The sequence below is a fragment of the Lipophrys pholis genome (assembly GCF_963383615.2).
Source record: "Lipophrys pholis genome assembly, chromosome: 20".
Lineage (NCBI taxonomy): Eukaryota > Metazoa > Chordata > Actinopteri > Blenniiformes > Blenniidae > Lipophrys > Lipophrys pholis.
In genome coordinates this window covers 7,186,962-7,435,392 of record NC_137648.1, presented here as the reverse complement: position 1 = coordinate 7,435,392, position 248,431 = coordinate 7,186,962, and the positions used below count along the sequence as shown (strand labels likewise).

General features: G+C 41.8%; 11 protein-coding genes across 14 annotated transcripts; 5 read left to right on the top strand and 6 right to left on the bottom strand.

The window, feature by feature from the left end:
* Window positions 1-10,220: 10,220 nt before the first annotated feature.
* mllt10 (MLLT10 histone lysine methyltransferase DOT1L cofactor) lies at window positions 10,221-59,789 on the bottom strand. Its single transcript, XM_080489762.1, is given in 21 exon segments — window positions 10,221-12,559; window positions 12,884-12,974; window positions 13,243-13,260; window positions 13,821-14,122; window positions 14,283-14,338; window positions 14,645-14,794; window positions 16,482-16,684; window positions 17,837-17,930; window positions 21,988-22,105; window positions 27,184-27,338; window positions 32,661-33,155; window positions 34,328-34,546; window positions 35,343-35,679; window positions 35,952-36,050; window positions 46,780-46,873; window positions 47,234-47,337; window positions 47,437-47,546; window positions 49,739-49,793; window positions 54,456-54,535; window positions 59,491-59,603; window positions 59,605-59,789. Coding segments are annotated over 21 exon segments (3,201 nt in total). The 5' UTR covers window positions 59,637-59,789; the 3' UTR covers window positions 10,221-12,283.
* Window positions 59,790-67,176: 7,387 nt separating this feature from the next.
* skida1 (SKI/DACH domain containing 1) lies at window positions 67,177-70,758 on the top strand. Its single transcript, XM_080489800.1, has one exon. The coding sequence runs from the start codon at window positions 67,999-68,001 to the stop codon at window positions 70,468-70,470; it is 2,472 nt and encodes an 823-aa protein (XP_080345926.1). The 5' UTR covers window positions 67,177-67,998; the 3' UTR covers window positions 70,471-70,758.
* A 12,906-nt stretch (window positions 70,759-83,664) lies between these two features.
* On the top strand, window positions 83,665-95,427 carry pkd1l1 (polycystin 1 like 1, transient receptor potential channel interacting; the record flags this gene model as incomplete). Its single annotated transcript, XM_080489943.1, has 24 exons — window positions 83,665-83,728; window positions 85,500-85,652; window positions 85,745-85,857; window positions 87,262-87,388; window positions 88,130-88,302; window positions 88,461-88,696; window positions 89,251-89,383; window positions 89,463-89,666; window positions 89,771-89,952; window positions 90,060-90,263; window positions 90,392-90,555; window positions 90,698-90,868; window positions 91,633-91,704; window positions 91,776-91,955; window positions 92,034-92,111; window positions 92,367-92,509; window positions 92,728-92,848; window positions 93,007-93,205; window positions 93,921-94,149; window positions 94,191-94,247; window positions 94,325-94,597; window positions 94,741-94,953; window positions 95,031-95,144; window positions 95,260-95,427. The coding sequence occupies 24 exons, from the start codon at window positions 83,665-83,667 to the stop codon at window positions 95,425-95,427; spliced, it is 3,771 nt and encodes a 1,256-aa protein (XP_080346069.1).
* A 1,192-nt stretch (window positions 95,428-96,619) lies between these two features.
* pdia4 (protein disulfide isomerase family A, member 4) lies at window positions 96,620-111,109 on the top strand. 4 transcript variants are annotated; one of them, XM_080489757.1, is made up of 33 exons: window positions 96,620-96,740; window positions 96,833-96,916; window positions 97,011-97,218; window positions 97,638-97,744; window positions 97,869-97,968; window positions 98,119-98,247; window positions 98,345-98,518; window positions 98,598-98,784; window positions 98,875-99,202; window positions 99,348-99,432; window positions 99,613-99,795; window positions 99,877-99,995; window positions 100,079-100,189; window positions 100,270-100,378; window positions 100,502-100,564; window positions 101,850-101,935; window positions 102,024-102,258; window positions 102,743-102,847; window positions 103,171-103,311; window positions 103,446-103,580; window positions 104,850-105,065; window positions 105,144-105,302; window positions 105,390-105,533; window positions 105,626-105,782; window positions 107,387-107,555; window positions 107,864-108,069; window positions 108,183-108,321; window positions 108,446-108,651; window positions 108,746-108,904; window positions 109,067-109,218; window positions 109,421-109,577; window positions 109,725-109,958; window positions 110,045-110,702. In XM_080489757.1, exons 2-33 carry the CDS (start codon window positions 96,912-96,914, stop codon window positions 110,458-110,460), a joined length of 5,124 nt encoding a protein of 1,707 aa, XP_080345883.1. In that variant the 5' UTR covers window positions 96,620-96,740; window positions 96,833-96,911; the 3' UTR covers window positions 110,461-110,702. The 4 variants fall into 4 exon arrangements, with proteins under 4 accessions (XP_080345883.1, XP_080345884.1, XP_080345885.1 ...); XM_080489758.1 differs by lacking the exons at window positions 96,620-96,740; window positions 96,833-96,916; window positions 97,011-97,218; ... (3 more) ...; window positions 98,345-98,518; window positions 98,598-98,784 and having other exon boundaries at window positions 98,979-98,993; XM_080489759.1 differs by lacking the exons at window positions 96,620-96,740; window positions 96,833-96,916; window positions 97,011-97,218; ... (14 more) ...; window positions 102,743-102,847; window positions 103,171-103,311 and having other exon boundaries at window positions 103,473-103,580; window positions 105,220-105,302.
* A 103-nt stretch (window positions 111,110-111,212) lies between these two features.
* Window positions 111,213-123,206, bottom strand: LOC308125775 (alanine aminotransferase 2-like). The gene is made up of 12 exons (XM_080489761.1): window positions 123,098-123,206; window positions 122,791-122,954; window positions 117,725-117,814; window positions 116,135-116,243; window positions 115,828-115,961; window positions 114,715-114,958; window positions 114,529-114,608; window positions 113,977-114,113; window positions 113,462-113,636; window positions 111,644-111,799; window positions 111,447-111,559; window positions 111,213-111,353 (listed from the first exon to the last, which is right to left on the bottom strand). Exons 2-12 carry the CDS (start codon window positions 122,935-122,937, stop codon window positions 111,263-111,265), a joined length of 1,476 nt encoding a protein of 491 aa, XP_080345887.1. The 5' UTR covers window positions 122,938-122,954; window positions 123,098-123,206; the 3' UTR covers window positions 111,213-111,262.
* A 2,339-nt stretch (window positions 123,207-125,545) lies between these two features.
* On the bottom strand, window positions 125,546-141,075 carry ppp1r16a (protein phosphatase 1, regulatory subunit 16A). The gene is made up of 11 exons (XM_080489386.1): window positions 140,928-141,075; window positions 132,037-133,182; window positions 130,861-130,931; window positions 129,712-129,857; window positions 129,253-129,356; window positions 128,694-128,818; window positions 128,354-128,479; window positions 128,193-128,268; window positions 127,984-128,113; window positions 127,705-127,867; window positions 125,546-127,585 (listed from the first exon to the last, which is right to left on the bottom strand). The coding sequence occupies exons 2-11, from the start codon at window positions 132,281-132,283 to the stop codon at window positions 127,067-127,069; spliced, it is 1,707 nt and encodes a 568-aa protein (XP_080345512.1). The 5' UTR covers window positions 132,284-133,182; window positions 140,928-141,075; the 3' UTR covers window positions 125,546-127,066.
* A 3,685-nt stretch (window positions 141,076-144,760) lies between these two features.
* foxh1 (forkhead box H1) lies at window positions 144,761-146,859 on the top strand (the record flags this gene model as incomplete). Its single annotated transcript, XM_080489942.1, has 3 exons — window positions 144,761-145,063; window positions 145,635-145,739; window positions 145,900-146,859. The coding sequence occupies 3 exons, from the start codon at window positions 144,761-144,763 to the stop codon at window positions 146,857-146,859; spliced, it is 1,368 nt and encodes a 455-aa protein (XP_080346068.1).
* Window positions 146,860-149,909: 3,050 nt separating this feature from the next.
* On the bottom strand, window positions 149,910-165,278 carry oplah (5-oxoprolinase, ATP-hydrolysing). The gene is made up of 28 exons (XM_080490027.1): window positions 165,148-165,278; window positions 163,554-163,760; window positions 163,213-163,404; window positions 162,601-162,715; window positions 161,953-162,076; window positions 160,484-160,679; window positions 160,110-160,275; window positions 159,800-159,938; window positions 159,343-159,410; window positions 158,602-158,777; window positions 158,268-158,408; window positions 158,044-158,156; window positions 157,763-157,933; window positions 157,050-157,187; window positions 156,691-156,829; window positions 156,491-156,603; window positions 155,501-155,652; window positions 155,262-155,422; window positions 155,070-155,171; window positions 154,799-154,973; window positions 154,121-154,305; window positions 153,878-154,024; window positions 153,628-153,762; window positions 153,317-153,466; window positions 152,323-152,480; window positions 152,063-152,223; window positions 151,841-151,938; window positions 149,910-150,829 (listed from the first exon to the last, which is right to left on the bottom strand). Exons 2-28 carry the CDS (start codon window positions 163,722-163,724, stop codon window positions 150,677-150,679), a joined length of 3,939 nt encoding a protein of 1,312 aa, XP_080346153.1. The 5' UTR covers window positions 163,725-163,760; window positions 165,148-165,278; the 3' UTR covers window positions 149,910-150,676.
* A 1,870-nt stretch (window positions 165,279-167,148) lies between these two features.
* Window positions 167,149-176,612, bottom strand: shrprbck1r (sharpin and rbck1 related). The gene is made up of 14 exons (XM_080490022.1): window positions 175,944-176,612; window positions 174,115-174,289; window positions 173,387-173,464; window positions 172,790-172,931; window positions 172,596-172,686; window positions 172,185-172,506; window positions 170,887-170,996; window positions 170,583-170,753; window positions 169,295-169,455; window positions 169,009-169,120; window positions 168,738-168,917; window positions 168,387-168,485; window positions 168,042-168,185; window positions 167,149-167,912 (listed from the first exon to the last, which is right to left on the bottom strand). Exons 1-14 carry the CDS (start codon window positions 176,211-176,213, stop codon window positions 167,832-167,834), a joined length of 2,136 nt encoding a protein of 711 aa, XP_080346148.1. The 5' UTR covers window positions 176,214-176,612; the 3' UTR covers window positions 167,149-167,831.
* A 4,038-nt stretch (window positions 176,613-180,650) lies between these two features.
* Window positions 180,651-182,083, top strand: prlh2 (prolactin releasing hormone 2; the record flags this gene model as incomplete). Its single annotated transcript, XM_080489685.1, has 2 exons — window positions 180,651-180,816; window positions 181,878-182,083. The coding sequence occupies 2 exons, from the start codon at window positions 180,651-180,653 to the stop codon at window positions 182,081-182,083; spliced, it is 372 nt and encodes a 123-aa protein (XP_080345811.1).
* Window positions 182,084-184,699: 2,616 nt separating this feature from the next.
* myripb (myosin VIIA and Rab interacting protein b) lies at window positions 184,700-246,827 on the bottom strand (the record flags this gene model as incomplete). The annotated part of the gene is made up of 15 exons (XM_080490001.1): window positions 184,700-185,552; window positions 186,569-186,629; window positions 187,137-187,232; window positions 187,330-187,491; window positions 187,579-187,767; window positions 192,612-193,358; window positions 193,669-193,818; window positions 194,017-194,543; window positions 195,348-195,540; window positions 198,925-199,086; window positions 199,709-199,789; window positions 200,089-200,186; window positions 203,682-203,762; window positions 216,302-216,438; window positions 246,610-246,827. 15 exons carry the CDS (start codon window positions 246,825-246,827, stop codon window positions 185,509-185,511), a joined length of 2,946 nt encoding a protein of 981 aa, XP_080346127.1. The 3' UTR covers window positions 184,700-185,508.
* Window positions 246,828-248,431: the final 1,604 nt, after the last annotated feature.

The window sequence follows — 248,431 nt, the reverse complement described above, 5'->3', positions numbered from 1 at the left end:
ACTCAAAAATAGCCGTGCAGACATTTAACCTCTTAGGCATGTAAGAGACGCATTTAATCGCTGAGTCTGTGATTAGGAGAAAGCTGACAGACATTATCAGCGGGAATATTTGAAGACAACTGTCCATCAGATCAGCAAATTCCAACATCTTTTGCTTTTAATTATAACTTTATAAACCAAATTTCGAAAGTTGATTCTCTCAATAAATGTAAGTAAAACTTATGTACATCTACACTTCACTAAATATGCTCTAAATATTCTTTGTGTCAAAAACTTTAAGAATTCATCCACTTAGTAGTGTTACATTCACTAATATCTTCCCCAGGATTGAGAATGTTTATTGCATCCACTATAAATAAGAGAATAGTTATCATAGATGTGTTTTTTAAAAAAATGTAGATCGATAGTGATCATGATACAAATTAAAAATAAAATCTAACATTGCAAATTGTTGCAGCTGTGATGTGCTGTAGTGCTCCGTAAAGCAGCCATTGATTGCACATATGTATTGATTGTAAATAGGAGGGAGGGACACATGGAATGGAATGATCTTATACTGAACTGGATGTGTTGGGTTACACGGTCACAATTTGATTGTGCACATGTGCCACAAAAACATACAATCTCTGCTTAATATTAAAGGTATCGTTCAAACGTATAGGTTTTCTTCTATTGATTATTAGATAAACCACCAAACTTTGCCCGGGAAGAGCAGCGACCTAAGAGTCCCTCATACATGTGACCGGATCCAGACCCGGATCCAAATCCCCCAGTCCAGAAAGCAGCATGCGTATATGAAAGGCTGTATATGTTGGCCAGTGTGCGGGCCGTCTCAAGGGCTGGGAGATTATGTCGACAAAAGGTGCACCTGGTGCTTTAGATTGAGTTTCTCTCCTCCCCTTCCTCCCTTTATCCCGCTTCCATCCCCCTCTCCTCCTCTCCTCTGGCCACTTCCAACATTACCCTGGGACTTTTAAAAGATTAGACCACAGCTTTTATAATTGCGCCACTAATGCGTGTTAACAGTTTAGAATGAGGGCGACTAATCGAGAATACCACTCTTTAATAATAATTAAAAAAAAACCTCTTGGCTATGGGAATACACTTTCTAGTCATTTCAGACACTTATATAATCACGTATAGTGTGTCAGAGCAGATTATTGAGCCATGTGTCGATGTAACTCAGATCTAATGGGCGCCCGTGCAGCCACTGATAAACAAGATATGCCTGTATTCAGTTACGTGTTGCTGAAGTGAGTAAAAAAACCTGTTACGTGCTGATTAATATTCAGTCTGCTGTGACATGAACATCTTTTGTCACGCTGTCATTTATTGTTGAGACAGCTTATGTTCGGAAGAATAATATTAGTTACAATAATCAGTTATCATAAATAGTATTATTTGCAAAAAATGTAGCTGCAATACAAGATCAGGAATGAACACTTCTGATTATGGGCGAAACTATTTATGCTTCAGATGGAGTTAGTACGAACTACCTGAGGGTCGAGTCCCCTCCTGTGGGTCACCAGACCGATCTGAGCGGTCATGGGATGATTAATGGGAGAGGAACAAATGTAAAAACAAAGTTCTCCAGTGAGGAAAAGGGTTCCCTTTCAGACAACTGCATCTTTTTTTTTACAAATCTTTGCACATGTGTAAAATATTTACTGTCAAAACAGAACTGGAATAGAAGGTTAGGTTAGTGGAAATGCTAATAACACAAAGACAAGGAGACACAACTGAACACTGATAATGAACCTCAATTAAGAAATTTCAAATTTAGTCAGTGTTGTTATAGATTTTCTTCATGTAAAAATGAAAAAAAAAAAAAAAAAGAGGAATCAGATACAAGGTAAGGAAGTGAAAGTACTATTTTTCTGTGAAATACAAGAGCTGCATAAATATGACAAATACCAGAAGTTTAAACATAGTTACACAAACACACTCTGGTTTGTCCAGTTTCTACGTTTATATTATTCACTGCAATACAGAAGTACATCCACAAGTTGTCACTATCCTGAAATTTCACTTCAGGTAACACTGGAGTCCATGTGTTCTATAAATGGACCATATCCCCATATTGGTAGCAGTAAAAATGTTTACTACTGAAGTTCAATAAACCCCATGAGCAAGGCACTGTTATCATTATTTTTCATTTCTTAGATTACACTGTTATTGTAGTAGTGAGTTTATGAGAAAACTGACACTAGATTGTGTTTTAAATGAACCTGCATTCACAAATGTTTTTAATCTCATGTTGAGAAACTTTTACCGTCTAATATCTCTTTCTCAACCCAGAACCACACGTAGCTCTCTCGCCATCCTATGTATAACTTCCTGCAAGTTTCATTGAAATACAGAATGTACAAAAAAGAATAGAACATTTTTTTAATGTACTTGCATGGCAGCTAATGTGTAAAATGAACTGAAATATGAAGCATATTCCAACAGGGGTTTGGTTCAGCATTGACAGATGTATTTTACTGCCAGTGATGTAAATGTGCTGGATGTACGGAGAAAAATACATAAAGTCCTGTTTTAAACTGGAATGACTAAATGAACTACAATGGCTAAAACATTTGAAGTGGCTGAAACAATTAAAAAGCACCACTAAAATACAAACAGCCATCAAATGTACTTCTCCTAATTCATAAATAAATAATGAGATGCTATTTTCATGACGTAGCAAGACACTACATACAAGTTTGTTCTCTGTTATCTAATTTTTTTAACTATGTTTTCGGAATATAATCCGGAAAAACTTCGTGAAAATGGCATGTTTTTTTCAGTGGTCTTCAACACGTCGATTGCGATTGACAAATTGATCTCAGTTAAAAGTCGATCAATCATAGCTTGTATGCAAATTTTCCACCTCTGTCTCCAATCTCTGATTGGGCCGTCAGCTTCGGCTCCTTCTTCGCTTGTGATAAAGGTGGAAGCATCGATTTTATCGAACAGAGAAAAATCCTGCAGGCTACCGGCATTTGAACCAACGAAGAAGAAGACGCTCTGCATCTGCAAGGGCTGGCGATCACGATGGCGGATCACTTCCGCTCTGAATGGGAATTTTTTGTTCACGTCGTTAAAGGTTGCTGAACAATACTGTGAACTTCTTATCTGATGACATAAAACACTTGCATAGTAAACTTTGAAACTCAAATCCTGATTAACATCTGAAGGTAACGGCTAATGCAATAAGTCCAACACACACACACACACACACACACACACACACACACACACACACACACACACACACACACACACACACACACACACACACACACACACACACACACCCTTTTCTCTCTGCAGCCAATCATATATTACTGCCCTCTTATTTCCCCACGGCTCCTATTAAGGAGCAAAAAAACTGAATCTGTGTGTGTTTGTTTTGGAAATAAAAGGTGGGGAGGTGGGTGTAAGCTATGAAGCTCGCACACACACACACACACACACACACACACACACACACACACACACACACACACACACACACACACACACACACACACACACACAAGCCTTCCGTCCAGCAATTGTCCCCAGTCTGCATAATAAATGAGTTGTGTTCTCTCTCTCTCTCTCTCTCTCTCTCTCTCTCTCTCTCTCTCTCTCTCTCTCTCTCTCTCTCTCTCTCTCTCTCTCTCTCTCTCTCTCTCTCTCTCTCTCTCTCTCTCTCTCTCTCTCTCTACCACTTAACAGCTGTTGCCGCTGGAGAAATCCCTGGTCTCTTTACATGCCTGTTGTTGGCTCGTTTATCCTGATTGCAGCAGTGGCCGGAATTCTCTTCAATCTCTGATGGTCACATTTCAATACCAGAAAATTAGCTCCAAGTCTCCACAGGGATCTGCGCTTTAAACCTCCATGCACTGTGCTGTCCTTGAGCAAGGCACTTACCCCCTGCTCAGCTGATCTCCAGGTGCTCGTTTGTGTGAAGTCCTTCCTGTTTCTCCATGTTTCCTGCCTAATCATAAAAAAAAGAAACAGGGCAGGGATAAACATCAGAGTTACATCACATGTGTGGTTATTTGTCATGCAGCCGATGCCTTATTTTTGAGGCGTGCTGAATACTAAAATCAAAATTCCCACAAGAGAACAAGTACAAAAGAGGAATAATTAATAACTCTCTTCTGCGCCATCATTCTTTATGTAATTATCATTTATGGACACTCATACATGAGCTTCACTGAGCCTGCCATCTCTAACCAGGGTCGGGATTATTTAATAATATAGACCCCCCCACACACACACTCTCTCTCTCTCTCTCTCACACACACACACACACACACACACACACACACACACACACACACACACACACACACACACACACACACACACACACACACACACACACACACACACACACACAGCCAACCATTTGAAAGTAATTATCAGTAATGATCTGCCGGTGACTGATCTATTTTTACCTGATGATCAAACCAGATCTCATCTCAGATCTATATCCCGTGACATTCATTATAACGCCACAAGATTACATTCATCTCTGCCAGCACCACCTGTCCTTGTAATGGTGTTTCATTCTTCACCCTCTCCCCATTCACACTGACAGTAAATACAGAAGATACAATGTGGGCTTTTATCATTTGCTTGGGACAGGTAGGATGTAATTATTGTGCAAGGAAAAGCCTTTTTTTTTTTTCTGAATGTGTGTGTGAAAGTGTGCTGGATTGTATTTAACCCCTTTAGTGTCTCAGCTGGATTTAACACTTTGGTCATTTAAAACAGCCCTGCTCTTGTTTATAGTAAATATGTGAATACACGGAGCTGCCAGATTTGCACCACCCCACCACAGATGAGATAGAACAACAAAAGAAACCAAAATAGGGGGAAATCCTTTTGCAAAGGTAAGAAAAATAGAGCCTTTGAGATTAGTTTAATTGAATTTATACATAATTTAGTGCATTTCTGTGTGGCTCGTGTGGCTTCCCTGCAGTTGGCTGCTGTGGTCGATGGTCTTCAAAACAACAGACTGGAGGTCGCCCTCACTAATGGGGTCCTTCACTTTTTACCAAGAGACAAACAACACCTTCACATCCTATTAAGAATTTAGTGGCGTTATATGGTGGAGAGGTGATTGAATCATTAGGACTGTCTAAAAGTGTCTAAACGCGTTTATGGATATTATTGAAGCTCTCTGGAGGGCTCAACAAACAAAATTAGAAATGGGTTAATTTGCTGTGCAAGATTATAAATTCACTTTTGCTTCAGATGAGGGAATGAAACATGTCTTTGCGCGAATTAATGGGAATTTCAATAATAACGCATAATAGACATCCTTTTTTCTGTGAATTGCTAACTTCATAGTGTAAGTCATCCCCCAGTTGGAGCAGGATCGTTGTGTTTATTTCAGCCTGTGAGCGGCTGTGTGCCCCCCGAGCCTCGGTGAAGCTCAGCCCGGCACGAGGAGCTGCCGCGCGGCCGCGGCTCCTCCGCGCCGCGCCGCCGAGCTGCATTTCCCCTTTTGAAGGGGGAAAAGCAGACCACCGAACAGCAGCCGATTAAATCCCCCCCAGCCCCCACCCCTCTTATAACGCTGACTCGCCCTGCTCATCAGAGCACCGTCGAGATTTAACCTCCCGCTGGACGTTTTCGCTGCTCCCGGTGGAAGACGCCCGGGAGCAGCGGCGCAGGAGCGGATCTGTGTCCGCTCTGCGCGTCACTCTGGTCGGCTGCAGCGCGGAAGAGGAGCCGCTGACGTCCCGGAACATTCTGCTGCTGTTCTGGGCGACACATCGAGGCTTTACGACAAAGAACCTATCTCATTCACTCAACTGTTCTATTCTATTCTATTCTAATATATTCAATTATATATATATATATTTATTTTTTATTTTTTTAAATAATCAATCACTTCCTTCTTTACACAGTCGTTTGATATTTGCAATTTTTTATTCTTTTTAATTAAAATAAAACAAAAGAAATGTTAAAAAGAACCTCCACAGCCTGCGTATGTTTTTTGTTTTGTTTTTAAGCATTTAAATTTTTTATTATTTTAAATAGTCTTCATGACAAATTTGCTCAAACAAAGAGCATGGGAAGTAATCCAAATGGTGGATTAGTGGATTATTATTTTTTTTATTATTTAAATTAGTTTAAGAAGTGTCACATTTGTTGGATTTCTTCTCAACCATACATGTTGAATTTCCTCTCATTTAGGATTGGTCAGTAAAAGTTGATCTGCTGCATTTTATCACCAAAGCCTATTGATTTCTTGTGAAATGTGAATTTTTGACATATTTCAAGCAACATTGGAACTTTAAAAAAAAAAAAAAAAAACCTTAGATACATTCACTTTCTTTCATCTCCTGTGTGTGTGTGTGTGTGTATGTGTGTGTGTGTGTGTGTGTGTGTGTGTGTGTGTGTGTGTGTGTGTGTGTGTGTGTGTGTGTGTGTGTGTGTGTGTGTGTGTGTGTGTGTGTGTGTGTGTGTGTGTGTGTGTGTGTGTGTGTGTGTGTGTGTGTGTGTGTGTGAATGGGGGTGACAGAGGAGTGTCACTTAGCAGAAGAATACGAGCTGTCTGAGAATGAAGAGGGATGAGGCTGAATCCTGCTGCTTCTCCTCGCCACCATTATCCTACAGGAGAGAGACCTGTGGGGGGCACACACACACACACACACACACACACACACACACACACACACACACACACACAGAGTGGGAATCTCCTCAGCTGTTCCCTCTTGGACCTCTCTTCCTCTCCTCTTCCTCCTCCTCCTCTTCCTCCTGCCCTCATGGCCCTAAACACCTCAGTTTGCCGGATCTGGTTCCACTCGGCTCCGGATCGGGGCCCCTGGCAGCTGACTGCAGGTTTCTGGCCAGGATTAAGCCTCCTAATAGCAGCCACTCTGTGATGATTTACACTGCATTACTGTACACACATGCTGCCTCCTCCTGCTAATGGTTTATTACACCGGAGCTTCTCCCTCTTTGAGGCTGAGGTCTAATTAAATAATTTAACCGAATTACCAAACATATGCCAAAACCTGTGTAGGAATTACTCATTGCTCTTGGTGAACTTGTTTTATGGTTTTTGTGCAGGGTCACATGGAGGCAACAAATATACTGGGAGCAGGACAACAACGTATAGCCTATCTTTGTTTTTCTGCTACAGGCGTTTTTATTAAGTATATATAATTTGTGTGCATGTAAAACAACATATAATCAATAACAAGTTAGTTTCGGGCTAGTAGAAGTTAGATAACAAAACAAATTTGCTAAATGCATCATTTTTGTCTTTCCATGTTAGTTAGAATTGATCTAAAAAGTGTTGTTTTCTTGAAATATTATGTTTAATCGTTACCGATAACATGAATTTAAATAATTTTGGTTTCTAGTAAAAAATGATCCGGCCACCTAATTTCGCGACATTCCATTTTCTTCAGACATGATTTTGAACGAGTATCACACCTTGTCGAGACTGAAAACAAATTATGTGCTGACGAATTAGCTTAAGTTCAAACATGTGCCATTCCAAATCAACCTCAAGCTTTCGGATGTGCACATCACACAAGGCAGTAAATAGTTTTATTTGGACGGAGGAGCCCGAGGGGACGTGAAGGTCCAGCCTGAGGTCTGGAGAAGCAGCTCAGTCGGAGGGAGCAGGTATCTGTGTGTGCAGCCCAGCATTCCTCAGTGACAGCAGCTCAGCCGGCCTCTGAAGCCACAGATATCTGCCCTACATTTGTCTAATCATCCAGGGCTTAACCCCCCCTGCTGGCCCGTGTGTCTGCTCGGTGTGTGTGTCCCACTGAGAGGGTAAGAGGGAGATCTCCTGCCTCCGAACACAGGGGTTTACCAGTGTTCTGCATTTGCGATCAGGCACCCGGTCAGGCAGTGGATGGGGGTCCTCCATCAGCTGTTATAAGCCCCCCCCCCCCCCCCCCCCCCCCCCCCCCCCCACCCCTGGAGTGGGTTTCTTGTGGGTGTGCTGAGGTTGGGGTGGGGGTGGGGGTGGTGGTGGTGGTGGAGAGGGTGATCGATGATGGATAAAGCTCTGGGTGTGTGTGTGAGGCAGTGTGGCTGCTGCTATTACTGGGAGTGGAGGGGAGGCCGCTCTGATGGTGGGGGCTCATAAAGAAGAAGGTCCTGGGGGGTGGGGTGGGGGGGGTGGGGGGGTGGGGGGGGGGTGGCATGCATGCAGGCAGTTTAAACAGCCTGGCTTTGATTGACAGGGCTGATAGTGAGTGAAAGGGGGGAGCACATGAGGAACATTTGGTAGGGAGGGTGAGTGAGCAAGTGCCTGGGTGAGGGGGGGGTGGGGGTCTGAATGCAGGTTAGACTTTGGTTGTTTTGTGTGTGTGTGTGTGTGTGTGTGTGTGTGTGTGTGTGTGTACAGAAAACTCCTGAAAGGGGTGGGGTGGAGGGTAGTTTGGAGGGAGCAGGGGTGCAGGAGGAAAGTGAGCTTTTAATTACCAGGGCAGAAGCAGATGTAGCAGAATAGTGCCCCCACCTCCACCACACACACACACACACACACACACACACACACACACACACACACACACACACACACACACACACACACACACACACACACACACACACACACACACACACACACACACACACACACACACACACACACACACACACACACACACACAGCAAGGCTGATGACTTCCAGCTGCCAAGAAACACCAGTGTGTGTGTGTGCGTGTGTGTAGTGTGTGTGTGTGTGTGTGTATTTGTCAGGACAGGAGCCTTGAAGCACATTGTTTAAATTTAAAGATGTTGAGTGTCTATTGGCACTTCTGAGCCTGATGATTATTCATTTTCTACCCCCTCACCGCCACCTCCCTTGTTACTGAATGAATCACATCCCGCTGCTGCCACCTCTTCCACAATTTTCTGTGTAATTAAAGTCACATGAAATAAGCCAGCTAAGCCACTAAAATAAATAGCATTTACAAGGAAGCTCTCACGAGTGATTTAAAACTACAAATAAATATGAATGGGAACCATGTATGGTTTTTATTTGTCCTGATCTTATCCAATATCACATCATGAGTCGTATAACGCAGGACCACAAAAATCTGATTTTTAAAGCATATATGTCGTTCTTTGTTTTGTAATTAGTTATTAAGAGCTCCAGTCAGTATTGGTATGAGCTAATAAACATGTTACTACAGTTAATGGTGATTTTAAAACACTACCCTTCATGAAAATGATCTGTCAAGTCTTTCTCTAACTAGTTTACATATCTTTTGTTAGATGAACATGTACGACCTTACTATACGGCTCTCTAAAATGTATTTTAGGTTCACAAATGCATTGCGGCTACTGTATTAAATCATACAGAATTTCTTGAAGCCATTAAAAATAAATGTGCTGCCTATACTGTCCTTGTATAGATATACTTTTTTAACATAAAAACTATTGCTTCTGCATTTTGAGAATTAGTATTAAGCCACATATAAATGGTATATTATACAATAACACCAGACCATGGCTCCCTCCAACTCAAAAATGTGAATATTGCTTACAAGTAAAATGAATCGTCAGTTTTCTCTACACTGGTGGCACGGTGGTGGAGCGGTTTGAGTCTGGGAGAGTCACCGGTTCATCAACGGGACGAAGAGACAATCCCCCACACTCACATTTACCACTGTGGAACATTTCAGAGCCACTAAGTGACCTCAAGCGCATGTTGTTGGACTGTGGTCGTAACCACAGAAAAGAGCCAGCCAGACTCAAACCAGGGGAATTCTCACCGTGAGGAGAGCGTGCTCGCCACTTCACCCTCCATCCACATGTTTTCTAACTCAAGAGTTCAGCATGTCCAGAAATCAGTCCAACACACTGAGACAAAATACATTCACACCTCTGGGACTATTTATCACAAATGACCCTCAAATGAACGTTTCTTCACTCTGGGAGGGAAAAAAGGAGAAAAGTCGCCCGTGATCTCCTCCTCTTCCTCTTCCTCCTCCTCCTCCTCCCAGATCAAATGTGTCTTTTTAAAGAAAATTTTGGACTTTTTATGCATCTGTATTTCAAACCTGCTTGCATGGAAATGACACGTTGCCTAAACAGTCATAATTTTTCAGTAAGTTTGTACTTTTCCTCTGAGTATTCCCCCCCCCTCGAGATAAATTGTTCCAACGATTAGTGATTGTCTGTGTTCTTACTTTAGATATACAAGATTAATTCACAGATGGATCTAAACATATGAACACTGAATGCTTGTTACTTAACCAGAGTGTTTCTTTATTTTTCTCTTTTCAAATACAATGTCTTTTTTTTTCTCTCCCTCCCTCCCATTTATTTTCCACTGGTACAAAATTGATCCAAACAAATGTGTGCACAGATGAAAACATGGTGCCCAGAGTATAAAATGATTTCTCATCAAGAAAACGGTGCAAAACTTAAAAAAAAAGAAACACAACGTCCCTGCACATATAAAAATAAATTAATACTTTTGCGTGTCCAGTCACTGTCATCCTTATTGTCTGGTCCTAGAGATTCACACACACACAAACTGAGGCTTCATTGGCTTTCCTTCACACCAGCACGGCCAATCACGATCACTTATGTACACCAACGGCCAATGAGAAAGGTCTATGTACACTTAACGAGGTAAAAACTGTGCCACTCAATACCCCCCCACACCCCCCCCACCCCACCTTGACACATGTCCTCCCCCCTTACAAACAGCTATGTACAGCCACGCCCCCTCCCCCCCCCCCATCAGCCAGCTAATAAGTAGCTGCTAGGTTCCAAACACATGACACGAGGGTAGAAGTCATTAAAAGGGTTTTTACAGCAAGATTAGACTGTACGGAGAAAATAATAAAAACTTTACACAGTAGTACAAAATGATGTTAAATTGCAAAACCTGCGGGCTCTTAAAATATATCATCTTACGCCCATTTACACACACGCACACAAAAAAAAAACCTCTCCATAAATAAACAGCGCAACCCTAAGTTGGCTTTGATATTAAAGAACGCAGCAGAATTACATTTCCTTAGTTTTATTAAAGAGACGGGAAATCCAGCTTGACGGACCGAGAGCGTTTGCAGTAGTGAAACGTTGGGCTGAGCGACAGGGACCTTAAAGGAAAGCACAGTCCCACCTTCCCCCCCTTTGGCCTCAGGCACTTTGGGTTTGGACCCTGATTGGCCAGTCCTGACTGTTGCGAGTTATTTCGAGCGGCCGCTGCTGTCGGCCTTTTAGGTCCTGATAGGCTGGTCCTGCTGGCGAGGTAGGTGCAGCAGGGGGCTCAATCAGGACGACGAAACGACTTCCGGCAACATTTCCTTCAGTCACACCGCGTCGTGTGGACTCATGCATCTGTCTGAACATTCAACTCTTTCTTTTTTTGTTTGTCCTTTTAACATTTCATCAGCCTGAGTGAGCCCCCTGGTATCTGGCCCAGAGACGAGACAGTCAAAAGCAAGGCTTCTGTGGTGACCGTACGAGGCTTGGCTCACTGACATTTAAAGGATCTACAGGAACAGAGTGAGAGAGACGCGGGGAGGGAGGCAGCAGCAGCAGCCTGAATATATTCCCTTGGGGACCGCTGCGAGACAGATGTCAAACACACATCTGCTACTGTTAAGTCCTGTTGAAGGAATTGTCATTTTTCTCATATGAATGTATGTATTGCTGCTGTTCTGTGTGTGTTTGTGGCTCTGCGTGAGGCCCCTGAGAGTGAAACAGCAGAGAGACCAGACCAGGACAGAAACGAGACAAGAGAGGACGAGAAGAGAACAGGAGAGAAATCGAGGGAAAAACACTCAAGATATTAAAGAAGTAGTTTCTGGGAAGCTCACCTGATAGTCAATTTAACGGTAAAGAGAAGAGAACAAACAGCTTGTGTCCTCCGGTGGGACATGTTGACTAATACACACCCAGTTACTAACAGAAACATTAAATAAAAGACATTAACTAAAAGAAAAAGTGAAATAGAAGCAGCACTATGGCTAAAAACCAAAACAAACTAAATCATTAAAATAAATACAAATTTACAGCCATTGTTGTAAAACCTGGAAATGTTAACTTAAACCCGATAAAATCAACTACAGTGAGTCAGTGACGGCAAAAAAAAGAAAAAAAAAGAAAAAAGGGTTGCATCCGTATTAGACCAGAGTAAAAAGTACCAGGAAACACAGATTTCTCTCCTGCCAGCGTTCTCATCACTAAACTACAAAGTTGACCAACAGGCTGATCCCCAAAAGCTCTGCATATTTATTTTATAATAGAGGAAAGAAATAAAATAAAATAAAATAAATCAAAAACAAAGAAGCAGAAGCCGTCATGTCTTCTCCTGACCCGCGACGCCCACGGCTTTCTCGGCGAGCCGAGGCTTCTGCGCCCCAGAGCTGTGCGTGTCGGCGGCGTGTGCGTGCTGCAGTGCCAGGAAGGGGTTGGCGGTGATGGCGCCTTGGCCCTGGCTCTGGGCGCCGGGCAGCAGGTTGTTGATGGGCAGCTGAGCGGAGGAGAGCGGGATGGAGGGGATCTGGGCCGACTGCAGCTGCTGGAGGTCCTGCTGCTGCTGCATCAGTTGGTAGAGTAACACCTGCTGCTGCTCCTGAGGGGGGAGGGGGGGAGGGCGGGTGGGAGGGAGGGAGGAGGAGGGATTGCGTAAGACATGAATGACGGTTTCAGACAAGAAAAGGAGAGGAATGGTGTTGGGGGTGGGGGGGGGGGGGGGGCAGTGAAGGGAGAAGAGACAGAAAAGTGTGGAGAAGGAGGAAAGAAGCAGAGTTAATAAGCTCGGTGATTTCAACAATTGTCCAAAGGAAAATTGTAGCGTAGTATCTTTGTGTGTGTTTAACTGTGTGTGTGTGTGTGTGTGTGTGTGTGTGTGTGTGTGTGTGTGTGTGTGTGTGTGTGTGTGTGTGTGTGGTCGTACCGCTGAGGGTTGAGAGGACAGCAGCTGCTGGAGGTGATGCTGCTGCAGGAGGAATCTCTGCTGTTCTGACAACAGGCCGAGTCGTGCGGAGCTGACCGGGAGAAACACACAATGTCAGTCACACAAACATCACACACACACACAAACATCTCACACACACACACACACACACACACACACACACACACACACACACACACACACACACACACACACACACACACACACACACACACACACACACACACACACACACACACACACACACACACACACACACACACACACACACACACACACACACACACACACACACGAGAACCGCAGCTCCAAGCTGCTGCGGCGTGTTTCCCTCTCACCTGCTCTTACTAGTGGAGCTGCAAGAATCCAACACGTAAGCAAAGGGAAAGAAGAAGACAGAGGTCCAAATTCAAACACTGTCAAAGAAAGAATCTATACAGACGTAACTTTAAGATGATGCCTGAATTTTCAGTGAACATGATTTAAGTCGTGTTGATTTATTTTAATTGTATAGCTGTAGAATCTATGAGCCTCTGCTCTCCTTTTCTCATTTTAACTTTCAATATCTGCTAAACAGGAAGCGTAAACAACAACAACAACAACAACAAAAAAACCTGGGAAATTTCAAAGTGTAACGTGTTGATATTGCTTTTGCCTTCAACAGTTGAACCTCACTTGTTGACTTGCCTGGCGGCAACAGGCCACCAGTCAGAGGCACAAAAGCAGAATAATCGATGAAAAATGACCCAAATTTAAACACCTGCTCTGCTTTAGAAGAGCTGCTGGTTGGAACTGCAGAACTCAACTATGTCCCTGTGGTTCTGCTCGATGTGAATTAAGGACAGCTGAATGTGGGAAATACTCAAATTAAAATCATGACTGCCGCGGTTCAGTTTCTTTGCACGTCCATTAATACCTGTTATTGACGGGCAGCGTGACGCCTGTCGTTGCTCCTGTAGTGTGTGTGTGGGGGCTGACGGTGCCCGCTGGTGTCTGGATCACGCCGTTCAGCGCCCCGACGATGCCCCCTATGCCCAGAGCGTTGCCGGCGCCCAGAGCGCCCATCAGCCCCGCCACGCCCCCCAGCCCGGCCGGAGCCGCCGCGCCAGCGGCGACCCCGTTGAGCTGCGGCTGAGGGGGGCTCTGGGAAACGGATGGAGGCGTGGAGAGGGAGGAGGTGGAGCCAGTGCTGCTGTGACCGCCACATGACGTGTTGTCCTGGGAGCACACAGACGCACATGGCGGGTTGTTCAAGACCAGGACTGGACATAGAAATGTAAAGTGGCGGTTGCATTCGCCATGCAGTGAACCCAAAGCTGCTTGTTTCTATTACGAGACATTGACAATGAGAACTCACTGCACTGTGGTTCATGTTTACCTGAGCAGCGGCAGGAAGAGACGAGTCGGTGGCGCCGAGCTGCGCTCCCTTCACATCTGAAACACAAAGCAACACAATGTTTACATCGGCACCTGAAGAATCGAGAATATAAAGAAAATGTTATTAGTTTTGTTAGTTAAGACTCCAGATACGTTTCAGACATTTTTGATGTTTGAAGTTTTGATTGTTACGTTGAATAATTTTCAAATATTATAAGATACTTCATAACTGAGAATACAAATCGATAAAGAATAGAAAGCAGTTCAAGTATTGTGCGTGTGTGTGTGTGTGTGTGTGTGTGTGTGTGTGTGTGTGTGTGTGTGTGTGTGTGTGTGTGTGTGTGTGTGTGTGTGTGTGTGTACCAGAGGAGGCGGTGGAGGGGGTGAAAGGCACCGAGAGTTGAGCGCTGAGGAGCTGCAGCCTCTCCTTCTTCATGGTCAGCGTTTTGATCTGCTCCTCCAGCTTCCTGTTCTCCTCCTGCAGCTGGTGGAGCGACTTCAGCATCCCCACAACTGAAGATCGGACACAGGAGCATACAAACCGTCAGCATCTCAACACCGTAAATGTGCACAATGACACACAAACAACAACTCATTTACAGATCCGATTGAATATGTTGCGACTAAAGCTTTTAGTCGGCAGATTTTCCGGGTTCAACCTACAACCACTGGCCCTCCAGCACCCCCAGACTGATCTGACCACGGGCACCAGGTCGGTTTTGGCCCCCAGAATGACTTTGGGACGGGAAAATAATGACGGCACTAAAAGAGTCTTAGTGGGAAAACTGGACAAGAAACAACGTGTGAAGAGTTTGGAAGAACTTGCATGAAAAATGCAACAGTCGGTTGCAGCGTGGGTAATCATCAGAGACGACATGATGCTGAAATTGCTCTTATTTTACTTTGTACATTTAAACTTGTTCAGGCCAGAAACCTTTTTTTGGTTTACTTTTCAGAAAGAAGTCACACCTCTTTACATTCAAAGTTACACATTTAGCGTTGATCAAGGTTATTATACTGTAGTTTGACTGGCCCTGCTCCCTGGCATAGAGTAGGGCTGTATGCCGAGTTTGAAAACCCCTGGATTAGATAAATACTCACTGCAGGGAGGTCAGAAGTCAACATCAGCTACAATAACCCTGCTGTCTGCAGAGTTCAAGCACGCCTCAGTCAAAAAAAAAAAAAAAAAAAAGAGCATCTGCAGACACAGAAACTTAATCCTGTATTTCTATTCTGTTGCAGTTGACAGGAATTGGTTTGCATACCTTTTGTCCTTTCACACTCTTAATGATATCTACAAACTTCAAAAAGTAGCACAAATAAAAGAAATGGAGAGCGGCGTGCATTTCCTCATCATCACAGCGATTATTAGTGTCTCAAATTTGTAACATGAGCTTCTCAGAACCATAAAAACATTAACCTCTCTTCTGAGGAGTAAGCAGCCACCCTGTCATTTTGACATTATTGATCCCTGAAGGAATAATCAGACAGGCAGATAACAGATCCCACAATGACCGATAGAGTGAGAAAGTGACCTCAATAGACTAAAAACAAAAGGAAGACTGAAGTAGCTACAGGTGCTGCATGTTATCGAACTGTAAGACTTTAAAACGCGGCACCTCAACTGCTCTGGATGGCAGTAAAGACAAGGTGCTGAGGGAGCAGCAGGCGGCTCTACAGCATGAGCAACAGGAGCGAGGCAGGAGATGTGTGCAAGGATCTGTTGACCAAAAACCCGCTGTCTGCCTTCTGTGTGGCCCAAAAGATAATCTCCACAAACTGTGGTCATGGTTGTCAAATGCGTGTATTCTGATTTGATTAGCTTCATTTACAGCCAGTTTGTGAAATCTTCGGGTCGTACTCTTATAGACTGTAAAAGTGTTTGAGGCCCATCTCCACTGTAGGCTGCCAACAAGATTATGAAACATTTAAGTAAACAAACAAAAAGAAATCTGGTGACGTATGTCCTATTAGCTTTACGTTGAAATGTTAATATAACAAAATATTATCATTTCTGTGTCAGAGAAGTTTAAAACAGGTCGCCTATTTTTGTTTTTAAAGCTTTTTTTTCATTTGGGTGTAATCCCCCATATTGATACAGACATTTGTCAAGAGTTTCAGTGAGTTGAAAAAGAATCGTTTCAGTGGCAGAGACCGTGCAGATTATTTCTCACAGCTTTCAGCGAGTGTGTCTTCTCACCGTCTCCCTGAGCCCCCTGCTGCAGCAGGAAGCTCTGCCCTTCGTTCCACTGCCTCTCCAGGAGCTGCTCGATGCTGGTGGCCACCGGAGGCATCGTCTCCCCGCCGCCGCCGCCACCTCCCCCTGCCCCTAGCAACCCAAGCCCCGGCCCCGGCAACGACCCCGAAGAGTCATAGCGGATCTGCAGGCCACCAATGGGAGAGCTGTGTGAGGGTGAAGAGAGGGAGAGGAGTCGTAGTAGTGGGAGAGCATGGATAGAAAAGGAGAGATAGAGAGGTCAATAGAGAGATTAACGACCCAACATAAACGTCAGACAAACATAGACACTGCTGGCTATAAAACTACATCAATTTGTTGTTACAGTGGCCTCTAATGAAAAGGGGCCAGGCTTTCTGTCTGCGTGTGAGAGTGAGGAAAAGATGGGGAGAAGGAGGGAGGAAGAAAGAAGACGTGCAGCGAAGAGACAGACAGAAAGAGGGAAGTGCAGTCTTGATGTGATAAATCTTGGTTTCCTCAGACACTGTTGACTGTGAGAGAGAGGAAATGAGAGACAGCAGGAGGGAGAGCGCAGAAGACAGGAGGAGAGGTACAGCGTGAGGGCGGAGAAAATTAAGAAAACAACTGCAATAACCAGGTTTTTCTACTTGGGAGGCAAACTAAAGAAAATGTGATTAAACTTTTTCTTTCGAGAGTCGACAGCGAGCGCTCTCACAAATAACCATGTCAGAAAGGTATTTTTATCATTCTTACGTTTAGTAAAAATATCTACCGACACTAAAAATTGTTAAATGTTCAACTGTTGTCACATTTTTCAATTATAAACAATATTAAAATTTTTAAACAATGTCATCACTTAGACATTTCGAATAAATACAAGACAGGCTAAGAAATTATGCATGGTATTAATGACAAAAAACACTAAAAACAACCAACCTTATTAGGTGAAATCATCCATTTGACAAAGAAACAAACAAAAATGTACATGCATGATCAATATTCCCGGAAAGATCCATGTAAATATTCCCAAACGCAGGAGATCAGAGTGTCCTTCCATGTGTGATTAAACCAAGAAAGGAAAAAAATACATCTAACTGGACTTGAAGGATGGTTACCACCTTCAAAAACACAAGTTATCGTTGGCTGGGAGAGCAAAGATTGCCTGTAGGGGTAAAGCGCGAAGGAGAGAGTGTGCATGTGTGTGTGTGAGGAGCAAGAGGAAGAGAGGGGAGACGAGGGGCCAGCGGAGGGAAAAGCAGAGGGGGGGATGGGTGAAGCAAGGGGGGCCGGTGAGGAATGTAAATGGTGAGGGAGGAGTGGGTGCATCTGTGTGTGTGTGTGTGTGTGTGTGTACTCACCGCGGGGTGGTCTTGGGAGAAGCTCTTATAGAGAAGCCCTGAGCTCCAACGCTACCGCTGCCGCCGCCACTGCCGCCGTCTCCCACCTCCTGATCTGCACACACACAGAAAATCAATTGGACATCTAAGAACATGGCCAGGCTAAGCCAGCTGGAGTAAAAGTGTGTGTGTGTGTGTGTGTGTGTGTGTGTGTGTGTGTGTGTGTGTGTGTGTGTGTGTGTGTGTGTGTGTGTGTGTGTGTGTGTGTGTGTGTGTGTGTGTGTGTGTGTGTGTGTGTGTGTGTGTGTGTGTGTGTGTGTGTACACTTATTCAACAACGAAATGACTTACTGACTTTATATTGCGTCCTCTTTTAGATAACTGATCAGTAACTTCAATTTATTTTTCTATATTTCAAGCTTAAATGTTGAAGTTTAAATTGTGCCAACCATTGAGATAGGTGCTGCTCCTGGTTTTTTTTGTCCCTATATACGTCATATTCAGGGGACCTTCTTAGCAAAAAATACATGGCAAAGGACAACGTGCTCATCATGTCACCAATAATTTACACAGATTTAGCGAGAGAATGTTGAAATTCAGAGACTATTCATCTCAAGGAATGCTGTGCTTTTGGTCGGTATAATGCTTTTCTACATATTGTCCTGTCGCATGAATGGCACCACAAACCGTGAGGCTGTTTTCCCATTTACTTCCAAGTACTGAAACTTGCTCAGATAATACTTTGGGGCATTCCAGCGAAACACCCGTGTTCCAGCACAATTTGTAACATGACAATTTAACACTTGTGCCGAGATGATATCCAAATCCCCCACCAACATTACCACTAATAATAATGCAGTGTTGAAGGGACAAATTTCCTTCCTCTGCTTTGTGTATACAAATATACACACGTATACTGTGCATGTATGTACAAGTAATGGAAGAGAATCTTGACTTCAATCATTGCGGCCCACAAAAATGTAATCCTCACTGCCAGAGGGCCAGTTGAGATTACCATTTTCTACTGAAAGCATTGATGAGAATTAAAGTTTTCAATCCAACAAAACAATTTTACTGTGTGAATCTAAATTGGATTCATAGAATCTGTGTATTACCTACATTTTTACATTCGGATACATTTTACAGGGTAATTATGATTAATATTTCAATCAAAAATGCTTTAATAGCATTTTCTCCCCACTTTGTTCACCAATAAACCCAATAATTTATTGAATTTAATAACATTCTTTGGTTTATTATTACGTTTTCTATACGATTGGTTCGTGGGCCACAAAGAAGAGGCCACATGTGAATTATATCCGCTATGTGGTGTGAAACAAATGAAGGAGCTCGTTCTGTGCAAACAGACAGGACGACAGTTTGATCAGATTAAATAAAAAAAAAAAAACAACTTTAAACAATCATGAGCTCTAGATTTAATTCTGCAATGAAGAAATAAACCTAGAAATATGAAGACATGCATTTCGATTCTTGTGTGGCACTTTTCTTTTTTAAAAAGACTTTAGACACTGTCCAGAAAGTAGCTGGTATACACAGAGACACAGTTATAAAAACTATATAAATGAATAAAAGCTCGGTTTGCAAACGTTTAAGTAAGACTTTACTTTCAGGAGGACGCTGGTCCAGCAGCAGAGTAAATAAATACAGCACGGTGGCACCCCGCGCTATACAGACACAGAGATGTCTCTTAACCCTGATGTTTAGCTTGGCACAGTGGAGACATGCGGGCCCTCTCAAACACCATACATCACGTCCCTTTTATCTGCTTGATACCTCGTGATGTTCGCTAATGTTTTGACAATTTCTTCCAAACACGACTTTTACGTGATGACAAGTTTCAGGATTCATCCTCAGTAGATGACAAGATTCATTTTTAACTCCGGCTGTGAAACTCACGATCACTCTTTAATAGGTCTATTTGAATTAATGGGAAATTATATATGTATTGCTTTCAGTTGACTTTATAAGGATAATATTATTGATTTTACAAATGTTTGAAGACATACAAATGTATGTATGAGTCTAAAAGAATAAAGAACAGCACAGTCAGGGGAGGAGATCTAGATTAGATGTCTAGTAATGGTGTGTCACACACACACACACACACACACACACACACACACACACACACACACACACACACACACACACACACACACACACACACACACACACACACACACACACACACACACACACACACACACACACACACACACACACACACACACACACACACACACACACACACACACACACACACACACACACACACACACACACACACACACACACACACACACACACACACACACACACACTTCCCTCTCTACCTTCTGTGAGTGTCTCTCTCCTCCCTCTGGGCCTCTGGCCAGACTCTTCTTTTCATTTTCCTCCGTGAGAATAATGAATCACACATGCACACACACTTTTGCATTTACACACTCATACAAACTCCCCTCTACTTAAGACAGTCAATCCCAGCTTTTAGCCCCACCAGGTCACCACTCCAGTCCCTTTTTTTTTTTTTTTTTTCCTGTCGTAACCCTTTCCGTCCTGGCACCTCCCTCCAGACACTCAAAAGCAAAGAGAGAGGGCTGCCAAAGTAAACAGGCTACACGCATACAAACACACGCACACCTTGCACGTTTGTGCTCACGTGACCCTCACGGGCATGTGTAAGGATGCTGGTGCAGCCCTGCACACACTACGCACAGTAGTGCACCCCAGTGTAACAGCAGAAAAATATATGCATTAATTTAAAACTACTTAACAAATATAATTTAAACAATATGTAATGATAAGATCAAATGATCAATTCATTGACAATGAATCGGAATCTTCTTTACTCATCATATGAATTTAAGAGTTTTTTGGTTGTTTTACTCAAACTAGTAATTGTATATCTGAAAATTCATCTGCAGCTTCGAGTGAAACAACAGGGAACATTTCTAAAGTATACAACACTTTCTTGGCTTTTAACAATTATCAACTTGACTTAATTTACTGCTAATGGAACAAAAAACTGGTCCATTCACTCATGCAGTGTTGGTTTATTCTTGAAATTCAAACTGCAAATATGTAGACTTTCTTCCTTTCAAGTTTCTGTTGAGAATAGTACACACTGGATAAACAGATAGAAAAGGATTCAAAGAGCACAACTTTTCCATGTCAGAGCTTACATACATCTTAGAACACTAAATTACATCTGAGACAAGAAGGTCCAGTATCTGACCTAATCAAACTTTTCTTTTTGAAGATTTAAACAAAGCTGGCTTGTGTCTACACGCAAACCTTGCTTCAACACACACACACACACACACACACACACACACACACACACACACACACACACACACACACACACACACACACACACACACACACACACACACACACACACACACACACACACACACACACACACACACACACACACACACACACACACACACACACACACACACACACACACACACACACACACACACACACACACACACACACACACACACACACACACACACACACGGCCCTATGGCCTCTTGTCATTCAAGCTGATTAGTGAGCTGACCTGCAGGTCAGAGTGGATCTGGCTCTGATGACTGCTGACCGGCAGCAGGAACTGCTTCCTCCTCTTCCCCTCTTTATTCTCGATTTCTCTACGTTCTGGCCGGCCAGATGTCTTGCATCAGGAAGCGGCTACTCTTGATTACTAAAGCCGCTTCTTACTCCCTCATCAGCGGGACGGACAGCAGCGAGGTGACTTCTTCCTGCGGCGAGATCTCCGGATGGCTCCACACAAGCCATCTTCTCTTTTTTTCCCCCCCATTGACATCACGACCTCAATAAGATTCTTTTTTTTCTCTTTCACGCCGTCCACAGTTCAGTGAAGAGCCCGCTACATTTTCATTTCTAGAGCTGTACTTATCTGTGATTTATGTGTGTGTAAAAGAACAAAAGCAACACGGAGAAGGGGAAAAACTGAGCCGTGCAACTAGAGCTAAGTGGGAGGAGTTTGAGAACATCACTGACCCTTGACCTCTCCAAGGGATCACGAGGGCGTGACCTATCCATTACCCCCCCCCCCGCACACATACGCTCTTTCGTCACTTGCACACCAAGCATGCCACATTAGGGGAGCTGCCGTACCTGCTGATGAGGCCTCGGACTGGGCGATGAGAGCTGCCATGGTGGAGTTGGGGTTGAGCCTGTTACCAAACATGTGCGGGGGAGCCATGTTGAAGACGGACCCTGGGAGACCGCTCACCTAAGGACGGAGAGAAACAACACCTCAATCCCAGTCTTGAATCTTTCTTGAATACAGATACAAATACTTAAAACGCATCTATTTTAACACACTCACGGCTCCTCACTGGGATTTCTGAGCCCATGTCGGGGATTTCATCTCTTGTGTTGCTTGCTGGACAGTTTATGACGACACCTAACTCTCTCTGGAAAGTTCCTAATTCCTGCAGTGTTTGGATTCCTTACATGAAAAGCGCACTTCGAATTCGTCTGTAAAATGTGCCAAATAAATTCATAATTTAACTGTGAATCATATAAAATGTTACATAACCATGAAATCTGGACATTTCAAAGTTTCAGAAACTTATCAGAGTGTAACATAGATGTAATAAAAAGGTGAAGAGTGATGGTTTGAATTGTTTTTGTTTTTTAGCTTTTCACAATTCTGAAAACGCGCACGCGCACGCACACACAAACACACACACACACACTGATGCTGATCTTGTGTACATTTTTTAGTTTAAAAATATATATTTTTTTGAATTGACAGAAAAAAACTAATCTTTTCAGCTGTCACTACGAGATGTGTAATGACTTGCAATATGTAATAGAGTATAACTACTGTTACTTAATTAAAAAAAATTTCCCCAATAACAAGTAAAGATGCAGCCATATGAAAAAAAAAAGTGTTAGTACTTCTGTAAAACAGCTGTTGAGAATCCAAGTTACTTTTTTACCCGAGTAATGTTTTTTTTTTTTTGCATCAAGAGCAGTCATTAGATTCAAATTACATAAATAAAATACATACAATCAAAGCACTTTTTGTCGAATAAATATTAAGTACATAACAATGACACAAATAACGTAGACAAAAGATTGGAAGAATAAATGTGCTTGGTAAAAAAAAATAAAAAATAAATCAATGCTTTGAATATCGCATTAAATTGTGGACAAACAGACTAAAAACCCTCATTTAAGTACAAGTACTGAAAAATGCTACTTAAACTAGTAGTAACCTGACACTTACAACACCATTCTTGAGTTTGTACTTCACAGATAAAATCAGCTGTAATCTAACTTCCACTTTATCCATAGTACATTGTTTCATCATTGTGAGGATCAAAGAGGACTAAATGTTTATACCAGAGTACAACTACTGCTACAATGTTTAAATTGTACTCAATTACAAGTGAAAGTACTATTTGTAACAAAAAACACTGAGGCATAAGTATAAAGCAAAATTTTCCAAAACCTACTATAGTTTTGTTTTTTTGTTTTTTAAATGAATGCATTGACAACAGACTATTTCCCAAACAATAAATACAAAAATGCTACAATGATGCTTTTTTTTTTTTTTTTAGGATAGAAAACTTGTTGACAAAAATGTAGATCAATCAATTTAAATTGTGGATGTTTTCTGTAGCGAGTGATGATTTAAATAGTGAGAGTGTGGCATAAAGTACTGATTAAAAACTACTTGATTACAGTACTAGGAGCATTTGTAATTAGTTACTTCAGTGTAAGTGAAAATATAAAAGTTGTAGTTTGTATTTACATTGAACTGCGATATGACATTTATTTATTTATTTTGAGACTTGTCGTTGTTTTTATTACAGTTTGAACGAGCAGAAGTGCAAAGCTGAGAATCAATCCAATCAATGTGGTTTAAGAATTTAAATCCTCTGATCACTATTATTGATTCTCTTTTATCACAAAGTACCTACACATGATCTCCTGCCACTAAAGCTTATAGAGACAAGAAAAAAAGAGGACTGATGATAGTATAATGTGATTTAATGTACAGTTTAATCCAATTAAGACATTTCCCAAATAGGGACGGTTCAGTTAGAGGGTGGGGTGAGAGGGAGGATAGCGAGGGTGGAGCATCGGGACGGGAATCTGCTTCGTCTAAAATGGCCGACTTGTTTTCAGGCTGCTCAGAGAAGAAAATGCTCAGAGAAAAACATGTGACAGTGCAAAAAAAAAAAGAGAAAAAAAATCTGATCACACTTTATGTATGTGTAAAGGTCAAGAACTTTGCCATCAGGCTGAAATGAGAACAATAATAAATTATTTGAAAAATAGAATTAGTTGTGACTTCTGTATTCATTGAATAACCAGGCAAATTAAATATGTTAAAAAGCTCTTAGGGTCTGGTTTACCACACTTTGTATAGTTTTGAAGAGGATTTAATCAATTAAATGAAGGTTTGAAAATAAGCAGAGACGATGAAAAATGCTGAAAAGGTTGAGAACAAAACTGTTGAGGGAGTAACCACTACAACTTTGTTTAAAATCTGTCACAGGAGAAATAAGCTTTAAAATCATTGTTCTCATTACAAAATGGTGCGTGCAAAATGTGAGAAAAACTATGCAAAATTCCCTCCGCTCCTGTTCAAAGAAGCGACCTGTTCCCCCTGTTCATTTGTCTCCACTTCTGAAATGACTTTAGATTTCTTTCTACAGCCCACCCCCACCCGCCTTGCCTCCTCCCCCTGTGCTCAGTGCCATAATCCTGCCCCCTTTCCCATCAACATTCATTTTTCATTTACATTCATTTTTCATTAAAGTCACTCTCTCTCTCTCTGTCCTGGGCTGATAGCCAATAACAGTAGGCCAAGAGTCTGCTTGCGAACTGAAAATAGCAAATGGGCTCTCTCATTCACACACACAGACACACACACACACACACACACACACACACACACACACACACACACACACACACACACACACACACACACACACACACACACACACACACACACACACACACACACACACACACACACACACACACACACACACACACACACACACACACACACACACACACACACACACACACAAGAAGGGAAGCCTGTTGTTGTCATCCCTCCGTAGTTTTGTACTTTTGGCAGACTGGGTGTGTGTGTGTGTGTGTGTGTGTGTGTGTGTGTGTGTGTGTGTGTGTGTGTGTGTGTGTGTGTGTGTGTGTGCGTGTGTGTCTGCCCCAGATGCCTGGAGGCGTGCGGCACACTTTACAAACTGATGTACATGCTTTAAACTATTTGAAAAGGGCTCAAAAAAATAACCTTCTCTTCTCTTCCAAGTCAGCCTCATGCTTGTTTATCCACTCTTTTTCTCTCACGCACTAACACAACTCCAACTCTTCCATCCATGCTGAAAACAGACGGGATATCGTGTGCTTCAACTGGGCCTCCCGTCTTCTATAATATGGGCTGAACAGAGAGGAACCGGGCAAGATGAAGGCCAGGCCAGTGAATTCAAGGCATGAGTGCAACCCCCCCCCAGCTCCACCCACCCACACACACACACACGCATACAAGCACATACTCGCTGCTACCCCTCCCTCCCACCATCTATCTCTCCATCCCTACTGTGGTGCTTGTCAAATGTCATTACATCACAGGACAACGGAGGGGAGAAAGGGGGCAAAAGAAATGGATGGGGACAGAGAAGGAAGGTCGTGTGCGAGAGAGAGAGAGAGAGAGAGAGAGAGAGAGAGAGAGAGAGAGAGAGAGAGAGAGAGAGAGAGAGAGAGAGAGAGAGAGAGAGAGAGAGAGAGAGAGAGAGAGAGAGAGAGAGAGAGAGAGAGAGAGAGAGAGAGAGAGAGAGAGAGAGAGAGAGAGAGAGAGAGAGAGAGAGAGAGAGAGAGAGAGAGAGAGAGAGAGAGAGAGAGAGAGAGAGAGAGAGAGAGAGAGCGCAAAAGTGAGGAGGTAATTTGACATGGGAGCTGGGTGGACAGAGACAGAACGTTGGTCTTTGGGGAGGTTTTAAAGGACGGACACTTGGGTCAATGATTAAAGATGAGGGTGTTTTTTTTTTTTTTTTCCTCTTTCAAAGTGAGAAATGCTTTAACAGCTGAAGAGAACTGAGCTGATCCCATCAAACACCTCATTTAAAGCACAAGTACTATGGATGTATTAAAAAAATGACATCTGATCATGTAAACTTGTGTTGATAACTTGAGCCAATCATAATAAGTCAGCATTGTTTATATTTTGTTTACATTCTAATTTAATATTATGAATGTTTTAGTTTTTTCTTGATTATAACAGGGATGTCAGTTGTATTGTTGAATTAAGACAGAGGGAAGCGTTAATGTTAGATTCTCCGTCGCTAAATACATATTAACCTTTATAACTCTTACAGGACATACACAATTAAACTATATTATTGGTATCTGTCATAAGCATCAAAAATGTTAGAGTACATCCTAACAAGTACAAATAATCAACACAACATCAAAATGTAGGTTTGGAATGTACCTGCCTAATATGAGTTTCATAAAATGAGGTTTTACTGGAATCAAAACATGAACTGAACATTTTATAAAAAGCAAAATTTTCCTAAATATGCAGCCTTGATTCTGAATGAGTGCGTTGGCCTGGCGGTGTTATTACCCTCGACTCTTAAAGCGATCGTATTAATTAAAGCATATACGATAACAACACAGCCCTAAATGGTTTTCACAGCATTTCTTTTCACAACTACAAACAAAAATGATGATTGTGCAGTATTTCACCCCGTGTCACCTCTCTAACACCTCATAAGACACATGTATAATTTAATTTATTAAAACGTGCTCAATATTACGTCGCACACCTTGCCGACTGAGGCCACTGTGTCTGAATTCAATATTATCACAACGGCCTTGCTCGCGAATATCAGTCGGACTGAATTAAGACAATAAATCACTGATATTTCTATTAAATTTTCACAGCAGCATGATGAAAAAGAAAATCTTGTTTTTGTGCTCTGAATAAAGCTGAGCGACCCTCCACAGGTGCAGCCGAGCGTCAGCTTTACAATAACTTCCAGAGAAAACACAATGCGCGCAAGGTCAGGACACGCACTTTTCACACATAATTAACGTGCAGCAGATTAATAATAGTGCCGAGAGATTTGGTGAGGAGGAAGTTTAATTAGGGTTGCTTTGGTTGATTTGTGTTCCCACACTTTATCCGCGCCGCGGCTTAAAGACGCCACGAAGTGTGGGCGAATTCGCAGAGTGTTGAATGCAGCCCGAGAGAAAGCGAGACGGGGTGTTTGTCACAGGATGGTTTCATCAGCGCGTCTGCGGAGGGCTCGGACTCACGTGCATGGAGGCCGTGCTGTTCAGCGGCGCCGTGGCGGTGAACGGGGAGGGCGGGGCTAGGGAAGGTGCGGGCTGCTGTTGCTGTGACAACTCGGAGGTGGCGCCGCCCAGGACGGACCCCGCGCCCAAGGTCCCGTCAGCAACCGAGAAAACACCTGTGGGAAGAGACGAGACGTGAACGCCGCGGCCTTCATCTCGGGCTGTATGAAGTGACACCGTTTGACAGTTAATGCGGCTGTAATAGTGACAGTTTGGACCAAGTGAGGTCAAAAACTATAATCACATCTGAATTCTATGTCGCCGTTTTAATTGCAGGGTCTCGATAGTATCCATCCATTCACTCAAGCCTACCAGCGTTTGTCCTTCTGTAACAGGTCAGAGTAATTGAAGCTTTATTGAATAAATTCTTTTGTCCATTGCTACAATAAATATTTGTCATGTAAAGCTTCTTCATACTTCCTACTTCATTGCAAAGCGTGAGCATTTCTGGTCACAATGATATTAAAGATCTGAGCAATAGATTTAGAGATTGCAGGATGAGGAATTCACAAAAAAAATACCTAATTTATATTGTGAAAAAGCTACAGCTCTAATAATTTTCACAAATGTAACATGTGATCCATGTAATCAACACATTTAATGGATGGTTAAGCACGCAGGGTTTTCTATGTATGTTCGTCACTTGATTTTCTCATGAATATTTTTCATTTTAAAAGTATGAAAACACAGCAGAGAAAAAACAAAACTGTAACAATTCCCCTTTATTTTTTGATGATATTTGTAATCCAATACAGGATTAAATTTCATTTGGAAATGAGAAAGGTGTAAAAACTGTTACACTCCATTTTATTTATTTATTTTTTTTAATCTCTAAGCTTTCCCTCTTCCCATCTCTGCTTCCTCTCCTCACACACCCCCTGTGCTCGCCCACTAACTAGGGATAAGCCCTGCCCCTGCCCCCCTTTGACCTCAGCGGAGGAGGGGGGGGAGGGCCCCTCAGCCCCACAAAAGCCTGAATGGCTCAGGGCAGCACGCATTCACTGGGGGAACAAGAGATCTTTGTGCCAGGAGGGGAGGGGTGGACGGAGGGAAGGAGGGAGAGAGATACGAACACTACATGGGCCTACATACTATTTATAACGCTTTGTAATATGCACCAGAAAAATTGATACCCAAAGCAGGGCTGCAGAGGCTGCGGGGGCATGTGCTCCTGCAAGGTTTTCAGCAGCTGGATTAAAGGACAAACCAACAATTTATCAGAGTTTAGCTGAAGCCACCGATGAAACGGCCGACACACAACAAGGGGCGACGCAAAAAACAGCTGCACACCAGAAAGAAACTGCAATTCAATCTGCTAATTAAATATATTTTAATGCATCTTCTAATGTCTGGATGTTGAAGGCTGTGCATACAAGGTTTCATGGTTGACAAATAAGTGAGGAGAATAAAGTGATTTTCTGACTTATGTGGGAAATTGAGTTTAAGCTAAACAATATTTGCTTTGAGTGTGATTTTGTTTCTTAAAGTTCACATGCACAATAGTGACAGTCCACATGTACGATAAAACATTATATGAAAACTTATTTCACTGTACATGTAGTTTGAGCCACATGTTTAAAAGCTGCTGGACCAAAGTTAATAATTAAATTAATTTGTATATTTAATCACCATGAGGAAAAGGCATGTCGTCTCTTTATGTTGAGCAAAATGCAGCCAAGGTAACAGAACTGTATTTTATTAAACTCTCTACAGCAGCAAAGGAAAACACACACACACACACACACACACACACACACACACACACACACACACACACACACACACACACACACACACACACACTTGTGTGATCAATATTGTTGAGCCACAACTGCCTCCATCACTTTTCCTGCTCGCTACGCCTGCAAGCTTAAAAAATATCCACCTTGATTAGTTCAAGCTGGTTTTATCTCGAGAGGAAATCCGTGTTGTCTGTTTAGAGAAGGATATGTTCGCGTTAACAAAAAACGAGAAACGAAAACAAGCACACACGTGTGGGATCTAATTCATAGCCAAATCGACTTGCTCCAAATTCTGTGTCCAGCGCAGCCTGTTAAATGAAAAACTGCAGACCCACTTAATTACAGTTTAAAGTGGAGCATATACAAACACTGCGAAGACATTTGTTTTTCTGAGAATTTTACGACCCCCAACGAGTGTGTGTGTGTGTGTGTGTGTGTGTGTGTGTGTGTGTGTGTGTGTGTGTGTGTGTGTGTGTGTGTGTGTGTGTGTGTGTGTGTGTGGCTTGTGAGAGCCTGATAAAGCCATGTCAGTTACTGACTCAACAACCGTCGAAAAGTGAGAGTCCCTGTAAATATGAACCAATGGTGAAGGAAGAAAACACATTCAGGTTCAAATTTAAGGAGAAGAATATTATAATTAATAATTTAATACAATGATTTACTTTTGTTTATGCAGCAGGAAAAAATATTATTTAAAATGTAAATGAAAAGCTTTCATCATAAAAATGTGTGAACACACCGTAAAATAAAAAGATCCATTTGGAATTCTTTCCTCAAATAAATTTGTGTGACGAACATGTTTTACTTTTTATATGTTTAGCTGTAAATACCCAAACTCGACACATTAGCCGGCAATTTAACTTTAAAAGCAAATACGTGTGTCTACTGTTAAAATGAAATTTCTTTAATGAATGTTTATTTGGTTCTCTAATTTATTCCTGATAATCAAGAATCGTAAACTATTAACCATCTGCAGTGAAAAGCATAGAGCAGGAGACGCATACGACGTGTCACCTTGTACTGTAAAGCACAAGATTCTTACGTTTTCTACTCTTCAGCATAACTGCAATGAAATTAAGGCAACCTTTATATTTCCATGTTGTCTTATGAATGCTGCAGGCAGCCTGACGAGAGGCATGTGGCTGTGTGACACATTCAACACGGGAGTGTTTGTTTGACTTAAGTCATGTCAACTTTATTTATGTAGCCTTGTATCATTTTTCAGTTTGTTGATTTCTGTCCTGTTCTTTTCTTGTTATTCCCCCCCCCAACTCTGACTGATGGAGGCAGATGTTCTCCATCTCTGCTTCTGCTGGATGCTCCTCCAAATTAAAGGAAGTGCTTCCTCCACAGTGTTGATAGGCCTGCTTGAGAGAAATTGCTTCATTTATTTTTTACATACTTTTTTGGGTTGAAACGTTGAATGCAATTAAAGAGCTAGGTTGTTTTGTGCTATATACATAAAACATACTTTTTTTTTTTTTATCACAAGCTTCATCCACCAGCGTAAAATGTATGAAAGATATGACAATGAAAATTAATTTACAAATTGCAATTGAGATACAAAATATTTGTATTTGAATAATACAAAACATTTATGATTTATTTTAGAAATTATGAACAAAAAGGGGAAATGCAGATTTTCTAGTTGATTTTTAAAATTAATTTGTTTTTTAAATTCAATCCTGTTCACAGAGGATTCTCCTGATTTTCACAGCCCCCCCCCCCCCCCACATATTCTGCAGGACCGAAAGCGTGTCCGTACGTGCGCGTGTTTAACAGGAATGATTCCATAAATTAGCTATCAAACAAATAGGGTTTCTCAGTCAATCTTTAGTCTGCTTTTCCCATAAACTCCTGCTGGCCTGAATAAATTCATCTCCAGCAAACACACAGACCACGATGCTCAGTCAGCCCGTCCGGCCCATCAGTGACCCCACCGCCATCAAACATTAACCTAGCCAAAATCTAACCCCCTGCCCCCCCACCCCACACACCCTCCTACCAACACATATCTATCAGGCTAACTATCCATCCATCAGCATGGTGGAGACAGCATGCAGGACGGAAAGGGGGTAGATAAACGACAAGATCCTCCCCATTACTGCCCTGCATTAACCCCTCGCTAAATATTTACAGTACCAAGTAGAGTTGTCTTTTACATACGAACACGCGCAAGGACACACACATTTCATACTCCCTTTCTGCCCTATCTTCTTTTACCAGCTGTTGTCAGAAATGCCACCACTGCTTCAAGGAAAGACACACACACACACACTGCAGAACTTGAGTAAGAGGCATAAAGCACATTATCATCAAGTCCACTGCTGTGGTTCATTGGTATTCAGAAACTAAACACAATCACTAAACTACAAAATATCCCCAAAACACACCTTAGTAATAACTTAGATGATCAGTCCCCCCCCGCACACACACACATACACAAACTCAAAACTACACCGCAGGTAGTTTTAACAACACAAGCACAATATGATGAAAGCCATTGCCTTCTTCTGTATCTGCACTGGCTGAAATAAAAATAAAAATGATGCACATAACACAGCATGATCAATAACAAACAGCATTACTCCATACAACAGAAATCAACAATCACTAAACCCAGCACCACAGTCTGCAAATTGATCCAAAGGTTAGACACCAAAAACAAGACGCTTACTTCAGTCCCATAAATCAGTCATAAAGTAGTGTTGTCACATGATCTGAAAGTTAGGAATGAAACGTAAAAACTACTCAACAATAATGGCGCTCATCTGGATCTATATACAACAATTAAGTGATTCAAGAAAACCTGTAAATCAGTCATTTCATCTGCTAAGTTTGCAGTCAAGGGATGGACGTTATCTGAATATACAATATGCTAATTACGATCATACAAACGCTGCACATAATATTTGCATGTCACTGAGGCGACGCAAACTTAAGACATCCACACCCCGAAATCATCAACAGGTGAGTAGGAACAAGCAAGATGCAGGTAGAAGAGTGCAGCTGAGGGCAGGGGGGGGAAACAAAAGGGTGATGATTCTGGAAGAAAGGGGAGACATTGGATGTGTGGGCTGTACCGAGCCATTTCCATCAGCAGAGGGGAACTCTAAAGCATAAAGACAGTTGCCAAGCAACTGAACACGATGAAAAAAAAACATACAGAGCACTTCCACCTGTGTGAGCAAATAACACAGAAGACACACACACACACACACACACACACACACACACACACACACACACACACACACACACACACACACACACACACAATTACAAAGGTGTGTCAAATTCCTGCAATCTGTGATTGGTAATGTTAATACTACGCTGCTCAGGGGCTTGCCACAAACATTTTATGTTCAATTTATCAGGATTCACTGATGAATCAAGCATCAGGGGCTGAATGTGAGAAATAAAAGCAATACCACGCATGAGGTACTACTATTTAAATCCTTGTGAGGACATCATGGGGGGCCCTATAGATCCTAACAGATCATTGGTTGGGAATTCATGAAATAAATCAGTATGAATCTTTTTTCCCCAAGTGTAGCAACACTGGAGATCATTTCCAGAAACCCAGCATCGCAGACAATGAATGCTCTTTTGTTAGACCCTCACTGAGTTTTCAAAACTCCCCGCCCCAATGTAGAACGCTGTTGTTTTTGTGTTACGTCCGGGTGCCCTCCTCACCTGACCCGCTGGTTGTAGAGCTGCTGTTGCTCTGCAGAGTTCCATTCCTGAGGAGTGACGGGGACTTCTGAATCCCACCGCTGACACCCATGACCCCCAGCCCCCTTTCTCCTCCCCCTCCTCCAGCTCCTAATCCACTGCTGGAAACCAAGCCTGGCCGACCCGAGAGCGTGGCGGTGGAAGCGGAGGAAGGGGAGGCAGTAGCTGAGGCGGAGGAGGACGAGGCAGTGTTGGTTGTGGAGGCTGTGGGGAGAGTCAGGGAGGCAGCTGGCTCAGAGGGCTTCACATCTGTGGTAAAGCAAGGTCCAAATCTGTTGCGCCAGTTGCCCTTCTTTTTCTTCTTCACCCCATCCTCCCCTCCTGCTGCTGCTGCTGCCACGCTGATCCCCAGTCCTGTGCTGGAGGGCTGCGGCCGTTTGTAGCCGGTGGAACCAACGAGGCCGGTCGTCTCACTCGCCGTGTGACTGTGGGAGTTCTCATACAGTTTTCCACCCACTGCGCCAACAGGAAGAGAAGAAACATATATTCAAATATAAATTCTGTGCAGTTTGTTTTCTTGTGAGCAGAAGATTTAAAACAAAAAAACCCACACCAAAACCAAAACGATTACTTGCAAGTATTATTGTTAAACCGTACCGATTGTAATTTAATTTTTTTGGTAAACTGCACTAAATTCCCCCCAAAATACTGAAAATAAATGATCAACATCATGCATTTGACAATTCACCTGGATAGAATATCTACGTTCAAAGCATATTTCCCAGACAAATAAAAAGTGAGCCATAATTAGACCATGGTTATTAAGAATAGATATAAAGCAATAAATGTATCTGTTCAAAAGAATAAACCTAAATGGATAGAGATCAAATGATTGAATATCAAATCAAATAGACGTATTAACAGTGACGTGTGACTTTGAAGTAGGATAGTATATTACAACGAGCAAATCAAAGTCAAGTATGATTAAAGTTACCGACTTCGACATAAATGACAAAAAAAAACTCAATTACAATGAGAGGTTACTGTTTGTTATTGAAAAAAAAAAAATAGAGAAAATGTATCAACATTATTCAACTACATAAACAGTGTACATGTAGTTCCTCTCAACTAAATACAGTATGAAACATGAGACTACACTCCCTCTGAAACAACAGATTTTATTTTTGCAACTCATAAAAGGTTGCCGCAAACATGTTTGACCGCTTTGTAAAGAAAGATTACTCCTTTACCAGCAGTTTTCCTTCTGTGTGTGCCGCATGCCAGTAGCCATTTTGGATCCGATTTTCTCAAGGCTCTCATAAAAAGTAAATGTAAAACCACACTTGAGCTTTAGTCCTTATAAACCAAGGAAAACTCTCTGAACTTCTGTCTACTCCTTTATTTTCAGTGACTAAATACAAGCCTGTGCTACACAGCTTGCAACAGTGGTCCCATGCAATGACATTGAGGAAAATATTGGTTTTGGTGTTTACAGTTAATTATTGGTCAGTTCTCCAAAGCGGGGTCGACAAACATGATTTTAATAGTTAATAAACCGAGAAAAGTATCGATATAATTGCATCACTTGATTGTTTTTTTTCTTTTTTACTTTAACAATTTTTTTGTGTTATAAATGAATTGATTGCTTTGATGTTATAACCAAGGAATAAAAGCACAAAGTATAGCACCTGCAGACGCTGTCGTAGCCGACATAAGAGAACCAAAGAGAGTCGTGGTCCCCTCTGAAGCGCCGCCCTCAGAGCTCGGCTTCACGAGGCAGCTGCTGAAAGACGGAGGGGAGGAGAAGGTAGTTCCACCCCCAGGACGCAACGATGAGTCTGAGAAACTTAAAAAGTCTGAAGAGGATGGAACAGACGGAGTTTTGCTGGCACTAGTCAACAAGAGGCCTGGGAAAAAGGAAGACAAACACACAGGAAAGAAAGGAGTGGAGATAGCGTTGATGAAGTGAGATGAGGGCGAGACAATGGAAAGAAAAAGAAGTTACACACGCAGAACAAACATTGCAATTGTTAACAGTTTCCATACTTGTCTGTGCTGTTATCATGGGAGCAGCAGAAACGAGATAGCCAAAATAAGCATTTTATCTGCTCTGGCGCTCTCTATCTGCTCTCCGGTCAGCCCTCCCTCATCGTGTCGTCCTCCCATGTATCAGAGGAAGTACCTTGAAAACGCTAAGATACGCACGATTTCGACACAAACAACCGCAAACCTGACAAGAGCTTCAAGGTAAAATGTAGAAGATACACAGGCTCTTTGAGAACACTGTCTCCATTCAGGTCATGACCCCCCCTCCCCCCTCCCCAACATGCCCCTTCCACCTGCGCTTGTGTGTGCTGGTCTTTTCCCAGACAAGGTTCCAGATTACAGGAGCCACGGGGCAGTCGAGACGAAACACTGTTATCACGGCTGCACACAAAGTCTGCAGTCTGCACTCGATCTGGTCGATGACGCAGCACATGCACGCGCGCGCGCACACACACACACACACACACACACACAAACACAAATCTCATGCTTATTTGGGTTTTATTAACACGACTGCACTGGCAGGTTTTTTGGGTGAGTGAGCAGAGGAGTGACACTGATGGTTTGTCGCTGCCTTCCCATTTTTCTAACTGCGGGGTTGATTCCTGGTTGTGTGGAGAAATTAGCATACAGGCCCATTTGCAGCCATCTATTCACCTTGATGGAAAGGCCCGGTGGAAGCAGAGACAGATGTAGAGGAGGTTGCCATGGTGACCACAGCAGAGGGGAGGGGTTTCCCTGAGGAGGTGAGAGACTTTCGGCCGCCCCTCTGTCCCACCACATGACCTCCGCCGCTGTTCTTCTTGTTCTTCACCTCAGACGCCGCCTTCGACGCTTCTACCGCCAAGGCGTCCTTGGAGCCGCTGCCAGAGTGGGACGACGAAACTTCCTGAAAGTTGGCGTTGGTGAAACGAGCTGCACTATCCTCCAATCGCTTCTGTGAGGACGCCGGCAGAGAGGCGACGCCTCCCCCTGAGTTACCAGTGTTGTAGGTCTGGAAGGAGAATATATATATATATATATAAAGAATAACAAGGACAAGCAATGAAAAAAAAAATAGAGATTGAAAGAAAAGGGAGGACAGGAACCATGAGAAGAAAATTATCAAGACAAAGGTGGAGGAGTCAGCAGGAGGAGAGGATATGTGAGGGATGCAGGGGATCAACGATAAATCAAACTAACATTACTTATCCAGCCACTCCTGATGTAATAATTAACTAGTTCAACTGTGATTAAGCAAAACAAAGAAGAAAGGAGTGCTCTCACCTTGTCTGGGACCATGATGTTAGGAAGGACGAGGGAGGGAGACATGTCCATAGAGCTTTTTTTGTGTTTGGGTTTGTGCCTGTCTCGCTCCTTGTGTTTCTAAACATGAATAGTTTTTGAAAAAAGGAAAAGGGAAAACCGAGTGAAGACAAGAAAGAAATAAGGACAAAAAAAATATATTTTTTGTTTTTGTTTTGTTTTCATAGAGACATGTGGGATATAGAAAGCATGTGGAAAATATTGAAACCGAGAAGAACAACTCAAACAGGGAGACCTTTATGGACCGTGCACAAGTATTCTTGGGAAGATAACAGTCACAGGGGTGGAAGAAATAAAAGAAACTGCGGTACAAGTTATTATGATATAAACACAGAAGATGAGGAGAGTGTGTGTCTGGGTGAGAGAAAGTGAGAGAGGCAGAAAAAGCACTCCATTTCAAAGGCTCAATCTGAGATGAAAGCCTGGAGATCCACAAAAACAAAGGGAGATGGAGGAGAGATAAAAAGGGGCAAGAGGGAACAGGAATTTAGCATGCTGCGGTGTAGAGCAGAGTGCATCTAAGTGCCGTCTGCTGAAGAGCGCAAGGTCTCGTCATTTCATCCAATCATATCCTTTTTCTTGGACCATCACAGCTCAATTTACACCTTTGCCAACACACACACACGCTGCCATCCTCCTCTCGCATCCCCGGGGTAGCGAAAGTGTGCCAGCACATTTACACCTCACGCACACGCCCCGCACCCCGACACCTTCCTGCATGTGGCGCGTTGGCACACGGGGAACACGAACACACACAGACAAACACACACACACACACACTTCTGCATATGCGCTCAATACACGCGCACACACACTCTTAGAGACAGGCAGTGAAAATATGCAGCGATGCTCAGAGACGACATGGGACTCAACATGCCTATGATGCTCAGTGTCGTGACAACTCTGAGACATCAGAGAGTCCCCCCCCGCTTCCTCCCTGGGTTTCGTTGGGGACCGATTGCAGGGAGGCTTGTGACAGTTTAGCCAGACTTCCTTAAACGAGTGGCGGTTAACAGACCTAACCAGCCAAATCAGGAGGTAGCAGCACTGCTGTGACCTCCCTGCTCGCTGGCTTCCGCCAAACGCTCCAGCTTCAGAAGTTCTGAGGACGTGTTCAACTTTTAAATAGTATTTACTTTTATTTATGAACTTGTTAACATAAAGTTTTAGCAACTAAAGCAAATGTAAGTTGTGAGAAATCTTAGCTCAGCTGTTTACTAATTTTGTTAATTACGTGGACAAAATAAGTTGCAGAGTTTAAAACATTTTTTTTCTTTTTCTTTCTTTCGAGGACATTTTGTAACACCGAGTCTTTTGTCATGACATTTATTTCTGGGCTGCCGATGTAGCTGGCAGTATGCCAACAAAAGGAAAAAGTCTGGTATCAATGTCATGCACATACAGATTGCCTTTTCATTTAAAGTATTTATCAGTTCAGGGGTTTACAAACTTTTTTAATCCTAAAACAAACATCTGGTAACTGCCAGGACTGAAATATGACATTACTATATTAACTACTGAGACACTATTTAAAACTTTTTAATTAGTTTAATAGTGAAAACAAACTCACAAAATTGGTAGGAATTTTACTCTATCACCTTGCGACCAATACAAAATGCTAAGATCTTTATAGTTTATAGTTTAGGAAACACGTGTGCAGACCAAGACCTGCAATCTTAACCACAAGAGCCACTCTCATTTCCCTCTGACATTATGACATTCAAAACGCACTTATAATCTGAAACAAAGACAATAGAACTTATAAATTGCTATATACTTTCACGATATGTACTCAAACTTTGGTTAACGTTGGAGTTAGAGAAAAAAAATTACGTTTAGTTTTTTTTACTTGTTTGACATTTTCTCTCCGCAATAATTTCTTCAGTTCATTCAATAGGAAGATATTTGTCTTTAATTGATCCCTGGTTAGTTTACCAAGGGTCAAGGTCGGAAAGTCAAAGCAGCATGTCACTCATATTCTGAAAGACAGAATACAGAAAACCCTGCGACCAAGTTGGATAAAGTGGTGTAGAAAACACACGGATAGATTGAAGTGTTATTTTATTAAAGCACCACATGTGTCCCTCTAACAAGATAAAAGTCTCTGGGAAAGATCGTTTGTGGTGCAACAAAATTATAACAACTTATTAACATGTAGTTTTGTGAAGGGGGGGGGGGGGGGGGGCACTATAAAGAGATTGAGGAGCCACATGCAGCTACAGAGCGGTCTGCTGCCTGAGACCAGCTCACACTGAAACCTTTTATGAGGAGTATTAATGGTGAGCAAACAACAAATTGAGGTGTTGCCATCAACAAGAATGAAGTGTAAATCAACTTGTCAAAACAACTGAAGCAAGAGTGGCCCAAACCCTTATTTTATTCATTTCTTTTGCCCTTTAAAAGGACTTACATCTGTTTTTGGTTTTTTTTAAATGTATGTTTATTTATTTATCTAGATTTCTTTCCAATACTCCAATGTCTTTGGTCATGTATAACTAATCTAATTTATTTCAATCCTTTACACCTCCGCGTGTTTGGGGAAAATAAAAAAGACGGAACAATCTGAGCAGAAGGCAGGTAAACGATAACAAACTGTTTGAAAATACAAATCCAGCCAACATTTCCTCTATGTGGCAAATTGATTATTTATACAATTTGATAACATTAAACTAATTTAATTCCATTGAAGCTTAAAATATCGACTGGCACATTAGAAGATGAGGACACAGTTACTGCTTCTTCTGAATCTATATCGCCATATATTTCTATTGGAAACTGCCATTTCATAGATTTTTGCCTTTTTTCAGCGTGAAAGTTTGCAAGAAACTGCAGCGCGGTCCTTTTTCTGTGTTTGACATAGCTGTTTACACCACCCGATTAACCAGCATCTATCTTAAGATGAGAATTGTGGGACACAATAAATAAAAGCGGCGCTAAAACAATTTTGAGAAACAATGTATAAATTAGGATGGAGTACATAGTAATATCTGTTTATATAAAGGCCCTGAATGTATGTAGCTTTGAGAGTTACTTTAACTAAAGCGATTTTGCTGAGCAAGCAAATTTGGTTAACAGCTTCCTCTTCAGCAGCAATGAGTTATGGTAGTGGAGAGAGGGAGAGTGACGGAGAGGTAAATTCTTTGGGATTCCCTTGTTGTTTTTCATGAACATTCCTGAGGAAGGTGTTGATGGACAGAAGCCGAGCCGAGAGGGTCGGATAACACACACACACACACACACACACACACACACACACACACACACACACACACACACACACACACACACACACACACACACACACACACACACACACACACACACACACACACACACACACACACACACACACACACACACACACACACACACACACACACACACACACACACACACACACACACACACACACACACACACGGAGCAATGGGCGTGGGAAACAAAACACACACACAATGTAACCCTGACACACTCTTATCAATCAGGTCAATTGATTATACAGCCAGGGACAAAGCCTTTCAGCATGTCCTCTCCTCTCGCCGTCTCTCTCACTCTGTTGCTGACCATTAGGGCCCGATCATTTGACATGTCCGAGTAGCTTTTGAGACTGTGTGGGGTAAATATGAGCGGTGGTCGACAATGATGACTGCGTCTATTTATCAACAAACTCCTGAACAATGAGCAATTCAACAACGGGCTGAAATCCTCTCCGTCTATGTCGAATCCTGAATGTGGGCCTCTGAAGAAGGAAAGAAGATATAAAAACTTTCCTTTTATTTTTTTTTTCCCTCACCGACCTTGAAGTATATCAGAGTAAAATCTGTGTATAATTTGTAATCCTTTACATACACATATAATCCACAAAAATATACATTAATATACAAACAATGGTGTTGGGATATAGGAAAATGTAAGCATCATTGTATTATTTTCATCCAATCAAATCAGTGAGGAAAACACACATTTGTGTTTATGAGTACTAAACATTTCTTTCAAAATGTTACATGTGTAACATTTTGAAAACAAATAGGTCTTATTGCCATGTGCCATCAACAAATAAAGGACCTCATTTATAATCTATACTTGGTCAACCTGGTTTTCATTTACTATAAATAGTTCTTAAAAAAAAAAAAAAAAAAAGAAAGTATCCAAACTTGCCCTCGTGCCCAATAAAGGGTTAAAGATTTGCTTCCAGCTGTGGGTTAATTCATTGACTAAATTGAGGAGCAAGCCAAGTTAAGAACAGAGCAAATCAGGAGAACAAATATTCTCCAACTTGTTCTAATTATTCACAGCAGAGGATTCAGGGCTTTTTTTTTTTGCATTAAAAAAATGTTTGGAATTGTTGAAATTGTGTGTATTGAAGTGATTCTGAATGTTTCTAATGACTAAATGCACTAAAAACAGACGCATTTTGGATAATTACAAAGAAAAAATGGAATTCTGTTTTAAAAAAATTCTGGCATTTACATTTCATTACATTATTAAAAATACAATATTCTTGGAGAAACACGGAAATATTGTCATACACAGTATTTCTGTGCATTTCCCCCCCAAGAATTTGTAACAATTTTTTGTAAACTTAATGTTTTATTGAACAGACATTGTAAAATCACATTTTGTTCTAAAAAAATATCATACAAAAATAGTATATTTAACACGCTGAAGCCATAAGACATGTAGAAATGAACTGGATTTTAAAACAATATATAAATATTAATCTGTTATGTATCTGACCCATTGAATTAAAGACAGCTGTGATGCAGTTAACACCCTACAAAAGAATAGGATCATGTACCTTTTTTTTTTTTTTTTTTAAACCACCGCCCATAATTAAGATATTACATTCAATTAAAGGATTATTTATCACATAAAATGCAAAGACAAATGTTGTCTGTTAATGACTTGATACAGCACATATTCTAAATGCCCCACAATTCAACACAATAGCCTCAGGAGGATGACAAGTGGGGGTTGTAGACGGCGCACTAGGGGGAGTGCGGAGAGGAGAGGGAAGACCGGCAGAAAGGGAGGAACAGGAAGTAAAGGGGAAAATAATCCAGCTTGGCCTGGCAGGAATTCCCCTGTGCCGTTTCCTGCAGGATTCCTGACCAACCATTTTGTGTGTGTGTGTGTGTGTGTGTTTTCCTGCAGCTCTTCTCTAAGCGGCCAGTGTGTGGGGGATATTTAAGTCCCTGCTGTAGGTTGACTGCAGGGTCTAGCATGAGGTTGGTATAGATGTGAGCCTCCAAACCACATAACAAATGCATGCGCTTGCACACACACACACTCGCTCACACACACAACTGAGCAAAGTGATCTCTGACCCAGGAATGGGGATGGAGTGTGTGTACGTGCAAGACGAGGGGGATACTCTAATGCTAATCAGGCAAGCATCAACAAAAGCCAGGGCAGTGACACACACACACACTAACACACACACACACACACACACTAACACACACAATTCCAAACAATCAATTGAGCTATTACTGACTGCTTTGCAGACAAATCAAGAAATTTCACATAATTCCAGCAAAAGATGCAGTGAAAAATGAAAGAAGAGGGAACTAAAAGCATTTTAGGCACATTACAAAAACGTCTCCACCAAGCTGCCTGCATAAACACCTTTTTAAAAATAAACAGCATCTCATTAGAATATGAGCATTTCAATATGTGACAGGGATATAATTACTTCTTTTTTTTTTGCCATTCAGGTAACACAAACAGGCTTAATGTGGAAACCGAATTCATCAGATTTTAACATGTCAAGGTGAAACAACAGGGCCAAGACACACTTTCAACATCCATCCATCTACTTTGTGCAGCCTTGAAATAAGGAACCTGCACTGACATGAGACATGAGACATATCAACATATTTTCTGAGTGTTATTTAAAATACGTGATTCTCACTATTTCCATGGCATTAGTAGAAATAAACTTTTTATTGGATATTATGGTATTTTCCCCTTTTCACAAAAACTAATGCAAGCTCTGTGTTTGAAAACACATCGATAGTGAATTCATGGTTAATCCTGGGCTGCACAATGTTTCAATGGTTGGCTCTCTGTCGCCTCGAATGAGAAGTTCCCCGTTTCAAATCCGGATTGGGCTTGGGGTCCTTTGTAGATGGAGTTTGTCTGTTCTCCCTGTCCATGAGTTGGTTTCCTCCCGTAGTCCAAACATGTGCATTTGAGGGTTATTGTTACTTGTAAATTGTCTGCAATTTGTGATTGTCTCTGTTTCCTTAGGAAATGTCTGTTAGCTTTGTCCAATCTTCACACAGTTGCCTGACTGGGTTCAGTATATATTTTATGTCTTCTTATGGATTAAATATATATTGTTCATAAAAATAATTTAAGGATTAAAAAAAAGCCGTCATTGTTAACTGGCTGCAATGAGACCGTTGGCTGGGGATTATTAAAGAGATCAATGGGATGGAGGAACGGACTTGATTTTTGAGAAAGAAGAAATCAATGCAAAATGGACTGAATGAGTAACTTTCATGAAATAGAAATGTGGACCTTGTTCTGTTTTCATTCATTTGCGTTTTTTTATTTCATTATTTTAATTTTTTTCAATAATTGTTGTATCCTTTGCATTATTAAAAACGTTCTGCACAACCTTACAACTCAATGACTGACTTGCGGGTAATTGTTTAGACTGAATCCCTACATCAGGTTACTTGGAGCTTTAAATCTTTGGCATACTGTTTTGCTTTGCTGCATCTCGTCATACTGTTTCTGTGTGTGTCTTTTGTATATGTGATGGTAAAAAAACTAATCATAAAATCTGAGAATAAAAGAGATGATAAGTAAGTTTTTGTTGTTTTTTTCTTTTTTGGATATTCTTTGTCTTTTATTCTTTTTGTGGCAGAGTTAATCATAATAAACACACCGAGTGGCTTTAGAGTGAAGACCATGTGAAAATCACCCGTGATGAACCAACACCAACCAGCCCCAATATTTTGTGACATAATTAAGGGGGAAAAAAACTAAAAAGTTGCACCTTTTCCCATTACAACCAACAGAGTGAGGATGGATGCATATTCAAAGTGCCGTCCAAACGGGACACACCATTGGAAAGTGTTTGGTGGGAGAATTAATGGCAGTGAACAGAAAAAACTCTCAGCTCTCTAAACAGCTCAACTGTAAAGGGACAGACGTATTTGGGGACATTAGACCGAGCCTAAAAGTATCCAATACCTATTAATATTTAGCTATAAATCCAAAGGTTAGATCGTCTCGCTCTGTCCTGGGCTGAAAAACTGAAAAGTGGAACTGATGAGTGGGCATATCCTGTAAATGCTGATTTCACACAGCCCATGATTACATGCTCAGCTAACAGCCATGACTTATTAACTCACACACATCTCATATTCATTCAAGTCTGTGATCAGCTGGTGGTCACAGGTGCACTGCAGTCGCCACAACATACAATTTCAGCAGTGGTTTGGACATCCTATTCAGAGCTTTTCAAACTTGTTCAGAAGGGGAAAAAAAAGAAAGAAAGAGATTAAATATAACATTTTTGAGGACATCGGCCCATATCTAAATATTTATTTTTTCCTCTAAGCATCAGACTGCAATACTATCTATAATCCACAAACCACTTTTTCTACTATATTTGGTTATTCAAATAAAACTACACCTTAAGAGGCTGGACAACATAATGTCCCGCTGTCTTTCTCTTTCTGGATGCGTCCGTCCCTTCACAGTGTGAGCGTGTAACAGTGATAGGGTATGTTTCTGGTGGAGTCGCAGTCGTAGGTGGAAGGCATAGAGAGGGTAAGATCTGAGGACTGTCTTACCTTCTTGTCCTTGTCTGGGGTTCTATCCATACACTGAGAGGAAGAGTCACTTAAGCTTTGAGTTCTACTACCACGGCCCCTGCTCCTTCGCTAAAAAGGTAAAGAGGAACTCCAGGTTACTGGATAAAGTCCACAATTCTTTTTTTCTTTAAAGCTAGAAGTAGACAAATAGAGTCTATTAAAAAATAAATAAACAAACTGGAAAAAAAGACTGAACGAACTGAGAATAACTCAAACTTTTAAATCAAACAGTTAAAAAAAACAGTCATGAGCATTTGTTATAAAGATGGTGGCAACAAGGATAAGCCAGAGTGGCAAAAGGTCATTTATGAAAAAGGCAACTACTTTCATGACCAAAATTCATATTTCAGAGTCAATCAACTGTACAAAACTACTTAAAGGCAATCTCATTTAAAAAAAATTAAAAAAGTGTTTTAGGGTTTTTGGTCATTTTCCTTAGCACAAGCTGTCACACCAACACTGCTAATAACACCACACAGAGGATTTTTAATCAAAAACTGCACATGCCAGGCTTGTCTTCAAAAGCAAAGATCCATGAGCAGAGATTGGATTTCTTTTAGTACTCAATTTTAATCTAATACAGTGAGTCTCCCTGGTGCACCGTAGGATACATCCATCACGCAGAAATCTCTAAATAGTCTCAATCTGGGTCTCCACACAATCCAGCTTAACCTTGGGACCCAACAAAAACTCACAAGGTGAAGCTCTGAAACATTTTACAACTGAGTTATAATTCTAGAAATCTATCTTGAGTGTAGTTTACAAAGTACAATCGCAACCAACAGAGTAAAACATCTGACAAAAAGCTAAATCACAGCATTTACAAATCAATGTCAGATGATCCAAACACTCTTTTGTGTGACAAATGTCCAATTCAACCGAGTGGGAAAGCGACGCATTCATCCAGACATTCACATTACCGAGAACTAAAATGGCAAACAAATCCACCTCTATCAAAATGAAATCGCTGTAGTTGTGACTAAAGGAGGATAATATAAGTTCAAAATTACATTTGGCTACTTAGTCCAGCCAAATTTCATATGTTTCTAACATGGTGTGAACATTCATCAAGTGACATTTCATGAAACCCATTCAGTGAACAACATGGCTTTCTTCACCATTGATTCCCTCTCGTACACTCCTGTCATCCATACAGTCCCTGGTTAATGACATTATGCCCCGGCGTCCAAAGCAATTCATACGCGATCAATGTAATCAATGTAGCAGCATGAGTTTTTCCATCAGCGTTTGTTAACATTGCAAAATGTCATGTGTGTCTGTGTGTTGCCAACATAAAGCCTGTGCCGTCATTCAACAATTCATAATAGTTCAGTCGTGTTCCTGTTCTTTTATCTGCTGCCCTCCCTGCAGCTGATGCAGTGTAAACACAGACATATTGCATGTGCCTCGGAGTTAACCGGGAGGATCACAACAGGTGATCACTTTAGTGAAAGTCTGGATATAAAGCACATCTCTTCTGTGAATCCAGCTGTTACATATAATTAGATATACATAAAACTTTGTTTTCAATAGGTGGGTGCACAATAGGGGAAGGTGATTGCACAATTAATCGTAGCTTTGAACAGGCAAAAAAAAAAAAAAAAGAGAGACATCTGTGCATCAGCATGCGGGGGCTGTAAAAGCATTCTTCAAAAAATCTTTACTTGTGTCAGTTTGAATTCAAAAGCATGAAATAAGGCTGTTCACACAAGAGTTACCAACTAGAAACAGGCCAGTTTTATTCCTTGTAGAAAAGTTACATACAGATTGAAAGATTTTCCGGTCTGTATGAAACAAGCACATTGGCTTGCAGTGCATTTATTTTGCATTGCAATTGAATGCACATGTGCTCAGCCACTGTGATGGTGCAGTAAATTTCACATGTTGTTGAAATAGCAGTTTTAAATTCGAATGAGCGAGCAGCACAAACAGGACACTGAACTTCACTGACGTTACTGGAGTATATTTACTTGCGCATGTGCAGAAAAACTATTGACAATAGCACAGCCGTGCCCATGTGCCGAAACTAGGCATTTCAAAGAGATGTGGGGCATCTCGAAAATGTTTCTCTCACAAAGCTGTTGTCCAACTCAAAACGCTGTTGTCACACAAACAGAAAAAACACAACAGGAGTGTAGTTTTCAGTTGGCGTGTAAAAGAGTGAGGTTGTCCTGTTTGGTTCTGCAGTGAAATCCAGACTCAAACATCCTCTTCCAGCTCCTCCAAACTCAGCCCAATGTGACCAGTCCGGATTTAAAAACAAAAGCGCTAAAGACAAATTGGGATGTGCAAAAATGATGATGGCAGATGGAAGAGGATAGATGGAGAGAGATGTGTGCAGGGGTAAAAGGGTAAAAGAGCAGCGAGGGATGTGGGAATGGATTCACTGATCCAGTGAAATAAGAGCAAGGCAGCAGAGAGAGAGAGAGAGAGAGAGAGAGAGAGAGAGAGAGAAGTCCGTATGAAAGGGAAGATTGGAAAAGATAAGGAGAAAGACTTGAGTGTGGAGTGTGAAGATACGAGGGGATGAACAGAAACATGAAGGAATAGCCGGTCACTTCTGAGAGAGGTGCGCGCGCGCGTGTGTGTGTGTGTGTGTGTGTGTGTGTGTGTGTGTGTGTGTGTGTGTGTGTGTGTGTGTGATCTACAAAGTTATTCCTGCTTGGTAGTGGAACGAAAGAAACAAGACAACTTCTTATCAAACAATTTTTAAATCCTTATCATGCAGATGTTGTTGCTGCTATGAATGTAGTGAGATTGGTTACATGATCAGATTATATACAATTAATCATGTTAGACATTATAAGATCTTAATTGTACCTTAAAGAGGTCAAAAAATATCATTACTTTTATTATGTTGAGAAGAAATGTACTGATCGTCCACGAGGTGATGGCATTGAGTACTAAAGAGTTATGCTGTGTTAAGAGATAGGACAAAAATGTGAGAGAACACTTACCAATTTGCTGTGATGGTATTTGCAATATCCACAATATTTGACATTGTCTGCATCTGATCCTTGTTCCTCACATAACAGCCCTGCAAACTGGGCACTGTGGTGGAGCAAAAAAAATGTAATGAAGAAATGTGACTTGTACACGGGAGGAATAGTGAACAGCGGAGAAATTGTGGTTTTCATATTGTGTGTTATGTTCAGTTCTCAAACCTCAATATATTAGGTAGAACAAAACCAGCAGTTACATGTGGATAATGGTCTCTTGTTGGCTATAATATTGCATAAAAATTACAGTTGAGGCTTTAAATTACAGGAATCCATGACAATCTCAAGATATATGGGATTGGTTTTGCTCAACAGTGTATCCAGATCCAGAAGTCGGGAATCTGAGTGAAGATCGGATGACACAAAGTCAGTCTTTGTCAAATGAGGTTAACGTAATGTGAACTTGTCTCACCATGTTACGTGAAACGCCTGTCTGCAGCCATGCTTGTTGCAGGTCATACAGGCTCCAGTGGCTGCTTTACTCTCTCTGCCCTGGTCCTCACAGATATAGCATGTCTAGGAACAAACACATACAGTTAAACGAGTCCATCCCAGTTCAAAAACACATCTAATGCCCAACACGTCGAGAATGTTATTATAGAATGATTTTGTTACCTTGTTATAGCGTTCATGCGGCACAGACTGGAGGACTATTGGCTCCATAGTCGAGACATTAGCAAACTCTACCTCAGGTATGTAAAGGGCACAAACCACATGGGCCCAGCCTGTAAAGACGCACAAAGACGAACTATCAGTCAGGTTTGTGGTAACATTTCACAGCATACACACAGAAATGTTAACCACCTGTTAAAGTCCCAGAAAAGCTATAAAATGTGTGCTGAATTGAAGCATGTCAACCACTCACTGATTTGTTCCTTGCAAATGTTATCATGCAAAAAATCTTTGAGAGGTTTAAGATGGATAACATGAAATCCTGAAGTATTTTTTTGTGCATGGTGTTCGGAAATCTACTAATGAAACAAGATTTAAATTGAACACAGGCAGATGCTCAAAGCTAATGCTGTGCTCCGAATGGAGCTTCCTAGATTTAAACTGATATAAATGCAGTGAAAGTGGGAAAAGGCCACCCAACAGTCAGTTACAAAGTAACTTTTGTGCCGTGAATATCAAGTCAGAGTGAGGAAAGTAGGCCAAAGCTAATAATAGGACCCATCTATTTTTAGTTTTTTAGGTCAGATTACAGATGTGGTTACATTTACATATCAAAACACACACCAAAACAGCAAGTTCTGAAATGTCAAATCTCCAATACTTTCATTTGCAAATGGGTGTACTTAAGAAGCGGTTTACTGCTCCCCAGCACACACACAGCTGCCTGTCAGTGAAGAAAAACTGGGGGCAGTGGAACGACAGCAGGCCATGGTGGACTGGCAGCAGAATTGACGACGAGCTGAGGAGGAGCTGGAGGAGGTGAACAGGAGGTCAAATAGAGGTGGGAGTCTCTCGCCACACTGGAGGTGTCTGTTTTTCCCCATAGTGGAAACAAAAACAGGCTTAAACTTACAGTTGAACCCCTGACCTGCCTTTGACCTGGTGAGCAGGACAGGAGGAGGAGGGCAGAGGGCGGGACGGAGGGGAGGGAGCGGGTGTAAAACGGGGGCATGTTGTTGTTTTGAAGTCCCTCCAAGAATCTGGAAGAGGCCTATAAAACAGGACTATAAAAGTGGCACAACATTCCCCCTCAAACAGAGCATTCACACTTTTAGCCTCCAAAAAGCCAACACAGCATCGTTCTGCTGACGTCCCTTTCTCCAAAAGGTTATCAGAAGCTCAAATGTTAAGGCACAACTTAAATTTGGTCGAGGACTTCTGAAGCGAAGGCCTGTCGGCTGGTTATAGCGACAGATTAGTTCAATCGTGACACCAACAGCAGGTAAAATAACTAACTTGTACTCATGTTGTCCTTGCGCTCATTGAAAATCATCATCGTGTCGCCATACGAATATTTCTTCTTAATGACTTTTGATGACGTAAAAATCTTTTAGTATGCAGATTTCCTGGACATGTGCTGCAATTTTTCAATTTAAGCTGTAATGGTGGACAAAGAGGAGGTCTTGGCAGGCAGATATAGACTTTATCTCTACATGTTCATGGCTCTTCTTTATTCTCAGCCGGCAATTTGTTAAAATGTTGGATCAAAAACCCATTTCAGACAAATCCCTTTGGTCCCCTTTATTACTGTCCCACCTGAAATAACAGCAAGTACCACACAGATCAACAAGTGAAGAGGAACTGACAAGAAGAGAGAAACGGAGTCTGGGAAAAGAGATGGTGACAGAGAAATGGGAGGAAAAAGAGAAGAGGGAAAGAGAGAGAGAGGGGTCATGGGAAGGGTAAAATAAAAGAGAAAGTAGTAAAACGGTGTGTGTTAGTGTTGTCCTGATGCCTCCCTGCAGGCCTGGACACAATCCCACAGCTGTGCCTCTCCCTGGCTGACTACAACACACACACAACACACACACACACACAGAATATTTACAGTCTCCACCAAGCTGACCTCCAAATGAACCCAAAAAGGAGACTCCTCACAGGCCATGCACTATACCCATCCTGGCCCGCCCCCTCATAAACATACACGCACACACTCACACACTCTCATAAAACAGACTGGCAAGGACGGTACAGAGAGGCAGCACACACAACAAACAGCAACATAACTCTCCCAGCACGCTCACACCCCTTAAACTTGCTGGTGACATGCAATTAATGACAAAATACACAAGAGGCGAACCACAGACGTGTGTGTGTGTGTGTGTGTGTGTGTGTGTGTGTGTGTGTGTGTGTGTGTGTGTGTGTGTGTGTGTGTGTGTGTGTGTGTGTGTGTGTGTGTGTGTGTGTGTGTGTGTGTGTGTGTGTGTGTGTGTGTGTGTGTGTGTGTGTGTGAGAAGGAGTCTACCTCCGTTGTCTGTCCTCTTGAGGGCTCCATCTTTGTGGGGACAAAGCTCACATCTCTGTGGGTAAAAGAGGAAACATGAGGTCAAGAACAACAGGTCGACCTCACCGACGTTGAGCGAGGTAAACACACAAGTATGACAAATATGATGGAGTGGGAGACAAACTGGACAGTCGCCCCGTCTTGGGCACACAGCCAGACACTGTCTGGGAAAACACCCTCACTATCTGACACCCAGGGTTGCCTCTTTCGCCAAGCTTATCTATCTGTGTGTGTGTGTGTGTGTGTGTGTGTGTGTGTGTGTGTGTGTGTGTGTGTGTGTGTGTGTGTGTGTGTGTGTGTGTGTGTGTGTGTGTGTGTGTGTGTGTGTGTGTGTGTGTGTGTGTGTGTGTGTGTGTGTGTGTGTGTGTGTGTGTGTGTGTGTGTGTGTGTGTCACAGGCACATGTCGAGTCTTCAGGCAATTATTTCTGGTGCTCTTGTTCTGACAACTCGGCTGATCCTCAACTCACAAACAAGCTGGCAGAGCTCTTTGTAACTTCATGTCTCACGCCTGGATCACGTAGCATAAAGGAAGTGGAAACCTGCTCACTGTGCAATCGGCTCACAATCTTCACTTAAGGGATATGTAACCACAGGAAATTCGGTTCAAGTTCCAGTTTGGTTAAATTCACTCAATTCTTTGGGCAGAATTCAGGCCAACATTGCTATTGTCATCATTTACCTTCATTACATTTTGAATTTTAAAAAATTTAAATTTAATACAATAAAAGTTAATTTCATACACTTCAATCAGACACGGGTCATATTCATTTTTGTTCAGACAGATCAGGAAAAGTTAAACGTAGCATTAAAAACTACAATACAATAACTACAGCTCCCATTTGTTAGAGTAGAGAAGCAGGAGTAAATTCTGCAAACATTTAAATGAATTACTGAAAAGCTTATATCATACACAACCTGGTATTTATCTATTTTCCACTGTGTTTTTCTCTGCAAAAGTTGGTCACGGCCCCTTAAGTTTTAGCGTTTCTATTTCTAGTCTTCGGCAAGCATGTCTCATTAACTCACCCAAATTTAAACAAAGTATAAACTTTTACTCAAAAATTGTCATGTCAATGTCATGAATCATTTTGTGCATACAGTACAAGACATGGTTCCAGCAGAAAGCTTCAGATATTTTCCAAAACACTCATAATTCTCCTACTTTTAAATAGTTGTCACATCAACTCAGATCAGATTACAGAATGAATTAACAGTTTCTTCTGCTGGCAAAAACTATTACGAGGGGCCAAATCAAACCGTTTCCTATAGAAGCCCATTTCTGCCACTTAAAAAAAATAAATAAATCTTGCTCTCGAGTAAAATAAAACTAAAAATCCTATGGCGAGTCAAAATTATGAGATAGTGTGCACAAGTCAAAAGTAGCAGGTCTTTGTTGGGGTGAGCTCTCATTTTCCATGGAACCAGCATTATTGATGCGCTCATCTGTAACCATGGGAATGAGCAGAGGTTTTCAGTTGCTGTTCAACGAAGGCCATCACTGAGGCCACATCAGTTTTATTCTGTCTGGAAGAGTTTTATGTTTTCTTGCTTAAAACCCTTTCCAGGGTGAGTTTGCTTAATACAATCCCATGTGAATTAACAAGAAACGCAAGGATTTCATTTGTTGTGAAGACACGTTTAAAGTAGTCCTCGATGTACTGACGATCCTTTTCTAGGTCCAAATGTAAAGGAGCGCTCACACCAACAGAGAGCTGCAACGTTTGACTTGTGCAAAAGTACCTCATAATTATGTTCACAAGTACAAGTCCTTTTGTTGTATTTGTCCCAACTATGAGTTCAGAATATAACCGAGAGCATAGAAGTGTGTAATATCTAACTTACAACTGTCTCGTTTTAGAGACATAATATTTTTTCTAGCAACGTGATTCAACTTTCAATAAATCTAAAAAGGGGAACCGAGATTCTTCATAACACTTTAGAAACAGTATTGTTCTGAAAATGACAAACTTTTCTCCGAACTAGCATTTTTAGTCAATTCCAACAATTTCATTACCAAAAGAAAACTCTAAAATTCTGGTATACTTTAAATTTAAATTCAGTTTAAGATGTGGTCTAATAGGTCAAGTAGACAGAAGATTAGAAACACCTAAATGTAATACAGTGGAGTTCAGCATGGCACCAAGCTAAATATTATATAATAAATATAAGGCATATCTATGACATTATTAAAGAAATGGCAGTACTATTATCTTGAAAATGGGAATTAGTTTAGCCTCTGCTTTAAGAATGACTCAATTTTAGATATTGTTAACTCAACAACATTTTATCTCCATTGTTACAAAGTGTGCATTGGACATAGGAGTTGACGGTTTCTTTATATTAGGCTTTATTGAGAGTATTTTTGGATATGTTAGGAAAATTAACAAATAAAATGTCTATAAAGAAAGAAGCCATTGAGTTTATCGACTGCTCCAGCTTGTTACTGCCACACAGCCGCAGATCTTTCGAGCACCTGAATCAACAGCCTCATACAGTAAATTATGCCCCGACAAAACCTGGACAGCTCCTTAGAAGTCTGCCGGGGTCATATTGAGTTGAGCCTCTGCGAGCCACACCAGCTTGCCTGTTGCACCAACTTTCATATAGAGGACTGTTAAGTGTCAGGATTCGGAGATACGTGGAGAGTGGGTGAGCCCGAGTGTCCTGCAGCAGTCATTGAAGATGCACAGCTCCTGTTACAATGCAGACTTAAAAGCTGAACACATTCAGACTCTATTCTCGTGTGGCAGCTTGCAACATTTGCGCCAATTAAAAAAATGAGTTCATCTCTCTGGTGTATCTGTCTGCAGAACTAGTTATGAGTCTTTACACTGATGACATCATAAAAGACTAGTTTGATCATGTACAACATGACACACACTTACAATAACCACCAATGGCACCAAAATTGCAGTTTTTCTAAAGGCTTTCATTCAGGATTGAGGAATTTTCTGAGCACATATGATGGTGGTACAGCTACTGTTTGGAAGCCAAACGACAGCAATGAAGGGAAGGACAAAAGTAGATGAAGAGGACAATCCTGTTGGTGCAGACGGTTACGTTGCACAAAGCTGCAGCTGCAAACAGGTCTGCACAAACCTGTAATTTATTTTCTCTTGTCACAATGCCTTTGAAACTGGACCATCGAGCAGCCTGCCCAGAGATTTAAAATGAAATCATACACATGGTGTAGTAATCGATACAAGCAGACTTTCGCACCTCACTAATAACCGAAGCACTGACATGGTCACTGTGTAATAAATAGTATGTTTCATTCCCTCTCGAGGGGCAAACAAAGAATCTCAACAAAGGATCTTTCAATAAAGTCTGTTATAATAAAGATTACTGTACCCGTCAGGTTTCATTGTGAGCAGCCACATCATGAGAAGATACATATATCTATATATTTTTCTGAGTGTTTTGTTGTATTTCACTGGATAATCAACAGGTTAATGATTTTATTTTAAATAAGGCAAATAAACAAAATAAAGACTATGTTATGCTGTGTTTTACTATTCTCTATAACTGATATAATTTCTTCTAAAATTTGATGGAGAAGGCAATATTGCTATATGTTGAGGTGGCCATTTAATAACATTAGATTGAAGAAGAGTCTGCTTTAGTATATAAAACTGCAACAGGCATGGCTGAAAGCACCGCCACACAGAATCATGGGCTTCATGAAAATTATTAAAAATCAAGGTTATCCCTTCAATAATAAACTACTTTTCCAAGTTAATGTTATCCTCATCAAAACCTCCATCATGTTTTAGTTCCATTTATTAAGCACAAACAATCACCTTCAGCATAAGTGAGTGGTCAAATTGGTTCAATAATAATAATAATACACAGAAAACAGATTTATTGGTAATTTAACATGAAACTACAGTGCTAAGATTACATTGCATTTGTTAAGGAGTTTTCTTACCACAGATGGCCTACATTGTAACTGAACAAAACACAGATAGATAAGCTGCTGGTTCACCCTTTGAGCAAACTTTGAATGAACAATATTCCAAGTGTTTTTGAACCGTTACATTAATGCGAATTACCATAGTGGTCCAAATATATAGAAGGCATTTTTAATTCCGGGAAATAGGTCAGAAAAACAAGGACGTCTTATATCTGTGGTCGAATATTTAGCTTCTGGTGATATACCGAGTGCTGCACAACAGCACCGAGCTTTCAGAAACAGGACAGACAGGCCAGTGTTGAATGAGCTCCGTGGACACTTGACTGATAAACGCAAACGTCAGGCGTGCGCCTGACAAACCACTGTATAAAGTCAATCTGTTTCAAATATTTTTAACCAAACATGAACCTCGTAAAAGTAGGGTCATCTTATATTCAGTCCTTTCCAGACTTTTTCACCATTTAATCAAAATGTTATTTGGGGCACAAACTAAGAAAATAAGAAAAAACTTCGTCTTTAACCAGGGCACATAATTGGCGTTTCCATTCATATAATCACCTAAAATACAGATGCATTATTATGGAACTTGAACCGGTTTATCTGTAGGAGCTTTTATCAGACCTGCACCTGTGCTAATTATTTGGCACCGTTTTGAACAATGCCGCTGCTCGAGATCATGCGGTCAACCGTCTTTGCCAGACAATCCTGTTATTCCAGGAGTCAACTCATGAATGATGAATGGGTGGAGGGTTTGTGCGACTCACCACACGGGCTGCTCTCTCCTGAGATTCACACTTTCTACAGAACCAGGGACCAGTGGGCACCTGCACAATGCCATAGCACGCTGAGGGGAGAGGAGGGGGGACAAAAGAGGGAAAAGCATCAGTTATCTTAGCCCCGATACAGCCGACACTTTACACCACATAATACATTCATGTAATGAAAGCAAAACCTTGTCCACACACAAACTACAGCGGAAAAATGAAAACACAAGATAGCATCTTTATAAATATCACATCATGTCAGCTACTGAGAAATTCAGCATGTGCCAGATAGAAAACGTGATAACACTGATTTACTGCTGTTCATGTTATATTTCGGTCCAGTGTTAATGTCGCATGCGACATTTAGGAAAGTGGTCAAATCACTGACAAACCATTAATGTTATCAACAATAAAAGGAATGAACAGATCTGCTCCTTTATTATAAATGTAATGGATAGAGATGCTATCTTAAAGGAGGCCACAATGTTTACCTGAACTTGCCTACATATTTATACTCAAAGGTCAAGGGGTTATTGTCAACTGCAAAAGCAGCTGCAATGTTTGCTGTGTCAATGCCGCATAACAGGGTCACAGATGGTCCCACAAGACTGCCAGCTCCAGCTGTTTTACAATGACTATAACTTCTACTAAGCCTTTTCAATTGTGTTGACACTACTGAGCAGTTTTTAACCGCTTTTCTCACATACGCATGCAAAAGAAGAAAAAATAAAGCGTGTAATAAAAAACATTTTATGTCCACAAATAGAAGGAAACGATCCAAACAAATAATCAGTTTTTTTAGGAAACAAAGTATAATCTTGTTAAAAGGCAATAATAACAAGTAGAAGTCTAAGTAAATAAAAAGATATTCCAAGTTTTATCATTAATAATTCATGAGAGGGGTGTTACCGTGTTAGAAAGCTAACTTTAAAGTCTTTCCCAAACACAACCAGCGGCACACAATGACGGTTGAAAGGAGAAAAGATTGTTGATTTCAAGTGAGATCTGGCAGCAAAAAATTACAGATTCAAATCTGCTGCCTGAAACTGCTCATCTGCACTGGGCATGCATGTTCTCCCTGTGTCTGCATTTACTGAACCAAACGGTTTACCTCAGCGCTACGTTACCTAGTTTGAGAAAAAAAAACACAAATCATTAAGTTTGACATTTCCCATGACGAGTCTCATTGTGTAAATCTGTGTTTTATATAGCGCTTTACATTGCATTAGTCATTCACTCCATACTCGATGGTGGTAAACTCCATATGTAGCCACAGCTTCCCTGGGGAAGACTGATGGAAGCAAGGCTGCCAATCGGCGCCATCAACTACTCACTCTCGCACTGCATTCACCCAGGCAGATTGGGGTTCAGTGTTTTGCCCAAGGACACTTCGGCATGTAGGCATGCAGAGATGGGAATCAAACCAGCAACCTCCCAATTTGGGAGACGAGCGCTCTACCAACCGAGCCATGCCGGTCCAGAGATGAAATCAGGTTGTATGCCGTCAAAGTCAGGGCATGAATGTCAGTCAATCACACACATTAGGGTTGCACTTTTGTCTTATGTTTATATGACGCCAAGTCACTTTTTTTAACTAAAACTACAACTTTCTTCACTCAATTTCAGTCTTTTTCACTTCACACCCAGTGCAGATGCCACATGGACACATGAACAATTATCCCTCAATAAATCTAAATTAACCTTAATGTATGCCAAGATTATAAGCCAACAAACACAATGACACTTCTAAAATAGTAACCGACCCCCTGTGGATTAGACACACATAAAAGAAAACCACACAAATAAAACAGTTGAAATGTAAGGGTGACGGATGCAAGCAGTAAAGAGCTTGAGTGTGTAGCTAAATTAGTGTTGCATAAACTATGAGCACATTAACGGGATGTTTACAGGCTGTAAAAACTGCCAGATTTTGCAATCAAATATGATGAAAAAGTTTTTTTCTGTTTGAACAAGTGAAAAAAGTCTGTAGAAATCATGACGGTGCTTGTTGTTTAATATTTTATCAAATATACGGACGTTTGTAAAAATGACTTTCAAACCTTCTCTTTAAACACGGACAAAATGTTTTCGGCCCCATATTGTATTTTGACATGGTGTTATTGACATGATCTGTTTTATTTTATCTTTAAACTATTACCTGGGTCAGTATTGCTCGATGGCATGAACTTGGACATGGGGTTTAATTCATACAAGTAGCTGTGGCGCTCTCCTTAAAGAGACAGCACCACCCTAAATAGCCTACCTCTACACATTTTGAGATTATCTCTTATCTGACAAGAGCCTATAATCCACTGGAATATACGGCTATAATCAGGATTTCTGAGAACAAAACACCCAGAGGTTTTCGAGTTCAAATGAAGGGACTGGCGATCAGACAAAATGTCAAGTAGCTCAGCCAAAACTATCATTGGTTCTTATGTCTGAGCCTCCTGTCGTTTCATGTAAAATCTTTCACTTTTTATTGTGTCACAACTTTACTCCAATCTTGAAGGTGACTTCTCTGAACATACTGACCAGGGGAGATCCTGCTATTTATTTGCTTTCAGTGCTTTCTGCAATGCTTCACAATCATATCCACGGGCAGTTTAAGGGTGATTCAAACAGACGGGGATGGAATTGCTGAACATAATATTTCTGAACCCCTTAAATTTAATAGTCACTTGCTAAATCATTGCCAAGTGTAAGCTGATTAAAATCACATTCAAATCAGCCACCGTGTTTGGATCCAGTGCGGGATCAATAGTGGCCTGAGCTTACAAAGCGTGAGGCGGAAAGTCTGCTTGATAATGTGGAGAAGTACGTTAGGATGAACAGGAGAGTTCAAACTATTATTTATTCAAATAGTTTAACATCTATCCACTGTGGCAATGGTGAGCTTTGCTTGTTTGGTAGGAGCCACAACACATTACATATACAACATTGTATTTAGGTAATAAAACTATGTTCAACACTAAATACTGCACATGACTGCAATTTACACAGCTGACTTTTATGTTTCTTGACTGCTCATGTGCGGTTTTTGGTTACTTCAATTTATTGGACAAACCATTTTATTCAACCACGGCGGACAGAAACAAGGTAGCACAAGCATTGACCAACCCCCATTTAAATCAAGGTTGTCAAACTCAACATAGTTCAGGAGCCACATACAGCGCAGTTTGATCTTGAGTGGGTGAAATTAGCAAAATGATAGCAAATTAACTTTAAATGATGACAGCTCCAGCTGTTTTCGTGTAAATTGGAGGGCACATTATGGGGGGAGGGGGAGTCATTTAATCAGACATCTTTCCACAAATTGAACCGAACACATGTTGAATTCATGAAAGAAAATCAAGTGCCGGTTCAACATTTTGCCATTTTCAAGGATGCCTCCTGCTGCCAAATAAAGTGAAATGTTCAAAAAGCCACGTCCTCCATTTGATGCTCAAATTCCTCTTAATTGTATTCAAATTGTTGCATCCAGAAATGCAAAAAAAGAAAAACAAAACCTTGACTTTATGCTTTATTGTGCTGTCCAAACTTGCAGAACGATGTAAATCCCTGCCTGCCACAGTGTTTCGCTTCAATCCAATGTTGGATCGAGCGCTTCACTTCAAAAGACACATGATTTCAGCACGGTTTTGCAAAACCATTCTGCAGTAAGGCTTAAATGCTACTTTGTTAGCAACAAGGTGGGGCGCATTCATAGCTGCATTTCAACTCGGGTGTCAGTGTCAAGTTATGTCCGATAATCTTAGTAAAACAGTGCGACACAAAGCAAACAACTTGGTGACAGAAATCGACTATTCACAATTATGTCGTTGATGTTTCTTTTGCCCAAAAGGGATACCCCCAACTTAAAGCAATGTCTGGACAACTCTTTGTAAGTACAATTATAATAACAGTGACAACTGTCTTATATTTGGGATACAGTACATATCATTGTTGTCTTTTCATGGTTTTCAATGTTGCATTTAGTTGAATATAGTTATTCATTAATCTGCTGATATATTGTTATTAAAGTTATTGGATAGGTCTATATCAATTTGTCCAATAACAGAATAATGAAAAGGGATTGAGTAATGTTTTGTTAATAAACATTGGCTTTAATTATCTTTGGTGCAATATTTTTGCCCTTAAAGTATGATGCCAAAGAGACCTTAAAATATCCCATTGAAAATCTGTCACTATGTTAACAGACATAATCTCAGATGCAGGTCACTTGAGCAGCTCACATTTCAATGCAACTTGCAATAAGACTGCACAATAGTCTAACATCTGGCATAGATCAAACTGGCACCACTATGGCTTGGCTCTTGCATAGTCACTAAGTTCATTACAGATATGCTCCCGTCCAAATCACGTAATTAATATCCTGAACACTAACACACTTGAAAACAAAAACAAAAAAATGGCGCTAAAGTGCCATTATAAAGGCATGCAGCAGCAGCAGCAGCAGCATGAGTTAAAAGTTGCTGACATTTCAAATAGCTCGTCTGCTTCGGTTTTGCCAAATGGACACATGACCTGCTCTTGAACATGTAAACACTGAGCGTCAGTACGAGTCATCCTGGGTGAACTGTGTTGTTGTGAGGGAAGCACGTTTAGCAAAGGTCCCACACAGTTCCGTCTACAGTTTTAGCTGTATAAATAAGTGCTTTATACACACGCTCGTCTCATAATAAAGTCAGCTCGTATTTGTCAAAGTTGTCGATCCGGAGCGTCCCACTTTAATCCACGTTGTGACATGAGGTGACTCTACTCACTGTAACTCACATGACAGCATCTGACAAGCGAAAAATGGCACGGCGCGCGGAGAGATTTGAACATAAAGCCGCTGTCAACTATCATTTAGGGGAGAAGCACGCGGACCAAATGAAAGCTGCGCCTTTGCATGTGTGGAGCCTGACCTCGGCCTGGCCTTGGCGAGGGCAAGCGGAGGAGGAGGAGGCTCCATAACCTTCCAGCGAGATAACGCTAACTAGCCCCGTGAGCTAACGGCTAACTCGTAGCCGCGGCTCGCGGCGCAGCTTACCTTGATGCACGGCGACGTTGCAGCCGTGTCCGTCGCAGTACACCAGCGGGTTTTCGGCCCAGCCACGCTCGTCTGAGCACACGCAGCAACCGCCGATCATCTCCTTCATGTTCGTCCGCCGCCAGACAACGCTTGCCGGAGACCATGTACGAAGAAAGCGGACATGCGGAGGAATACGTGAAGAGAGGCCGAAACCTTCACCGCAGACGAACCCTCGCTCCACAGCCACGCCGCTTTAAGTCCCGCTCGGTCGAAATGACATGTTGTAAACGTGTTTACGTCCCTTTTCGACGCCGTATTTTTTTTCACCAAAACATCGCCGTCACGGCGCGATGGTGAGAAGAGGGGGAAACTTCGCGGAGGACCGGAAGTGCGTAATGACGCACGGAGAGGCCAGGGGGGAATCTGATTGGACGGCACGTGGCGACGTTCCATTTTGGTTCCACATGGTTTGAAAGTTTGCATCAGCTCGACTTTACTCAATCGGCTAGATTCTCTGCAGCGCGCTAAAGACATGGAGGCAGCAAAGAAGTATAAGAATGTTTGGCATGCTATGTCCAACTGCACCCGTTAAAAAAAACACTTTGTTTACTGGACAGATGTGAGTCTGGGATTTGTTTACAACCAGGCCTGTAATACTTGATCTGCAGAGTGGATTAGGATGAGATTTGACCAGAGCAAAGCTGCGCTAAATGCAAAGCTTTTCAAAAACATAAAATAAAATCTTTGGGATTATTCAAAGTGCATTAACTAGATTTGATTGTTATTAACATACGTCTAACACGACTGAAAAAAGACAACACTTGAATTAAATAAAGTGCTTCTTTTGAGAGAACACCTTAGTTTGTCATCCACTTTTAAGAATAGATTTTCTTTCTATGTTTGAAAATATACATAAAGAAGAGAAACATACCCACACTGAGTAAATAATTTACTAATAAAATGTACTGATAGAAATATCAGTACTGACACATTTAATAGTAAATAGTTCTGTGCAAATATTCCTTGCCAGATTACTCTGTTTAAAGTCATGTGCTCCCAACTAGGAGCTTCTAAATGCTTAAAACATTTCTGAAATCATATGTGTTCTGACAGGGTAAATAATGTGTGAACACATGTGTTGACACATGGTTTCCAATGCAGAGTTTTTGACTTTGCTTCACAATGTTAAAGTTTTGTTCTGTTCAATTTCATAAGGAGGGATGTGTGCATTATCAAGTACTTTACTACTTTTCCACAGCTCTATCTGCAGCCTGGTATTAGTGGTAGAAAGATACACTTGTAATACACCATAATTAATTTGTATTGTTTTACCGCGTCTATAAATACCAAATTATTTACTTCTTTCAAACCAGAGGCAGCCCACTGTATTTGCTTTTTAGAGCAATTTAGTTTGAATCATTGTCTATATACGTACATCCCAGGACAAGCAACAGTTTTGGTATGAATTTGCCACTAAAAAGTTAAATCCTGAAAGTTGTGAAAATGTGTTATTTCAGCAGTCATCCTATTTGGCTGTGATTGTGAATAGTGGCATATGAATGAAGCTATAAGGCTACTTACTTTATCTTTAAAACAATTGGCCTGAAGGAAGTCCACATCAAGCAGCATATCAGCCTGTCATAGTTTGTTTTGACAGCTCCCCATGCAGTTGCCAAGGATGCTCCAGAACACACACACACACACAAGCTATTCCAAGCACTCAGCTGTTGCTTGCATCACCGATTCCTCCGAGCAAGCTCCTGCTCTCGGTTTCCAGAGAAACGTAATGACTTGCCAATAATGCACAAGAGCACACGAGCGTCCTCCGTGTAATATGGTGAGCGAGAGGTCCCTGGGAGTGCCTGCCCATTGTTTGCTTTAATTTCAAATTGCTCAAATGCTCCAGTCGACACTGGGCACTGCACTAAAAGGGGGTGAGGGGCTGGGGAAAAGGAAAAAAAAAAAAAAGTGAATTGTGTGTAGCAGGGGAAAACCTATTAGAGCTAGAGAGAACAAAGGGAGGCGAAGGAGGGGGCCGCAGTTGTGGAGGGGCCTGTATAGCTACTGAAAATGGCAAATGATTTTTACAACTTGCACTTGATTAAGTCAAAGTCGGCACGAATCATGTTTAATGTTTTTCAGGTTGACAGAGAGGAGTTTTCTCTGTGAAAAAAGAATTGCAGTGACACTGTGTGCTCCCGATGCGTACCGGTGACCTCAAAGTACATATAGCCCTCAAAGCTTTTATGTAATTTAAGGCATTCTATGATGACAACCAAGCTCACTTCTCAGATGCTTTATGTTAGTCTTTTGGTTCATACAAGATGCCTACTGAGGGATTTACAAGGTTTTGTAACTCTACAGCAGCATTATTACAGAAAAAAAAATCATGTTGTGTAGTCTGAAGCCTTTTCTTTTATTGAAATTTTGAGAAACAAAATGCAAAGATTTAACTCGCTCTCTCAAATGTGTACCCTCATATTGCAAAGTTGAGAGGGATTTTTTCTTTTTTTATAAATGTGTTTTTACAAAGGCTGCTTATGTTAATTAATGATTCTATATTATGGCAAGCACAGCAGCACATGTGGATTTGAGAACGAAAGCTGAAGGGAACAAAATATTTACGCACCATGCTTAAGAGATCGATAGTTTTGCACAGTGCATGTATATAAAATGGCCACCAGTACATAAATAACACTTTCATTCAATAAACACAAATTTTATCTGATCTTCTCCCATATTGTCTTGTCTTTTTCTTTTCCACAGTTATGTGTTTGAAGGAGTACTTCACAACACTTTGAATTTAAAAGTCAGACAACCTTTTGGGTTTTGTTCATGTTTATATTAGCCGGGTGAAGTTTAATGTGTTCTCCCCATGAGGAGAAAAAGGTAGGAATGACAACACATGACAAACTGCCCCCACAGTCACACAACGGCATGCTCCATCTGCACTGGCATTGTGTGTATGCGCTTCAAATGCATATGTAGACCTGTTTCCCTGCCTGGCAGTCATTGTTTACTGTTGTCCTGCAGATTGCCTGCCAACACCCATCTTCTTAAACTGTGTGTGTGTGTGTGTGTGTGTGTGTGTGTGTGTGTGTGTGTGTGTGTGTGTGTGTGTGTGTGTGTGTGTGTGTGTGTGTGTGTGTGTGTGTGTGTGTGTGTGTGTGTGTGTGCGTGTGCGTGTGTATTCTGTGAGAAATGTTTTCATAGACTGAGCTTATAAGCTTCAACAAATGACTACTGATTGGACTTTTATTTTGAAACAGTTGTATTTTGTAACAGATGTCATGTAATTATTTTGGAATCAATGTATAGCAAGTGGTGAAGGTATTTCATTGGCGTCAACTCCGAATGATCCTTGACCTGTAGCCTTCAATAAAACAAAATAACCTGCCTAACACTGTGTACACTGCGGAAAGCGTTTTAAGCAATATGTATTTAACCCAGACAGTACTGCTTAAATACTGACTGGCTTGAATATTCCTTTTTCACAAACCCAGAGGCATGTCTCAATGTGTGCCTACAAAACATCTTAGAGCCATCCTGATTTCCTAAATGGTGTGTTATCAAGAATTACATTTTTCCAACATGTGTCTTTTTATTCATTTACAGGGAATTTTTCTACATATATGCCCCAATTAGTGCACTTTTCTGAAAATTTTAGACATTACTTGCCAGCTGTATGGATGTTTTTTAGGGTGTAGTTTCTTTTTTTTTTTTTTTTTTAATAATATTTTTAATGTATTCTAGCTCTTGTGAAAGAAAAGTATTAATATTCAGGGTTTGTTGTTGGAACAGCCAAAATTTTGCTCTTTTTTGTTTTTCATTGGCTAAATCTAAGTTGGAGACTCATAAACTACTTGTGTCATCTAATAGTGATACAGTTATTGCAGAACTTTATGTCCAATGTTGAAAAGCACACTCACACAAATCCTCCGCATTATATCACTGCTTTTCCAGTTTCATCATGTTCACACCCATCTGTGTGTACCTATGGCCTCCTCCTAAAAGTCACTGATGAGTAGCACAGGGGCCCAGGAGAAAAATACAAACAGTCCCAACAAGGGCAGGGTGAAAGGTGAAGAGAGCCCTCCCCCCACCACTGTCCGCACATACTTCAGGCTCGGATTGCATGTAAAATCACATTCTCCAAGGGTGGTGGGGGGTGGAGAGGAATTCATTGTTTCTGCATGGGGCAGTGGGATGCTGTCATAAAAAGTCTATGCTCTTACAAGTGCCTGCGCCTCATTGACCAAGTGTCTCCATAAAACTCAATGCACAACAAATGACTTCGAGCTACAGGAGTAAGACGGGCCTGTTTTTTTTTTTTTCTTTTTAGATGAGCGTTAAAAAGAAACCCGGAAGCATGCCCCACAACACATGTGTTTTACTGGCCAGGTATGCTTGTAAAAATGTAGAAGTTAACAAATGAAGAAATTGCGCGGATATGGCACTTTATGGACGTGCTTCAACAAAAACAATGGATTTCCCCCTATTTTGTAAATATAATTAGAGTGAACTACATTGATATATATATATATATATATATATATATATATATGCGCAAAAAGAGGACTCGTGATAAAAACGTTGTGTGTGTGTGTGTGTGTGTGTGTGTGTGTGTGTGTGTGTGTGTGTGTGCGTGCGTGCGTGCAGCATAGCATTAAACCACACATGCACTTTACGTCGCTCATCTGGACGCAGCGTCCTGTTTCCTCCTCTGTTTATGCAGCCTGTATTCAGGGGGCAGTGAAAAGGGGAAATACAAATACTTCCCCGTGTGGCATCTGGCGAATAATAAAAGATCTCCGCTTAATTCTCAACCACGTATATATGCACACGGTTATTTTTTCTTCTTCTTCCCATTCATTATTGGAATTATATGCAATTGTTCTAGTATTCTACAGTTGGCCCACAGCTGAGACCTTGACATGAGTGTGAAGTCCGTATTGGGTAATTGTCATATCTGCAGCACCTGAGGAAGAGGAAGTGCAGAGGCAGATGTGTTGGTAAGACACATTACAAGAATTGAGAAAGTAGATGGAAACTACAAATTATAAATTACGTTTTTATTTAGTTCGTAAAAACAGATTACATGCTATGAAAAGCTGCATGCTGTAAGATTTATTCAAAATATTAATATTAATGGCTGCTTACTTACAATGAAATCATCGCTTGGCCTTGTGTGCTGTTTTATGAAGATGTACCACTAAGTTTAATGTGTTACTTCATAACTCTAACACTTACGCAAAGCTAAGTGCACACATGGTTTTGCAGCCCATACATAGTTTTAAGTCTGGCATGTGAGAACTCCACATTATATGCAATGCAAGGGAACAACCTGCTCTGTGTTTACACCTGTAGATATTAATCAACAAAAAGAAAACCTGGAACGCAGACATGGTAAATCATGTACTGGGATGTCTGTGTTCCTCAATGGATTCCCCAGGCCAAACGCAGCACAGTGTCTTTGTATGTCATTTTCCTGGGAATTCGGACCTCTCCGAACTGCCCCCTCCTCCTCCACCCTTTGCATCAGTGAAACTCCGCGTGCTCCATGTGTTAATGCTGTCATACGGAATTCGCACGTGAAAGCAAGTTTTGCTGCAAACAGAGCAAAAAAAAACTCGGCGTGCAGGTCCCTCATAGAGCAGATTTATGTCGGTGAGACAGCAGGTCACGGAGCTGTAACGGAGCTGGACAGAATAGACACCCTTACTATATGGCACGTATTCAGTGGCGCAAACAACACACAAGGAGTGATCTTTCAAGGTGTATTTGGGCACAATCCCCAAGCAGCTTATGCCGTGCGTAAAACTGTTTTTCACACTACGATAACACAACTTTTTCTTTATTTTTAACAACGCAACATATGCATGACTAATATAAGGACATCTGATCATACAATGAATTAAATATTTTTCATTACGCCGTGATGCATATATAAGCTTTTTGAAAGGTATGATCATATGACCAAGCGCGTATGCCAGTCATTTTACGCACCACATGTAGGCCATTCGCCTGCAGGTCTGTTAAGACTATTTTCGGGCTTTCCGGTTCAAAATTATGTGAATAAAGCAGACGTGGTGTTTAGATGTGCATTTAACTATATATATCTAAAAACACCGCCTACATATGTGACATGCTGTTTTGATGTAACGCCGACGAATAACATCGAAACTGTTTGGCACACAGTGATCAACATGGAAATAAGCAAAAAGGCTGAACGTTGTGGAGATGAGCTTGCCCAGGCTTGAGTTTGACCCCATCGCTCACATGCTGCAAACGTGCCACGAGGGATTCGCATGTTTTATACATAGCAATAACGGAAGAAAGCGCGCCGAAAGTCGGGGAAATGTGACGAGGGGCGAATACAATAGTCAATCCAAAACAACCTACTGTAGGTTCTCCAAACAATTACACTACAATATAGCACGCAGTCACATTATTTAGACAGCTTGTAGGGGGTGGCTTCAGCCATGTTTCCTCAGCTTGTGAGCGCGTGTCAGCGTGCGGGTGTGCGCGCGTGCGTCCATGACTGTGTGTGTGTGTGTCAGAGAGAGAGAGAGAGAGAGAGAGAGAGAGAGCGGAGAGCGTGTGTGCTTATCGTGTTTATGTATGTGCGCGCAACGTGGTAAACTCACGCATTTATGTTCCTTAAACGTCTACGCTTGTGTACACTCAAGCAAGGCACGCGCGCAAAGACAAAATGTGACAACAGACACAAAAAGCATTCCTTGAACTAAAATCGGCTTTAAGGTGTTTGCTATGTTCAGTAATCCCATAACAGTTCACGTTCTTATTCTCCTAAGAAGCTACTTGTTGATGGAAGGTCGTATTCAATTGTTAAAGCATATTCTATTATATTATATGCAAAATGTATTGAAATGTAATCACTGCTGGATTTATTTTTGGAAATTTAATTGTATATTTAAAAGCGGCCACAGTCGCTAACATGTAGATTGTCTAAAGGAAAAGCAACCCTGACGGTGCACTTTTGTATTCTGCGCTCACTCCCACCAAAGTGTAAAATACGAGAGAAATTTGACTGGAATTTTCTTGTTTCGGGTCAACCTCTCTTAATTGACTCACTATTTCATTGTTATTTTTACACACACACACACACACACACACACACACACACACACACACACACACACACACACACACACACACACACACACACACACACACACACACACACACACACACACACACACACACACACACACACACACACACACACGATGCAAATTAAATGTAAATGAAAATAATAGAGTGAAACAATATTTATCCAAATTTATTTACGATATAGCCAAACGGGTGAATACAATCATGATCTCGACAAATAAGTAGGTCAGTGTATAACCTAGAACCACAGACGAAAACACCATAAGAATAAAAGACCAGATTCAGCTGAAGCAGGAGAGTTTGATCTTTGGACAGGGCAGCAGTCTGTATGTGGAAAAGCAGTTTTCCAAAGTGTGAAAAGCGAATGTCTTTGTTTAAGCAGCGCTGCGTTAACAGACTTCACTTAAACTAAAATGTCCGGAGAGTGGAGTCATTTTACCTACATGCAATCGATGGCATTAGCTGCAAGTCTAATGTCGCATGCATTTTGATAGAAATCGAAGGGGAAAAGCACAATACGCACCAGGATTTTGATAATTTGCAGACTCAGGCTATACTCATTCTGCACGATCTCTAGATTCATGGATTTTCCGCAGCTCTTTATTCATCTGTTGAAATATGAACTTGACATAGCTGCGTTATTTACTTAAACGACATGTGACGGTGAGCACAATCGTTTGTTGTAATGGAAGGGTATAAGAAGGGGTGGGGATGGAATATCCATTTTTATTGCATCACCTGTCAGCAGCGCCCAATGGGCGTCGACTTCTTGGGCATTAATTGATGAAGGTGTCTGCAGACCGGCCCACCTCCCTTCTCTGTCATTTTATTTGTGGCTCAACCAGCAGCCAGAATAGCAGCTGCATTTTAGCTCTTATTCTGTTTCTCTCCGTCTCTGATTCCCTCTCTCTCTCTCTCTCTCTCTCTTTCTTCCCCCCACCCTCACAACACCCTCTCACTCCCTCTCCTCTCTCTCTCTCTCTCCCTCTCTCTCTCTCCCTCTCTCTTCTTGCTATTTTATCCTTCTGACTGAGGCAGTGGTGTACACCTACCCCTCGTCCTGCTGCCGACCAGAGGGGAGTGGAGTCGGCAGAGGCAGGTAGCAGCAGCCCCCGCTTGGTGGACGCATCCGTCGCATTCCTCCACCATGCCGGACCGGGGCAAGAGGCGAGGAGTGGATGCTGTGGGCTCATTCAACCTTTCAGACAGGGGCTGCTCCATTTAACTCCGCATGTCAAAGTTTGCATTTTCATGACGCAGCAGCTCAGTGTGGATGGATTAAAGGTATGAGCAGGATGCCTTGAGCCCACGACCCCGTGCCACTTAATGGTAAATCCATAGCATACAGAAAGTGACTACATGGATTAATGCATTGTAGCGGATACATGAAACATGGGAGACCTGGAGTGTGGCTTTGAGGAAATGCAAGGAGTGAGACTGGGATACCTGCTCATCAAAGGCAAGCAAATGTTTGCTTTGTCTCAGGTCTTCACCGACCTGCTGAAGAACATCCCTCGGACCACGGTGCACAAGCGCATGGATCACCTGAAGGTAAAGAAGCACCACTGCGACCTGGAGGAGCTGCGGAAGCTCAAAGCAATAAACACTATAGCTTTCCACGCCGCTAAATGCACGCTCATATCGCGGGAGGATGTGGAAGCTCTGTATATCTCCTGCAAGACGGAGCGGGTGTTGAAGTCCAACAAAAGGAAAGCGAAAGCTGTGTGTCCCCCGGGGGAGCAGGACGCGTCGTCCGGGCTCCTCCGTACTGACGCTGAGCTGTGGAAGGAAAAAGTTTGGTTTAGTTTGCACGGTGTTCCGGAGACTCTGACAGTTCACAGCAAAACGAGCACGGCCAGAGAGCTGACTCCATGCGTAACCGACTCCAAACTACCTCAGTTTTATCACAAAACCAGCGCACGGGATTACCGCTCGGCGACCAAGTCCAGTCACAGACATTTTAAAAACTATGAAACAGCTAAAATAACAGGGAGCCGCGTGACTTTGAGCCAAAGGCACTCGTTTGTCCGGAGCGCAGTGAGCCGGCAGCCGGTGGCGCTTCAGTCCGCCATAGCTGCTCAGCCCAGGCTCTCGCGCTCAGCCGGCGACCTCCTTCACAAAAGGAAGAGGAGGCGCGAGGGGGGCCGGGGCAGGCACGCGCAACACGCACCACCGGTGCTGCTCGTGCAGCCCAAGTCGTCCGGCAGTCACGGGACTTCTTTCGGTGGATTCCACCTGGGGACGGATTTCTACATCGACCCGCGTCCTCACCATCATCACCACCACCAGCATCATCATCATCACCACCACCACCATCACGAGCCGAGTTTCCCGGAGAGTTACAGCAGCGACACCGAGTCCAGCACCTACTCCGACCGGGCGTACCCCGACTCGGATTTCGGGTCTGGGTTTTCCACCAGCAGCAACTCCGGGAGTTCCGACGAGGAAGAGGGGGGAGAGGATGAAGATGAGACGCAGTCGGATAGTTCAGAGGTCAGCTCGGAGGAGGAGGACAGCTCCTCTCAGTCTGACTCCAGCTCGGTTTCCAGCCGTGTTTCGGTCCAGAGCATACGGTTCCGACGGGCGCGGGTCGGCTCCTTTGCCAAAAGCCTCAACACTAAAGCACCTTTGGTCCTGCAGCCCACGTTTCACTACACCCACCAGCAGCAACAAGAAAAACAGCACAGGATGCTGGGAGACAGTAAACTGGACAAACGTGCAAAATGTGACTTTTTATGCAGTGAAACTAGGAAGGACTTGGGACCCTTGCATCCACCAAAATTGTACTCATCTGCTCATGGGGAAAGTATTTTAAGTGAATGCAGAAGGGAAACTACATGTGAGGCTGATCCAAACAAGAGTGACTCTGTGGATGGGAGGGGGGCCTCGCCGGGACACAACCGGAGTAAGGCTTTTCACCCCCCACGCAGAACACCGGGGCATCTGGTCACACAGTCTGACCAATACAATGACACCAAGCTCCAAAAATGTGTGGACAAGAAAGAGGTGAAAGCTTTCAGTCTAAAACTGCCCACCCCGGTCAAAAAAATCAAGACGGAGTTGGAGGAGCCCTGTGTCACTGCCAGCCCCCACCCGGACAGGAGAGCCCGGACACCACCTTTCAACCTCTACAATGTGAAGATAAAAGTGGAGGAGAGCTGTGATGAATATGAATACCAGAGCCGGGGCAGTTCCGTCAAATGTAAAGGAGATAAGACAGAGAGTAGCAATGGAGACTATCCCAGTGGTCTCATCAAGCAAGGGGACTTTTTCAACAGTGGGATTAAAGCCACAGAGAAGAGCCCTGATGTGGGCCCCGGGTCCCCCAGTAGTTCTCAGGAATGCAGGAGCAGCCGGGACACCCCGGGCACCATGGAGGGGGGGCACGAGAATAAAATCTGCAGGGCTCCGGTTCAGGGAAATAAAAAAACTCGACTTTCCAGGTTGCAATCAAAACAACTCGTGCCCAAGATCACCAAGTCTGCCTCTTCCTCTTCTTTCTCCTCCTCCTCCTTCTCCTCCTCCTCCTCCTCCTCCTCCTCGTCCTCCTCATCGTCCTCCTCTTCGTCCCCACGTCTGGCGGGCGTTGAGGAGGCATCCACCGAGGATTTACCGAGCAGACGCAAACGCAGCAACGCCAGTAGTACTGTAGCATCACCTGCAAAAACGCCTTTCAGCCTGATGGCAAATTTCCCGTCGCCGCCGTCGCTGGTTGTTGGCAGCGACGGGGATCTATGCCCCGCTTACTCCCTGAACTCGCTGAGGGGCCCCGGGCCTCCCCCTCCGTCCCACCCCGTGTGGAGGTGGCAGCCAGGCGGCCACATTCTCCCTCCCCCACACGCTCACAGAACGAGGAAATACTGAGCCGGGTTTAACGCAGAAAAAAAAAAAAAAAAAAAACTCAAAAAAACAAAAGCCTCCAGCGTGTTCAGCCAGAGTCTCATCACGATCGCACCAAAATCTCTCGCAACTTTTGTTTCTCCTCTCGCTTATTTTCATTTTTTTTTGAAAAAGACTGAAAATGGATTTACATTCCGCTTTGTTTTTGAAGTTTGATCGACGGAAACGTGCAGGATCTCCTTTTGAAGTGTCTGCAAAAAAAAACAAAAACAAAAAAACCGCCCACAGGACTGTGAGACACCGCTCATGGATATACTTGTGTTCTTAACATAAGCTATCGATCCTAAGCAATATGTGAGGTTCTCAGCATTGTGTTCACTTGACTTCCTTCTGAACTCGATTGTTTTTTTCTTATTCGCTTTCTATTATATGCTCGACCTGTTGGATTGTATGGTGCCAGGGTTTCGGAGGTTTTGTGCTTTTGTCTGGAAAAAAAAAAGAAGGAAAGAAGGTTTAAAAACCCCTCCACCATTGGGACGAGGGTACTTTTAATCTGGCTGCGACTGAGAGCAAGATTAACAATCAACACACACACAAAAAGAGATGAAAAACTGAATCAGGGTTTCCCGTTCTGTGCCAATTGGTATGTTTTATATAGCAGCAATGTGTTTTCTTTCATGACTAACCAGCCTGACCACACTGGTCAAAATACCCAAATGCCCACTTTTAGAAAAAAAAAAAAAAGATGTATTACTGTTGAGTTATATGTTCACGGTTAAGCCTTTTTGGATTTGACAGGAATTATACTTATTACTGTATGTGATATCTTTTCAAAGAGTGTGATATGCTTTTCTTTACAGACTTGAGTTTTGTTTTTTTTTTTCTATTATTACTGCGGCGTATTTCCTTGTTTGCAAATGTGTGGCTGCACAATTGCAGGCCAAGACAACACAGGCCTTATGTACAGACAATCAAAAATAATAAGGCTCCTCCACAGTAAATAAGGTCTCAGGATAGACTCTATTTGTGTCCCTTCAGGTACACTTGGCCACTTAGTTCCTCTGTACTTCACAATTGTACCATGGTTAGTGTGTGTGTGCGTTTAGGGAATGTAAACAAGCCAAGAACATACAAAATGTCCAAGGTTTTTTTTTTTTTAAGTTGGATACTATAGAGAGAAAAACACCCCTGAATTCTGTGAACCAGAAACAATGCGACAAAGCACAAGAGACAGGCTTTTAAATGCATCGCACTTTTCTACTGTTGGAGGTCGAGTTTCAGCTTTAGGGTGTTCTGGAGTAAAACATGTGAAATGATGTCTGAGGTATGGTGATAGAAACAAAAAAAACCAACTAAAGAGAAGCCTGTTTTATTTGGATATTGACACAAGCTGCATTTTAGGATTTACCCAAATGTGTTTTTTTTTTTTTTGCTTCTGAAATGTCAATTTGCTTTGTTATTAATAATTTAAAAATACTGTCAACTATTCTTCTCGTTGACTATCCTCCACCTAGAAACACAATCATGTTATTATTATTTTTTTTTTTTTTTCTGAAGTGTTGCTTTCTTTATTTGTCCAAATGCATCAGCATCTCGCCAACCTGAATGTAGCCTTTTTGAAATATGGCACTCAGTGTTTCATGTAGCCTCTAAATTCAGCTGTAGCTGTTCAGACGTCGGGTGTGGGCACCTTTAAATCAAGAGGTCCGAGTTGCACCTATACACGTCGGCGTTTTAAGTGAATGTGTAGATGTTTTTTAATGGCAGTGCAGAACGCGGTCTGCTAATTGGCATGCTTTTCTGTCTGCGACAAAGAGAGGCCCAGCTTATGGCGAGCCAGATCACAACAAACCCAAAGCCCGTGAATGATGTCAGCCTGGCCAGAAGCACAGCAAAGAGTGCATTCATTCAGAGGATTGTAGAAACTATGTAATGCGTGATTGTAAAAAGAAAGAAAAAAAAAGTACAAAATAAGTGCATTTCATGTCATGTGGTGGGTGCTTTTAGCCATGTGATTGAAGCACCAGTCTGCAGCCATGAAACCCCCCCCCCTCAACTCACCATTGGCCTTATTGCTGAGGCTGGAGCGTCGGTTCAAACTTGAACTTATATATTCTCAGCCTGTAAACTATTTTCGAAGCTATGGCACAAGCTGGTATATGAGCAGGCTCGCAGTAAAAAAAACAAAAAAAAAAAAAAAAAAAACCAGGAGGGGGGGGCACAGGGTTGAGAGGAGGGGAGTAGCTGTGTTGCAAGAGCAAAGCTTTCAACCTTTAATCCGCATGTCAAAAGCATAGGCTGCACGGCATAGGAAGAAGAGGAATAGCCTGCGCCCTAAGCTGCGCGGCTTTGCCCCCCTGACGCACCAGCCTATTCTCACGCAGTGCTCACAATGCAGGCTGAGGGACGGAGATGGTGGTAATGGCCTGTTGGGAGGGCCTTTCCACCGTTAAGACAAATAGCTCTCTGACAGTGACGCTATCAATGTAAACAATTGCATCGTGCAGCAGCTCGAGGCTGCGTGCACTCTCTCTCTCGCTCCCCTTCCTTCTCCTCCTCTCCTCTTCTCCTCTCCCCTGAACGCCTCATTCACTCATTCACTTCGCTTTTTTGATACAATACTTGAGGTCAGGTTTTTTGACGTGGAATTTGAAGTCACTGGTTGTTTATATGAAACTGAATATTTATTTTTGTGAATTCTATGGGGTTTCTTGTATATTGATTTTATTTTTTATTTTTTGGGTGAAAATACACGGGACAACTGCACTCAAATGGAAACTTGAATGGCGGATTTCTGAAGCACTTTCCCTTTCTTTCTTTCTATTTTTTTTTTTAATTATGAAGCATTCATTAAACGGGACTCAGTGTAATTACCAGGCTCTCTCTCTTTCTTCTGAGTTGGTCAATCATGTGTTGTTTTGAAAAGGGGGGTGCTGGCTGTGGCGGTGGGGTGAGGGAGGTCTTCAGGAATTTGAGATAAGGAATTTGTTTTAGATTTCAGAAGCAAAAAAAGCCCATGGAAATAATTTAAAAACAGGAGTTGTTATATATTACTGTATTGCATGAAAAACATGTGCTTATTATCTTTGATATATTTTGCTCCCCCTTTCTCAGCCCGTCAACATTCAATTTCTGAAATATTTAAAGACAATTCAATTAGATAACAGATAAGTGGTTTGTCCTGGGGCAAATGGGGTCTCAGGTACACTACAATATCTGCATTAGGGCTTATTCACACTAGCAGTTTAACATTTGAATAAAGAGTGACTCAGGGCCAGTAACTCTTCAAAGAAAACCAAATGTTGTATCTTCAGTTAAACTCTTTACAGCAGTGAGGGATCCCCGTGTGTTGTAGGAGTGTGAGACGGAAGAAGCGGTAGGCCCCCGGAGCCTGCAATAATAACAGGAGGGAAACCGCAGACTTCCAACCAGAGTTCCAACCACTGCGCACGAGGTGATGTAAACCCATCTCGGTTTAATGCACGAAGTAGAAAACAAAACAAAACAAAAAAACAACTCAATGCACTGCCTTAAACGTCATTTCGCATGCAGAAAGAATTTTGACATATTAAAAAAAGAAAACTTTTACGCACGGAATGTTTTGACGAACAATAAAATGCTTAAAGAAAACCACACTCAATAAAATTGCCAGTGAGCACAAATTTCACAGTAGTGAGAGACAAAATAAAATAAGCAATTTAAAAACACACACACACACACACACACACACACACACACACACACACACACACACACACACACACACACACACACACACACACACACACACACACACACACACACACACACACACACAAACAGGTAGCCAAACCACAACATTCAGAATACTGTTGATAGTCCAGGACAGTTTTGTTTTTTTTCTTAAAAACTTTGACCAGACTTGCAAGTTGACACAATCTGTCATGTTGATTGATTCTGCATTATAAGGTTTGGTCCAAAGCTCAGGGGTTGATAAGAGGACCCAGGACTGGCAGGTTGTCTGACCCCCCCCCCCCCCCCCCCCCCCCCCCCCCCCCCAGCAAAGGCGGCTATGGAGCCTGCAGGGGCCAACGTAGGAGCAGAAACGAGGCATTATGCTGCTGCTGGCGTTTCAGGGTTAAATTCCTGTGCGGATTGGGAACCAGCAGACTGTAACCGCTATAGAATAACAATGGAAAGAAAATAAAGAGAACCAAACAAGCCTCAACACAGCGAGGTTTTAATAACAATATTCTAAACAGTGTTTTATGAATGATCTGCGTTCATTGCACGCAGAATTATGTGTGTTATGGTTAATGCTGACAGACACATGCGCGTTACGGTCAGCTCTTTGCATTGATCTCTGAGACAATTAAATACATGGAGGCCGATAAGCTGTCAGGACGTTTTTATGTGCAATCTCTCGACTGTAAAGTATTTTCCTGTCACTCGTCGCTTTTCACAAGCGTTGCTTGCAAGCACTTAATATTTGATGAGGAATAATAAACAAAGCAGCGTAGAGCCCCAAAGCAACGGCGACAATTTAGTGGGAAAGTGCATTCGAAGTGTCCAACAAAACTGGTGCATAGATGATGTCTCGGCCGCGTGTGTTTCCTCCTTTCTCTTCCTTTTCTATCGATACATTTTCGATATGTGGTTGTGTGAAAGCTGGGGAGTTTCCGGCAGCAGAGTTGCAACAAAAAGGGAGTGTGTACGATAAAACAGCAGCGCTTCAGTTTCAAACCTTAAAGATTACACGCAGTTTTAATTAATTTACTTTTTCTGAATGTACATGATCTCTTGCCGCAGGACGATGAAGGAACAAGCAGTCTTCTTGTTGTTAAACGCTAAAGTTCACTTTAACCTTTTACGCAAAATATGACAGAACAGGCAAAAAAACTAAAAACCTGCAAAACTATTCCATGCAACCAGAACTTTTCCTGCGTTTTCAACTGCTGGAAGACTGATGGCTCACACTTTTGCACAACGCATACAAAGTATGCCACACTTCTACACACAGGGCACTCGTCAGCGTCATACACAAAGATTTCTGCAGTGGATCTCAATGCACTGTGTGGTTTGGGCTCCCGATTACGTTTGAAGCCATTGGCAGCAACCCACCAGGCGTGTGTGTGCGTGTTCGTGCTCTAACCAGGCTGTTACGAGCACCGTAGTGCAATAACTCACACATGGTAATGACTTACATTTATTACGTATAATTGTGTTAACCCGGAATAAGGACGCATTCCTTTATTTGTACTTTACCAAATTGCAACAACACAAAAAGCCGTGCCAAACAGAGTTTCTCCATTCAAATCTAATAGATTGAAATGAGACGGCCGCTTTGTTACACATCATTTATACAATAAGGCGAGAAATAGTGTGCTTTAAAAGAAATCTATTCACACTCGTGTTTTATACCGAAACTGTTCAATCTGAGCACAGTAACGAATATGCACGATTAATATTTTATTTGTAGAGGTAGACTATCAAGAATACAGGCTTTGGAAGGTTCATTCAGCTATTTGAATGCTGATTTCACGTTGTTATTTTTGTGTTAATTTACTTCCTTGTGTTTGACATTATATTTACAACTCTGTTTCACACAAACATTACTGACTACAATCTTCAAACCGTCTTCCCGGACATGCTCATTTAAACTTGTTAGGACGACTGTTGAGTGGTGATTAATCAATATGCCGAAAAGTTTGACGCTTCCATGAACTAAAAATGCGCGGTGCGTAGAGGTCAGGGACTCTCGCCTTTTAATTTCAGAAGTTTCAGACTTGAAAACAAGGTAAAGTTTGATTAGTTTACGCTTCTAGCAAGTGATATTCCCCTTCATCAACACAGCATTTTCTCTGCTTCACTGCGGCCGTGGTTTCCCACGAAGGAGGAAGCGGCGGGGAAACAGCGCTGCCTCTGCCGGTGTTTACCCGGCGTCAGAGCGCACAGACCCGCGGGGTCAGAGGGAGGAACGAGGGGCCTGCATGCGGGAGAGCAGATAAGAAGTTCGCGGCAGCTTCGGCAGAAACTTTTCTTTTTTAAAAACCACATTGTGGGATTTTACAGCCCTCTGCCACTGGCTTCTGAACAACTAAAACATTTTAACATGACCAATGCTGTCGATTACTCTTCAAATTGGGTGCTTTAGGAACCCCTGATCTCCTGTTTGAGAGGATATGGAATTAACCTTTTACATTTACTGAATGGATCCCACTATTGTTTAGCTGGATTGACTTATAAAATTATTATTATTATTATTATTATTATTATTATTATTATTATTATTATTATTATTATTATTATTATTATTATTATTATTATTATTATTATTATTATTATTATTATTAGCGAGAACTCGCTGTCTTCAGGGATCTTTTCACACTGGCGGTGGCTGTATTTCCTAATCTGTGTGTAAATGAAATTTAAATGCAATCGACTTAATAAGTGGCCCTAAAGCGCTGAAAACACATTTAGAAAAGACACAGGGAGCCCAAAGAGCTGGAGTCTGCTGTGTTTCCCTGGCCAGCGGGACTGGAGGAGGGGGAGGAAGAAGGGGAAAACCAGCGCCAGAGGGCTTCTGCTCCGCGTCATGGAGCTCAACTCCATTTGTAAAGGCTTTTCTGGGGACAGGACAGAGCCAGATGTAGCGTGATGCGGAGTGGAACACGGGGACTGCTATGTAACGTACAATTCAATCAGTTATCATCGGAAGCGACACAGAGAGTGTGTGCAGTGCTCCTCTGAGTCAAACGTTGCAACAACCATTGTGAGTGAGCTGGAACCACGAGAAAACACAGATTAGATCGCCGAACAATTAGCACGGTGTATTTTTCATTAATTCTGTTGTTGTATATATATGTATATATTTTGTTGTTACCAAGTCTAAAGCTCGTCAGAGATTTATTTATAATTTGTCAGTCTATTCGGCTGATCACTTGGAAGGGTCGCCACAGTAAATCAGTGAAACCTGCATCTTGGACGTTTTAAGCCTGATGACTTTCCTGCTGCAACAGGGATTCGAACCCAGCTCCACCAGCTCCCCCAGACCCAAACCAACACCGAACCCCACTTTAAAAAAAAAAAAAAAATAAAAATAAAAATGTAATCAAACCTAAGGGGTGTTTTTAGTCTTTCCCATTATCATGAAGCCCTGACTGGTTGTCCACATAAAGTACATAAAACTTTAATATGGATAAAGTGACTTGCAACTTAAAGTTCATTTTCGGACGTGATTTACAATAAAATCCATGAGACATATTTATATATATATAAAAAAAAAGTTGTAATGAAAAAAATGAAGGTGGAAATTAAGTCATACATGCTGGACTCTATACACATGAAAAGTTGGTGGTTTTTATTTCACAGAAGCCCATTCATCATGTCAATTCATATTGCTCTCTGTGAAGATTTTGCCAATTTTGTTTCACGAATGATTGAACACTGTGTGGAGTTCGAGCATGTTTCATGTATCATCCTCAAGCTCTTATGTTATTATTATAAAGGTTATCATGTTTGTGTTTGTCTCCATGTCTAATAACCTTTCATTAAATATGTTCACACTGTTAAGATAGGACATTTCTTTAGGTGGCAACCAGTAAGTACATTAGTTTTATTTTATTCTATTTCATTTTTTTTTTAAGAAGCAATTGCATCATACATGGAGTAAAAGAGCCTACCTTGGAACAAAATGACATCTAAAGCTCCGGATCCGATGATTAAAACGTTCCACAGTCTGAGAACTAATATGGACTTTGCTCCACTTTATAAAATGACAGGTCAGTTGAGAGCATTTCTCTCTATAGAGGGATTTGAACATGGCCACAAGCAGTAGTGACCTTTGACCCCTTCATACCGTGGGGTTAGGACAAGGAGCCCCCAACTCCACTGGCTGAATAAAAGCCACCAGCGCACACTGACACACACAAATAATCGATATGAGCGACCAACACACCGACACTAAAACGAGCTGAATTTCTACCTGTGCATTCAGACCACCGCTTGTAGAGAAGAATTGATTAATGCATCCGCTTCATTGCCCCTTCCAAAAGCTGACAGATATTCTCACCTACAAGCATAGCTGCATGTCAAACTCCAGACAGATGAAAAGCAGTTCTTCTGCCTTGCTGCAGGGCACAGAGGCAGGAGATTTGTCAAGAGCAGATTTGAGGGAGATGAGTTTCTTCTTTAAGTGAAGTTTCTTCAATTGGGAAATATAATAGGACATTTTCTTGGGAGCTGTCTGGGCCCTTGTCAGATAAGGTTTCAGACTGCACTTTTTTTTAGCCACTTCTTTATATTGGGTTTTCAGTGTGCCACACGAAGAGAAGCTGCACTCGGATATAGTTTGGGCATTGGACTTAGCAGCCAAGTCTAAATGAAAAAAAAAAAGGACAAGAGAGAAATGGAAAAATATTAAGTAACATCTTCAGAAAGTAATATATTTATGGCTAATTGTATATTACAGCAAAAGTTAAAAAGCTGAGTTTACTGGACATAATCATGTTGCTTAATGTTTGTTAACCTTTATAATTAAGTTGTGTTTTATTTAGTTGCATTCCTTTACTGTACTTCAACCTTTACAGTCATCTTATACTGATTTATACAGATTTTTAATGGTGCAAACATATTTTTTGTTCAAAAAGAAACGAAACACTTCATGACGTCCAAGTCTCCTTTCTTGCGTCAAACTGCTCTCTTAGCAAAGTTTTTTTTTTTTTTTTTAAGTCATAGTTTTCCTGTTCGTTTCCCTCCAGCTGTCCATGCTGAACACTCCCGGTGATCCAGCCCTGATAAAGATCTGCATGTTCCACTGGATCCTCGTTAATAATTTGGCCTGATTGAAGCTTGTTTGCAGTGTAATCTGAGACCACAGTGACCCCCCCCCCCCCCCCCCCCCCACCGGCCTGAACAGGGCAAAGAGCCGTCAAATAGCTTTTAAATAAGCATGTTTAACTTATATGTTCTGGCACACGACGGCTTGAATGAATTGCAGGAGGAAAAAACAGGGCGACCAGCCAGGGTTTCACTGAAGCACTGGAGTCTCATAAAGCCAATTTTATCGCCATCTAAACCTCACTTGCTTAATTATTACTCAATGAACTTTGGTTGAATGTTAAATCACAGACTTTAAAGTCTGTGTAATTTTCCGTAGACCCCTGACCCCCACCGAGCAAGAATTATCCTCTTTGAATTACGACTATTAGTCAAAAGTTTTCACATTTTCCCTTCGAATTCCAATTAAGAAAGATGGAAAATGAAATGTTGAATCAATGAATCGCACAGCAAACTTCCCAGAAGCTGCATACCAAAGTCCCTTTAACAAGCTGTGTGCACAAAGAAGAATCAGGTGCTGTTCTGCTTTAAGAGGAGCTTCCTTCACCTATTGCAGCTGGTAATTGATGCACCATTTAAAAGAGAATATCGTCTTTTAAATAACCAGCATGAAGAGTCCCGTGTGTATTAATAGAGTTAAACGGGAATATGCAGCTTAACGTGTTTAAATGCTGGGAAAACAAATTAACACAACAGCGAGCCCAAGACAAGGACTGATATACAACATCAGCTTGAAACATAAACTATGTCTGAAGACAGATTTATACATATAGAATAGAATAGAATAGAATAGAATAGAATAGAATAGAATAGAATAGAACTACACAAAGTGTTTGACGATTTGGAATTCATTTAATCAATGAATCAATTTTCCAATTGAAAAACTTTTCATGAGAAACTTATTCCTCCTACAAACATATTTAAGCTAATGACTTATTTTTCACTTATATCGACTGAGAACTTTGTGTTTTATCTGTACATTTCGTTGTCATCACTGTCTAAATGTTTATTTTGTATTTCTTTTCTTTTGAGTGTTGACCTCATCAAAAGGCACCAAAATCCGCTTTTACGTGATTATTGGATAAAATGTATTCAGTCTAGTAAAGTTGTTTCATAATTGGGTCATAAGAACCACAGTGGTATTATCTGAAGATTATTCAACCCATTTACATGACTTTAAAAAAAATGATTGTATAGGAGTTTTGTGTTTGATATTGCCTCAGAGTGAAGGAAACTTGTGCATCCAGCCTTTTTATCCAGGAAGATGGGTCAAGGAAAAATCATGAAAAATACACATCAAACCACTGCCTGAAGAAGCCCAGTTTAAAAGAGAAAAAAAAATATGTGGAAGAAGTTAACAGAAAAGTCAATGCAAAAAGCTATATGTTAAAGGTTTAAGATCCGTCCAGCCATTTATAAATACTGCAGTTGAAGGAAAACTAGGTTTGGTGATGTCCGGCCTCAATATCTTGAAGATTAATGAGCTGAAATGAGTAATTTAATTTGAAGAAAGCCTAGCCAAAAGAGCGGTTGTAAAGGGTTCATATTCTTCCAGGAAATTAGAAATAGTTTAGTTAGAGAGGACGGAACCGTCATGGTCGGAACAGCTGAGCACACGGGGACAGAGTCATGTTTTGGGAGATAGAATTTTAATGTCCCATTAAAATGAAGTTCATATGAAGAGACCTGGTTGAAAATGACCTTCAGCATGTGACTGTCATCCAATATCATTTTATTTTAAGGCTCTTGTTTAAATCTAAACATATACAGCTCACGTTTTACACGTCAACATGCGGTGTAAACTTCACCTGCACATGACAAACTCGTTAAATTACGCAAAGAAAGGGGTGATCGGGGTTAAATTATGGGCTGCTTTACGTCCTCCGCATCCTTGCATAGAAATCATTAATATTTATATTTCTTATTGCTCCTCCTCGGGCGACCTGACGGTCTCCCGGAGTCAGCCGTGCTATTTTCTCCAGCGGACTCGGTGTCCTCCTCCGCGGGGGCGCAGACTGCGGGCGCTTACATAACGCAGCTCCTGTTTATTAGGGCTCTCCGTTACGCAGCGCCGCGACGCTGATCTCGCGCGCAAGATTTCGTTGACGTGCTCTACGGTTAATTGTATCGCCGCGTGCATACATTGAAAACACTGCACGCGCGTAACGAATGGAGACGTGGTTTGGCGGGCCCCGGTTGGGTTGATTTTACGCAGCGTTATGATCGCAGCGATTCATATTCGCGTTTGAAGGGGTTTGGTTTGAAAGTGCTCCTATATTATGATCCGGAGAAGTCTTTGGAGGGGCTCCAGGGGGTCCCCCGGATTAAATTAGAATAAACCGGGATTTCAATCCGAATTGATTGACATGAGATGATTCAGATTTCACGTGCAATCTTCTCAAATTGCACTTCTATAGCTGCGTCATGACTGTCACAAGCCACAGTTGTCTCGATATTTAAAAATTGGCATTACATTTTTTTGTTTCTTTTAAGCTCTAACGAGATTGGCTTTGTTTTTTGAGGTCAGGTGCGTGTCTGCTTGGTGTTTGCACAATGTTAAAACATTTGAAAATCCCTGATAGTGGATACACCAAACGAAATCTGTGAAATATACGTGTATTGCGTGTAGAAATGGTCAGAGAAAAAAAAAAAAAGAGTTTGATTCCCCCTCTGAGCCTCAATCAGCTTCAGTCGGTTTAAGAAGATGGTGCGGTCTGACAGCGCCCCCTGCTGTTTACATATAGGGGCGTAAATGTCTCTTAAAGGGGATGTTTGAGAAGCCGGAAGAGGTTTTTAAGGTGGACCGGGGGAGTTAGCTCCACTGCAGCGACGAGGGTTTTCATCAAGTTGCTCTCAGGGAAAACTTGCCTCAGGTGGAAGACTCGCACCGTTTACGTACCATTTATTTCCCATTTAAATTCGGGGAAAAAACCCAAACTTAATCTTCGAGAATAAATGTACTGAAAGTGGATTTATCCCAACATAATTACTGACAACCTGTCATATCCTCTTCAAACTATGAATATACATGTTTTTAGTCTATTTCTTTTCTGGATGATGATTTTGATCGAGTTTTGGAAACAAATGGCTACCGCATATTGCAGCAGAGAGACACTAAGAGAGGACCCACTTCACACTCACTTGTAGGATGTGTGACCTTGTTGCATTATTTACTGGCTGAATAAACAGTTTGCAGCCTGAATGCAATAAGACGTCTATAACATTTTTTTTTCTCATCTGATTTTGTATTAAAGATTTAGATAATCCAAATGCCCTATAATAAAATGTAGCACTTGATGCCCACTGTTACAATAAAAACATATTTATCTACTTTCTGAAGCCTCCAGATGCTTTATATAAATCCTGACGATTGATTGGAATTAGGTGTTTGGTCTCAATGTAGAGCACTAAACAGGGCAAAGAAACGGAAGGAAATCAATAATGTGATCCGATATGTGGGCGCAAATACACAATGTAAATACACAATTTTATCTTAGGATGCACATTCCAAGATTGGATGTGTAGCCAGGTCAAGGTCAGTTCGGTTCCCAGTAGAACTTAGAATCATTTTATAGATAAAAAAGACAAAGAAGTGACAAATATGCGCATCCTGTTCTTCTTTTCAATGTCTCGGTTATCCGCCTCATCAGGTCACGTCCTTTTTCAATATTCAAGCCGCAGCAAGGCCGAATCACTTAATGTTGCATGGAAACTTCACAACAGTAACTACTCAAGTTATAAATGATATATAAAAACTTTATGTGGGTCATATGTGCAGGTCGCCTTTGGATTTTTGACAAAGGAGCAGAGCGCAAAGAAAAGGCCGCTGCAAATAGCTCAGAGCTTAACTGACAGTGATGGGGTGGTGGATTTTTATTTTACGTTCTCTACATAGACACACCAGTAAAACAGGGAGGATCTGTCACGATCCCTTCATCTTTGGCAAATGTACGAGCAATTACGGATCCAACAATCGACTGATGAGTTAAAGCCTTTTACGCATTTTCACCATAATGCAGTCAAAATGGTCACACGTGCATCTCAATACAGTCAAAATACTATTTAATTGCAAAGCCGTTTTTCTGCATAGGCCTATAATTTTTCACTTTGACCCCCTATAAGTGAAATCCCCTCCCGCTTTTGGCTCCTTCATTTGCACACAGTCGCCCTCCTTGTTCCCACGCACCTTTCAAGACGCAGTCTCCACCTGTTTCCTCGCCACTCCGCCTTCATTCTGAGCCGCGCGTGTCCCTCTCACCGCGGCCTTTTGTCCGGCAGCCATGCTCTCTGCTTTTGTCTGCACACTCTTCGCCCCGCTTGTGTATTTTTGTGCAGCGGACTCGGCACCGGGGTTCATCTGTTGCGTCAAGGCCGACTTCTCCTCCGCTCCCCTCGGACTGTATGCGCCCGAGGCTGGCCGTGACCTTGACCCGGCAGGCTGGTCTGTGCGCTGCCTGCATGGAGGGTGAGTTGAGGGGAAACGGTGGGAAACGTGTCTTAATGCTGCGGTAATAAAACTGGTACAAATGAAGAAAAACACGTTTCTTAAAATTAGCAACAAAAAAAATTCAAGTGGGTCAGTGTTAATTAATAGTGACACAACTGCTGTAAAATCTAAATTCTTTCATTAATTCATTGCGCGCAGAAAATCATGTGATCTTATCTTATCATATCTTGTTGTTTTTTTTAAACTGAATCGAGGTGGTATAAAGTGTGGAGTCGTCGGTTCGAATCCAACTATATAGGTCTCTGCTGAGGGTCCCCTGAGCAAGGTCCCTCACCCTGGAAAATCCTCTGCCCAAACATGCAAATCCAATGTCACAAGAATCGTTTAGTATCCAGGTTAAATCCATTAAAAAAAACGGCACTAATGCTTATTAGTTCAGTTCTGTGAAAAACCTAAGAGCAAAATGTGTTTTTTTGGTTTGAACTCAAAACCAGAATCTGGATGGATTTTGCAGAGATTTGTCGAAAAGAGTTGAACCACATTTGAGTAATCAAATATCAAAAATATGTGCATAGTGTTTGCATGCATCTCTACATTTTTAAGAATATTTTTTTTTTTACTGATCTTAGTGCTTGTTGTTGAAGCTGCCAGTTCACAGCATTGTCCTCGGGGACTTGTTACTGTGGCAACCAGCTCAATGGTTTGGTGGTCACCCAGTGTTTCAACACATCCTCCAATCAAAGGACAAAACATGTGAAGGGAGGAAGTCAAATACAAAGGCGAGACAGCCTCTTTAATGGTGAAGCATCTTCCAGTCAGCAAAATCTTCCCCTCCACCACAATCAATGAACATTTTGAATTAAAATATACAATTTGAGACCTTCTCTTTTCTTTTCTAGTGCTCGTCTTCCTCCTTCACAGGAAGGAGTCGTGGTGCTTTACAGCAGTGCAGCACCATTTCTGCACAGCATTTCAGTGTCTGCCTTTCAAGACGGCGAGGAGCCTGCAAATACATTCACGGTGGAAGATTCTGGAAACATGGCTGGATGCTGCAGTCAGTATAAATGTCAACTTATGTATATCAACAACACAAAACCTTTTGTTTCAAATTTGCATTAAGGTCAATTCCAGTTTTCAAAAGCTGGATTTTAGAATAAAGTCTTTGTGTGTGAGTTGTATATTTTTTTTATTGTGCATCGTTGAACAGTACAATGTCTCTTACATCTTAAATATTTTACTTTGTTTACTGTTTGTTTACCGCACATATAGTATTTAATATAAAAAAAAACATGGCAGGTTGAATAGACTATGAAATATTACAATCACATTAATTTACTTCTATAGAGAGTTGTAAGTCATCATTACAAGCTATCATTAAAGTATTGCAGATGTTTTTGGACATCATTGATTAAACTAACTAACTACATTTTTAATAGTAATTTGAAATCCATCATCAATTTCAAAAACTTTTTCAGAAAAACACTTTTCCACCCAAAACAAAAGCGTAAATGCAGTTAATTGTGTATTTAGACATTTAAAAAATAGATTTTTCCTTTATTCTGTGTTCAGCAACCTTTTTTTTTTAAATAAATTACAGTAGCTTATTTTGTGTATGTGAACATAAGTTGTATTAAAATAAATATGAATTTCAACGTATTGAAAATGATCTGATTCTCTGGAATAAGAAATAGCGTGTAAATTATTCAAAGTGTTAATGTCCAACAGTAAATTAATTAGACATTAACATATTGGCGTAATAACATGTTTTTATGACTCTGTGGTCTTGAAGGGATTCTGGGTCTTGATAAGCAGGACGTGTCTTCTGTTACCGTGGCGCTTCAAGCAACGACCTCTGAAGGTCAAAGTTCACCCCTCGTCAGAGTGCTGGGTGACGGCTCCTTCACCCCGTCATCGGACTGCACTCTGAAGTCTACAGAAATCAGTAGGTTTACACATTTGCTTGCTTCTGATTCACATAGTAATACAGAAAACACCAACCTTCTTGCTGTGATCATTTCCCAACGTTTTCCTTAGATGTGCAGGTCTCCACCCTCCACTTGTCCAGCCTGCAGCCCCCTCCAGGCGGTGGAGTGATCTCCTTGCACTGCGGCCCCCTGGGTGTCCCCTCCCGCCCCGGGACCATGGAGGTAACGTAGGGCGACCTGAACACAGCTTTATGTGTGTGTTGGGTCGAAAGAGGAGCCTCACTGCTTGTTTAAGCATAAAGAAACTGCTCGTCTCTCTGACTCACACGTTGTCATTTCTGAATCCTACAATTTATAACTGACTTCTATGGGGATCATCAGTGGATAAATGATTTGAGAGCTCAGTGTCTCTTTTTTTTTACAGATAGTTGGCTATATAGGGTATACCTAAAATTGTTTTGAATGAGAAAATATGAAAGATTTTTACTTATTTAACTTGAAGGTTAAAAACTCAGCTCGTGTTTAAATCAGAAGTCGACTCAGTGGTAGAAGTAACCCCCGAAACAGAGCGTGAACTTTTGGAAAATATGAAATAAGACTTTATTTGGTCTGTAATTGTTGTGACAGTTGGAGTTAAGCGATTGCGTTGAGGCTTATTTAATTTGTCCATCCATCCATCATCTATTTTTATTTGTCTTTATTACACTTACTCGAAGTTCCGTTTTAAAAACGTGTGTTTTGATGAAATAACTATTTCTTCTTTCATGATTTCTCCCAAAAATTAAAATAAAACAAAAAGTAAAGTAATAATGTGAGAAAGGATCCCCCTGGTCCTCAGTTTTTTCCTCACTGCTGCAACTCCAATGAACATTTCTGTCATCCTGCATATTTAAAAAAATATTGATTTAATTAAAATGTTTGTTTTTTCCAACTTTAAATATGGAGGATTTGGTCATTGAAAAACAGAATAGACAATACAAATATTTAGTGTATATTGATTTGTGATTAATTACATGAAATGAGTTATTTGAGACGACAAAAGTCCAGGATAATTTCACCAAATATGACTAAATCTGCTTTTCTTGGTCAGAAGTGGGAATTAAAAGTTCCACCAAACCTTAATGATATCCAGATAGAGTTAACCATTTATAAGCTTAATCTTTTTGTAGAAGTGCAAATTTTTTCCCTGTAATTTTGGCACATAAAATTGTTCCTATGGATTGAAAACAAAATACAATTCCCCATAAAGACCTCACACAGTGTCAGTAAATACTCCCAATGCCTCTGGATGGAGGCAGGAATGAGCTCTTTTCACCGAACATGTAACTTTGGGACATTAGAAGAGGTCATGTGTATTAATTATTAACATGTTAAAAAAATTTAAAAATGAACATACGTAAATGTTTTTTTAATATCTTGAATGGTCATTCCTTCCCTGAAGCTGTTGGATTTTTGGCAAATAATACTTGTATTTGTAAAGGAATATGTCATGTAATGCAGTGTTGCAACACCCTTTTGTGTTTCGCCATTTTAGAATGATTTATTGTTTTTTTGGTTTGCATTTCTGGAGGAAAATGTAAAACTTCAATCTTATGTATGAATGTCTGCGACTTTGTCCTCTTGTAGGTGGCTGAGGCGAGTTTATCTGACGATTCTCACGCTGATGGAGAACTTGCTTCTGTGGACGTGGAGACGCTCACCGCTAAAAAGCACATACGCCTCACGCTGAATCATCAATGCAGCCCCAAGGAGCGTCAGAACAGCAACATCAGTCAAAACCGTTTCCACCAGTTTGACCTACTCCGCAGTTTCAATTTGAAGTTGATGCCTGGAGCTTTAGCCCAAGCAGAGTTCAGACTGGAGGTTCTCAGCCCTGCCGGCTACAGCGGGACCGAAGTAGCCTGGGCTTTTAGTCTGGAGGATGTTGTTGTGATGAATGTGACGGCCGAGAAATGGAAACTTTACGTCTCTCTTCCAAACGCAGGGTGTTATTCAATGGATTTCCAGGCCTTTAAGCCTCTCAGCGGGGCCCCATTCCAAACACAAATCCTGCTTCGGGACGCAGACGGAGAGCCGGTTCTGCAAGTCCCTGATTGTTTTAAAACCAATCAAGAGCACTCGGCTTCATTCACTGTCTCCCTCATGGTGAACACAGCATCACTGTGTGGAAACAGCAGCGACAGGACTGGTGTGGAGGCAGCCGTGGTTTTGGTTTCCCGCCACAGTAGGGCAGTTTCGATCGAGCTTCAAGCAGCGAGGCGACTGTCTTCTCCGAACAGCAGAGCGAGAGTGTGTGTTGAGGAAAACAAGAGGCTGTCACCACAAGCTAAAATTAATCCGGCACAGCAGGCACCCTCCAGTCAAAGCCCTCTTCACAATGTGGATGGTAACTGAACACAAAAGATTTGATCTTCACTTTAAAAACATGTTTCATGTCTTTGTTTGTAATATGTTGTGACCACAGTTTTTTTTTTTTTTTTTTAATCTTCTGCAGCAGTAAGGATTCATGCAGCGAAGCAAGCGTATCCCACAAATGCAGAAATAACCTTCCTGGCTGTGGCTGATATACCAGAGCCAGTGGAGTTCGTCTGGGACTTTGGAGACTCCACATCTGCAAAAAGCAACTCACAGACCATCAACAAACGATACCGGAAGCCTGGAAGGTTTGTGACATCCTAACAAACATTAGGACTGAACCATTCGCCGCATTCCCACCAACAGGATGGTCTTTTGTTATATTGTTGACGTGATTAATTGTGCTTTAAAATGACACAAATCACATTATTTACAAATGCGTTCCTCTTTTTTTCCTTTTACCAAGTTACCGGGTATTGGTGGTTGCATCTGTCGGTCGGAGGACCGTGACCTCTGAAGCATTTCTGCTGGTGGTCCAGAGAGCGGTGAAACTCAACCGGCTGGTCCACCAGGCCTCCATCCTGCAGAACCAGACTGTGACAGTGAGCTGCCGGGTGAATGCAGGCACCAACCTCACCTTCACCTGGAGCTTTGGAGACGGGACAACTAAACTGGGACAGGATGTAGAAGAGCATGTCTTCAACAGGTGGACTGAGACTTTCACTGATTAGATTTTCATGTTCAGTTTTTTTTTTTTTTTTTTTTAGTTTATGGAATTAATCAGGCCAACACCTTTTCCATTGATTCCTGTCATTTGGGAATTACTTCATGGGTAAATATTTATTGTTGTAATTTCCAAAGTGTAGGATGGACTTCCCCTTCAGCAGGGAATATCAGGGATCAGGGGGATGTTCTTTCCAAGAAGATTTTTATTCTTTTCATTTTTGAGTGGGGATCTCGAGACAAAAAGAAAGAAAGCAAAGAGTAAAACTTTCAATTATTAATAATGTCAGGAGAGAGTTTAAGTTAAGAGTAACAGAAATTAATTAAAACAATGAATTAAGCTGCAGTGCGAAACATTTATGACCATTTAAAAGTAAACTATCATATCTTATATCGCGAAAAGCATCAGGAAGTCCTCCATTCAACCAAAAAGTTCTATTTTAGATGAAGTGAGAGATGATGGAGTTGTATTATAGTTCAGGCTCTGTGGGGTGAGAGGTCTCTCTCCCTCTAAGAGGTTTGTGTTGCTTCCTACAGAGCAGGAGAGTTCAGAGTTCAAGTGGCTGCTTCCAACCTGGTCAGTTCTGCTTCACTGAGCAGTCACATCTTCATCGTGGACCGCCACTGTCAGCCTCCACCGGTCAAAAACATGGGGCCCAATAAACTCCAGGTCAGCTGGAATTTCGCCTCTCAGCACAGTTTGGCATGGCAGATTTGATAAGTTAATAAATTCTCCTTTGTGCGTCTAGGTACGGAGGTATGAGGTTGTCCGTCTCGGGGTCACCTATGAGACAGACGTTGACTGTGAGGTGTCAGAAGGGATTCACTACACTTGGACTGTGCTGGACTCAGCAGGCAGGACTTTCCCTTTGCCGCTGACAGACACACACAAACAGAGCCTCATACTGCAGAGCCATCTCCTGCCATATGACACCTTTACTGCCATCGCAAAGGTAAGTAGGATTCTTTTTTTTTTATTTTTTTAACTGATCTGTTACTGATACACGGATCAGAAGACTGTGGTTTGAAGACTTCTTCCACTGTCATTGGTCTGCAGGTGCAGGTCATCGGCAGCGTGGTGTACAGTAACTACAGTGTGAGAGTCCAGGTGTTGCCGAGTCGGCCTGTGGCCATTATCCAGGGTGGCACCAACGTCTTTGTGAGCAGAGGGAGCGCCAATGCTGTGACTCTGGATGGAGAGGCATCGTATGACCCCGACTTCCCCATGAACCGACTCAGGTAGAAACTGAAAACTACATGAGATTAACCCAAAGGCCAGTAATCGTATTTTCATGTTTGATCAGGTTTTAAGATTGTTTACCTGCTGCTCAATTTTCTCTGTATAGCTACAGTTGGACATGTAAGCCAGTCAGCTCCATCTCCAGCTCCTGTTTCGACCAACACCCCCCCACCTCGCCTCCTGCGCTTGAATTTCCCGTCACCGGCTTGAAACACAACTTCGATCAGTTCCAGTTCACACTGACGGTCCACAGTGGAGAGCGTTCAGCTTCATCTGAGACTTTCGTCACTGTAATTCCAAACTTAGTCGGGTACGAGTCAAACTAAAGTCACCTAAAAAGTTTGATAAAACCTTGTATGAAAAACCGGTGAGTTCATTTGCACTAATAACAACCACTATCACATCTGGAACCATCTACCTTTTAACATGCATCTCCAGGAGGGTATTTATCCGATGCATCGAGTGCCAGGGAGAACATGTGAACTGGGATCAGCCTTTTTCCGTCTTTGCCTCGTGTGACGACTGCAACACGCCCGAAAAATACATCCGGTTCTCCTGGAGTCTGCACCGGGTCAACGCCTCATCCAAGCCTGAGTTTGAGGGTGAGAAAAAAGAACAAATTCATCAAACGTTGTTGTGCCTGCCATTCACCTGAAGTTCATTGCTTTATTGGTAAAACTGTCGCTTACGAATTTGAATCGGCGTCTCTGTGCTCTATCGCAGTGCCCTTTTGTTACCCGGTAGATCTCAGTTCCCCCTCTTCTGTCGTGGAGAATCCCGCCACATCCACACAGATCGCACCGATTTCTGCACCACAGCGCCCTCCTACTGTGAAGGCCTCCGAAAATGAGCCAGACAAGCAGAAACCCAGTGGGATGCCATCAAAAAGGAGCAGAAACACATCAAGTAAAGCCGGTTTGTACTGCAGCTTGAAGAATAAAACAAAACAAAACGGTACCATTCCATCACCATCTGACTTCTCTCGCTCGTCTTCACACAGGTTTGTTACTGTCTGAGCTCTCCACCGGCCCACTCGACCTTGACAATAATAGAAACCTATATTTGGACCACTTTAGTCAGCGTGACGTTATCAGTGAATTCCCAGTTGACCCTGACTCTTCTGCTGACGGGGAGTTTTATTTTCCTCTCCTGGAGAGTGGAGCTGCAAGTGCTGGACAAGGTGAGGAAATGAAAGGCTGAAGCTTGGAGCTTTTTCAACCAGGCAATGAGAGGATCTAATTAAAGCACCCGAGGCTGAATAATTACTGAATCTTTCAATGATGGAAATTAAGATGTTTTCCATTTATTTTGCTTGATCAAGTCTCTAAAGTGAAGAGATTCACTCAGCAGCACATGACCGGTGACTGACACACAGATCGTAAAACAGTGACACTTTGCAAAATGGTTCATGCACAGAGGAGCTGGGAAAGTTACCAGTTGGGAAAGTCCCATTTCCCAGTTTACAGTGCTTACATGACATTAAGAAACAAACCAGCGAGAACCGGCAAGAGAACTAAACTAATAAAAGACTGAAAATGTACTTGAATGCTCACTTAGTGATGTGAAAATACATTAAATTACTTAACACACAAGTGATCTAATCTACGCCCCAACAAGGCGAAAAAGGAAGAAGCTTCAAACATACTGTTTCATTTGATTCCGTGTGAACTCTATTATAGATCCAGACTATGATGTTCTCTTCACAAATGCAGCAGAAGGAGACCCGGGGATGTCAGCGGGAAGACCCACAGGTACGCAAAATACTGTATCTCATTCTGCATGCCAGCTCAAATTCTTTATACACTCATATATAAATATCCAGGCTTTGATGACGAGGGCTTCAGTGGAGGAGGAGACTCAATATTTGATCCACCGTCACGCCAAGAAGACGGCAGTAACCTTGTCCATCCGAAGCCATCTGTGGTGATACGGCAGCCAACTTTGCTCGACTTGGACCGAGACTCAATCAGCAGAGGCGTCTTCGAGTCCTACACCTACACAGGTGCAATATTCAGAAATCTGATCAGGTATTTTTTCTTTAGGGATATGTCAGTCATTTTCTTTCTTTGGATCTTTTCAGGAATTTCCTCCTCTTTGGTCAGCGTCAGACCCTTCAGCCTGAGACCAGGGAGTAGATACATGATCGAGGTCACCGCCAGTAAGTTTCATCACAATATAGAAGCTTAATCAACACTGTACATTGTATGTATTTCTAATTAGATTCAAATTTCCAGTATAATTCTTTCATTATTATTATTATCACCCTATCATCTATCATTATAAGTCACACTTAATAACAACAGCACTGGATCATCACAGAGGCTTTTGGATTCAAATATTAAGTGCACAACTAAGATAATGATGATCACACACCCTTTGTGTTAACGGTGCTCTCTTTATCTGTGCACTGCAGAATCTGAAAATAGTTTTCTTGGCCGGGCTCAGCTGTTCCTAAAAACTAACCCGGCTCCAGAGGGCATGACCTGCCAGGTGCAGCCCGTCAACGGAATGGAGCTCCACACACACTTCAGCATCTTCTGCACGTCGGGGAGGGAGGTATCTCATGTCGCACGCAGCCCTCTTTATTTATCGTTTCGTGCTTTTCCAATTTAATGTGTTCTTCAGGTTACAAAGCACTACCACTTTATGATAATCCTCCGGTAAATATTTCTGTGTGAATCAGATCCCACCAAAGGAAATGTACTTTATAGGCACCAGAAACCAGCTGTAAACCCTTTACGACATGTGTGTCTGTGTTTGTGTGTGTGCTGAAGGATTTGCTGTACAAGTACAGCTACAGCATTAGAGACGAGCCCCCCAGGGTGCTTTACCGCGGGAGAGACTTTCATTACTACTTCAGCCTTCCGTCAGGTGATCTGAGTGATAACTTCAAAGGTAAACACACACACACACATATAAATATATCCACACATACGGAAAATCATGCAAATGAAATTAGTATCTATTAAACTCAAATAATGCATTTTTGTTATATTTTGTCATCGCGGTTTCCCTCTGATTTAGCAAATGAGCTAATTGTGTTTTGATTACAGTCACTATTCACACTGAAATCAGAAGCAGCTCATCTGGGTCTGCCACCAAACCTTGTCCTGTCACCGTCCAAGTCCAGCCGAGCTTCCTGAGGGACGCCTCCTCTCCCTCCTCTCCCTCCTCTCCCTCCTCTCCCTCCTCTCCCTCCTCTCCCTCCTCCCACTCCTCTCCCTCCTCCCACTCTGATCCTGACCAGCAGCTGTAAGAATCACTCCTTCGTGGAGATTTTGCATCATGTTCATAATGATGTCCTTGTATTTAACATGACTTAACTTTAAAAAAAAAAAACTCTGACAGCTGCAATAAAGAACTTGTTGTATTCAAAATCATGAGAGGTAACTATATCCATTGAGTGAATACTGAATCTATAGTAAGTATTTAATGAGTTATAGTCAAGTTCAGAGATCTACATTTTAGCAGGTTGGGTTTTGTGTTGATTGTCCGAAGGTTTGACCAGTCAATCTCTCCATCAGTGCAAATTTGCACAATAAGAGGCATCACTTTACTTTGAAATGCTTTTTTTCCCCTTTTAATTTATGAAAACAAATTATGAATTAATGGGAATAAGCAATATTGTAATACTGCTTTTTTTTTGCACCATTAATCTATTGTAAGTATGATGGAATCCCATTAAAACTATAAATAAGTTTTAGTGCAAAACCATCGGTGTAACAATTGCATTAGAGTTCGATTAATAATTTACTTAACTGGACTTGCATGAAGTTTTGAGGATTTTTCACCTCTCATCTGAAAAAAGGAGGTACACCATGACCTGGTGTCTTTACAGACTTTTAATTTGTTGTTCCAGTTTTTTTTTAAAGTGCTGTATAAGAATCCAAAAACATGTTCAAAAGCATTTCGCTGTCAAAACAAGCAAGTAAAACTCCACGTACACCAGGTTTCTTTCTGCCTCCAGTTCAGACTCAGGCCTGAGGAATCTGACAGCTCTGCTGCAGCTTGGAAACAACATGGAGACTCGGAACTACATCAGTCTCCTCTCCGGCATCCTGAACAGACTCAGCGGGGACTTTGAGGCAAACACACGGGCACAGACGCGCCTGCGCAGTCGGCTCATAAGCACGCTGTGCGACCTCAAAAGCAGCGTTGAGGTATGCACACTGCACAGCGCCTCAGAGATGAACACGGTAACTGTTGTTGGGCTTTTATAAATGCAATTTGATTTCAGGCAGCAATGTTGGACACGATCAGCATTCTCAAAGAGCTCCTACAGTTTGCCAGCCAGGTAAGCAGATGGATTCATCACCCCTTGCAAGAAAGAGAACTTCGAAAGCTTTTCATACTAACCTTTCCTTCTTCCAGGTGACCTTGGTGAGTGCCAGGCGAGTAACAGCATACGTTCAGGACATCTCGGAGCAGTCTTCTGAGTCCAGGTCTTCGGAGGGACTCCGTGTTAATCAGAAGACACTCAGCTCCCTCATCAGCCTGCTGTCATTGAGCCTGCAGGGAGTCATAACGTGTGAATTCACACCTGAAACGCCCAACAGTGCTGACATCACACAGCCACAGGACTCAAGCTCATCGGCTGCTAAACACATCAGAGATGCCAAAGATGCTCCAAGATGCTCAAAGCAAGTGACGCAGCTTGTAGCCAATATTCTGCAAACTGCTTCGGTTGTAATGCTGGTGAGAGAAATCATGTGCAAACATCTCTCTATAGTCAGGATTTCATTTTTTTCTATTTGCTTTTTGACGGATATCTTCTCTCCGGTTTGCAGAAGTTCATTTTGTTCCAGGAATCTCAGCAGCTCACCATTAGTTCCGGCCACATATCAATTTACGCTGCATCCCAACGCCAAACCTCCACGGTCATCGGCTGTCCCTCAGCCACTTTTTCCATGCCTGCTTCTCTGATCCAGGACCAGTGTATTCTCAGAGTGATCACAGAGCTCACCCACAATCCTTACACCGGGGCTACCAGTCCTACACAGGTCAGAAGAGTACACAAAGTGAGTCGCCATTGTTTGAAAGGAAAAGTGAGGATCTTACTTGCTTTGCTGCTTCACAGTTGCACGGCCCGGTGGTGGAGCTGAATCTCTACGCGTGCCGCACATGGAAGAAGATCCCGGTGCACCACCTCACTCAGCCAATCAGCATTGTCCTGCAGCATCCACCAAGAAACGTACGTTTTAACTGTGGAAAGTCTGAATCTGCTCCCTCATGAAACACTTATCTTTTGTTCACATTCTGAAGCATCTTCTTCCTATAATGACTTGTGTGATTACATTTTCATGTAGAGGACCTCCGTGCATGAGTTCATGCTCTTGCGCAGCCAGGTCAACTACCATAGCGTCAACATTTCCCAGGAGGCCTTGCAGCGGGCCATACAGCTGACAGTCACGTTCACACGACCATCCAACAACAAGGCCTTTCCCATCTTGCTTCTCTTCAGGTTGTCTTACTGATTCACTGTACAGCCACGATCAGAATATAGTTTGAACTATAGAAAGATGTCCTATTCCGTCTTTACTTTTTTGTGTTTTCTTTCTGGGTTTTTATTTTAGTTTTTTTCATTATGTCATTTCAGCATGTTTGATAAACCCACTCCCAGCAAACACCACTTACACAAGATTCACTACTGGAGGAGCAACACGACTCGCATTACTCTTCCTCCATCCTACCTCAACGGTAGTAACACATCTTGATTTCAAATTTTTGTTTTTCCAACTTCTGTTTAATCGCACACTGGTTCTTTTGAGTGATGAAACTGTTCAAGCAGGAAGACCTCAAAAAGTCCTTTTTACCTGCCATACTCAGCGTTCAATGAATTTCTATCTTCTAACCCTAACAAATATTTGTGATCTGTATGACTATATTCAACACATGTCAATATATGTCTGTGTACACTACAGAATCACAAGATCGTACTTTATAGCAAATATTCCATATCTAGTTGAGTTTTGATAAATTTACTTTCTTTGGCCAAAACTGAAACGTAAGAGGGTCCAATCAGAGCTGCAGGATGACATTGCAAAGTAAACATTAACTAGATTTTTAAAAAATGTAAATCTTTGCTATTCATAAACTATTAAAAGGCGATTGTGTAGTTTTCGTAATAGTAGCCAAAGTAACACTGAGGCCAAGAGATCAACAGCAGCAGTAGAAGCTGTCAGTCTTCTTGCTAGAGAATTTGTGAAAACATACATGCGTGATTGCCCTGAGGACTCAATGACAAAAATAAATCATTTGTTGTATTTACATAAACAGAAAATATGTGCGTAGCAAATGGACAGCACTTTCTAGGGATTTTAACTGAGTTTTGAGCAGTAAAACACCACATTATTGAAATGGCACGTTCTATTTTTACCTGCTCAGGTTGTCCAAAAAGATGTTTAATGAAATGTAAGCACGTCCATAATGCACTTCTTGCTCTTTTCAGTAAAACTAAAGCAAATATTAGGACGTGTCATGACTTATCTTTTTGTGTGACTGTAGCTTCACTCGTTCACTGGAACATTTTCAAACGTACTTTTGGTTTTGACACATTACTAGTCGCGGTAAAATCCTACACATTTTTAGCTGCAGGGGTCGGTCACTTGGCTCTGCTTCCTGCTGATTTGGGGAAAACGCCCAGAAGACAGCATCTGAGGGGACAGATAAGCTACAGTCTCTCAGTGGACAGCAGTGTGTGTTTGTCCTGGGACAGCCAGCAGAGGGCCTGGACTCACCATGGCTGCAGGACACAGCAAACAGACGCAGCTCCAGCAGTCAACTGCAGGTCGGTCATGAATTCTATGTGTTTTGGCATGCGGACAAGACACCATCGGTGTTGCCCTTTCATAGAATTTTGTATTTATTCTTTCGATCCAGTTGCCACCAGCTGAGGCCGCTGACTGTGTCGCAGCAGCAGCTTCACAGCAGCCATGAAACAGCCGATCTGGACCAGTTCATGAGGTTACATCCTCATCACCTGGACTCATGAATTTGACCTTCTTGGATCATCGTCTCAATGTCAGTGCTTGACCTCTCTGCCTCTCTCCATCCTCAGTGCATCCGGAGATCCGACGTTGCTCGGCGTGTTGCTGCTGAGTGTCTTCCTGTTCATCCCGGGGTTGGTGGCTTGCAGGAGAGCTGATGCCACTTCTGAGGAGAGTCAAAGTGTCCACTACCTTCCTGACAACTCTCCATCTGACCAGTGTCTGTATGCAGTCACTGTCCACACTGGGCTCCGCTCTGCAGCTCGTATGAGCGCAAAGGTAAAACTACACCACAGATTATTATCAGTAGCCATTATGACTGTTATTATTCAACTTAACCACTGGGTTTTTATGTTGAATATTTTCAGGATGCTCTGCCTAACTTTGTTTAAATATGTTTAAATTTAGTTGACTGTGCAAACATGGTTAGTTACAAATGGATTTTTTGCTCATTATTATGTTTCTGTCCCATACAAATACAAAAAATTGATTTCTTTGAGATTTGAAACATTCAAAGTTAATGAAATCAACATTTTATCACTGAATTCAAACTCATTTGTGTTTCCCAGGTTTGATTATTTGTAATTTGTAATCTTGTTCTGAGTGTGCACTTGCTTTTTTCCCTGAAATTTAGACCACGAAGCTGGTTAAGACTAGTATTAATATATTTTTGGACGGAATCTCTACCTATTTACCAGGTTTACATAGTGCTGTGTGGCGAAATTAAGTCCTCACATACAAAAGAGCTACAAGTCCCAGAATGCACTCTGTTCAGGAGGAACTCTCAAGACACCTTCATTCTGAGGTAAAACCTCCAAGAATACACACAGAAGAGTATTTCTTCTCTTATTAAATGATGCTGCACAATATAAAAAGTTTAATTAATGGCCTATTTACATAATGACAGATTATTGTTCTTGACTCTGCAGTGCGGCTGACAGCCTGGGAGGTTTGTGGGGGGTTCATATCTGGCATGATAACTCTGGATCCACTCCGGACTGGTACCTCAAACACATCGAGGTGTCTGAGGTAGTATAGGCTCTTATTTCCTCACAGTTCCCAGTTTGTAGAGCACTAATAATATGAGAGCCCCTCTGCATGGCAGCTTTTGGCATTAGTCTGTGTGTTGGTCTTTGTCAATGGTCCTGGATAGACTCCATTCAGCTGCTTTTGATTCAGATGACCAGAGGGCATGTGACGGGATGCTCATGGCTGTTTGTGGGTCAGTGCTGGTTGGCTGTGAACAAAGGCGATGGCCAAGTGGAGAGGACGCTACGCGTCTGCTCTCACGGATTGAATTTCACTAAGGTATAGCACTCAGAAGCAAATACCGACAATAAGACAGTCAAATCATACATATTTTCTCTATTTTTACCTTTGTCTCTCTCCACCTCTCTACCTGCAGATGTTGTGTCTCAAGCTGTCTGATTACCTTTCTGATTTCCACATCTGGGCATCTGTGTACAGCTGCCCTCGCCCAAACTCTTATACACACACTCAGAGGCTCAGCGTGTGTCTGCTGCTTCTGCTGGGCTACTCATGTGCCAATGCTGCCATCATTTCATTGATGGACGAGCAGGTAGGTCAACCAAACATGCAAAGTTCAGATTTGGAGCACAAGAGCCTTAAAATTTGCCAACTGTGGTTTTTGTTTACAGTTGGTGTTGGAGCTTGGCTTCATCAGTCTTTCAGCTGTTTCTGTGAAAACTGGACTTTTAAGTGTCGTCGCCGTGCTGCCGGCGGCCACACTGATATCTTTTTTGTTTCGACTGTGTGACACGAAGCCAGCAAGATCAGTCACGCAACATGCGGAAGGCCAGATGACTAATCAGGATTATTCTGAAAGTAAGATTGATGCTCACTGTATTTCTACCCATGGTGAGGTGGGTTTTTTTTTTGTTGTTCTTCATCTTTTGTTTTATTGCCTCTTTACAGGTGTTCGTTTAGTAAATGAAAGTGTGTCTGAACCCTGTTCCTCCCGGAACAATAAACCAGGTTTGGTCATCGGAGATGCTCTGGCTTGTCAGAGAGTCCTGAGACCAGAGCTTCGAAATGTGAGTCCGACCTCTAAAGTAAAAAGTGCCGATGAGGAAAACCAACATGCTAATCGGACCATAAGTGGAGTTGTTGGAAAGGAGAAAGAGTCTCGGTGTGAATATTCAAAAGTTAAACCGGCATCCCGGTGGTGCTGCTGCCTGGTCAGGGCGTTGTGTGTGTTGCTGTCTCTCTGCTGCCTGCTGCTCTCCGCAGTGTTCGGAATGAGGTAGTGGAAATGTGACGACTCTGTGAATGCATTGTTTGTCAATCAGTTATCTAGTTTCATTTGTTTTTGTGTTGCATAGTAACTGTGTGTGTGTGCGTGTGTGCGTGCGTGCGTGCGTGCGTGCGTGTGTGTTGTGATGTTTCAGATTCAGCAGCAGTGATGTTCTGCTTTGGATTCACTCTCTTTTCGTCTCTCTCATGTCCTGCATCTTCCTCGTGCAGCCAGCTGCGGTAAATTAACATCTGCATTTTATCAACCACGTGCATTCTTCTGACTCAGTGGTCCCCAACAATTTTCCCCATTGAGCCCCAGAAACTGCCTCTTCAGAACAGCTGTGGAAACCAGTTTCTCCAGTCTGCTAAACATTCAAAAAGTGTCTCACTTTGATTTTCTTTTGTTTTGTTTGCTAGATATTCACTGTCTCAGTAGCTGTGTCCTGCTGGCACAGAGAAAGGCCAGACATTTATAGTCTCTCCAGCCAAAGTGTCTTCAATTCAGATGTTTTAAGATCGTGGAGTCGTGAGGCTGATCAACTGAACAGGCAGCGCAGGCCTTCTGCTCTCTCCCTCAAAAGATGTTCACATCCTGAGAAGGTGAAAGTCAGACAGGATTTTAGTTGATCCCTAATTGTTTGTTCCGATTAAAATGTAAAGTTTTGGATTTGTGGCTGACAGCTGCTTGAAGCGCGTCAGCGAGCTCGATTCCTGCATCGCGTGCAGCCACCGGCGCCAGCAGAGCTGAAGAAGAGTCGCAGGAAGAGGAGAAGAGAGGCCGCCATGCAAAGAACACTGAGGCGGGTTTTCCATACATGTGTGGACCTGTTTGCGTGCGAATTAAAGCTCCATAAAATAATCACTTTTTTCTTTTCTCAAACAGGGACCTGTCTTTTTGTGCCTTGATGCTTTTCTTGATGGCGTGCATAACCTATGGCTGCTCATCCAGGGACCATTACCAGCTCAACACAGCGGTCAGAAAACAGATAATCAGGTAACGAGTGTATGAAAATGACACAGATGTCTCTGTATCAGTGTCACTCACCTCTAATGCATCAAAAATCCTTCCATCAGAAACCATTATAAAGGTTTTATGTCAATAAAAACGCTGGAGGACTTAAGGAGGTGGACACAGACGAGCCTGCTTGATTTACTATACAAGGATTCATCTCCCCAAACTGAGGCAAGCTACTATAAAAATACTGAAAGAAAACAATTTTTATATAAATCAAAGTGATCGTCTTGACCCTGCTAAGGACTGTAAAGTTATTGATCATGTGTTCAGATTGTAAATGTTCTTGAACAGACACATGTTTTGATTGGAGATCCAATCCTGCAAACTGAGAGGTCCGACACATTTCACCGTCTGGTAAGTAACTAAAGATGCATTTCACTTACTGTGTGTCATTGCAAAGTTATTTGATTAGTGGTGAGAAAAAAAACAAACCAGACTCTTATAAATGTTTAAATTCAGTTTAAAGAGTAAATAATCTGTTCATAAAACCATTGGAGCATAAACTGTTAATAGTTTCCATTAAAGAAGTAATATATGGAAAACTTTAATATTATTTTGGTCAAAAGCTAAGGAAATAGCAAATTGTATATACTCAAACCCGTAAAATCAAGGTGTATTTTAGGATAAAACATGTTTGCTCTTAATTTACAGTTTACATCTTAATCTTACAAATTAATCTACTTCACTGCTGAGCCGATCTACATGTTGAATTAGTGTCGAACTCTTGTTGATTTGTATGTTTGCAGGCAATAAGTTGATTCTTTTAACAGAAAATAGTTTCATTGAAGACTTCTTATTGACAACGCAATTGAATGCAGTTAAAAAGTGAGAATTCTTTTAGCAACGGTACCTTTAACTGTAATAGAGTACAGTTACAGCAATGTAAGAATGAGTGTTATTTATCAAATGGCATCAATATGTGCTTTGAAAAGTCAATAAAGTCACAGCAGCCACGTGTTTTGCACTAACTTTCCCTGTAGAGAGTGCTGTTTCACTGCAGTTGACTGCTGGTTTGTATGGAGCACAAAGGCATCTGACACAAGAGCCCATTCCTAAAACAAATCTACTCAAAGCACAAATATTTGATTGTTTTCCAAATTAAATCTGAACAGTATCGGGGTACACTGTTTGATCATTTCAGTGGTGAAAGGTTCCGGAAAGCACTTAAGCGGCGAGGTGATACTCTTAACTAACTGTGGTTTTTCATTTAGATTTTTGGGGGTGAAATACTTCAAGGTGACACTGATAATTAGATTATTAAAATGCACTGAATTCGTTGAGTATGACGGAGACAAATAAAAATGATAAAGGAAGCCTTAGTGCAAGACTTAGAGTGCAGAATAGGACATTTTGATCAAATAATGTAACCATCGGGACACGACTGATCATTTTTATGGGCTCAAACAGCTCTGATTTATTAAAACTACCACAATATCATATCAATTTACGGTAATGTTTTAATTGGTCTTGCGATTGTCCCGACTGTGTGTGTGTGTGTGTGTGTGTGTGTGTGTGTGTGTGTGTGTGTGTGTGTGTGTGTGTGTGTGTGTGTGTGCTGAAAACACGTGTTAGGAAATGTTTGTTTATTCTTCTCAAGATGCAAATTGTCAGCCTAAACACATCCAAATCTGCACCCCAGGTTTCCATGGCAACACCTTTGAGGACATGTGGTCACCTGGGCTGCGTCTCAGGACCGAGTGTTACGCATGGCTTAGGTTCCACAAAGTGAGACACACAAACACTCAAACTATTGTCGGCGGAATTTTCTTTTCCAAGTGAAGATGACTCTAATATCATTTCTGCTCTTCTTCAGGTCTGATGCTGCGTCGAAGCTGAAGCTCCTGAACTCACGGGGTTGGCTGGATGGACAAACGGTGGCCCTGAAGGTCCAGTTCACCCTGTACAGCCCTGCCCCTAATCTGTTCACCAGCGTGACCCTGCTCGCTGAGCGGAGCCCCGCTGGCGTCCTGCTGCCCGCTGCCAAAGTCCAGTCAGCTCGGGTGTTTCACACTATTTCTGTGTGGGACCATGTGGTTATGGTCTGCCAGGTAAAAACGTTTCTCCGCCATTTATCTCCCATTCATAACGTAGTTTTAAAAGCTGCTGACAATCATGACAATCATCCATCTTCTATGCGGCTTTAGTCAACTCGGGGTCACAGCTGACTGTGGGTCTCGTCAGTTTGACTGCCCATGCTTTGGATCCCTGACATTGTAACGTTAACCGTGAACTGGAGGAGGCAGAACTTTCCTCAATGGATAAATAAAAGATTTAATTGTGTGTCTCTGTGGGTTTTCCATCTGATGGACTGCTGATCTATCCCCACCCTTTTCCCAGTGTTGGATAGGATTGGCTCTACTTGTGCAAAGAATTATAGAAAATGGATAGATTGGTTGATGAAATTTCACCTGATTTGAGGTGCAATATTCAAACAAGTTTCATGGATTTTTTTTGGTCATATGAAAAAGTTAATGAAAAGCTGACCTTTTTCCTTCAAGAAGGTTTTACACTTTGTCGCTGCCTCTTCAACAGCTCCTCTTCCTCTTTCTGTCTCTGCTACAACTCTGTCACCAAGTGTCCGATATGGGACAGCAGGGGCTGATGGGATACTGGACGACACCGAGCAACTGGGCTGAAGTGAGTTTACAAAAACAGTTATTGTTCATACAGACACACAAAGCTTGGCCTTATAATAGATTCCTCGAGTGTGTGTGCAGACACACGCATACTCACGGAAACTAACGGGGCCACAGTGCAAACAAGATCACAACGACCTCACTGAGCGGGCAAAGCAACCTGCCGCCTCTAAACTAACATACTCAGCAAGTAAAGCACACAGGGAAAATGTCTGAGGGTCAAAGCACCACGCAGGTTTTGGACTCACTTTGAACTGTATAGCTGAATATGCCTCCCATGTGAAGAAATAGGATTTACTCGCTCACTCAGCTTCTCCTCTGCAGGCCAGTCTGCTGCCCGTGACACTGCTGTATTGTGTCTACTCCGTCTGTCTCTCCACTCTTATCATGGAAGTCGCGGACCTCCTGCAGGGACACAGTTACAGAGGACCTGTTGACGTTAGCCAGCTGGCCACCTGTGAACAAGTGAGAGAAAGAGACCAATGAAAGCATGGAGAGCAGGAATTAAAACACGGATCGGTTGTTCCCGCTGGTTTTATAATGGTAGAACATGAACAAGCCTAATTATTATTGCGAATTCAAGTCTCTTGTTCTTGCAGTTCATTCGCACTCTGCGTGGCATTCTGCTCTTCCTCCTCACCATGAAGTGTGTGACTGTGCTGAGGGTGATGAAGACCTTGGCTGCTTCCTCTGCAGTCTTAGCCCACTCACTCTCCAGCCTCTTATGGCCTCTGGTAAACACATCGTGCAGATATAGCACACGTTAAAAAGACTCTGTCACAAAGTCATTTGGTGTTACTGCTTCACTGTAAAAACTTGATTCACAGCTTGGAAAATATCTACAATGGTAAATATTTTAGCTTGTTGCTTTCACATATGGGATAATGTTTATTAAATGACGTCAAATACGAACATCAACAGGAAATATTATGTTTACGAAATTACCAAATTTACTATGTGGGAACTTCCTGTCCGGCTCCATCTCTTCTGCACATCTTGACACGACTTCCCTCTAAAGCACCAAGCTGCTTCTGGTGGAAACACAAGCTTAGTGTAAAAGGCGGCGGCTCACTCTCAGGGCGCCTGCACCTGCTGTCAATTGGAGCTTAAGTGCATATTTTGCACCCGTTTGCGTCCACTTACAATCACTTAGCTCTTCTTCTTCAGTAGATGTAAAAACAACTGGTTGAATGGTTCGACCTCTCGTATGTGAATCGACACGAACCCAGTGCATGAATCGCAGTCAGTCTTAATTTACTTGCTCTGCTGAAATGTCGACGTTCGCGGACGTGAAGCTGCTGTAAAATCAGTGTGTTGGTATGAGAACCTGCACAGTGTCGGACCTGATATGCAACATTAGCAGCCATGAATCCCCAGTTAGTTCATTTCACGATATCAGATTATTCTGACCATGAAATTCAATCAAATTCTGACCAACAAACCATCAGACTTCTAATTTTAAACATGACAATAGCTGATGTCACTACTATTAAAGGACAGCCACATTAGTACTGTGTGCGGAAGGTTAGCCAGATTACAAAATACAAATCTTTGGCACTGATAATGTAGACAAACACAAGCTTCCTCAAAATGATATTAAGAGTGTTCATTTCCTCAAATTCTGTAAAAACTTTAAAGTATCATTGTTGTTGTTTTTTTGGTTTTTTTTATTAAAACAGCAAACCACAAACTAATGTGAAGTAATGAAACAAATCCCTGGAAACAAACTGGCTTTTTGAAAGATGTTTAAAAAAAACTTATACATGCATGTGAAATAACAAATCAGGCAGAGCTCACTTATGCAGGTTAAAACCGTTTTAGGTCAGTAAATAACACTTACTTGGAAGTCTCACATAGTTTTGAATGTCTTGAACTGTGCACATAGGTCTATTATTTTCATATTGCAGTTAAAGGAATATGTCTTACAGTAAGTCTAATATTGACGTCACAAAAATAACAAAGTCCCCAAACTGCTCCTCACAAAATCTTTCTTCTTATCCCAGTTTTCAGGTCTGATCCTTGTGGTGGCGTTGTCCCACTTGGGAAATCTGTTATATGCACAAAGACTTTGGGCCTTCAGTTCGATTCCTCGCTCCTTTCTGACTCTACTCCACCACTATCAGGGCCTCAGATCTGCCGGCGGCCTCCTCCTCTCTGGGTCGGATTTATTGTACTGCGGAGTACTCCATCTGTCCTCCACCATGATTTGGACAGCAACGGTAAATACGTGTGATATTCACTTCAGTCTTTATTTTCTTAAGACAACCGGCTCAAATACCTATTTGTATCTTTCGTAGGTGGTCGCTGTTGTGTCCTCGTCAGTCAGAAGTGTCAAACAGTCTCAAAGACACAGAGATGCTTTTACTACTGCAGAACTGGCGTCGTATATCAGAAGAAAAGTCTGCGAGTTCACAGGGCGGCAAAAACAATTGATTGATAACTGCGAGGAGAGGAAGGTAGGAAGAAGCTTTCATAATGCAGTCTTGGTTTCAAGACTGGAAATGGCCAAGCATAATTAGCATTTTTTCTTTTTTTTCTTTCAGGCCTATGACCTGGAGGAGTTTGAAAGTGTAGTGGATGAACTGCTGTTCAGACTCGGCGCTCTGTCTGACAGCCTGCACCACTCTCTGCCCCCCCGGGCCCAGCGCTACAGAGACGGACACAGCCCTGCCATTTCTCGTGACGAGGTGAGCGAATCACAAGAAACACGAAGCCACACTTCGAAGAAATACTATATTTTTAAGGTTTGCTGCATGGCTCTCTTATGGTACATTTACAGATGTTGCTGAATGAACACACGTCAATTTGTGACTATGCGTCGACTGGCAGGTTCCAGAAAGGACAAACCGGACACGAACCCTCCCCGGACACTGAAACTTGCCCACAGTCAGCATCACTCACAAATCTTTGGACGGAAGATGTTTTTAAAAAACAAGGTGACCAGTTAATTGAAGGAAAAGACAGCTACTGCTTAAGTCAAACTTGGGCCACCCAGAGAGAGGTGTTGGTGGAGGTCCTGATCCACGAGGAGCCAAAAGAGTGTGAGCCAAACTCATAGTACGACCTCATGGGCTCGACAGATGTGGTAAACAGTTAATAAGCGACCTAAAAAGGCCTCCACTGTCTCATCCCTTTATTCTCGTCAGATTGTTGGTAGAAGGCATTAATGAACTGTGAATTGAAAATCAAAAGAAAAGCAGTAATCAAACTTTTTAGTTTTTAGTTATCTTTCTCGAAAATAAAATATCAATTTATGAGATTTGCAAATCAATGGTTTCCCTTTTTTTTTACGTGTGTTATACATTTCTGCACAGCAGTCTAGTGGTTAGCACTCTCTCCTCCCTCCTCCCACATTTCCAAAACATTGTGAACTGTGAGGGACAGTGAGACTGAGAGAGGAGGCAGATCTGACAGTGCGGCTGGGTGTGTAGATGTGGAGGAAATCCGTGAGGTGTGAAGGTGCCAGGTTATGAAGTGAATGACTTGTTGAACTGAGACTCAGCTGTGAGCAGCTCCAACATCCTGAGACCCTGAGGAGGATCAATGTGGATGGATTGCCAATGTCTTAGCAATTTTTTGGGCGTTGAGTTTGCCCTCCAATTAAAAAGGATTGGGAACGCTGAACTTCAGGAAGATGACAGAGTGATTTAAATCAGTGCAAATGAAAACACAGATTTTCTTATCTTGAACACTTATGAGACTTGTCTCTGTGAAAAGCCTTGAAGTTAAAATAAAGTTAGACGGTGAAATAATAGTTTGTAAATAAAGTTTAGAGGATAGTCATAGGGAGGAGCGGACCAATAGGATCCCTCAACGTCGCGGCCCGAGGAATTGAGTGGCGGGCTGTGATTGGACGCTCGCTGACGATGACAGCCAATCACGACGTGGCAGGTCAGACAAGTTGCGGACGGAGGAGGAGGCGGCGGCGGCGGCGTGATTTCACCGAGTGTTTGTATGAGACCCAGAGCCGAGAAGCTTCCTACAGCCACACTTCAGTGTTGATCCGGACTGCGGGTCAGTGCAGAAAACACAGTTTTGATGATATTCATCAGCGGGATCTTGTAGCTAAGTTAATTAGCCGGCTACTTAGTTGACTCGAGCCCCTCGCTGGACAATGAGGAAGATTGCTCTGTTGCTGGTTGTGCTGCTCGGCGTTGCTCTGTTTGCAACTGTCAGCAGGAGCGATGATGGTGAGTCTCAACTATTTCTCTATGTTGTTATCATTTTTTTTCCTTTTCTTTAGAAGATATGGAGTGCACGTCTCTTATTAGCCAAGTTACTGCACACAGTCCTGACAGCTCTGTTAGCATGCTAGCTATCGATCAGATTCTTAAAGAGACAGTACACGCTTCTCGAGCGCTCACGCTTGAAATATTAAACAACCCTGTCTAGTTTGTGTTTTTATATCGACACTGCAGCAATGCATGCCTCTGAATGAACCTGAATATGTTGCTGTTTTATGTCTCTGGAAGATGAAAACCAGCATCACATCCTCACGGTGTTTTCATAAAAGTGTGATCTTTTCCTGGTTTCATGTCAGATGCTACACATCAGGAGGTCGATGAAGGTGACAGTGATGAGGAGGAGGAGGAGGAGGATGATGACACAGAGGTGAAAGAGGAAAACGGAGTGCTGATTCTCACTGACGGCAACTTCGAAACCTTCATGGAGGGCAAAGACACAGTCCTTGTAGAATTTTATGCCCCATGGTATGTCTTTACTGTTTTGTCATTCACAGAAACTTGTTTGAACCAAATGAGAAATGCATTCTTATCTCTGCTAAAATTAGAAGAACGAGATGTTTGTGTTTGTCGGATTTCACTGGTTTTATGTGCAGGGACTCTTGGTGTCACTCAGAGACCACCTTAACGATCGACTACCACTGAGAGTTGATGCTTTCAGAAATGTGGCGCAGGCTGCAATCATTCTCAGTTTCCACCGATTTCTTATGCAAAGTTTTCAGCATGCCGCTTTAGTTCCTGATGAATGATTCCCTTCATTTGTTTGACTGGTACAGGTGTGGCCACTGCAAGCAGTTTGCCCCAGAGTATGAAAAGATTGCCCAGGCTCTCAAAGAGAACGACCCTCCCATACCTGTGGCCAAAGTGGATGCGACGGTAGCCAGTAGTGTGGCGAGCAGGTTCGAAGTGTCTGGTTATCCCACCATCAAGATCCTGAAGAAAGGAGAGCCTATAGATTATGATGGAGAGAGATCACAGAAGGGTAGGAACAGGTTATTTTTTTTTTTTATATAGCTTCACATTCTCAACATATTATGCTGTTTTTAAAAAATATCTCTAAAAAGCATTGATATCGTGAGCGTCTGTGTGCTGCAGCCATTGTGGAGCGAGTGAAAGAGGTGGCTCAGCCTGATTGGAAACCCCCCCCTGAGGCCACGCTGGTGCTCACCAAAGACAACTTTGATGACACTGTTAATGACGCGGACATAATCCTGGTGGAGTTTTACGCTCCGTGGTGAGTCACAATGAGTTTTAAAACTTTTCTTACGGTAAAGCGTCTCCCGTTGAAATGTTGATCCCAGCGACTTGAATCATAAGGGCGCCATTGTCTCTTCTCGACGTGATCCCATTTCCTCCAGGTGTGGACACTGCAAGCGTTTGGCCCCGGAGTACGAGAAGGCGGCCCAGGAGTTGAGCAAGCGGTCGCCTCCCATTCCTCTGGCCAAGGTCGACGCCACGGTGGAGAGCGACATCGCCACGCGCTTCGAGGTCACCGGGTATCCCTCCCTCAAGATCTTCAGGAAGGGCAAAGTGTTTGATTACAACGGACCCCGAGAGAAGCACGGTAGGTGGCCGACTGTCCTGCCGAGGCTTTCGTGAGCAGCTCTGACAAGTTTGCCTCCATTACAGATGAACAATGTCTTAATCTTGAACTCTAGGTATTGTCGACTACATGGGAGAACAAGCCGGGCCTCCCTCCAAGCAGGTCCAGGCTGCGAAACAGCTGCAGGAGCTCATTAAGGACGGCGACGACGCCGTCATCGTCGGCGCGTTCACCAACGAACAGGACGCAGCCTACGACACCTACATCGAAGCCTGTGAGTACTCGCCCCTTAAAGACGAAGATCCAGTTCAGTCACTTTGTTCGCAAAAGTTGACTTGGAGCCAAGTCGTGATTGACAGATTGTCACCGGGCCTTTCTTGTACTTTACATGTCAAATACACACATTCTCCTCAAGGTTCTTCTTCTTGATTTCTAGGCAACTTGTTGAGAGAAGATTTCACCTTCCGACACGCCTTCAGTGATGAAGTCTTCAAGCTCCTCAAAGCTTCCCCTGGTCAGATCGTCATCGTTCAGCCAGAAAAGTTTCGCTCCAAATACGAGCCATCCTCTCACACACTGACTGTCAAGGTGCGTCTCCTAATACTTTTCACTTTGTTTTTTTTTTTTTGTTAAATGGTGAACAATTAATATTGAAATTACAGCTTTTACACATTTGTTGATCGCAATCACAAGTTTCAACACACCAATATGAGCAAAAGTTTAAAAAGCTGAACACAAATGGATACTTAAAAAGTAGCTTAAGACATGTATGTGTGTGTTTGTCGTACAGGACTCGACGTCGGTGTCAGACGTTCAAGAGTTCTTCAAAAAACATGCAAGTCCTCTGGTGGGCCACAGGAAACCCAGCAACGATGCCAAACGCTACACAAAAAGACCCCTGGTGGTGGTTTATTACGGAGTTGACTTCAGCTTCGACTACAGGAAAGGTGACACTTTGCAATTTTCCCATCCAAATTTTGTGTGTCTGTGTGTGTGTGTGTCTCATTTTCGTGCGGATATTTTCCAGAAAAACTAACCTGGCAACTGATTTCCCGTGATCTTGTCATTTGATTCACTTATTTATTTTTCCCCAGCAACCCAATTCTGGAGGTCGAAGGTGCTGGAGGTGGCCAAAGATTTCCCCGAGTACACGTTCGCCATCGCCGATGAGGAGGATTATGCAGACGAGCTGAAGAGCTTGGGTCTGAGCGAGAGCGGCGAGGAAGTGAACGCGGGGATTATGGCAGAAGGAGGCAAAAAATACGTCATGGAGCCGGAAGAGTTTGACTCGGACGTGCTCAGAGAATTTGTTGTTGCTTTTAAGAAAGGTGAGTGCAGAGTTTTTTTTTGTTTGTTGGATTGCAGTATTTGTGTTAACGGGACTTTTTTTTTTTTCCATGAATCTTATTCACAGGGAAACTCAAGCCCCTCATCAAGTCCCAGCCCGTGCCCAAGAACAACAAAGGACCCGTCAAAGTGGTGGTCGGCAAAACCTTCGACGAGATCGTCATGGACAAGCAGAAGGACGTCCTCATCGAGTTTTACGCTCCCTGGTGCGGCCACTGTAAGAAACTGGAGCCCGATTACCTGGCGCTGGGCAAAATGTACAAGGGGGAGAAAAGTCTGGTGATCGCCAAGATGGACGCCACGGCCAACGACGTGCCAAACGAGAACTACAAAGTGGAGGGTTTCCCCACGATATACTTGGCGCCGAGCAACAGCAAGCAGAGCCCGGTCAAATTCGAAGGAGGCGACCGAACGGTGGAGGGATTCAGCAAGTTCTTGGAGCAACACGCCACGAAGCCTCTACACAAGAGAGACGAACTTTGAAAATCTCTCGGTGAAAGTAGCTGAGGACACTTCTGGGAAGGTGATGGGGAAAGCAGTGGATTAAAAAAAGAAAAAAAAGATGGTGTTACTGCGGTGATTACATTCACCCTTTTTACGTTTCTGTTCATTCCAAGTGATTCAGCTTTCTTCTGTTTCTAAGAGCATGTAAGCACTATTTGAAAAACATCTTTTTAAATAAAACCCAAAACAATGGTGGCTTTGTGAGCCGGCCGTCAAAAGTGACTCTTTGAAAGTTTTTTTTTTTTTTTTTTTCCCCCCCCATTTATAAAGCCAAACACAAAACGGATATCTGAGAACAATTCAGAAAAAGACTTGGTTTTAATGACATTTATGAACAATTAAACAATTTGCTATATCCTGCAGCTTCTACTAACTTAGTGCATCTTCCACAGCCAACTTGGAAATTACCAAATCGCCGAATATAATTAAATTCATACTATTTGGCAAAAGACATCTCAGATTGTGAATAAGCACCTGATGAGCATCTCTAGTTCCATAGATAATCACATACAATTGACAGGATAATGGCTTTCTGAGCTGCTAATACTCCAAAGTGCATCATGTGGCATGTCCAGGTGAACAGGAAGTCTACTTGGTTTGTTACTAGCTGAACAAGGAAAATCTCTCTTGACTTGTGTAAAAATAACAGGTCGTTTAAAAACTAGTGAATGATCGTTGCTGCAGCATTCACATGAAGGCACATAAAAGATACTGGCACTGAGGGGAAGTGGTTCTTTTTGAGATGTAGTCCAGAAGCATAAGACTTTTTTTTTTTTTTTTTTTAAGAGAACTCCTTTGTAAACCTCAAGTGGAAGTCACTGATCTTTTGTAGCACCACCTTCAGCTTCTCTGTCGGAGGCAAAATGGTCATCCTGTGCAAGAAGGATTGATGGAGAGAGAAAGTCAATATTCTGACCAGTCAAATTCAAACGACTTGGAAATGTGAGCGGCTCAGAGGTGCTGACCTGAAGTGAAATGTTCCCTCTCGCTGACCGAAGCCGCTGCCGGGCACCAGACAGATCCCCTCCTCCTCCAACAGCCTCATGCAATAGTACATATCAGGGACCTGACCCAGCCCCTACACACACACACACACACACACACATTATTACACCGTGCTATCTACATGGTGAGAAGACGCAGTGTGTGTGAGCAGACAGACCTTAGCTGTGTCGATGGCTTTCTGAGGTAAAGTGATGCGGGGGAAGGTGTACATGGCCCCCTGCACGGGGTTGCAGGTGATGCCAGGTACCGTGTTGAAGATCTGCCCTGTGAGCTGAGCCTTCTCTGCCAGAGCTGCTAACACCGCTGTCCGCTCCTGGAAAAAAAAGACACACAGCAAAAACTTCACGTGACTCTTAACTACAGATTTGCAGGATAAGCCTAAGAGAACAAAGTATATTGGAGAATAAAGGCTAAATAGAACATGCCGGTCTGTTATGAGTTGATAATTAATAGAAGTGGAAGTTTCACAGGTTTCTATTGAGGCAAAGGGAACAGATCAAACGTTAAATATCTGCTCCGAGACATTTTGTACAGTGAAATAAACAATTTGAAATAATCATAACTCTTCAGTGTTTTCAAATGAATGAGAAGGAGCAAACACTCTTTAATAAACAGGCTCAATATATTTATATAGAACTGTTGAACATTTTGAACCATCAACGATACCATTAAACGATTAGAAGAACTGAGTTTGTGGTTTGAATCTCTGGAATAAACTCAACACTGGTTGTTTTTTCTGCCCCCTTGTGGCCTATAATGGCATGAACCTTAGAATCAAAAAACTTGCTGGTTCCGTCTGAAAACTTTTACTTTTAATCCAATTTAAAGTTGTTGATATAAAGTCCCACCACCTGCTTAGTTTCTCACTCAAAGTTAAACAACTTAATAGATTTTTATTTTGATAAAGTTTAAGCTGGTGTACTCAAGCTGATATAGTTTTACAATTATTAAATACATTAAGAATTTACTTGTACTTTGTAGATTACATTTCAGAATCTGTACTTTAACTTTTGCAAGTGTTATTTCACACTAATATCTGTACTCCTACTGAACTGGAGACTGAGAGAAATTTGACCAGCGATGCAGAGCAGAATACTTTGTCTGCACCCAAGAACGTGGAATAATCTCCCTTGTAAATCCAGCGCAACATGATGCCGGGACAGATTTAATGCTTTCACATGGTTTCTGGTTAACTGACATGCTCATGTAATATGAGAGGCGACACTTTATATATGGTGCATTTGGATTTAGATACCTTATTCATCTTTATTGGGGGGATTGTTTAACTGTGTTTGACATGTCCTACTCATAGTGAACATCAAGCACACATACTAGAAGCTAATGAGGTCCAATACAACACATGTAATGGATTTTACTCTGAAGTCTCGACTATGATGATATTGGACCAAAGAGTAATTCTACTAATGTATGTTATTGAAGTGAACTAAATAAATGACTTCTTTATGCCGCTGCAATACTACAGGAGGATTAGTAGCGGTGTACTTATCTATAAAGTTACGATGTTAAAGTGATTATTTTATGCGTCTTTCCTACTAAAGCATGCAGCAATACTGACTAATGACCACTTCTTCTATCGCACAATGCTTCCACCTGTTGACGATTCAGATGGCTGGAGGCCACCAAAAACAAGCAGTACAGCTGTCGTGTGATCTTCCCGAGAGAGGTCAAACTTGTTTCCTGCTCTTCAACACTTGACCTCAGACAAAACGTTAAACTGCAATGGAGAGACCCAAACCAGTGTTTACAACCTGAAGCACGACAAAAGCTGGTTATTCACTACTGGCTGGGCGCGGCGTGAGGACTTTTACTGCACTCAATAGAGGCTTTGTGTACAGGGATTATATGGTTGGGTGTTTACTAGTGTTTACTTAGGGAATTTCTGTTTGCATACACTCCAAGCCGTGACAGAGAGCGCACGAGCTACTGAGATGTGTGTGTGTGTGTGTTTCAGAACCTTCATGAAGGAAGTGTAGGACGGCTCGTCGGGCTGCGGCGGGTTCACCACCAGGTCCAGGAGAGCCTGTCCGGGCACCGGCGGGCACAGACGCACCGACACCAGCTTGGTGAGTTGGGCCTTGACCTCGGGGTCCATGTTGATCACCTCCATGTAGCCGCCGCGGAAGCCACACCTGACGAAAGGAAAGCAAATTTACTTTGTTGCCGCCTGAAGAAACATCTACAACGAGAAATGCTCTTGTGTCTTTATTATTTTGCTTTAGACCATCAATCGATCCTGTACACCACCAATTAACCCCAAATTAATTGTTTCCCAATTAAATATTTGCAAAGCATATTTTTGCATTTCCCCCCCCTGCCTTTGCTGGTGCAAATATTCCTACATCAGCACAAATAATACAAAACTATTGGCACAATTGGGTATCACATAACACACAGCAACTCATAAACTCTATAAAACCAGGGTTAATAAACAAGGCTTGTGTGTGTCTGTGTCCTTGTACGGGAACTCACTCTCCCATGTAGCATTTGGACGTGGAGTGGAAAGAGGCCATCTCTATTGTGCTGGAATATTCTGGTCCCATCTCAAACAACACTTTCTTGAACGAGTGAAATTTGCAGCCCTCGGCGTACACGTTATCCTGGTAGACCTGCGATGGGGAGAAATAGCATTACAAACATGCAAAAATATTGTCATAAGCAAAAAATTACTTTGAGCACAAAAGTCCTTGATTACATCATACGAAGAGATCATTTCTATGTTCTGCCAACCCCCAAACATGGACTTGTGATGTTTCGCTCTGTTTGATTTGAATCCTGGCCACGAACTCCCGTTGTGAAGATGGCACGTACATCAGGTTAAACGGTAACTCTAAATGATTAATGATTTCTTTCTTTCTCCATGTTGGGTCTGTGATCGTGACTGTTCATGAGATACTTCTTTGTGGAGGATACATCTTTGACCGCTAATATCCATCTATATTATATATTTTTTTCACGTTTGTTCTTGAAGACAGGTCAAACTGAAAGTGAGAAGCTCTTGAGCGGTGGCAATTTGTGAATTACCTCATCAGCCATGAGAAACAGATGTTCCTCTTTAGCAAATCGGATGACATCTTCAATGCACTGTCTGCTTTGGACCTGACCTGATCACACAGGACACACAGGGCGGAACGGTTAGGGGGGGAATGAATTCAATCCTGAGTTGTCTTAAAGCATTTGATTGCTAAAAGTTTGAAAAGTGAGACATACCAGTGGGGTTTCCAGGGTTGATGATGCAGAGGACTCGGGGGTTGCAGTGTTGCCTGGCGGCGTTGAGAGCCCTCTTGAGTTCAGCGACATCCAGACTCCAACACTTGTCCTCATCCAGGTAATAATTGATCTGGACGGCGCCCAGGTCGGCCAGGGCGGCCGAGTACAGAGGGTACTGAGGGATGGAGATCATCACTCCTGTCCGGTCGCGGCCTTCACCGCACACCAGCAGCTTCAGCATAGTCTGAGGAAGAGGAGGAGTGAAGGGGCTTCAATGAGGGAAATGCTTATGGAAATTTGTTTCAGGTGAACCATGAACCTCCGTATTTGTTGAAACATCTGTAATCGTTTCTCCTGACTTCTTCCTTTCCTTAGAAGAGGCCGTTTTGTTGCTGCAAAATTAAGACAATAAGAAGAAAATCTACTTTCTGATTCAAAAAGTTTCAATGAACACCTCCTACCAGAGTGTAGCTTTTTCATAAAAACACATACCTTGTGCATACCTTAACATAGTGCAAAGATTACATTTTTTATCCTATTTGTACATTCAAAGGTAAAAGTGTGCCAACGCACCAGAACATGGAAAACTCACTCCATGTGGCATTACCCGGTAAACTGCAGCAAATGCTGAGTTTATGCTTCTTAGAAAGACGAGGGATGATTTCAATTCCATGTAAACTAACATTTGCAAACACTGAAAAGCCCCTGACATTATTTAAGAGCACACACAGAGAAAAGGAAGCATATTATATTTCTGTAGCAACTCTCAAAAGAGGAAGTGGTTTCTCTCAGAACAGACAGATGTTAGAACACAGTGGTCCAAAAACTCCTGATACGTGTTTTCACTGTAAATGTGGCGTGAGCAGGATCAGCCCGGACTGGAGCTGGGTGTCTCTCACTCATTAGTTTGACTTAGTTATATAAGAGTGACAAAGGTCTGTAGGTGGGGCGAAGTTAAGTAAAGAATGAACAGTTGAGCAGATAATTAACGAATGATGACCGGTTCCTCCAAACATGTCACCCGTCCAGGTTGATGGCAACCCATCACCAGCTTAAAGAAGTTTGATCCTGCCGGAGCGTCGCTGGAGGGGAGATAAGGGGCGAGGCACTCACTACAATGGCATCGCTGGCGCCCGTGGAGAGGTAGACGTTGTCGGGGTTGGAGGGGATGCCCCCGTCCCTCTTCTCTATGTACCGGGACACATCTTGGCGGACGCACTCGATTCCCTGGCTGGCGCTGTAGGCTCCTAGAAAGCGTCGAAGTGAACTTTGAATCAGGCGACACGCGTTGTATTGATTAGCTGATGCGTCACGACCACAAAGTGTATAGGGCCCAAATTAATTATTAATGAGTCGACAAATAGAGGTGGAAGCCGGTGACGTGGATGTGGTTGGTGGAGAGAGCGGGGAGTTGGCTGACCTATGCTGAGGCCTCCACAGGCACCCAGAATGCGCCGCGCTCTCTTCTTGGCATCTTCGGGGAATTTGTTGTCTCCCAGGAGTTCAGGGTAAGCGCACAGAGCCAAGACCTGAGGGACCAGAAGGAAAAACACCTACTTGTTCAGCATACGATAATAAAATGATCCATTCCTGCCTCATTTTGAATAGGTTTACAACAAGAATGAAAGAAGCTGACGATCATATAAAAACCTTTAACCACATTTGGACCAAAGTGCAAGATTGTGCAGGAATAGGACACTCGGATTATTGTTTTCCTGATTGTTACTCTACAAAAGTGATGAGTGACATTTGAGAGGTGATATTTAGATCAGGGCTGTCAAACAGATGGCACACACTCCAAAACTCCAAAATCAAACACTGGCATTAAAGTGTAAAGAAAACCAACTATTAAATAAAATATTTCAATCACAGTAACAGCTGTTTCTGATTCATCACTGGGGCTCGCAGTTTGAGTTTTTGGAGAGATCAGTGATACAACATCGACATTTCACTCTGTTCTTGCTGGGAAAGCGGCAAAAAAATAAAAAAATCAAGGCGAATCCTTTAAGGTTGGGCTTGTAAAAACATGCATGTTTAAGGCTGCAGCGTCGTTAAGGAGTGGCTGAAGGGAAACACACTGGCAGACAGGATTTGGGAACTTTAGATTTGCTAAAGAAAGCAGAAAAAGTCAAGTCATTGGTGTACTTACAAAATAAAAGTGAAACTATGCACAACAAATGCTGTGAAATGTTTTCATCAAATGCACTTTACAGTTTAATAAAGTCAAATATCTGTAGTTGTTGTTTAAAGGTTAATATGCTGCAATTGTACTACTCCAGTCAAGCTGTGTGTGGCCTTTAAGCTCTAATGACATACCTGATTTAGAAATCAGGCAAGTTGCACTCGTACCTTTTGCAACAAGAAAAGTCACCGTTTGAGTGAGTATGGATTCCTGTGTGGCAGGGAAGTGACTTAATTATCATTTTGTTTATACGTTTTTCTAGTCCACTTCTATTTGAGCTGGCTGCTGTAGGGTCCGCTTGAGGAGTAGGTCAACTTTGAAGTCATAAGTTCTTCGTTGATTCCCCCAAACCGGCCTCGTCTTGGTCCAACTTAAAGTCCTAAATGCTTGTTGTTTCATTCTTAAGCAGAAGAGAAGTGAGCATGACCAGGCAGAAAATAATAATGAGCTAAGCTCTACCACATACTTACAGTGCAGTTTGATCCGTGTATGAATGCAGTAAGTAGAGGCTGACCTACTTAGTGGTGATCTTTCACCATGGGTAACTGCTGGCCACGTTTATATATTAACAATAGACCAGTAAAGATGACATAGTTTGACAAGCACGAAAAACAGGAAAAGACAAAGCATTGGAATGGTTACATGTCAGTGAATTCCATCAGATATGAACAGATATGAGGACGGTGGTTCAATGCGTACATCAGCAAAAAAAATTTAAAAATCCAGCACAACCAGTATGTCCTTGCCTTACTGTGTACAGCAAACTACCTGAGAACCCCCCCCCCCGCAAATATCCAAATTATTTGAGGCGGAATAGAGCGGCCCGACCTGTCTGAAGAACGTGATTGGCTTCTGCCCCATGGCATGTGCGTCACCAATGTTCGCCTTGATGACTTCAGAGAAAGGCTTCTTGACCCCCTGAAACAACAAGGACAGAACCCTTCATTCATCCAACGAGCAAAGTGGAGAAAACACGCAAACAATAATAAAAGAGAAAACATCGTGAGGTGAGTCTATTTCAGTACAACATGTAACAGGACCTGTTGTTAAGGCGTATGAGTCAGCGTATAATAATAAAGGTTACAGCTTGTAAGCGGAGATAACAATGTCAGTGGTGTTGGGTCTTGTTTTGTTTTTTTCTTTCAGTCATCTCTGCTTTCCGAGTCAGTCAGTTATAAAAAAACAACACGGTGTTCTCTAAACTGTGGCAGGAGAATACAACATGCACTCATTGGCGCCGACACCACCTGATGGTTACGCCTGTAAAATCAAATCAGAGCGACTGGTATTCGTCTCACAGGGACCCTTCATCCGTCCTCCCTCATTAGCACCCTTTTGACTTAACAGGATCCTGGCACAGACGCTGGTTTGGCTCGAGGTGCAGGAGAGAGGAGATGCTGCTGCTGCTGCTGCTTCACAAACATTCCTCTGTTTGTGTTCGGGGAGTTAGGCAAGCACTGCGGGCTCTGATGTAACCACAAGACGAGCTGGCAGCCCGTGTTCTTCCTCCCCTCGCCTAAAACCGTTTTGCCTGGTATCTTCACGACAATCGGCAGCTCTGGCTTTTTCATCTTGTTCCTGTAACTGGATCACGAACACTCTGGTTTGTTGAACACGACATGCGGCACATGCTCCTGTTTAGTTCACGAGGTCACGTAACGAAAACGTGTCCCACGGAGTTCCATGACCAGGAAAGATCAACCAGGTCGAAATAAGTAGATATTGTGACGATAAAAGAGAAACTTTGTGGTTTGCGGAACGAGGAATCACAATACTTTCATTCATAGATTATGTATAATCCAGGAAAATCGTGAAATATATCAAAAGTAATATTTGTTGAATAGTTTGTTGGCTGGATATTCTTCATCATTGACCATTTCGACAGGTTTCTTTCCAGGGTTGTATACAGACTGAACTGCATAGCGTTGGTAAGTAATCAATTATGAAAAGGAAAAAATGTTACTTAAGTAAACAAAAAATATATATTTTACCACATCATGTTGCGTTATGAGTATTTCTTTAAAACTTTGATCGATAAATTTATGTATTTGTCAATTTGATATATTGAACTTTTTTTTTTTTTTTTACATTTGGCCTGTCATAATTCAGGACCTTTAAAGCTTCACCTTTAATTACTTGATGGTATGCACATGTAGATACTCTAACATGTATGATATTCTATCTTTTTTTTTTATCATTTAATTTACCTTATATTTGAATACAGCAGATCCAATTTTAGACAACATTGACTTTTTTTCTTTAAATTTGTGTTAATGGATCATGACTCAGCATTTTCAGATTGCACACATATTCACATACACAAGCTAATTTGTATTTTGCATTAAAACGTGTGAATCCCTGAAACGTTCGACGTGCATCCGCAACATGGCGTCGAATTGGGAATCTCGCCACACCTGTGCGTGATTTTGTGGGATTGTTCGGGCCTCCTGGTGGCCAATCACACACATTCAAACTGCACGCTCAGCACTATTCTAACAGATCTGGATACCAACAGTTTTCAGTAAAACAAGTCTTGCGTTGCTTTTTGCATGGAGCCAAACCACATCCTTTGGTAAACAACACCTGAGCAGCTTGTAAATACGGATCTGGTGTAGCTTTATAAAAACAAATGCCTTCTAGCTTCTTCTCAGCTCATTCACACAAAGTTACATTCGATCTTATTAAGTGCACAAATCTGTGGTGGTACATTTCATACGTCTCCCCACATGTAGAAAACCTGTTTCTCTGTTCAACACGTACTCATACCTACCATCAGCAAGGTAATTATAGGAATACTTCCCTGTATTGTGCAACAATGCTGCCCAGTTCTCTTAGAAAACTGCATTAACATAATTAGAAACGTTGCTCATGACAAACTCGTGTCGACTCTCAACGTTTTTACGTTTGTCCTCCAATGACACTGAGCTCTGCGATGGTCTGCAACTCATCATGAGCTCGTTTGAGATTAAATAACTGAAGGCTGCACATTTCCTTTTTTCTACTCGTTACATCCTTGATCTGGATCAACAAAGACGCTGCTGTTGTCCGGGCCAAAGAGGAGCCTGTTGGTTCTGCTGCTCAGTCAGCGCCAGGCGCTGATCACACACACACACACACACACACACACACACACACACACACACACACACACACACACACACACACACACACACACACACACACACACACACACACACACACACACACACACACACACACACACACACACACACACACACACACACACACACACACACACACACACACACACACACACACACACACACACACACACACACACACACACACACACACACAAGGCAAGAAAGCCTAAATTCCAAAGTACAACTTGTTCTATAACTGTAGTGAGGAGCTAACTGGGCCAGAATTCCTGCTCAGATGAAGCTCAGGGACTCAGTGAGCAGAGGAATGCAAAGAGCCCAACAGATACTGGGTGGATTCTTTCCCCGTCCTCCTTTATTGTCACTGCAACAGCAAACCTGCCAGACACCGAGCAGTGTCCAATGTCTGCATCAAGATTTATAATAGCCAACCCGACACACACACACACACACACACACACACACACACACACACACACACACACACACACACACACACACACACACACACACACACACACACACACACACACACACACACACACACACACACACTCTTATGTAAAATCTGCTGATCCGTCAGTAAAAGTGTTCCAGTCACAGATTTAACAGGAAACACACACACACACACACACACACACACACACACACACACACACACACACACACACACACACACACACACACACACACACACACACACACACACACACACACACACACACACACACACACACACACACACACACACACACACACACACACACACACACACACACACACACACACACACACACACGAGCGGACAGCTGCGGCCGTACGAACCCTCCTGACACCACAGAAAACTTCAGGATTTCATGTTTCACATTCAAACGAGCACAAAGTAGGTCCAATAGATGCACAAAAACAGGAAGAGGAGGAATTTCTCAGTAAAAAACACATTCAAATGCAATATTTGCATAAATTGTGAGAATTCACATGTCGGCACTGAACTTTGGATTCAGTCGATCTAACGCGATACAAAAGCTGCTCCAGGTTGTTCACACAAACAATAATCATTACGTGCAACTGGTTTTCCTTTGAGAAAAGAAGGACTGCAAGTGGAGGATTGATATCAAAGCGGAGGCCGTTTTATTTGCACCTCCTCGGACCTCGGAGCCGCAGCTCAGTTCTATGAACTCCCTCCGCCGTGTGGAAGAGGGATGTGGGCAAACTCAGGGACACAAAAGAGGACAGCGGATGTACCCACTCATCTTATGTAATGACCCGCTGAAATATACCCGTCCTTCAGATCCTGCAGTTCCCCCCAGGCTAGAGGAGGGACTAATCCACTCCAAGACAGCCAGAACTTCCAGGTCATTGAACGCCCCGTGAAGTGAACACAACTGCAGCCACGGTTGCATTGCAGCTTTTAAAAAGGCACTTTGCTCAATGTACTTGCCCTCACTGAGGACGAGCAGTAGATCAATATTATGTGTGTTGAATGCAATGCGAGTCGGGTCACGATACCTGCTCAAACAGCTGACCCCCCTCCCCTCCCCCCTCTGTCCTGCCTCACCTCTCTGAGCCACTCAGCAAAAAAAGTCTCCAAGGTAAGCAACTTGACAACCATATCTAACAGGGGAAAAAAATGTTGAAGAATGTGTTTTTCATGAAAAGAAGAAGAAGAAAAAAAGAGGTGATTGAAAGGAAAGATGGAGCCGAAGCAGAACAATTCCCAGTATGGGGCTGTTATTGGATGAAGTGAATTTCCAGCTGTTTGGGGAATTCAACAGCTATTCATCTTCTCCCCACTTCCGAAAGAGCAGAAACTTATGTGTTTGTGCCAGAGATAACATTTATAACCTTCAAATCCACACAGTCGGCAGGAACTCAAGGGAAAATACGTCTTTAAACCTTTGAAACTTCAACTTGCACTTATCGCTCATCACATGAACAAACACAATATAAACTAAAACATTGAAGTATCTGGTTCATGAGTATATTTGTGAACTTACGACAAAGCATGACACTTGCAAAAGTGGCTGAGATGTTAAAGAAGCAAGCCGATGTTTTGAAGTTCAAATCCCACTGCTGAAGCCCCCATACCCCTGCACTGATGCCCCGGCGCTGCACTGCGGCACCTAACTGCCCCTGGCATGTGTAGTTAAGTATGAGTAGATGGAATCAATGAAGAAAGACAATTTCCCTGATGGGAATATAAAGGAATAACATTCTGTTAGTATCCGTTAGTAAATTGATGATAAACACTGTGAATTTAAAACAGTGTACAAGGGTTGTTCACCAAAAGAAGCCTTTTTCTCCACTTTTCACCAACTTAAACATATTTAACCTCCAAAATGAAGTTTATAAACTCGTGTGCAGAGTTTTGCTGTGTTCATTTAAAGTGATTATTATTTCAGCTGTTGTAACATTTCACAGCAGTTTTTGTTTAAGCTGGTTTAACCTTCTGCAACTAATCGAAGCGTCACATGTCTCTCGGCGATATGAGGTTTGTGAAAAGATGTGGCTCCATAGCTGCAGGTTTCAGTTCCTTGGCATTGAGTTTAGTATTTATTGTTTCGTAGCTACTGGAAATAACATGATTGTAAGACGAGCATTTATGGTTTTAGGTCTTAAAATACCACGTTATGTATACAAACTTTCACTTTCCGTGTAGTTTTAAGCAGCGCCTTGTGGTTATATCACTTGGCAGCGGTGGGTGCCACATCAGCGCTCTTGTAACTTTATATTCATCTTTCTTTTTTTTTTTTTTACCCTGGTATTGTTTACCTCTTTGAGCTCCCTCTCTATCTGCAGTGCCCGCTGCACTATCGGCCCCCGGACCGCGTACTCCACCCGCTTCACGTTGGGGTTCATGTTGTCCACGGTGAGCACCCTGCCCCGGCCCGGGACCCCGTTCACTGCCTGCTGAGACATGGTGGCTGCACACTCCCCTGAAATGTGCAGGCAAATGAAGAAAAAACACTCAAAGAATGAGAAACACAAAAGCAACAACAACAACAAAAAAATAACAACAACAAAAAACAACAACAACAAAAAGTGTGCAACAGCAGGTCAAATTAGTTCCCCCAGTTACCAGTTGTTTGGTTGCGGTTAGTTGAGCTCGGTGCAGCCCCCCCCCCGTTTTTATCCCGCGGTGCTCCGAACAGGCACGCGGCGTCAGTGAGTGACAGTTGAGCGCGAGCCGAGCGTATAAAAGCCGGGAGCCCCGCCCCCAGAGATCCGCCCCCCCCCCCCCACATACACACACCCCCACTGCCGCTGGCTGTAGGGATCCGCACGTGATGCCTTCATGGACTGTAGGAAACAACCAGCAGCGTAACAGTTTACTGTCAAAATCTGGAGTAAAAACAAAAACAAAAACAAAACAAAATGTTTCTCAAAATTCATCGATAAGATCAACTTTTAAAGTGTCAAAAAGAAAAGTTTGCAAAACTACTTCCTCCCCGGAACATGAGAAGCCAAGGGACACCTGTTTACCGCTGCAGCGTTGCTGTTGATGCATTAAGGTTTAAGAGTTTATTGTGTGTTTTTTTATTTATTTTATTAATTCTGTTGTGTTTTCTGTATTTATATTTTTTCCCACATATTTTGTAGTGTTTTCTGATTTATTTTTTTTTGCGAATTTTGTAGTGTTTTTGAAATTTTGTCATTTTCTCTTTGAATTTTGATGTTCTCTAAATTTTGTCGTGTTTTCTTAATATTGTAGTTTTTCCAGGAAATTTTGTAGGGTCAATAACGTCGTTTTTCCTGATTTTATTATTATAATTTTTTTTCTGTCAATTTTGTAGTATTTTCTGAATTTTGTAGTGTTTAGCGCTTCTGTTGCAGTGCTTTACAGTTCCCGGCCACAGTAAATACCGGTCATGGTCTACAAAGAATTTCAGGGCAGCATATTTTGTAAGAGGTTTATAAATAGCAAAATTAATATACATTCTCTTTTCCTCATTAAAAAAAAAAAAGTCATGTAATTAGGTAGACCAAAATGGACATTCATACCCCTGTGACAGGAAGGTCACCTCTAATATTAGCAGCTCAGGGTCAAGGCGGGTCAAAATGAAATCATTATTGTCACATTAAAGAATAGCATTAAGTGTGTGTTGGTTAGACTGTTCTGAGGCTGTCATGCAATCCGCCACCAAGGGAATCCTGTCGCCTCAAGGAAACATGCAGAAAAATAGGACCGTATAATGAGAGGCAGAGGTATTTCTTTGCATATCGGGAGTGGAAGCGCGAGAGAGAAACTGGAACAGAGAAAGAGACGGAAACCCCAGGGGTGTCTTGGAGCGGGCTTGGGAAAGACATTTGATATCCAAAACTAAAACGGTTCACATACGTACAAGCATGTGATGTCCTGGTGACTTGGGAGTGTCATGCAGTGCATATTTTGGCAGCACCGCACGACACACTCGGTTCCATGTTCACCTCGTTTCAAAGCTACAACAGCGACAACGTCTGAAGAGAGATACCCAACTACTGGAACATGTCAGCTTGCGAGGAACAAGCCCAGCCTGTGTAGTCCAGGTCTTAACAGTCGAAACATGAGCTCCATTTTTATTTATTTTTTTTAAACACACTTCCTGCATAACTGGTGCCAAGGCCACATGCAACATGAATGACCTGCGAGAGCACAAGTGTGATAAAATTCTGGTGTAAATTAAAGGGAACCCGGTTTGGTCTACAGGGAGAGATGATCATTTGTTATGATGTGATAATAATGTGACGCTTTGAGGATCATGTTTCCTGAGCTCCAGACGCTCCTTGGCAGCCAGACCAGGACAGACTGTGACATTGGTCCTGAAAGTGACGGAGTGTCTCTGACGTAAGAGGGATCAAAAAGGCGCCAGGGAATGAAGGGGTGGAAAATGTGCACAACTTCACCACAAGGGGGCAACATTCCTAACCTCAGATTATTTCCTCCCGATAATCTATTCTTCTTTATTTAACGCATCTTATTCATGGTTAACCTTACCTTAACAAACTCACTACTTGTTAAACTTTGGGTGGTGTGCAAGTTCTCTAGTAATTAAGCGGCGGAAGGTCAAGCATATTTTTGGAAGATCGAATTAGTCTATACATATTCAACATTATCAAAATAAAATAACACAAACGAGATAGTGTGGAAAGCATGAGATTCATATTTACAATAAGTAAAACTTCTTATTTTTATTTTGTGGCTTAATATCAGTCTGCTAAGTCTGATTCCTGCACTTAGTTTGTTGCTGTGACTTGCACAAGAAACTTTTTTCCTTCTCTCAAAAGACTGTATATTTATAGCCCCAATGTACATGTTTTGTGTATTTATGGGATCCAACTAACAGCCTGGCCAATAAGATAAATCTAAATGCATGAGGGCTTTTGAAAACCTGGATTTCTCCCAAACGTGTGTTGCAAAGTAATGATTATTCTAAATATTCGGCTCAGACTGGCTCCATTCAAGCAATAACTGCAGTTCTCAACTGTATCTATACATCTATAGGGAAAATAATATTTCCGTTTGAAAGAAATCCCCCAAAAAAGCCGTCTGTGAAAACACATTTTTTTTATGTTTTGTTTTTCAGGGATCAGTAAAAATCACTAACAAAACTGAAATGCAATACAGAAATTGGAGTGCATTCACCATACAACAAGTTTGTATCAGATAAGTCATTTAATCCCACTGCTCACCAAATTTACAAGTGGGACTTTGTGCAAGCGTTGCAACACTATATCAAATAAGCTATCCAATAAAGGCACCAGTTAATCTCTGATAAACAATCATATGCCAATTTTGCTTTGTTTGATCAGTCTGATGTCACAAAAATATTAAGTTATATTAATCCATGAAAAAAGTACTCTCAGTATTGGATAGAATAAATAATGCAGCTGCAGTCATCTGAGTGTAGAAAAATAGAAATACTGACAGGAAAATAGGGATCTGGTTGTTATAATAGATTAGATTAGATTTACCATTGATTTAAATATCATCTCACATGGGGGACACCTGATTTACAAATTGCACTTGTACAAATATTAACACGTAGGCATCTTTGAGCAATGGAACGTAATAAATCTTTTTGGTTACCAAGTTTGCTCAAATAAAACAAACAAGCAAGACAGCAGTCCATGAATGTACCATAAAATCAGAATAACTGTTATATTGCAAGTTGTGAACTCTATCAGGCAATACTTCTTCTTGAGGTTTGTGCCGGAAACGTGAAAACGTGGGCAAAAGCTTCACAAGTACTGGCCCAGGTGACGTGACTGGGTCCTACAGAGGAGCTGATACAGCAGAAAATGAAAAAAACATAATCCCAACATCAGAAAAAGTTGGGAGGGCTGAGCTGAAGCTTACCTTTAAAGTTCCCACGTCTCACTCTCACTCACTAACTGCAATATGTGCTGGAGAAAAAAAGCCATGTCAGTTACTGAGTCCCACCTTGATACTGGTGGGACTTGTAGGGATCCGTCAGAAAACTGTTAGTGCCTCCTTCCTGAGCGTACATGATTCTGCCTGATCTGCATCTACATTGAAACCATCATATTTGTATATAAATAAGGAAAACAAAGCTTCATCCACAATTTAGAAATGAATCAACTGCGATTAAATGAAATTCTGCTTCCAAAGAGTAACTGGATTGTCACGTTCTCAATCAAATGTGCTCAAGAAACTAGAAAGTAAACGGTAAGTGAAGGGTTACCTATAACTCTAGACAGGTGAAGATCTTTGTGATTAATACCTGGTAATGTGTTTGAAATAATAATATACGTTATACCCAACAACCATCAAATTGTGCAGCCTCTTAAAAAAAATTTAAAAAAGGAAATGTTATAACCTGTTACTGAAATGTGTACTGAGTTCATGAAATAAAGAGATAAGCGCAGTGGAAACAAGCACACCGTTCATGTGAACCACAGTGTCGATCAAACCATAATTGGCAGGTGGCCTTAAGTTACTGTCTTCGTGATTAATGTGAAGTGTTCTGAAAAGGCGTTTGCCACTTGGGAGTGCAACATGTCCAGCTCGTGATTTGTGTCGGCAGCAGGTTTGAGTCTGAGAGGCCGTCTACATGAGTCCACAGCAAGGCTCCTTATTGTTGGCCTGCTCCTCTTCCGGGGCTCGGAGTTTCAGTAGCGGAGGATCTCCGCTGGCTGGCGTGAAGTACACCTGGCTGGGGGCGACCGCCTGCTCCGCCACGGGCGTGGTTTGGATCTCCGGCTCAGGCGGAGCGGCCGTCCCCTCGGCAGCCGCGACAGGAGACTCCTCTTCTAAAGGGGGAGGCAGCGGCGGCGCAGGTGCAGGGTATTTATTGAGCTTAGCAGCCGCCCGCTGCCGTTTCAGGTCGGCCAGGGTGTGGTGGGATTTCTCCCGGGTCATACTGTCTGCTCCCTCTGCCTCGGCTCCTGTTGCAGGGCTGAGCTGGTAGGAGGCGCTGCGCTCCATGAGACCTCCGCCGCTCCACTGCTCTCCGGGTACTGAAGACGCCAGAGATACGGAGGTCTCGCCGTTCCCGAGGCTGGACACAATCTTTCTGTCTGCAGCCTCCAATTCTTCTGAACGCGACGCTGATGTAGCGCCAGCGACCTGCAGCACGAGGAGAAAAGTCAAAGACACACAAGCCGAATCAGGACACGCCATGAAAACTGTGACAAAGAATTCAAATAAAGAGCGAGAAAGAAGGAGTTAAGAAGGAGTTTACTCACCATAGTGGCATGCTGGTGCAGCTCGTTGTCAGTTTGTCGGTCTTCGTCATCGTCCTGTGGCTCAGGCTGTCGGCCTCGCTCCTGCCACACCATGGCCTCTTTGTGGTGCTCGCGGCGGTACAGACTGGAGCGCTCGTTGACACTAACACGACGCACCACCTTGCTGTACAGGCAAACCAGAGAAAGGGTGGAGGGAATGGAGGACACAGGTAAACATGACACCAGTCCAACTCCTGAGCAGATATTTCTGCCCCGTGGTTCCTCTGAGCTCTTCCTCACCCTCTGCTTCCGGTGCTGGATGCTCGTCTCTGCAGCGTGCCCGTCTGCCGGTCCTGGCTCTTCATGATGGCATCATGTTTATGCTTCAAGTCCATCAGTTTGGCTCTGACCTCCTCATCCATGCACACATCTGAGCAGCACCAGGAACAAAAGTCAGTCATTTAAATGTATTTTCTAGTAGGGACGGTTGAAATAAACACTCGTCTCACCTAGAGGTGTCTCATCGAGGACAGACTTTGAGTTCAGACTGGCTCCGTGGCCCACCAACAGTTCAACCATTTGAACCTATGATTTAAAAAAACCAAAAACAAACTGTTAATAGATAATCATACATAAGAGGCATGACTTTTGTAATGACTGCAGTACTAACCTGTCCCCAGCAGGAGGCAGCATGTAGTGGAGTCCATCCATCAGAGTCTTTCGCCTCAACCTGAGCTCTGTTCTCTAATAACAGCTCTGCTACAGACGAGTATCCATTGGCTGATGCAATATGGAGCTGAGAAGAGTTTGACACAGACAAAACCAGACTGAAGAATCGAGTCAGCAAAGTGGTGCATTTCACATCGTTTTGTAAAAATAAGTGGAACTTTGTATTTCTTTTCAAAAATATCAACTAAGATTTTACTGTTGGAGAGTACAATATTGTTAATACTCCCTCACTTTATCTTAAGTTTTTTCATTTTCTATTTGTATGTGTTCTTGTCTCTCACCAGCGTAGTTCCATTATTGTCCTGTGCGTTTAAGTCTTTCCCGTTCTGAATCAGAGCCTGAATGTCGGCCAGCATGGCGGTCTCTTTAGCTGCTCTGCATTCATCGATACGGTCCTGAGTTATTCCTGCACAAGGAAACACACAAAGTGAAAGAACCGACGTTACGAGTGAACAAACACATGGCTGGTAGGCCGTCGTAGGCCAGTTGATAGCTCTCTGGGTCAGTGGTTAGCATTGCTCTTAAAGTCTGTGTTGGAATATAGAGTTTGCATACTCCGCCTGTGTTTTCATCTTTTTGAACAGTATGGATTTCCCCCTACAGTTTCAATGCATGCAGGTCAGGTCGATTTGTGACTAATCACTAGCTGCAAGTGTAATATCATCATGGAGTAACCTCCAGCCATCAGGTCCTCACTTGTGTTACAACAGAAAAGGAAGATGATCTTGAAAACATTTTTGTTGACCTGCCACATAAAGGAAAATTAAACTTTTTATAACTATTAATGAAACTAACACACTTTTCATCAAGTCCGTAACAGATTAGATTCATCTTACTGACCCTGTTCAGCCATAACCATCTCTAGCAGCTCCAGGGTGGCCTCATCCTCACAGAGGTCATAGGGCATGTTACCGTCTGCATTTACAGCGAGCAGGTCAGCTCCACTGAAGGCAAACATACACCCAAATGTAAAGAAGCAGGCATTCATCCATGTTTCCATATGCAAAGAGAACTATGTTACAGTGGAACATTATAATGCATAAAGCAGTCTGTTCAGACTCACACTGCTGACATACTTACTACGACTACTTGTTGACATACCATTTTCATAAAAAGGTCCCTGTTTAAGCTGTAATCTACAGAATAATATCCATTCTACATGAATGGAAAAATGAAGCAGAACATACCAAACAAAATTTAAGACAATTTTTTGTAATAGAACAACCTTTATAACTCAATATTATTTTATATCCCTACCCTTGGACAACATTTTAAAACACATTTCACAGGTCCGCTCACGCTTGAATGAGGAGCTGCACCAGTCCGGTGTGTCCACAGGTGGCAGCAGCGTGCAGCGGTGTCCACAGCTCGCTGTCACAGGCGTTCACACAGGCACCAGCATCGAGCAGGCACTGCACAATCTCCACAAAGTCATCGATGCAGCACTGGGAGGAGAGCAGTCACATGTGCATTTGAATAATAATTACAGGCATGACACAGAACAGGTTTAGGCAAATAATGCACAAGCAGAAATGATTAATACGCTGGCTTAAGAAATAGTTTGGCTCAACCCTTTGCTGTGCAAACACCAAGTTTTCCAAAGGTGAGAGCAGCGTCATCTGCTTTCATAAAGAGTTCTCTGTGGCAACAACCACTCCACTCATGAGCACTTGGAATCAGAAATAAACAGGACAGAAAGCAAGAAAAAATGTCAGGAAATCCCTGTTTAACCTGAATGGCAAATGCAGTGTTTTATACTTGAATTTTTAAAGTTCAAACCAACAAAACAGTGACCTTTTTTATCGTACCTTCTTTTAAGTTTGTAATCATCTAGAAGAGGTATGTAAGCTTTAGAGAGTCGCCTTCACTCAATTACTGACCCTCAAATTGCCACTGGGAGAGATAAATCCACACAAGATAAGTTCAGGTTCAGTCACAATAAAAACAAATAGCTGAAGCTTTGAATGCACTCACAGGGCACCGGAGATGACCTAAAAGTCATGAGGGGCAATCACAAACTGATATATCTAAAGCAGTTCGTCTATCACCTCCTGAGAAGTGCCAGTTCTGTATATTCACTGTCTAATTCATGCTCAACATAGATCTATTTGTTTAGCACTTGCATCCAGAGTAGAAAGTCTGGGTGGAGTTAATTTGCTTTTATTGAATACAATTTACATTTGGGACAGACTACAGTGCTATTGTGAGACAACTGAATGAGAAACACCATGTACAAAATAAAAGCATGACAGCTGAGCAACCAATTTGCTTATTTTGTGAGTGAAGAGACATTAGTGTTAAATAAGACCTCCATCAGCATTCAGTTTCCAATAGCCATATCTTTAGCTTGGCTGTGCATTGCAGTTAACACAACAGACAGTTTGCACAGTCAGAGGCCAGTGACAGACGACATCTTTGCCACTGCACTTCCCTGACGAGTGTGTGTACCTGATGCAGGGCCGTCAGTCCATCCTCGTTGACTAGATCTGGGCTGACGCCACCGTTAAGCAGCTGCCTCACTAGAAAAACAACAAGCATACACAGCATTATGACACACTAGCTACACAGAGTCTCGTCCATATAAATATTAAAACACCTTCGTACACACCCTCTACATAAAGACAACAAATGATATCAAATTCATGACTGGAACAAAGACAGTGGACAATGAAAAGATTCAGAGCTATAAATAGCCCTAACCCTGCAGTGGACAATGCAGCTCCCGACTGAGAATACAATGACCAGCTTATTACAGCCTGTGACAAATCCAGAATAAATTATTGATGCATTGCTTACTAACAATTGTTGGTTTTCCAGAGCCATGTTGGAGGAAAATGATACGCAAGCAACACAACTACAAATAGGTGAGAAGAAGCAGTGTTAGGGTTCCGGGACAAGACATTAGTTTGTCAAAGCATCGATAATATATTAACATTTAATGCTCTAAACCGACCAGCAGGGTAGGGGATTTGAAACACTTACTCATAAAGTTTACTTCTAAACAGGTAGACCCCAGCAAAGGGCATAAACCAATCAAAGTTCTTCAAATTCTGCCGAATTTGGCTGAATAATGAAGACCTAAAGTAATTACCCTATTAGCCCTCTAAACAAACCCCCAGATCCAAAAAACACACAAATAAGAACAGAATACTGGACATCAACTTCAGTTATTTCAATTAACGTTCAAGCAATCAAATTCATTCGAAACATAAAGCAAGAAAACCCACGAAATAAAAACAAAACACACAGTTGAAACTAAATGATTTTCTTTTCCAGTTTATCACAATTATCAACAAAATTCAATTCCAAGTTAAAGTTCTAAGACTTTGCCCTGAGTTTGCATGAATATGTGTACGTCAGTCTTAAACAGCTTATAATGATACTTCCAGCTATCCATCCACGGATCTTTTATGCTGCTTCATACAGCTCAAGGTGACGAGCTGACCCTAGGTGACTGTGAGTGAAGGCAGAGTCACATTCACAACTGTGAGCAGATCAGTAATTGGCCTCAAAGGAACTTCTTGTTTTTGGTGTGTGGGAGGAAGATTGTGGAGAAAACCAATGTACATGCCTCCCCTGGACTCCAATAGGTGACATTCTCACTGTGAGCATATCAGTACCTACCCTCGTCCACGTCATTGCGGGCCGCTGCATCCAGCAGGGTGATGGTGTTGGGGAATGTCACTTTGGTCGTGCGTGGCTTTTTCTTGTCAGCTTTGGCCCGGGACCCCCGCGCTGCATCCTTCTCCATCTGTGCCCAGGCCTTCAGCTGCTGTGCGCGGCGCTTCTGGGCGTGCTTCAGCCGTTCTGTGGCGCTCAAACGCCCTACGGTCGCCATCTCGGCGAGCAGCTCGCTGTGATCCGATGCCATGCCACCCAAACAAGAGCGCCTCCTACAGTGGCTTTGGTCTTATATTCCCCTCAGTTTCACTTTGTTTGTGAAGGCATTAAAACGATCAAAGTTTCCAAATGTTTTATGAGCCTCAATTTTACCCTTGGGAGACTCCGTTCCTTCTAAACAGGCCTACATTACGGCTGCAAAAATACAATTCTGCCGTTCTGCCGCAGCAATCCTCCTGCTGAAAAAAACGAAACAAAAAAACATCCAAACTGTTTGGAAACAAAAAAGAAAAAACGTTGCCGTTCCGTTAGGTGACGGATATTTCCATGATTTCAGAGGAAAGAAAAAACACACAATTGATACAAGGTCTCTTTCCCATCTTTCACAGAAAAAACTCTTTATCGTGAAGTGAAACGACAATAGAGTGGCGTCCAAAACGCAAGAATCCAAAATGAAGAATTCCACCAGATGTCAGTCATGGCTTCCATTTCAGCTGTGGGGAGTTGGTGATCCACAGGAGAAGACAGTCAAAGAAAGAACGTGGAAGTTAAACTGCTTTCCAGGTTAGATCAGCTGTTTGAACTTTAATCCATACTGCTGGTGATTGTGCACTGCTGACCAAAAGGTAAATATTTGAGAATCCATATGTGGAGGTGAGCAATAAATCCACAACACACAGAGACAAAACGCTCAGTGACAACATGAAGAGGCATCCACAAGATCCAAGTAAGGCCTTCTTTGATTAATATGAATATAGTCAGAATTGAAATATTCCTCGGCAGTAGATGGAGAACATTGTCAACGTGTTGCTGTTTGTGGGGCTGCTGCTGTTATTGTTGTTGTTAGTGGACTCCTTGATTATTCCTCAGAAGCATGGAGCCTGGAATGAAGGTTTCAGTGACTCGCTCTTCAGCACCATAGATTTACGTCTGTAAACAGAGAAAGAGAAAATGTGAGTGCTGTGTTACCGTATAATGTACGCAGGCTGCCCTCCCGATCCTGTTATCTTTAACCCCTGAGCTCCTTCCCCCTACTCCCTCCTCTCCCACTCCTCTCCTGAAGGAAACTTGAGAAGGTGGGACGCTTTTCATTAATGATTGACACACCTTGCAGCCCAGCATGGACTTCGCCGACGTTGGGGTACCCACAGGGTGAAGTTGAGGGAGGGGTGATGTTTAGACGTGATCGAATAGTGAGCGTGTCGCATGTTTCAGTGCAAGTTCTCACCGTGGCAACCTCGGTTAGCGAGATCGCTCTCATTACCTTTCGTTAACTTCCAATGCCGGGTTACACGGCTCACACACACTTGGCTCTTTCCAGGCTGCTCATACATTATTTAGGCATGGGCCTGTGAGCGCTGAGAGGACAGTCAACTAGAGGCACTCAGTGAGATAGAGACAGTGACTGACAAGACAGCAGACCCTCGGCCAGAGAGTCGATAACCAGTGCAGGGAGGGTGTGTGGTGGGGAGACCACAGCTTCGGACCATCAACAACAACTTATGTATTTTGTTACAATATCTAAACACACCTAAAAACCCTTCTATCATAAAACTTCATCACTCTTTCTGTAAATGGTATTTTTATAAAGCACTTTTCCATATGAATATTGTAGCTAATTGGTTATTGTCAATGTATATACTGATCTACTCATTATTTTATTCTATTTCCTGTCAATTTATTACTATTCTCTGTTCGATCATTGCTGTTAACATTCTACCTAGGATTAATGGTAAATGGACTTCACTTATTAAGCACCTTTTAACTGCGTGAGCAGTCCCAAAGCGCTTTACACTGCGAATCAAACTCACACATTCACAAACCAATGACAGCTGCTACCATGCAAGGCGCTGTCAATCCATTGGACGCAATTTGTGGTTCAGCGTCTTGCTCAAGGACACTTTGGCATGTGGACAGGTGGAGATGGGAATCGAACCCGCAACTTTCCGATTGGGAGGTGACCGCGCCACCAACCAACCACCAACCCAAGATACACTAAATAAAGTATTTTCTGCTCTATTCTACAATGCATGCAATACGCACACTTTGCCTTCATTTTCAAGGCAGCAGCTTTATCTTTTGAGTTTGTGTCGTTCATACTGAAGGACAAAGCTTTACCCATCGTCACTATGTCGAAATATTACAAACAAAATCAGGACCGGACTGATGCAGAGCTGGAACAACAGCTTATTAAAACTGTACAACACACTGCTGTTTGAGAACAGATATATTCACAGTGGAAATAGTTTTCATTTGGCACCTTCGGGAAAACTCATCAAAAACCCCGTCTCCAAGGCCAACATAGAACTTGACGATAAAATAACTTGTGAGCTTCCCGACTACAATCTGGTGGAAGATTAAAATTGTCAAACTATCAGCATGTAATGATTAGCCATAAGCAGCTTGAGCTGCTGCAGCAGGTTGGCGGCCTTCAGACACTGAAGCATTCATGTGCAAGTGACTGCAGCTGAGCCCACACACCTAATGACACCCTGCAAAGATCAGCCACCACATCCAACATATACACACTGCTAGTTTGTAAAAAAGGAGCCACATTGCTCTCGTGACAGAGTCACATCTCTCGAAAAGCTGTGAACAATAAATAAAATGTGTACCACAGCACCCTCTGTATTTAACGTTTTTCTAAATAATAAAAACACTATGTGCTTCAAGAGTACATTTTATTAGTAGAAGATCAACATGGCTAACTAAAGCGCACAGGTCTTCAGAGCTGGGGCCTCTTCTTAAACACAGGGTCTTACACCAGGCCAACTAAAGGCTTAGGTTAATACTTTCAGCCTTGGGGAGAGACGGACTTTTATCATTTGTTCCTGCTTTGCATTCCTACTATTTTTAGGGTAACTAACCTCTCGCCCTTTGTTACAAGCCACAATGTAAGGATTTCCTTAGACTGAAGTAACAACTTAACACTTCCAAATAGACTGGCATGTCATCACATGGAAAAGTCACTCAAACAAATAAACACATACAACCACAGACCCTGGACGTGCACAGATGTTTAAAGTTTAACAGGCCAACGATCACAGGACAACTTCAATAAATATGCTGGACAAGCAACACACTATAAATACATGTTCATATCAACTGGAAAAAATACAATATTTATCAAAAATGTTACAACTTGTGATTTAGTAGAAAAATTCAGGTTTGGTCCGAGTTGCTCACCACAATCGAGAATTGAAAATGGGGACATGTTTGTGGCATTTTAAGAGGCTTTACGAGAAGAAAAGATTGGAGGAACGAGAGAAATCTCCACAAGAACTTGACTGCTGTATTAGTGGGATAATTCCAGACACAATCTGGAAGATCAGTGGAATAAAGATTAAAGCAAAATGCTCAGAATGAACATTTCTGATTTATTTATTTTTTAATCTAGACCACTTGCTTAACTTGCATAGCTTTAATTTGATGACCAAATCCAGAGGCAATGACGTTATACATGAACATGCATTTTGTTTGTTTGGAGTAATAATGTTGTCCAGTGTTGTGAAAACTAGGGCTCACGTGATCAAATGTTCCAGTGGCCATATTGTAACTTTCTGTGGTTTAAATACTCAGAGCTATATTTTAGGAAGTAATCGAACACTTGCAAAAGGCACAACAACCCAGAGGCCAACATTGGTCAAAAGAAGATGAATAATATCACTCTCCTGCAATATATTTTAGAGACACAATCACACGGACGTAGGATGATGTTTGCTGATTGGCTGTGTTGGCAGCGCGAGCCAGACAACTCAAATCTCAGCCAAAGCCAATCAGCACAGGGTATCAGGGGAAAGGAGCTGAGGCAGAGAACCAGACACGATACTGTTGAGCTTGGCTAATCCAGGGACACAAACAAGAACAACATCATCTATCAAGTCCACACAGTGCTGCATGTCCAGACCTTTGATACTGACAGGACCAATTTGACTTCCTGAGTTTACATGTCATGTGTACTTTTATTGCACAGTATGGGGGGAGGGAATAAAACACACTAGATTGCGACTGGAAGATGGTATGCTCTATATATATATATATATATATATATATTACACAAATGCATTTATACTTTGCATTAAAAACATTCAAAGTGATGTTCAATCACTTTGGTCGGGGAAGTAGAGGAAAAACAAGCATAAGACCCTAACGTTATGGAGTAGAACAGTACTTCACTGCTGTACCTATTGAGCACAAATGAAGGTTGGTGTATTGTAAGTAGTGTTGGAATAGAAATATTAAATCAATGTTATTTTTTCTGATACTTCCTCGTGTATGTACACTATGGACATTACAGGAACAAAACTAAAAACACTTTATCCAATCCATTATGGGAGAAGACAGGGTACAGCCAGTCCATCTCAGACACACAGAGCCAATGTAGAATCACCAATTAGCCTCAAATGCATGTTTCTGACTGAGAGGAAACTGGAGTATCTGGAGAAAACCCACACACGCACAGTGACGAAGAAACGCTGCAAAGAACTGAACTTGAATCGAAGATATTTTCTCCGTGTGAGCTGAGAGCGCTACCCACTGCATGGTGGACATAAAATGATTACAGCTCTAAAGACCGCAACTCAAACAAACACTTTCTATAAATGGCACCATGCAGAGCAGCGCAGTGATCCCAAAATGAATTGATGGCAACAAGGCAAGTTGAGTGTGTGTATTCATGCGACCTGCTGGTTCACACCCACACTGAGCTCAGGATTCTTACATAGTACACGTGTAGATCAGTCAATACTCCTCCCTCCTCTTTGTGTAAACCAATACCATGTAAAAAGTCAAGAGCGGCCAAGATTCTGTTTTTGGTAAAGTTTACTTTGACTTAACTATAGCCTCTCTGTTCAGTATTTGTTTGAGAGCACTAAAGTGGAGACAGCTGTGAAAGTAGCCTAGATGATAGTTTGGACTGACCAAAAGCAGAATGTTTGGCAACAAAGAAATATTTATATAAATATATATTTCTTTTTAATTCAGGGTCCTTGCAGGGTGAGAGTCCTATCTATGCCGAAGAGGCAAACAGCTGATTCACTAACCAGCAGTGACCTCGGTTAACATCCAATATCACTTCGCTTCTTGAGACTGATTCCTAATTCGAATCATGACTGATGAATAGCCATCCTCCTCATGACGGTAGAAAGAAGATTTTCTGCCTCATGCTTAGTAGTTAATTTAGTCAGGATGGAAAAGTACTCATCTCCCCTCTAAATATATTTTTTCCAAGCAATGCAAACAACTAAAACCAACTAGCCTGACATATGAGTGTAATCATAAATAAATACAGTTGAGGTGAACGCGACTCAATAGAAACACAAGAAAGATCATTATTTCTCTGTGGTCTTACCTGTGTGCCTCCTTACACAACATTTGAGAGCCTGTGGCATCCCGTCAATGCTGCAGCTCCATAAACATGCGTTTTATTAGCCGTTCCTTTTGCCTCAGATACATTAAACTCCTTCTAAAATGGAGAACAAGGAATGTGTTGGTTGCAAGACTGTAAAAAAGCTTGTGATTCTCTGAGTCAGACATCCCAGACTGTCGAGGAAATACAAGGTGGAATTACTGATACTCTCCTAAGTCTTGAAAATCGTACAAACAGAAATACAACTTATATTTTATTCATTTGGGGGGAAAAAAGTACCTGAGTCAATCTGACATTTTTAGTCTTCAGACTTCTTTTCCATGTAATGACGTAACAGGAAGGGCAGTCTTCAACCGCTGAGGAACACACACTTTCATTCAACAGGAGGAATGAATAGAGTACTATGAAAACACACACACACACACACACACACACACACACACACACACACACACACACACACACACACACACACACACACACACACACACACACACACACACACACACACACACACACACACACACACACACACACACACACACACACACACACACACACACACACACACACACACACACACACACACACACACACACACACACACACACACACGGTGGTACCTAAGCATAACAACCTGTGGCTGAAGTTAGAAGTATACAAAAGAGAATACATTCAACTTGATGCTGGAAGCAGCGACAGACAGCAGTTGTGTGCAGCCACCAGCGCAGTGTGTCATTTCATTTTGACACGTTGTACGTTCTAGAACCATTCAATGAAATAAACAATGCTGAGTCAATGTGACTTGATGCCTCAGGAATGATCCCGACTGTACTCTGAAACCCTGCCAAGTGACCTACACAGCCTGCCAAATAGTCAGGCGGGTTGTTTTGGTCAGTGATTCCCAACCTAGGGCCCAGAACCCAATATGAAGGGCTGCCAGGTGTTAAAGAAGGGCTTTACCTGCTCTGAAAGTTGTCAAAATTAGATTTACACATGTCAAAGTAAACCATAAAAAGAGGGGAGCTAATAGAGCTCATGGAGGCCTGATTGTTTTGTGTTATAGTGATGACAAACTCATCAAACTCAGGGTGTCCCGGAGAAGGAAGACATTACAAACATGAAGAAGGACTTCCTGGACCAGGATGGCTCACCCCTGTTCAACAATCTAAATAAGAACTGGGAAACTGTTATTTTGAAGTCTCCAGCTTTGGTTTGAGGCCGAGGCTTCACTGTAAGGTTTTGTTAAATCAGACATTGGAGAGGGACATTTTAGCTTTTCTTCAAGGCAGTGACAGTCAATGAACTGAACAGCGGTTGGTTTTCTGTACTTCAATCATATAAAATCAAACACTTTCTGGCGATAGTTTGTAGACCAGACAAACCAAGACATAAGCAGGGCTTTGTTTGAATCATTAACCTCAGTAGAGGAAATAGGTGTAGGTACAGGCTTTTAATGAAGACCAGCAGGAGCGTGGCTACAAACGAGAAAGAGAGGAGGATCTACAATAAGCCTTATCATGTGTAAAGGTTTGAGCTGCTCCATGTAATCACTTAGAAATCTCAATAATTCTGCCAAGCAGCCGAGAGAGAGACAGAGAGAGAGAGAGAGAAAGGGAGAGAGACATTGCTTGATGAAGGGAGATATGAAATATTTGGTGTCATGACAAAAATATACAAAGCATTGCTGCGTTTTCTGGAACACAGGATATGGAGTGGGAAGAAGGATGTGGACAAAAGAATGTGAATGAGATAAAGTAGAATTTGAGGAGGAGGAAGGACGGTGAGGAGACAAACTAACAAGGCTACTTTGACGACCCTGGCTTATCCTATAGCAGAAAGTAAGACTGTGTGAAACGTGCACAGACGTGGAGAGAAACACAAGCATGCTGGATCGTTACCCAGTGCTCACAGAACAAGATGTAAATGGCATCTCGCTGCAGAATGTCTCAGGCATGTTGGTAAAGAAATGCGGGAGGAAAAATATCAGGGGGTTCAAGAACTCTTTGAGCAACAGAAAACAGAAAATGAGTTGAGCTTGACCGATCTGGTTTCTTGGAATTTACTTATCGTTTGTAGTATATACAAATACAATTTACCCAATTTCTATACAAACAATAAACAATTTTTATTCTCAGCCTCAATCCTAAAAGTATCCAGATACTACAGATACTATGGCAAACCAGCAGCTGAATAATTTGTGTCAAAAGGCAAGATAATTATTTCAGCCACACAGAGGACTTTAAGATTGAAAATGTGACATTCAAAATGATCAATCGTGCTTTATCTGACACACACACACACACACACACACACACACACACACACACACACACACACACACACACACACACACACACACACACACACACACACACACACACACACACACACACACACACACACACCGATGTGTCATGCGTAATAGATCTCTTTCAAAAGCCATAAATCGGCCATTAAACTGCACTGTTGTACAAAACAATTAAGCTGGATACAAAAGAAATCCCTCAAAGAATGACTAAAGTTACTTTTTCATACACTGAAAACATGTCAGATAAAATCCCAAAGTATTTTATTAAATAAACATTTTCTGACAAACAAAAAGCTTGAATCCTTTTTTTTTTTTTTTAATAAAGTAAAGGGAATACTGGTGAAACACTGATACTGTGCAACCTGGATCAGCTGTAAGGTAATGTTTAGAACAACAACAATCTCCATTCTAGCTGAATAGAACAGTCGCATAATGAATTGAATGGGACCTGGTGGACATTGAACTGTGAGCAACAGTCATTCATATAAACAGCACATGTAGCCACAGGTAGCATAATCTCTCACCTTATAAGGCAAAGTTCACAGAAAAACTAAAAAAAAAAAACCACCCTTTATATTATCGCTTTGGCAGGCGAGAACATGAAATAAGCAAAAGGAAAACTTTAGCAGCTTGAGTGAGATTAGCTAACTCACGAGCGGTTCAACAGGTGGATTTAGTCCGACAGCAGGGAAGCAGCTCGTTTAATCTACCCGACTTCATTCATCACTCTCCGGTCGGGACAGAGCGAAACGTCTGGCGAGTTCATCCCGACCTGGCGACTCGATCCCGGTTAAAAATGCGAAGAAACACCTGCGGGGCGGCTGCCATTGAAGTGGCGCGAGCGTTACCTTTTAGCCTCAGGTTAGCTTCCGGCCGCGGCGCTGATTACCAGCCGGAGCTGGAAGGTAAAGCGACTCGACGCGGCGGGTGTGGGAGAAACGGGACGACGGAACCGAGCTCAACCGCGGGGAGGAGAGGGAACGGCGAGGAAGTTACCTGGCGGGTGTGCTGCTGTCAGCGGCAGGTCCCGTGCAGGTCTGCGGTGAAACTGAATGAGGCTCCTGCTCCGGCTCCAGCTCCGGCCCGCCCTCAAGGGAAATGCTTCACCATAACAACCGGTCCGGACCTGCGCCCTCCTACCGGCAGAGAGGCTCCTGCTCTTGCTCTTGCTCTTGCTCCTGCTCCGGTCAGCCCTCCGGGGAAATGCTTCACCATAACAACCGGATCTGCGCCTTCTCCTCCCCGCAGACAAGCTCCAGCAGGGGGCGCCAAAGCCCACCCGCTGAAAGCGCTTCCACATACAGCGGGAATTGTTTGATGTTCATTTACTTTATTTCAACGTTTATTATCCAGATTTGTGCCTTATGTTATTTTAAAATGTTTTTAACCATTTAAAAGTAATTTCATGTTTTGTTGTCCTCCTGCATGTTGCTTCAAATTCAAACTAATAAAGCACTGTTTGTCTCTCTTGATTGTGGTCAGTGGTTGGAAGCACTTTATGAACAACAAAAACAATTTACATATTCGAACATAAATTGACACAGATATAGATAGATAGATATTGGTATAATAAGTATCAAAGCTATAAAACTATTTTGATAATTTTGATGATGATGTGGACAGAAATATTCAGAAACATTAAATTACAAAGTTAATTTTAAATGAAGTTCGGCCAGAAAGTAATTAAATGTAAATTGAGTCACTCCATTATTATTGGTTCTACTCCTGTTTTCCTCAACGCTTGAGGAAGCTTGCAGTGCTTCTTGGTGCAAAGCTACTCATCACACTTTGTCCTGATCTCTTTTGATGCAAATGTGCAGATTTCTTGATGACATGAGCATGCAACTACAATTAATCAACTCAAAGTCAGGTCATTTAAGAAGATGGATCTTTTTTTTCCCTCATACAAGATATTTTCCATAGTTGCTCCACAGATAACTCCAGATCTAAAGCACATTAGAATCTAGTTGCTGTATATTGTGACACATTCAACTAATCTGATTGTACTATGTTTTTTTTTTTTTTTTAAGGTTTTGATTGTGCTCTAAACAGTTTCCACAATGCCGTACAGACTTTATTATGTATGGATGTTCACCATCCCACAACCAAATATCAATTAATCAAAGTTGACTGACCACAATATTGGATGATTGTAAAATAACTCAGCACAAAACACTCCCGGCAGCTTCAGAATTGGCTGCTAATGAATGAAAACAGATAGACAAGCCACAATCCTGTGATCTGCCAACCCCTGCTGTGGCCGTGCTGTGATACTCTGCAGAGACACAGAAGGAAAACGATCAGGAAAACAGCTTGGGAGAAAACCCTATTGTTAGTATTTTTTCATCACTGGGAATAGATACTGTTATTGCATTCGGAATTTAGAAACATGTGCATCAAAATGTTACTGAATTATTATTATTTTTTTAATAGAAAGTTCTTGTAGCATTAGAGCTGCAACAAGACTATTGACATTTCATTCACTTTGTGTCACAGAGGCACCTTCATCCAAGCATTAGGATTTATGACAGGACAGCTTAGTAAGGATTTGTCCACACACAATCAGCCGATGTGAAGTTCCTCATCCCAGACACCATCCTATTCATGTCACTTCCCATTCTTTTCAGGCATGCCTCACTAATCCATTCAAAACCTATTAAGTGGCACTCCAGCAGACAGGAAGATACTGATTTACAGTTTCTATTAGAGTCTGCAAACGCGTGCTTCATTATGAATAGTAATGTGGTCTAAACATGATACATAATGAGCAAAGTTTGTCACATTTGTTAATTGTCCACCTTGCAAATAAAAGTAAAATAAACCTTTGTCACTAGTTTATGAATCCCAATTGGGCAAGTTAATCTTCCCAGTGAGGTTCTGTTGAAACCACCAGAGGGGGCAGACTCTCTTTGCGATCAGGGTGACTGACAGAAACACGGAGAGAAGAGAATCAATGGAAGAAACAGCAGCAGGTGAGTTCCTGAGAGTTGTTAAAGTCATTGTTTGATATTTGGTGTCAAACATATCGCCCACGAAAAGCCTAACTGCACATGGATGTAGTAAGATTTTTTCCCCCCATACGCATTGCAGCATTCTTGTTGATTTTCGTTTCATCATGAACAACTTTGTCAACAGCTTTTGATTCAAATTGCCAATTGTTTATTTGTGTTACTGTGAAGAAACAAGTATCACTGAAAAGTAAACGTTTTAAAGTGGAATATGCACACAGGAACATTAATTGCAACTTGAAAACAAGGGGGGCCAACTGCAGTTATATATAAAATAACCCATTTTAAATTCTATGGAAGCAAACGCTGTGTCATTATCTTATCTAATGTAACATGGCCATCGGTGTGAAAAAGGCTGGCCAACCTGACACATTAAACCCCAGTGTCAGAGAGTTAAAACTGCAAAATCCAAGTTATGTTGATTCTTGGTAGCTTGTTGCATGAGTCTCTTTCGAGGTAGCCTGCTTCCAGCACCTAGGTGAAACATGATCGCTCATGTTTAAGGTGTGAATGTCCTGCCATCTATAACACTTGGAAGCGCCAGAAAACCCGCAAATGGTGTTGGATGCTCCCCCTGGTATTTGTTCACATGCAAAGCAGTCTCGATGGGAAGGAGCGGTCTCCAGCTTGCCTGTGGGGGTCCTTCTAATCCAACTTGTTTTCACTGTCTTGCTGGGAAGCAAGACTATGCACATTAGCACTACATTAAGTTGAACAAAAGAGATACATTCCCGAAACTCAACCCTTCGACTCTGAATGGGATATGTGACCCCGCCGTGCAACACCTCCAACTGCCAAAGAAAATTACGTATTTTTTTAAATGGTCATTTCTACAACGTATTAGCGACTGAAATTTCTATTTTTAAAACGGAGGCGGGATTTATTATTAAGCTCTGTAGGTTAAATATGAATAAATTGCGCCAAACTCCGCTCACATTCACAATTTCAATAAGTCAACAATAATCACATTTATTAAATTGTCTGTATTCGACACTTTAGTTCATAAACTGTCAAAACTCTGCCACTTTTATGTTTGTATATTAGCCAGTGTTTATGTATATTGCACATCAGAAACAGTTGATTGTAAGCTCAATGAAAAGTACTCATTCCCTCATACTCAGCGCACCTCCCCCACAACGTTTGAGTTAGGTTTGTCAGTCTCAGATTAGGTATTTAATGTGGAATAAAGCTAATACTTTATAGTATCATAATTAAAAAATCTGGAATAGTGCCGAATGTAATTTCAGTGTGTTGTCCATTCGAGATGATTTGCTTTTAAGTGTGCGTAAATCCTCTCCGCTCTGGTTTTGAAACCATTTTCAGATACCCTAGTGTTAATCTGAAGTGTTGATATTATCGTGAGTACTTTATAGGTTTGCAGTCTGTTTCTCTGCAGTCATGGTAATCAAACCCACCCTAGCCCCCCAGGGCGAAAAGGCGATCTGGGTACAGATAACGCCTCATTCTTGCCTCGATTACGCAGCGGGTTTTACATGAAACTGTTAATTGTTTGCTCTTCAAATAGTGAGGCTGGAGCCAGTGGTCTGCTGGAAGTTAAAGACCAACTCTTTCACTTCCCTCCCCCCTTTCCGTGCTCCTGTCCGACCCTGCAGGCTGACCGTACAGCCCACCTCCTTTGGATGATCAACATGACAAAGCATCGGCCGGACTAGAGCATCTTGGCACCACCCGCTTTGCTCCTCCTTGGAGAACATCACAACCATCAACTTGACTTCCACAGAAATGTGCGGCAGAGCTCTCCTCTCGGCGGCGTAGCGCGCAGCCCACCAGCCCCGCATCGGCCGCACCACCCGGCTGCAGATGGCTCCTCAGCAGCTGCCGCGCGCGGAGAAGCTCTTGGAGCGCATGGAGAACGTCCACGGAGGCGCAGGATATATGTCGAGTGCCACATCACCTGGGGCTCCATACGCAAATGGTGACGATGCCTGCACTAAACAGGAGTCGATAACCCGGGACATGTGTAGCAGTCGGCCGGAGAAGAGTAACTCCGGTGGTGGAAAGAAGAAAAACTACCAGCGGTATCCAAAACCACCGTACTCCTATCTTGCAATGATCGCAATGGTCATCCAAAGGTCTCCACAGAAAAAACTAACATTATCTGAGGTAATTCTGAAATCACGTTGTTTTGTTGGCATGTAGACTTACAATAGTTGTTATTGTTAGATAAACGTAACATATTTTATTTTACGCACGACAAATGCTGAAAATCCCCACGTTTTCGATGTGCTTTATTTAATCTGCAAAATAAGGCATTCTAAACGTCTTGCATGAAAAACATGCAACGCATTCCTTTAAGCTTCTTTGTACAGCACTGACTAGTCACTTTTTTGTCACAGTTGGGTGACCACTGCTCTACCATTCCTGGCTTTGTTTGATAAGGTTGCAGTGAAACCAGACTCTGGTCTGCATCAGGAGCAGTGATAAGATACAGTACATACTGGAAAAACATTTCATTTGTCTTCTCTGTGGGAATGCCACAATGTTGCATCCTGGGAATGTCTTGATAGGGATTGAGATTTTATTCAGGATATGTGGAAATCTACTAGTGTGTGTTTAAAAGTATATTAATACATGGAACTATTAAAATCAGTGTGAATTTATTAAGGAACATGTGTAAACGTATATCCTGTCGGATCACATTTCTCTATACTGTATATGTTTGCTTTATTTCTAGATCCTCAAGGAGATCAGTACCCTCTTTCCATTTTTCGAAGGAAACTACAAAGGCTGGCGGGATTCTGTGAGGCACAACCTCTCATCTTATGACTGCTTTGTTAAGGTTTGTATGGTGAAACTGATTTAAACAGATGAGACTCTAAAGTCAATAGTTTACCTGGTAGAAAGTCTTTTTGTCTTATTTCTCATCCATGTTAATGTATTTGTAAAACATTACTGGTGCTGTGACATTGTTTTGAAGTTGTGCCCTCATCTCTTTATAGGTGCTAAAGGACCCATGTAAACCTCAGGGAAAAGGCAATTTCTGGACCGTGGAGCTGAACCGTGTTCCTCTGGAGCTCCTCAAGAGGCAGAACACTGCTGTCTCTCGCCGGGATGAGACAATCTTTGCTCAGGATCTAGCCCCTTATATCATGCAAGGACACAAGCTGGAATCAGAGTGGCCCCATGCTCCTGTAACCTCCCACCAACCCGAGCCTCCTGGAAACCCTTCCCCGACACAAGAAGATCCAGCCCAACCTAAGCTGGACTCGTCCTTTGCCATTGAATCTCTTCTACACAGTCTGCAGCCAGCTGGTGCCTCAGAGGATGTGGACCAGGCAAGTAGGAATTGCAGACTTGAGATGGAGCCCCCGCGGCCCTCACCGTCCCTGCGAGCAGGTTATGCCTCGTCTGGTCACAGTGCCTCTGCTAGCTCTGCAAGCCCCGCCTCATCCTCTTCCTCTGATGAAGAGTGGAAAGGTACTTCCGTGCCCGGAAAGCGTGTTTCTCCTGAAGGTGAAGCCCGGTCCGGTGGTTATGAAGATTACATGCAGCCACTTCACAAAGCAGCAAGACGTGAAGCAGCTGCACCTCCTTGGGAGCTCCCGACCTCTTATGCAAAATATGCTCCACCCAATGCCGTTGCCCCACCCAGCATGCGGTTCAGTGGAGGTCCTATAATGGCGCTGCATAGCGGACTACCCCTATACGGGTATAGTAGGTCTCCTGTCACATCTGGTCACTTTATAGGCCACAGTTATTGGCCCATCTTCCCCAGCAGGCCAGTTGCTGTCCAAGGGCCTCCTCTTCTCATGGACCTCGACAACTTGTTGCAATCGGTACCTCCAAACAAGAGCGTCTTTGACGCTTTGGTGCCAGCCAATCAGAGCGCCTATCATCCACCACCCGGTCAGTATGCCTTTCAGAACGGGGGTCCTCTGAATAAATACCATCAATACTGACGGACTCTGAAGTACGTCACTCAAACACAGACGACTGCTTTAGCTGCATTGACACTCAACTCAGTTTACACCCCCCCCCCCAAAAAAAACATGCAAAACTGTCTCGATTGCAAATTCAGGGTTGTTAATGTTTGCTTTTTTTAAGTGACGCATTCTGTCTATCATAAAATTGTGGCGTATTACATGGTTTCATGGGAGCACACCACCTCAAATACTATGCGACAAAACTAATATCTACCTCAGCCTTTTAATGAAATCATGTCTATATCCACAATCTCTTTGCACTGTCAGTGCTGTTTGCACTGTATATTATTTTTATTGACACGAATGTGCTTTTGAATGTTTTCTACCTGCTGCGACAGTTGAATGTATCGTTTGTACAACTGTGTGTGACCAGCCCCAATGATGGTGCACACAGTCAGTTTAAGCCTCAGTATTAAGTGTTTTGCAGTATTTTCTGCCAACCTAAACTGTGATTTCAGACTTGAAGGTATATAGGGTGGCAATACTTGAAAAAAAATGTGTAAATCCAATATTTTGATTTTGTGAAGCGACACCTGTGTTTTCTATTTGCATACCGTTTCTAAATGGAATTATTTGTGGCAGCTTATGATGAATCACTGGACATTTTTATTTTACTCTGTTAATATTAACTTAATCATACAGACAGAAAGTGCACAGGATTCTTCGTATGTCTGGGAGTTTGAAGGCATGTGAGACAACCTACTACTGTACAACAACTAACATCTACCTCAACATGTTCCCGGGACTTTGCACTGCTGGATGTTTGCACTATTTCCTTGTACTCAACTTTCAAACGAGACTGCCTGAAAGCAGTGGAGTTGTTTTGTCGGTCCTCGGTCATTGCATTTGTGTGTACAGCACAGAAAGAGTATGCATTAAAGTGCTGCCTATTTTGACCTGGATATTAAATGTAAATCGATGGAAAGACCAGACAGGTTAATCTTTTTGTTTTGTGTGTCAAAATGTGTCTTTCACCTGAAAACCTCAGCTTCATTTGGCCTGTTTGCAGCCTTCTGTAATGTGATTCAGGGCAGACACACAGAAGAGAGAGTGAAGAAACACGAGGCCTCTTCATTACCGCGGAGCTTTCCGGTGGAATTGTTTTTATGCAGGCCGAAGACATTTACAACCGAATGTCATGACACTTTCCTGAAAGGCCTGTTTTGTCATTCATGAGTCTTATCTCCACAGTCGGGTTTTGCATAAAAGGTAAAAGGTCTGATATAAGTAGCAGTATCGAAGTGTGAAAGGAAAAAAAAAATGCAGCTCATATGAAAAAGAAAAACTCAGATTATTGAAACACTGTCAATTAAAACTACGTGCTGTTTATTTGTATAAAATTGCTTTTCTTGATCTTTTGGAAACTACTGAAAAATTGTACTACCCGAGTTAGTTTTCTACATTTGAACTTAATTACAAGTAAAGATACTTTCTTTTTAGATAGTACTTCATTAAAAGTATCACTAAAATATAATAGTGTAGCATTGTAAAAAATAATTTTCATTCCACTTTTTTAAAAAGGTAATATAAAACATCTACATTATTTCTCTGATAAATTATAGGAACATTTAAATGTGATATTTAAAAAAAAAAGTAGACAAAGCTAAAATTTTTGAGGGTAAGTATAATGGGCTAAACATTGCCAGATCAAAAGGTTAGAAAATATATCTTAAACTGTAGGTGTACATATAGTAACCAGTAACATTATATAGTGTAATAAAGTATGAGCATAATAAGCTACTTAAAAATACTCTTAAAAACTATCAGTACTCAAAAATACAACTTGGTCACAGTAATGTGAGAAGATGTTTTTGATTTCTGCTAAAGGGGTCTTGTACACATCTGTACAAATGCAGCTTGCAGATGATAAAGGAAAGTATTTGGTCGAAATGCTTGGAAAGATTTGGATTGCGGGAAGCAGTACAGGTTTCAAACATTCCTCGAAGGATATATAGTTTTATCACAGGAGTTGTGATCCATAAAGAAGGTTCCTATCTTTGATCCAGGGCCCATACACAGACACGGCTGATTTCCATCACCCAGTCCAGCTGCCGTCGGCCTCCTGCTGCTTCTCCCGCCGTGGCTGCTATCTCTTTATCTGCTGCCTGGGCATGCCTGCACTCCCTCAGCGTCCTTCCTGCTCAGTCTGTGGCCACTCCAGACCCAAAGTAGGGAAGGGCAGGAGGGAAACTGCTTTACATGAGGAGGCTTGTCGCCTCCCCCACTTTCTCCCAAACAAACACACAAATCATCCTGGTTGTAACGACTTGCCATGAATTTTGCGGTTGCCTCTTTGTGTAAACTGTCTCTGTGAACATTTTATTTTTATTTTTTTGCACACAGGCTTTGTGAATAAAGTGACCAAACACCCCTTTAATTGACCACCTTTAAAGCTAAGACAATAGACATGAACTAACTTGTGACCTAAAATGTGTTATTTTAGGCTCTCCAGTACAGAACAATCCTCTTTTCCTTTTTTTTTTTTCAATCTGATATTCAGCTTTTCTATGAAGGTGGATAATTATGCTTAAACTGTCAAACCAACATTGAGCTGTTCCCCCTCTACTCTTCAGATTTGGAAAAAAAAAAACACAAAACAAACGAGATGAAGTTTCACTCATAAATTCTACAAGAGGGAAACATCCAGCTCTCCAGATAATGGAATATTACAAGAGAAAAAACCAAAAACTTTTGTGCCTTTTTAAAGTCACTAAAAAGAAACGGCATTGCATGCCATTACAATATACTTGTTAAAAATGGAAAAACGGACCTAATTCATCTCAGAAATAGATAATATTTCTTAATGAATATGTACAAAAATGATCAATATCCTCTTGAGATTTAAATTGTCAGAAATCCTGCACACACAACACTTATATCTGTGTTGGATTTGACAGTTTAGAAGAAAAAGGCAAAAACTACAATGGGATTGCGGTTAAATTATCTGCTGAAGAGACAGAGAAGACGATGCACAGCATCACACTGGTGAACAAACACGCACATTCAGAAAATGACCTCCAACAATTAAGTCAACAGGGAAATCATCCCAGAATAGAATCTTTATTGAAATTGGCAAAATCTGTTTGGGACTTTTAATTTCTGTTTTCAGTTAGAGACACAATCAAAAAGTAAAATGATCAGTTTTGTTTGAAAGCTTCAAGCAGCTCATGTTCATGCTTTTGTGTCACAGAATCTTTTCCGATTCAGGTGAAAAATGCAAACTTTTGACAAGTAAAAGACAATTTGGATAAGATTAGAGTCTATTTAGATGATCTTTTTTTTTTTTTTTTAAACAAGGATCAATGCAGCAAGTCATTTAAAACTTGCACAGTAGACTTGGAAGGTTTTTATACATTTGATGTCCTTCTTGCTGCAACCATGATTAAAATATACGTTTATTGCAAATCTCTCATTTGAAAAATTGGTTTAAAAGTGATTCACAAAACTTTTTCAGGATTAGAAAAATATCCCCAAAACTGAGGAATGTGTCGATCACAGAAATCCTTGCGATCTCGCTTGATGTGGACAGATCCATCTTTAACTTGATTTATTAGCATACAATCACATTATTTACCATCATAAGGGCGGCCCGTTATCACTACATTTTATGTGTTACCTCTGTTTGCAAACAGACACTAAAAAATATTTTGATCTCATGGTGGTTTAGTAAAAATCGTTCTTACATTTGTCCAAATATTTCCCCTCTTTTAGCTTTAACCTCCTTTATTTCTCACAGTGTTTCCTTGATTATGTTGAACCTCGTTTTCCTTTGGCCTGCTTCGCAGAGCTCCGCTCACACTCCCTCTTGTGCCATCCGGTACTCGAACACGCTTCCCCTCTCGGGGAAAGTCTCATTCAAACGCCTCCGCTTGGTCTGAGGAGCTTTGTTCGGTTCTTCTTCTCTCCCATAGGCACCTCCTCCCGGGGTGTGGAGGCAGAACATGTCCTGTAGGGGGAGAAACACACACAAAATACACAAATTATGAGAGGAAAAAAAGAAACAGCATCTCATATAGGGTCTGTGCTCATTATCGTTTCAGTGCTGTACAATTTAGTTGCTGCTATTATATAAAAGCACTTTGTAAACTGCGTTTTAAATCTCTCACAGGGCACATATGGAGGTTATAAACACCATTATTTGACATTTCTATGAAATGAGTGCAAAACTGATCAAATTATAAATTTCTACCATTATTATGAACTCAAAATGTTTCTGAATTGAACCCATTTTTGACATTATGCAATTTTATTCATTTGTGTCTTCGGATTTTATGTGTTCTCAGTTCAAAAAGTACCATGAAGATGGCTTGACCATCACAGCGGGAATATTCTCAGCATAACGATTAGCATATATTATCATGAAGTTCCTCAAAATGGTGGAAGATGCTCTATGACTTTCAGAGTGGTAAGCCTCCCATGAATAACAACACATATGAAAAATAAAAAATAAAAACGTAGAGACAACATTTGAGCAAATCTAGAGGTAAAATGGTTCATTCCCCAGAGTCAAAAGTTGTATTAATTATTTAACTGAAACATTTAGATGTCGATTACAGTGCTGGTGTAGAGTAGTTTTAAGGTAAACCTGTGAAGGTAAATCACTTGTAAACAAACATGGCGGACCCGTAGTGGTATGACTCGCGGCCCGTATTCTAGTTTTATCATCCGTATCAGTAGTTTTATAGTTGAGACTCATCCGATGTGTCATCAGTCCATACGGATGTCGGGTTCTCAAAATTTTCCTCACGTTTTTAGCATATTGTTCTCTGCACACGTCTGTGTAGTTTCATTACAAAAATAAAGCAACAGTGCCCTCCAGTGGCCCGGCATATGAACTACATCGTTGTCAGTGTGTCAGCTGCTGCAGTGTAAATACAATCCTTTTTTTTTTTTTTTTTTTTTTAACGGATTCAGAGGTGTCACGTTGTCGCGTAAACGGGGCCTAAATGTATCTTACTCCAGGCTGCAGGCTGATGCTGGTCTTGGCTCCCAGGTTCAGGACTCTGCCGTCGACTTTGTGGAGCAGGTTCAGCCCGGCTGCACCGTCCTCACCCCCTGACCCCCAGACAGAGAAAGACTCAGTATGAAACGAAAGAGACTAAAATGATATCATGGTCAAATTAGGTAATATATATTCTTATAATATATTACTTTCGGAAAAATACGGAGGAGAGATTACCCAGGAGCCCGTATGGGCGGGTGGATCTCCTCTCCGTCAGGACAGACAGAACAACCTTGTTTCTGAAGAGGAGCTTACGAATCACTCCGTCTCCACCTTTGTATTTTCCTGCCCCTCCTGAAGCAGGCCTCAGGGAGAACTGCTCTAAAATCACTGGATACCTATACACCAGATAAACAAACCAGTCAGTTATCCTAAAAAACATTATATAATTACACATAACTCAATTAAATCCTAAATGGTTTTAAATGAAGTCCCACCTCTTCTCCAGAATCTCGGGGTCAGTGATGCGGGTGTTGGTCATGTGACTGTGGACTCCGCTCCGCCCGTTCCAGCCCGGACCTGCGCCGGCTCCTCCAGCTACGGTCTCATAATATCCAACCTTCTCGCTGCCAAACGAAATGTTGTTCATGCAACCCTGATGGATGGAGGATGAATAAGAACAGGCCACTTAATCAGTCATCACTGTAGAAGAACACCATCCAACCATCCATCTAAAGAGGTTAAAGACAGTCACATTCACACCCAGGGGCAATTTAAAGTCACCAAATAAACTCAAGCGTATAATTTTGGATTGTGGGAGGAAATCAGAGTACATACATGTATGCACAGAATGAACACTCTCACAACCAATAGAAGTATAAAACAATATTGTATTTAAGTTCTCCACTCAAGTAAAAAAAGGCATTTAATACATTTGTCTATCAAGACAATCACATCACCACATATGTATGATTTGGCTGTTATGATTCAAAGACCTTTTATCTTCCTTGTGAAACACCTTAAGCTGTTAAAGTAGTTTTGTAAGTTCTCAATACGTTTCCTCAGTGGAATTTCACTGCTCAGGCTCAAATCTGTCTTCATGCATGGAAAAAAAACTAAACCAAACTCTGCTTCTTCTGATTCACAAAATAAACACTTGAAATCCAGACTTCTGTCGGGAATGAAGCACACAGCGGTTGGTCTCAGCGTGGATCTGTGTGAAGCACTCAAAGCCATCAATGGAAGGGAAATTTGTTACGGCTTTGTTGTGGCGTCGCTGCGTAATCTCTGTGTGAATGAACCTTTTTATCGCGGTGTTTCTCTCAGTCCCGGGGAGCTACGCCCCATCAAGTTTCCCCAGTCGGAAACAAATGTTTACAGAAAATGACCACTGATTCATTTGAACCAGGTTGAAACATGAAGCTGATTTATCTGACAGGTTCGCCTTGTTTAAATATAAAAAAAAAGAAAAAAAGAAAGATAGAATCTTACCTGTGAGGCGGCGCACACCTCAAACGCCTTAAAAATAACATCAACAACTCTCTGTGATGTGAGCACGTTTCCTCCAACCACTGCTGCATTCTGGGACGGCTGGAGGATGGATCCGGGCGGGATGATGACTTTGATTGGCATGAGGCAACCCTGAAAAATCACCACACAACTAATCACATTTTTCTGAGCAAACGATAAAAGACATGCATCTATTTTCTCTCCGAAGAACCCCAACTTGTCCTACCAAACAAAACAAACCCTTGTATGTTTATTTAAATCGCACGGCCACTCCAAGGGCGACGCAGATTTACCTGATTGAGAGGAATGTCCTGCCCGACCATGCAGCGCAGGCAGTAGATGAGAGCAGAGAGGGTGATGGCCCGCGGAGCATTGCAGTTGCCCCACACCTCTGTGCCCGTCCCCGTGAAGTCAAACACTGCACTGCCCTGCCGTGTTTAGAGGGTTACAAACTGTAAATAACATGCACACTTTAAGTAATCATCAGATCTGTTTGCCGAACGCTCGCGTCAAGTCATTCAGGAGGAGATTATCTCAGCTGACCTCTTCTTCATTAATTTGAACGCGCAGTCTGATTGCAGTGCCATCATCCATGAAATCCTCAGACTCCACCTCCAAGGAGCCGGTCTGTTGCCGCCGGCGACGCGCAAAGTCTCTCAGCATGTCTCTCACTGCCAGCTCTGCGTTACTCTAACACACACACACACACACACACACACACACACTGTGATTACAGTTACCTGCTACCATTCCGCTTTTTGTCATTCTGATTGTAGCCACTGTTACCTGGATGTAGCCCATGTAGGCCTGGACCACAGGAAGCCCATAGCTGTCGATCAGCTCCCCCACCAGCTGGCTGCCTCTCTGATTGGCCGCCACCTGAGCTCGAAGGTCTGAGAGGTTGTCGTGAAGATTACGAGTTCCAGAGCAGTCTGGGTATTTGGCCGGAGCCATCAGAGCTTCGGTGACAGCTGATGTGGATAAAGGTGGATGGCGAGGTGTGAGGGGATCGTAGTGGTGAACTCAGTGACAATAAATTAAAACAATAAAATAAAATTACATCATAACCGGTTTTGTAGAAAGTGCAGTAAATATGAGCCTGGACAAAAGGTTCTCTTACCGAGGGAAAATAATGGAGATGTTAGTATTTAGAGATTACTGTGTGATGTAGTGGTACGCCCCAACTGCGATCAATTGGTGATGTTGGCCGCTTCTTAAGTGAAATTAGTGAGACACCGCCTGAGGTCCTTGAAGTGGCCAGAAAGTATTGTTTTTTTTCTCGAAATAATTTTTTCCACAGCCAAAAAGTGGAAACCAAGTTATTTACTAAGCTCTTCTAATTGACTTAAAGTAAAAACACAAATAAAAAAAAATTTTTTGCACTTCGACTCCAGCAATCTCTCATTCACTCTTTTCACTCAATTAAGAAACCTTAAAAAAAAAATACTGTTGATCTTCTCTTACCCTCCTCCTGGAAGACGCCACCAGTGACGAGCTTGAAGGAAATGAAGACTGCGCCTTCCTGCTGCAGGGAGGTGGAGTGGGGAGGCATGGAGCCGGGAGTGATCCCTCCTATGTCAGCATGGTGCCCTCTGCTGGCTACAAAGAAAACAGGACAGCTCACCCCCTTTTTGAATACCTGTACAGGGGAAGAGGGTAAAAAAAAACGTCAGAGAGGAGGAATGGACAAAGGATAAAGAGAGGGATGATAGTGAAAGAAAAAGAAAAGACTGACTGGTGTGATGACAGTTAGATCTGGGAGATGACTTCCCCCTGCACACGGATGGTTACTCAGGATCACGTCCCCTTCTTTCAGCTTGTTCCCCATTGTTTTGATCTGCACAGAGAAGTTGGAAAACCGCACAACCTTGTTGTTACGCCGAAGAACCGGCTTCGCCTCAGTCATCTACAGAAAGCGTCCCCTCACCTGGTACTGGACAGTCTCTTGCATGGCCCCCAGGTGCACAGGAATGTGTGGCGCGTTGGACACCAGGCCTCCATCCGGCCCAAACACAGCGCAGGAGAAGTCCAGACGCTCCTTGATGTTGGTGGAGATGGAGGTTCTCTGGAGAACTCTGCCCATCTGCTCTGTAGGAGAAGACAGACAGAAATATGACCGAAAAGAAAAACTTTTCCCGTCACGTCCATTTCTCTGTGTTGGCGTACCTGCTATGCTCATGAAGCGGTGTGAGAAGATGGAGAGCTGCACGGTGTTGAGCTCAGTGCCGAGAGCACAATGAGGGTCCGAGCCCACGGTCATGCAAACGTCTCCGGCTTCTGTCAGATGGGCTTCACAGCACGGCTCCACCAGGATGGTGCTAATCATAGGAAGACAAATGAAAACATGACATTTAACATTTGGACTGTGCAAAATAAGGCTGTAAAATATCACAATATTATGTATGAGGGTTGCATTGTCTATTGCTTTGTTGTTGTTTTTTGTTGAATTTTCAAGGTATCAAAAATGGTCTGGGAGTAATGGTTTAAAGACATTTGCATGGTAAGTCCTGACACTGCCAACGGGTTAGGAATGTAAATGATTTGTTTTGTGAGAGCATCTAATTATGCGTTATAACATAAAGAGATCAGTTTTACAATTTTAGTCAAGGATATGAAATGTTGTGTGTTGCTATGCTCAATTAAACTATTACAGGTACTATCCAGTTATGTAAAGACGTAAGCTGCAACCTAAACCATTTTATCAGTAATCTAGTGTATATTTTATATTTCAAATGACATAGTAAACAGTGAGTTCTGAGCAAAACAGCAGATACAAGATGCAAAGTGGTTGAACACCTCGACACTTAATGAAGCCAAAACACAGATGATCAATTCTTCAGTGAAACAGAAAACTTAGTGGAACAAAAAGACTGATTCATTCCATATTTTGGTATTGACAAAGAAATCTAGTATATGCCAAATGTTGCATTATAACTTTTGAAATATATATAAAAAAAAATGACAGCTAATATTGTGAATAGTTCGATAAAACAAGAGTACAAAGTACAGACGCAGTATTTAAATATATGATTTCAACCCGAATTTTTTTTTTTACTTTGGCATAATTCAATCATGTGAAAATATACTTAAAAAAATATATAAATATAATGGAGAATTTTAGAGTAAGTAAAAAAAAAAAAAAAAAAAAAAGCCTGCCTGATTTTGTCGATGATGATGGCTGGTCCTTGGATGTTGTGACCACATGGCAGCTCCTCCCACAGATACACGCCGGTGTCCATGTAACCGCCCTCGAAGTAACACTGTGTCATCTACAGAGCAGATGTTCACACACACACAAGCTTCATCATGATACGTCGCTCAGTGAGAGCAGATTATCTACCGACTGTGAGATATACCGTGACAGGTCTGGCCTGCTTTTGGGACGGGTTTTTTCTGTACACCGATTTGATGCCAGATTTCCCACAACCCCTCACTCTGATGTCGTCGACCATGATGGGTCTGTCCGGGATGGTGAAGCCAAACTCCTTCAGGTAACTAAAGAAAAATCACAAGAAGTGGAGGAGTAAGAAATGAAGCGCTAATCTATAACCACCAAACATACACTGAGCTTATCAGCTATGGAAAAACAAAAAACTCATTAACCTCGCAGTGCGTTTGCAGAGGAAAGTAAATGAGTGCGAGTGCAAATGATCTATCCACTCTGGAGTGAACACGCGCGGCACACATTCAAGCAGGAACAAACAAGTGTGTGAACCGTTTGGTGAAGGCGCTGCGGAAGTCTCCGGACCGACAGGAATGGGCGTTGCTGGGAAAGCCGGCGGCGGTGACCATGAGAGTGCAGTCGGTCCCTTCATAACGCAGGTGGAGGAACACCTCGGTGGTTATCTGACCGCTGAAAGGAGAAGAAATGGTGGCTGATCTCGGAATCCAAAGATTCTCCACATGAAATTAACTTCTCACAAAATGTAAAGGATCTGTGGCATTGGCCGTGAAGATTTGGTACATTTTTCATGGGTGCCACCCACATACTGCGTAAAAACGGGGCACAATTTCTAAGGGAAATAACCAGACTGCAATAGTTAAAGACGTATTGGTTTAATTAATTCATCTAACAAGGTTTCCTTAAAAATATTTTGAAAGCATTAACTGAAATTAATATTAGTGTTCTGTAACCCCTTTTAACAGTAAAGTGCTACAAATTGATTCCGATTTTAAAACGAGCAATGCAGTTACAGTTACTGACGTTGTCACGAGCTTGTTTGGGGGTTCGCCTTTTTAAGCCTTTTCTAGCTGTCATCAGTTCATTCCAAATTATAGAGCATCTTCCTTTAAATAAGACAACTTGCACTGTAGACTTTGCGAGTAACGAGGAACTGCATTGGAGTCCTGAGCTTGAGTAATTTACACACCAACGTCTGCTACAGTAGATTAAAAGCCGTGGAAAGGCATGAGTTTGGTGCTTCTGACCTGGTAAAGCCGCGTGTACAGAGGGTATCTTGGCAGCGTTTGACCAGCAGCTCCACTCGCTGGTCGAGGTCACCGAAAGATCGCTGATCGTACTGCAGAGAGCAAGGCTCCTGCACCTCCTCCACGACATCTGCCAGCGCCAGGCCGTAGGCTGACAGGACACCACTGTACCTAAAAAAAAAAAAAAACAGAAACAACCACTCACTTCGCTGCTCTTTTTGCCAAACTGGTGTCTGTAAGATTGCTCTTCTCCCTTTGAACCTTGAATCTATCAACCTCACTTATGTATAAAGACAGTCTTCATCCCCAGAGCTCGCGCGATGGCACAGGCATGTTGACCGCCTGCACCCCCGAAACATGCCAGCATATGTTGGGATGTATCATGCCCCTTCGCCTGGAAGAGCGTATGAAGAGGGGGAACCGATAAAAACACACACAAAAAAAAGTGTTGGAATTCAGAAACAACACCGGTTGTTGTGTGAGATTCTCAAAATATTCAGATTACCTGTGTCAGGGCTCTGATTGGCCGGCACATGGCCTCATTTGCAACACGGATGAAGCCCATAGCGACCTCCTCCACGCTCATGTCCGATTGGTCGCGTGGCATCTTCTTCCCGTCTGAATGGCTGGCCCCATTCGCACCAACCTACACATGAAAACGGATATTTATATTATAATGCACAAAAACATAAAGTGGATACGGCTGAACATATACATGTAAACAAGCAAGATCCTACATAGACAAAGGCAATGGCAGCCACATAAAAGATCAAAACAACAACAACAGTCACAGCAGGAGGTGATTGAAGTGCAAAAATAATAAGAGGAACTATTCCTGCCTTCGATTGGTTAGAAGACAGGAAATGGTTGATTTCTTTGGTGAGGAGACGGAAATGCTTCATGGTTTCCTCCATGGACAGAGGCTCATTCTCGCCAGGCCCAAAGATCTTTGGGAAGAAGGAAGGGAGGAGGCGGCCCAGGGCCAAGTTCGCATCAGTCACAGTCAGAGGCCCACCTGGAAAAAAAATCCCAGCAGAAAGCATGTGACATGTGAAATGCTTCCTCATAACGAGGAACTCATGTTTTAAATGCTGCTTTTACACGAGAAGCCAAAAGTTGATGCTCACATTGTGAACATCATTTTTTTTTGAGAATGTCAAAGTTGAGATCTTTTTACCAAAAATGAAGCGACGGCGTTTCCAAATGGGAACACCAAACAATGACGGCACACTCAGGTTTCAAAACATTACAGCTCCAACGGAGAAATATGAAGCAAGCTCGTGTTATATCAACCGAAGTTTGGTCTTGTGCCACGTTTCAAGGCCTCACGCAGATAAATAGGATTATGACACAAAAGAATAGAGCGTGAGAATCAGATGAATGAACACAGAAATCATGGCCGCATGTTTTTTTTTGTCTTGACGGCACTGCCAAACCTTCTCACGCGGTGTCCTGAACAAACCAGTAAAAGATAGAGAGAGAGAGAGAGAGAGAGAGAGAGAGAGAGAGAGAGAGGTAGAAAGAAAGAATGAGCCACAAAGTGGTTTGAAATCCAAGACGAAACAAACTGTTCTTGTTACCTTTCCTGTAGCAGGCTGGTCCTGGATGTGCACCGGCAGACTCTGGTCCCACGACAAACATTCCTGATCTGGTAAAAGAAAAGAAAAGAAAAAAATGTTTCAGCGGGAAAAAAAACAACCTGAATCATTGAGTTTTTCCAACAATCAATTTTAAAAGAATAGTGAGATTTAATGAAGGCACATGAAACAGTGATATAAATAATAAAAGCAGTAATAACAAGCTTTACTAACTACAACAAGCTGCAGATTTAAATTTCAGTGCTTGTAGTAGACATTATGCGGTCACAGACTGTCGTGTCTCTTTGGAAAAAAAAAAGAAAAGAAAAGATAAAGCTCCTGTTAATATTTACTTTGATAATATCTGTTAAACTGCAAAAACAAACTGGGCTCAGAAGAGACACGCCCTCAAAACGTGCAACCACTCCAACAGTCGGCTGCACTTCTGGTGCAAACGTGCCTGAAAAAGAGTCGCGATCCTCCGCCTGCAGCCACGGTGTTGATGTCCAGCTGAGGTGCCTGCAGCGTGACTCCGGCGGTGGTCGCCTCGAACACGTGCTCGTACTGGCCAGCGTATCGACTCACATCAGTGGATGTTCCTGAGAGGAAAAGGGGAGGGAAACGTGACAAACTTGGGGAAGAAAAAAAAAAAAGGTCTGCAGTTTGTAGCACTCAGTTCATAAGAAGAGACTTAAAGATGCAATCAACCTTGTCCAAGACAGCTGAACAATCTCTATGAGGCCTTGGGATCAAAGTGTGAGCTCACTCACCCCCCATGTCAAAGCCGATCACAGGCTTTTTCTCCGTCTGGCTGTAGGAAGTGATGGCGTATCCCACCACACCCCCCGCCGGGCCGGACAGAACGGCCCGCGAGCCGCAGAACTGCTCCATGGGAGTCAGACCTCCGTCGGACTGCATGAACAGGACGTCCACATCCTGACGAGCGAGGAAATACAAGAAAAGCTTTGAAGTCGGTCCAAGTTTTGGTTGAAAAAAGTGATAAAACTCCACGCTGACGGTTAAAATAAAAAGGAGTGAAAAAAGTGAAAAGTTGTAATTTCCATTAAGAAAATACATAAACAAGCAAACTTAACTTATACACTGAAATTAAATGACTATTCCTACTTTACTATGTAATGCACACCTTCAAGGCCCCTTTGAAGCCGGAGGTGAAGCCTCTTAAGTACTGACGGATTTTGGGTGTCAGGTAGGCGTCGGCAGTGACGGTGTAGCCGCGAGGGACCGCCCGCACCATCGGCATGACCTCGCTGGAGAGAGACACCTGCTTAAAGCCCAGACGCAGCGCCAGGGAGCCCACGGCTTTCTCATGATCAGACCACCTGCAACAGGGAAGTCTTCTTCTTCATCATCATCATCATTTCAGAAACCCATGAGAGCATGTCAGCAGGTCTGACTGAAAACTGATCAAATGGAAAAAGGTGCAAGTCAGAACCAAGGGATTGTGAGAGGGGCCACACACCGGGAGGTTTTACAGATGGGCTGTAATAAGATTTTTGCTCTCGCTCTGTATAATGTCTTTGTGTCTACGTCAGGTGGAGGATGCAGACGTTGGCTGGAGCCAAATCACCTAAAGGCCATTTATTTTAACTACCTAGGGAGAGAGACGTCAGTCACTCAGCTTTTAGGTTTAATAACAGACTTTGGCCTTTTGTATTCGCCTGAAAGATAATTCCATACTTTTGATTTAAATTAGTGTTGGTTGGAAGTGACTGTGTTTATACGAGTAGTGTGTACACAGAGTGTAAAAAGTTTGGGATCTTGTTTTAGTTCAGTTTGCATATGTGAGAATTGTGGTTTTTTTTTTGTTAATTTAAGATGGTTAGCAAATATGTTTTCCTTCAATTATTTCCCTTCTAAGGTTCATGTTTGTTTGTTCACTCTTTTAAGCCAAAGTGGCGTTTTTAAACGCCTGTATCTCCGTTCAGAGAGCGTCACGGATGACGGGTGATGTCCTTGGTAGTTTGAGTATTTAAAAGACGAGTGGCTTTCTTTTGTAAACATTACCTCATTTAAAGTAAAGCAAATTTGCGTACTTACTGAAAGGTAAAACTTTTTTTTTTTTTTTTTTTTTAATCAAATGTCCTAAATTGAATTAAACTTTTCAAACCTGAAGTAAAAATGTCTGCAAACTCATTCTTAAAACGGGAACGATTACAAAGAACAAATGAAAATACACTCTAGTAAAGGGGGAGGAGAGCTGGGGGTTAAAAAAAACATGAACTTCTACCCAGTGAACCACGTGGTAGAAACATGCTATAGGACACCAACAACCACTGACATGTGGCGCTTGCAGACCACTCCTCTCACAGGGAGGCAGGGGGAGGCTTCCAGTGAGAGTTATACAATATATTACAAAATGTTCCATTATTAGTTCTGCACAACATAAAGGACTTCTTTTTTTTTTTTTTTTTTTTTAAAAAGGCGAACACTTCTCTTTTTGATTTTTACAATTACAGACACTTTTGAACTTGGTAAGATTCAGAAAGCAGAAAAAGTGTAAGTGCTTAGAAAATTAAATATATACATAAAGAGACACGGGACAAATGCGATCAGGATCACGTGTAAATAAGTAACATTCGGCACGACACCTACGTGTAGGAATGCAGCAGAAGTACAGCCAGACTAGTGATGCCTCGGGACAAAACTCCTCTCAGGTCGTTTTCAACTTGTTGTAGATCCAGTTCCCTGACCACCTCCAGAGAGTCCCCTGTGCTGCCTGAGAAACAAACACAGATTACCTGGATTAGTTACACGACGTATTCTGGCAATACTCTTCCACAGAGCTGATTGCAGTGCGTACCAGCAGAGCATAGATTCCAACACTTAGAAACCATAAACCTACAGCAGATTGTCTTTATTGTGAATATCCCACTACTAATAACTGAATACGGTGTAAAAAAAACTGAAAAAGAATTGAAGTGGGACAACGAATTGGGAGCATAGGTAGTTAGAAGGTAGAATAAATGTCTACTTTAATTTAAAAGTATCATAATCTGACTCAACTTAACTAAACCCAGCTTTGCCATAATGATGTATAATATAGTTAATAAGGCCTTAGAATTTTCTCTCTCAAGTCTCCCAAAAGGGGCCGCGGCTCCTGACGGAGCCCCTCAAACTTCAGCAGAGCTTCCAAAGTGTCAGACTGAAAAACAAACAAGGTTCTACACCGACACTCTGCTGCCATGTAATGTACAGAAGTGACACTGCTTAAATGGTACAGGCTGAAGAACCGCCTCACACCTGTGACAATACGTTTGGGCTCCCTCCTGGGCAGCTGACAGCCGTCTTGCCGGAGGACAACCCGCTCGTCGACCTCTATGACCTCCTCATAGAGCACGTCAGGCACGGCAACCTCCTGTTATGCACACACACGTTAGAGACATACAGTATCTGACCAATGGTACGGTGATTTACAGAGTGTGTATTGATGCTGAGTTAAGGACGGTTTTTCAGCAGCTTATGAGAGAATCTGCTTTCGTTGTTGCGGCCTGATCCTAATGGATGAAGAACAACTATGTAATTTCATAGGTGCGATTTTGTGAAAACTTCATTTTTTGCATCTATCTTTCTATCGAGAGTGAAAGATCTTTTTTTTTTTTTTAATCTATCTTTAACACCTTCTATCACGGTTCTGCAATGCAGCTTCAAATACAAATGACCACTTAAACCATTAATGGTACAACTGGTCTGGGGGCAAACTCCAGGTCTCTGTAACAAGATAATAACTAACCTGTGTTGCAGAGGCACGAGCATTAAGCTCAGTTCACTCATGAAGACTGTCCTCCGTTTACTGTAAAGACATGGGGCTACATGGTTCTTACTAATCAAAGTCAAGAAGGTGAATGTACGGACCACGTCGAAGAGCTTTGGCCTGGCCTGTGTGCCGATGTGGAGCAGGTCCTTGAATCCCTTTGTGACCAGCAGAGCCGTCCTCTCTCCCTCCCTCTCCAGCAGTGCGTTGGTGGCCACTGTGGTGCCCATCCGGATCCAGCCAATCAGAGACGTGTCCACAGGCTGATCGCGAGGAAAGGCCCGCCCCGTTTCCTATCAACAAATACATAGGGATACGTACATATAGTGAGTTTTCATGTTCACCCATCTTCTTGCCAAAAACTGCCCTTAATTGTCTATTACTGCCTAACTTGTAATCTTCCAACCTTATCAAGTGTTTGCTGATAAGCTCTTTATCGTACCTCCTCCAAGACTCGGCGGATCCCCTCAGTGGGAGCATCTTTGTAGTTCTGGGGGTCCCGGGACAACAGCTTCAGGACCCTCTCGCGGCCGCCAGGCAGCCGGGCAAACACGTCGGTGAAGGTGCCGCCCCGGTCGATGGCAAAGTCGAATTTCCCCTCGGTCTCAGCCATAGCGAGGACAGAAAAGAGCTGCTTCTGGGTCTGTGGCTGAGTGGAGTGAAGAGAGCGAGTTTATATCACTGTGCTGATGAGGCAACGGCAGAGATAAACACTGATTGGGGAGAAACACTTGTCATTCACAAACTATTCAAGGCTTGCGGTGCATAAACAAGTCACTTCTTCTCCTATTGTGTAAGAAAATTTGCTCCCAAGTTATTACCTTACTCTCCTCTCCTGATGACACTTAAAAATACTTTCAATTCAGCCTGGCATCACATTTTTGCACTTTAAAAACGCAAGGTGTAACTTTAATCCATTATCAATGTTATTCTACACCTGAAAAAGAAAAGCTCAAAATTCCGCCAATAGCAGCCGTATTTCTGCAAGACAAATATGAATATTGGAAACTTTTAAAGCTAAAGAGACTATAAATGAAATCTGTAGATTACAGAATAAATAACTAGAATGACAAATTTGAAAGAACAAAACAGCTTGTGTATCAAGTTCATTGAAACCACTATATGAGAGCAGGTTCACATTTTAATATCAGATGCAGACTGCTTCAAGTTCAGAGAGCTCCGGAACTGAAAAGTAAAAATTGTACCATGAATTAAAAGATGTACACCTCTTTACCATGTAATTTATCTTACAGTGTTCATTTATTGAAGTCAAACCTTTCTGTCATTTCACTTTTATTTTCCATTCCATCTCTTCTGGAATCAAAATAAACATTCATTTTTCATCCTTTGTGTTGTAAATTCAGTTTTATCTATTTTTAACATCACTTTGATCATGGAAACAATTTTTTTTTAGTTATGCTGTACTTCATGTCTCTTAAATTTCATATAGCTTGGTTTTGACATAATTTATCCCTTTCCATAGTCATTTTATTATGTTTGCGCATTCTCGTCTATTGATTGTTTGAGTTGCCTTTGTCATTTGGAAATTTTATGTTCATATGCGTGAAAATATGAATTTTTAAATCTGCTTTAACATTATTTTTACCTGGCTTTGTCAGTTTAAAATAGATTTTTTTTTTTTTAAATGTATATTCTGTAAGGTGTTTATTTCAGTTTCAGTATAGCATACCCATCAATACCATTTCACCTTTTAAGCACTTTGAATAGTAAATACATTAAGAATACAGTTTGACTGATCAATGATATGAAATACATCAGATGACAGGCTGCAGGAATCTCACACATGAAAAGCAGCTATAGGACTAATGCGTCGTAACAAAACGTGCAAATCCCTCAGGAATCTGCAGGAAAATCCCTGACACCGCCTTCTGCACAGCAGACTAGAATAAAGTGGGGTTTGTTGACGGACAGAGAAACACTGGACAAAGCTGCACATGCTCAATGCACCGAGCTGCAACCGGAGTATTTCGAGGAGCTCCTGCAAAGAGAACCGGAGGCTCGACGGTTGGACTCACCTCGCTGCTCCCGCTGCACCGGCGGCGTGTTGATCTCTGATAATCCGAAGTCAGTCCGATCCTCCTCCTCCTCCTCCTCTCTCTCTATCCTAACCCGCCTCACCGCTCCGTGAACTACACCGGAGAAACACGAGACGTTTTTGTGCGTGCAGCTGTCCGGGGCTTTTTAAACCACGCCCCCTCAGGCAGGAGTACGTCACGCTCCGCTCCAAACACTAACAAGTCTTCATGATGCAGGTAATGAAACATAATGAAACGCATATATAAAACAAAAGACGAAAAAAGAAAAGAAAGCCCCACTGGGTGTACCACACAACCAATCTCATACATCATAGGCCATAAAGGTGAAACATGATAAAAGTGGCTAGAAAAGGATTTTGGTCCCCATGTCTGGGCACTACTTTTTAAATATTTTTTTTTGTGTAGACTATACCCTTATGGTTAAACCATAAACCTTTGTGTTAAAAAGTTTTCCGCAATATTTCCCTGCAGTTTTTTTTGTCTTAAGCCAAAAATCTATCTAAATACAAATTTTAAAAAAGAAATAAATCAAATTCCGTGGTTCTAGATTCACTTGTTTTATTTATCAACATTCACTTCAGCAACACAAAACATCTCATAAATTGAGTTATATATCTATGATAACATTTAATTTTTTTTTTATAATAGACCTCGGTCTGGATTCTTTACACAGTACACTGTCAGCTTTTATTTCTGTTCAGTGGACACTTTTTTTAGAGGCTGTTTTATGGTTCATCCCCATCACTGTCAGAAAGATCATTCCATGTCAATACAGATCAAGAAATGGGAAAAATAAAATACGGAAATAAAATATTGAAATAATTTGCAAATATGAAACGAAGTGTAGTTTTTAAATAAACTTTATTTAAAGTTTGTAGCGTACAAAACGTGGCATCTCGTGCATGGAGGAGTGAACCTGACAGAGAGAAATATCAACTCAAATACGTCACTAATGTTGTAAAACATTATGACAGCTACTTACGAGCACAACGTTTCATAAACTGCCTTCATATTTATGTTTTTAAAGTAGATGTGAGGTCAGGCCAGGCTCAATAAACAAGTATGAATCAGACGATCAAGTATTAATTAGATTGCGACTTCTCTGTTACTGCATAAACAGATTATTAAAAACATAAATACTAATCTATACGTTGGAAAATAATGGATAGTTGGATCACTTTGAATACAAGTACATCAAGTCTCCTCAAATCTATTTATACTTGTGTATTAAATACAATTCATGACTATTTCTTCCAAACAACCAGAACATATTTGGGATATAATATGATTATAAGCACTAACTTGAATAAAGTGCGTTAATATATAAATATCTTAACTATTGCTCTGAATCTTTAACTTTTTGTTGAGTTTTGTGGATTTGACTTCCATCAATGAGAAGCTCACTAAAAATAACATTTAAAAAAAAGAAAAAAAAGGAAGCAGACAAAAAGCAGTTTACAGTTTTAAATGTATTTATTATAATTAAGGCACAACAGTACAGCCACACAGAGCTGATATTCAAACACAAAGAACAGTGAGGACCAAGTCATGGCTTGTCAGTTCTGGGCAGTAGTGTATTGAGGAGTTAGGCTTATATTCATACTGGTGAACAGACTGTGTATTCATGCATGCACAAAAATACAATTATAATATATTAAATATGTTGAAAGATATCACATATTATATGCAAGTTTCTCCAATATAAGTTTATTGACTAAATATGTTCAACCTCTTTTAGAGAATGTTATTATTTTTAAGATTAATATTTGAATATTAACCAACACACTTTGCCCTTCATTGGGAAAGACCTGGAACCATCCTCAGCTGGTCGGCGTGCCGGATAAACACCTCTGTGACTTCTGCACTTCTACAAATACAGAAATATGCAAGCGATAACCACAATGCAAACAACCTGGTTCTCCCTCAGGTGTTTAAACAACAGCTAAGGGAAAAGGGAAAAAAAAAAATAAAAATCACATTAACACTTAGATCCTCAGTTTATTCCAAACCTCTTTGGTAACTTTTCACACATGCAGCCAGACTATCACACACAAAATGAAATGGCTTCACACGCTTAGGTGAGCTATGCAGAAAATTGCATTTCAAGGACGAACCGTTTTTTTTTTTTTTTAAATCACATTTTCCAGTAAACTTGAACACCCCGCGACACCTCTTGTGCAGCAGAATAAGGCCACGTCAGTTTAAGGTAATGCACACAGGTATGCAACCAGTGAAACATTAAAAACAAATAAAAAGAAACACACCCGTATTACTACATCTGCAGTTCAGTCTTAATCTAAAGGCACCGCGCGAATTCAAAAGTAATACTCTTGTCCTGCAGACTTCTAACCTCATTTGTTATTATTATAACAGTCTGATGTAACAGTTCAAGGCCAAAATGATGCCTGTATTATTGTAATTATGGCAAAAGACCCTGTGAAACAAGTGATTGTGAGACATTTGCTGAGAGGGACATAAGAGTGCTCCAGTTCTAAGACAGTGCAATTTAAGTATAAATCCCGCGATAGCAGTTTAGTTGTAACTATACCCAAAACACAACTCCATTATTAGCTTCAATCATCTTGGACCTGTTAATTAAGAGCAGTTTTTTTTTTTTTTTTGTAAGTTCTGTCCCTCTTTAACAGCGTGCCCACTCCTTGCATTCAGTGGCAGTTTTGACATTTCGGATGACATTTCTCTTTGTTGACGTTGCAGCGGCATCCCGCGCTCGTGTCTCCGGGCCCCTTTAAAAAGAAAACCAACATTTAAAAGAGTGATCTGCATGCCGGTATTTTAAAATAGTATTTTAAGAGAAGTAGTCACATTACAGGACAATAATAAAAAAGAAAAAGAAAAAAGGAATTGTTTCTTACCCCTGGCCCCCAGCGGGGCCCTCTGGTCACCCAGCAGATTTCAGTGTGACACACAGTGCAGCGCAGCCAGTCACATCCGTCCCTCTTCTGCACAATGATGCCACACTGGGGACAGTGCATGGCCTCCCCCGACTGCACAAGAGTCTGTTTGTGAGACAGACAACAAATTCAAGAGACAATATGAGATGAAAGGCCGGAAGACAAAGTCATTCTCGTGTATGATAACAGTGCAAATCAACACAGACGCATAAGACTGGTCTCTTTTTAAGAGAAATACTTTAGAGCTGTAAACCAATGAGTTGTCCAGAAACCGTGTACGGTATTCATTTGTATTATCATTCTTACCTTCAATAGATGTGTAGTCCTCCTGGCTGCCGAGTCATTTATAGCACGAACAGCAAGATCATCTTGGTATTGTTTACAGTTCATTCCCTCGTGGATAGACTAAATAAAACGGGAAAACCCAAAATAAATGCAAGTGGTTTGATGGTTTGTTCAAAAGTCTGGAACTTTTAGCACTGCTGTTTTCATCTGCTTCTTTCTTAGTGAGGCAGTTACTGGTTGCATAATTGGAGCATTCTGCACATTTGAAAGGCACCATTTGAAAAGAGAAATAAACAGTAATAGAAAAACACATTCAAAGCATATTGATGTATATATATATAGTTATACAACTCAACATTGACAGTTTTCTACCTTGCAAATGAGGCAGTTGTGTTTCCTACAGACCGGGCAGTGGAAGACATTAACAGTGTCCTCGTACACACACCAGCCCAGACAGTCTGGAGTTGCACAGTGATAGCTGCCCTCACATCGGGACTCCGCCACAGAGAGACCTCTCTGCAGCCAGCGCTCGTACTCCTCTGCCGGCACCAGCTGGAAAGGAGAAAGAGCAAGAGTGTTGTGCCTCGAGCTGGCGTTTTTTTTATTTTTTTATGACAACGAGGAGTTCGCAGGTGGAACTCACAGCTCTGATCTCCCTCTCCTGCAGGGAGCGGGCACACGAGTACATGTCATCTCTGTAGGGACACGACACCTCGGGCTCCTCGCTCAGCATGATCACCGAGCGTAAACACTCTCTAGGTGGGCACACAAACAGAAAAACATCCTCGGTCATCAAGTTGACACACAAATGCTTTAAATAACCGAGTTTCTAAGATGAGTAATTCATTTTCTTCAGCGCCACAATCTGCTTTTTTGTGATCCAATAACATCTTTGGCTAAATCTTTTCTCCCTCCAATCTCAGACTGACCTGCAGAAACAGTGGAGACACTCCCTCAGCAGCACACCCTCTCCTGGCGGGAGATCCACATAGCAGATCCTACAGTCCACAGGCTCGGGGTTCGGCACCAAGTCCTGACCGTCCATCATCACCAGCCGAGCGAAATTCTCCCTTCGCTCTTCTTCCCTCGCCTGGGAGAAGAAGCGGTGTTGTTGAAGGATGGGAGTGCAGGGTTAAACATGTTTTGTGGACTCACTGGCTTTGTTATGAGGCCACCTTTTTTTTATTTTTTTTATTCTGAAACTGTAGAACTCATCCATACACAGACAGATGCACTTACTGTACAATAACACTTTATTTTCATTCATTTCACAGAGTATTTACACTCACAGTGCAAAATCTTTCATGTGTACATTCAATTTAGAGGCAACTCTTGCTCTTGTGGAGTTCATTAAAAAAAGTCATATCAGAAAGTCTACACAGACCATAATCATTCATCTGGATGATCAATATACAGGGAAGGTTTACACAGCCCTCCAATAAGAACAAGATATGTGAATAGATCATGACACAATAAAGACATTAGACAGATTCTTTTAAACGTGTTGCCACTGCCAGCATAGTTGGTTTATACATTGTATTTGTATACAAGTATTTGTGTTCCTACACCCATGAAGTAAAAAAAAAAAAAACATGGTTGCAAATTTGCCAACACTTTCTTATCTGACCTAAAACAGGAAGAAAGGAGGCATCAGTGCAATTCAAACGACCTCTTTATTCCCTACGGGATGGGTTCAACAGTAAAAGGGAATCCTTTTCAAATAAGTGTATATAGTCGGCTTGCTGTTTATTATAGCAATAAAAGTGTTGGTGCAAATGACAACTTGGTGTACATGTGCCTGCGTGTGTGTGTGTGTGTGTGCGCGAGTTCAGTGGTCCTGGTCCAGGTTATACAGGAGTGAGTTGTTTTGATGGCCAGCACTCCTCAGCATATCTCTTCTCCCTTTCTCCTTCAAAAAAACAGAGACAGAAGAGAAGAGAGTCAACCTGAGAGAGTCTGAAAATTTAGACGGAAATGTCAGCTGTGAATTCACTTCATATGTCTCGACTCTTTTTCTCAATTTGGATTTAAAAAAAATATTGCAGGCCAGACTCAGTAAAAACTATTTGACATGTCTGACACGAAATGGCGCGGGTACATCTCGAGCGTTTTGGTTTTATTCGTGTCGCCTGTGTGTGCTGGTGGAAAAGGGTGCCGTTACATGCGCGTCGATGTATAGATACATGTGCAAAACTTTTGAGTGCGTTTGCTTTATACCTGTTGATATTGTCTCATCGCTTCCTTCTCCTGCTGGATTCGTCTGAGCTCCAGTGCGTCAGGTCGGTATCCACCAGGGATAACGTAGCTGTCAGGGCGGTTTGTGCTGCAGATCTCGCAGCCCGGCCGAGTCGGTTTGTTAATGAAAGTGCAAGAAGGGCATGGCCAACCCTACGAAAAACAAAACAGGTTAGTATTTTTATTTTTTTGTTCAAATGAACGATTGAGCAGTATCACATGCAACCTATATCTCACTTGAGCAGGTTGTAATCAGATTACCAGCAGAGCTGCTCCTGTACATTACCTGTGGGGAGGCCGGCTTGGAGCTGAGTGCTTCGCTGAGTTGAGGCATCTCCAGGTTGATGAGCTCCCTGATCTCAAATGCGTTTTGTCTCTCAGCCCCACCTGAAGCAACTGAGGGGAAAATATCTTTTACACCACACACGTTTTACATAGCTATCACATTTAAACATTTCAACCTATATGTCAGAAGCGTAGAAAGAAAATTAGGACATTTGACTTATCAGTGACATCCATTTTTTTAGATGCAGCTGAACCATCATCTGTCAGTGGTTACTGCTCGTTTTTCGGTAACGTTATTAATAATTCAAGGTTGTTGCTGTGGGAGAGTATTGAGGAACAACAGCGGGCAGGATGTTGGTCACAATGCTGTGGTGTGACAGATTGTCTAGAGGTCATGTGATTATAACTCTCACCCAGCAGAGCTGCCTCAACCCTCGCTGTCAATACAGCTACTGTCAGAGTCCTTTGGACTGACGCAAACAGAAACACCCCAAAACTTATTTTCCCCAATAACTGACTCATTAAAGTAATACAACATGAACAAGATATATATTTTTAAGAAAAGATATGTATGTTATTCAGCAGAAGAAGAAGAATTATTAACACAATATCAAAGGACAAAAGTGAAGTTTTATATCCGCTTACATTAAAAGTACTATGAAGGTGTTCAGTCATGTCGGGAAGCCATTTGCCTCAAAACAGCAGAACAAGAGTCACTGGTTCCTATTTTAGCTTACAGGGTAAAGGTACCATGCTCTAGTATTGTTCTCTTTTTGTGTTGTACTACTACATTTGGTAGGCCAGCTTAGCATTTCGCAGATTATTTATTACCACACTGAGTAAATATATTCTACATAAAGTTGGAGTTTGTTGTGCAACATTTGTACCCTCATTATTGGCTTAATTAGTTATTAAATGTGTTTATATTTACTTGTTTTCCTTCATTCAGATGCAATATTTAATTTGTCTCTCTGATTTTTAATCATCATTGTGAAGCAAATCTAACTGTTAAAAAGAGAAGAAGGTGCATTATCATACTGTTTATATTGTTACTGTTGTCACTGCGACCTTTGGTATTGTTATGTTATATGTCACAATTGTTTATCTTATTATTGGTCCTATTGCTACTATCATACCTGTTATCGTTTCTATTATTATCACTATTATGGTTCAGACTATGAATAGAATATTTGTTGTCACTGTTGTGCTAAATATTTTTTTTCCAGTTCCAATTGATCCAATTCAGCCATTGAGATGTGAGATAAACTGTGGAAAAACGCGTGTTTATGCAGTTCTTACCCGTGTTGCTGCTGGTGTGGAGTCTGGAGGGAAGCGTGGTGTAAGGCCTCTGGTCCCGAGATGCAGGGCCGTTTGCAGAGGGAACCGACACTGAAGGGTTTTGAGAAGACGGAGCCGGAGGATTGAGGAGGAGGGCGCTTTCCTGATCACGCTGGAGGACTTGGAGGGTCAAGCGAGCATGCCGGGCCGACAAGAGGTACAGGAAGGCCGTGTCGCCATCCTGGCGCACGCCGTAAGAGGCGAGCGAGCGCTGGTCGGTGCACAGGCACTGGCCAATCACCCAGCGCTGCACCCGGGGGTGGAAGCCATACTCAAGAAACATCTGCAAAATGACGGCAGCAAAGATTAACAAACAAAGACGTGGAACAATTCTATTAGAATGTGAGCAAAAATAATTTATTAAATATGAACCTGCTGTTTTAAGGACGCAGTAGTCATGTGTGGGAAAACTTTCACAGTGACACAACAGGACGTGGAAAAATCCTCCACCACAACAGTCAAACTGTTGGAGAAAAGCAGAGATATCACACATCAGTTTTTTTTTTTTTTACTTTAAGCTTTTAGTTAGAAAGGCGAATACAAAATAAGAGTGAAGTTCTCCCCACTTGATTTCAGTGTCTTCGTAGTCTTTGACGGAGGGCTGGATCTTTAGTGCTGCGTGCTGACGGGCAAGTGTGGCAGCAAAGACAGAAGCAGACTGCATGTCTCCAGCCTCGATGGCTCGGGTCAGCTCGATGCAAGTTTCCTCTGCAGGTGAAAAACAACCAAAACAGAGGCAAGATCCTGAATGTTAAACTTAAGATCATTGAGATGAATGCAAGGGTTTAAATAACAATTTAATGACTGAAAATGTACAATATACATCTAAAAAAAAAAAAAAAAAGAATACGATGAAAATGCTTTCCCCCCATAATCATTATTTAAAATGTTATTCTCTTAAATTGTAGTTAATAAAAATACAGTATCAGATTAAATCTTTGACAAGATAACATCTTTTGTTAATTCATGGCTATTATTATGATCAAAATCTAAATTTAAAAGAGAACAATGAAACTGTTAATTTTACATGATAAAAGCGTAGGAATAACTGCCAGAGCTGCACATTCAGAGTCGACCGACTTTGTAATGCACAAATCTGTCCAATTCACATTCACACAGACTCTCTCAGTCGCTGATAAACGCTTCAGTTCTCACTCACACACCTGTTCGTTGCAGAGCCATGGTGTTCTGAAGATGGACTCCGTCGGGTGGCTGCTGTCGGTCAATGTCTGGAGGGGCGACTGGCAAAACAAAAGGTTGGATTAAATAAGACAAGAAAAAAAACTAAACAACAAATGACACATTTATTTACTAATACAGAATACAGTAACACAGATATGAACAACATGGATGAGATTTTAGCCACGACTAACCTTAAATATCCTGCTGCTGTTAGCTGAATTTTGTCACACTGCCTGTTTAAGTCCAGTGTTGCAGTGCACAGTTACATTACACTAGCACTAGAAGGAGAGCTACCAAACTATCCAGATTAATGTCACTTAGAAAATGTAATGAAATCAGAGATTATAAGTATTCAACATCAGCTGCCACATTTGTGTATCAGACACTGAGCACACCCCCAAAAAATAAATGAATAAATAAAAAAATATTTTGAAGACATTTTCACAAACTTGCTTATTACTACATAAGTACAGCCAGATCACATTATTATAATTAGTTTTGAATGAAAGACAAGTCACAGTGGTTAAAAGTGACGGTAATGGGAATGAAAGGCTTTTTTTTATTCAAACAGACAAACAAGTAGTTTCAGACGTCAAACTGCAGTCACGCAGAATTCGCTAATTATTTCGCCAGAGCGCCGCAGAATGAGTTGACGCCTGCTCCGAAATTGGAAGGAGTTGGGAGAACTTCAAAACAGTGAGTCGCTCACCTCTGTGTGCTTCCCGTAATGACGACATGACCACGGTCGCCCACTCCTGGGCCTCCTGCTCGCAGCGAAAGTTGAAGCTGATGCGGTCATGAGGAGGCGCCGCCAGACTCAGCTCGTGGCACTTCGGCGACTTCACTTCGTAGTTCACGGTCCTCAGATCAAACTCTGCGACGGTCTGGAAGAGGAGTAACAGCGAGTGTGAGAGGAGACGCTCTTGTGAAGGAGCAAAGAAAGAACATGAATCATTGGCAACATGTGTGCATCACAACATGAAGCATTTAATCGGTGAACCACAAACAACAACTTTTTCTTCTTCTGACTTATTGAGGCTTTAAGGACACGAAATATAAAAGGTACACACACTTCCCACACAACTGTCAGAAGTAACAAATAAACAAAGACAGTTCAATAGTGGACTGGACGGTTTAGGACTATAAGCATCCACTGAATACGCCTATTCCGCTGCCTGGATGCTGGTAAATAAAGAAACTTGAAGCTTTTTCACCAAGGACAGCGAGTTCTAGTGACACAGTGATTTATGTGATGCGCGTCACAGGATGACAACCCCAGTTTGACTTCAGGACAGCCTTGCTGTGCCGAGCTTGCAGCTTCTCCCAGTGCCTTAATAAAGAAATAATATATTAATATGCCAAAACAAAGAAATCCTGCATCACTCTGTGTTTAAACCCTATCAAAAACAGGCAGGTTTGTATTGATATATCTTCCCAAAACTTTGATTTACCATGCCATAAGAAACTCTTATAATATGGAGGAGTCAAATACGTCACACAAGGTATAAATGTCGTATTTTATGACTCATCATGATTTAAGTTGTTGCTCTATCAACTCCTGAACTGTTCATTACACACCGAACTCCAGCCACCAGAATTACATTGCAGAAAGTATAAAATACACTTTCAACGCTAACTGTACTTTTTTTCTATAAACAAATTAAAGTAACAAGTAACTGCTTTTCTTCATTTCTAACCTAATCTTGTCCAGTGGAGGCAGACATACCAGAACACTGAGACCCAGAAGCAAACAGATGAATGGCATCTTAGGTTTTTTTGAAAGGTGCATCCAATGAATGAAGTTGTACTTCTCGAAATAAACATGATGCAAGACTTTGACGTTATTTATGAGGACTACACAGTGGTAAGTGCTGGAAGTGTTGGCAATAACGTCAGCGGTTCAAATCTCTGCCAGGCCTTTCTTTGTTGCTGTTGCATGTTCTCCATTTGTCCCAGGCACTCTCTCTTTGCTCTCACAATCGAAAAAAAAAAAAAAAAACATGAACTTGAGGTTAATTAATGACACTGAATTTCCCTATAGATGTGGGTGTTTATCTGTCTCTCTGTTTGACTGGTTATGGACTGGAAACTTGTCCATGTAGGTCCTAGCCTCCACCCATACAAGTATAGAAAGACAGCTCAATGGGGTTATGCTGTCAGTTTGTTTATAAATACTTTCTCTTTTCTTATCTTCAGTTAAGTTTTTTAAAGACATACCTACCTACCTAACAGGCATGCTATAGAAAGATCTAGAAATGTCATTTATGATAACATTAGGTGGTAGAAAACCTGACAGGGATTGAAACATTAAGCATAAGTCACATGGGGAGGGAGGGGGGTGGGTATTATCTACTCTGTGGGGGTTTCCTGAGACATCCGAGCCTCGTGAAAGGCCAGAAAGCTTTGGGAGCCGCTTTGATGCAGTTTATTTTGGGAAACTATAAATCTTAGATTGAGTAGCAACTCCTCTTGGAGTGAAGCAGTTGGTTTGTTAAAAAACAAGAAGTTCTGCAGGCAGAGAGTCACATCATCACTCACCACACTCCGGCCCGTCCCACCGCCGTCCTGGAGCGACAGCCGGAATTCCCCGGATTTCCCCGGGTCCATGCTGAGCTGCAGGCGGAGTGACTCATCACCTGCCCCCGGTAGACACAGCGGCCGAATACCAGAATGGCACACCGACACCCGAACCGACATGAGGACGGTGTGGCAGCCGGGCTGCGAGGCCCCATAGTGGCTGGGCAGGGCGGCGAGCTGGTCCGGCGTGCAGCCCGGGGAGTGAGTCCAGCCGCCCGAAGTCAGCGACATGTTTCCCACACACTCATGTAGGAAACACACACATACACCAGGTTGAGGGGGTCCGCTCGGCTGTTTACCTCCTGTCCCGCGTAGTTATTCCACTTTTAATATCCGCTCGTGTTCACGTCGCTCGCATTGTATGTTGTTGTTGCGTTCAGGGAGCCTCAGTGTCAACAGGAAGTAAGTGCGCCCAGTGTCACAACTGTTCCGAGCCGCTTCACGACAAAAAAAAAGTAGTAGCTGTACGCCACGCTCCTTTCTTCTTTGGTTCGGAATAAATCCCACACAGGTGGGGGTTTGCTCTTCGTGGCACCCCGTACAGAAACCGCCCCGACACCAAGGTTATTGTAGTAGTTTGATACAGCTGACTGGATAGTGGTGCTTTCAGTTCCTTGGTGCGCATGCGCGGCCGCCTTGGTGACGTGTGTTGTTGTAATATTTATGTTCCTTTAAATAGCCGCATGAGTAATGAACCTCTCTCACTCCTCTGCACGCACCCTGATCTCTGTTAATTCCCGCAGCTGAGTCACGGATCGCGTGCACGAACTAATGATTGAAGTACGTGATTTTAATAAAGAAGAGTAAGCAATGCGTCCGGTGATAAATGCAGAATATGATGTGTATGTACCTATTCTACCACAGAGAGGCAGCAAAGCTTCCCACTTACAATTCAAATCTACTTCTCATTTCAGGTCCTGATGCTCCAAGTGATGGCTGTGTCAATTGCAGGCCTCGCACCATCGATTCATATATAATTTCTGATATTTACTTTACGTTTGATTAAATTGTGTGTGGGGGTTGAGGCTTTCTAGACTTCTTTCTAAGTGTAGTACCTTTTCTCCATCACAAACACTGAGGCTGAATTGAACATTGCAACTGATGATGAATTCCTACAGCAAACAAATCAAATTATAATGTAACGACCCAGGAGGGACTCGAACCCTCAATCCCCAGCTCCGGAGGCTGATGCCTTATCCATTAGGCCACTGGGCCACTGCAGTCTTCTGCTTGTCTTGTCTCTTCGTCCCTGTTATTCCCTCGACCTCTGCATCAACCTCCTTCCCTGCAGTGAGTCACCTTCGCCTTTGGCTTTTCTTCAGAAGAAAAACAAGATTTTTCCGTTGTTTAGCTGTGTTTTATGCTTGTTCGGATCAATGTGAAACTAGGTAATAAACTTAGGGTTGTAAATAAAATCCATACTCATTTCGATATAATGCGAGGAAACAAAAACAGCACTTGTGCAAGTAAGTAAGTGATGATAGTTATTTAGATTGTACGTTCATGAGCTTAAACAGCACGACCCAGATGGAACTTGAACCCCAAATCTCCAGCTTTGGTCACCTTCGTCTCTTTTCACCTTCTTATCTCATCTCACGAAGACAATCTTTTTCTCGCTATAAGCCATTGGGTCACAGTACTGGATGCTTTTGTTCCAGTCAGGCTTTTTTTTTTTTAACTGGATATCGATGACCCCATTTTATATACTTTCTGGATTTTGATAACCGATTCGACGTGACAATTTAAAAACATTTTTTTTTAAATGTCTAAGCTTTTTTCACTTTATTATTGCTGGGAAAAAAAACCCAAACCTATTCGGTCCTTGTCACCACTCAATCAATTTAAAAATTTCGAAACAACATTTGAGAAATACTCAAAATCTGATTGGTCTTGAATGAAAGCAAGACGGGAAATCCCTTTAAAGAAATTTCCCCGTTGACCACTGCATGCCCATTTGCAGTTTCGTTTTTTTTTTTTTTGATAGAAACGGGGCAAACCCAACATGGTCAGTGAATGTGCCAGCCCACGCATTCCGTCATGATTTGTGGGGCCATTAACAAAATATACTGTAGCAAGAAAGGGGACTGATTTATGCCACAGTGGTCAGTTAGGTCGGGCTGTTAATCATTCTGTAAGCAAGCTTTTTCAATCAATACCACATTCGTTATGCTCTACAATGAGAGGAAATCCAAACGGCGAGACCGAATTTTAGTTGTTTCAATGTAAATTCTTTCAATATGCTCCCAGATAGAGTTCCTGTTTGAACTGGGACATCACTCAGTCGTGTCACTCATGATGATGTGGGGGAAATGACTGGAACGGGAAGTCTGGTGACCCCCGCTGTGCGTTGACTGCCCATCCAGTACACCTCCAGCGCATGTTAACCAGGTCTGAACGGGCCCATTCACAGAAATGCAAATGACACTCATGAGATGAAGCCATTCAATCAGAACCTCGTGGAACAGTACAGGAGAGGAGGGGATTTATAGTGTAACCACACTGTGTTGTGGTTTGCTTCAAATATTTATTGTGAAGTTAGGGTCCAAAGGCAAAAGAAAAAAATATCTATATATTGTGTAAATTCCACAGGTAAGAAATGTACAATTTGTTACGGTTGTTGGAACCTGAGCATAATCTGGGCTCTGCCTAGACTTGGTACAGTTCTGAGTCACAATAAATTGAGATGAACGGTACACAGACCCAAACCTCAAATGTCTGCCTCTGACAAAGCACAGAGAAGCAAATTACCACAAATTTTGTTTCCACATTAGGATCCACTGTTATAAATCAAATTAGCTTTATTGTTTATGGATGTTTTTTTGTCGTGGTGTGATTACACGTCCTCCGGTAGTTATCTTCTCATTATTGCAGTTGGGTCTGCACAACACAATCTTATCTCATCTGAACCCATGACAAAATTAAGGGTGCCCTAATTCGTGGTGGAAAAGCAAAGTGCTGCCTTCGGGGAAAACTGTGTGCATGTGCAAGTGCAGAAATACATGGAAGGAAACATTTGCGTCATACAAGAGTAATGTCTGATGATATTTTGGGGATATTTTGAGTAATCTCTCATTTTCATTGGAGATTCACAAAATGCCTTCCTGTAATGAATGCTATGAGTCAACTGTAAATTTCACTCTGGGCACCACTGTGAACATTTATGTTTTCTGTAATCGACAAAGCTTCAGACCCCAAGGTGACTTTACACCTTGATACATGCGACACGGGAAAGTTTTTACTGAAATTACTAATAGCTCTGTCTTTTCATTGACACTGTTATACCAGCACTGACACAGCTTGTCTAATCTCGTACTGTAGGTTTCAGTATGAGAACATATGTTTAACTTGTAGGTGTAATGTAAGATTTAGAATAAAGAAAGTGGCTGGATCCAAATGAGTCATCCACATTTACAGTCTTAGTATTCGAAGTCTCAGAGCTTCTTTAGGAAAAGTTGCAGTAGCTTCTGATGACACAAGAGCTTTGCTTAAGAATGCATTGTGGGTTTTTCTGTGCTAAAGCTGATTGTGTCCTGCATCATCCTATGTAATCAAGCTGATTGATGAAAGGCTCATCAAAAAACGCCCACCGTGGTTCCAGATCACTGTCTGACCGAGCTACTTGAGCCGGTGGGTCTCCCCATGTCCACTAATTTAAAGTTCTCTGCATGTCACTGACTTTCTGATGGACTGCTCTGCTGCGTGACGGACGTCAGGAAAAGTCCAAAAGCAAATCTCCATTCTCACAGGGATGAGGGGGTTTGGAGAGTGGGAGGAGGGGAGGACGGGTGATGCATCCTGTAGTCAAGGATCACTGTGTGTGACTGACGTTCTTGATTCATCATCCGGAAACCTCATGAGGAGGATGGATATAAAAGCTGGAGCACACCTGCTCAGCAATAACACTTCAGACCTCCACCAACTGACCTCAGCCAGTTACCAAAGTTCAGGGTAAGCATTGCAATTAAACCCTATATATGTGATTTATTTTTGTGTGTGTGTGTGTGTGTGTACAGCCTAGTTTATCAACAAAATTCAAACGCAAGAAGCAGAGGATTATTTGTCTGAGGCTATGTCAGGGTATGCTGATAATCTTGATAGAATTGTGTTATTTAGTCCAGAATATGGAGCTGGTGTGATAATTCTTGGACTGAGCTGCCTCTCGCTTCAGGATGCTCCAGCAGTAGAGTAGACTTTTGCTTTAAGCACGCTTGGAAAGTGTTGTTTCTGCATGTGGATCTTTGCGGGTATATGTGTTGTTATTTTTTTTAATATGTGTGTTTTATTTTATTTTAATCTATCCATCCATCCATCCATCTATCTATCTATGAAAGTTGCTCTATGAAAAAAGTGCCCTTGCCTTGAATTGATAATCTTCATTTTAGTCCCATCACTTATGGAAATATGAAGAGCTTTTTTTCTACAAGTTTTAGTAAATTTTAAACGATTTTCTTCTATTATTTTAAACGATTTAATCCGAGTTTAATGGGTTTTATTTTTGTTTTGTTTTATTTAAGGGGATGTGCAGCCTTTTAACTTTAATCACATGACTGAATTATATGTATTTTCCCCCCCAATGTAATTAGCATTATTTATATTAGGTTGGATTTTTTTCCCCTCACTCTGCCTGGTTTTCCGTGTCCTCCGCAGTGCCTTGACACACTCCTCAGCATGCTGCCCGGCAGAGCGGCTGACGTGCGGCGGCGCTGCGTCCTGACGAGCGGCTGGCTGCCCGCCGCGCTGGCACTGCTCCTGCTCCTCTCCTCTAGCTTCAGCCGCGCGCACAGCACCACGGTGGAGCACGACTTCCACCTTGTTCACAATGTCGACAACAGAAGTAAGTATTTTTTATTATTTTATTTGTAATTATATCCTATATTTTTCAGTTTCCTCAGCTTTTTTTGAGCTGAACTACTCCGGATTTAATTTTTGATTTCCATTCAAAACTCTCAAGAAAGATATCTACAAAGGACCAGAGAGGTGTTTCTAATATCAGAAATAAATAAATTGGCTTGTTTGCTCTTTTCAATTTTGCTACGACAGATCATTGTTAATATGCAAAGTCTGAACTTCTTCACTTATATGAATATTTAAAGTTATAAAGAGTGAGCTTTGACTTGACCCCTGGCTTCTAAAATGACCCTGCACTAGAACTAAAAACTATCAGCTTAAGACAAACCAAAAGAAAATATCAATAATTTAATAGATCCACTATTAGGATTCATAATGTCTATATAAATTGTGGGATTTGTGTATTTAAAAAAAATTGGAGATCAGTGAAAAGCTCTGAAATGAGTTTATATAGTGTACTGCACTTTTAAATATCTGCCTCTCAGCCTAGATAGACAGACAGATAGACAGATAGACAGATAGACAGATAGACAGACAGACAGACAGACAGACAGACAGATAGACAGATAGATAGATAGATAGATAGATAGATAGATAGATAGATAGATAGATAGATAGATAGATAGATAGATAGATAGATAGACAGACAGATAGATAGACAGATAGATAGACAGACAGACAGATAGACAGATAGATAGATAGAGTTGGCAGGGTGATACGGAGGCAGATGTTCTGTTGTGGAGACTCCTAAAGGAATCTTTTAAAAGATACTGAAGTGGTTATGTAAATATACTAAACACAGTAAACTAATCCTCTCTATTGTTGTCAACATGGATGACTAAATGACAGATTATTGTCTGGACCATAATTAAACTGTATGGGTGCAGTCTGATGAATGTTTAAGGACTATGAAATGCATCCAATGATTACAAATCATCATAAATTTGTCTTACTGTGTTTCCCTTTTTTCCCCACTGAGAGAAAAAAATGTTCATAAAGGTCCTCCTAACGGAATGCATATGTTGCTTCCTTATTGTGGCGTTCCAGGTCCAGAAATCGACCCGTTCTGGTACGTGGGACGTGGGGTGAGGCCCATTGGGCGCTTTGGGAAAAGGCACAATAGCGTGGAGAGTCTGGGCAGCGGCGCGATGCAGCCAGTCGTCAGGACATTGGAGCTGCTCCTCAACAGCCTCAGAAATAAGGAGAACATTGGAAAAGTGCTGGATGGGGAAGACAGGGATTGGTTACCGTGACATGTTCTCTCCCTCTCCATTCACAAACTGTCTTCATTGTTTGTTTTTTTAAATCATTGATTGAAGTTTTGCTTTTGCTCCTAAATGTAATTCTCCCTGTTGTCTGTTCTGACGTTTGTCCAATACTAAATGAAGTCATTCTCCAAAAACGTGTGTAAATTAAAATATAACCTATATTGAATAATAAATCAGGATATTGTGATTACGTGTTGTTGAGCCTGGAGATTTCTTGCAATTGCAGGTGTGGAAGAAATGTTTTCTTTCAAACAAAATTCATTTTAAGTTTGCAAATTTTATTTATTTCTTAATACATTGTTTTCTCAGAGTACTGTTGCACATAGAGAACTTGTATTTTTTGCTTGTTAATATTTTCCCAGACATGTAATATGGGTTGCAACAAACATTTGCACATAAAAGTGAGTGACCCTGCCTGTGGAGCTGCGCACAGTGAACCTCTTCATAGTCACTGGCACTGGATTAAACAGGAGCAAAATTAGTTTATTTTTTATTTTTTTTTAACCTCTGTGTGAATCTCATTATTTTTGAGCATCTGGGACACTTGCAATAGTAAATTAGACTTCCTGTGTGAATCCGGCCTCACAAGTCAAGATGATTATACACAGTCTCTTGCACACAACACTGAAAGATTTGTCAACTATGATTGGGCAATAAACACATTATTCTATAACATATCCATCTTTTTTTTTTCCACACATATACATATATTAACAAATTCTGTGATGAGATAATACTTTTTTTTTTTTTATACATTAGAAAAATACAGGACACTGATGATTGGACCCTTGCGGTTGTGCTTCTCAAGGGAAATCTTTACATCAATTTGATAAAACCAGAAACATGCTTTTATACATCAACACCTCTGGAGTACAAGATTGACAAAAATACAGGATCAATGTGCAAGAAAAACCCCCAAAGATGTGAAAGGCTGGAATGAAGAAAGGTAATTTATAGGCGAGTCAGAGCATTCATACACAACATGTTCAGAAAACTCAACCCTGCTCTCAAGCTGTACAGCCAAAGCAAAAATCTTTGAACATTCGTATGCATGGCTAACCAAGTGTCGGATGTAAAGTGGTCTCGCAGTAAAGCAAACCCACACAAAAATGAAAAAGGCAGTATTCTCGAACCTAGTGCAGGAGCAGTGGAGCACAAATCGTACCGGCTAACTCCAGAAATGCCTCGTCACCTGCGTTCTCGTAGCGTTTACCATCTTCATGAGCGGCAGCAGATCAAATGGTGAATGCAGGCTTACACTGAAAGCACCTTGAGTCATCGCACATGAGAGAATCTGATGGGACCGACTGAGGAGGGTTCCTTTGAGGAGAGAATAAAGCCTTTAATTTGCAATAGTACTTATTTCAGTGGTATTGCATAAAAACGTTCAGTAAGTACAAAAATAAATTGCTCGTAACAAAATCATGGTTTTAATGGCATTTGTAGTATAGCCCATCAGATGTCATTATGTAAAAAGCTTTACAAGATTTTCCGAAAGCAACACAATAGTTCGACATGACCCAGTAAAGGGAAAACATGAAAAAATATTTTTTTTTTTTTTGGTTCAAAAATAAAAAAAAAAAGGCCACAAAAGTTTGAAAGTTAAAAAAAAAAACAAAAAAAGAAAATGTTGAGGAAGAAGAAACATGACTAACAGGGAGGATTTTAGACCAAACATCACACCACAGGCAGAGATGTGTTGATCTCTACGTGAGTCTTCATTCAGGAATTAATAAACTACAGTTCAAATTGGTATGAATGTCCGATCCTACACTGTGGCTGGAGTGAATCTGTGGGTCTGTATGCAAATCTAATCAGCTCCCTCTTCAACAGTGAAACTTTATTAGACACTCACCAGTCACTTCATTACACAACCACTCAACAATAAGTTATACTACCGCAAAGCCTATTTCATTCATTTTCACTTGACAGTCGAATAAATGCAACTTATGTTCATGATTGAGGTTGCAGTGGGTGGCGTCATCCTATCATTCTCCTCTTGTGTGTGTTAATGGAGGAGGCAAAGTAATAGAAAACCTGTTGGTAAATATTGCTGACAGGCTCCACATGACCGCAACGGAAAACCTCCTTACTGATAACATAGCTACATTTATACTTTAGTGACAGTGAAGGCAACGTGCATGGCAGACCTGTTACACTGGATCACTGAAAGGTACAGGTGAACTTAATGAAGTGGCTGAAGAGTGGCGCAGAGTTTAGCGATTTGGTTTCAGTATGCTCAATATAAAGATATGAACAACAGCTTAGTTAAAGGACTCAACCCAGAGCTTGGCTTAAAGAAACAGAAGATAAATACTGATGACTCCTATGAGCAAATACTTTTTTTTTTTAAATGTTTGTTTTTGAGTTGATTAGAGTTTAAGTTGAAGTGTGTCCATGAGCTGCATATTCCCAACAGGAGTTAGGAAAGAGAAAAACAAATGGCCAAAACAGAGTGAATTTTGGAACTTTGGTCTTTATATTTAGCATACTGACATTATGTTGGCAGAAACTTTCCCTGTTTACCACAAGAATGTAAATCATTGCATTCTCAAATTGGCTTCTAGCTTGCATTTAATTGTATGCCTCAAGTATTTTTTTGTAGTTTGTAGTTACATTCTGTATTTCTCCCATCAAACATATATTGGCAGTAAAAGGACAGAAACTATTTGGCCCTACAACTTTGGAAGTTGAAACGCTGTTTTTTTTTTGTTTTTGTTTTTGGTATGCACATGAAATTAAAATGATCAAAAGTGGCATTACAATCAACCCAAACATTAAGGATCACTATTTGATAGTTTTATGTTCATGAGCGAGAGAAAAAAAAAATAGAGCTCTGAAGGGTTTGAACAGTATCATGAATTTGCTCATAATGTTTCATTTCATATGAAAGAAAGATGCAGTACAAAACACGGCTCAGCCTCTTTTTCAGACACTGAATCACAGAGAGTTTCACATGTTTTTCCACAGCTTCATTGTACATTTAATCACAATACTCTTGCAAACAAATAGAAAAAGGAAATGAGTTTTTCTTTGTCTGTACAGATTTTCTTTTTTTTGACAATGATCACAAGGAGTGTTTGCAGATTTTAAGGCAGAGACACTGACTGCTGAGCCACCTTTGCATGACAAATCATGCTGTGTAGTGTGTGTGTGTGTGGATTGGCGGGGGGGGTGGCAACCGAGGATCAATGAGTGAAGGTAGTCATGTTTTCTGTGAGGCATCCGACTGACGTGGCACCATGCCCGGTTGAGAGATGAGGTGGGTGGGTGACACAGGACAGTTGTTGGCCCCTGCTTGGCCTGGAGCTGGAGGCAGACGCTGGGTCAAGGCACTGGATGTGAAGGGCCCCTGTCCCTGGTGGGGGTCTGAAGTAGCCCTGAGGGACTTGTTGTGCTGTTGACTGTCACTACGGTCGAAAGGCTTTCACCTGCTGCTCTGGCTCCAGCTTTTCTAAAACATGAGTAAAGTCACGCAACTTTTATACAAATCTGAATTATTCAGAGAAAAAAAGTAGAACATCAATGGCGTGATTGATCTGGCTTCCATCTCCATGTTAGAACGAGCTATAAATCTAGAGCACGCTGTGTGACGGACTGATAGAAAAGATGCCCGTCAATGGAATCAATGACTTGATTACATGTCTTGGTCAGTGATTTCGCCCTATTGTCCTGTCTGCTGTCCGTCTTTGGTGCCATGCTGAAAAAAGCTACCTTGAATCAGCGCTATTGTGTGCATGCTGGTGAAGGAAAAAAAAAATAAGCGAGAGAAAAATAAAGAAAGCCTCAACAGAAAAAGGCCTTTCACCACCGTGAAAAGGAGCCGATTTCTTGTTGGTTGATAAAACAACCTTATCGTCCTGTTCCGCCTGTGTGTTTCCATTTGGCTGCTTTACATCTAATGGGGCTTTTCAGTTACTTAGCCCCTTTTTAGCAGATGCATTCACTTTTACATCCATTCAGAGGCAAACCTGTTCTCTCAGGACAAAGCACAAAATGTGTGTCGTTGAGTAAAGATGAATAAAAGTATCTTCTCATCTCTGTTTTAGCCTCCATCTCCAGCTGTCTCGGTGGTCACACACACACACAGGCACGCACGCACGCACGCACGCACGCACGCAGGCACGCACGCACGCACGCACGCACGCACGCACGCACGCACACACGCACGCACACACACACACACACACACACACACAGGCACGCACGCACGCACGCACGCACGCACGCACGCACGCACGCACGCACACACACACACACACACAACACGACCGAAGAAGTCACATTGACGATTTCTGAGGTGGCAAAGTGGGTAAACTATCAGGTCTTGGATTTATAGGCCGTGTGTCTCATTTTAGTAGAAAGACGCAAAGAATCAGAGGTAGCTTCATCACAGGTGATCATTTAGTTTTTCTACCTGTTCATGCACACAGTTTTCTTTGAACCGGGGAAAATAATCTGGATTAATACCTTTGAGTGGAGGCGCTGGGAGCTTCCGCCTCTGATGGCGAGATGAGTCCAGGGTTTGAGGCTGTAAGGACAGCATAGTTATTATGACACAGATGACGACTGTCACATTTAATATAACAGGTTTTCCATGGAAATGCATAAATACTCTCGGGCAGTAGAGGTCACATTGACAGAGATTTTCACATTAGGCTTTAGATCATCGTTTTGCTAGGGTGAAGCAGGACTAGAGAGCTTCATTTAGACAGCAGCAGGAAAAATCTGGGGGGCAGTGAGTTCCCTTTTCCCTGCATAAGTTTCCTTTCAATTTTTAAGAAGAAATCAGGATTACAAATAAAAGTACAGGGTAAAGCTATTAATCATTTTATTGAAAAATACATCCTTAAAAGCATTTAACTAACATGAGAGGGGTCATGTGTGTTAATACCAACAGCTACTAACAATAATATCTTACACAAAACCTCTCCAGGAAGTCCGGCATTCAACCAAACATTACTACATTTTCATTTTGGTCTTTAAACTACAAGTTTAAAGCAGTTTTGTCAGGACTTAAAAGTATTTGAGTGACTACCTTCGACTTTGGCTTGAACTTGGAGAAGCGATTGCAGACAGTCACGTTCAACCCAGCTGTTTTCAGAGCAGATATCCTGGCCTCAATGTTGGAGATCTTCACCCAGAATAAAAAATGCAATGAACATAACAGAGGATCATTTGGCTGATGACTTGCACAGTTTTCAACAGTTTCCATCTTAAGTTTCACCTACCTGCAGTTCAGACTGCTGAACCTGAGCGGCTGCAGTCGCCACCTGATCCTCCAGGAAGGCCAGTTCAGTCTCTGTAGTCCCACTGCTGATGCAGCGGGCGCAATCCTCCAGGTCCCCCAGCGCCCCCTCAAGGCCGTACACGGCGCCAGCAGCCAAGTAAACCTGCACAGAGGAGCAGTCAAACCTTTTAGTCCCCATGAGCTCTCAATGACGGTGAGGCTATAGAGATTCTGAGGTGCTCCATCTCACATTTTCCTCCATCTTTGTGAGTCTCTGATCCAGCTTGTGGGTCTCGGAGCTGTTGGACATCGGCGAAGCGCCTCCGGACTCAGAAGTGGGGAAGTTCTCGCCGCCTGCCTCGCCGATCAGCTCCTCCGTGGCGTTCAAGACCTTCAGCACCTCTGTGGTGATGCTGCAGAGCGAGGCCGCCGAGTACTTCTGCAAACATAGTTTATCACGAACAGTCAATGAGCGAGATAAAGACGGAAAAATCTACTTAACTTGGGGGGAAAATTTGTTATTTCAAAGTAGAAGCAATCCGTAGAAGCAGTGCCAAGGTTTTTATATGGGCACTTTTACCTTATATCAACTTGAATTGCAGGTACATAATTAACAGTAGTTCATAGTTAATCATATAAAACCAGAAAACAAATATTAATGGTGGCTCGGGCATTTAAAAGGAAACATGAAAACGGAAGCAGTAAAATTCAATATTAAGACAGGAAATAGTTTAAAATACACAAAAATATATTTTAAAAGCAAATATTAAGCCGTTAAATACATAACATTTAAAAGCAAAAACATTAAAACCAGATGGCTAATTTGAAACATATAAATTAAAGTAAAAAAACAAAACAACAACCCCAAAACAAAAATAAAAAAACTAATTAAGATCAATTATGATTTCCAAAAAGATGGAGGAATATTATTTTCTCTCACAACAATCAAAGACCTCGTTTCACTGGTGAATGTGCAAAACACATTATTATTCATTGTATTTACTGCAAGTCTTACTGCAACCTTGATTAATTGAAGCAACATGTTTGTCCAAATCAATTTTTTTCCCGTCTTCAACTCAGGCTGTGCCTGACACATAATAGTTCAAAGGTGAAGATGTGTGGCTAAAGAAACCTGCTGATTTACTCTCCTTGAACAAGAATCAAGAAAAGGAACCGGTAGTAAAGAGAGATGGATGTTATCCAGTAATGAATGAATCATTAGATGAAGCTTTGATCAGTGAGAACAGAGGCATATTGATCCCCCTCACATCCAGACTCTCTAAAAGGTTGGGTTTTAGCTGAGTGGTGTTGCTTTTCTGCCATGAACTACTCCTGAAAAAAAAAATCTTAAAAAGAGAAATGAGTATTTTGAGGTATTGACTGAGATGTCCACATCCACTCCAACAGTACAAGGCCCGTGATGAAGGACGTGAGCACTTCTAAAAGCCAACTATATTCGAGGAATAGCTTAGTACAGACAATAATTTGGATAAAATGGTATAGAAGATGGATCATAATCACCCACAGTGACTCTCCCCTCAGCCAATCTGTCACTTTCCTTTGTCCCTGCAGTTGTATGACCAGTTTCTGCCACCTTCTTGCCATTTTAATTACTTTCCTTTTTCTAAACCTGCCTTTTTTGTATGTGCTTTGTTCATCCCATCACTTCCCAGGTTACATGTTCTTATGCTCCATGCTTTTTTCATGTACACAGGAACCTTTGTGTTTGCCTTTTTGCACAATATACACCCTTTATAGCGTCAGTCAGTTGCCCCTGTCACTGATGCAAATGGACAGTTGGATGACATAACAGAGACACATACACAACCACATTTTCCGTCAAGTGCATGTTCAGACTCATCAACCCACACGTATGAAAGCTTACAACATACACAAAGAAGGAAAACCTCATTTACAAGGATTATTAGCTGAAAGAGGAATGTTTCTGCTTTTCTTATTGGTTTTACATCATTTTCAGGAAGGTACTTTATTTCACCTGAAGTTTATTTGGTTCTACTTTGTCTTGTATTATTAACTATGCACTGATTACTACTGCAGCCATGTCAGCAAAAAACGGGTTTATGAATGGGACTTCATTGTAAAATAAAAGCCGAGCAAAAATAAGAACAGCTTCAAATTCCTGCTGTTTTACAATGTAATTTTCTTAAAATGTACAATTATTGGTAGAATTTCTTAGGGAACTGAAAGGTCGTTGTCTGCTTACGTATTTTGCATTGAATTGTTTTTAATCTAGTAGTAAACTTGTTTTTTACAGCACCATTTAAACTAGGCCAACAGTATCTGGGTTGTCCATAAGCCTTCACAGAACACACAACACCACATTTTGAAAATAATTTCTCCTCAATGAGCTCTTCAGAGTGTCTGTTTCTCTTGTCATTCATTTTAAATGTATTTACTTTTTTTATTTTACTTCTTTCTTTCATTTAATCCCAAATGCAACTCTGAATGACGCATAAAAACAAAAAACAGAGGGAACCAAAGCCACAAAATATCACGGGCTCTGTCGAATGTTTTCTCCCCTCATTCACATGAAACAGAGACGTACTGAGACGTTTGTAAAGGGAGCCGTGAAAGCCAACAGAAATAGATCACACTGGTACATGTTGCTTACACATTGTGAGAAAGGAGCATTACTCATAGCTCTCATAATGAGTCTGCCTAATGACGGATATCGACCTCCACGTGTCAGACGAGTTGTCCAAATGTGTGTGGTTGTATGGACGCCTCGGTATTCCAAATCCCATTTCATGGAAAAGTGAGCAAAATAACAAGGAAAATGTAAATATGAAAAGAAAATGATGATAGGATGTTATTTGCTTTTTACCGGGTCGCATACAGAGTTATGGTTTTAGGTTAAAAGCAGTAAAACTTTCTCCTTTTGGTTGTTGACAATAAAATAACGGATCACTTTTTTTGGCTTCATTGCATTTTAAAAACTGACATGCCTGTGTCTTGATTTCTTAATGAATCAAGCGGGTTTGCTGTGCACAGAACATATGTAGTTACAGTACATAACATTAAAGTACTTCACTATGAAGAAAAATACTGTATTTTTTCTGTAGTGGTTAGTTCTCCTTCCTCACATGATAATTTTCCCAGTTTGAGTCCAGTCGGGGGCATTTCTCTTTGGAGTTTGTATGTTCACCCTGAATCTAACAAAGTGGTATAGAAGATACCAGATGGACGAGGTTCCAATCTAAAGCAGTTTTCTTTTGTTTTTTTTAATCTGTGTTAGAAAAGCTTGGACAGAGGGTGTGGGGACTGAAGTTGGGCATGTTTATTTCATAATGGTTATGGTTATTGTTTAATACACTGATTAGGTGGATGTGTGGATTCTATTGAGTTGAGTTGGTGTGGGTTAGTGTGCCACCTGCTGGCAGCGACATGTCATTACTCTTTTCTTAAACTGCGCTGTTCAGTTGACCTTGGCGGCCATGTGGGTGTGGAAGAGAGTTAACCCTTCTATGTTGTGTAACTCTAAGTATTTATGAGTATATTTACTTTGATTAGTAGTCCATGTGTTGTGTACAGAGTGTTCATGGTTGGATGTTGTTGCAGTATGTTTTAATCCTGTAATTCTATACTAATAGCCATGTGGATACCAGCTTGTAATGAGTGATATTATTTCATATTTGGGACATTTTCCTCATATAGTTCGAGTTCTCTGTTAAGCATATAGTCTGCCAGTCCCTTAAGATAAGTGTTGATACAATGGTGATTTGTGGGTTTGTACTTTTAAAGTCCAGTAGGTGTCACTGTTGACTAGATATATATCAGTTAGTCAATATTCATATGTTCTGGTGAATTTAGTTAGTGTTTACTTTGCATCCTGTTTTGATTTAAGATGTTCTGAAGGCAGTTTGTTATTATAATTTTGTGGTCTATCAGTCTAATGATTGTTATTTATTGTTTTTGTAGTAGGACCAAACACACACACACACTCGCATACCCACACCCACTATATACCCACTGAAGCCTGCCTGTAATACCCCGGCATTCTCTATAATAAAGGAAGTAGTAATACAAGAATCCACAGCGCCGTTTTTGTGTCCTGACCGACACCCAGAGGCGAACGTCAACAATCCACCAGCCACAATCTCCGTGGGTGCTCCTCACCTACAATCTGTTTGCAATGTACTGTGGGACATTACTGAACAACCGACACAATAAATCAACATTTTAACTTAATAATCATAAAAATAAAACCATCCTTTAAGTAGTTTCCCCCTTCTCAGTGTTCATTTGTTTTGAATGAATTTGCAATGATTAGCAATGTTTAGAAACTTTAAACTTTTCACAACAGAATACGAACAACAAATCAGATGTTTGAAACCAGATCCATGATCATTTTGAGTAAAACTCATTGTGGATACACTATGACATTTTGAATATATGTAACCTATAGAAGGTTTTCCGACAAACAAAAAAATCCTGGTTAAATATTGTTGGCCAAAGTACAGGTAGTTCACGAAAAGCTGTTTTCCTTCCCAGGAAACAACAGAAAATCTTAAACATCATATTAACAAGATATTAGTGAATTTTAGATTTTAAAGCATCTTTTCAGGTTTTAGTTGATAACATATACATATATGTAGCATGCATGGATTTTGCTCATCTTTCCAATGTTTTCATGATTGGAGTTGTACATAGTTGCTTTAAAGATTCCACATTTGGCCATTCTCTAACACGTTCACACAATCATTATGCAGGCTTCTTCGACACGCCTGTAGGTTTACATGAGACATAGGGTCCTCACTTGCAATAAAGGCCTATTTTACTGGCTGCATGCAGCAAAAAGGCGCATGTGGCTGTTACATAAATCCAGTGATGCTTGGCTCAGGTTTAATTAGGTCTGTGTGCCCTCAAGCGTGACTTCCTGTGAGACAGCACAGGTTTGCTCCGCCTGCTATTGGAAATATCTCACCTGGTGCAAGACAGAGGAGAGCAACTGAAGTCTCTGCTGTTGGTCGAAGTCATTAAATTCCACCTGATACACACCCACACACATTCACAACGAAGCACACAGAGCAGACAAAAACAAAAGAGGCAAACACAACACAAAGAGGGGAAATCACAGGATGAGAGACAGAACAGGACATTTATTAGTACATAAACATGGATAATAGAGGGTGGAAGGATGTGTTTGAAGGCAAAATGAGAAAGACAAAAAAAACATACATTTATAGATAAAATATAAACCTGACAGACTGCACCAGAGAACAAGAAGATGATCAGACACAAATGGATTCTCATCCAATTTACCTGATTGTTTGACAGCACCCCCTCCTGGGATGAAGGTGTAACAGCAGGTGAGCTTGCACTAGATCCACTTCTTCTTGCGCCTCCTTTCTGTCCGCCTTCTTTCTCCACATCTCTTCTATGTTGCCTCTTACTTTGTCTAGTCGACTCTCTTTTGCCTCCTCTCTTTTGATCCTGGTCCTCCGCCCTATCCTCCCCACACCCTCCTCCTCCTCTCCTCTCCCCAACTCTTCTGTCTTCTTTTAGTCTCTCGCCTCTTTTTATCTCTTGTCCATTCACTGGTTCCACTGCTTCACTTGACTTTTCTCTTAATTTGTCACTTGCCTGCTTCCTTTCTCTCTCTGTGTCTTCGAGCCTCGACTTCTCCTTCTGCCGGTCACTTTCTTTTTCCACCTGATTGTCTGCAGGCCTCTTTGTGCACTCCTCCTCGGATGAGCTGCTATCTTTGCTTTTGGCATGGCTGACCAGCTGACTGAGCCTCGACTGGAGCTCCTCTTCCAGAGGTTCCACCGAGTCGGATACGAGCCCCGGGCTGGAGAGCTGGAGGCCTGGAGCCAAAGAGTGAGGCAGAGGAGGGCTGGGGGCTGGTGAATTTGGCGCCACTGTGTCCAAGTCCTCTGGCTCAGGTGTCATGGCGTCTAATCTGAAGGCGTCTGGTGCAGCTGTGGCCGCTGGCATACTGTCAGGAACGGGCTGCTCCTCACTTAAAGTCCTCTTGATCAGGGCATTGAGTAGAAAGCTGTTGTTCTCCTTAAATGTGGGGACAGAGGGACACAGATGCATATACAGTTGCTGAATATTCAGAAAAAAAATCGAGCAGACAACATAAAAATCATTCACTGATGATAAAGTGTGTAAAGAGGCAGAGCCACACTCTCAAATAAAACCCCTTCATTTGCTGCCTCCCGAAGGCGAAACAATATTTAACAACCACTGCAGACGATCTGTATTGTATTTCTGATTGGCACGGTGCTCCGTTAAACTAATTGAATGTGAAGAATCAATTAGAAAGCAATTGATTAGAAAGGCAAAAGGGGGAAATTAGATTTTTTATTTTTACCTGTACTATGGGATAAATAGACTGTGCATGACTCTGGTTAAGAAGCCTGCTCTGCTCTGTCGACGTCTCTCGCTTGCTTTTCCGACGTCGTCTCGATCTTCTCACGGGGTCGTTCTGCCTTTCCTCCGCCTCACTGCTGTCTCCCATCACCTGGGAACAAGGTGGGAAATAACTCAGAACATGCGTTCACCTTTAATTCCACAGAAACATCATTTTTACATTTAGGTTTCACAGAAACCTGTTCAAGTTCACTCTTCAGATTCGAGTAATCCTATGTAAATTGTGATAAATGTAATAGAATTGTACATATTGTTGCAGTAAAGAGCCAAAGTTTTAATGTAATACTACCTTAGGGTTGAAGTTCACATCCAGAGCATCTGGGTGGAGCGGGTATGGAGTGAAGTTCTTTTGAAGATGTTGGTGGTAGAGCGGCTGGTGATGAGGGTGCAGATGTGTGTCCGGCGGCCCTTTCTTCCTCAGCAGATTCTGTGGCGGTTTACGAGGACACGCAGACAGCACCGAGGACGCCTCCGAGTCCGAGTTGAGAGTCTCTGTGTTGGTGTACTGGCCGGAGGACGGCGACGTGACGGGAAGGTGCTGAGTGTACGTCCACTCGGGGTCGTGCTGCGAGTCGGTGTAGTACGTCTCGTCGGACAGTTTGCGGCGGAACTGCCTCAGCGCCGCTCCCCAGCCGCCTTCGTCGTTCTCCTCGGATTCGGAGCCCATCTCGTCGTAAGCGGAGACGACGCCGGACTCCTTCTCCAGCACGCTGAACACCAGGCTCTTCCTCTGGGTCAGCAAGCTGGGCCGAGACAACTGAGAACTGTGGAGGGCAATCCAGTTACCGTCTGGGCTCTGAAGCACTGAGGATGCACCTGGACCAACATGAAGAAAAAACACAAACAGAAACTGTTTTTCAGCTCAATTCTACCTCCACTTTTGTAAAATCGACACTCACATGATGTTTACTAAATGTGGTGAGTCAGTATTTGGACTTTATTACTATACTTTGCTTGAGTATTTATTTTTCTGACAGATTTTTACTTCTGTACACAAATATCTGTGCTTTCTATTCACACAGTTAAAACTGGTTGGTTTCTTGTTTTAACCTCTATGAGGACAATTCAGCGTCACAGTGAAAGGATATAAGCAGCTGATGGGGACAGGAATCAATGCTGATGACAAATGTAGGCGTGATGAAGTTACAGCAATAATGTTTGAAGGCCTTAAAGAATCTCTAAAATAGTTTCAAATGGACTTCAAAGTGTTTTATATAATCACTTTTAGCCGCTCTCATTTCACTTAAAAAAATGGGTTAGGGTTCTGTTGCTGTCACTGGGTAATAATTGTAGCATTTTACACTTAACTTTTCAACAGTACATGTATTTAAGTAAACAAGCTCAAAATAACACAGGTTCTGTATAAATACTTACAAGTTTTAGAAAATCATCAAACAATAAAACATATCAAAATAAACATAATAGTAACTTCACATCACTTAAGAACAATAGTTTTATGTGTGGCGTAAGCTCAATTATGACATATTGTGAATGTGGTTTTATTCTCAATATCATATTTATTTCACATATCACATTTAATTTGGTCATGAATCCTTCACTAAACAGTAGAGAACTGCTTTGTAAAATTAAGCTTGAAGGGAGTCTGTGAGTGATATTTACTCGAATTATCCAGCCGATCCATACTCTTCCAGCTGGGTAAGGACGTGGCCTTGGCGTCCCTCTTCAGAGAGGCGTACTCCTGCAGGTCACAACCACCACCACCACCGCCGCCGCCGCCTGCACCGGCACCCTCCTCCTCTGGACCCTTCTCTGGGGAGTCGTCGCTGGTGAGGGAGAACGCTGAACGTGACCTCTGCAAGCAACACACAGGTACACAGACATGAGTTCACTTCACAGAAGCAGACAGTGATTAGATTCAGATAGAAAAAGTCAGAGAAAGAAGGAAATTAATTTCTTTTGTTTTTTTTAATTGAGTCATATTTATTCATTCTTCGATCAGGTGAAATCATGTGGAGGGATGATAGACAAGTTTGTACAATTCTTGTGGTGACTTATTATTCTCATCAGCAGGTGGCGCTCGGAAACAACCTAATGAAAGCACAGGGAGGTCCCATACTGTAAGTGTGTGTGAAATAATAAATATATGAAAGCAAGATAATACAAACATTAGTCAAACATGTATAATTTCATAAGGTAAAGTATGAGAGGGGGTATTTCAAGTGACTTTTGGAATTCCATGTCAACTCACGTACTTTAAAGCTCCATCTGGAGTCATTTTCTTACAGTAATTTTTTTCATTGTGTACTGCCATGAAAAAGGTCTCCAGTTTCTTGCTTGGAAAAGCGTGATACCATTTTATAAGTACAGACTGATCCACAGCAACAACATACGATTTACAGAAAAATAACCTCCATCTTTAAAAAGGGTGGGATACGACATTAGGTTTAGTGTTGTTGCGCCATCGTGCAGATGTGGGCGTAATTGTGCATGCATTGTTGTTGGTGTGTGTGTGTTTGCAAAGAGCTGATAAACAGAGGCCGTCCCATGGCGGGCTGAGCGGTTGAGGATCCCTGTGACTTTGATCTTCACTGAGCGACGCAGCGGGAAACCGAATGGAGAGGCCCAGAGAACGCAGCTTTGAAGCTTTACACACACACGCACGCACGCACGCACGCACGCACGCACGCACGCACGCACGCACGCACGCACGCACGCACGCACGCACGCACGCACGCACGCACGCACGCACGATGATGACAAATCTCTAGGAGTCCCTGCTGACAAGTAGTGTGAACCATTGCCAAGCGTGTGTGTGTTTGTGTGTGTGTGTTTGTATATACCGCCTACTTGTGTATGTGTGTTTCTGTGTGTATTTTACAAAACTGGGACTCTGTTGAAAGTGTTTTATTGCCATACTGTGTATATTTTCCTCAAACCTGGAACATTCAGAGCAGCGATGCAAAGGAAACTGTCTGCTGTGGATTTTCTTCAGGCTCACTTGCTTATATACCAGAACGGATTCGTATTTGGTTTAAATGACGTTTGAAATATTGCGCAAGCTTTGCTTTTGCATGCCAAAGGAAAAAAAAAAAATGGTATTTCCAAACAGTGACGAAAATAGCTGCGAGTTATGTGCTTTTGGGTCCACTTCGCTGCTCAACGGTGTGTTAAACATCAACATCCATAGAAGAATAACAAGATGATACGTAAAGAGGGAAAATCCATGAGTCGCATAAAGGGTTTGCATATTTTTTTTTTTGCTTCAGGGCAAAATACACACATCTTGCCGTTTAGAGTCCTACATTTTTGATTGATTACCAACACTGAACAATAATTGTCTTCTGCCTGAGGACTTTCATAAATTGAGATGGAAGTCCCTAAAGCAGAAACTTTAAAATATCAACTGAAACCAAAGGTGCTCGCACTCCATCGGGAGCAAGTTTAGGGTTTAGGGTTTTCTCCACGGACACTTTGACGCATGCAGAAACAGTGACCACAACCGTATGACAACCTGGTCTTACATCTGAGCCACCGTTGGCCCGTAGACCCTGTTGTGGTCATTTTTATGATAATCGAGACATTTAACCAAATTAAGATGACAAAATAGAAACTGTACTGCACTGGAGCAAAGTGGTGTGAACTCTCGTCTCACATCGATTACACTGTTGGTTGGAGTGTGGGTTCGGGTTGCGTTTCCTCTCACAGCTCAAAAACATGGATTTGAGGTTTAATAGTGACTCAAAGCTGCTTGTTGGTGCGACTATTTGCTTTGTGATGGGCTGATCACTTCAGATGGGATCTACGTTACCAAAGTTGGTAAAAGCGATGGATGATACAGAAGATGGACGGACAACAGAAACAGAGTTCTCCAGATTGAGTTTCCATGGTTAGGGGCTGATTGGGGAGTGACAGCAACAGTCTGTCTTATTTAAACTTCTGACATCAAGACTGTGCTGTTCCCGTTGTTATCACAGTGTCAAGAGCCAATTCGTCCAGGACTGGCTGCCAGAACTAATTCAGTCCGAGAGCCGACTGCTCAAACCGGTACAAAGAATCCCAGTATTTTACTACAAGTCCTGCAAGCCACTGGTGTTAAAGGGAGTCAACAAGACAGAGATCTCATAATGAGAAATTCCTTTATTTGCTATTTGAACACACTAATAATTGCCCTCTACATTCATCCCTTCCTGAAGGATCAATAGCCAGACATTGCGTGGGGATGCTTAAGAGCCCACAGTGGTGACAATTAAGGTGGGGAAACTGCTTACCAGGGATTCGAACTGGCGAGCCAGCGACCTTCCCATTACAAGCTTGCACTGACAATATGTCATTATGCGAAGAACATACAGGCAAGACATTGTAGAAGTATATTTTGTTTGGCGTAGACCATTAGAATCCATTCACAAGAAAATATTTCATAACAAATATGCAGCCAGCTGGTGGAAATATTAAACATTGGGGCTTTGCTTCGCCGTCTCTGGGACTGGTTTGCTTGGAGCCACTGAGTCAATAATGGATTCTGTATCATATCAAAGACAGCTGGAGGAGGATTTCAGACCATGTCCACAAGTGAACATTGAACTAGAAGTGGACTTTGCAGCTTGGATAATGATCCTCAGCACACCAGCAAATCCACCGAGGAATGATTCAAAGAAATGGAAATGCGGTCTTGTGGAATGGTTGAGTCAAAGTGCAGATTTGAGTCCCATTGAAATGCTACGAGGGGATTTAAAACTGGCAGTACATGCGAGAAAATCCTCAAACATTTTGCAGCTGAAGGAATTTTGGAAGATCGGTCGAAATTTCATATCAGGCTGATGTCAGACTATCAACTGAAGATCGAATGTTTGCAGGGAAAAAAATATGTCAAAAAGCCAACAACGCCCATATACTATTTATGGATTAACTTTACATGGCTGACTTTGCCCCATGCTGCTGTAAATTGTTTTTCTGCCAAACACAACATTCCTGGGTCTTTGAAAGTTGGCAAATATACTGAGACACCGACCGGTTCAACAAAACACAGACAAAAGAAAATTATACAGTACGGGCTGTCAACCCAGTGAGAAATGTACATCGTCTATGGTTGGTAAAAACAGATGAAACAAAAAAAACCCAAAAACAAATAACACATGGTGCACAAAGGAGGAGCACATCTTCCTGGACAAGCTCAACCAGCAGGACAATTTCAATTTTGATGAGGCAGATTTGGGCAGGTCTGAATGTGCAGCCTCACCCAGAGAGAGTAGGAGGTCTTGAGGGGGTCCTGTGGTCCTTGTGAGGAAGCGTGAGGCTGAGACGGGGAGGGAAGCTCACTGGGCTGGATCAGAGACTGAGGCTGAGGCCAGACAAAGTCATACTCTGTCTGCATTTCTGAACGCTTCCGCCTCTGAATGATCTGAGAGGACCAATCAAAACAAAGAAAAACTGAGAATAAAGCTGTAAACTTTCTTCAGAGGATGAATTGTAAAGCAAACATAGAACCCTACAACGGCATTTTATATCACACCATGAATAATTTATTATGAAGACCATTTACAAAACCAATTATCCAGTTTCCATTTGAACCTTCGTGGAATGTTAAAAAGTGGGGATTAAAAAAAACCTATTCTATTCCACTTGATAGCTGGTAAATGTTGGTGAAAGGCATTTAAATAAGTGCAAACGCACACAGTGCATGCAGAGGGGAAGATATGATAAAAATGAAGCAGTCAGCATGTGAATGTTAACAGGATGGTATGCTGTTTCAAACTGAACTCTTTTTGAAGAACCTCTTGGATTTTCTTTTGAATGCATTGTTTTGCTTAATGATATAATCTCAATTTAATTTCATGTACTTTAGAAAACATGTTATTTCAGTGCAATTGCTTAGTATTTATTCTGACCTACTGACCTCAAGACAGTAGAAGAACATAGCCTGCATCATTCATTTTCATTTAAATTATCTTAAACGGAATCAATGACATGCCATGAAACAGAAAATTAACTAACAACAAAACCCACAATGTTACTCAACCTACTTTCTGTACAATTGTTGTCGCAAGTTCCTCTATGAGCTCTTCTTTGTGGTCCCGCAGATACCGAGCCTCATTCTGCTTCTCCTGCAAACACACACGTACACATATTCCCCATCAAGGCATCTATGGATTACTACAACAGATCCAGTGCAAACATCTCAGCCAAAAAAACCCCCCAAAAAACCCATGACTGCATCCCGCTGATGCTGAATCCAAGATGGAGGCGGAAGGGGGAAGATAAGAGGTCATGACAGCGAAAGCAGGGATAGAAATACTGGAAAGGAACAGCAGGGTGGAAATGAGGGGAAAGCTCAATATGAGGAAAAGAAGGGATGAAGATAGAAGGAGCGAGAGGACAGAAAGGAACGGAGGGGGCCTCTCACCAAGCTGTCACTGAACTCTTCTGCCTTCGCGATGGCCTCCTCTATAGCTTCCTCGGCAACACGCAGGGCGACTGTGAGCGTCTCTGCCATGCTGTGCCCTGGTATCACACACAAAACAAGTGAGACGTGCTCATGGACCTCGGTGACAAATCTGACGCAATTTCACACATGTGGCCATCCTAACGTTTTGTAACCACATAATAGGAAGTTTTATCCTATGCCGAATTTAATCGTACTGGAATGAAAAACCTCTATAGAAAAAAAAAACCTGTTGTTTCAAACCAGAAGTGTCCAAATCATTTCAGTTCAGTGGTCACATTGCAGCCCCATTTGATCCCATTTGACAAGTAATAAAGGAGCATACCAAACCTAAAAATAAAAGCAACCAAATGAATAACATGAAAAGGTGTACATCCAATTAAAAATCTTTTAAAAAGTAAGTCAATTAAAACAATGTCTCCCAAAGCAAAATACAGTGAAACGTCCATCACTGATTTCTCTTACTAAACTAATAAGAGTTAGATGTTCATATCAAATAAACTGTTTTATCATTTATATTTTTTTTGCATTATCATCTCACAACCCCCGACTAAACCATCTGATGGGCTGATTTTGGCATGCAGGCCTTATGTTTCACACCCCTGGTTCGAATTTAGACATTTTATAAATTTTTCTGATAATTTACAGTAAAATTATTTATGGAGCTTGATAAATTTGTCCTATGATGATGCATTTAAAGCCAAAAAATTGTTTACTTTAGTTTGATGGTCTCATTTAATAGTAATTTGACAATATTATGATCGATTGCTGCCGGGTTGAAACCCTCATATGCTCCATTATGAGACATGAGGTTAAAATACTCTGTGTGCGAAAAGCATCAAACTCACCATGTATTCTGAAAATAATTGACAAGTTAGCCACCGTAGTCTGACCCGCTCTCGATCACTGACGGGGGTTTACAGTCACAGTGACAGAGGACAATTAATTACTGGGCACAGCGGAAAAATGAGAACTTTGTAAGAGTCTGCCACAGCCTGAAGCTGCCGATGCTAATCAAGTGTCTAAACTGTGACAAGATGTAACAGAGCCCTGAGCTGGGAGCAGTGTGTGATGTGTTAGCTAATAACTTGCCTGCGTCACCAAGAGAAAGGAGGGATTTCAAGAAGACGGAGAGAGGCATTGGGAGAAAACCTAACGACAACAAAGGGCCTGTAATTACGTTTTGCTGCACGTTGTAAAGACACAAAAGCCCCGTGGCATTGTGGAATCTTTCAAAATGTTATTTGTGGTGCACGGTTAGAGGTACACACATAATAATGACAACGGTCAAGTGACCCGGACGCCTGATGAATATCTCAGCCTTTACTTTTGCATCGATAGACTTGGCTCTGTGTGCCGCCATCAAGCACGTACGAAGCACGCTAAGCAGTTTCTAGTCAAAATATCTGTTGAGATTTAAAGATCCCATTAAATAAATAACATTCCCTAGGGTTTCCCTGTATATGATTGTGTTAATTGTCCATTGATCTGTGCCAATTATTATTATTATTATTTTTTTTTTACATCGGATTCCCTCCTTTTCTCATACAATCAGATCTATGGTGGCTTGTTCTGCCTGAGGGTGCTTACTAATGGGAAAAACTATTTATTTGCCATAGACAGTGAACCTCTGTCGTGAAACCACCCGTTGGGGGGGCGGTGGGCTGCAGCAGTGCAGCTTTCAGGAGGCTTTACAGGGTTGAAAGTGTTGTTCAGGGACGGACAGTGGTGACCTGTTGAATTTGTATGCTCTATTTGACCAATTAAATGCAAACACATGAAGTAACTCACATTGGTGTGTAACACACACCTAAGTATCTCGAGGTCAGAGAAGTGGACTTCGCAGGTTCGAACTGGTTACCACTGTGGGTCAGCGACCCTTGACCCCAACCGCTCCCTGCATACCTCCGAACATGCATAGTAAATGTTAACTAGGATGGGTGAAATGGAGGAAAGTAATTTCCCCACAGGGATCAATAAAGTATGCCTTCTCTCTTCTTTATTGTGAAAATGTGAAAACGTCAGTTAAATCTCCCAAAGTGTTTTTACTGAAAATAGTTGAATTGATAAAACCAATAAGTTGGATCTCAGTAAGAAATTGAAAGGAGTGTGAAGTACAGGGGTGGAAGTAGTAAATTACAAAAAAATCCCTTCACTGTAATAAAGCAGTATGACTATTTCTTTAATGTAGTTTTATTTAAAAATACTTAAACCATCTAATCTACTTCACTCTATTCACAATCATCAATTTCGATCGAGGACACTCAACATTGCACTTACTCCTCAAACCTTTTGATCAGCATGTTTGTAAAAATCATAAAAATGTGATTTAGGTTTTGAAAGAAATTGCCCTAATGTAAACATTAAGGGAGCTATTCTAGACCACCTTCCTGCTATTGACAATGCAAATGTGGTTAAAAGGACAATTTAAGGAAATAAATGTACAATGTACTCTTCTAAAATAATACCTAACGAACAAACAACAGAGTAACAAAATAATAATAGCTGTACTTGAGCACAATTGTTCAGTACATTTTGAATGCCAAAAAAAAACAACCTTGTAATTTCAAACGCAATTAAGTATATTGACATTGAGCGATAAATGTGACACCAGAACTGCAGTGTTTTCAGACACGTGGCTGTATGAGGAACATATAGAGAGCGAATGTCTATTAGAGTCTCCACGTCTCCACTTTGGAGAGATTTACTGAGACCGAAGATGATTCCAGCATTGCTGTGTCATGATATGAGATACCGCCAATGTGACATCAAAGTCACACGCACAGAGAACCTGCTGACCCGCAAACTACAGCAAATACCACGATTTAGTAACATCTTCTCGTTAAATAATCGTTTATCATCACTTAAACTCATCCAATAAGACAACATTATCGATGTTGTTGTGCTTCTCACCACATGTTAAGTGTGTTTGTTTGCAGGCTGCTGTTTTCTGCACGGCAGATCTTGATAGCAGCACAAACAACCCATAATCACTTGTGAAAAAATTAGGATTGGCTTTATTATCAGATTGAGGCTTTTAAGCTGCACATTTAGCTTGTGTATTTATCTGCACATCCAGGCGCGTGTAGGAATTTCCTAAGCATGTTTAACAGCCCTGTCGGCTGACTAGGAGGCTGTAACTTGATGGGTGTGTATGTGCATTTGCAGGAGTGAATGCCAGCGTTTATTAAATTTTTTTTTATTCCCGTGGATTTATGTTTCAAGAGTGTGCGCGCGAATTTCAATGTGCATGCAATCTAATGATTGAAAAGAGGACTTTCACTTCATGTGCGTGCAGTTAATTTTAGGGCCGTGGAGCAGTGACGTGGCTCTCCGCCTTCGGCACGATGGTCTCATTTGTTAAGGCAACAACTAATGAGCAATAAACAGTGAGCCTCAACCTTTTAGGGAAAAGGGACCAATGATGCAAAAAAATCAATACAAGGCAAGAAGGAAGCGTGAAAGTGTAGAAGATAATGTTGATTAGAATTGTGGCTGGAATCGCCCGTCTGCAGTGTCACAAACTGCAGCCCGCTCATGAACGCGTCGCCCACCTTCGCTCTGTTTGTAGAAGAGGGAGTCGCTGCCGCAGACGCTGCCATCGTTGTCGTTGCTTCCCTCGTGGATGCTGCTATCTGAAACACAGACAAAGTGAAACCAGACGCTCAGATAAAAGCCTTCAAACTGATTCCTGTCACCCAAACACAAACATTCAGCGCATCTCATACCATATCACAATGCAGCTGCATGCTTCTTTTGCCACATTAAAAGTAGGTTACACTTGACACGATGCCACTAAACCTCTTCTTTGCACTCCTGTCAAGTGCACTCCCGTTTCCACTTTGTTATCTTGTCAGCTGTATTGTTTAGTTTTTTTCCTTCTACTCGATGCTTCTCATTGTAGACACAAAAACAAAATGACAGTTGAAAAGAAAAATCACAATTCATCTGATAATTCCCTTTCAAACAAAACACATGCTGGCACAAATCAAAGACACATTTTCAGAGTATGTAAGCTTCACCACACAGTGATTTTTTTTTTTTTGCCTGTTTTCCTCACAGCTAATTCAGGCCAAGTCCCTTGTGGGTTTTGTGCTGTATTTGTGGAAGTACCTTTTCAAACAAACTCCAAAATCTAGAGTTACAGCAAAGGGACATTGCTCTGACCCAAAATGGAAATCATGTGATATCATTTTCAGACAAAAGAGCCATGAAAGCCTGGGGAGAGTAATGATTACAACGTCCCCTCCCTCAAAACCGCGTATTCCCTCAGTGGCCCATTAATTCCTGTTAGATAACTCTCCAGTGGTTCTCATTTACTGCGGCCTTCTCGTCGGTCCGGTTATAAAAATGAAGAGCGTACACTCAAACATGCAGCTTGTTACGAGGACAAACGGTCAGGCGATGCAGGAAGGGGGGTGTGCCAAACCGCCGAGGCAGAGAGGAAGCTCGTTCTGGTGCCGACCATGCTTCAGGTACATTTCCACCTCATCCGGCTGACCACACTCCGCCTCAAATATGAGGTCCAGACTAAACGCGGGACGACCCTGGCTCCAGTTCCACCCCTGGTCCTCTCGTCAGCCCGTTTCCATTTCTTTAGTGCCCCGATCCAAAACTAAACCGAACATCAGCTCCTGCCGCTGACAAAACACAAACACAACCAAACTCCATGACTCCTGTTCTTGGCCTGCCTCCTCGCCTCCGCTGTAAATCTATTCCTGCTCCTGCTAGACGAGTCGCAGTCAGTGGCTGAACACACACAGACGGCTAAACACTACTGCTGGTTTGTTGCACGTCTGCCTGGGAGCGGCCAGAGACACTCAGTGATCTCGGCCAGAGCCAGCAGTAACAATGCCCAGGAATCAGCCGGCCATTACAAAGCCATCACTCTTCCACAACGGAAAACTACTACTGTATGAAAGCTTGCTAAATCCCCATGACTCAATACATACATTTTGCTTAGACAAGCAATACAGTCAAGCGAGTTCGTGAGAGGTTCCACCAGCAAGTAGTAAGCCGAGCAAACAAAAACAAATACATCAAAATGAAAGATATTTTCAGGTTTTTTTCTCCCCTGTTGGCAGCAGTAACACAGCCAGCTGTCAGTAACGTTATAGAATTCATCTTTGCTTCAAGACGAACCGCTCTTTGAAAGCTGGATGACACTTTTGTGCAGCTTGGAAGCAGTGATCACTAACTCGTACATTACTTCACTCTGACACGCGCCTTTGACTGGTTGTACCCGAACCGAACAAGATCACGCTTGATGTGTTTCGGCGCGTCAAACATCAGCGGCTTCTCCCACAAGAGCGTGTGCCTTCCTCTCCATCCAGGAATGGATTTTTCATTTCTTGCCACCATATGCATCTCTATTTCCAAGCCCGGTCGCTCCAATAGGAGAACAGTGTAACATGTCCCCAGACCATTACACGCTTCACCTGCTCTTCCTGCTCAGAGCCGACCGAGGCGGTGCTCAACAGAGCTGTACAGTTCTTGCTTGGTTAGAGCTGAATTATAGTTGCTGGCGGAGCGGAAAGAGACAATAGGTAGGAAAATTACCTGCAGCAGCTCAGGACAATGTAGACACAAAAGGGACTGCTGTCAGAGACGGTGAGATGCCCCGAAAGAAACGTACACGTCAGGTGAGACAGGGCTCAGACACTTCTATCAGTCACCCAGCTGGAAGCTTTTACTCAGATTTTCCATGAAAAAAAATACACTCCAGCATTGGAGCAAACTACACCGAATTGAATCACTCATCCTTTCATTATCATTGCTGTTTTTAGTAGGTAGGGTATGTTGAGCAGCACGTGCAGGAGCAATAATACAAGGAAGTTTAACAGAATACCAGTCAGGGAGTCATAGTGAGCTGATTGGTGTAGATTTGACTGTATTTCTAAATAGGATGGAGACTTTGCTCGCTCTTGGCATAGTTAAATGACACTCAAAGATGCCTGACAATGGCCTTTTCTGTATGGAGACAAAATTAAGTTAAATAACAAAATAATATAATCCTTATGAACAATGACAAATGGTTAAAAATAAATAAAACATTTTCTGGAATGAAATAACAAAATTACCTCTTCTGTATACAAAAGTAAAATACAACAAAATAATGTCTCTCTTTTTGGTCTTATGGACAAATATATACCAATTTTGAAATAGTTATTTGAATGACTTCTCTTTTTTATTTTTAAAAGTCCAGATTTAACAAATCTCTGTATATATTTTATTAGTTTTTTGTTCAGCGCAAAGATAAAAATAAACTATAAAGACCCATAATTATACTAATTTAGCAAACTAAACACCAACACGTTATTACAGCCTTGCATGTGGTGTACTCCACCTCCCACTTGATGGTAAATGTGACCGTTTTTTCTTCAGTTCTTTAAAAAGCAGCACGTGCTTTGGTGATTTGCGGGGAGTTTAGAAGTGATGCTGCTCAAAGCGTCCGGTGTCTTCTTAGTCAGATAAGCTGAATGTGCATTAGCTTTCTTTTTGGTTGTTTACAATAACATGCGGACGATATTGTAACCTAGTATAATGGCAATAAGTTATTATAGTAAAAAACAATATATAAACACTGACTACCAACTAAAATACCTAATCTTTTAAAGAAAGAAAGTTATGATTATCAGGTAAGTGCTACAGTTGAGTTTTTTTCCACAGAATTTAGAGCGAAGCTGCTCGTGAACGTCTTAAATGCTTGTTTGATGAAAATGGGAAAAAATGGCAGGTCAAAATTGATGGGAACTTGACACTGAACACAACTAAAGCTAAACGAGAGCGAGTCAGTGTTTCATGAGGTCGGTGGTTTCCAACCTTTTTCCTCAAAGAGTCCAAGAAAAGCTAGAATCCCCCTCTCTGTAGGGTCAAAACATTACAGTGGCGCTATAAACACTTGCAAGCACACCCACGCTCACCAACATAAAACAAAAAGAAAATTCCAAATGCAAAACTCCTTCAAAAGAAAAGAATAATAAATCAGAAAACAATAAACAAAGTGAAGTTTGAAAAACCTCTCTGGAACCCTAAATGGACCGATGTTGGCTCGATGCGTTTTGAGATCAACGCATCTTGTTTGGATAAACCGTGATAGAAAATAGATGGTTATGTCAGGTTTAAAAGATACCAATCCCTCTTATTTCATCCAGAAAACAAGACGGGAATGTGGTGAAATGACTCACGCACAAGTCTTTGCTGCATGTACGGTGACAATCGGCTGCCAAAGGGGGAAGACCACATCATCACCGTGTTTGTGATCGCCTCCCATTCAGGCCTGCCTGTCATCCATGAGTCGCGCATGACAAGGCGTGTAGGAGACAATGAAGAGTGAGACACCGCAGAGTGATGCATTAGTCATTACTTCTGCCAGAATTACCTCAGTGCCTGTTATTTCCGGGGGTGATAAAAGGTGAGCGTAGTGTACTTTCGATCCACGGTCGCTCCGGTTTTTTCACCGCTCAAATACATTTCTTGCCATTACCTTAAATCCACAGTCATCCATTTCGTGTGAAAGCTCGCAGTCATTTACGGTATGAGACACGAAATTATAGACTGTCTAAAATCGCTTATTGTGTCCGACACGATCAGCGCTCACTTGAGCGAGCGGCAAACTGAGATTTTCGATGCTGATGGGTCATTGTTATTTTCTGTTGTCATTCATGGAGGTAGAGGATCTTCAAAGTGATGGTATAGGTGTCAGAAAGCCGTGTATATGCAGTGAAATTTTTTTTCCCCCATCTCTGAGAAATTGAAGAGCACTCTATACACAGATCTGGTGCAATTTCAACACTTGAATAAAACAGATAAATATAGTGCACTATATTGTAAGTCGGGAGTGTTTTGATAGAGTGTCAGCATATGAGAAGAGCCTATCAGTAAACTGTGTTACAGAGATAAGACTGAACACAACTTTTCTTTTCGCTTTAGCAAACCTGCGGCTTTTAAAGACCGATTGATTCAGAGTTTTGTTTGATGCTATTTGAATCACGTTAACAACCACCACAGATTGAAGCTCCTCAGACACAGCTTGCATCTTCAAATGTTTTATCGACCTTTTTTTAGGCAGAAGCTCACAACCACACACTGACATGAAGATTCCTCAATCCAAACCTGTCAAGAAAGCCAATGATGAGATTGAAGGTCGGTTCATGGAGATTTTAATGCTGGAAGTACAAATAGACGGTAAACAAGTCAACTAGTGTTTATTAGTTCTGAAGTTTCTGTTGATTTCTTCCTGCGTACAGGATATGGAGTTTCGTTCATTGTTTGAATCTGATCTCGCGGCGTCCCACCTCATCTCGTGCAGAATTATGACGCTTGTCTTTGTTCAACGATTAAAAACTAGAAATGCAACATGACCATTCAGATTGAGTTTTTTTTTTAAGACATCTGATCCGATGTAGGACCAAAAGTTGGATTTGTGCTATTCAGTGAAAAAAATAAATAAAAAAATCTAATATGGGTCACAGTAGCGTACAGAATCAGGACTCTTCAGCCTCTATGGTGTGGTAGCTGTCACAAAACTACACACAAATAAGCATAAACAGCATTAACACAAAATAAACACTTTATATTTTGTTTACACATTTGTTGAACAGAATAAAAAAAAAAAGAAAAACCCGAGCTTCAAATGTAAAACTTTAGTTTGTCTTTAAGGGTCTTACAGAAAAATCAAGAGAGTTCGTAACACTTGGAGGAAGTTGTAGTGAAATACAGGTCATGTTTAGCAAGCAAATGAATTGGCCGATGTTCTGAATTGTATTTTGTTATTTCCAATCTCTTACCTCTTAAAAACTCCAGACACTGGTTTTAATGGCCTTTAAACCAGGGTACACTTATGCAATATTGTTTGATGATACCACTATTAGAAAGGAAGATAAAAAAAAAAAATAAAAAAAATCTATCTGGCTTTTTGGTAAAAATATAACTGCCAAAAAAGCCTGAACACAACTGCGACTTCTGCGGCATCTTTAAACAACCCGGGTTAAGTTGATTGAAATAAATTGGGTGTCATAAAAAGACTCTGTGTGGAAAGACAGAGGGAACAAAAAGAATGGGAGTATATAAATAAATGAGCCAGTAAAGCTCCACTTAGCGCTCACATTCCTGAAGTGCCAGCAGCGGCAGCAGGAGGAGAAGGGAGAGTCCAGACGGTTTCCTTTCAATTACAATGCAGCATCTGGCAGCACACACAGCCTCATGAACAGAGTCCTCAATACAATGGCTGAACTGACAAGATGTCTGTTTACATCACGGCAGGCTGGCAAACAGCGGCAAGTAAACAAACCCTCATTGGGTTTACGCGCCGCTTCAATTTGGGAGATAGCCTGAAGTTTTACCCACCTTTTCCTAAAGATTATTCAAATATAATTCAAATGTGTCACAAAAACAAGTTGTGCTGGGTTTTCATTAGAACTACGATATGCATAATATGGTCGAGGCGGTGTAGTGACTGTGATGTGTGTGTGTGTGTGTGTGTGTGAGTGTGAGTGTGTGTGTGTGTGTGCAGCTGTTCAAAAATTAATTGTTCTCAAGCAGCGCTTAAGTTAATTTGAAGGGGGTGGATTGCAAAATGAGAGAGCAAAATGTCTCAAATAATTAACAATGGCTTTATTTTTTCATCTTTGGAAAACAATAGGTGTCGCCTACGGAGAACCTAAGAACTGATTGACGTTTTGAAATGATCCAGTGGACGGGATAATTATTGTAATACATGATCCGAGGAGAGAACCAGGCTGTGGAAAATGACCCACAAAGCAGCTGAAAGTATTAGAAACTGTTCAAGCCACAAGGAAAAAGAAAATGGAAACACCACTTGTGGGAAAAAAAACAAAAAAACTCTGAATCTTAAGCATGAAACTGATGAAACAAGTTGGACTGTAGAAAAGGACACACTTAGTTAGGAGAATTTATTCATTTCCAGTGTGGTTTACCACAGTAATGAAGTGAGGTTTGTGGTTATCGCTGGTTTTACTTCATTCTTCATACAAATCTCTATAAACAAATGGCAGCTGATTTATCCACAGAAGTGTAAGCAAACTCAGTTAAGTTCCTGACACCAACAAAGTCCGAACCCTGCAGTTTGCTTTATAACAGAACAATCTTTTTGCAGATAATGAATCTCTTCTCAGTTCCCGTTTCCCTTATAAGGAAACACAATTCACGTGTTCAGACACATGTGACAATATCCAAACATGAGACAGACATACTCCTGCACCGACTCTATCTCCATGTGCAGCAGGAAACCTTTAACCAGTGCAAATCTCTTAAAATGCCGAGCAGATGAAAAAAAGTCATTGTCTTTTGTCACCACCTTCTGCTTCTTGCTGCATCACTTTGGCAGAGCAGGCGAGAGGCAGACTCAAGGTCGCAGCTCTCATTGTCCTAACAATGCCTCAAGTCACACGCATCTCACCTGCTGCTCGGTAGTTTGGTGTTTAAGGCTGAGGCAGCTTCTGAATACGTGGCGGGAGATGGATCAGAACAGCATAATGTACAATGCTCTTGCTGCTACTTTCCTATTTTTCATGGTTTGCCAACATTTTGTTGTTTCCTCTAAAGGAAAGGATGTGGACCCGCATCTTGGATTGTTTATTTGCCAGTGGTGGTAGACACACTCACTCTCGCCACCATATAAAAGCAATGAGCAGGTCTGTTCAAGATTTAAAAAAAATGTACTTATTAGGGTTTGTTTGAAATGATAGAACGCAACCTCAGCCACCGTGTTCTGTGATTTTTACCCCCCCCCCCCCCCCCCGCCCCCCCTTCCCCATAAAAACAATAATTAAATAGGTCCAACCAAAGAAAAATAAAAATAAATCAAATTAAATAAGAAACCTGATGTGGCAGCATTTCGAGAATAGCTTGTGTAGCATTGTGGTATTAAAAGCATAAGCAAAGCATAAAATAGACCCAGCAACACAATCCACCAAGACGGGGGACAGAACAATGTCATTTCACCTCCAAAACCAGACCACTCATCAATATCCCAACATCAATTTGACCACCAATCATTTATATAATCGTGCTATTAACATCAGACGTATAGTTAGAACAGACCATCACAGCTCTTTCTTTGTTATTGGTTTGAAAAAGTGTCTGCAGCTCCAGAGAGCTTCAAAGCCGTCAACTCCTTTCCCCTTCCCGTGTCTCTCCACATTTACTCATCAGAGAGAATTGCACGTTTGAAGGTGATAACATGTTTGAGTATCTCTCAAGTCCTCGTCATCTTCCTTTGTCGGTATGCAGCCCCTCTCCCTGACATTTCAGGGGATCTGGTGGTAAATACAAAAGGCAGGAGAAAAGTGGGACGTCAGTAATCCCCCATTTCAAATGAATGGGATTTAATGTAAAAAGAAAAAAAAATAATAATAAATTCCATCATTCCTACTTTTGATGCTTTGTAGCACCTCATTGCATCATAGCAGTTTCTGCTGTAACTTAAGGTCAGATGACAGAGAGAGAGAAAAAGAGAGAGAGAGGGTGAGAAAATGAATAGAGCAAAGTGACTGAGATTTTAAACAGAGGATTTCACCATCATGACTGTACTGCGACATCAGAGAGAAAAGATGCGGTTTGAATGCGTCTTGAAGATGCGCGGCACGTGAACACAAAACAAGAGACACAGAAGTGCACCCGGACTACCAGCTCTGCTCAGCTATTTAAAAAAAAAAAAATGACTGGAAAATTCTACTGATCTACTTTTGATCATTTTGCCAAGAAGATGAGATGACAGTTGTCTGTCGTAAACATGACGCTACCGCCAGGAGAGATGGTTTGCTTGGTATTAGTGTAAAAACAGGGCGCTGGAAGGCTCAGACTAACACCCTGGGGGTTTATGTCATTTCTCCAATGGTTGCTGACAAACCAAAGTCTCCCTGTTGTTGGGAGATAAACAGCAGCAACCCTCAAGACGACAATCGGTCGCTTTTACGCAACAATTTAAAAATTGCTTGTTAAAGAAGCTGCATTATCTCGAATCCTAACGCACCTGTCGAGTTGTTGTGGCACTTGTATGAATCACCCGATAGTCAGGAATGGTAATTTCAATAAAGGATAACTGGTCCAAAGCACTGAAATAGATTTATATTGGCTGAGGTGATGCCAGAGTGAAGTTATTTGACCTGGGTCAAATTGTGCAAAGAGGTTGTCCTTGTTCCTCTGATTATTCATTGGGTAGTTTGAGGCATAATGTCAAATAAATCAGTGTGAACTCCTATTCCCTTCAGGAACTTGGAGTACTTTCACATCCAATAATGCAGCTCAACTTGTAAATTGCTTTAATTTCACAACCCAACAGCACCAATCGGGAGCATTGTGTTTCTACGACTGCTGAACAAAACAACAGGGTAAGTGGTTGGTAGCTTTCATGTACACAGGTATGAAAGCACCCTCAGGTTATTCACATTATTGATAACAGTCTGACAAATACTAAACTTTGTGGATTAATTGTACAATTTATAGGTTTTAAATAAGTCTCCAGGTTCAGGTTCGGCATCATGTCTAGCAGTAGTGAAGATGACAGCTTGCGTTCAGCACCAAGGACAGCTCAACAAGCTGTTTGCAAACAAAATGTCTCAGATTAATGATGTTTCAGTGAAGCACTTGTGTATTTAATGTGTTTTAAAGTCAGCCACCTATAAGCACAGGTTATTATGTTCCCTTTAAATTAAACCAGATCAGGTTAGATTTTATTTAGTCAATCTGCAATTACCTTCCACTAATACACCTGAATACAGGTCATTTAAAGACGGTCACACCTGTGGGTTCACAGATGTTTGCAGGAACATTTGCAATGTCAACAGCATCAGCGCCCTACACAGAAATGACAACTGGATGAAATTTGCAAAGACAGCGTCAGTGATGTGTTTATTTAGGAGTGCTTGATTTTGTTAACTAGGAAGAGAGCCAGGCCAGCTGTTCTCAGCTTTTAAGCAAAGTGGCAGCTGGTATTTTTATATTTGGAGCACTGGCTTGACAGTAATAATGATTTCAATCTCATCTAACTGCTGGGAACTAAGAGGCAAAGCATATTGCTCAAAGTGATAAACTGTTATGTTGAATTTCAAGTACTTGGAGGTAAGAGAGCTGTGTGTTGATTTCTATTAAGTTTATTCACCTGACAAAAGCCAGTAAATTACGTTTAGACACAAGAGAAACAGAAAAGGTGGCAAAAGTAACGAACGTTCTTTAGCTAGATAGATTAATAAAAGTGAAGAGGGAGATTTAAAAGGCAACCAACTTTTGTTTGCGTTTCTGCCTTTAGGCCTCAATTTTCACACGTTTTCTTTAACTCAAGCCATTCAGGAGGATATAATTCAGACGTCAACCTGCTCTTTTCTCAGTAGAATGTTCAATTTGAGACACATGTCGACTCGTTGCAACTGAATTACAAATTTTCCCTCGTGCTCATGTCTATATCGGTTGTTGACTCGACCGTCTGACCACTGCTGGTTTTATGAAGCCGGAGACGTCGGTGAGAATAAAAGGTTTAAATGAAACTGGGCCGGCATGCTCGTGGAGACAGGATGAAATAAGACAACTTAAAAAGAAATTGCAGGATAGCGGAGCTAATATGGAGGGAATACAAACTCTTTATATATTCACAAATGTTACAAGAACAACATCTGTCATGCAGTGCTGCACTTCCAGTGTTCTCCTGCATACATGCACAAACACACACAGAGGAGGAGCAGGGTTGGTATTTGTCACGCAGCAACATTGCTCCCGAGAAGATGGACATGAAAGTACAAATCCGTTGTGTTGTCCTCCCGATGCTTTGAAGGTCACACTTTCTCTTTGGGGACGGGACAGACGTGAAACAGTCGCTTCACTCTCACGGTCTGTCACATCTGCTGACATTTCACACTCGTATAGAATTGATTTCACTACCAAATGCTCCCCCCAGTGTTAATAAAAAAATAATAAAAAAAAGATAAGAAAAGAAACATCGTTTACTAGCACTTGCATAAAAGCAGTCTGTATCTTACACAGTTTATAGGAATGTTTTACATTGTCATCAATGTTTTTCTAAATGCATGAAGGCACCAGTATTAAGATTCTGGGCAGGTTTCTGAGCTTGATAATTAAATTTTTTTTTTGGAGCGAATTAGATGGTGTAACATCAGTTTGTTAATGAGCAACATCTTTATCAAATTGAGTTTTTTTTTTTTACCCCCCTCCCAATATACTGCTGATTCACTGTGCCGCAGTGAGATCTCATTATATTATCTTCAATTGAGAGCACATAAGTCTCGATATAAATCATGATAATCCTTTACTGTTGTATACTTGTCAAGACTCCTGACACCTCCTACTACTTGCCTTGACGACGCATTTTCTTAGGAATATTGTAGGCATGCAGTATTTTGCACAGCAGCTTTCTTTTGACATTGTTGAAATCCCCTTTGATTCAGTCTGATGCTTAACATCAAGGGGGTGGAAGAAAGATGAAAAACAAGATATTTTTCATGTAAAACTCATGGACGAATAGCAAAAAAAAGACACTAATGCTGGAGAAAAAACTGACAGCAAGTACATCTAAGCCTCAGCCATTAAAGCTGTAAAATCTGGATCCACGTAGGCAGTACGCAGAGCCTCCACAAGCACCAATGTGACAGTATATCCATACCATGAGGAAAGTCTGCTGGCTAGTTAGTGGGAGTAGTGATGCGGATATCTGAGAATTGGAATCGGAGTAATCTGCAGGGCTCATGCAAGCTGGGAGCTACATAATCCTTTTTCCTCTATTCCCTGGATGATGGAGGAGAGGAGAGGAGAGGAGAGGAGAGGAGAGGAGAGGAGAATAGAATAGAATAAATAAAATAAAAATTTGTAGAAAAGTGTAGGAGACTTTTATCAGTATATACACAAAAAAAAACCCTAATGTTAAAGATGCTTGTAAATACTAAATCCAGCAGGTAATTGATGAATTAGAATTTTTACATTTAGATTCTTTAAACTCCAGATTGTATTTAATTACAAATACTCACTATTCATTATCGCTAACTAGTATTATTGGTGTGTAGGTGTTTTTGTAGGTATTTTCACTGGTGCTTAGGTAGTTTACAACATGTAGTCTAGTTCTTTATTTTGAAATTCATGCATACCTGCTGCCAAAAGACTTGACCTTGAATATTCTGAGCCGTCATACAAAAGTGCCAACCATCTTTCTAGACAGCTAAGTTGCCAGTATGATGTGAAAATAAAATAGTGATATTGCTGCTGTAACAACAGGCACAAACTGAGCCCTGCAAGCCGGGTAACTTGGTTGAAATCCTCTGCTCCGAGGGCTGCGGAGTAGATATGACTTTGTATGATTTGCTGATCTCACTTAGCGTCGCCAAATCTCGTCATGAACTACAAACAAAATAAACTTTCTCTGTGAGCATGGCGCATCTCCTCATCTCAACCCCGTCCAGCTGAGCCTCAAGTCTGACCTGCTTTATCCCCTCTGTGCTCCCTTCATCCTGTTAATCCCATGTACCAGGGTATGAAATAATGCTTCAGCCACAGAGGCAGAACGATCATGATGCAGTCGGGTCAAAACAATGTTATGTGGCACAAAACAACAACAACGACAAACAAAACAAGTGGCCTGAGCCAGAGATTACCTGGCAGGGTCCAGTTACTTCAACATGTGTAACAAGCCGGCCTTACTTACTTAACAAGTCATTTCACAAGCAAAAAGTGTTCTTTCTCCAAACAAATAAACAATAATGTGATATAATAATAATTTTTAAAAAAGTGTGAAAAAAAAAGAGGATAAAGTTCGCAAGTTCCACACAAACATTGTCAATTCTGGTCTTAAATGAGAGAAAATGTTTTTTCCTCCATGGCAGGGAGGAAGTAATTAAGTGAATCGTTCAGCGGGAGAGCGAAATGTGTGAAACAAAGTGAATGATCACTTAACAAAGAAGACTAATGAGCAATAAAGAGACTTGTCTTGGGTTTTTTTCTTTCTTTTGAGCCTAACCAAAATCTTGCACCTTTCTTTTCCCACCAGAGGAACAGTTTTCCTGCGTCCCGGGCCAAATTACTTTAATCACAACATGACAGAAGTGATAACATGCTGCTCTGCAATCACAATTACGTAGAAAATCTTCACAAGGTAAAAACTAACAGGGGAATAAATTGTGGCGTGATGTGCATCGAGGGGAAGAGAAGATACCTGGAAGATCAGACAGTGCTCCTCTCTCGATGATGTGCTTTCTGTAAAGAGTCTTCAAAACTTTGGCGCTGCCGAACCTCTTGAATCGACTCTTCACATTGTTGTAATACCATTCGAGCGACTGCGTCCTCAAAATCCTGCACATGGTAAAGAAAGGAGGAGAGAGAATAAAATGACATTAAGTCTAAATGAACAGATGGCGTAGAAACAGGCAGGAGTCCGTTTTTATTATAATTATACCAGGATTATATCTTACAGTTTAAGCCAAAACCATTAAATCTGCATAAGACGAGGGTCTTTTAATCATAGGAGATAAGCAGATCTTACAGACTTTTTTCTCCTGCTATTCATTAAGTGAGTGAAGCCAATTTGCAGGATACTATCTCAAGCAGACAAACCGGGATGCTTTACAGTGCAGGTTTGAGTCTGCTGGCACACTGACATAGTCAATGATTTAAAGCTTAATTGACCTTTTAAGGAGACTCTGGTGCCTCTCTGTCTGTGCAGGCTTTATTGATGAGAGTGTTATGCAAAGGGCTGTTATGCAAAATCCGAGCAGTTTATCAAGAGTTTTGCACATTTTTGTGTACAGATGTGACATCACATCATTTTCCATACATCTGGGAGTGGCGGTTGGTGGGTGTGCAAACGCCAAGCAGGCAGGCCGCCCCACAGAGCTGCAGATTACGTAAGCAGTAATTCATAACGGAGAGGGGGGGGTTATATGAAAAGCCCTGAGAAAAGTGCTCCCTTCGCAGCAGTGTTGCATTGGATTGCAATGAAACTCTGCCAACTTGGTGTTTAATCTGGCGCTCCCTGCTGCTCTCCTTCTGCCTTTTCATGCCACTGTCACACACACGCACACGCACACGCACACGCACACGCACACGCAGATTTACGTTCAGTGAAAAAAACCCTCTTGTATATTCTTGGCTTTTGAATTGTCTCAAACAAAAGTGATACAAATCACCACGACCAACACACACACATTCGTTATTTAAGTCGGAATACAGATACTAGTGTTGTTAAAAAAAAGGTGAAAGCTGAGGTACTGAATTCATTTTCGTATGGTTGAAAGAGCAAATATTTGTAGATTAATGACGGGGATGTGCTGCTGTTCTCAATTTGCCATCTTATTCACATTTGCAATGTGTCTACTTTGTCTCTCCATCATGAGACACTCTTGCTTGTCCTGTCAACACGTGTTTTATCTTGTTTTGTATGAAGTGCACTGATGGGTTCACTGAGGGAATGAAGGTAGTTTGTTGAATACACACAGGCATACAGTACTTGAATAATTCTCTATGAATGTACATAAAATGGAAAACTGACGTTAAAAAAATCCAATGAAAATGTACTTTATTGGTATAACCAGCTAAATGCATGCTGATCATGCATTGTACTTGTGTTAAACTGTAGTATCTAAAAAAACTGTGAAAGTGGGAAGTCGGTTAAGCAGAACTTGGAGAAGTGGAGGCCTTAGTGTAGAAGAGGAATGAAGGTGAGCAGGAGTAAAACAGAGTATGTGTGTGACGGGGAAGGAGGAAGGTGAAACACTGGAGATGCAGGGAGGGCAGATAGCAAGCAGATTTTAAGTACCTGGGCTCAAAAGTAGCAGTGAAAAGACTCAAAGTAGAGAGCACAGGAAGGGTGGATGGGATGGAGACAAGTGTCAATACTGCTCTGTGATAGAAGGGTGAAAGCTCGGTTTGAGGAGGACTTACTGCAGGACAGTAATGAGAGCAGCTCTGTTTTGGTTTAGAGACGGTGGAATGGCCAAAAGACAGCAGGCTGAACGGAAAGTGAGGATACTGGAGACATCAGAGGGACGAGCTTGATGAGGTTGAGACGGTTTGGTCAGGTGTGTATGGGAAGGTCAACTGATGCAATGATGAAGGACCTCTAGGGGATTTGTGTGAGGCACTGGGAAAGAGTCGACGCCTGGTGCACTAATAATGAAACAACTCTACTTCGATAAGGCCATATTTGTACCTCCTTACTTCCCACCTCTGTAGATACTTTAATCAAAGACAGAAACATGGATTAACATGCTTCAGCCTTTTCCACATGTAATAAAAACATTCACATACTGAGCGCCCGAGGCGCCTACTGTACATTAATGATGTTTCGGCCTCACTATGACGAAACAAAATACAATTTTGCAGATTATCAAAGAGCAAGAAGAAAGTGAGAGAGTGCACACAGAAGATGACAGAGCGTTTTAGTTTGTGTGCATGTTGATGCCTCTGCTCAATGAGCGGACAGGCTGTGGAGAGAGAGGGTGAAAATAGCCATGCTAATAAAGGGATCCTGAGTGCCCCTGAGGCTGCGCAGGCTGCCACATCCATCCCCACCCCTCCGCTCCATCCTTCCTAACTTCCCCCTCCATCCTTCCCTCCCTTGGATTTATTATCCTCCGCCTCTATCAGCTGGGCGGCTCAATGGGCCTCAGCTCCTTAATTTCATGCCACGGGTCAACCTAGTCACTTTAATGGTGCCTGCTGAGCTCCAGTAAAGAGACCTTGCTCTTTTTTTTTTTTTTTCCATCTCTATTTGGGCCTGAGGAAGGAGCCACAGAAATGAATCTGGAGAGGCAGCACAGCATCGAGGTGGCGTCATACGAGGCAGAAATACAAAGAGGATCCACCTGCACTGTGAAACAAGCTGGAGCATCAAGGGGCAACCTCTGAACTGAAGGATATATTGAGGGAGAGTGCAGCTCTGCTATCTGGGCAGAATTTTAATTCAGTTTCAAATCAAGCTGCAGTTCCGTGTTGCATCAAAAGTGGCACACACACACTCACTGTGTGCTAAAACCCAATGTGCTATTTGTCACTGCTGCTAATCCCCATATGCTAGAATAGGCCATTTCACATTTTAATATCATTAGTGGGAAAAATAAATCCTTTTTTTTTCTTTCACATTTTTAATCACAAAGTTCTTGATTTTCAAGTTGCCGTACTTTGGCGGTAAAATAGTGTTTGCTGCATATATCAGTTTTAGTACAACTGTATTGGAGCCCTGTTTTGGGCACAAACATATTAAGAATGGTCAGTTTCAGTTCACATTTTATAGGAACAGTAAAAATAATAAAGTTAAAACATTCTGAAAATTGTAGAAGTTTATGGAAGATAGGATAACATTTTCTTTTTGAATGGATTCTTGAAATTAAAAATAATGCATTTCGTGTCCTTACAAGTCATGATCAAAAATAGACAAATTTTATCACGGTAATATTGCTACAGTTATTTTACAAATGCATCTAACCATATTATCTGGACCAATTATGTGCTGTGGATGACAGGCAACTTTACACACACTTGTATTCACATCTCCAATTATGGAAACGAATATTTGAATCACAAATGCATTATCCTTACCAGTAAATCTAAAGCTTCAGTTTCTAACGTTAAAACATTTAGAATGCAAAGTTTTTCAATCAGAACCAACTGAACAACACCTCAACAAGTTGACAGACAGACAGGCCTGTTACACCGACTTACAGTTACTGACTTATTACAGCCCTTATTTCAGAGTGACAGTTAATTAAAAAAGCAAATTTATCGCATTTAGAGTATAACTAAATGTGCAGAGCATAAGAATACAACTTTTATTTAACATGCATATGCAGTCTATCTAAAATGTAGCTCAGCTTCATATTGGCCTCTATTGGTTTCTATTCCTCAGCTTGTCAATCACATTCACACAGAACCAGATAACTAAATGCAAACTTGAGCTGCGGCAGCTGCTGCCTTCTACACAAACCTTTTTTTTTTTTTTTTCACTCTATACGGAAGCTTTCCCTCTCAGAAAAGAGGCGAGTGAGCGAGAGGGATTTAGGACAGTGGGAAAGGCGTCTGGATGAATGAAGCATGACATTGCTTCCCCGGAGTGATGTGATCTAAAAAAGAGATGAAGAAGGGAGGAGAGTGGAGTGGATGAGCAGAGGCTTTCAAGCAAGTGCTCCACTGTTGTGTGAACTCCTGCAAATACTCATTTCATAATGAGGCTGGGAGATTCCCTGATGCTCGGCTGCTGCATGAATAAGTGAGTGGGATTCCTGTGGATGGCCCCCTGACACTAGGCTTACCCTCCCTCCATCATCCCCTCCCTTAGCTCTGTGCGGAATCTGGGGGAACCAGCGCCTCCCTTCCTCATTGCCCTCCAGACTTCACAAGACCATTTTGCACATCCAAAAGAGGCCTAAATAAACTATATAGTAGCATGGGAAAGTGGAGTCAAAAGTAGAAGACTTTGCTGTTTTTTTACCCCTCTAGCAAAGGAACTATTACCATAATTGACTTTCTAGGCCTTCTAATGAATTGGTTCAGCTTCTTTTGGCATCGCTGTATAGACGAGGGGGGGTGAGAAAAGAAGAAAGCGCTTATAAGAGAACTTCAAACAAACTCTGCTCACTTCTGAGTGACTTTTCTTGTTAATAGAAGAAAACAAGATGAAATTTGTGATTGTTTGGAGCTCCAGGGTTAGATCAAAGCATCTGATGTTTGGCTGCTTAAGGCCCTCGAGTTGTGAGGTCCTAATGAGAAAAAAGATGGATGAGTTATTATACTGAGAACAATCTTGCTTTTTCTTTTTGATGGCTCTGTCATTGCATCACAGTGATGAAATATTCCTTCTGCAAATGGGGGGGAGCAATGAAAATTCAAACAAATCTCAGGTTTCTCTAATCAGACAGGAAAATCAGAGATCCATTAAAAAGAACAGGTTTACATTTCTCCGTGCGTGTTGGAATACTATGAATTAATAAAGAAGAGCATTACTAAAAGATGACAATCAGCTCCCAACATCACGATGGGGGGGCCAAGGCAACGGTGCCCTCAATTCCCGGACACGTTGCAGTATTCATTTGCAGCTTCAGTCTTTATGTCAACACAAACATCGAGGTTATGAAACCATCTGCCATCCAGAACAGCGTTTACCTTCATGCAGACGATGTGTTATCGCTCTTACAGCAGTCTCAATAATACCTGAAACGATCATTTTCTCCGTGGTACAAAATACCGTCATGCCTTCTGCAGGCATGCATGTACTGTATGTACGGGAGGTAGCAGCCTTCTTCTTTATTCAGTCATCGTAAAACTATAACAAAAAGATGACATGCTTTTAAGACTTATGAATTTAAAGATCCCAGAGGGAAACTATCATCACACCTGCCTGCTCTAAGGGGGGGGGGGGGGGGGGGGGGGGGGTCAAAGGATATAGGAGCTTCAAAGGAACATCTCTAGATATGCCAACCATTCAGTATGTGGCTAAATGACACTTCATCGTAGTGCAGGCTGTGGAAAATTGTAGCTGAACACTATGAAAGAAATGCTCCCTTATTGTTATTCTGCCGAGCTGTTACACAAATATGCCAACTGAAACCCAAATATGTACTCGACTGAGGGTGAAACTCAATAAACAAACGTAGTTTGCATCAAGAAAGAGCGATCAGTATTGATTACATTTTGCACTTAACAGAAGCAGAAACACACTCCAAACAAAAACTGTTTTTTATCTGTATCTTGTCATTTCTATGGCTATACATATAGATATACATATAGTAACTAATTTAGATTCTGATTGTTTGAGAATGAGTGTGCATCCATATAATCCATCCAACATATACCGTAACTGGGTGTATTTAAAAAGTTTAGAAAAGACAAATGTATTTACTTTGCTCAATTCATAAACCCCATACTAAAAACTGTACATTGAAAAAGCTCAGATCAAAACATGTTTTGATGCTTTCAAAGGGTACAATATATAGTATTCTAGCTTTGTAAAAAATAGTCAAAACTCCTCAATGACAAGTAAAAAAAAACTGCATATGAATGTCATGTCAGATTAAGCAGCAGCCTTTTGCCGACGTTAGCCCACAAACCAACTAAGATAAAACAGTATGACTTGTGTATGTTTTTCTTTTTCTCTTCATGATTCATCATTTGGAACAAATGACTGATACTCAGGTGCAACTTATTGCCCAGAGAATGAGGTACTGTACCTTTTCAAAAACAGCCGCTTTCATGGTACTTGGTGGATAGTTTGTTCAAGTATCTCAGATACTGTGGAGCAAATAAGAGCCTTCTTGAATGTCGCTTCACAATAGATACACATTTTAATCTAATGTGACCAAAAACCTACATAGAAGTACACTTTTTGAAAATCTTTGTTTAAATTTGTGGAATATGTCTCTGTATTATACTTGCACATTTTAGGAACTGATTTGCATACAAATTGCATCGATGTCTGTACTGGTACACTACAGCGTTAAAGAAACCTTTTTAAAATGTATAGTGGTTGACTGAGTAGAGCGAGTGACAAAGGACAAGGTCGCAGGTCAACTACTGTGCCAATGGGATTTCCGCCAAACCTGGCCAGGGCCTTTCTGACCTGTCAATAAGATTTAAAGTAGCGTGTGACTCTCAGGCAGGAAAACAACACTCACACAGCAGCACTTCCGTGCGTAACCTTTCTAGGGGGAAGCTTGAATACTAATCAGCTGTCCGTGTTTCTGTGATGGACCTTCAGATAGGCAAAGAAGAGGAAAATAAAAAAGATGCCATCTTTAGAAAGTGTTTTTAACTACTGCTCAAGACTCAAAGGATGTAGACTTGTCTTCATTGTGAAGAGAAAACAACACTGCCAAAAGAAAGTAATTGATATAATGGATTACCAGTCATGCACGTAGTATTAAACCGAGGTTCAATGTCAGGCCATGTTAGGGTCAACAATCATCCTCAAATACATTTGACTGTGAGAGAATCCCAGAGAAAACTGACACACAAACAGGGAAAACATGCAACCTCTACAAAGAAAGGCCCCCAACTGGTCGGAGATATACTTGCTGTGAATTCAGATGAGATCTCTACCACAACACTGTACAGGTTTATAACAAATATTCATGCTCTAAATTAATTATATGAAAAGTCAAATCAGAAGTTTTCAAACTGGAATACCATCGAAACACATTGCATACGAGCACAATCAGCCTCAAGTTCAGTCTGATAAGAGACTGCAGAGACGTTGAGTGGCGTGTCGATGTATGAACAGAATCATAACAGGATCACTAAATGAACAGGGAAGTGCAATTAGAGCATTTCTACACAGCGATTAGACAACACCTAACATTTTGAATTTCTGTGTTAGTTTGATTTTCAAACACACAGGAGAATTTGACTTTCACAGCCTCTGCAGGTTTACAAGGTATTCTGCTACATCCACTTACCTATGTCTCCACAAAGTCTAAATTTAGGAGCAGCACAGCTCCGGGTTGTGGTCAGGCAATTTACTCTGCCATCTCTTCCTCCTACTAGTGCCATCTTTCAAGACCCAAAGCTGTCATCTTTACTCCCTCCCTCTTGCTTTGTCTTCTCCACTGTTTCTGTCTTACTTTTTTTTATTTTTTTATCACCCAACACTCTTAGGGCCTTCACTATGCAGCGTGTTACAGATGAATGTGTCAGCAGCTGGGACAGCCAATGGCACATTATGAAAGACTGAAAATGAGTTATATCGGTACGAGGTGCTCTCAGACTGAGCAGAGATAGAGGGACTGAAGTAAATTACAAATGGCTCTCACAGTGTCTGTATTTTTAATAGTTATAGTTTTCATGCTACACATGCTTTGCCAAGACACTGACCATAAAGTTATTCCACCGATTATCTATACATAATAAATATTGAGACATCTGATATCAAATATTCTCAGTAAGTGAGGTTCAGCTGTTGAACTTTCTCTTAAATTCTTCAATGCCACATCCCTTTTTAAGTCCTCAACCTTATAATACACAACTGGTATTGGTGTGTTCTTACAGCGATGGATCACATTTACAACACTTTACTCTGAAAGTGTAGCACGAGTAGTGAGTCAATATATCAGAAGTAAGTTTCTCATTAGCTTAACTCAAAGCAGCAATTATACAAACTTCCCTTTTGTTCATCTGTAAAACATCAGAGATGAACTCACAAGTACAATTAGGCATGCAACTCGCTTCAAAGATTTCATATCTATGCAATGCTCCAAACAGCCTTTCAATAATAATGGTCCATGAACCCAAAACACTGAAGACCTTTGCAACCAAACACAGGCCTAGTCAACAATGGGATCTAAGGTGAAAATTCAGACAAAGAGTCAAATGTCTTTGATGCAGCCAATTATAATATGAATGAATGAATTCACAGTCTAGGACATCACAAAAAGAAAAAAAAAGAAAACCATCCATCAATAACATGTAATAATCTTGCCATGGCATTGTCCAAGGGCACATTTAAATTCCAGCTATTGCAGCATTCGGTCTTGTCAAGCGATTTCTCATATGCTTCTGTGATAGAATCTGTCATGTTCCTACTGTATGCCAGTCTGCTGAATAAATCATGATTGAAATTAACGGAGATGACTCAGTTTGAAGAAAATCGGAGCATTAACAGAGTGGATCAACCCAGCAATGAAGACAATTAGGTTAGGGCGTGGGGCCCCAATTTGGCTCATACAGTTTAACATCTGGCCAGATGTCACATCATTCGTTGGTGTTCAGATGCGCACGAGGGTCATTTAAGGATGGAGGTCAGTTCAAAATGATATTGAATATAGGTCACATTAAAATACTTCTAAACCCTCATCCGACGAATGACAAAGACATGCGGGCAGTCTTTCTCACAGGCCGCAGGAGAGTTGCATATATTGTGTTGTGAATGTATAGAGCATATGGGAAAGAGAGATAATCACCTCTCAGCCACTTTCTGCTGCACGCCATCAGCACCGCATGGGACTTTAAAGAGAGCATGCAGAGAGGCAGAGCCCTGCGACAGTCCAGCAAAGTAAATTTAGTGACAGAATAGACTGTGGTTATGCTTTCTACTACTCAACTCTTTCTCCATCTGGCTATTCTGTGCAGAAAATGAAAACTGCAGTGCCCTGAGGTCAATATCTAAACAGTTATGTGGTGGCAAAATCATCAGGACTCAATATGATTGGAGGTGGAATGAGGCAAAACTCCTCAAATTACTTTTCTTAACATCGCAAGAACAGGTAATTAAATCTCAATAAGGTGTCATCACTGGTGTTTAGCTGGGTTTTTTCAGGTCACTGCTTGAGTGGAAGGCCTGGTTTTATCCTCTTAATGTCATCAAACACCTCAGTCAGGAAATGAAAATCCTGTGAAATAAAAGGATTTTGGAGATTACGCGATGAGAGCAGAAGAGAGCAAGAAAGATGTGTTTTACACGAACTGCACTGCCTCCGCAACGGAAAGGGCACTGAGACTTCGGAAAGTCCTTATTTCAGAGAATCCTATAGTCAGAATTCTGTGTACCTAATTATTGATGTATCTTAAAAATATAGAATGCACAATGCTACAATTATCTTCTTTAAACTACTGACCTCAGTAAATGCAAGCTCAGCGAGTTAATATTGCAGGTATAATGTATGAAACGTTGTCAGAGAAGAAACACAGATGGAAACAGAGAAAGGTCATTAGTCTGATTCCAACCAAACATCTTGTACAAAAGTCACTCAGCGAAAGGGACAAACAGGGATATAGCACACTGAGGCAGCCCGCCGTACTAAAGTGTCATTCGTAACAGCCTGTTAGTTAGCAGAGAGAAGCTGGCTGACATCGGCAGACAGCGACCAGGAAACCGAAGAGGAGCCAAGAGGACGGGGCAGAAAGAGGAAGACGGGGAAAGGAGAGAGCAACAGACAAAAAAGGACAAAGACAGACACAATGAGCATGTTAAGAAAAAGAAGGTCATTGCGTTGATCGGCATCATGGATGCCAGGCATACGAGGCATTTGCTCTGAATGGTCTATATTTAGAAGTCTTTTTCCAGGCACACCCCCCACTCCATATAATCCATGTGGCTCGATCTTCAGTGGAATGATGGGTGCTGCAAGGAGGCTGTTGTTGGCTATAGTTGCTCTTTAAAGACGCGTGTGTGTGTGTGTGTGTGTGTGTGTGTGTGTGTGTGTGTGTGTGTGTGTGTGTGTGTGTGTGTGTGTGTGTGTGTGTGTGTGTGTGTGTGTGTGTGTGTGTGATAAGCTGGAGAGCTACAAAAAGGGTTTTCTTCAATCCAGAGAAGGAGAACATAATATATGGGAAGCATTTGACAGAAGGGTGCAGAAAAGCTGCAGACTTTAAGGTGTGACATTTGCAGCAGTCGCTTTGAAGCGGTGACCTGTGACCACGGAAAAGTTCACCTCTCCTCTTGCTGGCCTGATGGGAAACTGTCTGCAAAACCTTCTCCGGATTAAAAAGGTTTCAGTTTTCATTTGCACTGCAGACACCGCGCTCGTCCTGGGCCTGAAAGGCACCTCCCTCTAATGCTCATGTGACATTTCTGACATTAGCAGAGCTTTATTGTTCTCCAGACCGAGGTGGTGACAGTCAGTAGAGGGATAATCAGACTAACACTGTTTTCAAGCTCTTAAGTGCAAATTGCTGCACGTTAAAGAAAACAACAAAAACAACCCGAATAAACACTGCAGCGCACAAACGGAAAGTGAAAACTGAAAGCACCAATGCACACATTGCTTTAAAATGTCGACAAAAATAAATCTGATTACTAACACCAGCATGCCTTGTGTAACTCAGAAGGGTATTGTGTGAGACAGTGAACGCTCCCACAGGAAGCCAGAATAAAGACATTTGCAACAAAGCAGCTCCTGTTACAATTAAGTGTGTCTTTTGTCTGCACTCGTGTGTCCAAATGTGAACGTATTTTCCTTTTGAAGTGATTCCTGTGTGGCTGCGACCCCGTGGGCAGCAGCGTTCTCCACTCTCATGAGCACATTTCATTAGAAGAAAGGCGGCCAAACAAACAGGCCAATAAAGTTAGTCATTTCAATGCTCTCCCACCAATTAGGGACCCGCCGAATGACCTGCTTCCCAAACAAGCCTCTGGCTGCCCTCGTCCCGGGAGCAGCGCCCATTAAGTTAGTCACACAACACCAACCAAGAAACAAAAATCAGCGCTGGAACAGCAGCCCGCTCTCACAGCAGCCCGCTCTCACAGCTCCGGTCTCTGGTTTCGGTGTTGTTGTCAGTCTCAGCGCAGGCTCTACGCTCGGCTGACTCCTCTTTGCCTTTCCCTTCTTGAAACACACTTTTAAATTCAGGGTCTGAAAGCAAATCTACTTTGTTCATGACTGTCCATGCACAGGAAATACACAACTACTCACTAATTCAAACGACTTGCAATGCTTCATATTTCTTAGATTTAAGGGATTGATATGTAGTAATGACCAACATTTCAACTTGACAGATCATTTGTATTTATGACCAACATTTGAGAGCTACATGGGATTTCTCCAGATAGTGATCTATTTCCCTCATCATAAGTCTTTAAAAGCATTGATTTCACATCCGGCTTCAAAAGAGAATTACATACATGTCAGGTTTTAATGGACCAAAGCAGATACTGCAGTCGAAACAGAAGGACTGAGGAACTGTTCTCCACCAGAGGCAGTAAGCGACAAAGTATTGGTCCAGACAGTATTTAAGTAGATTTCTGACAACCCTTTACATTCACATAAACAAAAGTTCACTCATTACATTGTTGAGTACAGCGATACACAATGAATTTGCAGAAGTTGACAATATTGACAATGATGGAGGCAGGATGCCAAAACAGCCCAAATACAAGTATCAAATTTAATTGATGGTGCTTTTTAGAACTCAGACTTACAACAGAAACAGCTCTGGTGTGTGTCCACATGTGCATACACGCATGTGCATCTGGCTACAATAATGAAATACAAAGGTTCAAGATGCCTTCAGAAGACATTACGTATTCAAAACTTTAAACACTGATTTTTACTTTTGGAACTGAAGTAAATTTCAGAACCTGTACTTTTTGAAGCGTTAAGTCAGGTTGTGGAGTTGAATCTGGACTTCTACTTTAGTGAAGAATGTGATTCATTTTGCCAACTCTGGCAGTGGCAAACTGAATGTTGGTCAAATGCTTTATTGTGTTTTCATATAAATTAAATATTGATGAGACGACTTACAAGGGGAGTTACTCATAATTGCCTTGTAGAAATGTAGAGAATATGATTATTAGGATGGTTGCTTCTGTGTTGACTTAAATATTAATACATTTATAGCAGTTAAATTGACCAATCTGGTTTCATCTATAATGAATGTTATCTATAATCTATGTTACTAATCAAATTAACTAAATAACAAGTTGTAGATAATCCACATGACCTGGTCAGTCTGTGTTATACAAAATGTAACATAACTCTGATGTAATGAATTAAATGTATTAGCCGATCGGCGTGTGAAGTCGTCGGCCCTTCCAGTTGTTTTGATGTATCAGTTAAGGTCAGCTGACCTCCGCTGAAGGCTCATTATCTATCCAACGAGGCATCTAAAAACCCTTCAGAGCTTCAAGTTGCCTCTGTCCTTCAAGTGTGTCTGCAGCACTCGCTTCGATTTAGGTCCTCCCTGCTTCCTATCTGTAAATTAGCCTTGTGTGTGCGAGCACAAAAGCCTTCTGAATACGCCTCATATGAGGAATTCCAAAGGGAGACATATTGGATGAAGCAGTGCTGTCAGAGTTGGCAGCTATTTGATTTGGCACATAACCTTAATCTCTGATGACATATCACGGTCATTTTCTGGTCTGGCGCACCAGAGAGATAACACGGTGGCCCTTTAAAAGTAAAAGAAATGAGATGAAGCATAGGACTGAGCAACACAAACAGAAGAAACAGAGCAGGAACAAGCCTGCAGGAACAGCTCTGGGCTGTGTGGCGCTTTCTGTGCAGCAGTCACACATGGATGTACAGATTTGAGTGACGCCATCTGGTCCAATTATAGACTTTTTTGACATATACAAAATAGTCTTGCAAAACTTTTCAAAATATCTAGTTGCTTGCAAGCAAATATTTGAATGAAGCCAGTATATGAGCATTATTTCATTTGGCATTCAATTAATTCAGCCAGCGTGAAACTAATTTCTAAAGACATAACAACAAAAGTAAGACAGGGTGTAAATCCTGGAGCCGAGGTCCTTAAGAAAAGAGATAATTCAGCACCATACTGCTGCATTTTCATTTGTAACATAAGCATATACTTATATTTGATTTTATGAGTCTTAAATGGGCTATGTTCTTCCTGAAGCATTCACACCATGAATAACATCGCCAACACACAGCAGCAGGCGTGCTGACATCCAGAATAAGCGACTCAGCAGCTTGGACTCACACTGTGACAGAGTTGCTGATGGTTTGACTCCAAGCCTGTGAAATCCCTCATATCCAACGTGCGATCGGGTGGGGATATACCACTCTCTGGTGTGCTCCCTTCTACTAATAATCTTGTTTACCAGTAGCGAATTAAATTTATTTAAGTAAATATACATTAACAGCAGATTCTTTTAAACACATCAAACACACATATTTTAAAAACGGATGCAATGATAGAGTCAGTCTTTTAAGTCCAAATTCACACATTTCAATGAATGACAAAAGTTACATGCCTTTCTCAAAAGACTGTAGCTTGTCTTCATTATATTAACAGTATATTCATTTTTAAAATACGAGTTTCTAATAAAGTATACATCTGTTTTAAACTCTGTTCCCCTCTTGTCGTGATTTCTTCCCAAAAATGAGAGAAACGAGACATGATGGAAAAGGTCAGGATCCCGTCCTTGTTGCTGCAATGGAAACTGAGCCGGCATGAATTGTAACAACGCTCAAACTTGGAAGAGTCTTAAATTGAAGTTCATGCAACTGCGAAATTAAACAATGTTTTATTTTTTCGGTGCTGGAGTCAGCAGACACACAGGTCGAAGCTCCACATTAGCGTGGCGAGCCAAAACAACTCAAAAGAGCCCAGTTAAATGCACTTCTGGGTTGAAAACGAAGGGTAATTACTCCTGCTGTATGAACCGTTTAGTGTAATGAAAATTATACCCGATTAGTCCACAAGCACCTACAACAAGCTCACAAACTGTTTGCAGTTGATAATTGCCGGGTTCAATATTTCCATATTACCTTAATTCACCCTGCTTGTGCCGAGTGTGAGGCAGTTTTAGACGAACGTACAGGTGAGCGTACCTTGAGCGCTCACATGACTCACATGCTGGCACAGAGCAAATAACACGCTGCCCGGCTCAGTCTGGCAGACAGGGCGTGGGAGACTGATGACGATGAATCATTGACGCTCGGCACACAGATCACAAACAAAAACAGGCCAGATGCATGCGTGCACACAAACACAGGCGCACGCACATTTATCTCCTCGTTCTTACTCATCCTTCCTTTCCCATTTGCAGCGGGGTGTTTTTTTCCTCTGTGCCATCGCTGATTTTGTGGTGACAGAGACAGATGGAGGGATTGAGAGGGGAATGGCTCACCAGAAGAGGAGGAGGACTTTCCCTCTGCCTTTTCACTTGGAGTCAAAATGACATTAATAGCTGCTGCTGGCCTTTAGCATCTCTCAATCTTTCACAATGTTGTTTTTGTTTTCTTGTTCTGCTCCAATCAGACATCTTTGTATTACAACAAAGTCTTATACAAGCCTTATGTAAGCTGATAAATTAATAAGAGTTCATACAGATTATGAAGGCTCATATTGATCATTAAAATGGCAAAATGATTTATTCAAACATATTGAATCTATTCAATGTAAATTGTGAAGTTTCTAACAGGCTTTAACAGGGCAGCCATATACAGATTGTGACTGCACAACCAGGCTGGACATCATATGAGAGGGACTGTACATTGTAGAAGTGTGACAGTGTGAGGAAGGAGAGAGGATGACAGATTGTATGCGGAGATGGATGCTATATAGACGAAATACGGCAGGGCCATCCATCAACTGATGGCCTCCTCCGACAGTCAACTGTACCCCGTATGACTTACACATCACAGTGTCATTCTGGGAGGATTCTTACACAGTGTGATTGAACAAAAATGTCATTTTGAAGTTACTTCACAGTGAGGCTCGGTTTTAAGGTTTTAATCTACAGTATTTGCCATCTCTTTTTGTAATTACCCATTTTGGACTCGTTAATATAAAATATTCTGCAACAGCTTCACGGGAGCCTGAAGCCAAAACATCCCTTGGAAAAACAGTTCAGATTTCACCTCTATTCAACACAGACGTGTATTGATAATGACAACAGAGTACAGAAATCACACGTGGTTGGTCATTTAAAGAGAACGTATGAGGTCAGTATCCAGGCTAATGTGTATGACCAGCGTTTAAGACCCGTCCGTTAAAGGTTGAGGCATTTCTGCAGCTCCTTGGCTTTGATCATTCACAAAAACCTTTGCCCTTCCCCTTTCATGTCAGCCTGCACACACTGCCGTGCATGGTACTCCAGACCAGGGGACTACTGCATTATTCATACGAATGCCGTCACACTGAGTAATTGAAGCCATTAAGGGAGTGGAGGGTGGATGGTGAAGATGGGCAGCAACCGTCACGTCAACCGCTTCTCTCTCTGCCTCTCAGGAGCAATTGTTTTGATCATTGTCAGTGACCTCTGAGAGCGATCAGTGCAGACATCAAGGTGATCCTCACCATCCGAGGGCAAAGTCAGTACTAAAAGAGACTGAGGAGGTCAGTGTTCAGAGGAACATGCAGGATACTGGTTGGGATTGGAAACATGAAGCCCTTTTGGGGGGAAAGGAACATGAACTAGCATTGCCAGTTTCATCCATCTGTTAAAGTGATGTATTTTTGACATTCACACATTAATCCCTGACAGGGATATGAAGGCATTCTGTTTGATTTATTTTTATTCATGCAGCATTTCATATGAGATGAAAAACATCAGCTGAACGTGTAAAACATAAATCTAAACGGCGAAGGCTGATTGCTCGAATGTTTCAATGGCAACCCGCAGAGGAGTGAGCGGAGGGAAAACCATGGCTGGTGGTGAGATGAACTAATGAACTACACTTGACTTAAGCACCCTCGCAGTTTTCACTCATGCACTGGAACCACAACAAAAGGCAGGATGAAGGTTAGATAAATGAGTGTGTTGTGGCATATGGAGGTGGAAGAGGAGTAGCATGCATGTAAATTGTACATCTAGTAGTGTTTAACACACACATCGCCTCATTTCCACCTCCATCCCCTGATGCCGTTGTCTTTGATTGCACCACAGTACACAAAGAATCCAGAATTTATTGATGGCTGTGTACGATTTATTCAGCTGCCACAATTTTCTAAATGTTCTGTCAGATTCTTGCACATCTGATGGTGAATAAATACAAACTCATGTAGGGATACATATTTATCCACTAACAGGTTTATGAGGCTCTGGCATCAGGTGGAAACCGTGACTTTAAAGCTTATCTTCTGCAGGTAGAGAAGCAGTCTAATTTTCTACCTTCAGACCATCAACAGGACGTTGGGAGAGGTCAGGCAGGCAGGTTCAGAGGACACCAAATTCAGTCATGCTGGCTAAGAAAAAAAAACAAAAAAAAACGTGTTTGACTGAAACCAATTTTCCTGAGATGTGTACATTTCAGGGAGAGTTGAAGTAAACACAAGCGGGAGTGTGGAGATGTGAATCCCGCGGCTGTTTGGTGGCGTGAAAAACGATCTCCGCTGAGGACGAATGAAGAAGATGCAATGCCTCACAGAGAGAGGAGAGCAGAGATACAAAACAAGCGTGCCACAGAGAGAGTGAGAAACAGTTAAGAGGGGGGAAAAGGGAAAGAAGATGCATGGAAAGACCTTCATGCAAAATGCATGAATCCATGACTCGAGCAACCGCTGCAGAATCTGCAGGGCTGCAAACAGCTCACCGCACCAGGTGAGAGAACGTACTTACAATAGCACGCCAACATTAGTTAGGTGGCGAGTTACGGATGGTGTAATGCTCATCTCGCAGTGGTGACATGCACTCAAGTTCTTAAAAGGTAACACCACAAGCTTAGAAAACACGCCGCCTCAATGAAGGCCATACATTAATCAATATCCAAGTACCTAATAAATATTGCCAGACTAACAAGCTTATGAGCAAATTGTTTTAGCGATAATCTATACCGGTGATACGGAGTAATTTTCCCAGATTGCCTCTAAGAAAGGCTGTCAAACCACTCACTTAGATCTGATTTGCCAAAACATTACAGTGAAAACAAAAACACGGCCACTTTCTGGAAAGGAAACTCGAAGAGAAAACCCCCAAGGTGGATCCAGAATCTAGGTTGAATTCACAATCGCAGTGGTGGTCACCTTAAGTAATGAGAGCATCAACTTCTGGCACTTTTAAACGTCCACTCAGCCATAGTAAGTTGCAGCCGCGCAATTACATACGAGCGTGTTTGTGCATTACTGCATTTCGCATCTGCAGGAGGCTCCGTGCCAAATGTGCACAGAGTGAGTGTGTGTCTGCAGGCTGCTTTCATATCTTCCCCATTGGCAGCCCCGATATGAACGGCTGCTTTGATCCTGTTTGATTCACGCAGCATCACCCGAGTTCCTCTGCTGCCGCTCTGAACAAATAGGCGGAGAGGCACAGAGGCAGAGAAACAGAGGGTGGGACAGAAGGATTCCTATTGTTTCCAGTTGTGCTGGGTGCTCTGGATCACCGGCTGTTTCATCCAAAGCCGCCTGCAGCAAGATGTTCTGTGACGTCTCTGCCAAAGGCTTTTTAATATTTAACTGTCCACTTCGGGTAAGGTGCACACACTTTAAAAACAGTATTGGAAGTAAAGACGAGTTACTTTCCACTCGCTGTTGTGTTGAAACAGACTGTTTACAGCAAACACTCACGCAGGACTGTCTGGTGTTTGTTTATTGGAAACATGATAGAATGCTTGTGCTTGATTTCAATGCATGAAACCAGCAGCACGGCGTGAAATTATCAAAATGTTCACCTTTGACTGCACATACCATGAGAAATCAACAACATTAACCATCTCAATTTGATAACAGTGGTTAAAGTGGTTATTAAAGATTTATTGATTTAATGGTTGACCAAAATTGACTTTCTTTCTCTTTCTTGAAATGGAAGCAACAGCATAACAATGAGTGAGCCAGCAACAACATGCAAGCCCCGAAAGCCCTGTGAGGTACAGATTTAATAACACAAGATGATTTTAAACAAATGAGATCAAACAGCACTCCCAGCTCAGGTGGGAAATCACGACTAAATAAGGTGAGCGGGGTGCAGTCAGCGCTGCATCGACGCACAGCCTCAGCCTCATTCAAAGTGGTGAAAAATGGGAGAGGAGGTGCAATGAGACAGAGGCTCGGAGCAATGCACAAACTATGCTGCAGAGTTAGACAGAATACGCAATAAGGATGTGTACACACACAAATCCCCAAGAACTGCAGGAGTACAGGAAAAGTGGGATCTTGCTATTAGCATATTCACCTAATTGGTATTCATTTACACGGGCTCCAGCTCCCTGAACATTAAGGCCACATGTGAGATGTTGCTCATTACATTTCTCTGCATTCAAGTGCATGAGCTTCAAAGACAAGGGAGACATGCCAGACAGCCCTCGGAGGCCTTTTCAAAGAAAGTGCATACCATATTATACTGACGTCAAATAATGTGAAACACTTTTGAAAATCAAAGCTATATTATCATGAACTTACACATTTATGGTAATCCGTGCCGCGATGAAACACTTTTACAGTAGCAGGAAAAGTGCAGGTAAAAAAACAAATCAAGGCTCAGTTCCATTAAGTGTTCCAGTGAGCAATAACAGTAAATCAAGAAGCAAAAGAAAAAAAAAGCAGGAACTCTTCTTAATGGGATGAAGCCTTCATTAATTTATGTGCGTTTTCACTGCACTGACAAGCCAGAATGATTTCTCTGAACCAAACAATCACAAATTGAACTATAACTCTAACTCTAATGATATAGCCCCAAAAAGCACTGAAAGCTAAAAATAAAATGTTAATTTAATTGACTTTTAGCCAATTCATAAAATATTCATACAAGCAGTTTAGTCTTGTAATTCACTATGTTCATATATGTTCAATTATTGTATATTGTATTATGACCTATTATTTGAGCTTTTATTATATTCTTCATGTTTTTGTTAAAGATTTTCACATACAAATCATCCTAATCACAATGTCAGCCTTCAATGTGAGCCTCCACAACCACGTTGAATGAAGTGGAGCACTGTGATCGGCTCAGTCCTCTTCATCACTCTCAACCTTCAGGTGAGTTCGAAGTAACGGCCAGAAAATATGCTCTAAATGTCACTTTGGTACACGGCTGCATCTGAATGAATTATGATTGAGTGCTTGTGTGTGCTGCGCCGAGAAAAGGTCATGACATATCACACGGTTCGCACGTGGAAAACCTTACAATTAGCACATCCTGACACCAACTGGACAGACAATCAATCAAACATGGAGTCCGAGGGCCAAAAAAGGCCATCAAGGCTCCATTAAGGTCCATGAGATGACATTCAACAGTGTAAAAATGACCAGATATAAAGAGTCGATATCTAAATAAACATTTTTACAAATCTACTGGTAATGACCCTGCTGGTAGTAGCAGACGTTAAAAAAAAAAGACCTGAGCTGAGAAATGACGCATGAGTGATGCGGCAGTGAAAGCTTGCTACCCCACTGCAAGCAAAACATGAACCAAAGCTCTATTGCAGAGGTGAACTTGTAGAAATATGCGTCTTGAAAGAAGCAAAAAAACACATGTTTTCTGAGCTTTTACTAATATTAATTTGAAGAGAAAGTCTTTAACAGAAAGACTGTTTCTTTATTTTTGTGCAGATTTGTAAGATGAAGCAAAAATCAAGAAATAAAAGAAAAACAGGCCACAAATGAAGGACATTGTCTTTTAGACGTTTCACGGTAATCTGCACCAAGAAGCCTCATTTAAAACAAAACAATGTTGAAAATACACTCGCTTAAGTTTTGTGAAAAGTTGCTGAGCTACAATGTAGACTTATTCATAAAGGACTTACTGCTTTTTAACAAACGGTTAACATTCATATCTGTCATTTAATAAAAAGTCAATATTTTCTTATTTCACTTGTGCAGATAACTGGAACTCTCACTGGGATGTTTGTGGCTCCTGGACTTAATAAACATTATATAGAGTCAATGAGTAATCATTTATCACAATTGTAATATAAATGGATATGTTGGGGTTTTTTTCACTGAAAAGTATTACTTTAGCTCAATCACACATTCTTTCTTAGGTTTTTACTAAAAACAACTATATATTTTGGCATTACATCATTTAGTTTTAACTGGTGGAGAAGGGATGTCATTTAAGTTATCAATGCAATTATTTTGTTTTGCTTTAAAAAAAACAAAAACCCTGGTTGGTCTTTTTGCCCCGAAATCATCCTAAAATAACCTTTCATTGGAAATCATTTGGAGTATAATCAGAAATATTTGGACATTGAAAATAAAATTTGTTCTTTCATTAGAGGGGCTGTAGGTTTGACAGAAGACGAACGTGCCAGTATGAAAATCCTCTTTCACACTACAGAGAGTTCACTGTGGCAGAAGATCAGACAGGAAGATCTGCCTGGAGACGTGTGAATAAGTGAAAAAGTGGAGGGGAGAGGCAGAAGGGGAAGAAATCTTACTATTCGAGCGACACTGATCCATGCAAAATCCTTAGAAAAATACAGTGAAAGAAAATAAAAGAGGGATAAAAGCAATAAACTGCGATTTCGGTGTTTGAAAGACTTTGACTCCTAATAAGAAAGCAGAGATCCTTTTCACTGATCTGTCAGTCACGAGGCTCCATCCTGTTCTGCCAGCCCGTCAGGATATGAGAAATGAGTGGCTGTACTGCGGGGCGTCTTCCCGAGCTTGAAGATGGTTTTGATAGATCACATCTGCCGGAGCAGCCGGTGTTGGACACGGCCAACAGTGAGCCGAGGGACGACTCAGCGGAAACCGAAATCCAACGTGCACATCCAGATTTCAGCAAATCTGTGCGCAGCAGCTACTGACCTGCAGGGTTTGCCTTTGGAAATGTCTTCAGATGCAACAAAAGGCAGAAACTCAAACGGCAGAAACATTCAGTCTTTTCAGGAAGAACTGCAGCCGTGTAAATTTTTTTTATCTATCTGGAAAGATGGCAATGACACGGGTCACGACTTTCAATCCAAACCTCAATTTTGATGGGACTGAATAAAAAAAGATTTACATTTTAGAATAATTTTACAGTTTTGTGCTCTAAGAGATCTGAATGCATTAGAGGACCTATAGACAGCTGTTGCTAGGAGACGCACAGCAAAATTCATGCAACATTAAGGCGGGACATCATGCAGACCTACAAATGTCAATTAAACATGTCCATTTCTGCTTATGCTCAGCCAAAAAGCCACGTTTTATGTGAAAGAATGGTGAAAACTAAATCACTTGAATATCGTTTTATAATACATAATGCATGAAAATAAATAACTCTGGATTTTCTTGTACTTTACTATTTTTGAATCCATCTGCTATGGAGACCAATCCATCACAAGACAGACACAGAAAACAACCTTGTTTCCTGTAACTATATTGTTCATATATTTATATATAACAGTGCAGGTGGAGAGCTTTACAAACATTCAAATAAACACTGTCGTACGGCGGATCTGAATGACAAGAGTTCGAATCTGTCCAAAGTCAGGTCTAAAGGCCTTTATATATTCCTGAATGCAATGATCACAGAAATCCCCAAACCCCAAATAGAATAGCAGATAGCTGCCACCTCTGAATCTGGTTCTGCAAAGGTTTTCTTTTCCACCGTCGCTTATGCTTGCTTATGTGGAATTGTTGGGTTTTTCTCTGTACAAATGCCTTGAAATGACTTTTGTATTTGTCACTATATAAATGAAATGGAATGGAATTGAGAATACGAGGAGTTCAGACTCTCTGTATTATAACATGCTGAAGGTTAAGGCTGAAGAAGCTGAAATAAGTGAAGAACTTTGGACCGAGGCGAGATCCTAAACAATAACATTTAAAAGTTGTTCCGACTGGATTCACTGAAACCTCGGCTGAAGCGCTTTTCGTAATGAAGAAATAACCCCGTATAATGTGTTTATTCAGGTACACCCCCGTTATACTGGCGTCAACACAACAAGTCATTGAGCAAAGTAGACTTGGCAAGTTCATAAACCAAATGTTCTTCCTCTCCTAAATTCAAACCAGAGTTTCTGACATTCAAAGTCAAAACCTGATGCCACAAAGTCAAAATACCCCAAACACCTGACAACGTTGCATTTTCTGGTAAAGTGGTGTCCCCATAAATATTCTAATTCAACACTAATTCCCCCCGAGTGTTTGTGCATTGTTTATATACTTGACAACTATTTTGAACATTCAGGGTGGTCGGGTGATTATTTAGAATATCGACTCTATATTTCATTTGAGGTTTCTGTATAAAGTCGATCGGAATCCAAATGACTTCACCAAAGATGTTCCTGTAGCTTTAAAAACTTTCTTGTTCACTAAAACCCTCCGTCTAATATTTGAGGCTGTAAGCAAAAAAACACTTAGCCATGTATAGACGACAACGGACAGACAACTATGAAACAGCATTACCGGGTGTTACAAGCTGCTGAGCACAACTGTTTTACATGCTGAACTCCGAGGCAACGGTCTCTCTCCTCAATCCTACTAACCCACAATAAAAACAACAGGAGCTTTAGCTCGTGTTCTGATCCACCAGCCAACTTACTGCATAAACCGCTTTGGGAATCATGAGATTTCCAATCACCTCTGTCCTGCAGGGTTGCTGCTGCAGCCCTGTGAGCCACAAATGACCCCGTTCACGTGGAACGCTCCGGCATGGGTTCCTCGATGAAGAAACGACCGGGGAATTACCCACAGGTTCACATCACCGGAGAGCCGCAGATTGCGTAGCTGGGCTCACAGCTGGACCCTAAGGCAGTGCTCAGATCAGACGTGGAACCGATTTAGTCTCACCCACACGCCCACGCAGACCCACGCATGCAGGAATGGGATCTGAAGCCGAACCAAGTGAAATCAGAGAGACATTAATGACTCAGAGCAATATCTGCAAAATACCACACAGCAGTATTCACACGACTGACAGGATTTAACACACCCACAAGAGGGAACATTCAGGGCTCTGTCTGTGTATGTGTGCACACACTCATGTTTACCTGTACAGCCGTGATTTATCACCTGCTACACAACCTCATCCCCTACAGAGAAAAATGCTTCCATGGAACACAAGGGGTCAGGCAACGGGGAGCACTTAAATTGCAGGCGTCTCCACTCTCTCTCTCTCTCTCTCTCTCTCTCTCTCTCTACTCTCACATACAAAGACAGTACAGTATGGACACGCATTAATAAGTACTGATAGCACATACACACACTCATACACACACCACTGAGATTGCTTCAAGGCTGAAAATCTCAACAGTAATTAGTTGGAGAAAACTCTGGCTCCAGCTGCATTAGTAAAATTTGAGCACAACTTCAGACTCTCAGGCTATATTTCAATTAATGAGCACTTAAATAGAACTTAGTGAAACACCACTCAGGACCACTACTGTTCCCTCTGTGCACGCATCTTCTCCACGTGCGCCTCGCTCGCTGCGCCGGCTTGTAGATCAAGTGCAAATCACAATCAAGAGTTATGACCGGCTGGTGGCTCCTGCGTGAGGCGGGCTGGACTCCAGACAAGGCCACAAATGAGAGGGAGGAGGGGGAGATGGAAGGAGGGAGTGTGATTAGTGGCTCTCGCTCTCTTTTGCCCGCAGCTTCTTGAGAAGAGGAATTCAGCTGCACTTTTGAAGGGAAGCTTCCTGCAGTACAACTTTGCTCAGACGCCTAATTTCACCAATTACAAGTGCTGATTTTGACTCAGTACATCTGCATAAAATTGTGCATGTTTATACTTAAGACATGGAGACACACCCATTTCCCTCACAGCTAATGTCCTGTGTGATTCCAATGTTTCACACAACAAATGGATAGTGCTAACGCAGTGATGAATGAAAGGAGGGGGATTTCCATTTTTCACCTACTGAGGCTTGCAGCGTGCTATTTTGGACCTTGATTGGAAAAGAAACACAAGAATAAGTGCTGCAATCTATTCTCACACCAGCTGCTGGAAATGTGACAAAAAACACAACGCAAACGAGCAGCAGTACACACACACACGCACACACACAGCATCTCATTTGCAGCCCGGTGCTACAGGGCACACCCTCCCTGCCTAGAACTAGTTTTACTCTCCCACACTGATAAAAATACCACCAGAAGGACAGAAAAAGATCACAGTGTCTTGCTTCATCTGCGAGCCGCAGGTGCTTGTCTGGCAGCAGCAAGAGAGAATTTTAAACACTTGTGTCGTCATGACCTTTTGTTTTGGCACAATGTTGACATGTTCAAGAATATTAGTACATGAAAAGTATTCACAGATTTGAGAAACCAAATGGCCAAATTTACAGTTAGGGTGGAGTCTGCACAAGGATGTAGCGGTAATGTGAAGGTACTCAACCCTGGGATTGGGGACATTTGAGTGGCGTTCACATGTTCTACGTGCGCAGGTTTAAATTTTTCACCAGGTATTCCAGTTTACAATGGACCAAAGTGAATGAGAGAGAGGGCAATGCACTGTGCTTGGAAAAAGTAATGCGGCCCGTTTACTGCTTTTTACATTCGCCAACAAAAGTTGGGCGAGGAGGTTATGTTTTTGGCTTCGTGTTTATTTATTGGTTTGTATGTATGTATGTATGTATCTTCACAACTTTTCGTAAAAACTACTCTCCCGAATTACATGAAAATTTCAGAGATGATTTGTCATCATCCACGACCAATCGATCAGATTTTGTGATGTTAACGGCTAACCGTTTCCAAATAAATCCCCAAAAAAACTGCAAAAAAAAGAGTCCTGTATAAAGCGGACGGGAGAGGCACCTCATTGAGATCAGCATCTGTTGCCATGGAGACACTCCCTGCTCAGTGTTTCACACAGTGACGTGGCTTCCTGACCTACCAAGTGAGCGTTGATATGCGCCAACAGCTATCATGCTAGCAATGCTGACTGGATTCAGCAAACAAATGTGGCGTTGGCGAGGGCCTGCGCTCTACCGAGTGCCCGCTCTCGTTGATATTTTGTATATGCAAACAAGTGTGATAGAAACTGCAAGAAAATAGGAAGAAATGTAGGAAGTGTTTCAGTGAGTCATAAAAGGAGCTGGCCTAGTGAGCCAATTTAATAAAATCAATAGGAGAGTCTTGGAATCAATAAAAACCGAGCAGCATGTAGACACTCCGGCAATGAATACATATTCTGCAATATTCAAGGGAAGAATGAAGGCGAGAGAAGAATCAGAGGTGAAAATATCCTCAAGACATCATTTGTGGGGCAGCGACGTGGTGCTGCACTGCTAGAAAACCTGGACTGGCCTCCAGGCAACAACATTCATGTGTGGAGTTTCTATGGATTTTCCTTGGTAGCCTGGCTTGTTCCCACAGACCACAAAGACATGCTTCTTTGGTTAATTGATGACTTCGAAGCAAATTTTGTCACATTTGCATGCCGTAAAACATCAAATTCCTACAAATAGATGTGTTATTGATTGAATGTTGTTATATAAGGGCCTGATTGGTTTTTGCAATTTTTTAAATATATTGTTTGGAAATACTGGCAAACAGAAACATTATAGGTACTGCCATTTTGATACGGTGTTTGTCAAAACGACTACAGCAGGTCACTCGACAATGGCACAGATCATGATTCAATTTGTATCATAAGTTTCAGTGACAAATTAAATTATTATTCTAAATTAGATTTTTTTATTTATTTTTTTTTTTTAAATCGGTGATACAGAAAGTTATGGCATTCAACCTTAACTGTTCTAATGTAATCACTCCTAAATCTGCAGCGCCAGTGAGGACAATTGTTACCATCAGTTGAATTCATCATATCACTATATATTGTAAAAGGACTTGCTATATGGTTTGTATCCATCCATCCATCCATCCATCCATCCATCCATCCATCCATCCATCCGTGACACTTAATCCAGCTCAAGGTCGCAGGGTACTGGGGGCGATCCCAGCTAACTGTGGGCGAAGGCAGAGCTCACACTGGATAGGTCACCAGTCCATCACAAGGCTATAGGGTTTGTATTGATTAATTATTGCATTTATTAATTTTTCTAAAAATCATATTGTTTCATGCAGACAAAAAAGTTCACATCTATTTATTTATCTAGACCTCAGATTCCAGGGAGTACCCTGCCTTTAACCACACTCAGCTGGGATTGTCTCCAGCTGCTGATGGGTTGGATTAAGCTTAATAAAAGATGGATAGATGAATGAACATACTGCTGCTTGGATGAGTGCCTTTGTTAATCACAGGTTGTTGTTTCTTGATATCAGGATCATTTTATTACAGTGTAAATAATCCTTAGAAGATGAAAACAAACACTTCCTCCCGTGCTCACAGTTTCTGAGATGGAACAGGAGGTCTTCATTCAAGAGGCTCCATTTTGAAAAAGCAAATTCTTGGCCTCTATTACCCCTTGCTACACTTCAGTAAGAGCTTGTTAACTTGTGTCTTAAGACCCCCCCGCCCCCCCAAGCCAATCAGCTGCTTGGCCTTTAAAGATAGACAGGCCCATTGAGAAGAGTCAAATTAACAGGGGGCCGAGCGTGTGTGTGTGTGTGTGTGTGTGTGTGTGTGTGTGTGTGTGTGTGTGTGTGTGTGCGCGTGTGTGACATGCAGTTACTCCACTGTGCCAGAGCTTGCAGAGTCTTGCATTTAAAATATGGCAGGCTATTAATGTCTGTAACTGCAGCAGAGCTCCTGTAAATGTGTGTGTTTAAATACATTGAGTTTGTTTGAATTTGCATGTATACTCAGAATGTATGCTATTGTCACTGTTCTCACACACGCGCGCACACACACACACACACACACACACACACACACACACACACACACACACACACACACACACACACACACACACACACACACACACACACACACACACACACACACACACACACACACACACACACACACACACACACCGCATCAGTGCCTTCACATATGAAGTATTACAGTATTACATGGTCATGAATAAAATGTCTAAAAACACAATTAATGGATGAAAAGCAATTAAACTGAGCTCTCAGTACAGTTATGTGCGTGTGTATGTAAATGCATTGTTGTGCATGTGTGTTGTTTCCATATCTGTGTAAAGTATACGTCTGCAGCAGATGCCTTAATCTTCTCAACGTCATGCTTTAGGAAGAGATTATGAAAGTGGTAGGAACCGTCACTTTAGTATATTGCTATTACTATGCACACACACACACACACACACACACACACACACACACACACACACACACACACACACACACACACACACACACACACACACACACACACACACACACACACACACACACACACACACACACACACACACACACACACACACACACACAACAGTGTGTCAACATACTTCTATAGCCTGAAGAAGCTATATAGCCAAGCAGACCTGCCAGTTTCTGCAGATTAAGCGCAGATATGTGCAGTAGCTCAAATGAAGCTGCTGAAAATGGGGAAGGTGGCGGGTTATAGAGTAGCAGAACTGCACAGAGAGAAGAATAATTGGCACATAAACTATGAAACCAAACAACAAGCAAGGAAAGGGCTGAGGGTAGCAGAGAAGTGCTGTACCAAAATCGAGACAAAGACAAAGATTACCACTACAATTTGAATGCCAGTGAAATTAAATATAATGGGATATCAACTCTTAAATAGTGTGGGACTTTTTTTCCAGCCTGCACTCCCCTCCTCTTGACCTTCCTTCCTGATCCCTCTCTGACAATTTCCTCAAAGCTTTGGCTGAGCAGCCAAAAAACCCAGACATTCCAGCGACCACTAAAGATGTTTTGACTTCTCTGTTAAATGTATTGGTGTGAAGCATCATTGGCTCCATGAGCGTGTGCGTGCATGCATCATAGGCTATTAATCCAACCAGACTGCAAATGGTCATGCCTGTCCCGCTCGCTGTGCATGGGTATACTGTGTGTGTGTGTGTGTGTGTGTGTGTGTGTGTGTGTGTGTGTGTGTGTGTGTGTGTGTGTGTGTGTGTGTGTGTGTGTGTGTGTGTGTGTGTGTGTGTGTGTGTGTGTGTGTTTAACAAGGTTAGAAAAGTGTTAACACAAAGCTAGAGAATTACCGCCTCGGATCTCTTTGAATACGATCCGCTCTGAAAATACAAATATCTCAGTGCTGAACGTCATAACATTTATGTAACTTCTACTAATCAGTAACAATATCCATCCCAGCTACAGCTGCTCATCAATGTAATTATCAAATACACATGTGCTCACATGTCTGTTTGCTGGCGGCCATGTGTCCGCCTGGACATGCAGGACATGCTCTCATTCTTACGTGCATTTATGCGCGAGTGGGTGACTTTAGCCTCCGAGAGTGTCCATGTGTGCGATGATTACAAATCTGCTTTCCCTTGATGGATCACACTCGTGAGCAGCACGGCCACGCCACTGTGAATGTTGATGGACAGACGGTGTGTGTGACTGAGCCCATTTGGTGGCTTGTGTCCTTTGTGAATTGACTTAGCATTTGGATTCAGCTGAATTCCTACGAGATGTTTCACAACAACTGCGGCAATCATTCTGAAAGCTGATGGAAATAATTAAAGCAATGCTTTTTCTCAAGAAATATGTATACTTAGTCTTGTATTTCCTCTGTATTCACTCTCACTGCACTTCATGTACTGTCTATTTAGCATAAAATCAATGCCGCCCCTTTGTCAGCCTGGCCTCCAGAATGAACTATTTCCCCCAAAAAACATTGAGGGCTCCTCTAGCCTGAAGCTCAATACTCCTGCAAGCTGTAAATCACTGTTCCAAATAACATGACTTCACCCAGAGAGACTAATTCATGTTAAAACCAGATTTAAACCTGTTTAATGCGCTAATGAAAAGTGCAGTATTTATATGTAGCTGGTAGACGGCAATGTTGTGACATCGGGCCCATCTGTGACTCAGTCTAAACCCCGAATGAGAACATCATTCAGCCCCCGCCGGGACACGCACACACACACACCAAAGAACAGAGGTGAAAGAGTGAAGGAAGAATTGATCGACGCAAACCTTGCCACCTCTTTTGACTGCCATCATCCCTTTCCCCACTCTTCTTCCCCGTCGCTCCCACTCTTACGCCCTCCCCTCTCTTTTTCTCATACACCAGGACTGAGGGCAGCGGGCCTAACTCAATACGCCGTGGAGCGAAAATCAATGAAAGAGAGAGCGCCGGCGCTGGGGGACTGGACAGAAGAAATAAGGCCAAGTGGAGGGGCAGCACATTTTTGGACAGATTTGTCACTGCTCTGCAATTCTGTCCTCCTCCACTTAGAGTAACAGTCAGAAAATTCAAGGTGCACAACTAACACGCTTGTCCCTGTACTATAACATTAAACATTTAATTCCTCACATCTCAAGAATCGCCCAGGCAAACCGTCTTTGAAATTCATCCAATGGCAAGACGGCAGAACAACCCCAAGGGCTTTGGACATACATGCCTGCAAAAACAGACTCACCTGATTCATATACATGTATAAACAGCTCATTTGCAAATACAGCCAGCTGCAGTGGATTTACCCTTCTCTTGTGAAACGCTGATTGCTTTTCTCCTAATCGTAATTTTGCGTTCTGCCCCTTGAAACCCCGTCTTGCAGTGTTCAAACGATTGTGCAGGGGTGTGATCAAGGGACAAGCTCAAGGAAATAGAAAGAAAAAGAAATACTAAAAAATAACAATAAAAATTCCATCAGAATAAAAGAACTTGACAAAAACATGCACATTTCAACCTTTCATCTTTCGCTGTGTCTTAATCCGACAATTTTCCTCACTCTTCTACCTGTCTTACTACCATCTCCTGTAACGACCTCATATTTACACACCTTATAGTACACCAGTGAAGAAAGAAGAACACACTTTTTTTCTATTTACAAAACTGGGACAATAAATTCCTAAAAACACTCGAAAATAGACAACCTTGTAGCGGAGACTCCTTCAAAGTCTGCTGTTCCCTCTCATTCATTCATTCATTCATTCATTCATTCATTCCCTTCACGTCTGTCTCTGTCAGCCCCATTCATCCATTATTGTCTTTCAACCCCCCCCAACTACATGAATGCTTGTTCAAAAACAGTTTTCTCCCCACTTCACTGTCCTCCAATCAACTACTTCACAGATGCTCTCGTATGTCTCGTCCCCATTCATTCCTCCGCCGCTCCTCTAATCTCTCTCGTCTGCACCGCGGGTGTGTTAAATGTGAACGAGAGTGTGAGAAAGAAAAAAAAAAAATGAAACACCAACCTGCCCTTCTGGCACGCGGAGCAGAGCCAGGCTTTGTCCTTCTTGCTGTAGGTGCAGCAGGTCTTGCAGACGTTGTACTGGCAGTCCAGGCACTGGCGCTTTGGGTTCAGCAGGAAGGTGAAGGGCGCGCAGCAGCGGATGCAGCAGTGCTCGTTGAAGCGGTGCTGCTTGGAGAGGATGGAGCATCTGCTACCTTCCTCCGCCAGCTCCTGCTTCATCTCACTGAAACCAGGAGAGAGCCAGAGCGAGAGCGGGAGAGAGAGAGAGAGAGAGAGAGAGAGAGAGAGAGAGAGGATTGAAAGGGGGGAGGAAGAGAAAGAGAGAGAGAGACGGGGGAGGGGGAGAGAGAGAGAGAGAGAGAGAGAGAGAGAGAGAGAGAGAGAGAGCGTGAGCGAGAGGGATGGTGAGCGCCTGGTCGAGAGGTAGGACACAAAAACAGCAAAGGAGACGGCGCAGAATAATTGGAGAGGATGGGGGTAAATTAAAATTTCAAAAGGGAAGTGGGGTATTAAAAAAAGATGGGGAGAAAGGGCAAAAGAGAGTCATGGGGTAAAAACAGGTCGTCTGTACCCTTTTCTCTGCCTCTCTTTCTTTTACACTGATTCTGTGGACTTAGGATGAAGGCTGACATTTCAATTTGGTTGAACCCGTCATGCCTTGTTTGCCCAGATCAGTCAAGAATACAGCTGAGGAGCGCTCGCCGTGCACGTATAATCCCACCAACATAGCAGCATTCTGTTAATTATTTTATTATGAGGTTATAAATTCTGACAATGACCCGAGGGTCATTTGCTGGAGGCTTTCAATTCATAGGAACAAGCTTGACATAAAAAACTGCAATAATGGAAAACCTCCAGGGTCACACTGGAGAGCTGTGTGGGTGTCAGTCCAAACAAACAGAAATTATTTTTTGATCACTTAAGAAAAATGTACTGAAGTTTTATAAAGAATCGAATGTAACTTCACATAATCCACCTTTATCATCACTGCATTTAACTCAACAAGACTGATTCAATTCAATTTAAAGTCTGATTAAAAAAAAAAAAAAAAAAAAAGAAGGAGATCGACAGCCTAAAACAGGCTGTTAATCAGTGTTTTAACCAGCAAAGCAGCTTTACTATCTGAAGCCTCAACTGTTCACATAAATTATGCACATGTTTGGTTTTATTCCCCTCTGTGGGATTTGTGCTGACTGGGCAAAGCACCACAAGCAGAGGCCACAATAAATTATATAATGTTTTGCATTTATATCATAAACCTATCATCGTCAGCGCACTTGGCACTTGTGGCCATTGTGTTTTAAAATAATACACAGTGAATACGAGGGAGCCTAACTAACACATCTGACCGTGTTCACACCGCCGGCGATCGGTTGTCATTAGGCGTGAATGGAGGCAGAGATGCAGAGATTAAGACATGGCCACAAGCAAGGTGTGAAAGTGAGCTCAAATGGGCGGTGAGTGAATTATTTAAGATGCTCCTGTGTACGCTCCAGAGGCCAGGTTTCCACTGATACTGCAAACAAGTAGAGTAGATGCCATTTCTGAGCAAAAAACGGACACCAAAACATTATTCGTTAAACAGATTCCACTGCAGTCATTTGTGAAGCTAAATCTACGGTGGAAACAAAGGTCTTCGTGTTTCCACTGACGCCTTCAAGCGTTATACTTACTAGAGGCCGAGCAGACATGCAACAGATTGAGAGATATTTATTCCCAAAAGCAGCGAAACCATCAAGTTATACAAGGAAAAATAAGTATGTGGCAAATGCTGAACGCAGCACATTGTAAATTTCCTGTGCGGAATATGCGAACGTGTGTGT

What these genes read in the sequence shown, in the direction of transcription:
- skida1 (XM_080489800.1), top strand. Translation starts at nt 67,999, where the DNA reads ATGGGAGACCTGGAGTGTGGCTTTGAGGAAATGCAAGGAGTGAGACTG.
- pdia4 (XM_080489757.1), top strand. An exon ending in CAAGACACCTTCATTCTGAG is followed by an intron (nt 97,745 to 97,868) that starts GTAAAACCTCCA and finishes TTGACTCTGCAG; the next exon opens with TGCGGCTGACAGCCTGGGAG. An exon ending in CATGGCTTAGGTTCCACAAA is followed by an intron (nt 101,936 to 102,023) that starts GTGAGACACACA and finishes GCTCTTCTTCAG; the next exon opens with GTCTGATGCTGCGTCGAAGC.
- LOC308125775 (XM_080489761.1), bottom strand. Translation starts at nt 122,937, where the DNA reads ATGTCTCAGCAGGCAGTGAACGGGGTCCCGGGCCGGGGCAGGGTGCTC. An exon ending in CTGTGGAGGCCTCAGCATAG is followed by an intron (nt 115,962 to 116,134) that starts GTCAGCCAACTC and finishes GACGCTTTCTAG; the next exon opens with GAGCCTACAGCGCCAGCCAG. An exon ending in GAGGGAACATTTCACTTCAG is followed by an intron (nt 111,354 to 111,446) that starts GTCAGCACCTCT and finishes CTTCTTGCACAG; the next exon opens with GATGACCATTTTGCCTCCGA.
- ppp1r16a (XM_080489386.1), bottom strand. Translation starts at nt 132,283, where the DNA reads ATGGCATCGGATCACAGCGAGCTGCTCGCCGAGATGGCGACCGTAGGG. An exon ending in CCGCAATGACGTGGACGAGG is followed by an intron (nt 130,932 to 132,036) that starts GTAGGTACTGAT and finishes TTGTTTTTCTAG; the next exon opens with TGAGGCAGCTGCTTAACGGT. An exon ending in GTGCAGCTCCTCATTCAAGC is followed by an intron (nt 129,357 to 129,711) that starts GTGAGCGGACCT and finishes GTTTGCCTTCAG; the next exon opens with TGGAGCTGACCTGCTCGCTG.
- oplah (XM_080490027.1), bottom strand. Translation starts at nt 163,724, where the DNA reads ATGGCTGAGACCGAGGGGAAATTCGACTTTGCCATCGACCGGGGCGGC. An exon ending in TGTCTTCTAACCAATCGAAG is followed by an intron (nt 158,409 to 158,601) that starts GCAGGAATAGTT and finishes TTTCATGTGTAG; the next exon opens with GTTGGTGCGAATGGGGCCAG. An exon ending in CCGCCCATACGGGCTCCTGG is followed by an intron (nt 151,939 to 152,062) that starts GTAATCTCTCCT and finishes TCTGGGGGTCAG; the next exon opens with GGGGTGAGGACGGTGCAGCC.
- shrprbck1r (XM_080490022.1), bottom strand. Translation starts at nt 176,213, where the DNA reads ATGTCGCTGACTTCGGGCGGCTGGACTCACTCCCCGGGCTGCACGCCG. An exon ending in GTGGGACGGGCCGGAGTGTG is followed by an intron (nt 174,290 to 175,943) that starts GTGAGTGATGAT and finishes CTCCTCTTCCAG; the next exon opens with ACCGTCGCAGAGTTTGATCT. An exon ending in CCACACCAGCAGCAACACGG is followed by an intron (nt 170,997 to 172,184) that starts GTAAGAACTGCA and finishes TTTTCCCCTCAG; the next exon opens with TTGCTTCAGGTGGGGCTGAG.